This window comes from Myxine glutinosa, chromosome 3 (assembly GCF_964187855.1).
Source record: "Myxine glutinosa chromosome 3, kmMyxGlut1.1, whole genome shotgun sequence".
Classification (NCBI taxonomy): domain Eukaryota; kingdom Metazoa; phylum Chordata; class Myxini; order Myxiniformes; family Myxinidae; genus Myxine; species Myxine glutinosa.
This window is the reverse complement of record NC_136263.1, coordinates 74,398,142-74,665,641: the sequence shown is the minus strand read 5'-3', so window position 1 is coordinate 74,665,641 and position 267,500 is coordinate 74,398,142. Positions and strand designations below refer to the sequence as shown.

Here is a 267,500-nt window from a genome sequence, read left to right as displayed (position 1 = left end):
TCAACTGGACAATGCTGTTGGTCATGGAGTGGTGGCTTTACGAAATTCTGGCATGAAACAGCATGCTATTGCTCAGCAGTATGGCATCACTCAAGGTCAGGTGTCAAAGATCCTGAAACGAAATGCTCAGAGGGGTGTTCCTACTCCAATACCGAGGCCAGGACGTCCACGCAGAACCACAAGGAGAGATGATCGCCAGCTGCACCGGTTAGTCTGCAATGGCCGTACCAAGTCAGCTAATCGGCTTAGGGCTGAGTGGCAGCAACTGACAAATGTGCCTGTATCCAGAAGGCTAGTCAACCAACGACTGGTTCAAGCAGGCTATCATGCCAGGCGTCCCCTGAGAAAGCCACGCCTGACCAGACAACACAGCCAGCGCCGATTGCAGTGGGCCAGTGAGCACCGTCAATGGCAGCCAGGACACTGGAATCACATAACCTTCAGTGACGAGTCTAGATTTCTGGTCGATCGTCAAGATGGCAGCGTCCGAGTGCGCAGACAAGTGCATGAAGCCCACAACGAAGATTGTATAGTGCCAAGAGTCCAAGCTGGAGGTGGTGGGGTGACCGTTTGGGTTGCTTTTCATGCAGGGGGCAAAACTGACCTGGTTGTTCTGAATGGAAACCTGAACCAGTTCAAGTACATGGTCATTCTGGAAGAAACATTGCTTCCATTTGCTCGTGCAGCCTTTCGAGGAAACTTTGTCTTCCAAGATGACAATGCACGGCCTCATCGTGCTCGCATGATCCAACACTTTCTTGCTGACCATGGTGTTGACTGTAGAGCATATGGAATGGCCTGCCATGTCCCCGGATATGAATCCGATAGAGAACTTGTGGGCAGAATTAACGTGTCAAATCGACCACTTGGACCAGCAGCCGACCTCTGTGCGTGAATTGCAGCAGACTATTGTCACTGCATGGCAAGCGATTCCTGTCCAAACCTTGGCAAATCTCGTGAACAGCATGCCTCGACGTGTACGTGCTCTCCTGAATGCTCGTGGGGGTTACACGAAGTACTGAACTGTAATTTTACTGTCCGTAATCCCAGTCATAATTTAGCTTTTGTTTTTGTTGAAATTTTTTTTGGCTAATGTGCAAAATAGAGGTACTTCTGGAAAACGTACAGAAGTTTAACACAGTACTGTCCGTGAATTGAGTTCGATGTCAGTTTCCATCTCTTACAAGGATCAATTTATTTGCTTCGAAATGTCAAATGTGGTTTTTGTTTCTTTTAAAGGTCGCATTAACAAAATCTAGAATAATTTCAACATCTATCTATAATTCCAGTAATCTCTGTGTGTCTCTGTGTGTGTGTGTTTGTCTGTGACCGCTGTTTCTCGACAACCACGGGTCCGATATACTTGAAACTTGCCAGGTATATTGCTGGGGACCCGAGGATGTGCCTTTTCAAGGTTTGAAATTAATCGGACAAGTGGTTCCCAAGGTATGGTCACCGTACTCGCAAGCCGTTCGCTTTGGCTTTGCGAATGGACCAAACCATTTCATGTAAATAGAGGGGGGGGGGGGTTCTACCGTACTCGCAAGCCGTTCGCTTTGGCTTTGCGAATGGACCAAACCATTTCATGTAAATAGAGGGGGGGGTTCTGTGGTCGTTACTGCCACGTGGTTTCAAAGTTTTTTATTGTTGTTGTTGTTTGCACGCATGTTTTTTTGCACCCACGTACGGGCACGCCCTAGTAATTCCAATGAACTTTTGGTTCCAAGTCATCTTGAAAAGTAAGTTCACCCCTACAAAAAAAATATTCCATATTAAATGCCAAGTCTGTGTGTGTATATATATATATATATATATATATACATATATATATATATATATATATATATATATATATATATATATATGTATATATATATATATATATATATATGTATATATATATATATGTATATATATATATAAATCTGTCCAAATATAATTTCAGTTCTCCAGCTTTCAATGAGCGCATGTAATGACGTCATCGCCATGTACATTTCTCTGCCTGTCGGATGGTTCTCTTGAGAGCTTGAAAGGCAGAGCGTACGAACATGGTGGTGACGTCATTAGGTGCGCTCATTGAAAGCTGGGGAACTGAAATTATATTTGGATTGGTTGCTCCCGGCTGCATCCAGGTGATTCCATATGAGTGGATTCCAGAGATAATGTGCCGTGTGGCAGACGATACGTATCGCACCCATTGAGGTACAGCATAGCTGGATGGGATACCTCAATGGCGGTTCACCACTGATGGTATGAAATCGCATAATAACCGATATATATATATATATATATATATATATATATATAAATATATTTATATATCTGGTGGCCCATTTATCACTGACTGTTTAAAAATCTCAACTTTTGTTGTTTCCACACCGAATGAGATACAATTTTACATAAGGTTGATACATGTTTTAATTTTTTTTTTTTTTTTTTTGACATTAGATTCACTAATTTATTCTTTAAAATTTTTCAGAATTAAAATGGAGTGTCCTGTAAATGAGAGCCAAATGTGTAGCGTCGTAAGAGTTCAGCGCAAATTCCGTGGAGAATTCAACAAAACCTGCAAACAACAACGGGCATTTTAAGGCCATTTCCCCTGCAAGAGCGGGGGTTAGCCTTGCACGACATGACATCAATGACAATCTTCTCCATTTGGCCCTATTTTCTGCATCTCTACTTGTTAACCCCCTTGCCCGCATTTCTTCTTCGACCATCTTTAGCCAAGTCTTTCTCGGTCTTCCCCGTCCTCTACTACCTTCTATGTTCATTTCCATCACTCTTCTCAACCAGTCACTTTCATCCTTCCTCAACACATGACCAAACCATCTCAACCTGTTCCTCTTCACAGCATCCATCACAGGCTCTATTCCCATCATCTTTTGCAATTCATCATTTGTCTTCCTCTCTCAACGATACTCCACACATCCACCGAACCATTCACATTTCCCCCCTTTCCAGCCTTCGTTGCTGCTCTATGCTCATTACCCATGTCTCGCTCTCATAAATCATAACACTTCTCACATGCAGAATACACTTTTCCCTTCAGCTTCAACGACACACCCCTCATCGTCAGCACGCCACTCAGTTCCCTCCTGCAAGAAACAGCATTATTAGTTGGCACAGAGTTGATGAAAGTTGGTAGTGTGCAAAAAAAAAAAAAAAAGCACCAGACAAACAGAAGAAAATGTGGCACTTGTTGTGAACCATTTTGATAACCATCTTCACACCTCGACAAGACATGCCTCTGGCAATGAGTCGCACAACAATTCAACGCATTTTGAAAGAATTAAAATGGCACCCCAACAAAGATCGTATTGTCCAGAAACTTTATGAAGAAGACAAAGCCAATCGTATGCAATTTGCTACTGATTAATTTGCGAGAATTGAGGTAAATCCTATGCATTTGGCATTGCTGTTGTGGTCTGAGGTCCATTTTCTCTTGGACGGAGGGTGTTAATAAAGCAGCGAAACTTGGTGGAAGAGTTTGTTCGTTGGCGAGAACAAGCTGATTAGATTTTGGTTTTGGCCTGAATCCAGAGAATCCAGATCCAACACAATCGGTGGGATACAAAATGTAAACTGATCAGCCTGGTGGAGGCATGCACTTGTGCCGTTCTCGTTGGTATACGCCATATTAGACTTGCTATTTGTGTTGGCCTGATTAGTTGATTTGCTATTAATGGCACAATCGGCCAGAGCAGCCAATGATGATACAGCTCTGACACCTCTTGTTTGAGATCTATTATGGTCTATGAACACATATGCTTTAATTCTGAGGCTGCAGAATGCTTTTAAAAGGAAAATATACAGGGTGTCTCAAGTCTGGAACCATAGGGCAAAAGTGATTAATCTTCCCCCCCCCCCCCCCCCCCCCCCGTTTCTTGCAGGTATCCATGTCGCTGAGTAAGGAAGAACGCATCCAGTTAATCCTGCTCGTAGGAAATCGGAGTCATCGAGAGGTCGCTGAGGAATTCAACAGATTGCATCCGGACCGTGCGCCGATTACACACAGCTGTGTCGACAAACTCGCAGCAAAGTTCAGGGAAACGGGATCCATAGAAGATAAACCACGCAGTGGACCTCTGAGGACATCCACCGACGACCACACAGCGACTGCCAGCCTCGCTCATTTCATGAAAAGCCCCAAAAAGGTCTCTTCGGCGGTTGTCTGCTGAGTCAGGAGTGTCGAAAAGCAGTACCCACCGCGCTCTTCAAGCACACAAGTGGCATCCTTACAAACTTCAAATCCTGCAGAAATTAAGCGAAGATGATCCGGACCGGCGGATGGAATTTTGTGAATGGGCTACGGAACAATGTGCTCCGAATTCCGATTTCGTATCCCCCATTCTGTCCCGCCCACATCCATCTGATTTCCCATCCATCATTCATAATTGTGGATGACACATTGAACACATTCTGTGAATACAAGCCGTTTTCATCTTTTCGCCCTGTAGTCCCAGACTTATGGGACATGTGTATATATAAATATATATATTACTGATTTGTACTTTGTTGGGACATTTACCACAGGCTTTTATTTTTATTCCCCCCCCCCCCCCCCCCCCTCTTCCTTAGTGTTTTTTGGAATTTGGGTTGCATTTATTATTGAAAAGCAAATTGGGGGGTGTGGGGGGGGGAGGAATGTTATCAAATCTGTCTGCCTGTTGTATCTTAACCGTTGTGCAGAAATTTCTTAAACTTGGTGGTTATGCTCACCACATGGCAAGAAAGTAAGAGCAGTGTCATTCTAGCTGCCCTTTGGGTTGGGTCAACCCCTTCCCCAGCTTATGTTCTCAGTGGGGACTTCAGGGCGTAGGGGTCAAAATGGAAGTTCTCCCCCCCCCCCCCCCCCACCTCCTTTCTTTCCCCCAACTTTGATATTGGGTCATTCCTGGTGTAACTTTTTTCCGATCCTTCAACTTTTGCTTTGGATGGAAAGTTCCTCTTGCACTGTCTGTGCTCTGCCTCCCTCCCCCCCAAATATTCTGGCAGGACACACAAGGACTGCCAGCAACCCTCTTCTGGTGATAACTACCAAAATCAAAATTGTGGGTGGTTGGGGAGAGGAGGCAAGTTTTTAACCTGCAGTAGTTCAGGTGCCTTCCTGATTGGAGTCTTATTTGGAGATTGGAGTTCAGCCTCGTTTTTTGGGGGGAATTTGCACATTTATTGCCTTCGCGTGTACTTTGTCTGTATGAGGGGGCATGTTGAAATGTAATGCCTTCCATTCTCTTTCTCAAACAGGCAAATGTATTTGAATGAAACCCCAGACACACATTAGTTGTTTCCACCTCTGGGTGCTCGTTTTCGTCGTCCCGACATGTCTCAGTGCGACGTTATTCAACACGACATCGTAACATTGTGGGTGCGGTTAAAGCAGCGTGCAGTGATTGAGTTGGTAACGGCAGAGAACGTGCCTCCTATTGACATTCATCGGCGAATGAAAGTCGTGTACAGGTGTGCTTGTGTTGATGTGAGTAATGTCCATCGATGGGCTTGGCGTACAAAATACAGTGACGCTGGACAAACTGACATGCAAGGCAAACAGCGTTGCGGGAGACCGGTAACAGCAACCGATCTGGCTCATCAACAACGAGCCCATCGGCACATCCATCCGCAGCCCCTCGCTACTCGCCTTGGCATTCCACGTGAGCGAGTGCAGGCCCTTGTGACCGCACTCGGATACAGGAAGTTGTGTGCACGGTGGGTTCCCGTAAAGGTGCCCGATGCAATGAAGGCAAAGCTGGTGGGAATGTGCGCAGAGCTGCTGTTGCGCTACAAACGTGAGGGCGACCGGTTTCTGCTCGGTATTGTGACTGGAGATGCGAGTTGGGCGCACCATCACGATCCTGAGAGAAAAAGATGGGCGATGCCGGATGGCCACAAAGCATCACAAGCAGCAATAAGATTCGAGGGGAAAGTCGTGCTTATGGTTTTTGGGGATGCCAAAGGGATCGTCTATTTAATTTGTGCTGGAAGGTACCACCATTGACGCAGAGTACTACATCGAAACACTAAATAAACTGGAGGCATTGATTCGGAGGGTTCGTCCAAACATGCAGACGGTTCTCCAGCATGACTGCATAATCTGTCGGGGAGCTGGCTCTAACAAAGGAGGCAACAACAATTGTTCACCATCGAAAGGTGCTGCCTTGACATGAGTACGGGAGGGGGTGGGGAGAGGGAGCCGCGGTTTGGGATTGGATAAAATTCCTTGACTTTGGATCACAATTTAAAAAAATAATTAAACTGGTTCACATAGTACGAGCTGACAGCTGTGGCCCATGAGCAGAAGTGGACCAGGCAAAGATCAGATTGAGAAATGTGTGGCAGTACAATTGCTTCAAATTCCATTGAATAGAACAATGTGACCATGTTTGGGGAGCTCTTTATCCTGCAGTGGACTAAATGAGTTGGTCAAGTTATAGATGAAACAGCAACCAGGAGAATACAAAGGAAAATGGAATATTTTGACAAGTACACAAGGGTCATTCCACTTGCAACTTTACCTTTATGGCTTGGTGGTCATGATTAGACGTGGACCGTCTCATTTGTTGATTGTTTATTATCATGTTTCTTACCTTATCAAGAATTGGCATCTTGTTCCATTTGAAGGATGTACAGTCACGTGAAAAAGTAAGTAACACCCCATGTAAAGTTTTAACTTTTTCAACATACAGCTATTTGATCTTCATTTCAACAATATTGATAGATAAAGGTGATATTGTGGTGCTGGGCACACACGTTAAACAAAGGTAGGCCACAACGCTTTAGGTTAAGTTGAGCTCTTTATTCATTGCTGAATCGTCAGCACTGCCGGGCTGCGAGCCCGCGTGTATATCTGGAGGCCACGCCTAACCTGGGGCGTGGCCGACGCCCACTGGTGCGTGGAATTATGTCTGTGCCAGCGAGCCATCGTGTCCGCCACACGCGCCCCCCCAGAATTCCCGCGCACCTGAAGGGTCAGTTTGAGGGGCAACCTGATGACCCGGCTGAAGCACCCTCTGGCGGCGTCTGGGATGCCTCTGGCGGCATCTGGGTTGGGCGGTGCCAGGGGGCGGCCCCGACGCGGGGGCAGAGCCGCTGGCGGGGGGTGGTCCAAGTCGAGGTGGGCCGGCTTGAGGCGGTCCACGGAGACGGGATCAGGAGTACCGCCAATGTCCAGGGTGAAATGCTTCACCCCGGTCTCCAGCACGCGGAAGGGCCCGTCGTACGGGGGCCGCAGCGGTGTGCGTCGTGGCGGATGAACACGTACTCCGCCGTGCGAAGCTCCAGGGCGACGTGCATTGGCGGGCAACCGTTGTGCGCCGTCGGCACCAGGGTGAACCTCCGGGCGGTCTCCTGCTGGGCGGAGCGCTGCTGCGCCGCGGGCCGTGGAGTCAGGGAGGAACTCGCCCGGCACCCGCAGCGGTTATCCGAAGACCAACTCCACCGCGGATGCGCGCATGTCGTCCTTGGGCACCGTCCTGAGGCCCAGCAGGACCCAGGGGAGCCTGTCGACCCAGCCGCCGATGCGGAGGCTGGCCCGGAGCGCGGCCTTCATGGCGCGATGGAAGCGCTCGCACAGGCCGTTGGCCTGGGGGTGGTAGGCCGTGGTGTGGTGCAGCTGGACGCCGAGCCCCCACGCAACCGCCCCCCAGAGCTCCGAGGTGAACTGGGGGCCGCGGTCGGACGAGATGTCCGAGGGGGCGCCGAACCGGGCAACCCAAGTGACGAACGCCTGCGCGACGTCCGCCGCCGTCGTTGCTGCCAAAGGCACGGCCTCCGGCCACCGGGTGGTGCGGTCCACCATGGTGAGGACGTGGGTGAAACCCCGCGAGGGCGGCAGAGGTCCCACCAGTCCACGTGAACGTTGTCGAACCGACGTTCGGGCACAGTAAACGGGGCCTGGGTGTGGCGGTGAACCTTCGCGCGCTGGCACGCGAGGCACGTCCTGGCCCAATCGCGGACGGCCTTCCGGAGCCCATGCCAGACGAACTTGTCGGCGACGAGCTTCTGGGAGGCCTTCGTGCCCGGGTGGGACAGGCCATGGATGGCGTCAAAAACCCACCGCTGCCAGCCAGCGGGCACGATGGGGCGAGGCCGGCCGAGGGAGACGTCGCACAAGAGGGCCGTGCCCGCGCTGTCGAACGGTACCTCGGTGACGCGGAGGCCCGTGACGGCGGTCCGAAAAGCCTGGACAGCGGGGTCGGCGGACTGGTCCGCCGCCATCCGGGCATAGTCGATCCCGAGGTGGACCGGGTGGGCGACGGACCGGGAAAGGCAATCCGCCACTGGGTTGTCCTTCCCCACGACGTGCCGGATGTCTGTCGTGTACTCGGACACGGCCGAGAGGTGACGCTGCTGCCGGGCCGACCACGGCTCGGCGACCTTGGCCATCGCGAAGACCAGGGGCTTGTGGTCGACGAAGGCCACGAACGGGCGGCCCTCGAGCAGATGGCGGAAGTGCCGGACCGCCAGGTGGAGCCCGAGCAGCTCGCGGTCGAAGGTACTGTACCGCCGTTCGTGCGGGCGGAGCTGCCGGCTAAAAAATGCCAGCGGCTGTCAAGCTCCCTTCACCCATTGCTCGTGCACCACGCCCACCGCGTAGTCCGACGCGTCGGTTGTGAGGGCGATCGGTGCATCGGGCGCCGGGTGCGCGAGCATGGTGGCGTTAGCGAAGGCGAGCTTCGCGCCCGCAAACGCCGCGTCCATCGGCTCGGTCCAGGCAACGTCGCCTTTGCCCGGCTTCCCCCGGAGGGCCTCGTGCAGGGGGCGCAGGAGCTGGGCGATGCGGGGCAGGAAACGGTGATAAAAGTTCACCATGCCCAGGAACTCCTGGAGCCCCTTGATCGTGCGGGGGCACGGAAAACCCCTGACCACCTCCACCTTGGCCGGTAAGGGGATGGCCCCGTGCCTGGTGACACGGTGCCCCAAAAAGTAGATTTCGGTGACGCCGAACCGGCAGTTGGCGGGGTTGATGATCAGGCCATGCCGGCCCAGACATTCGAAGAGCGTGCGGAGATGGCGGAGGTGCTCCTCACGGGACGTGCTTGCGACGAGGATGTCGTCCAGGTAGACGTACACGAAGTCCAAGTCGCGCAAAACGCTGTCCATAAGCCGCTGGAACGCCTGTGCCGCATTCTTCAACCCGAAGGGCATCCGCAGAAACTTGAAGAGGCCGAATGGTGTGATGACGGCCGTCTTCGGTATGTCCTCCGGCCTGACAGGGACCTGGTGGTATCCGCGGATGAGGTCCACCTTGGAGAAGAGGGACATTTTCGCCAACCGGGCAAAAAAGTCCTGGATGTGAGGGACCGGGTAGCGGTCGGAGGTGGTCGCATCATTGAGGCGGCGGTAGCCTCCGCACGGCCGCCAGCCGCCGCCGGGCTTGGGCACAATGTGCAGTGGCGATGCCCATGCACTGTTGGAGCGCCGGACGATGCCCAGTCGCTCCAGCGTGGCGAACTCCTGCGCCACGCCAAGCTTCGCCGGGTCGAGGCAGCGCGCCCGGGCGTAGACCGGTGGCCCGACGGTGGGGATGTGATGCTCCACCCCGTGCTTGACGGCCACCGCCGAGAAGGTGGGCCGCGTGAGGGCCGGGAAACGTGAGGAGGCGGGTGAACTCGTCCGCTGCCGGAAGCATGCAGACCAACCTCGCCGGGACCGAACCACTCAGCAAGCCGCTTGGCGAGCCGCCCGGTGAGCCGCCCAGGGAGCTGCTCAACGAACTGCTCAGCAAGCGAGCGAGCTGAAGGTTTCGGCTTGGACAAGGCATCTGTGCCTCACGTCCACCAACAGCCCATGCGCACAGAGGAAGTCCGCTCCGAGTTGGCCCATGGGGACACTAGCGGTAACGAACGACCACTGAAAGCGCTGCCCCCCGAACCGCAGCGAGAGACAACGCTTCCCGAACGTGCGGATGGGCGTGCCGTTGGTGGCAAGCAATGCGGGGCCCCGGCCCTCAGCTTGCTTGTCGGACGCGGAGGCAGGGAGGACGCTCACCTGCGCTCCCGTGTCGCACAGGAAGCGAAGACCCGAGGAGGTGTCTGTTATGAACAGAAGGCTGCCAGTATGGCCGACGCTCATGGCAGGAAGCGAGCGCCGGCCTGGCCGTTTCCCGACCTGCCAAAAGTACAAGGCGGGCGGCAGGACCTGGCCTTGTGGACGAACCTGGTATAGAAGTGGCACCAGGTCTGGCCCGGTGGTGGTTGTCGTGCCGGTTGTGACGACGGTGGTGGGCGTGGCGGCGGCCACGCGCGGATCCGAACAACCTGCGCCGTGGTCGGGAGGATCCGAACGCCATGCCACGTGGCGATCCGAACCACTCACGCCGTGCGCGGCGCCGGGATCCACGACGGCCGTGCTATATGCCGGCCGTGTGTCGTGGGCTGCGAAAAACTTGTCCGCCTCCCTGGCCAGGGCGCGCGGTTCCGTAATGGTCGAACCGGCCAGCGCGAGCTGTACCTGTACAGGTAGCTGGCGGAGGAAGAGAGCACGGAAAAGGAAATCCGCGTGGCCGTCGCCGAGCAGGGACAGCATGTAATCCATGTGGGCGGACGGTCGTGTGTCGCCGAGGACGGGAAGGTCCAAAAGACGGTCAGCGCGGTCGGCCTCTGTGAGGCCAAACGTGTCGAGGAGAAGTCGCTTGAGCGCCGCGTACTTGCTCTCGTCCGGCGGGTGCCGGAGGAAGGACACGACTCGTGCGGCCGTGCTGGATCCAAGGGCAGCGACCACGTAAAAGTACCTCGTGTCGTCCGCCATGATGCCCCGGAGCTGGAATTGGGCCTCGGCCTGTAGAAACCAGGTGTCGGCCTGCGCTTCCCAGAACTCCGGGAGCTTGATCGCAACAGCGTTGACGGCCATGGCGTGTTCGGGGAACAGCAACGGCTGAACCAGTGGGGGTCACCAGTGTGGTGCTGGGCACACGTTAAACAAAGGTAGGCCACAATGCTTTAGGTTAAGTTGAGCTCTTTATTCATTGCTCACTCGTCAGCACTGCCGTGCTCCGGGCTGCGAGCCCGCATGTATATCTGGAGGCCACGCCTCACCTGGGGCGTGGCCGATGCCCACTGGTGCGCGGAATTATGTCACTGCGCCAGCGAGCTATCGTGTCCGCCACAATATAATATAACAAATATCATGAAACATTTACATTTTGTAGTCCATTGTATAATTTAAATAAACATAAATGCAAATTTTGCATGTGGAAAAAGTAAGTACACCCTTGGCTCTAATAGGTGGTATTGCCCCATTTGGCAGAAACAACCTCAAGTAGGCGTTTCTTATAATTCTCTACCAGTCTCCGACATCGACTGGGAGAAATTTTTGCCCATTCCTCCATGCAGAATTCTTTCAGCTGTGCGATGTTTGAGGGGTTTCTTGCATGCATAGCTCTTTTCAAATCCCCCCACAACATCTCGATGGGATTTAGATCTGGGCTTTGACTTGGCCATTCCAGAACTCTCCAATTATTTCTTTTCAGCCATTCCTTGGTGGATTTGATGGTATGTTTAGGGTCATTGTCATGTTGCAAGGTCCACCTTGGGTTGAGCTTCAACTTTTCGACAGATGGCCTCATATTAGCCTCAAGCACCCTCTGGTACAATGCAGAATTCATAGTGGATTCTATGATGGTGAGCTGCCCAGGCCCTGATGCAGCAAAGCTGCCCCAAACCATAATATTTCCACCACCATGCTTTACAGTTGGTATCAGGTTCTTGTGGTCAAATGCTGTCTTTGGTTTTCGCCAAACATGTCTTGTGGGGCTGTGGCCAAATAGCTCTACCTTTGACTCATCTGTCCAGAGAACATTGTTCCAGAAGTGCTGGTCTTTGCCTAGGTGTTCATTGGCAAACTTTAGTCTTGCCCTGATGTTCTTTCTGGACAGCAAAGGTTTCCTCCTGGCACACCTCCCATGTAGATCAAATTTGTGCAGTCTCTTTCTAATGGTAGAATCGGGCACTTTGACATCAACAGTGGCAAGAGCTACCTGTAGGTCCTGTGATGATATTCTGGGGTTCTTAGAGACTTCTTTCAGCATCTTGCGGTCTGCTATCGGGCTGAACTTGCTGGGGCGGCCTGGTCTGAACAAGTTGGCAGTTGTTTGGAATCTTCTCCACATGTAGATGATTTTCCGGACAGTCGAATGATTGATTTCAAATTGTTTGGAGATCTTTTTAAATCCCTTCCCAGACTCATAGGCATCTATAACCTTCTTTCTGAAGGCCTCAGAGAGCTCTTTTGATCTCGGCATGGTGACGCCGCACACTTCAACAACAAAGAGCAAACCAAACCAAATGTCTGAGGTTTAAATAAGGCAGGTTCCTCCAAGATCCTCTCTGACGATGTGCTAATCATTTGCACCTGAGCTGGTGCACCTGATTCTAATTTTAGGTATTTGAAGTAGTGATAAATGTAGGGGTGTACTTACTTTTTCCACATGCGAAATTTGCATTTATGTTTATTTAAATTATACAATGGACTACAAAATGTAAATGTTTCATGATATTTGTTATATTATATCACCTTTATCTATCAATATTGTTGAAATGAAGATCAAATAGCTGTTTGTTGAAATATGTTGAAAAAGTTAAAACTTTACATGGGGTGTACTTACTTTTTCACGTGACTGTAGCTGTTGTACAAAGAAAGCTTCATTGGACATGAGAAAGAAAAACTTTTTTTTTGTCTACTTTGTTGATGTTCGTATTAGAGTTAACATATAGAACGTATAATAAAGGGAGTGGGAGACGAGAGAGGAAGAGAGGGAAGCCCAACAACAGTGGAGAACAGGGAAAGCAGGAGATCTGTGAAAGAGAGAGGTTGGGGCGAGGTACACAAGATGGGCACCCCAGGGGCTTTCAGAAAACGGAATTTGAAGCAGGTGGGTTTACGGGATGTTAAGATCAAGGTGTTAGATGGGGGAAGATATGAGATGGTGGTGAACAGCTGTTTTGAAAACCTGGAGGGAGGATTGGTATTTAAGAGTGTGAGTTTTTCCATGGGTGGGGGAAAAGAGAGGAATGTTACATTAATGGTTATGTCGAAGAAAAATGCACTTGATATTTCCTAACATAATGTCTGCACTTGAACTGTTCAATGATGGATGTCTTTCCTGAGAAAAAAAAACATGTTCGTGATAGACTGCATTTTGGCAGGCCTTCCAATGGATAACATGAGGACAATGTTGCTGTTGAGATTTTGCTTCAAGATTGTTCCATTAAAATTCGAGATTTTCCAACAGAGTCTGGCACACTTAAATGAACAGTGCATCATATTGTCACTTGGGATTTGAGAAAAAAGAAAGGTGCTGGGAAGAAAACAGTCTTGTACATGAAGCTGCTTTTAAAAATCGATTTCGCCCATTCTGCAATGGCTGACAAAATGTTGACTTGTCTGTTTAGGACACCAATTATTGCTTATGATAATGATTTTGTGCATTTGATGTTCAGTACTGTATTTGAATAGAAGGATCTCACTGATACAATTTGCCTTCGTGTTGTCAAACTTTTTCTCATCAAAGTTCCTTGTCCATATCTGGGTTGCCGAACAAGCAGATTGAGAGAACGTAAATATACATCCAACATGATCTTGGAGCTAGGATCGGTGGCGATTGACCCATCTTTTGATTATTGAGATCCTGTGAACATAATCAGGTTTAAATGCCGAGGCTGTTGATTATTGCCAAAATGTTAGACTTGCTTATCATTCTTTTTTTCCTTGTATTTCTTTTCATGTATACAGCAAGAGCCAAGCTGCAACATTTTGTGCTGATTGGATATTGGTGTTCACCTATCATTTTTGGATATAAGGAAAGTAACAATATCGCGAGAAACTTTTTCACATGGCAGAAAAATATACAAATCCGCACGTTGTACAGATAGCGGACAAAAAAATAAAGATGGAAACACCATGGTACGTTGGCCTGACAACATGATCTATGTGTAAAGTATGGGCCAACATGCGTGTGACAGGCACATGGAATATGAAAATCTGTTGCCAATCCTGTCATGTTTGCGCTGTGGCGCGATTCCAGTATTAAGAGCTAGCATGGCCGTTAGGGGAGACCACGGTGACCGAACAGGGTCTAATTGTTTGGGTGCATATGGCAGGCTGCAAAAAATTGCTAACTTGTCACAAGGAACTTTCTCAGGCGATGCCAGCCTGTGTAGGGGAAGGGGGAGGAGGAAAGACGTCATAGAAGGCCAACGGTGGGCTGGAGCGCATACTCGACACGCAAGATGCATGGGTGTTGGTCCGGGCTGCGAGCCGAAATCGGAAATAAATGGTTGTCAAACTGTGCCCCGAGTTCAATTTGGGCCACGAGTATCCTGTATCATCAAAAAGGAACTTCACAGTGGGATACCATAGCTGGGTTGCTAGGCACAAACCCCATGCCAAATAATTAAATATCCTCCAGCGCAGCATTGCCGGGGCGCCTCTGGCGCCTGGCAATACCGCTGTGCAACTCGTAGAGACTGTATTTGGAGGGAGAGGTGCACAATATTTGATTGATTAATTGCATAATTAAAATCAATAAAACATTGTCATAAAATATTTTCTTAATCAATTGGCTCATAGCATAACTAAACCACCAGTGATTCATCCGAAGATGTATCTTTTAGAAATTTAATTAAATAAGTCATTAAAAAAAATTAAATAATCGATTTATTGATGAATCAATAAATCAAACATACCCTTTACAGACAAATCACTTGGTCATTGTGATGTCCAAATATCAGCTTCCTAGCTCAAAAGGTGCCTGAGATATTGGCCAGATGAGAAAGGAAATGTATCAGTACTTAATCGCTAATAATTAAATAAGTAATCAATTAATTGATGAATCAAAAAACAAAAAAAATCCGTTTTTGACAAAGTACTTGCTCACTATTGTGCTGAAATATCAGCTTCCGAGCTCAAAGGATGGCTGAGATATAGCCCGGACAACAAGAAAACAACCAGAGTGAAAACTGAGCACTCCCTTTCAGCGTGCATCATTGCCGAGACCCCTTCGGTGACCGGCAATGACGTTATGCAGCGCCTGGAGATGGCATAGGAAAGGAGCGGTCTACAACAAGAAAAAGAGCAATCGGAGATTGCAAACCCTCGCCAGGATGTATTTTCAGTGGTTTTTAAGGCTTTTGTGTTAAAACAAATATGGCGGCCGAACCATGTGACCGATGATGTCATCATTATTTTTTCTCCACCAATTTATGCCTACATGATGCTCAAGAAATTTCATCTTGATCGGATGAAGTTTTGTACTTGTCTAATTATGACGTCATGATGGAGGCACCTATGACATCATTAACATATATTCCCCATGGAGAGTTCTTCACAATGAGCCATGTCTCAATTTTTTCTACTCAGTGCTATCGGAGATATAGAGGTGCAAAGTTTTTCGATTTTTCCAAGATGGCGGCCGAACCACGTGACCTATGACGTCATAATTCTTTTAAAATTCTACAGGTGTAGTTTCACCTATGGTGCAAACTTCCTGTCAATCAAACCAACGGTTGCAGAGAAAATCATATTTATTCTGTGTGGACAAACAAACAAACGGACTCAAATGCAATACCCTCTCCTCTGGTGAGGGTAGCAAGTACAGATACATTCAAAGTACACCGCCCCCATGCCAAATCATTAAATATCCTCCAGCGCGGCATTGCCAGGGCGCCGGAGGTGCCCGGCGATGCCGCAGTGCAGCTCACAGAGACTGTATTGGGACAGAGAGGTGCACAATAATTGATTGATTAATTGCATAATTAAAATCAATAAAAGACAAGTACACATACATTCAAAGTACACCGCCCCATGCCAAGTAATTAAATATGCTGCAGCGCGGCATTGCCGGGGCGCCTCCGGCGCCCGGCAATACCGCAGTGCAGCTCATTGAGGCTGCATTGGGAGGGAGAGGTGTACACTAATTGATTGATTAATTGTACAATTAAAATCAATAAAAGATTATCACAAAATATTTTCATAATCAATTGGCTAATCGCATAACTAAACCACTGGTGCTTCATCCGAAGATGTATCTTTTAGAAATTTAATTAAATAAGTCATTTATAAAAAAATAAATAATTAATTGATTACTCAATAAATAATTAATCGATTAATCAATAAATAATTAATAGATGAAATGATTAATCAATAAATCAAAAATATCCTTGATAGCCACATCACTTGGTCACTCATGTCCAAATATTAGCTTCCCAGCTCAAAAGGTGCCTGAGATATTGGCCAAATGAGAAAGAAAATAAATAAATGATTAATAATGAAAATAAATAAATAATAATCATAAAAAAATTAAATTATTAATCAATTTGGTCAGAGAACACATAAACTACCACTATTTCATCAGAATCTGTAACTTAAAAAAAAAAAAATTTTTTGTCATTAATCGAATAATTAAATAATTAATCGATTAATTGATTAATTAATAAATCAAAAATATCCTTTGCAGCCAAATCACCTGGTCATTGGCATGTCCAAATATCAGCTTCCTAACTCAAAAGGTGCCTGAGTTAATGGTCAGAAGAGAAAGGAAATTTGATTAATTAAATAAGTACTTAATTAATCGCTAATAATTAAATACCTCCTCAATTTATTGATTAATCAAAAAAAAAAATACCGTTTTTGAAAAAGGACTTGCTCACTACTGTGCCGAAATTTCAGCTTCCTAGCTCAAAGGATGGCTGAGATATCGCCCGGACAACCAAGAAAGAAAGAAAACAAGTACACATACATTCAAAGTACACCGCCCCATGCCAAATAATTAAATATGCTGCAGCGCGGCATTGCCGGGGCGCCTCCGGCGCCCGGCAATACCGCAGTGCAGCTCATTGAGGCTGCATTGGGAGGGAGAGGTGTACACTAATTGATTGATTAATTGTATAATTAAAATCAATAAAAGATTATCACAAAATATTTTCATAATCAATTGGCTAATCGCATAACTAAACCAGTAGTGCTTCATCCGAAGATGTATCTTTTAGAAATTTAATTAAATAAGTCATTTATAAAAAATTAAATAATTAATTGATTACTCAATAAATAATTAATCGATTAATCAATAAATACTTAATAGATGAAATGATTAATCAATAAATCAAAAATATCCTTGATAGCCACATCACTTGGTCACTCATGTCCAAATATTAGCTTCCCAGCTCAAAAGGTGCCTGAGATATTGGCCAAATGAGAAAGAAAATAAATAAATGATTAATAATGAAAATAAATAAATAATAATCATAAAAAAATTAAATTATTAATCAATTTGGTCAGAGAACACATAAACTACCACTATTTCATCAGAATCTGTAACTTAAAAAAAAAAAAATTTTTTGTCATTAATCGAATAATTAAATAATTAATCGATTAATTGATTAATTAATAAATCAAAAATATCCTTTGCAGCCAAATCACCTGGTCATTGGCATGTCCAAATATCAGCTTCCTAACTCAAAAGGTGCCTGAGTTAATAATGGTCAGAAGATAAATGAAATTTAATTAATTAAATAAGTACTTAATTAAACGCTAATAATTAAATAACTCCTCAATTAATTGATTATTCAAAAAACAAAAAATACCGTATTTGACAAAGGACTTGCTCACTACTGTGCCGAAATTTCAGCTTCCTAGCTCAAAGGATGGCTGAGATATCGTCCGGACAACCAAGAAAGAAAACAAACAAACAAGAAAACAAACAAGTACAAATACATTCAAAGTACACCGCCCCATGCCAAATAATTAAATATGCTGCAGCGCGGCATTGCCGGGGCGCCTCTGGCGCCCGGCAATACCGCAGTGCAGCTCATTAAGGCTGCATTGGGAGGGAGGGGTGTACACTAATTGATTGATTAATTGTATAATTAAAATCAATAAAAGATTATCACAAAATATTTTCATAATCAATTGGCTAATCGCATAACTAAACCACTAGTGCTTCATCCGAAGATGTATCTTTTAGAAATTTAATTAAATAAGTCATTTATAAAAAATTAAATAATTAATTGATTACTCAATAAATAATTAATCGATTAATCAATAAATAATTAATAGATGAAATGATTAATCAATAAATCAAAAATATCCTTGATAGCCACATCACTTGGTCACTCATGTCCAAATATTAGCTTCCCAGCTCAAAAGGTGCCTGAGATATTGGCCAAATGAGAAAGAAAATAAATAAATGATTAATAATGAAAATAAATAAATAATAATCATAAAAAAATTAAATTATTAATCAATTTGGTCAGAGAACACATAAACTACCACTATTTCATCAGAATCTGTAACTTTAAAAAAAAAAATTTTTTTGTCATTAATCGAATAATTAAATAATTAATCGATTAATTGATTAATTAATAAATCAAAAATATCCTTTGCAGCCAAATCACCTGGTCATTGGCATGTCCAAATATCAGCTTCCTAACTCAAAAGGTGCCTGAGTTAATAATGGTCAGAAGAGAAATGAAATTTAATTAATTAAATAAGTACTTAATTAAACGCTAATAATTAAATAACTCCTCAATTAATTGATTATTCAAAAAACAAAAAATACCGTATTTGACAAAGGACTTGCTCACTACTGTGCCGAAATTTCAGCTTCCTAGCTCAAAGGATGGCTGAGATATCGTCCGGACAACCAAGAAAACAAACAAACAAGCAAGAAAACAAACAAGAAAACAAACAAGTACAAATACATTCAAAGTACACCGCCCCATGCCAAATAATTGAATATGCTGCAGCGCGGCATTGCCGGGGCGCCTCCGGCGCCCGGCAATACCGCAGTGCAGCTCATTGAGGCTGCATTGGGAGTGAAAGGTGTACACTAATTGATTGATTAATTGTATAATTAAAATCAATAAAAGATTATCACAAAATATTTTCATAATCAATTGGCTAATCGCATAACTAAACCACTAGTGCTTCATCCGAAGATGTATCTTTTAGAAATTTAATTAAATAAGTCATTTATAAAAAATTAAATAATTAATTGATTACTCAATAAATAATTAATCGATTAATCAATAAATACTTAATAGATGAAATGATTAATCAATAAATCAAAAATATCCTTGATAGCCACATCACTTGGTCACTCATGTCCAAATATTAGCTTCCCAGCTCAAAAGGTGCCTGAGATATTGGCCAAATGAGAAAGAAAATAAATAAATGATTAATAATGAAAATAAATAAATAATAATCATAAAAAAATTAAATTATTAATCAATTTGGTCAGAGAACACATAAACTACCACTATTTCATCAGAATCTGTAACTTTAAAAAAAAAAAATTTTTTGTCATTAATCGAATAATTAAATAATTAATCGATTAATTGATTAATTAATAAATCAAAAATATCCTTTGCAGCCAAATCACCTGGTCATTGGCATGTCCAAATATCAGCTTCCTAACTCAAAAGGTGCCTGAGTTAATAATGGTCAGAAGAGAAATGAAATTTAATTAATTAAATAAGTACTTAATTAAACGCTAATAATTAAATAACTCCTCAATTAATTGATTATTCAAAAAACAAAAAACAAGTACAAATACATTCAAAGTACACCGCCCCATGCCAAATAATTAAATATGCTGCAGCGCGGCATTGCCGGGGCGCCTCTGGCGCCCGGCAATACCGCAGTGCAGCTCATTAAGGCTGCATTGGGAGGGAGGGGTGTACACTAATTGATTGATTAATTGTATAATTAAAATCAATAAAAGATTATCACAAAATATTTTCATAATCAATTGGCTAATCGCATAACTAAACCACTAGTGCTTCATCCGAAGATGTATCTTTTAGAAATTTAATTAAATAAGTCATTTATAAAAAATTAAATAATTAATTGATTACTCAATAAATAATTAATCGATTAATCAATAAATAATTAATAGATGAAATGATTAATCAATAAATCAAAAATATCCTTGATAGCCACATCACTTGGTCACTCATGTCCAAATATTAGCTTCCCAGCTCAAAAGGTGCCTGAGATATTGGCCAAATGAGAAAGAAAATAAATAAATGATTAATAATGAAAATAAATAAATAATAATCATAAAAAAATTAAATTATTAATCAATTTGGTCAGAGAACACATAAACTACCACTATTTCATCAGAATCTGTAACTTTAAAAAAAAAATTTTTTTTGTCATTAATCGAATAATTAAATAATTAATCGATTAATTGATTAATTAATAAATCAAAAATATCCTTTGCAGCCAAATCACCTGGTCATTGGCATGTCCAAATATCAGCTTCCTAACTCAAAAGGTGCCTGAGTTAATAATGGTCAGAAGAGAAATGAAATTTAATTAATTAAATAAGTACTTAATTAAACGCTAATAATTAAATAACTCCTCAATTAATTGATTATTCAAAAAACAAAAAATACCGTATTTGACAAAGGACTTGCTCACTACTGTGCCGAAATTTCAGCTTCCTAGCTCAAAGGATGGCTGAGATATCGTCCGGACAACCAAGAAAACAAACAAACAAGCAAGAAAACAAACAAGAAAACAAACAAGAAACCAGAGTGAAAACTGAGTACTCTCTTTCAGCGTGCGTCACTGCCGAGCCCCCTTTGGTGCCCGGCAATGACGATTTGCAATGCCTGGAGATGGCATAGGAAAGGAGCGGTGTACAATACCGTATTTGACAAAGGACTTGCTCACTACTGTGCCGAAATTTAAGCTTCCTAGCTCAAAGGATGGCTGAGATATCGTCCGGACAACCAAGAAAACAAACAAACAAGCAAGAAAACAAACAAGAAAACAAACAAGAAACCAGAGTGAAAACTGAGTACTCTCTTTCAGCGTGCGTCACTGCCGAGCCCCCTTTGGTGCCCGGCAATGACGATTTGCAATGCCTGGAGATGGCATAGGAAAGGAGCGGTGTACAACAAGAAACCAGAGTGAAAACTGAGTACTCTCTTTCAGCGTGCGTCACTGCCGAGCCCCCTTTGGTGCCCGGCAATGACGATTTGCAATGCCTGGAGATGGCATAGGAAAGGAGCGGTGTACAACAAGTACACATACATTCAAAGTACACCGCCCCATGCCAAATAATTAAATATGCTGCAGCGCGGCATTGCCGGGGCGCCTCTGGCGCCCGGCAATACCGCAGTGCAGCTCATTAAGGCTGCATTGGGAGGGAGGGGTGTACACTAATTGATTGATTAATTGTATAATTAAAATCAATAAAAGATTATCACAAAATATTTTCATAATCAATTGGCTAATCGCATAACTAAACCACTAGTGCTTCATCCGAAGATGTATCTTTTAGAAATTTAATTAAATAAGTCATTTATAAAAAATTAAATAATTAATTGATTACTCAATAAATAATTAATCGATTAATCAATAAATAATTAATAGATGAAATGATTAATCAATAAATCAAAAATATCCTTGATAGCCACATCACTTGGTCACTCATGTCCAAATATTAGCTTTCCAGCTCAAAAGGTGCCTGAGATATTGGCCAAATGAGAAAGAAAATAAATAAATGATTAATAATGAAAATAAATAAATAATAATCATAAAAAAATTAAATTATTAATCAATTTGGTCAGAGAACACATAAACTACCACTATTTCATCAGAATCTGTAACTTAAAAAAAAAAATTTTTTTTGTCATTAATCGAATAATTAAATAATTAATCGATTAATTGATTAATTAATAAATCAAAAATATCCTTTGCAGCCAAATCACCTGGTCATTGGCATGTCCAAATATCAGCTTCCTAACTCAAAAGGTGCCTGAGTTAATAATGGTCAGAAGAGAAATGAAATTTAATTAATTAAATAAGTACTTAATTAAACGCTAATAATTAAATAACTCCTCAATTAATTGATTATTCAAAAAACAAAAAATACCGTATTTGACAAAGGACTTGCTCACTACTGTGCCGAAATTTCAGCTTCCTAGCTCAAAGGATGGCTGAGATATCGTCCGGACAACCAAGAAAACAAACAAACAAGAAACCAGAGTGAAAACTGAGTACTCTCTTTCAGCGTGCGTCACTGCCGAGCCCCCTTTGGTGCCCGGCAATGACGATTTGCAATGCCTGGAGATGGCATAGGAAAGGAGCGGTGTACAACAAGAAAGAAAACAAACAAGTACAAATACATTCAAAGTACACCGCCCCATGCCAAATAATTAAATATGCTGCAGCGCGGCATTGCCGGGGCGCCTCTGGCGCCCGGCAATACCGCAGTGCAGCTCATTAAGGCTGCATTGGGAGGGAGGGGTGTACACTAATTGATTGATTAATTGTATAATTAAAATCAATAAAAGATTATCACAAAATATTTTCATAATCAATTGGCTAATCGCATAACTAAACCACTAGTGCTTCATCCGAAGATGTATCTTTTAGAAATTTAATTAAATAAGTCATTTATAAAAAATTAAATAATTAATTGATTACTCAATAAATAATTAATCGATTAATCAATAAATAATTAATAGATGAAATGATTAATCAATAAATCAAAAATATCCTTGATAGCCACATCACTTGGTCACTCATGTCCAAATATTAGCTTCCCAGCTCAAAAGGTGCCTGAGATATTGGCCAAATGAGAAAGAAAATAAATAAATGATTAATAATGAAAATAAATAAATAATAATCATAAAAAAATTAAATTATTAATCAATTTGGTCAGAGAACACATAAACTACCACTATTTCATCAGAATCTGTAACTTTAAAAAAAAAAATTTTTTTGTCATTAATCGAATAATTAAATAATTAATCGATTAATTGATTAATTAATAAATCAAAAATATCCTTTGCAGCCAAATCACCTGGTCATTGGCATGTCCAAATATCAGCTTCCTAACTCAAAAGGTGCCTGAGTTAATAATGGTCAGAAGAGAAATGAAATTTAATTAATTAAATAAGTACTTAATTAAACGCTAATAATTAAATAACTCCTCAATTAATTGATTATTCAAAAAACAAAAAATACCGTATTTGACAAAGGACTTGCTCACTACTGTGCCGAAATTTCAGCTTCCTAGCTCAAAGGATGGCTGAGATATCGTCCGGACAACCAAGAAAACAAACAAACAAGCAAGAAAACAAACAAGTACAAATACATTCAAAGTACACCGCCCCATGCCAAATAATTAAATATGCTGCAGCGCGGCATTGCCGGGGCGCCTCCGGCGCCCGGCAATACCGCAGTGCAGCTCATTGAGGCTGCATTGGGAGGGAGAGGTGTACACGAATTGATTGATTAATTGTATAATTAAAATCAATAAAAGATTATCACAAAATATTTTCATAATCAATTGGCTAATCGCAAAACTAAACCACTAGTGCTTCATCCGAATATGTATCTTTTAGAAATTTTATTAAATAAGTCATTTATAAAAAATTAAATAATTAATTGATTACCCAATAAATAATTAATCGATTAATCAATAAATAATTAATAGATGAAATGATTAATCAATAAATCAAAAATATCCTTGATAGCCACATCACTTGGTCACTCATGTCCAAATATTAGCTTCCCAGCTCAAAAGGTGCCTGAGATATTGGCCAAATGAGAAAGAAAATAAATAAATGATTAATAATGAAAAGAAATAAATAATAATCATAAAAAAATTAAATTATTAATCAATTTGGTCAAAGAACACACAAGTACACATACATTCAAAGTACACCGCCCCATGCCAAATAATTAAATATGCTGCAGCGCGGCATTGCCGGGGCGCCTCCGGCGCCCGGCAATACCGCAGTGCAGCTCATTGAGGCTGCATTGGGAGGGAGAGGTGTACACTAATTGATTGATTAATTGTATAATTAAAATCAATAAAAGATTATCACAAAATATTTTCATAATCAATTGGCTAATCGCATAACTAAACCACTGGTGCTTCATCCGAAGATGTATCTTTTAGAAATTTAATTAAATAAGTCATTTATAAAAAATTCATTGATTACTCAATAAATAATTAATCGATTAATCAATAAATAATTAATAGATGAAATGATTAATCAATAAATCAAAAATATCCTTGATAGCCACATCACTTGGTCACTCATGTCCAAATATTAGCTTCCCAGCTCAAAAGGTGCCTGAGATATTGGCCAAATGAGAAAGAAAATAAATAAATGATTAATAATGAATATAAATAAATAATAATCATAAAAAAATTAAATTATTAATCAATTTGGTCAGAGAACACATAAACTACCACTATTTCATCAGAATCTGTAACTTTAAAAAAAAAAAAAATTTTTGTCATTAATCGAATAATTAAATAATTAATCGATTAATTGATTAATTAATAAATCAAAAATATCCTTTGCAGCCAAATCACCTGGTCATTGGCATGTCCAAATATCAGCTTCCTAACTCAAAAGGTGCCTGAGTTAATAATGGTCAGAAGAGAAATGAAATTTAATTAATTAAATAAGTACTTAATTAAACGCTAATAATTAAATAACTCCTCAATTAATTGATTATTCAAAAAACAAAAAATACCGTATTTGACAAAGGACTTGCTCACTACTGTGCCGAAATTTAAGCTTCCTAGCTCAAAGGATGGCTGAGATATCGTCCGGACAACCAAGAAAACAAACAAACAAGCAAGAAAACAAACAAGAAAACAAACAAGTACAAATACATTCAAAGTACACCGCCCCATGCCAAATAATTGAATATGCTGCAGCGCGGCATTGCCGGGGCGCCTCCGGCGCCCGGCAATACCGCAGTGCAGCTCATTGAGGCTGCATTGGGAGTGAAAGGTGTACACTAATTGATTGATTAATTGTATAATTAAAATCAATAAAAGATTATCACAAAATATTTTCATAATCAATTGGCTAATCGCATAACTAAACCACTAGTGCTTCATCCGAAGATGTATCTTTTAGAAATTTAATTAAATAAGTCATTTATAAAAAATTAAATAATTAATTGATTACTCAATAAATAATTAATCGATTAATCAATAAATACTTAATAGATGAAATGATTAATCAATAAATCAAAAATATCCTTGATAGCCACATCACTTGGTCACTCATGTCCAAATATTAGCTTCCCAGCTCAAAAGGTGCCTGAGATATTGGCCAAATGAGAAAGAAAATAAATAAATGATTAATAATGAAAATAAATAAATAATAATCATAAAAAAATTAAATTATTAATCAATTTGGTCAGAGAACACATAAACTACCACTATTTCATCAGAATCTGTAACTTTAAAAAAAAAAAAATTTTTGTCATTAATCGAATAATTAAATAATTAATCGATTAATTGATTAATTAATAAATCAAAAATATCCTTTGCAGCCAAATCACCTGGTCATTGGCATGTCCAAATATCAGCTTCCTAACTCAAAAGGTGCCTGAGTTAATAATGGTCAGAAGAGAAATGAAATTTAATTAATTAAATAAGTACTTAATTAAACGCTAATAATTAAATAACTCCTCAATTAATTGATTATTCAAAAAACAAAAAATACCGTATTTGACAAAGGACTTGCTCACTACTGTGCCGAAATTTAAGCTTCCTAGCTCAAAGGATGGCTGAGATATCGTCCGGACAACCAAGAAAACAAACAAACAAGCAAGAAAACAAACAAGAAAACAAACAAGAAACCAGAGTGAAAACTGAGTACTCTCTTTCAGCGTGCGTCACTGCCGAGCCCCCTTTGGTGCCCGGCAATGACGATTTGCAATGCCTGGAGATGGCATAGGAAAGGAGCGGTGTACAACAAGAAACCAGAGTGAAAACTGAGTACTCTCTTTCAGCGTGCGTCACTGCCGAGCCCCCTTTGGTGCCCGGCAATGACGATTTGCAATGCCTGGAGATGGCATAGGAAAGGAGCGGTGTACAACAAGAAAACAAGTACAAATACATTCAAAGTACACCGCCCCATGCCAAATAATTAAATATGCTGCAGCGCGGCATTGCCGGGGCGCCTCTGGCGCCCGGCAATACCGCAGTGCAGCTCATTAAGGCTGCATTGGGAGGGAGGGGTGTACACTAATTGATTGATTAATTGTATAATTAAAATCAATAAAAGATTATCACAAAATATTTTCATAATCAATTGGCTAATCGCATAACTAAACCACTAGTGCTTCATCCGAAGATGTATCTTTTAGAAATTTAATTAAATAAGTCATTTATAAAAAATTAAATAATTAATTGATTACTCAATAAATAATTAATCGATTAATCAATAAATAATTAATAGATGAAATGATTAATCAATAAATCAAAAATATCCTTGATAGCCACATCACTTGGTCACTCATGTCCAAATATTAGCTTCCCAGCTCAAAAGGTGCCTGAGATATTGGCCAAATGAGAAAGAAAATAAATAAATGATTAATAATGAAAATAAATAAATAATAATCATAAAAAAATTAAATTATTAATCAATTTGGTCAGAGAACACATAAACTACCACTATTTCATCAGAATCTGTAACTTTAAAAAAAAAAAATTTTTTGTCATTAATCGAATAATTAAATAATTAATCGATTAATTGATTAATTAATAAATCAAAAATATCCTTTGCAGCCAAATCACCTGGTCATTGGCATGTCCAAATATCAGCTTCCTAACTCAAAAGGTGCCTGAGTTAATAATGGTCAGAAGAGAAATGAAATTTAATTAATTAAATAAGTACTTAATTAAACGCTAATAATTAAATAACTCCTCAATTAATTGATTATTCAAAAAACAAAAAATACCGTATTTGACAAAGGACTTGCTCACTACTGTGCCGAAATTTCAGCTTCCTAGCTCAAAGGATGGCTGAGATATCGTCCGGACAACCAAGAAAACAAACAAACAAGCAAGAAAACAAACAAGAAAACAAACAAGAAACCAGAGTGAAAACTGAGTACTCTCTTTCAGCGTGCGTCACTGCCGAGCCCCCTTTGGTGCCCGGCAATGACGATTTGCAATGCCTGGAGATGGCATAGGAAAGGAGCGGTGTACAACAAACAAGAAACCAGAGTGAAAACTGAGTACTCTCTTTCAGCGTGCGTCACTGCCGAGCCCCCTTTGGTGCCCGGCAATGACGATTTGCAATGCCTGGAGATGGCATAGGAAAGGAGCGGTGTACAACAAGAAAGAAAGAAACCAGAGTGAAAACTGAGTACTCTCTTTCAGCGTGCGTCACTGCCGAGCCCCCTTTGGTGCCCGGCAATGACGATTTGCAATGCCTGGAGATGGCATAGGAAAGGAGCGGTGTACAATTATCATAAAATATTTTCTTAATCAATTGGCTAATAGCATAACTAAACCACCAGTGCTTCATCCGAAGATGTATCTTTTAGAAATGTAATTAAATAAGTCATTCATTTAAAAAAAAAAGTTTTATTGATTAATCAATAAATAATTAATTGATTAAATGATTAATCAATAAATCAAAAATATCCTTGATAGCCACATCACTTGGTTACTGTCATGTCCAAATATTAGGTTCTTAGCTCAAAAGGTGCCTGAGATATTGCCCAGATGAGAAAGAAAATAAATAAATGATTAATACTGAAAATAAATAAATAATAATCATTAAAAAAATTAAATAGCTAATCAATTGGGTAGTAGAATACATAAACCACCACCATTTCATCTGAATCTGTAACTTTAAAAAAAATTAAATAAGTCATTCATCAAATAATTAATCCATTAATTAATTAATCAAAAAATCAAAAATACCATTTGCAGCCAAATCACTTTGTCATTGTCATGTCCAAATATCAGCTTCCTAGCTCAAAAGGTGCCTGAGATATTGGCCAGATGAGAAAGAAAATAAATAAATGATTAATAATGAAAATAAATAAATAATAATCATAAATAAATAAAAAATTAATCAATTCGCTAATAGAACACGTAAACCACCATTTCATCAGAATCTGTAACTAAAAATTTTATTTTAATAAGTCGTTCATCAAATGATTAAATAATTAATCGATTAATTAATTAATCAAATAAATCAAAAATACCCTTTACAGCCAAATCACTTGGTCATTGTCGTGTCCACATATCAGCTTCCTAACTCAAAAGGTGTCTGAGATAATGGCCAGAAGAGAGAAAATGTATAAGTACTTAATTAATCGCTAATAATTAAATACTTCATCAATTAATTGATTAATCAAAAAACAAAAAATACCGTTTTTGACAAAGTACTTGCTCACTATTGGGCTGAAATATCAGCTTCCTTGCTCAAAGGATGGCTGAGATATCGCCCGGACAACTAAGAAAACAACCAGAGTGAAAACTGAGTACTCCCTTTCAGCGTGCGTCACTGCCGAGCCCCCTTCGGTGCCCAGCAATGACGATTTGCAATGCCTGGAGATGGCATAGGAAAGGTGCGGTGTACAACAAAACTCTAAAGTGGACAGAAATATCCTATGAGGATTAATAGCTAATGCCAGTGCCACTGTTGCTAGCAAAAAACGATGGAAGCCTCCACACTGCCAATAAATCACGGTTAGCAAAAGTCCTAACCACTGATGTCTCTACCCCGCCAGCTGTGACTTTAAGTGGGACAACCTGCTAAGTCAGTGATGGCTCTGGGAGCGCCAACAGACAAAACAACATTTGGTGAATATGCAGAAACATTTGCCAAAATGGTATAGAACATGTAAGAATCCTATGACAGGATTGATGGAGCATTTGATATAGATATTGGAAAGATTCCATCAAAGCGGACAAGAGTGAAATGCAAACACTGCTTGCAACCTGAGACGTCATGTATGAAGTCACACAGGACTGCAACCAGCAAACTGGTCAAACTTTATGTCACTGGAAGAAAACAGATCTTGCCATGTTTCTGTCTGACACCTTATTGCATTCAGCCCGACAAACAAAATTGTCTGGAGGATTTGCAGAACCTTCAATGGTGAAGACTTTGGACCCAGAGCTTTATGTGACAGCATTTGAAGCGGATCACGAGGAAGCCGATTCCCGCCTTGTGCTTTTCTTCCTTTATACAGTCACGTGAAAAAGTAAGTACACCCCATGTAAAGTTTTGACTTTTTCAACATACAGACTTGGCATTTAATATGGAATATATTTTTTTGTGGAAGTGAACTTACTTTTCAAGATGACTTGGAACCAAAAGTTCATTGGAATTATGTTGAAATTATTCTAGATTTTGTTAATGTGACCTTTAAAAGAAACAAAAACCACATTTGACATTTCGAAGCAAATAAATTGATCCTTGAAAGTGATGGAAACTGATATCGAACTCAATTCACGGACAGTACTGTGTTAAACTTCTGTACGTTTTCCAGAAGTATCTCTTTATTTTGCACATTAGCCCAATTTTTTTTCAACAAAAACAAAAGCTAAATTATGACTGGGATTACGGACAGTAAAATTACAGTGCAGTACTTCGTGTAATCCCCACGAACATTCAGGAGAGCACGTACACGTTGAGGCATGCTGTTCACGAGATTTGCCAAGGTTTGGACAGGAATCGCTTGCCATGCAGTGACAATAGCCTGCTGCAATTCACGCACAGGGGCAGGCTGCTGGTCCAAGTTGTCGATTTGACGCGTTAATTCTGCCCACAAGTTCTCTATCGGATTCATATCCGGGGACATGGCAGGCCACTCCATATGCTCTACACCACGGTCAGCAAGAAAGTGTTGGATCATGCGAGCACGACGAGGCCGTGCATTGTCATCTTGGAAGACAAAGTTTCCTCGAAAGGCTCCACGAACAAATGGAAGAAATGTTTCTTCCAGAATGGCCCTGTGCTTGAACTGGTTCAGGTTTCCATTCAGAACAACCAGGTCAGTTTTGCCCCCTGCATGAAAAGCAGCCCAAACGGTCACCCCACCACCTCCAGCTTGGACTCTTGGCACTATACAATCTTCGTTGTCGGCTTCATGCACTTGTCTGCGCACTTGGACACGGCCATCTTGACGATAGACCAGAAATCAAGCGTCTTTGGGCTTCTTGAAAAGCGCTATATAAAATAAATGTATTATTATTATTATTATAAATCTACACTCGTCACTGCAGATCACGTGATTCCAGTGTCCTGGCTGCCATTGACGGTGCTCTCTGGCCCACTGCAATCGGCGCTAGCGGTGTTGTCTGGTCAGACGTGGCTTTCTCAGGGGACGCCTGGCACAATAGCCTGCTTGAACCAGTCGTTGGTCGCTGTTTGAGCACGCTGTTTCATGCCGGAATTTCATAAAGCCACCACTAAATGACAAACAGCATTTTCGAGTTGACGGACCATCTCCAGGGGAAGCGGCAATAACTTTTGTAGACGTGCAGCAGTTGTTTTCCACTAATACAGAACGCAACAACCCTTATATACCCGATTGTGAAGCCAATCGTCAAATGTACCTGTCCATACATTTTGTCATGCCACCTGTGATATAATCCTGTTATTCACTTCTTGCTGCGACAGACAATCAGTGACATGGTTCTTTTAACAAAGAAATCACCGAAGCGTCAAAGAAACTCACCAGATTGATATACCGAGTTCAGAAATTAAACCAGTCAAGAAAAAAAAAATTCCATATTAAATGCAAGTCTGTATTTCAACACACAGCTATTTGATCTTAATTTCAACAATACTGACAGATAAAGTTGATATAATATAACAAATATCATGAAACATTTACATTTTGTAGTCCATTGTATAATTCAAATAAACAAATGCAAATTTCGCATGTGGAAAAAGTAAGTACACCCTTGGCTCTAATAGGTGGTATTGCCCCCTTTGGCAGAAACAACCTCAAGTAGGCGTTTCTTATAAATCTACCAGTCTCTGACATCGACTGGGAGAAATTTTTGCCCACTCCTCCATGCAGAATTCTTTCAGCTGTGCGATGCTCGAGGAGTTTCTTGCATGCACAGCTCGTTTAAAATCCCCCCACAACATCTCGATGGGATTTAGATCTGGGCTTTGACTTGGCCATTCCAGAACCCTCCATTTCTTTCTTTTCAGCCATTCCTTGGTGGATTTACTGGTATGTTTAGGGTTATTGTCATGTTGCAAGGCCCACCTTCGGTTGAGCTTCAACTCTCCGACAGATGGCCTCACATTATCCTGAAGCACCCTCTGGTACAATGAAGAATTCATAGTGGATTATATGATGGTGAGAAGCCCAGGCCCTGATGCAGCAAAGCTGCCCCAAACCATAATATTTCCACCACCATGCTTTACAGTTGGTATCAGGTTCTTGAGTCAAATGCTGTCTTTGGTTTTTGCCAAACATGTCTTCTGGTACTGTGGCCAAATAGCTCTACCTTTGAGTCATCTGTCCAGAGCACATTGTTCCAGAAGTGCTGGACTTTGCCTAGGTGTTCATTGGCAAACTTTAGTCTTGTCCTGATGTTCTTTCTGGACAGCAAAGGTTTCCTCCTGGCACACCTCCCATGTAGATCAAATTTGTGCAGCCTCTTTCTAATGGTAGACTCGTGCACTTTGACATCGACAGTGACAAGAGCTACTTGTAGGTCGCGTGATGACATTCTGGGGTCCTTGGAGACTTCTTTCAGCATCTTGCGGTCTGCTCTTGGGCTGAACTTGCTGGGGCGGCCTGGCCTGAACAAGTTGGCAGTTGTTTGGAATCTTCTCCTCTTGTAGATGATCTTCCGGACAGTCGAATGATTGATTTCAAATTGTTTGGAGATCTTTTTAAATCCCTTCCCAGACTCGTTGGCATCAATAACCTTCTTTCTGAAGGCCTCAGAGAGCTCTTTTGATCTAGGCATGGTGACGCCGCACACTTCAACAACAAAGGGCAAACCAAACTAAATGTCTGAGGTTTAAATAAGACAGGTTCCTCCAAGATCCTCTCTAACGATGTTCTAATCATTTGCACCTGAGCTGGTGCACCTGATTCTAATTTTAGGTATTTGAAGTGGTGATAAATGTAGGGGTGTACTTACTTTTTCCACATGCGAAATTTGCATTGATGTTTATTTAAATTATACAATGGACTACAAAATGTAAATGTTTCATGATATTTGTTATGTTATATCACCTATATCTATCAATATTGTTGAAATGAAAATCAAATAGCTATATGTTGAAATATGTTGAAAAAGTCAAAACTTTACATGGGGTGTACTTACTTTTTCACATGACTGTAGATCTTGGACAGTCTCGGCAAGGGCAAAAGTGAAATTACCGATGACCTCAAATCATCCAAGGTTTTCATCTGCAAAGTGTATTGAGTACCAGATGTAAACAGTAGTGACAAGACACAAGTTAAGGTATTCTGCATGGGTGGTCTCAGGAAACTCTACGTCCAACAGCTGGTGCAGCATGATTCCATGTGTGCACACTACTAAGCAAGGATCTGCAACCAATATCGCTCTCTCCATCCATGGGCTGGACCCACAAAGATGAGAAGCTGGTGCCATGTTTGCATTCGCTCGTTCCGATTCCTATTGCGTGTTCGGATATTGTGTCGTGTGGGTGCATCAACGACTGCCTCAGTATGCATTGCCAGCTGCAGACGACTGAGATTACCACGTACCGCAGGTTGCAGATGTCATCGCCAAGACAGTGCATGTCAGAACATTTTGAAGGGCTGTGGGACTTCTGGCATAAAACATTGCTTTTATACCTCATGCCTTTTGTGTTGGGGGTGAGGGGAAGGAGGTGTTTCTGGTCATATGGGAGGGGTAAATTACCATATTTGTGGGAATGTATGAGGTTTAATTGAATGCCAATCAGTTAAATGAAATGCTTCCAATTCCCTTTTTTTAAGCCCCTTTAAAAAAAATTGTCCAAGACTATTTAGGGACTGTTACCAAGCCCCTCTGCTACAAGTTAGTTTTACGTTTTTTTTTTTATGCATTCAGACTTTCTATTTTACACTCGCTGTGGTCATGGGCAGGGTGCGTGAATATTGTGATCATCCTGTCTGTGTGTCTGTTTGTCGGCAGAATAACTGGACAACGAGGCGGCTAGAATTGCCAACTTTGGCACAGCTTCGATTGTACTCATCTCCGAAGAGTTAAGTTTGAGGATACAAGGAACAATAAAAAATGCCATTTGTTTCTCGATTACAGTAACTCAATTTCTGGCTATATGACAACTCAACCATTCCATGATATTAATTAATATTTTCAGGATAAAGGGTCTTAACTGCCCCAATTTGTACTGCCTTTTGGTGAACAAAAGACAAACTACCCTTTGCTTCATCATGCCTCGGAAAAAGAGGAAGATGCTGGCGCAGAGACAGGAAGCAGATCGAAGGAGCAAGCAGGACAAAAGATATCAAGAGACTCCAGGTGAGAGGGAGAGGCGACTTGCACAGGTTAGGCAGTCTCTATGTCGAGCAAGAGCCGCAGAGACCAAGGAGCAGAAACAGCTGCGACTATCCCAGGATAGAAAGTCCAAGGTAAAAGCCAGATTAAATAAGACTGATGTGCATCGGCAAAATCGCCTTGCCAAGATCAGAACTGCAGCTTCAATAGCCAGAGCAAATGAGACAGCTGAAACTAGGCAAACTCGCCTTGCCGGGAAGGTAATTGCAAGTTTAAATTCCCGATCTCGAGAGGATCAAGCCCATCGAGCAACACGCTTAAGACAAGACAGGGATAAACATGGACAGCGTAGAAACTCTCAACAGCAGAGAATGATTAATTAATCAGACAGTTCGCTACAAATGTTGAGGTGGCTGTGAAACAAGGACCAGTTTACATCTGTGCATGTTGTCATCGTGCCCTGTATCAACACATCGTTGTGGTATTCAAAGACGAAGCTGATGCTGCTTTGGATCAACACCTAAACCAAAAACCCGTCTGTGAAGATCCCAAACCTTCGCATTCTCTGCTGTGCCAGAAGGTGGCAACTGCGAATAGCAGTGATTCTGCGTTGATCGGGACAACAGCAGTGGCGGTGGAGTCATGTTCCTCATTCGCAACAACGTAGAAGCCACCCTGAAAGTGTACTGTACGAAGAGGCTTGGAATGTCTCTTCCTCATGCATATCCACAAGTAACTGCACTCTTGTGATCTACAGCCCACCAGTCATGTCAATGTAGACTATCTTCAAACCCTGAGCCAAACAGCTTCTGTCAAAATTCAAAACTTTGTTTAGTTTATTTTCCATCTTTTGTTTGTCGTCCCCCTCCCCGGGTTTATTTTGAGCGTTTGCGGTTAAATGCATTTGGGTACTGATGTTTTGATGAGCAATTTATGATGCGAGATGACAGGTTATAAGGGCAATGAATCAACAGAAGCCACAGTTGGATTAACGCAAGGGAATGTGGAAGCAGCAATGCGGGAAGGGGTTCATACTCACCCGCGACTAAGACGGTAGGATTGATGGTAGAAAAGATCACTTGAATGGATCGGGGTCGATACTGGAGGTGGTGAAATGCCTGCCGTTTGTAGCCCTGAATGGAAGGGTGCGATCGAACAGCCTCAAATGTAATTTGACAAACTTGAGAAGAGCATTTGATTATGTGCATTGCTTTGTGGGACCTGGTTGTTTTGTGAAATGCTTTGAATGCACATTGCTTTGTGGATTCAATCATTCTTTGTGGGACCTGGTGTTTCGTTTTTGCAGCCATAACAGGTTTTTCTGCATGCGGCTATGCCTTCGTGTGTACAGTTCTTGTGTCGTGGTACTTTGCATTCTGAAAGATGATGATTTGATTGAACCTTGCAGTACTTCCATTTGTTGCCATTGTCTTTGCGGATTTTGGGATTGGTGTCCTCGGTTTTATTTTTGCATGTTATGCGATCTGCACGGCCCAAGCGATGCTTTTAGATTTGCTTGGTTTGGGTAATTTTGAAATTCTTTTTTTTCATGTCTAAGCTGTGAAGTGTCATGTGTAAATGTTTTTATTGCCTTAATGTATTTCATAGTGAAAGTTTTCAGTGAGAATAAATCCAAATTAAAAACAGACTTGCCGAACAAGCAGATGTTCGATGTTCAAATTTTTGTTTTCTGGGAATCCTTTTTTTCACAACATCCTGAACTATTGGCTCCTTTTGATTGATTTCATTTTCCATGTGTCAAATATAACTTATCGATCACATCTACGATCTTTAAATGAAACCACTCCAACTTTTTTTATTTTATTTTTGTATACAAGATCGAGGCTCGTGAAAGAGCTAACATTAATCACACAAAACGTCAAACCGACACACAAAACACAAAATAAGGGGAGCGGTCGACAAGATTGGGAGAGAGGGGGAAGGACAAAAACACAACATTTGAGAGCAAGGACATCGAGAGAACTGTGGGAGGGAGAGGGCTTGGAGGCAGGTGGGAGAGCTATAAAACATATGGACACTGCAAGGACTTCCAGGAAAGAAGTTGGAATTTCAAAAAAGTGTATCGAGGGTAAAAATTAGTGGGGGTAGAAAAGATCAAGGTTTTGGATGGGGGAAGATAAGAGATGGTGGTGAACAGCTGTTTTAAAGACCTGGAGGGAGGAGTGGGATTGAAGGGAGTGGGGTAGTTTGTTCCAGAGGTGGAAGAAAAGGGGAATGAAAGAGTGAAGGTGAGCAGAGAGTCTTGATTTCGGCAGTTTTACCATAAGAGGGTTGCTGGCAGATCTTATGCGACCTGTAGGAATATTTAGGGGACAGAACACAGAGAGAGCTGGGGGAGCAAGGCCAGAGAGGAGTCGGGAGAAGACGGAAATACCACCAACCTGCCTGCAGTGAGTGGGTGAAAGGCCCTCGGAGTTAGCTTCATCGCGGGAGATTCCAATGATTCTGAAAGCTTTGGATTCAACAGCGTGAAGCTGAGCTTGGTGTGAGGGAGGAGCACCGGCCCAGAGGGGAGAACAGTATTCCATTGACCTGCGGATGAAAGCCTTGTATGTGGTGAGGAGCTCAGGTGTGCCAAGGAAGGACTTCGCACGACGGAGGATGCCCAGTCGGCGACTGGATTTGGAGGCCAGCTTGGAAATGTGGTTTTCTCAAGAAAGATCATGGCAGATAGTGAGACCCAAATGCTTGAGCGACAGAACTTCTTGGAGAGGATTGTTGAGAAAGTGGATGGGAGGGTTGTCCAGTCGGTCCTTTTGGAGAGACCTAGTAAGAGTGTGAGATTTGTCAGGATTGTAAGACATGTTCCACTTGTTTGACCAGTCTGTGATTTTGTCCAGGTCTGCAGAGAGTGAGGAGGCTGCAGACTGCCGATCTGAGGGATGAGGAATGGAGCGGCAGAGAGTGGAGTCATCAGCAAAGAGATAGAGAGGATTTTCCAGAGAGTTGGAGAGATTTTTTTTTTTTTTTTTTTTGTATACTGAATCGAGGCTCGTGAAAGAGCTAACATTTACTTCACAAACAAATCAACCAGACAAACAAAATACCCAAAAAGAGGGAGTGGAAGACAAGATGGGGAGAGAAGGGGAAGCACACAACACAACATCCGAGAGCAGGGAGATGTGTGGAAGGGAGAGGGCCCGGGGGGAGGAGGCATGGGAAAGGGGGGGGGGGGAGGGAGAAGTATAAAACACAAGGACACCAAGGACTTCCTGGACAGAAGTTGGTATTTCAAAAAAGTGGAATTGGGGTGAAATTAGCGGGGATAGAAAAGATCAAGGTTTTGGATGGGGGAAGACAAGAGATGGTGGTGAACAACTGTTTTAAAGACTTGGAGGGTGGAGTGGGATTGAAGAGAGTGAGGGAGTTTGTTCCAGAGGCGGGAGAAAAGAGGCATGAAGGAGTGAAGGTGAGCAGAGAGTCTTGATTTTGGCAGTTTAACCATAAGAGGGTGAAGGTGAAGGTGAAGGTGAAGGTGAAGATCATTGATGAAGACCAGAAATAGCACAGGGCCCAGAACACTACCTTGGGGAACTCCAGCCAGAACAGGAAGGGGAGATGAGAGAAATCCATTCAGGGCCACACGTTGACTATGACCAGAGAGGAAGTCCGCAAGCCATGCGAGGAGATTTCCATGGATGCCATAGGAGGAGAGTTTGGTGAGCAGAGCGGGGTGCCAGACCGTATCGAAGGCACGTGATATGTCAAGGGAGACAGCTGTGATTTCCTGTTTGGCATTGAGGACCTCCATCCATTGTTGAGACAGCAGAAGCAACATGTCCAGAGTAGAATGACCTGGTCTGAATCCAAATTGATGATCGGAGATCAAGCCATTGGAGAAGAGGAAGGATTTGATGTCCGACTGTATATGATATCCGAACTTGATAATGTTTCACTTACCATAAGCTTACCAGGTCAGGTCAGTCTTTTGGGACTGCCACTAGTAACGCAACCCAGTGCTACCACCTTCCTGCGGCATGGTTGGGTTGTCGGCGATTAAACCGACAACCATCACTGGCTTAGCTCGTGGAAAGGGTGACTGTGACACCTTGCCAGGTCTAAAATACACACACACACCTGACAAACGGCAGATGAGCTCCCGAAAGGAACCAACGGCCTTCCAGTGAGGAGATGCTGTCTCCTAAAAAAAAACACCCATCCGGATTGGTCCTGTTCGAGTCATACCAAAGCTTTTTAAAATGATACGTGCTGCTTCCTTGCTTGCCCTTCAGCATTGAAAAGGATAGAGCACGGACCATCCCCACCAGTTGGCATCCATGAGGAAGAGGAAATTCCTCCTGAGGAAATGCCCCGCTGAGTGCAGTGATAAATGCGGCGCCATGAGTGTGACGTAGAAAGTACCCAGAGTATCCTGGGAAGTGAAGCTCAGTGGCTGTGTTCAATGTTTGTCTCGTCAGTATGTTTATGAGGGCGTGGGGATATCTCCATCCTGAATGGATATGAGTTTGGCACCTTTAGACCATGTATGAAATAAATAAATAAGCTGCCTTTGACCAACATCGAAAATACGCAAAGGAGCATATCTCAACTACCAGACCACCTACACACATGATCTTGGTACCTATTTGCTTAGGTTTGAGGGTGCTCCATCCATCGGAAGAGGTACCATGACCTTCAGAGGTCATTTTCAAGGTCAAACTAAAGAACACATTTTTAGATAGTCCATTGTCAATCAATCATACCTGACACCACCATTTTCAATAAATCTTTGCATATTTTTTTAAAACATAAACTACATCACCTAGCTACAAAATAGTGCCATTTTGAAGTTGTTCGGGCCAAGGATGTGGTTAATATGGCCATGAAGGACAAAATCCCACTCCACAGCCAGGGAACAGAAAATGGAATATCTTGGCTTCTTGATGGCATAGAAACGTGATCTTGGGATCCATTCGCATACTTTTGAAGGTGCCGAATCTGATGGAGGAAGGATGTTCATCTTGGTGTCTACACCTATGCTTTTGGAGATCAGGAAATCATCTAACCCATTTTGAAGATTCTCAGATATTTCTCTATTAACATAAATCCAATATGGCCACCACAGATAATTAGGCAAAATGTCAAATCCATCCGATTTAAACCTAATGGATCTTAGGTGGGTGACCGTAGTCTCCAAACCCAAGTTTGGCATCTAAATTGACAAAATGCATTTGTTACCTCCGCCACCAAAGGTGAATGGAGATTATGTTTTCACAAGTCTGTTTGTTTGTCCGTTTGTTTTTGAACAATATATCTCAAAAAGTTGTGGACAAATTCGGACGAAATTTGGCAGAGAGGTAGCGTATGTGACAATGACGAAATGATTAGATTTTGGTGAAGACCTGGATTCGGATCCGGCTACGAGAATTTTTTAAGTAATACTTCACCATTGAGTGATGGGGCCAAAAACGACACATAGCAGGATATCTCAAAAAGTTGTGGACAGATTTGGACGAAACTTGGTGGAGATGTTGGGTGTCTGACAAGAACGAGTCGATTCGATTTTGGTGAAGATCTGAATATGGATTCGGAAATGCGAATTATTTAAGTTTTTAAGTGATACTTCACCATTGGGAGATCGGGCCAAAAACGATACATAGCAGGATATCTCAAAGTTGTGGACGGATTTAGACGAAACTTGGTGGACCTGTTGAGTGTCTGACAAGAACGAGTCGATTCGATTTTGGTGAAGATATGGATTTGGATATGAGAATTGTTTAATTTTTTAAGTGATTCTTCACCATTGGGAGATGGGGCAAAAAACGATACGTAGCAGGATATCTCAAGAAGTTGTGGATGGATTTGGACGAAAGTTGATGGACAGGTTGGGTGTCTGATAAGGAAGAATCGATTCAATTTTGGTAAAGATCCGGATCCAGCTCATATAATTTTAAAAGTGATTCTTCTCCATTGAGTGATATGGCCAACCAGGTGGAGGTATGCTCTCTACTGAGTGCCGTTCTACAGTAGTTGAACACTTTATTGATTTTAGAATTTTTTTATTGTAGAGACAGATAGAAGTATGAACAAGAATGAAAAAATCAAAAACAAGTACAGATACATTCAAAGTACACCGCCCCCATGCCAAATAATTAAATATCCTACAGCGCGGCATTGCCAGGGTGCCCCAGGCGCCCGGCAATACCGCAGTACAGCTCATTGAGGCTGCATTGGGAGGGAGAGGTGTACACTAATTGATTGATTAATTGTATAATTAAAATCAATAAAAGATTGAATGAATGAATGAATGATCGTTTTAAAGGCCATTTTCCCCGCGAGAGCAGGGGTTAGCCTTGCGGGCCCCATGAGCTCATGGTTCCCTGTTTGAGGCAATGTTTTTATGGCCGGATGCCCTTCCTGACACCAACCCTTGGTCGCCTCTTACAATGCGCAGGGATACGGTGTACCTATTCTAAATTGGGGTACAAACCGTGATCATTCATCCCAGCAAGCTGGTACTCAATTTGCCGACCTCGGAAGGATGACAGGCTGAGTCAACCCCCCTGGCGTTAATTCAGCGATCGACCGGGATTCGAACCCAGGATCCTAGGATCCCAAGCCGGCACCCTAACCGCTAAGCCAACACCAGGCTAAAAATCAATAAAATCAAAATAAAATCAATAAAAGATTATCACAAAATATTTTCTTAATCAATTGTCTAATAGCATAACTAAACCACTAGTGCTTCATCCGAAGATGTATCTTTTAGAAATGTAATTAAAGAAGTCATTAATAAAAAATTAAATAATTGATTAATCAATAATTAATCAATTAATCAATAAATAATTAATCAATTAATCAATAAATAATTAAGCGATTAAATGATTAATCAATAAATCAAAAATATCCTTGATAGCCACATCACTTGGTCACTGTCATGTCCAAATATTAGCTTCCCAGCTCAAAAGGTGCCTGAGATATTGGCCAAATGAGAAAGAAAATAATTAAATAATTAATAATGAAAATAAATAAATAATAATCATTAAAAAATTAAATTATTAATCAATTCAATCATAGAACACATAAACCACCACCATTTCATCAGAATCTGTAACTGAAAAAAAATAATTTTTTAGTAATTAATTGAATAATTAAATAATTAATCGATTAATTGATGAATCAATAAATCAAAAATATCCTTGATAGCCACATCACTTGGTCACTAATGTCCAAATATTAGCTTCCGAGCTCAAAAGGTGCCTGAGATATTGGCCAAATGAGAAAGAAAATAAATAAATGATTAATAATGAAAATAAATAAATAATAATCATTAAAAAATTAAATTATTAATCAATTCGGTCATAGAACACATAAACCACCACCATTTCATCAGAATCTGCAACTTAAAAAAAATAAATTAGTCATTAATCGAATAATTAAATAATTAATCGATTAATTGATTAATTGATTAATTAATAAATCAATAATAGCCTTTGCAGCCAAATCACCTGGTCATTGGCATGTCCAAATATCAGCTTCCTTACTCAAAAGGTGCCTGAGTTAATGGTCAGAAGAGAAAGGAAATTTGATTAATTAAATAAGTACTTAATTAATCGCTAATAATTAAATAACTCCTCAATTTATTGATTAATCAAAAAACAAAAAATATGGTTTTTGACAAAGGACTTGCTCACTATTGTGCCGAAATTTCAGCTTCCTAGCTCAAAGGATGGCTGAGATATCGCCTGGACAAACAAACAAGAAAACAAGAAAACAAACAAGAAAACAACCAGAGTGAAAACTGAGTACTCCCTTTCAGCGTGCGTCACTGCCGAGCCCCCTTCGGTGCCCAGCAATGACGTTATGCAGCACCTGGGGATGGCATAGGAAAGGTGCGGTGTACAACATCAGTTCTAGATCATGTGGGAACAGCATCACACGAGATTCCAACACAAATCAGCCACCAAAGTCATCGTCGGACTCGTCAGCTTTCTCTTCAACCCCCCCCACCCCCCAGATGTTTCAGCTTCGGCTTGCTGAGTCGGAGTTTGTCTGATTGAACCTGTTTGTCACATATTGCTGAATACTTTGAGAAAGGCTCTAAGAGGCTTTTGTGACCTCACCATTGGAAACCAGCTCGTATACTAGAGTAAGCAGACTGTTATTGGTTTGTTGTATGAGGTTTTGGTGGGTGAACTGTGACAAATCATCATCCGAACTGCACTGGATCAATTTTGATTCAGCCTTGCGAGCAGCGGCCAACCTGACAACAGCACCATCCTCGGCATCACTGGCCACCAAATGCAACAACTTGCCCACATGCTTACGAAACCCAATCACAGAGGCACAACCATCAATTCGCATCACCGAGAAAACTTATCACGGTATTGAGCATTTTTTTTCCCCAAGATTCTCAGCTCAACCTTTCGAGCCTTCTCATTCCCTCCTTTATTGCCGATCTCAAAGCGAACCTCCTTAAAAGGAGGTTGAGGTGGTCGTTCATTTGTTTCACACTTTATGTAATGCATCCAACTCTCGGGTCCTTCTCTAAACACTCTTCGCTGCATTACGAGGCAATGCTTCTTGAAGTCGAAGTAGTCTCATCGACTCCGACGAACAGGAAGTTCATATTTATTTTCAGACTGAGCACTTTTCCCCTTCATTTTATCTTTGGAAGTGGAATGAACAATAGCACGACTGATGGCAATCAATTGTTCCCTCATCACTGTCTGTTTTGAGTAGCTCCTGGAATTTAGTGGATCGTCTCCTCTCGCCGTACTGCACAATATCAGCTTTTTGATTGCAGTAGCTTTGAACGTCTGCAATTCACCACTTCTCCCACTGCATGGCAGCATCCATGTTTGGTGGTCGCCATTTTCACCAGAAATCAGTCGCCAGAAATATCTAATTTACATAACTATTCAACCCCCTGAGTCAATACTTCATAGAAGTGCCTTTGGCAGTGATTACAGCTTTGAGTCTTCTTGGGTATGTCTGCATCAGCTTTGCACATGTGGATTTGGGGAGTTTCTCCCATTCTTCGTTGCAGATTTGCTCAAGCTCTCAAATAGGATGGGAGCGTCAGGGAACAGAAATCTTCAAGTCTTTCCACAGATAATTATTCATGGGATTCAAGTCTGAGCTTTGGCTGGGCCACTCAAGGACTTTCACTTCCTTGTTCTGAAGCCATTCCAGTGTTTCTTTGCCTGCATGCTTGGGGTCATTGTCCTGTTTGAATGTAAATCTTCGCTGCAGTCAAAGGTCTTTTGCACTCTGAAGCAGGTTCTCCTCGGGGATTTGCTTCGACAGACTTGGCATTTAATATGGAATATTTTTTTTGTAGGGGTGAACTTACTTTTCAAGATGTCTTAGAACCAAAAGTTCATTGGAATTATGTTGAAATTATTCTAGATTATGTTCATGTGACCTTTAAAAGAAACAAAAACTACATTTGACATTTCGAAACAAATAAATTGATCCTTGAAAGTGATGTAAACTGATATCGAACTCAATTCATGGACAGTACTGTGTTAAACTTCTGTACGTTTTCCAGAAGTATCTCTTTATTTTGCACATTAGCCAAAATTTTTTTTAACAAAAACAAAAGTTAAATTACGACTGGGATTACGGACAGTAAAATTACAGTTCAGTACTTCGTGTAACCCCCACGAGCATTCAGGAGAGCACGTACACGTTGAGGCATGCTGTTCACGAGATTTGCCAAGGTTTGGACAGGAATCGCTTGCCATGCAGTGACAATAGCCTGCTGCAATTCACGCACAGAGGTCGGCTGCTGGTCCAAGTGGTCGATTTGACGCGTTAATTCTGCCCACAAGTTCTCTATTGGATTCATATCCGGGGACATGGCAGGCCACTCCATATGCTCCACACCACGGTCAGCAAGAAAGTGTTGGATCACGCGAGCACGATGAGGCCGTGCATTGTCATCTTGGAAGACAAAGTTTCCTCGAAAGGCTGCACGAGCAAATGGAAGCAACGTTTCTTCCAGAATGGCCCTATACTTGAACTGGTTCAGGTTTCCATTCAGAACAACCAGGTCAGTTTTGCTCCCTGCATGAAAAGCAGCCCAAACGGTCACCCCACCACCTCCAGCTTGGACTCTTGGCACAATACAATCTTTGTAGTAGGCTTCATGTACTTGTCTGCGCACTTGGATGTGGCCATCTTGACGATAGACCAGAAATCTAGACTCGTCACTGAAGATCACATGATTCCAGTGTCCTGGCTGCCATTGACGGTGCTCTCTGTTCCACTGCAATCGGCGCTGGCGGTGTTGTCTGGTCAGGCGTGGCTTTCTCAGGGGACGCCTGGCACGATAGCCTGCTTGAGCCAGTCGTTGGTTGACTAGCCTTCTGGATACAGGCACATTTGTCAGTTGCTGCCACTCAGCCCTAAGCCGATTAGCTGACTTGGTACGGCCATTGCGGACTAACCGGTGCAGCTGGCGATCATCCCTCCTTGTGGTTCTGCGGGGACGTCCTGGCCTCGGTATTGGAGTAGGGACACCCCCACTGAGCATTTCGTTTCAGGATCTTTGACACCTGACCTTGAGTGATGCCATACTGCCGAGCAATAGCACGCTGTTTCATGCCGTAATTTCGTAAAGCCACCACTCCATGACAAACAGCATTGTCGAGTTGACGGATCATCTCCAGAGGAAGCGGCAATAACCTTTGGAGACGTGCAGCAGTTGTTTTCCACTAATACAGAACGCAACAACCCTTGTATACCTGACTGTGAAGCCAATCATCAAATGCACCTGTCCGTACATTTTGCAACGCCACCTGTGATATAATCCTGTTGTTGACTTCTTGCTGTGACAGACAATCAGTTACATGGTTCTTTTAACAAAGAAATCACCAAAGTGTAAAAGAACCTCACCAGATTGATATACTGAGTTAAGAAAGTAAACCCAAGTCAAGAAAAAAAAAATATCCCATATTAAATGCCAAGTCTGTATTTGGCTCCATTCATTGGTCCCTCTATCCTTATAACTCTCCCAGTCCCTGTCACTGAAAAGCATCCCCATAGCATGATGCTGCCACCATCATGCTTCATTGCTTCATGGTAGGGATGCTGTTAGATGGGCGATGAGCTGTGCTCAGTTTCTGCCAGATGGAGTGCTTTGCATTCAGGCCATAGAGTTAAATTTTCGTCTCATCAGACGTACATATATACCTACATACTGTATATACATACATACTTGTACAACAGTGTATATTTGCATCGTTGATTAACAAATGCATTTTGGACCGGAATGCAATTTCAAAATTAGCTCGCTGGTTGCACCATTGCTGGGGTGCGGTTTCGCTGCCACTGATCCAGTTTCGTTGGGCATTCGTAGATAGTACCATATTGTCGTTGGCCAGGGGACAAGCGATAACTCCGCGAAAGACATCTTTAAAGTCCCTCCCAGTCCCACCAAGCCAGCTTAGACAGCTCGACCATCCTCTTAAGTCTTAATAAGACTAACTTCGACCACTGTACTCAGATTCTATGATTGGGAAAGTCAAGGCGTTCAAGCAGTCGGGTGGAGATGGGGAGGAAAAGAAGATGAGAGGATTACACCGAACATGCAGAGAGGGCGGGGCGAGGGGGTGAGGGGCGGGGCACAGACAGCGTACAGGAACGCGGAACAAGGCGGTTCCCCTTTTATCCTCCCCTTGTGTCTCCCCGTCACTTAACACCCATCTCGCGCCATAATCTCTCGGGTCCCGATTTACAGTCCGTCAAGGCAGCTCGGACGCAAGAAGCGCTGCTCGGGATTCCAGGCAGCCAAGCCCGTGTGGGGTGGATGCTTCTCGGTCTCTTTGCCCGTACACCTGTCCGCCCCAATGGCTCAGCGGCGGCTCCTCGAGCTCCTCCGGGTTCCAGGAAACAACGTGTGCGCCGACTGTGGCGCGCCAGGTACGGCCAGCCGTACAACCGTACAACCATTATTATTACGATGTAATTATCATTGTGATTGTATCAATAGAATCGTTTTGCAGCATTTAATCCATTTCTCCGATAGACCGGTTTTCCTGATTCACCTTATTTTAAAGAATCAAAGCGGACAGGTTATGTATAGCCCAGCACGTCCACCTAATGCAGGGAGGGTTAGTGTACGGCAAACCCCAGTTACGTCATTTGGCTGGGACACCGGCACACAACGACCTATTCTTTTTGAAACATATACAGTGGGATTTTAAAAGGGCTACCTGGATAGCCGAGAGCGCTATGCATTCACCTCCAGCTAGACTGTCTATCCTGGGCTCGAATCCCGACCCAACTATAAACTGTCATCCCGGTGTTTCACAGGTAGGGTGATTCATCAATGGGTGTGCCATCCCTCGGATGGACGTTCAGCCAGGTGTCCCGTCTGCTGACATTAGTTGGTGGAGGTGAAAAATCCCACGGTGTCCTTGATCGTGAAGAGGATGCGAACTATCGCCGGCACCATGAACAAATTACAAACTAGAACGGCACTCTGTAGAGAGCATACCTCCACCTGTTTGGCCATATCACTCAATGGTGAAGAATCACTCAAAAATTCGACTGGCTCGATACGGATCTTCACCAAAATCTAATCTATTTGTCCTTGCCAGACACCCAACCGGTTCAACAAGTTTCGTCCAAATCCGTCCACAACGTTTTGAGATATCCTGCTATGTATCGTTTTTGGCCCTATCTCCCAATGGTGAAGAAGCACTTTAAAAAATCTTGTAGCCGGGACCGAATCCGGATCTTCACCAAAATCTAATCATTTCGTCCTTATCACATACGCTAGATCTCTGCCAAATTTCGTCCGAATCCGTCCACAACGTTGAGATATTTTGTTCACAAAGGGACAGACAGAGGTGAAAACATAACCTCCATCCACCTTTGGTGGCAGCGGTAATTATTGCGCGAACTACTTGGTTGAGTGTAAGGCCTGGCCAGTCTGTTCGTGGATGACTTGAACCAAAAACTTCCCCAAGAACGTGGGTTAAATAGTTTCGGTTAAATAATTAATATAAAGTGCGATCTTCAACATTCAAACGTAAATATGGGCCTGGTGTCCAACTTCAAGTTTCTATCAAAATATCCAAAAGGGTGTCATGCTGATGTTCAACGTACCCTCCCCTTCCCAACGATGTGCCTTCTCCATGCCCCGAAGTCCTCAAACCTTTTGAAGGGTTCTAAAGGATAATCCGAAATGGGTGATTCTCAACAGTGATTCGAAAGAGTGATTCTCAAGGGTAATTCTAAAGAGTGATTCTAAAGAGTGATTCTAAAGAGTGATTCTAAAGGGTGATTCGAAAGAGTGATTCTAAAGGGTAATTCTAAAGGGTGATTCTAAAGGGTGATTCCAAAGAGTGATTCTAAAGGGTAATTCTAAAGGGTGATTCTAAAGGGTAATTTTAAAGAGTGATTCTAAAGAGTGATTCTAAAGAGTGATTCTAAAGGGTGATTCTAAAGGGTAATTCTAAAGAGTGATTCTAAAGGGTGATTCTAAAGAGTGATTCTAAAGAGTGATTCCAAAGGGTGATTCGAAAGAGTGATTCTAAAGGGTAATTCTAAAGGGTAATTCTAAAGGGTGATTCTAAAGAGTGATTCTAAAGAGTGATTCCAAAGGATAATACGAAAGTGTGATTCTAAAGAGTGATTTTAAAGAGTAATTCTAAAGAGTGATTCTAAAGAGTGATTCTAAAGAGTGATTCTAAAGAGTGATTCTAAAGAGTGATTCTAAAGTGATTCCAAAGAGTGATTCCAAAGAGTGATTCTAAAGAGTGATTCTAAAGAGTGATTCTAAAGAGTGATTCTAAAGAGTGATTCTAAAGAGTGATTCTAAAGGGTAATTCTAAAGGGTGATTCTAAAGGGTAATTCTAAGGGGTAATTCTAAAGAGTGATTCTAAAGTGTGATTCTAAAGGGTAATTCTGAAGGGTGATTCTAAAGGGTAATTCTAAAGAGTGATTCGAAAGAGTGACTCCAAAGTCCAAAGAGTGATTCTAAAGAGTGATTCGAAAGAGTGATTCTAAAGAGTGATTCTAAAGGGTAATTCTAAAGTGTGATTCGAAAGGGTAATTCTAAAGAGTGATTCTAAAGAGTGATTCTAAAGAGTGATTCTAAAGAGTGATTCTAAAGAGTGATTCTAAAGGGTAATACGAAAGGGTAATTCTAAAGGGTGAATCTAAAGAGTAATTCTAAAGAGTAATTCTAAAGAGTAATTCTAAAGAGTGATTCTAAAGGGTGATTCTAAAGAGTGATTCTAAAGTGTGATTCGAAAGGGTAATTCTAACGGGTGATTCCAAAGGGTAATTCTAAAGAGTGATTCTAAAGAGTGATTCTAAAGAGTGATTCCAAAGGGTGATTCTAAAGAGTGATTCGAAAGGGTAATTCGAAAGGGTAATTCTAAAGGGTGAATCTAAAGAGTGATTCTAAAGGGTAATTCGAAAGGGTAATTCTAAAGGGTGAATCTAAAGAGTGATTCTAAAGAGTAATTCTAAAGAGTGATTCTAAAGGGTAATTCTAAAGGGTGAATCTAAAGAGTAATTCTAAAGAGTAATTCTAAAGAGTGATTCTAAAGGGTGATTCTAAAGGGTGAATCTAAAGAGTAATTCTAAAGAGTGATTCTAAAGGGTGATTCTAAAGAGTGATTCTAAAGTGTGATTGTAAAGGGTAATTCTAACGGGTGATTCCAAAGGGTAATTCTAAAGAGTGATTCTAAAGAGTGATTCTAAAGAGTGATTCGAAAGAGTGATTCGAAAGAGCGATTCTAAAGGATAATCCAAAAGTGTGATTCTAAAGAGTGATTCGAAAGAGTGATTCTAAAGGATGATTCTAAAGGATAATCCAAAAGTGTGATTCTAAAGGGTGATTCTAAAGAGTGATTCTAAACGGTGATTCTAAAGGGTAATTCTAAAGAGTGATTCTAAAGAGTGATTCTAAAGAGTGATTCTAAAGGGTAATTCTAAAGGGTAATTCGAAAGAGTGATTCTAAAGAGTGATTCTAAAGAGTGATTCAAAAGGGTGATTCTAAAGGGTAATTCAAAAGAGTGATTCGAAAGAGTGATTCTAAAGGGTGATTCTAAAGAGTGATTCTAAAGGGTGATTCTAAAGAGTGATTCTAAAGAGTGATTCTAAAGGATAATCCGAAAGTGTGATTCTAAAGAGTGATTCTAAAGAGTGATTCTAAAGAGTGATTCTAAAGAGTGATTCTAAAGAGTGATTCCAAAGAGTGATTCTAAAGAGTGATTCTGAAGAGTGATTCCAAAGAGTGATTCTAAAGAGTGATTCTAAAGGGTGATTCTAAAGAGTGATTCTAAAAGGTGATTCTAAAGGGTGATTCTAAAGAGTGATTCTAAAGGGTGATTCTAAAGAGTGATTCTAAAGGATAATTCGAAAGTGTGATTCTAAAGAGTAATTCCAAAGAGTGATTCTAAAGAGTGATTTTAAAGAGTGATTCTAAAGAGTGATTCTAAAGAGTGATTCTAAAGAGTGATTCCAAAGAGTGATTCTAAAGAGTGATTCTAAAGAGTGATTCCAAAGAGTGATTCTAAAGAGTGATTCTAAAGGGTAATTCCAAAGGGTGATTCTAAAGGGTAATTCTAAGGGGTAATTCTAAAGAGTGATTCTAAAGTGTGATTCTAAAGGGTAATTCTGAAGGGTGATTCTAAAGAGTGATTCGAAAGAGTGACTCCAAAGAGTGATTCAAAAGAGTGATTCTAAAGGGTAATTCTGAAGTGTGATTCGAAAGGGTAATTCTAAAGAGTGATTCTAAAGAGTGATTCTAAAGAGTGATTCTAAAGGGTGATTCTGAAGGGTAATTCTAACGGGTGATTCTAAAGAGTAATTCTAAAGAGTGATTCTAAAGGGTGATTCTAAAGAGTGATTCTAAAGTGTGATTCTAAAGGGTAATTCTAACGGGTGATTCCAAAGGGTAATTCTAAAGAGTGATTCTAAAGAGTGATTCTAAAGAGTGATTCCAAAGGGTGATTCTAAAGAGTGATTCTAAAGGGTAATTCGAAAGGGTAATTCTAAAGGGTGAATCTAAAGAGTGATTCTAAAGAGTAATTCTAAAGAGTGATTCTAAAGGGTAATTTTAAGGGTGAATCTAAAGAGTAATTCTAAAGAGTAATTCTAAAGAGTGATTCTAAAGGGTAATTCTAAAGGGTGAATCTAAAGAGTAATTCCAAAGAGTGATTCTAAAGGGTGATTCTAAAGAGTAATTCTAAAGAGTGATTCTAAAGGGTGATTCTAAAGAGTGATTCTAAAGTGTGATATGAAAGGGTAATTCTAACGGGTGATTCCAAAGGGTAATTCTAAAGAGTGATTCTAAAGAGTGATTCTAAAGAGTGATTCCAAAGGGTAATTCTAAAGAGTGATTCGAAAGGGTAATTCGAAAGGGTAATTCTAAAGGGTGAATCTAAAGAGTGATTCTAAAGGGTAATTCGAAAGGGTAATTCTAAAGGGTGAATCTAAAGAGTGATTCTAAAGAGTAATTCTAAAGAGTGATTCTAAAGGGTAATTCTAAAGGGTGAATCTAAAGAGTAATTCTAAAGAGCAATTCTAAAGAGTGATTCTAAAGGGTGATTCTAAAGGGTGAATCTAAAGAGTAATTCTAAAGAGTGATTCTAAAGGGTGATTCTAAAGAGTGATTCTAAAGTGTGATTGTAAAGGGTAATTCTAACGGGTGATTCCAAAGGGTAATTCTAAAGAGTGATTCTAAAGAGTGATTCTAAAGAGTGATTCGAAAGAGTGATTCGAAAGAGCGATTCTAAAGGATAATCCAAAAGTGTGATTCTAAAGAGTGATTCGAAAGAGTGATTCTAAAGGATGATTCTAAAGGATAATCCAAAAGTGTGATTCTAAAGGGTGATTCTAAAGAGTGATTCTAAACGGTGATTCTAAAGGGTAATTCTAAAGAGTGATTCTAAAGAGTGATTCTAAAGAGTGATTCTAAAGGGTAATTCTAAAGGGTAATTCGAAAGAGTGATTCTAAAGAGTGATTCTAAAGAGTGATTCTAAAGAGTGATTCTAAAGGGTGATTCTAAAGGGTAATTCAAAAGAGTGATTCTAAAGAGTGATTCTAAAGGGTGATTCTTAAGAGTGATTCTAAAGGGTGATTCTAAAGAGTGATTCTAAAGAGTGATTCTAAAGGATAATCCGAAAGTGTGATTCTAAAGAGTGATTCTAAAGAGTGATTCTAAAGAGTGATTCTAAAGAGTGATTCTAAAGAGTGATTCCAAAGAGTGATTCGAAAGAGTGATTCTGAAGAGTGATTCCAAAGAGTGATTCTAAAGAGTGATTCTAAAGGGTGATTCTAAAGAGTGATTCTAAAAGGTGATTCTAAAGGGTGATTCTAAAGAGTGATTCTAAAGGGTGATTTTTAAGAGTGATTCTAAAGGATAATTCGAAAGTGTGATTCTAAAGAGTAATTCCAAAGAGTGATTCTAAAGAGTGATTCTAAAGAGTGATTCTAAAGAGTGATTCTAAAGAGTGATTCTAAAGAGTGATTCCAAAGAGGGATTCTAAAGAGTGATTCTAAAGAGTGATTCTAAAGAGTGATTCTAAAGGGTAATTCCAAAGGGTGATTCTAAAGGGTAATTCTAAGGGGTAATTCTAAAGAGTGATTCTAAAGTGTGATTCTAAAAGGTAATTCTGAAGGGTGATTCTAAAGAGTGATTCGAAAGAGTGACTCCAAAGAGTGATTCTAAAGAGTGATTCTAAAGGGTAATTCTGAAGTGTGATTCGAAAGGGTAATTCTAAAGAGTGATTCTAAAGAGTGATTCTAAAGAGTGATTCCAAAGGGTGATTCTAAAGAGTGATTCTAAAGGGTAATTCGAAAGGGTAATTCTAAAGGGTGAATCTAAAGAGTGATTCTAAAGAGTAATTCTAAAGAGTGATTCTAAAGGGTAATTTTAAGGGTGAATCTAAAGAGTAATTCTAAAGAGTAATTCTAAAGAGTGATTCTAAAGGGTAATTCTAAAGGGTGAATCTAAAGAGTAATTCCAAAGAGTGATTCTAAAGGGTGATTCTAAAGAGTGATTCTAAAGTGTGATTCTAAAGGGTAATTCTAAATGGTGATTCCAAAGGGTAATTCTAAAGAGTGATTCTAAAGAGTGATTCGAAAGAGTGATTCGAAAGAGTGATTCGAAAGAGTGATTCGAAAGAGTGATTCTAAAGGATAATCCAAAAGTGTGATTCTAAAGAGTGATTCGAAAGAGTGATTCGAAAGAGTGATTCTAAAGGATAATCCAAAAGTGTGATTCTAAAGGGTGATTCTAAAGAGTGATTCTAAACCGTGATTCTAAAGGGTAATTCTAAAGAGTGATTCTAAAGAGTGATTCTAAAGAGTGATTCTAAAGAGTGATTCTAAAGGGTGATTCTAAAGGGTAATTCGAAAGAGTGATTCTAAAGAGTGATTCTAAAGGGTGATTCTAAAGAGTGATTCTCAAGGGTGATTCTAAAGAGTGATTCTAAAGAGTGATTCTAAAGGATAATCCGAAAGTGTGATTCTAAAGAGTGATTCTAAAGAGTGATTCTAAAGAGTGATTCTAAAGAGTGATTCTAAAGAGTGATTCCAAAGAGTGATTCTAAAGAGTGATTCTGAAGAGTGATTCCAAAGAGTGATTCTAAAGAGTGATTCTAAAGGGTGATTCTAAAGAGTGATTCTAAAGGGTGATTCTAAAGGGTGATTCTAAAGAGTGATTCTAAAGAGTGATTCGAAAGAGTGATTCTAAAGGGTGATTCTAAAGGGTAATTCGAAAGAGTGATTCTAAAGAGTGATTCTAAAGGGTGATTCTAAAGAGTGATTCTCAAGGGTGATTCTAAAGAGTGATTCTAAAGAGTTATTCTAAAGGATAATCCGAAAGTGTGATTCTAAAGAGTGATTCTAAAGAGTGATTCTAAAGAGTGATTCTAAAGAGTGATTCTAAAGAGTGATTCTAAAGAGTGATTCCAAAGAGTGATTCTAAAGAGTGATTCTGAAGAGTGATTCCAAAGAGTGATTCTAAAGAGTGATTCTAAAGGGTGATTCTAAAGGGTGATTCTAAAGAGTGATTCTAAAGGGTGATTCTAAAGAGTGATTCTAAAGGATAATCCGAAAGTGTGATTCTAAAGAGTAATTCTAAAGAGTGATTCTAAAGAGTGATTCTAAAGAGTGATTCTAAAGAGTGATTCCAAAGAGTGATTCTAAAGAGTGATTCTAAAGAGTGATTCCAAAGAGTGATTCTAAAGAGTGATTCTAAAGGGTGATTCTAAAGAGTGATTCTAAAGGGTGATTCTAAAGGGTGATTCTAAAGGGTGATTCTAAAGAGTGATTCTAAAGAGTGATTCTAAAGAGTGATTCTAAAGGGTGATTCGAAAGGGTAATTCGAAAGAGTGATTCTAAAGAGTGATTCTAAAGAGTGATTCTAAAGAGTGATTCTAAAGGGTGATTCTAAAGGGTGATTCTAAAGAGTGATTCTAAAGAGTGATTCTAAAGAGTGATTCTAAAGGGTGATTCGAAAGGGTAATTCGAAAGAGTGATTCTAAAGAGTGATTCTAAAGAGTGATTCAAAAGAGTGATTCTAAAGGGTAATTCTAAAGTGTGATTCGAAAGGGTAATTCTAAAGAGTGATTCTAAAGAGTGATTCTAAAGAGTGATTCTAAAGAGTGATTCTAAAGAGTGATTCTAAAGGGTAATACGAAAGGGTAATTCTAAAGGGTGAATCTAAAGAGTAATTCTAAAGAGTAATTCTAAAGAGTAATTCTAAAGAGTGATTCTAAAGGGTGATTCTAAAGAGTGATTCTAAAGTGTGATTCGAAAGGGTAATTCTAACGGGTGATTCCAAAGGGTAATTCTAAAGAGTGATTCTAAAGAGTGATTCTAAAGAGTGATTCCAAAGGGTGATTCTAAAGAGTGATTCGAAAGGGTAATTCGAAAGGGTAATTCTAAAGGGTGAATCTAAAGAGTGATTCTAAAGGGTAATTCGAAAGGGTAATTCTAAAGGGTGAATCTAAAGAGTGATTCTAAAGAGTAATTCTAAAGAGTGATTCTAAAGGGTAATTCTAAAGGGTGAATCTAAAGAGTAATTCTAAAGAGTAATTCTAAAGAGTGATTCTAAAGGGTGATTCTAAAGGGTGAATCTAAAGAGTAATTCTAAAGAGTGATTCTAAAGGGTGATTCTAAAGAGTGATTCTAAAGTGTGATTGTAAAGGGTAATTCTAACGGGTGATTCCAAAGGGTAATTCTAAAGAGTGATTCTAAAGAGTGATTCTAAAGAGTGATTCGAAAGAGTGATTCGAAAGAGCGATTCTAAAGGATAATCCAAAAGTGTGATTCTAAAGAGTGATTCGAAAGAGTGATTCTAAAGGATGATTCTAAAGGATAATCCAAAAGTGTGATTCTAAAGGGTGATTCTAAAGAGTGATTCTAAACGGTGATTCTAAAGGGTAATTCTAAAGAGTGATTCTAAAGAGTGATTCTAAAGAGTGATTCTAAAGGGTAATTCTAAAGGGTAATTCGAAAGAGTGATTCTAAAGAGTGATTCTAAAGAGTGATTCAAAAGGGTGATTCTAAAGGGTAATTCAAAAGAGTGATTCTAAAGAGTGATTCTAAAGGGTGATTCTAAAGAGTGATTCTAAAGGGTGATTCTAAAGAGTGATTCTAAAGAGTGATTCTAAAGGATAATCCGAAAGTGTGATTCTAAAGAGTGATTCTAAAGAGTGATTCTAAAGAGTGATTCTAAAGAGTGATTCTAAAGAGTGATTCCAAAGAGTGATTCTAAAGAGTGATTCTGAAGAGTGATTCCAAAGAGTGATTCTAAAGAGTGATTCTAAAGGGTGATTCTAAAGAGTGATTCTAAAAGGTGATTCTAAAGGGTGATTCTAAAGAGTGATTCTAAAGGGTGATTCTAAAGAGTGATTCTAAAGGATAATTCGAAAGTGTGATTCTAAAGAGTAATTCCAAAGAGTGATTCTAAAGAGTGATTTTAAAGAGTGATTCTAAAGAGTGATTCTAAAGAGTGATTCTAAAGAGTGATTCCAAAGAGTGATTCTAAAGAGTGATTCTAAAGAGTGATTCCAAAGAGTGATTCTAAAGAGTGATTCTAAAGGGTAATTCCAAAGGGTGATTCTAAAGGGTAATTCTAAGGGGTAATTCTAAAGAGTGATTCTAAAGTGTGATTCTAAAGGGTAATTCTGAAGGGTGATTCTAAAGAGTGATTCGAAAGAGTGACTCCAAAGAGTGATTCAAAAGAGTGATTCTAAAGGGTAATTCTGAAGTGTGATTCGAAAGGGTAATTCTAAAGAGTGATTCTAAAGAGTGATTCTAAAGAGTGATTCTAAAGGGTGATTCTGAAGGGTAATTCTAACGGGTGATTCTAAAGAGTAATTCTAAAGAGTGATTCTAAAGGGTGATTCTAAAGAGTGATTCTAAAGTGTGATTCTAAAGGGTAATTCTAACGGGTGATTCCAAAGGGTAATTCTAAAGAGTGATTCTAAAGAGTGATTCTAAAGAGTGATTCCAAAGGGTGATTCTAAAGAGTGATTCTAAAGGGTAATTCGAAAGGGTAATTCTAAAGGGTGAATCTAAAGAGTGATTCTAAAGAGTAATTCTAAAGAGTGATTCTAAAGGGTAATTTTAAGGGTGAATCTAAAGAGTAATTCTAAAGAGTAATTCTAAAGAGTGATTCTAAAGGGTAATTCTAAAGGGTGAATCTAAAGAGTAATTCCAAAGAGTGATTCTAAAGGGTGATTCTAAAGAGTAATTCTAAAGAGTGATTCTAAAGGGTGATTCTAAAGAGTGATTCTAAAGTGTGATATGAAAGGGTAATTCTAACGGGTGATTCCAAAGGGTAATTCTAAAGAGTGATTCTAAAGAGTGATTCTAAAGAGTGATTCCAAAGGGTAATTCTAAAGAGTGATTCGAAAGGGTAATTCGAAAGGGTAATTCTAAAGGGTGAATCTAAAGAGTGATTCTAAAGGGTAATTCGAAAGGGTAATTCTAAAGGGTGAATCTAAAGAGTGATTCTAAAGAGTAATTCTAAAGAGTGATTCTAAAGGGTAATTCTAAAGGGTGAATCTAAAGAGTAATTCTAAAGAGCAATTCTAAAGAGTGATTCTAAAGGGTGATTCTAAAGGGTGAATCTAAAGAGTAATTCTAAAGAGTGATTCTAAAGGGTGATTCTAAAGAGTGATTCTAAAGTGTGATTGTAAAGGGTAATTCTAACGGGTGATTCCAAAGGGTAATTCTAAAGAGTGATTCTAAAGAGTGATTCTAAAGAGTGATTCGAAAGAGTGATTCGAAAGAGCGATTCTAAAGGATAATCCAAAAGTGTGATTCTAAAGAGTGATTCGAAAGAGTGATTCTAAAGGATGATTCTAAAGGATAATCCAAAAGTGTGATTCTAAAGGGTGATTCTAAAGAGTGATTCTAAACGGTGATTCTAAAGGGTAATTCTAAAGAGTGATTCTAAAGAGTGATTCTAAAGAGTGATTCTAAAGGGTAATTCTAAAGGGTAATTCGAAAGAGTGATTCTAAAGAGTGATTCTAAAGAGTGATTCTAAAGGGTGATTCTAAAGGGTAATTCAAAAGAGTGATTCTAAAGAGTGATTCTAAAGGGTGATTCTAAAGAGTGATTCTAAAGGGTGATTCTAAAGAGTGATTCTAAAGAGAGATTCTAAAGGATAATCCGAAAGTGTGATTCTAAAGAGTGATTCTAAAGAGTGATTCTAAAGAGTGATTCTAAAGAGTGATTCTAAAGAGTGATTCCAAAGAGTGATTCGAAAGAGTGATTCTGAAGAGTGATTCCAAAGAGTGATTCTAAAGAGTGATTCTAAAGGGTGATTCTAAAGAGTGATTCTAAAAGGTGATTCTAAAGGGTGATTCTAAAGAGTGATTCTAAAGGGTGATTTTAAAGAGTGATTCTAAAGGATAATTCGAAAGTGTGATTCTAAAGAGTAATTCCAAAGAGTGATTCTAAAGAGTGATTCTAAAGAGTGATTCTAAAGAGTGATTCTAAAGAGTGATTCTAAAGAGTGATTCCAAAGAGGGATTCTAAAGAGTGATTCTAAAGAGTGATTCTAAAGAGTGATTCTAAAGGGTAATTCTAAAGAGTGATTCTAAAGAGTGATTCTAAAGAGTGATTCCAAAGGGTGATTCTAAAGAGTGATTCTAAAGGGTAATTCGAAAGGGTAATTCTAAAGGGTGAATCTAAAGAGTGATTCTAAAGAGTAATTCTAAAGAGTGATTCTAAAGGGTAATTTTAAGGGTGAATCTAAAGAGTAATTCTAAAGAGTAATTCTAAAGAGTGATTCTAAAGGGTAATTCTAAAGGGTGAATCTAAAGAGTAATTCCAAAGAGTGATTCTAAAGGGTGATTCTAAAGAGTGATTCTAAAGTGTGATTCTAAAGGGTAATTCTAAATGGTGATTCCAAAGGGTAATTCTAAAGAGTGATTCTAAAGAGTGATTCGAAAGAGTGATTCGAAAGAGTGATTCGAAAGAGTGATTCGAAAGAGTGATTCTAAAGGATAATCCAAAAGTGTGATTCTAAAGAGTGATTCGAAAGAGTGATTCGAAAGAGTGATTCTAAAGGATAATCCAAAAGTGTGATTCTAAAGGGTGATTCTAAAGAGTGATTCTAAACCGTGATTCTAAAGGGTAATTCTAAAGAGTGATTCTAAAGAGTGATTCTAAAGAGTGATTCTAAAGAGTGATTCTAAAGGGTGATTCTAAAGGGTAATTCGAAAGAGTGATTCTAAAGAGTGATTCTAAAGGGTGATTCTAAAGAGTGATTCTCAAGGGTGATTCTAAAGAGTGATTCTAAAGAGTGATTCTAAAGGATAATCCGAAAGTGTGATTCTAAAGAGTGATTCTAAAGAGTGATTCTAAAGAGTGATTCTAAAGAGTGATTCTAAAGAGTGATTCCAAAGAGTGATTCTAAAGAGTGATTCTGAAGAGTGATTCCAAAGAGTGATTCTAAAGAGTGATTCTAAAGGGTGATTCTAAAGAGTGATTCTAAAGGGTGATTCTAAAGGGTGATTCTAAAGAGTGATTCTAAAGAGTGATTCGAAAGAGTGATTCTAAAGGGTGATTCTAAAGGGTAATTCGAAAGAGTGATTCTAAAGAGTGATTCTAAAGGGTGATTCTAAAGAGTGATTCTCAAGGGTGATTCTAAAGAGTGATTCTAAAGAGTTATTCTAAAGGATAATCCGAAAGTGTGATTCTAAAGAGTGATTCTAAAGAGTGATTCTAAAGAGTGATTCTAAAGAGTGATTCTAAAGAGTGATTCTAAAGAGTGATTCCAAAGAGTGATTCTAAAGAGTGATTCTGAAGAGTGATTCCAAAGAGTGATTCTAAAGAGTGATTCTAAAGGGTGATTCTAAAGGGTGATTCTAAAGAGTGATTCTAAAGGGTGATTCTAAAGAGTGATTCTAAAGGATAATCCGAAAGTGTGATTCTAAAGAGTAATTCTAAAGAGTGATTCTAAAGAGTGATTCTAAAGAGTGATTCTAAAGAGTGATTCCAAAGAGTGATTCTAAAGAGTGATTCTAAAGAGTGATTCCAAAGAGTGATTCTAAAGAGTGATTCTAAAGGGTGATTCTAAAGAGTGATTCTAAAGGGTGATTCTAAAGGGTGATTCTAAAGGGTGATTCTAAAGAGTGATTCTAAAGAGTGATTCTAAAGAGTGATTCTAAAGGGTGATTCGAAAGGGTAATTCGAAAGAGTGATTCTAAAGAGTGATTCTAAAGAGTGATTCTAAAGAGTGATTCTAAAGGGTGATTCTAAAGGGTGATTCTAAAGAGTGATTCTAAAGAGTGATTCTAAAGAGTGATTCTAAAGGGTGATTCGAAAGGGTAATTCGAAAGAGTGATTCTAAAGAGTGATTCTAAAGAGTGATTCAAAAGAGTGATTCTAAAGGGTAATTCTAAAGTGTGATTCGAAAGGGTAATTCTAAAGAGTGATTCTAAAGAGTGATTCTAAAGAGTGATTCTAAAGAGTGATTCTAAAGAGTGATTCTAAAGGGTAATACGAAAGGGTAATTCTAAAGGGTGAATCTAAAGAGTAATTCTAAAGAGTAATTCTAAAGAGTAATTCTAAAGAGTGATTCTAAAGGGTGATTCTAAAGAGTGATTCTAAAGTGTGATTCGAAAGGGTAATTCTAACGGGTGATTCCAAAGGGTAATTCTAAAGAGTGATTCTAAAGAGTGATTCTAAAGAGTGATTCCAAAGGGTGATTCTAAAGAGTGATTCGAAAGGGTAATTCGAAAGGGTAATTCTAAAGGGTGAATCTAAAGAGTGATTCTAAAGGGTAATTCGAAAGGGTAATTCTAAAGGGTGAATCTAAAGAGTGATTCTAAAGAGTAATTCTAAAGAGTGATTCTAAAGGGTAATTCTAAAGGGTGAATCTAAAGAGTAATTCTAAAGAGTAATTCTAAAGAGTGATTCTAAAGGGTGATTCTAAAGGGTGAATCTAAAGAGTAATTCTAAAGAGTGATTCTAAAGGGTGATTCTAAAGAGTGATTCTAAAGTGTGATTGTAAAGGGTAATTCTAACGGGTGATTCCAAAGGGTAATTCTAAAGAGTGATTCTAAAGAGTGATTCTAAAGAGTGATTCGAAAGAGTGATTCGAAAGAGCGATTCTAAAGGATAATCCAAAAGTGTGATTCTAAAGAGTGATTCGAAAGAGTGATTCTAAAGGATGATTCTAAAGGATAATCCAAAAGTGTGATTCTAAAGGGTGATTCTAAAGAGTGATTCTAAACGGTGATTCTAAAGGGTAATTCTAAAGAGTGATTCTAAAGAGTGATTCTAAAGAGTGATTCTAAAGGGTAATTCTAAAGGGTAATTCGAAAGAGTGATTCTAAAGAGTGATTCTAAAGAGTGATTCAAAAGGGTGATTCTAAAGGGTAATTCAAAAGAGTGATTCTAAAGAGTGATTCTAAAGGGTGATTCTAAAGAGTGATTCTAAAGGGTGATTCTAAAGAGTGATTCTAAAGAGTGATTCTAAAGGATAATCCGAAAGTGTGATTCTAAAGAGTGATTCTAAAGAGTGATTCTAAAGAGTGATTCTAAAGAGTGATTCTAAAGAGTGATTCCAAAGAGTGATTCTAAAGAGTGATTCTGAAGAGTGATTCCAAAGAGTGATTCTAAAGAGTGATTCTAAAGGGTGATTCTAAAGAGTGATTCTAAAAGGTGATTCTAAAGGGTGATTCTAAAGAGTGATTCTAAAGGGTGATTCTAAAGAGTGATTCTAAAGGATAATTCGAAAGTGTGATTCTAAAGAGTAATTCCAAAGAGTGATTCTAAAGAGTGATTTTAAAGAGTGATTCTAAAGAGTGATTCTAAAGAGTGATTCTAAAGAGTGATTCCAAAGAGTGATTCTAAAGAGTGATTCTAAAGAGTGATTCCAAAGAGTGATTCTAAAGAGTGATTCTAAAGGGTAATTCCAAAGGGTGATTCTAAAGGGTAATTCTAAGGGGTAATTCTAAAGAGTGATTCTAAAGTGTGATTCTAAAGGGTAATTCTGAAGGGTGATTCTAAAGAGTGATTCGAAAGAGTGACTCCAAAGAGTGATTCAAAAGAGTGATTCTAAAGGGTAATTCTGAAGTGTGATTCGAAAGGGTAATTCTAAAGAGTGATTCTAAAGAGTGATTCTAAAGAGTGATTCTAAAGGGTGATTCTGAAGGGTAATTCTAACGGGTGATTCTAAAGAGTAATTCTAAAGAGTGATTCTAAAGGGTGATTCTAAAGAGTGATTCTAAAGTGTGATTCTAAAGGGTAATTCTAACGGGTGATTCCAAAGGGTAATTCTAAAGAGTGATTCTAAAGAGTGATTCTAAAGAGTGATTCCAAAGGGTGATTCTAAAGAGTGATTCTAAAGGGTAATTCGAAAGGGTAATTCTAAAGGGTGAATCTAAAGAGTGATTCTAAAGAGTAATTCTAAAGAGTGATTCTAAAGGGTAATTTTAAGGGTGAATCTAAAGAGTAATTCTAAAGAGTAATTCTAAAGAGTGATTCTAAAGGGTAATTCTAAAGGGTGAATCTAAAGAGTAATTCCAAAGAGTGATTCTAAAGGGTGATTCTAAAGAGTAATTCTAAAGAGTGATTCTAAAGGGTGATTCTAAAGAGTGATTCTAAAGTGTGATATGAAAGGGTAATTCTAACGGGTGATTCCAAAGGGTAATTCTAAAGAGTGATTCTAAAGAGTGATTCTAAAGAGTGATTCCAAAGGGTAATTCTAAAGAGTGATTCGAAAGGGTAATTCGAAAGGGTAATTCTAAAGGGTGAATCTAAAGAGTGATTCTAAAGGGTAATTCGAAAGGGTAATTCTAAAGGGTGAATCTAAAGAGTGATTCTAAAGAGTAATTCTAAAGAGTGATTCTAAAGGGTAATTCTAAAGGGTGAATCTAAAGAGTAATTCTAAAGAGCAATTCTAAAGAGTGATTCTAAAGGGTGATTCTAAAGGGTGAATCTAAAGAGTAATTCTAAAGAGTGATTCTAAAGGGTGATTCTAAAGAGTGATTCTAAAGTGTGATTGTAAAGGGTAATTCTAACGGGTGATTCCAAAGGGTAATTCTAAAGAGTGATTCTAAAGAGTGATTCTAAAGAGTGATTCGAAAGAGTGATTCGAAAGAGCGATTCTAAAGGATAATCCAAAAGTGTGATTCTAAAGAGTGATTCGAAAGAGTGATTCTAAAGGATGATTCTAAAGGATAATCCAAAAGTGTGATTCTAAAGGGTGATTCTAAAGAGTGATTCTAAACGGTGATTCTAAAGGGTAATTCTAAAGAGTGATTCTAAAGAGTGATTCTAAAGAGTGATTCTAAAGGGTAATTCTAAAGGGTAATTCGAAAGAGTGATTCTAAAGAGTGATTCTAAAGAGTGATTCTAAAGGGTGATTCTAAAGGGTAATTCAAAAGAGTGATTCTAAAGAGTGATTCTAAAGGGTGATTCTAAAGAGTGATTCTAAAGGGTGATTCTAAAGAGTGATTCTAAAGAGAGATTCTAAAGGATAATCCGAAAGTGTGATTCTAAAGAGTGATTCTAAAGAGTGATTCTAAAGAGTGATTCTAAAGAGTGATTCTAAAGAGTGATTCCAAAGAGTGATTCGAAAGAGTGATTCTGAAGAGTGATTCCAAAGAGTGATTCTAAAGAGTGATTCTAAAGGGTGATTCTAAAGAGTGATTCTAAAAGGTGATTCTAAAGGGTGATTCTAAAGAGTGATTCTAAAGGGTGATTTTAAAGAGTGATTCTAAAGGATAATTCGAAAGTGTGATTCTAAAGAGTAATTCCAAAGAGTGATTCTAAAGAGTGATTCTAAAGAGTGATTCTAAAGAGTGATTCTAAAGAGTGATTCTAAAGAGTGATTCCAAAGAGGGATTCTAAAGAGTGATTCTAAAGAGTGATTCTAAAGAGTGATTCTAAAGGGTAATTCCAAAGGGTGATTCTAAAGGGTAATTCTAAGGGGTAATTCTAAAGAGTGATTCTAAAGTGTGATTCTAAAAGGTAATTCTGAAGGGTGATTCTAAAGAGTGATTCGAAAGAGTGACTCCAAAGAGTGATTCTAAAGAGTGATTCTAAAGGGTAATTCTGAAGTGTGATTCGAAAGGGTAATTCTAAAGAGTGATTCTAAAGAGTGATTCTAAAGAGTGATTCTAAAGGGTGATTCTGAAGGGTAATGCGAAAGGGTCATTCTAAAGGGTGAATCTAAAGAGTAATTCTAAAGAGTGATTCTAAAGGGTGATTCTAAAGAGTGATTCTAAAGTGTGATTCTAAAGGGTAATTCCAACGGGTGATTCCAAAGGGTAATTCTAAAGAGTGATTCTAAAGAGTGATTCTAAAGAGTGATTCCAAAGGGTGATTCTAAAGAGTGATTCTAAAGGGTAATTCGAAAGGGTAATTCTAAAGGGTGAATCTAAAGAGTGATTCTAAAGAGTAATTCTAAAGAGTGATTCTAAAGGGTAATTTTAAGGGTGAATCTAAAGAGTAATTCTAAAGAGTAATTCTAAAGAGTGATTCTAAAGGGTAATTCTAAAGGGTGAATCTAAAGAGTAATTCCAAAGAGTGATTCTAAAGGGTGATTCTAAAGAGTGATTCTAAAGTGTGATTCTAAAGGGTAATTCTAAATGGTGATTCCAAAGGGTAATTCTAAAGAGTGATTCTAAAGAGTGATTCGAAAGAGTGATTCGAAAGAGTGATTCGAAAGAGTGATTCGAAAGAGTGATTCTAAAGGATAATCCAAAAGTGTGATTCTAAAGAGTGATTCGAAAGAGTGATTCGAAAGAGTGATTCTAAAGGATAATCCAAAAGTGTGATTCTAAAGGGTGATTCTAAAGAGTGATTCTAAACCGTGATTCTAAAGGGTAATTCTAAAGAGTGATTCTAAAGAGTGATTCTAAAGAGTGATTCTAAAGAGTGATTCTAAAGGGTGATTCTAAAGGGTAATTCGAAAGAGTGATTCTAAAGAGTGATTCTAAAGGGTGATTCTAAAGAGTGATTCTCAAGGGTGATTCTAAAGAGTGATTCTAAAGAGTGATTCTAAAGGATAATCCGAAAGTGTGATTCTAAAGAGTGATTCTAAAGAGTGATTCTAAAGAGTGATTCTAAAGAGTGATTCTAAAGAGTGATTCTAAAGAGTGATTCCAAAGAGTGATTCTAAAGAGTGATTCTGAAGAGTGATTCCAAAGAGTGATTCTAAAGAGTGATTCTAAAGGGTGATTCTAAAGGGTGATTCTAAAGAGTGATTCTAAAGGGTGATTCTAAAGAGTGATTCTAAAGGATAATCCGAAAGTGTGATTCTAAAGAGTAATTCTAAAGAGTGATTCTAAAGAGTGATTCTAAAGAGTGATTCTAAAGAGTGATTCCAAAGAGTGATTCTAAAGAGTGATTCTAAAGAGTGATTCCAAAGAGTGATTCTAAAGAGTGATTCTAAAGGGTGATTCTAAAGAGTGATTCTAAAGGGTGATTCTAAAGGGTGATTCTAAAGGGTGATTCTAAAGAGTGATTCTAAAGAGTGATTCTAAAGAGTGATTCTAAAGGGTGATTCGAAAGGGTAATTCGAAAGAGTGATTCTAAAGAGTGATTCTAAAGAGTGATTCTAAAGAGTGATTCTAAAGGGTGATTCTAAAGGGTGATTCTAAAGAGTGATTCTAAAGAGTGATTCTAAAGAGTGATTCTAAAGGGTGATTCGAAAGGGTAATTCGAAAGAGTGATTCTAAAGAGTGATTCTAAAGAGTGATTCTAAAGAGTGATTCTAAAGGGTGATTCTAAAGAGTGATTCTAAAGAGTGATTCTAAAGAGTGATTCTAAAGGGTGATTCTAAAGGGTAATTCGAAAGAGTAATTCTAAAGAGTGATTCTAAAGAGTAATTCTAAAGAGTGATTCTAAAGAGTGATTCGAAAGGGTGATTCTAAAGAGTGATTCTAAAGGGTGATTCTAAAGAGTGATTCGAAAGGGTGATTCTAAAGAGTGATTCTAAAGGGTGATTCTAAAGGGTAATTCGAAAGAGTGATTCTAAAGAGTGATTCTAAAGAGTGATTCTAAAGCATGATTCTAAAGGGTAATTCGAAAGTGATTCTAAAGAGTGATTCTAAAGGGTGATTCTAAAGGGTAATTCTAAAGAGTGATTCTAAAGAGTGATTCTAAAGAGTAATTCTAAAGAGTGATTCTAAAGAGTGATTCTAAAGAGTGATTCTCTAGGGTGATTCTAAAGGGTGATTCTAAAGAGTGATTCTAAAGAGTGATTCTAAAGAGTGATTCTAAAGAGTGATTCTAAAGGGTGATTCTAAAGGGTAATTCGAAAGAGTGATTCTAAAGAGTGATTCTAAAGGGTGATTCTAAAGGGTAATTCGAAAGAGTGATTCTAAAGAGTGATTCTAAAGGGTGATTCTAAAGAGTGATTCTAAAGAGTGATTCTAAAGAGTGATTCCAAAGAGTGATTCTAAAGGGTGATTCTAAAGGATAATCTGAAAGTGTGATTCTAAAGTGATTCTAAAGAGTGATTCTAAAGAGTGATTCTAAAGGATAATCTGAAAGTGTGATTCTAAAGTGATTCTAAAGTGTGATTCTAAAGAGTGATTCTAAAGAGTGATTCTAAAGAGTGATTCCAAAGGATAATCCGAAAGTGTGATTCTAAAGAGTGATTTTAAAGAGTAATTCTAAAGAGTGATTCTAAAGAGTGATTCTAAAGAGTAATTCTAAAGAGTGATTCTAAAGAGTGATTCTAAACAGTGATTCTAAAATAATTCCAAAGAGTGATTCCAAAGAGTGATTCTAAAGAGTGATTCTAAAGAGTGATTCTAAAGAGTGATTCTAAAGGGTAATTCGAAAGAGTGATTCTAAAGAGTGATTCTAAAGAGTGATTCTAAAGCATGATTCTAAAGGGTAATTCGAAAGTGATTCTAAAGAGTGATTCTAAAGGGTGATTCTAAAGGGTAATTCTAAAGAGTGATTCTAAAGAGTGATTCTAAAGAGTAATTCTAAAGAGTGATTCTAAAGAGTGATTCTAAAGAGTGATTCTCTAGGGTGATTCTAAAGGGTGATTCTAAAGAGTGATTCTAAAGAGTGATTCTAAAGAGTGATTCTAAAGAGTGATTCTAAAGGGTGATTCTAAAGGGTAATTCGAAAGAGTGATTCTAAAGAGTGATTCTAAAGGGTGATTCTAAAGGGTAATTCGAAAGAGTGATTCTAAAGAGTGATTCTAAAGGGTGATTCTAAAGAGTGATTCTAAAGAGTGATTCTAAAGAGTGATTCCAAAGAGTGATTCTAAAGGGTGATTCTAAAGGATAATCTGAAAGTGTGATTCTAAAGTGATTCTAAAGAGTGATTCTAAAGAGTGATTCTAAAGGATAATCTGAAAGTGTGATTCTAAAGTGATTCTAAAGTGTGATTCTAAAGAGTGATTCTAAAGAGTGATTCTAAAGAGTGATTCCAAAGGATAATCCGAAAGTGTGATTCTAAAGAGTGATTTTAAAGAGTAATTCTAAAGAGTGATTCTAAAGAGTGATTCTAAAGAGTAATTCTAAAGAGTGATTCTAAAGAGTGATTCTAAACAGTGATTCTAAAATAATTCCAAAGAGTGATTCCAAAGAGTGATTCTAAAGAGTGATTCTAAAGAGTGATTCTAAAGAGTGATTTTAAAGGTTAATTCTAAAGGGTGATTCTAAAGGGTAATTCTAAGGGGTAATTCTAAAGAGGGATTCTAAAGGGTAATTCTAACGGGTGATTCCAAAGGGTAATTCTAAAGAGTGATTCTAAAGGATAATCCAAAAGTGTGATTCTAAAGAGTGATTCGAAAGAGTGATTCTAAAGGATGATTCTAAAGGATAATCCAAAAGTGTGATTCTAAAGGGTGATTCTAAAGAGTGATTCTAAACAGTGATTCTAAAGGGTGACTCTAAAGAGTGATTCTAAAGGGTAATTCTAAAGGGTGATTCTAAAGGGTAATTCTAAAGAGTGATTCGAAAGAGTGATTCTAAAGAGTGATTCTAAAGGGTAATTCTAAAGTGTGATTCGAAAGGGTAATTCTAAAGAGTGATTCTAAAGAGTGATTCTAAAGAGTGAGTCTAAAGAGTGATTCTAAAGAGTGATTCTAAAGAGTGATTCTAAAGGGTGATTCTAAAGAGTGATTCTAAAGGGTGATTCTAAAGAGTGATTCTAAAGAGTGATTCTAAAGTGTGATTCGAAAGGGTAATTCTAACGGGTGATTCTAAAGGGTAATTCTAAAGAGTGATTCCAAAGAGTGATTTTAAAGAGTGATTCTAAAGAGTGATTCTAAAGAGTGATTCCAAAGAGTGATTCTAAAATGTGATTCTAAAGAGTGATTCCAAAGGGTAATTCTAAAGAGTGATTCTAAAGTGATTCCAAAGGGTGATTCTAAAGAGTGATTCTAAAGAGTGATTCTAAAGAGTGATGCCAAAGGGTGATTCTAAAGAGTGATTCCAAAGGGTGATTCTAAAGAGTGATTCTAAAGAGTGATTCCAAAGGGTAATTCTAAAGAGTGATTCTAAAGAGTGATTGTAAAGAGTGATTCTAAAGGGTGATTCTAAAGAGTGATTCTAAAGAGTGATTCTAAAGAGTGATTCTAAAGAGTGATTCTCAAGAGTGATTCTAAAGGGTGATTCTAAAGAGTGATTCTAAAGGGTAATTCTAAAGGGTAATTCTAAAGAGTGATTCTAAAGAGTGATTCTAAAGAGTAATTCTGAAGAGTGATTCTAAAGAGTGATTCTAAAGGGTAATTCTAAAGGGTAATTCTGAAGAGTGATTCTAAAGAGTGATTCTAAAGAGTGATTCTAAAGAGTGATTCTAAAGGGTAATTCTAAAGAGTGATTCTAAAGAGTGATTCTAAAGAGTGATTCTAAAGAGTGATTCTAAAGAGTGATTCTAAAGAGTGATTCTAAAGGGTAATTCGAAAGAGTGATTCCAAAGGGTGATTCTAAAGAGTGATTCTGAAGAGTGATTCTAAAGGGTGATTCTAAAGAGTGATTCTAAAGAGTGATTCTAAAGAGTGATTCTAAAGAGTGATTCTAAAGGGTAATTCGAAAGAGTGATTCCAAAGAGTGATTCTAAAGAGTGATTCTAAAGGGTGATTCTAAAGGGTAATTCTAAAGAGTGATTCCAAAGGGTGATTCCAAAGGGTGATTCTAAAGGGTTATTCTAAAGGGTAATTCTAAAGAGTGATTCTAAAGAGTGATTCTAAAGAGTGATTCTAAAGAGTAATTTGAAAGAGTGATTCTAAAGAGTGATTCAAAAGAGTGATTCTAAAGAGTAATTTGAAAGAGTGATTCTAAAGTGTGATTCGAAAGGGTAATTCTAACGGGTGATTCTAAAGGGTAATTCTAAAGAGTGATTCGAAAGGGTAATTCTAAAGAGTGATTCTAAAGAGTGATTCTAAAGAGTGATTCTAAAGAGTGATTCTAAAGAGTGATTCTAAAGAGTGATTCTAAAGGGTGATTCTAAAGAGTGATTCTAAAGGGTGATTCTAAAGTGTGATTCGAAAGGGTAATTCTAACGGGTGATTCTAAAGGGTAATTCTAAAGAGTGATTCCAAAGAGTGATTTTAAAGAGTGATTCTAAAGAGTGATTCTAAAGAGTGATTCTAAAGAGTGATTCCAAAGAGTGATTCTAAAATGTGATTCTAAAGAGTGATTCCAAAGGGTAATTCTAAAGAGTGATTCTAAAGAGTGATTCTAAAGTGATTCCAAAGGGTGATTCTAAAGAGTGATTCTAAAGAGTGATTCTAAAGAGTGATGCCAAAGGGTGATTCTAAAGAGTGATTCCAAAGGGTGATTCTAAAGAGTGATTCTAAAGAGTGATTCCAAAGGGTAATTCTAAAGAGTGATTCTAAAGAGTGATTGTAAAGAGTGATTCTAAAGGGTGATTCTAAAGAGTGATTCTAAAGAGTGATTCTAAAGAGTGATTCTAAAGAGTGATTCTCAAGAGTGATTCTAAAGGGTGATTCTAAAGAGTGATTCTAAAGAGTAATTCTGAAGAGTGATTCTAAAGAGTGATTCTAAAGGGTAATTCTAAAGGGTAATTCTAAAGAGTGATTCTAAAGAGTGATTCTAAAGAGTGATTCTAAAGAGTGATTCTAAAGGGTAATTCTAAAGAGTGATTCTAAAGTGATTCTAAAGAGTGATTCTAAAGAGTGATTCTAAAGAGTGATTTTAAAGAGTGATTCTCAAGGGTAATTCGAAAGAGTGATTCCAAAGGGTGATTCTAAAGAGTGATTCTGAAGAGTGATTCTAAAGGGTGATTCTAAAGAGTGATTCTAAAGAGTGATTCTAAAGAGTGATTCTAAAGAGTGATTCTAAAGGGTAATTCGAAAGAGTGATTCTAAAGAGTGATTCTAAAGAGTGATTCTAAAGGGTGATTCTAAAGGGTAATTCTAAAGAGTGATTCCAAAGGGTGATTCCAAAGGGTGATTCTAAAGGGTTATTCTAAAGGGTAATTCTAAAGAGTGATTCTAAAGAGTGATTCTAAAGAGTGATTCTAAAGGGTGATTCTAAAGGTTAATTCTAAAGAGTGATTCTAAAGAGTGATTCCAAAGGGTAATTCTGAAGAGTGATTCCAAAGAGTGATTCTAAAGAGTGATTCTAAAGGGTGATTCTAAAGGGTAATTCTAAAGAGTGATTCTAAAGAGTGATTCTAAAGAGTGATTCTAAAGAGTGATTCTAAAGAGTGATTCTAAAGGGTAATTCGAAAGAGTGATTCTAAAGAGTGATTCTAAAGAGTGATTCTAAAGGGTAATTCTAAAGAGTGATTCCAAAGAGTGATTCTAAAGGGTGATTCTAAAGAGTAATTCTAAAGAGTGATTCTAAAGGGTAATTCTAAAGAGTGATTCTAAAGAGTGATTCTAAAGAGTGATTCTAAAGGGTAATTCCAAAGAGTGATTCCAAAGAGTGATTCTAAAGAGTGATTCCAAAGAGTGATTCCAAAGGGTAATTCTAAAGAGTGATTCTAAAGAGTGATTCCAAAGGCTAATTCTAAAGAGTGATTCTAAAGAGTGATTCTAAAGAGTGATTCTAAAGAGTGGTTCTAAAGAGTGATTCTAAAGAGTGATTCTAAAGAGTGATTCTAAAGAGTGATTCTAAAGGGTAATTCGAAAGAGTGATTCTAAAGAGTGATTCTAAAGAGTGATTCTAAAGGGTGATTCTAAAGGGTAATTCTAAAGAGTGATTCCAAAGGGTGATTCCAAAGGGTGATTCTAAAGGGTGATTCTAAAGGGTAATTCCAAAGAGTGATTCTAAAGAGTGATTCTAAAGAGTGATTCTAAAGGGTAATTCGAAAGAGTGATTCTAAAGAGTGATTCTAAAGAGTGATTCTAAAGAGTGATTCTAAAGAGTGATTCTAAAGGGTGATTCTAAAGGGTAATTCTAGAGTGATTCTAAAGAGTGATTCCAAAGGGTAATTCTGAAGAGTGATTCTAAAGAGTGATTCTAAAGAGTGATTCTAAAGAGTGATTCTAAAGAGTGATTCTAAAGGGTAATTCGAAAGAGTGATTCTAAAGAGTGATTCTAAAGAGTGATTCCAAAGGGTAATTCTGAAGAGTGATTCCAAAGAGTGATTCTAAAGAGTGATTCTAAAGAGTGATTCTGAAGAGTGATTCTAGAGAGTGATTCTAAAGAGTGATTCTAAAGAGTGATTCTAACGAGTGATTCTAAAGGGTAATTTGAAAGAGTGATTCTCAAGAGTGATTCTAAAGAGTGATTCTAAAGGGTGATTCTAAAGGGTAATTCTAAAGAGTGATTCTAAAGGGTGATTCTAAAGGGTAATTCGAAAGAGTGATTCTAAAGAGTGATTCTAAAGAGTGATTCTAAAGAGTGATTCTAAAGAGTGATTCCAAAGAGTGATTCTAAAGGGTGATTCTAAAGAGTAATTCTAAAGAATGATTCTGAAGAGTGATTCTAAAGAGTAATTCTAAAGAGTGATTCTAAAGAGTGATTCTAAAGAGTGATTCTAAAGGGTAATTCGAAAGAGTGATTCTAAAGAGTGATTCTAAAGAGTGATTCCAAAGGGTAATTCTGAAGAGTGATTCCAAAGAGTGATTCTAAAGAGTGATTCTAAAGAGTGATTCTGAAGAGTGATTCTAGAGAGTGATTCTAAAGAGTGATTCTAAAGAGTGATTCTAACGAGTGATTCTAAAGGGTAATTTGAAAGAGTGATTCTCAAGAGTGATTCTAAAGAGTGATTCTAAAGGGTGATTCTAAAGGGTAATTCTAAAGAGTGATTCTAAAGGGTGATTCTAAAGGGTAATTCGAAAGATTGATTCCAAAGAGTGATTCTAAAGAGTGATTCTAAAGGGTGATTCGAAAGAGTGATTCCAAAGGGTGATTCTGAAGAGTGATTCTAAAGAGTGATTCTAAAGAGTGATTCTAAAGGGTGATTCTAAAGGGTAATTCTAAAGAGTGATTCTAAAGAGTGATTCTAAAGAGTGATTCTAAAGGGTAATTCCAAAGAGTGATTCCAAAGAGTGATTCTAAAGAGTGGTTCCAAAGGGTAATTCTAAAGAGTGATTCCAAAGGGTAATTCTAAAGGGTAATTCCAAAGAGTGATTCTAAAGAGTGATTCTAAAGAGTGATTCTAAAGTGTGATTCTAAAGAGTGATTCCAAACGTAATGCTAAAGAGTGATTCTAAAGAGTGATTTCAAAGAGTAATTCTAAAGAGTGATTCTAAAGAGTGATTCCAAAGGGTAATTCTGAAGAGTGATTCCAAATGTAATTCTAAAGAGTGATTCTAAAGAGTGATTCTAAAGAGTGATTCCAAAGGGTAATTCTAAAGAGTGATTCTAAAGAGTGATTCCAAAGGGTAATTCTGAAGAGTGATTCCAAATGTAATTCTAAAGAGTGATTCTAAAGAGTGATTCTAAAGAGTGATTCCAAAGGGTAATTCTAAAGAGTGATTCTAAAGAGTGATTCCAAAGGGTAATTCTAAAGAGTGATTCTAAAGAGTGATTCTAAAGAGTGATTCTAAAGAGTAATTCGAAAGAGTGATTCTAAAGAGTGATTCGAAAGGGTAATTCTAAAGAGTGATTCCAAAGGGTAATTCTAAAGAGTGATTCTAAAGAGTGATTCTAAAGGGTACATTCTGAAGTGTTAGCCTTGTGGGGGTTAGCCTTGCGGGCCCCATGAGCTCATGGTTCCCTGTTTGAGGCAATGTTTTTATGGCCGGATGCCCCAACTGACGCCAACCCTTGGTCGCCTCTTAAGATGTGCAGGGATACGGTGTACCTATTCTAAGCCAGGGTACACACCGTGATCATTCATCCCAGCAAGCTGGTACTCAATTTGCTGACCTCAGAAGGATGACAGGCTGAGTAGTGAGTCAACCTCCCCAGTCGTTAATTCAGCGATCGATCGGGATTCGAACCAAGGGATCCTCGGATCCCAAGCCAGCACCCTAACCGCTAAGCCAACACCAGGGTGAAGTGTCAAAAGGTATATTCCAGCAGTAATTAAGAGTTCACGGACTGTTTTTGGGTGTTATTTTTATTTGAATAATAATAAGAAGAAGACGTTTTGGTCACAAATACTCACACAAACAAACATAACCATACACTTTTGCTCTATTATAATAATAACTCGTGGGGTCATCCGAGGGAATCCCACGGGCATGGACGTGTTTAACATTTAGACATTTTCATTTCGTTGCTGCGCATTCAGTTTTACAAAATGGTCACCAGCAATTTATCAGATGCACAAATGATGTAATCTACACAATGTATACGCAAAAGAAACGCAAAAGCGCAAACGCAAAACGCAAAAGAAACGCAAAAGAAACTTACCACCTTTGAAACCTTTAAATATCAACAATAACACTGCGTGTAGTAAATGTGTGAACTTATTTGTGGACAATAGTGTCCTCGCTGTCAGACAAAACGGTCACGGATGGTCACTTGAACCTTCAATGGTCACTTCATAGCACAGCTGTTGAACAGCCGTTTTGACTGTCAGTGATTAGCCAAGGGGTACGGGATGATTTTAATGAGCTGCACGTGATGTCTTGATATTGGCTTTAAAAAGGCCAGTGCAAAATGGGCATTTTGACCGAAAAATTTGACCATTTTGACCAACTTCAAAAAGACCGAAAACACAAAAGAAACTTACCACCTTTGAAACCTTTAAATATCAACAATAACACTGCGTATAGTAAATGTGTGAACTTATTTGTGGACAATAGTGTCCTCACTGTCAGACAAAACGGTCACGGATAGTCACTTGAACCTTCAATGGTCACTTCATAGCACAGCTGTTGAACAGCCGTTTTGACTGTCAGTGATTAGCCAAGGGGTACGGGATGATTTTAATGAGCTGCACGTGATGTCTTGATATTGGCTTTAAAAAGGCCAGTGCAAAATGGGCGTCCCGTCGCAACCCGTGCCAGACGAAACGTGCCGACACCAGCCTCTGGGACGCCTTCCGGCCCGGGTGTGAGAGGCCGTGGAGCGAAGCAAAAATGCGCCGCCGCCAGGTGACCGGCACAACGGGGCGAGGTCGGCCTTGGGAGACGGTCCACAAAGCAGGACCGTGTCCGCGAAGGGGATGTCAGCCAAGCGGAGGCCCGTGTCCGCCACCCGGAGCGCCTGCACTGTGCCGTCGGTGGCCTGGTCCATCGCCATCAGGGCGAAATCGACGCCGAGGTGGACGGCGTTGGCGCCGGCTCAAGAAAGGCAGTCGGCCACGGCATTGTCCTTTCCGGCGACGTGCCGGATGTCCGTGGTGTATTCCGACACGGCGGAGAGGTGGCGCTGCTGGCGAGCCGACCACGGCTCCGTGACCTTGGCCATGGCGAAAATCAATGGCTTGTGGTCGACAAAGGCCGTGAACGGGCGGCCCTCCAGGAGGTGGCGAAAAATGGCGGACGGCCAGGTACAGCCCGAGGAGCTCGCGGTCGAAAGTGCTGTACTTCAACTCGTTGGGCAGGAGTTGCCGGCTGAAGAACGCGAGTGGCTGCCAGGCCCCGTTTACCCGTTGCTCATGAACCACGCCCACGGCGTAGTCGGAGGCGTCCGTGGTGAGGGCGATGGAAGCATGGGGTACTGGGTGGGCCAGCAGCGTGGTATTGGCGAGGGCCCGTTTCGCACCGGTGAAAGCAGCGTCCATGTCTGTGGACCAGACGACGTCGTGCTTCGCCGGCTGGCCGCGGAGGGCGGTGTACAAGGGCCGCATGAGTTGCGCAGCTCGGGGCACGAAGCGGTGGTAAACGTTCACCATCCCGAGGAACTCCTGCAGCGCCTTGATGGAGCGGGGGCGCGGGAAAGCAGCGATGGCCTCGACTTTGGCCGGTAGCGGTACGGCGCCGTTCCGGGTGATGTGGTGGCCCAAAAAGTCGATTGTCGCCGCACCAAAGTGACATTTGGCCGGGTTGACGATCAAGCCGTGCTCGCTGAGGTGGCCGAACAGTGTCCGGAGGTGGAGGAGGTGCTGGGCTCTGGACATGCTGGCGACGAGGATGTCGTCCAGGTAGGTAAAGAGGAACGGCAAGTTGCGCAGCACGCCGTCCATCAGGCGCTGGAACGCCTGTGCCGCGTTGTTGAGGCCGGAGGGCATCCGGAGGAATTTGAAGAGGCCGAAAGGTGTAATAACGGCCGTCTTCGGGATGTCGGCCGGGCAGACGGGCACCTGGTGGTACCCCCGAATCAGATTCACTTTTGAAAAAATGGTCCGCCCCGCTAACCGGGTGGAAAAATCCTGGATGTGCGGGACGGGGTACCTGTCGGGGGTAGTGGCGTCGTTGAGGCGGCGGTAGTCGCCGCATGGCCGCCATCCGCCCCCCGGCTTCGGGACGATGTGCAGCGGCGAGGCCCAGGCGCTGTCGGAGCGCCGCACGATGCCGAGGCGCTCCAGCGCGGCGAACTCGGCCTTGGTGACGGCGAGTTTGGCTGGGTCGAGACGGCGAGCTTGGGCATACACTGGCAGGCCCGTAGTGGGAATGTGATGCTCGATGCCGTGACGCACCGCGACGGCCGAAAACGTCGGTCGCGTGAGGGCCGAGAACTCCGCGAGGAGACGCGTGAAGTCGTCTGCCAACGGGAGGACGCAGGAAAGCTTGGTGGTCGCGGAACGGCTCAAGGCGCACGCCAGCGAGCTGAAAGTTTTGGCGTTGACGAGACGCCGACGTTTAACGTCGACCAGCAGCCCATGGGCACAAAGGAAATCGGCCCCGAGCAAAGCCATGGGGACGTCCACCGTCACGAACTCCCAGCGAAAGAGCTGGCTGCCGAAGCGGAGGGCGACGGTGCGTGGGCCGAAGGTGCGGATGGCGGAGCCGTTGGCCGCGATTAATGAGGGGCCGCAAATGGCGGCCCGCCTGTCCTCCGCCGAAGCGGGAATGACGCTCAGCTGAGCGCCGGTGTCGCAGAGAAAACGCCGCCCCGACGCTTGGTCCGCGATGAATAGCAGGTTTCCGGAACGGCCGGCGCTCATGGCTGGTAGTGAGTGCCGGCCCGACCGTTTCCCAACTTGCCGAACGTGCACGGGGGTCGACATGATCGGGCCTGCCGCCCGAACCTGGCGTGGAAATAACACCAGGCTGGGTCTGGCAGGGGCTCCGGTCGACGCGTCGGGACCCGGGTGACGCGGCGTCACCGCTGCCAGTCGCGCCGGCCCGGCGGCCTCCGGGAAGGAAGCTGCGTCGCGGGCATCGGGCGGGTGGGCGGGAAATCGCGCCGTGGGCACCGACTGGGCGGTGGGCGTGCTCCCGGCAGCCACCCCGACGAGCTGGCTCGCCGCTCCGACGAGCTGGCTTGCCGAATCGATCTTGTCGGCCTCCCTGGCGAGGTCGCGGGGTTCGTGATGGTCGTGCTTGCCAGGGCGACCCGGACCTGGGCCGGGAGCTGGCAGAGAAAAAGCTCTTGGAAAAGGAAATCCTAGGGATGCTCGCCGAGCAACGCGAGCATGTAGTCCATACGTTCGGACGGGCGCGTATCGCCGAGCTCAGGAAGGCGTCGTACACATTCAGCCGGGGAGAGGGCGAAAGCGCCCAGAAGAAGTGCCTTGATGGCATCGTACTTGCCGTCAGCGGGCGGGCTCTGGTGGAGGCTCAGGCAGCAGGCGGCAGTCATGGAGCCGAGCGCGGCGACCACGTAATGGTATTTCGTGGTGTCCTCCGTAATACCACGCAGGGCGAACTGGGAGTCCGCCTGAGCGAACCAGACGGCGGCATGTGCTTCCCAGAAAGTGGGCAGTTTGAGCGACACTGCCATGTCCATCGCGTGTCGTAAACTCGGGGTCACCAGTGAAGGAGCAGCGCTCCTGCTTGAGATGGACGAAGTGACAGACAAGACACAAACTCGTCCGAGAAGATGTTTATTGTATAATCATCTCGGTAACTCTGAAAGCCCGTTTATCGGGTTCGCATATAATCCAAACCAAAAAGCATACATCAGAACCAAAGCCCCGCCTCTCAGGCGAGGCACGCTTTGGTGGTCATGTGACCGACAGGTGCAAAGGATTATAATCTCGGCGCCGCGGTTTGGCCGCCGGTTACGTCACCGGCTTGGGCCAGCAGATTCTGTTGCTGGTCTCGAGCTTTGGGGGACCCATGGGTCGCTACAATATCACCTTTATCTATCAATATTGTTGAAATGAAGATCAAATAGCTGTATGTTGAAATATGTTGAAAAAGTCAAAACTTTACATGGGGTGTACTTACTTTTTCACGTGACTGTATATATATATATATATATATATGTATATGTATATATATATATATATATATATATATATATATATATATATATATATATATATATATATATATATATATATATATATATATATATGTATGTATATTGTTGGGGTTTTGAGAACCCTGCACTATGTAAAGTGTTGTAAATATACCCTTTGTAAATAATTCTTTGTGTAAATACCTCCATTCATTGTCAAGGTCAAAGGTTGTCCCCTAGTTAGTCCACATCGCAACACGTTGCGATCCATAGGCCCTCTTCGTAGTTATTTCGTTATTATGTGCTTCAGGTAAGGCTGTGTTTCCAATAGTTTGACTCTACGTTGCATTAATCAAATAAGATAGGCCCCATTCGATCCATTTGCTCTCCCTCTCCAAATTGTGGTACGTCGTTGGCAGCAGCCAAAACTCCATTGCGCACGAGGCCAAGAACAGGAAAAAGGGGGAGGAGCCGCCGGATCACGGGCGTGGCATCAACTCGTCATTGGAGGTGGAGTCAGCCATCGCCAACCAGCACCGCGGTGAGTGACCCGGTAGGCGTGCCCTCGCAGCCCGCGGCTTGATACGGCCACGAGTGATAAAAGTGACTGCGAGGGACTGCTTCCGCAGATGAGTGATCCAGCCGAACCAGAGAAGAGAGAGGGAGACGTGAGGGGGTGCTCGTATTGCGGCAATAGACCGAGACACTCTAGGGCCCTATTGTCGCCAGTTGTTGAGACGCGGAGCTGCTGGCTGCTGTTCGCTTCGAGCCCAGAGCGGAACCTCAACGCTTACCGCTGCCTGGACCCTTCTCTCCCTGGTGCACCGTTACCATCGGCCTGGACCATACGCTCCCTGGCGCATCCCTACCATTGCAATCCCCTTTGTCGTGTAAGTCCGTGGTCTGTCCTTTGTGTTGTCTGGGATTCAATAATTAAGACTGTTTAAGGCTGCCCTGTGTATCTTCTTCTTCTTCACTGTATAAATGCCCTTCTTTCGTTTCCTCTTATAGATAGAAATAAACCTGTGTTCTTTCCTTACTTTGGTTTCTTCTTTCTCCTTCGATCGTTTTCGTCCCTTCCTTCATTTGAGTATCTGTGGCGCGATTTTGGCCGAACCGCTTTTAATCGGGTTTAGTCCATTGCTAACGGCTCGGATTCTGGATTGCTAAACCGCTCGGCAAACTCCATCTTGTCCAGGATTCGAGCAGGGCCATCCACCTGCTTTGTGGAGGGATTGGTGGAGATGTCCGGGAATCCCTTGACCAATCACCTTGGCCAATCCCACCCCACAGAGGAGCGGGATAGTTCCAGGAACGGAGACAGCCAGCTTAACAAGACAAGGGGATTAACCCCCCCCCCCCTTGTTAAGGGGAGTGCTGTACTCCGGTTCCGTAACAATTGGTGTCAGGAGTGGGATCTGGAACCTGGGACTAAATTCGTTTAGACCAAATTTTGGACACCAATTGTGCTATTGGCCGTAACAATTGGTGTCGGGGAGTGGGATTTGACCCGAAGTGCACCTAACGCACTCGAAATTACGAGCGGCCGAAATTGTAGTAACATCAAAATTAAATCGTGCCATGGATAGCCAAGGCGGTCGGATGCCGGTGGGGGTAGAAGAGGAGGAATTAGAGTCAACCCAGGACCCCCGGGAAGAATGGGAGGAAGAGGAGAGTATTGATGAGGGTGCAGCAGTAGGGGTGGCAGGCGAACAAAATGGCGGCGCCTCGCACATGGCCGCGGCAGCCGAGCCCGCCGCGCCAATAGATATGGGCGTCTTAATGGCGCAAATCAAGGCATTCTTCGTGGTGCAAAGTAAAGAAATAGATGAAAAAATGGACAAATCAAGGGCAGAAATGAAAGAAGGGTTAAATAATTTGGAGAACAAAATGGGAGAGCAATTGGAAAATCAAATTGGGAAGTTAGACAGCAAATTGGGGCAGTTAGACAATAAATTTGAGGGGTTAGACAATAAATTTGAGGGGTTAGACAACAAATTTGAGGGGTTAGACAACAGGTTGGAAGGGCTAGAAGGTAAATTGGGGGGCCAATTGGAGGACATGGGTGGCCAAATAGGGGAAATTAAGGATGGGTTAATGGGGTTGGAAAATAGAATGGCTGCCCAGGAGAACCAGATGGAAAGGGTGAAGAATGGGTTAATGGGGTTAGAAAACAATATGGAAGGCAAATTGAGGGAAATAGGGGAGTAATCCGCCCGGGAAATTAAACAGATGGGGAATCAGATAGAGGAGGTAAAAAGCGGGTTGGAAAGTAAATTGGATGCCCAAAGGAATGATTTGGAACAGATGCGGGCGGCATCTACCAAAGAGATGGGAGAGATGGGGGAGGCTATAAGGCGAGGAGTGGGCGAAGAGGTCGCGGGGGTACGCGAGGAGGTAAAGCGGGGTGAGGAGCGCATGGAGAAAGAGGTGAGGAACAGCACGGCTAGGTTACAGGGGGGGGCATAGAAGACCTGACGCGGGGAGTAGAGCAGCTGACAGTGGGACAAAAGGAGTTAGGGGAGCAGTTGGAAAAGAACACGGCGGTAATAGGGGGGTTGAAAGCGATGCAGAAATAAATAAAGAAGGAATTAATAGCGACAAAGAAGGAATGTCAGACGGTACATGAGGGACTGACGAAGAGGTTAGAGGAGGTGGTAGAGGCAATGGAGACAAAAGAACGGGAAGTCAGGACGCACATAGAAACGACCAAGGTGGCCTTAGAGGGAGAAATTGAAGGGGCGCACTGGGAAATAAAGGAGGTGAAACAAAAACTAGAGGAAGTGGAGGAGGGGGTAAGTGAAATTAAGAAGAGACGGAGGGAGACTAAGAAGGAGATAAAGGAGGAGGTGATGGGATTGGTGCAAGGTCTGTGCTCACAGCGTGATGATGTGCTTACTGACCAAATAAAGAGTTTGCAGGTGGCGGAGGAGGAGCGAAGGAGAAGAGGCGCCGAGGTGAGTGGCGATATGCTCGGGAATGTATATGGTATGAGGGGAGATTCTGTGAGCTTGGGTGTTGGTCTAGACCCGGGCGTTCGTGAAAGGCCGCTGGTGAGGTGTGCGACTGGTGCAGAGTGTGTGGAAAGAGGATGTGTGCAAGGATGTCCGGCTATGGGGAGTGCGAGAGGTATTGGTGAGCAAGGGTGTGCGGTGATGATTGGGTGTGCAGAAGAGTGCACACCTGTGGTGAGTGTTACGGAGGACGTAACGGGAGAGGGTGCGCAAGAAGGTTGCGTGAGAAAGGTGTGGAACGGAGGTGTGTGTGAGGAAAAAGTGTGCGCCGAGGAGTGAGTGCGCTGCCAAGAGTGAGAGTGAATGCACGGCAGAGTGTGGTGGTGAGAGTGACACGGAGTGTGAGTTGGTGTTGGCGCGGGTGCGGGCGGGCACATTGAAGTGCGTGATTGGGTGTGCAAAAGAGTGCACACCCATGGTTGTCACAGAGGATGTGACCGAGGAGTGGGCGCGAGGAGGTGTGTTGATGAAGTGTGCGAACGACGAATGTGTGCCAAGGTGTGCGGTGGTCGGGTGTGTAACGAAGTCTGTGAGCGGAATGAGTGTACCTGGGTGGTGTGTGAGAGGAAGTGCAATAACAAACTACGTGGGATGTACGAGCGGCGTTGGAGCGCCGGGCTTGGTGAGGGTGAAAGGGGTCGCGTATGCATGTGAGCATGCGAGTAAGGCATCGACGTTAAACGCAATAGCGGTTAGACCGACGTTTAGCCGACGCGAGCCCTCGGTCCGTGCCGGGCTTCGGGTACTGCGGGAACCAGCGGGTGTCGTAATCATGGCGGTTTCAAAAGAACCGCCGTGCGTGATCTGCGCCGGGCCTTGCCCTGCACGGTCGCGTCCACACTCTGCTAAGCGGCGCGGGCAGCCTGGTGCGAGGGAAGGTAGGAAGGGTCGGGACGGCGCCCCCTTGTGGTTGCGGCGTTCCGGCCGAGCGGGATTGGGCCATCGGGCAGGAGACCGGACGGCTCCGCGCCGAGGTGGACCTTGGAATCTCGGCCCGAGTAAACCTCCTCCCCTGAACCGAGTGCCGGACGGACCCAACCGCAGTAGACGAACCACCCGCATTCATTGCTCGGCTTTGCGAAGCCGCGCTTTGAGAATGGAATGACGCACCGAGGCTCAAGTTTAATGGACATTTGGTAGGGATAGGGAATATGATCGGCAAATTGGATTGGCAAATTTGATGGGTAAATTGATTGGCAGATGTGATTGGCAAAATTGGATGGGCGAATTTGGTTGAGATTTGATGCCTTTGATTGGTGAATTGTATATGGGTAAAGGGATGGTAACTCTGCCATCCCCCTCCCCCTCGCCCCCCCCCCCCCCATCATCCCCGGGCACATGAGCTATAGATTACGGGGTTTGGCAGTGTAAGCTCGCCGAAGGCGGGTTACGATAAATGTATAGGGACCTAGAGATGACAATAGGTAACTGTAGAATTAAGTTGTGACATTGTACAAGTAGTGGGGACATAGAATAGATTAGTGGATGATAAGGATGTGGTATGTGCAATAGTGTAAGGGATGACTGGGGCTGCACTAAGTTAGAAGGGCACCAGGTAGATCAGATGATGCAGTGTGTTTATGATGTGTTTTTTTTTTGAATGAGGCATTGCGTATGGAAGTTCTTGCTGGTGAGCATATTGAAATGAGGAATTGAGAGGCAATGCTCGTGAATGGTGCCGTGTGTGTGAAGGAGGTGATGGAGCAGCGTATGGTGAAAAGTGCGATTGTGAGCTGTATTGAGTGAATGGTCCTGGAGGAAGGAGGGTGCAGGGAGCACCAGGTGTGATTGAACAGGTGTACAAGTGAACAGGTGTGCAAGTGAACAGGTGTATGGAGAATGGTTGAATGAAATAAATGGTCTGGAGTAAATGGTGTATGGAATGGATGGTGTGGAGTGAGTATGGTGGAAAATGTGGAGTGGAGTGGTTGGTGCGAAAGGAGTGGGGGGGGGGGGAAAGGTGCATCCCCTTCACGAATACCCGGGGAGGGTAGCTTAAGAGTAGGTAGAGGGAGTAGGTAAATTGTGGTTGGATATTGGCATCTGTGGTGCGTGTGGTAGAATGGTGTTTAGATGGGTGCATTAGTGAAGTGGAAATGGCTGGGCGTGTGGCCTGTTAGTGTGTACTGTGTATGGTTAAATGGGCACTCCGCCACTGTGAGGATGTCGGCCAGGTGAGGCCGCATGTGGGCTCTGGGAGCCGGTAGAGTTGTGAATGGGGCCCGAGGATCCGGAGGACGGACCCGGGTAGCCCAGTGCCAGAGAGGGCACCGAGTGGGGACAGCACCAGAGGGCCTTCCCCAAGTAGATAGGTTAGGTTAAGGAGCAGGTAAGCTCGGAGGCAACTACAGTGGCGGAGGTGTGCAGGTTAGCGGACCTGCTGGGAGCGCCACACGACCCAGTCCTGAAATTGTGCAAAGGCACAGGCAGTTGAATCGGGGGAGTGAGACCCCAAATTGGTGAGCGCCACAGATGGTCAGTGGGAATTGGTTTTTAGAACCGCATAGAGTAAGATGGCCAATGGTTTTGCAGGGAAAGACCCCGGGTAGTGTAAAATGTGTTAATGTCATCTAGAAAGTAGTTAGGATTAAAAATCCCTTCGCACCATAAGCATCCACTCACCTGAGGTGACATAACTCCACACCATACCATGGTTTTGTTATTTTTTTGTTGCAAATGTTTTGGAATGTGAGACGCATCATGACGTGGGTGTGACATTGTGCTGGTTGTTCCATCTCGTCCTCCTTAAGAGGGATTGATGATGAATTGGGTGATGGCAAATTTGGTTAGAAGTTGGGATTGTGGATGAATTTGGTGTTAGGGGAGATATGGGGAGGACGAGACGTAGTGACGAATTTGTAAATGTGTAAATTTGGTAAATATGGGGTAAGGGGCAAGGGTAAGGTAGGTGACAGGTGGGGTGACGTACGATAGGGACGGGCTTTCTCCACTCGCTCCCCATGCGCACCTCACTCTGCATTGCCTTGTGTTAATGTGTACCCTTGCGCCCTTACCCATCGCTGACTCTGCTTTGTCTTCCTCCCCACCCATGGACCGTGCGTGCTCTCTGGGCACTGAGGGGAAAGTGTGCGGGCGTCGCAGTTGTGTGCCCGCATTCCCGCTGCCTGGACCGATGCACCACTTTATGGACCGCACGACTTGCGGCCTAGCACCACCACATGGACCACACGTTTGTGGCTAAGCACCACACCCATATAGACCCCACGTGTTGGGGCCTGGCCCCTCTGCTGCGACCGGCCATGATGGCCAGGGAAGAGTTGGCCTGCGGACCACGGTGAGGTGGCCCCCTTTTGCCCTACAGGTGGACCACCCATAGTTGGGCCCTGTGGGCCATAAATAAAAATGGACACGTTTTGTGCGTTTTATTATTATTGTCAAATAGGCAGCAAGCCACAAGAGTCAACAGCAAGAAAAAGAACAACATCAGGAACATCGGCCAGCAGAGGGAGCAGCAAGAAGAACCGCGCAACAGTTTGTGTTGTTTTTATTGAAATGTATGACTGTGCACTGGATGGTGCTTTGATGGTGCTTTGGTGCTTTTTGGTGTTTTTGGTGCTTGCATGCTCGGGGATGCATTGCAATATCAATTCTGCATCCCTGGGCATGTGAGGGTGGTGTATCGGTGCAGTGCAGTGCATGCTTTTCCTCCCTCCTGCAGGATTCTTTTTGTTTCCCAAGAAAGCCAGGTCCTGGGCTTGCCATGTAAATACAAATAGTGTCTTGTAAATAATGCTCCCCACCGTAAATGTGTAGTTTGGAAATAATTCCGTAATTCAGTTATCCTGTGGGTGTGAATCTGTTAGGTAGGATGCAACGTAGCAGGGGGACATACTTAATTGTGTTTAAAACTGTCGCACTCAAGGGTGAGGTTAATCGTAGAGGGTAACTACATCTGAGTGTCACATTAAGTTACAAAAATTTCGGCCCGGATGTGCCTGGAGGAATGAGGGTGCTGTGTTGGGGTTTTGAGAATCCTGCACTGTGTAAAGTGTTGTAAATATACCCTTTGTAAATAATTATTTGTGTAAATACCTCCATTCATTGTCAAGGTCAAAGGTCATCCCCTAGTTAGTCCACATCGCAACACGTAGCGAACCATAGGCCCTCTTCATAGTTATTTCGTTATTATGTGTTTTAGGTAAGGCTGTTTTTCCAATAGTTTGACTCTACGTTGCATTAATCAAATAAGATAGGTCCCATTCGATCCATTTGCTCTCCCTCTCCAAATTGTGGTACGTCGTTGGCAGCAGCCAAAATTCCAATGCGCAGGAGGCCAAGAACAGGAAAAAGGGGGAGGAGCCGCCAGATCACGGGCATGGCATCAACTCGTCATCGGAGGTGGAGTCAGCCAGCGCCAACCAGCACCGCGGTGAGCGACCCGGTAGGCGTGCCCTCGCAGCCCGCGGCTTGATACGGCCACGAGTGATAAAAGCGACTGCGAGGGACTGCTTACGCAGATGAGTGATCCAGCCGAACCAGAGAAGAGAGAGGGAGACGTGAGGGGGTGCTCGTATTGCGGCAATAGACCGAGACCCTCTAGGGCCCTATTGTCACCGGTTGTTGAGACGCGGAGCTGCCGGCTGCTGTTCGCTTCGAGCCCGGAGCGTGAACCTCAACGCTTACCGCTGCCTGGACCCTTCTCTCCCTGGCGCACCCTTACCATCGGGCTGGACCATTCGCTCCCTGGCGCATCCCTACCATTGCAATCCCCATTATCGTGTAAGTCCGTGGTCTGTCCGTTGTGTTGTCTGGGATTCAATAATTAAGGCTGCCCTGTGTATCTTCTTCTTCTTCACTGTATAAATGCCCTTCTTTCGTTTCCTCTTATAGATAGAAATAAACCTGTGTTCTTTCCTTACTTTGGTTTCTTCTTTCTCCTTCGATCGTTTTCGTCCCTTCCTTCATTTGCGTCCCTGGTGATCCCTGGTGTCCTGGAGTCCTGGATTTGATCCCTGGTGTTGGGCTAGCGGCTAGGGTGCCGGCTTAGGATACCTAGGATCCTGGGTTCGAATCTCGGTCGATCGCCGAATTAATGCCAGGGGGGTTGACTCAGCCTGTCATCCTTCCGAGGTCGGCTAATTGAGTACCAGTTCACTGGTAATTCCCTGTTTGTCGTTGAAGGCGGCAAAAAGGGTTGGCGTCAGGAAGGGCATCCGGCCGTAAAACATTGCTTCAAAAAGGGGACAAAAAAACAACAACTACCACGGTCCCCGAAAAGGCCAATCCCCGCTTTGCGGGGAAAAATGGCCTCTAAACGGTGGTTTTTCTTCATTTGAGTATCTGTGGCGCGATTTTGGCCGAACCGCTTTTAATCGGGTTTAGTCCATTGCTAACGGCTCGGATTCTGGATTGCTAAACCGCTCGGCAAACTCCATCTTGTCCGGGATTTGAGCGGGGCCATCCACCTGCTTTGTGGAGGGATTGGCGGAGGTGTCCGGGAATCCCTTGACCAATCACCTTGGCCAAGCCCACCCCACAGAGGAGCGGGATAGTTCCAGGAACGGAGACGGCCAGCCTAACAAGACAAGCGGATTAACCCCCCCTTGCTAAGGGGAGTGCCGTACTCCGGTTCCGTAACAATATATTCTACACTGTAACAAGATGACATTGAGTCACAATTTAGGAGATGCAGGCTTCATTGATATGTGGCCAATAATGGCGGCCTCTTCTTCACCCCGATACACATGCCACACCGTCTCATGCTATGTACCAATATATTGCATGGTTCCTGGAAGTATTATGAAGGTGATTTGTGTTCTACGATGTTCAAGCATATAGTTCAACTCTAATAAAGGTTTAAAGAGGTTTAAAGGCGTATGAATAAATTAATTCCGGATTTTATCGCTGTTTTCCCCAGTGTCTATTACACCACCTTAGCTCACATGTTACATTAGTTATTCATGACTGTTTGTGTCCTTTATGATGTCCTTAAAATAGTAAGTCTCCTGTTTGGAATGATTTTCAACTTTGTTTAACTGCCTGGTAGGAAAACAGAGTATAAATATTATCTCGCTCCTCTCTGCGCATGTGCGATGGGGACGAATTCTGAGCCAAGGAACGGTAAAACAACAGACTTGCCTTTCTTTCGACTCTATTCATGTTCTAACAAATCATGTTCATGTGTGATCATGTTCCAACAATTCATGTATGATTCAATTCATGTTCCAACAGCAGACTCTATTCATGTTCCAATTCGTGTTCAAAATATAACATTCAATTTAAATAGGTCATGAACTGATGGTCATGAACTGAAGATCATAAACTGATGGTCATGAACTGATAATCATAAACTGATGATCATGAACTGATGGTCATGAACTGATGATCATAAACTGAAGATCATAAACTGATGATCATAAACTGAAGATCATAAACTGATGATCATAAACTGATAAGACAGACAGACGGATGGATGGACATGAACTAACTGCTTAACCCCGCTTTTCCATTTGTGTGCGCGGGGTAACATTGTTAAATGGAGACACAATCCATATAGTCCCAAGACATTTGAAACACTCTGTATATGTAGATATATACACAGCATGGATCTGGAATAGCATGCATACTTTGAGGTTTTAAATCTGTAACCTATTTAAAACGGGTACAGGCAGGGAGGTATCTCAGTGTAATAAGCTTTTAGTTGTCTAGCCTGTGACTAATTCCTGACCTGACTATAAACCGTTTTCCTGGTGCTTTGCAGACGTGGCATGCAGACGTGCCAATGACTGCTCTGTACTTTTAATGGACATTAAATGGGTGTCTCCATCTTCTAGCATTTGTTTGTGGAGGTTAAAATATTCCAATAAAAACCTGTATCTCCTAAATCACCAAATTATTTCACAAAAGTCAGCCATTGTGTGCCTGCACCTTTGCCAAAAATCAAATTCCTCAACTGACTACAAGTAGGAAGTAATGGGAAGCCACCCAGTGTACTCTAAGCCATGAAATTGCTTTTGCAGCACCAAGGCTCAATCTAGAAACGTGGTGTTTGAAGATGAGGCAACCTAAAGGCAACAATACAGTACAAACAAGAGCAAAGGTCTAACAGCGGCGTAGCCGGGCTTGTAAAATATTATAAACCACAAGCACACATGATTAGCTTTTTTAACCGTCGCTAATGCTGTTTATAACATTAAGCAAAGAAATTTGGAGGAATCCAGACATCCATGAGGTAAGTTTTACTTGCAGAACTGAGCGAAGATCTACTGTAATCTATATACCCCACAAGGGTTGGAGGTGTGCTCAATCTATATACAGCTAGATAGCGCTTGCCAAGCCAGCCGTTCCTTAATGGTTTTGAATGGATTGCTTGCTCGAATGCTTTTACCACTTGGCGATCTCTCCACAAGAAACTTGGTAAATGAACACACACCCAATGTTCTTAAGACCCGATCATAGAGAGACTGTAGTCTATATACCCCAAAGAGGAATGACCCTTCCTGCCGCTCTCGAAGTGAGCGGGTGTTTACGCCGTAATGACATCATATACGTAATGACGTAGCATGACGGATGGACACAAAACTTCCGTTACTTTAAAATATGTAAGATATATATGTTGTGAAAATCAACCAGATCCACAACTTGTCCCATAGGTAGGTTTAATCTCAATTAGATCTTTGACATCATCCTGTAAAATACAATCATGCAATAGATATCAGGATCTTGGTTTCATACAGAGCAGACCGATAATAATAGACAAAGCAAGCGAGTCTAGCATATATGTGCGAGTCTAGCATATACGTACCATTCAAGACTACATGTAAAGTAAATGTCACAGGTGTGGCTCCGCGTCGCGGACGTCCCAGGTTTTATAGACGCCCTTCAGTGGCTGAAGCGAGTAACTCTCCTAGGTTCAACTTTGGTATAATTTCACTACATTCTCCCCGCCGTTAGAACTATACTGCCGCTAGGCAGATCGTAAGCGTGCATCAGCATTAATTGATTAGGGTCCGTCATTCCATGTCAGTCGGTCCACCCGTAGCGGTCGGGGAACTACCCTGCCAGCCCGCGTCCGGAAACTACCGGGTGCGGCGTCCCCAAGCCCGGAGTCCCCGTCGGAGTAGCCGCTGGAGGCAGGTGTCGGAGGGGGAACCTCAGAGCCTTCAGGCAGGGGTGTAGGTGACGAGAGGGGTGACAGCAAAGGTTCTATAGAGGAAGCTTCGGTAGAGTCCATAGACTCGTAGATCGGTTCGTCGATATCCCTATAAGGGTCGATGACCCCACAAGGGGCGAGATGGCGTACGGAGACAGTGGACTCGCGTCCATCTGCCGTCAGCACATGAGCATGCTCGGGATTAGCCTGGAGTACCTGCACCTTATCCACAAATGGGTCGTACTTGCTCGTGCGCACCGCTCGTTTGAGATAAGCCGGCCCCAGCTCAGCGAGCCAGCTGGGTAAAGATCAGATACTACCCGAGCTTCTAGGGTGGTGGAATAGTCGCTCGTGAGGAGTCTGGTTGGTGGCCGTACATAGGAGAGCCCGGATCGAGTTCAGAGCCGCAGGTAGCGACCAAGCCCATTTATCGAGACCCCGGCCGAGGGTCCGGAGGCTTAGAGTGACGGCCCTCCATATAATCCCATTGAAGCGTTCGATCTGCCCATTCGCCTGGGGTCTGTACGGTGTGGTGTAACTCAAAGCAACATTATTTTGGAGCAAATAACCCCTCACCTCCTACGACAGGAACACCGCACCCCGATATGTATGCACGTAGGCCGGATACCCAAACATAGAAAACAAATTCTGCAGGCACCGTATGACTGTGGCAGCCGTCATATCCCCGCACGTATAAGCAAAGGGGAATCGCGAGTACTCATCAACGATAGTGAGCAGCTAACGAGAGTTGCTCGACACCGGCAGCGGTCCTTTGAAATCCATCGCCAATCTCTCCCACGGTCTAGTAGCCCTAACCAGCGACACCATGGGAGGGTTGTAAAAACGCGGTTTGAGTTCCGCACATATAGCGCAGTCACGGCAGAACCGGCGGATGTCCTCAACCGAGTACGGCAGATTACTACTACGCACAAAATGAGCGAAACGCGTCACCCCCGGATGACACATAGTGTCGTGCAGAGTGCGCAGCCCCTCCAAAGTTACGATCCCCGCGCACGTAGCCGGCCTCGATAAGGCGTCGGTGACCAGGTTATCCTTCCCCGGGCGGTATTTGATGGTGTAGCAGAAGTCGGCGAGTTCGATACGCCAGCGAGTGATTTTCTCATTCTTAATACGTTGAGCATGCAAGGTGTCGTACATGAACGCAACGCTTTGTTGGTCCGTGATGATTTGGAAGCATCACCCGAGTAAGTACGGTCGCCACTGCCGAATCGACTCGACGATCGCGTATGCTTCCTTTTCGACAGACGAATGCCTCCGCTCAGCGGAGGTGAGAGTCCGTGAAAAGAAAGCCACCGGGCGCCCGCCTTGGGAGAGAGTCGCCGCTATCGCATGATCCGAGGCATCACTTTCTACGACGAAAGATTCGCTCTCGTCGATTGTCGCCACAGCGGCGCCAGTGATGTCGGCCTTAAGGCCCCCGAAGGCCGCCAAGGCGGCCAGGCTCATGGGGAACGTGTCGCAGGCCACGAGGGGGCGGAGCTTCGTGGAGAAATTTTGCACCCATTTCGAATAGTGGGCGAACAGCCCGAGAGCACGGTTCAGCGAAGCTCGATCGCCGGGCGGGGCCATATCGAGCAAAGGTCGCAGACGCTCCTTATCCGGAGAGACAGAGCCATGGGTCATGGTGTACCCCAGAAGATCTATCGTGCGTTGAGAGTAACGACACTTAGCCTCATTCATGGTTAGGCGATACCTATGCGCGACCTCGAGGAAGCGCCTCAGATTAGCATCGTGATGCTCCTGGTCATACCCACCAACCGTAAGATTGTCCAGATAGACGAAGACATCTGTCAAGTTCTCCTTAGTAACGAGGTCGTCCATAGCCCTCTGAAAACAGGCGACCCCGTTCGTTACCCCAAAAGGTAATCGGGTGAACTGGTATAACCTTTGGCCCGATTCAAAAGCGGTGTAGATACGATCAGCCCTAGAGATGGGGATCTGATGATACGCACTACGCAGATCGAGAGTGCTGTAGACGGAGTACTGGGCCACCAGTCATACTAGCGCGTCCATGCCCGGTAATGGGTAGGCATCCAGCTGTGTAAAGCGATTAACCGTCTGTGAGTAGTCGATTACCATGCGCCGGCGATGGGCCTCACTTCGCACCACTAAGACCTGGGCCCGCCACGGCGACCGGCTAGGTTCGATAACACCGTCCTTTAAGAGTTGGGCCGTTTCTTCCGCAATGAATTGCGCGTCCGCTCATGAGTAGCGCCGTGATTATACTGCTACAGGAGCGCAGTCAGTGGTCAGGTTGGGGAACAGCGAAAGAGGCTCAATTTCCATTTTCGCTAGTGCACACACAGCAAGCGTGTCCGTCCCACCGAATTCAATTTCCAAACGTCCATGTCGCTTAAGGAAATCGTGTCCTAACAGGATGTCGGCACATAAGGCAGGCAAGACCATGAGATGTACATCGGAAAACATGCATCCCTTTATCACAAGTTTTAATCGACATTCCCCCTTCGTGCTGAGCCGAAGTCCCTGGGAGGCCATGAAGATCCGTCGTGTAGTCCCGATGACCGGCCAACCATGTTGACGCACCAGCCGCTAATCGATGAAACTATCCGTAGATCCTGTGTCGATTAGGGCCCGTGCAAAAATACCTTCGACCAAGAGAGGGATAATGGCCTGGTCAAGGCCAGAAGATCCGGCAGGTATTGCGCCGTCCGAGCGAGAAGATCGCGCCTCACGCATGGATCCCACACCGGCTGCAGTTTTCCGGTCGTCGAAGGAGCCTCCGGAGGGCCCCCGTGCCAAACGCATAGTTGGACGTGCCGATCCAAGAGCATGTAATTCGTACGAGCCGCCGTCAGATGGCGCTCGTGTCACGTGCGAAAGATCGCAGTCAACATGTGCTCGATCAAGAGTGTGTAATTCGTACGAGCTGCCGTCAGAGGGCGCTCGTGTCACATGCGAAAGATCGCAGTCAATTGTTCTTTCACTGCCGTCAGATGGCGCATGCGCAGGAGCTTTCAAAGCCGGCACTTTTTGTTTGTTTGAGGAAGGCGTTCGAACGCCAGTCAAGGTCGATCGCTCCGCGGCCGGTCGCGTTCGCGACATTTGTTGTGGCGGCCCGATGTATTTCACCAAGGACATGCGTGCAGCCAGGGGCCCGGGAGGAGGAGGACAGCTCATCAAGGCCGGGTGAGGCGCCCCGCTCCGTGCTCGGTCCGCTGGCTCGGCGATTAGCCCGTTCAAGGTCGCGCGTGCTCGAGTGCCCCACGCGGCCTTCTTGCAGACTTTAGCAAAGTGTCCTTTTGTATAACAGAAATGGCATATGGCTTCCCGAGCCGGACATGCTGACCTGGGATGCTGCCGGTTGCCACAAAGGTAACACGTCGCGTTCCGGTCAGGCCTGGGCTGGGCTGCTGTAGCTGCAGCTAGGCCGGAATCCGAGTCCACCTCGGGAGCGGCCAGGGGCTCGGCCGTAGTCGAGTCCGCACCCGTATCCTCGGCGGTAGCCCTCTCCAGTCACGCGAGTTGAGTAGTCCCCGCAACGATCCGAGAGTGGTCATAAGCGGTGGATTGTTTCCGGGCCTCAGTGTAAACGTTGGCCACCCGTAGAGCCTCCGCGAACGTTAGGTCAGCTGTCTTCAGGAGCCTGAGTCTCAGATCTGTAGAGCTCATTCCGGAGATGAAAGCGTCTCGGACAAGATCGTCCTGGACTTGCTCGTGTGTCCATACCTCTTGAGTACTGTCCGCGAGGAGGTGCCGCAGCTCCTGAGCGAAGCGGTCGATCGACTCGGTTGGCTGTTGACGTTGCGTGGCGAGCAGATGCCGGTTGTACATCACGCGCCGCTTCTTAATGTAGAGTCGCTTTAGCTCTTCCACGGCGGCATCGTACGTCGTACATCGAACGATGCTCCTGTAAACGTTGTGGTCGACTTTGGTCTGTAGCACAGACAGCTTCGTTTCAGCGGTGGGTACAGCATCCTGGGCACCGAACTGGTTCTCCAGCGTTTTGAGCCAGTGAGCGAACACCGAGCCCGACTCCTCAGCTTGTGGGTCAGAGCCGAGTGTCGGTACATTGATCATCTTGTGTCCCGCCATTTCCGTAGATCTTAATTGAGATTAAGTGTTGTGAAAATAAACCAGATCCACAACTTGTCCCATAGGTAGGTTTAATCTCAATTAGATCTTTGACATCATCCTGTAAAATACAATCTTGCAATAGATATCAGGATCTTGGTATCATACTGAGCAGACCGATAATAATAGACAAAGCAAGCGAGTCTAGCATATATGTGCGAGTCTAGCATATACGTACCATTCAAGACTACATGTAAAGTAAATGTCACAGGTGTGGCTCCGCGTCGCGGACGTCCCAGGTTTTATAGACGCCCTTCAGTGGCTGAAGCGAGTAACTCTCCTGGGTTCAACTTTGGTATAATTTCACTACAATATATATTTAACGTTCAGTAACGTTGCAGTCACTACAAAGAGATGAGTGTTATGATTAGATTTACTCCAATAATAACGTTATGTTATTATTACGAAAATTATATTATTTTTAAAAAACCGAGGTGAATTCCTTACTTCCGCTTTTACACCGCTTCAATCCATTAACTTTCCATTCACGACATTGGGATTAAAGTGATATGGTTATATTTACTATAATATTATTATTACTATGAAAACGATACTACTGAAACAATACCACTTTATGAAGAAACCTGGGTTTAATTTTACCGAAGCGAACGGTGAGTCATCAGGCCTAAGGCCTATATGTACCGTATTGTTGGAAGAGATGTACCGCCGATGCTTTCGATATTTGATGATCATTTTAACAATCCGTTTGTTTGTGTTTCACACTGAATGAAAAACGTCAAGGTAGAGCATGGCGATTGTCATATATGACAGATTCGACAATATGTTCGGCATTAACGGCATATAAATCAAAATGGTGGTGCATGGAAAGTCAGCCGCAGCACCGCCGTAATGACATCAGACATAATCACATCACCCTGTCATGTGACCAGATCCTCAGCTCTGATTGGTATACGTTTGAGGGGACAGACATACATACATACATACATACATACAGAGTACAGACGGACAAACACTGTTCTAGACAGCTCTGCCCGATGGGCTACGCCATAAAAATACAAAAGAAAAAATAATATAAAATAGTATCAGCAAGAGTAAAATCATTGACAGCACTTGCGTTACACCATCTTGCCAAACGTCTTGGACTGCGCATGTGTTTGCCCTAAATTTACAGTACTAAAATATTTTCACTTGAGGAAAGTCAATAACCACATGAGGAAGGTTGATATGTAGAGAGTAAACATGGCCAACCAATTTCAGCGAGCTGAAGGAGTACCTTGACGTAAGATGCGCACATCACGTGGAACTGAAAAGTCCTGATGTAAATCCATCACTCATGTAAATCCATCATGTAAATGATACACACAACTATTTTTGATAGATATACATGTACTTTCACGACCGGTCATAAGTTTTAGAACACCTCAATTTATCCAGTTTTTATTGAAATGTACACAGTTTAATGTCCAGTGAATAACCTGAAATGGTACAAAGGTAAGCAGTAAACTGCTCGAGGTTTAAAAAAAAGTTTAGGTTAGCAAAAACGGGAAAATAATGTAAATTGCACAGTTATATTGTAAAAAAGGCCTTCTTCAAGGAACAAGTAATGGGTTAACAACTTAAAGCTGTTCTGCAGCTTTGTTGATGTTGCAAACATGTTGATGCAAAGTTGCAAAGTTGCAAAGTTGATGCAAACAATTCCTATAGGTGTCCCAACCTCTGCTGATTACTTGATTACAAACCCCCTGTCTGTATAAAAGTAGTATTGGAACAGACTGTTATTACACCCTCTGAAGCATTATTTGGACAATATTGCACTACAGGAAGTAGTATATTGGAAACTGGAGGAAACTCTGACAGGAAGAGGTCTGGCAGACCCAAAGCCACAACAGAATCAGACGACAAGTTTCTGAGAGTCAACAGCTTGCGTGATAGGCGGCTCACAGGACAACAGCTTCAAGCACAGCTTAACACTGTTCGAAGTAAGCAAGTCTCAGTTTTAACTGTGAAGAGAAGACTTCGAGCTGCAGGTTTGACAGGTCGAGTGGCAGTCAGAAAGCCATTGCTAAGATGGCAAAATAAGAAAAAGAGGCTTGCCTGGGCCATGAAGCACTGCCAGTGGACAACTGAAGACTGGAAGAAGGTCTTATGGACCGATGAATCAAAATTTGAAATCTTTGGTTCATCACGCAAGGTTTTTGTACGCCATCGAGTAGGCAAAAGGATGGTTCCTCAGTGTGTAACACCAACCGTCAAACATGGAGGAGGAAGCGTGATGGTCTGGGGCTCTTTTGCTGGATCCAGAGTCGGCAACTTGCACAGAGTGGCTGGCACCCTGAACCAAAAGGGCTACCACAGCATTTTGCAGCTCCATGCAATACCCTCTGGTATACGCCTAGTTGGTCAGGAGTTCATCCTACAGCAAGATGCAGAAAATAGGACAAAATGGAGAAGATTGTCATGGGAAACTGCAAGGCTAACCCCCGCTCTTGCAGGGAAAATGGCCTTTAAAATGCCTGTTGTGTTTTGTTGTAGTTTCATCATCTCAAAGCTGTTTCTTTTTTGCGTAGTTTCATCATCTCACAACTGTTTCCAAAAATGTTGACAATGCCATTTTAGCTTTGTCTTTGTCAGTACCAATTCAACCAGCATTTGCCATGACAATAAATAAGGCACAAAGGCAAACACTACAAAGTGTTGGCTTTCACCTAGAAACACCTGTGTTTTCCCATCGACAACTGCACGTCAATTTATTTATTATGTGCAACAGAAATTCGTGGCATCAGTTGCTACGGCTCCACAATATCACACATTTGCCAAAAGGATCGTTCTTGCAGCAGCACTCCTGCAGCACGCCAACAATTACAACATTCTCACATTCAAAGCCGACACGCCCATCAGACATCAACAGTATCATCTTCTGAAGGTCAATAATCCACATCAACATTTATCTCCTCATAAGTGGAATGGTACTGGTAGAGCGTATACCTCCACCATGCTGAACAGTTTACGGTTGGTATCCCACTGACAGGCCGGATCTGCATTAGGACCTGAACCAAAATCGAATCGGCTTGTTCTTATCTCCTAACCAACTCATCTACCAAGTTTTGTTACAATCCATCCACAACTTTTTGAATTATCGTGAAATATGGCTTCTTTTTTTTTTTTTGCCCTGTCTCTTAATGATGAAAAGCCATTTTAAAAATTAAAAAATCTTAGTATTCAGATCGGCAATATTCACTGAAATCAAATCAATTAGTCATTGTCAAACATCCGTTTCCACCAAGTTTCACCCAAATCTCTCTCGACCTTTTTGAGATATTGCATTATATATGTTTTTTTTTGTAGCCCTATTGCTCAATGGTGAAGAATCACATTAAAAACTCTCGTATCTGGACTCGGATACAGATCTTCAGCAAAATCTAATAATCTCATCCTTGTCAAGCACTCAACATCTTCATCAAATTTCGTCCGAATCCATCCACAACTTTTTGAGATATCCTGTTCACAGACAGACAGACAAACAAACAGACAGGGGCTGAAAAAAAACAGACAGGGGGGGAGTAATAAATGTAAACTTGCGCACTTACTACGAGGTGTCAGTAATATGTCAACTTCAGAAATCTTGCGTCTATCAACAAATAATCACATGAACCATTTACTAATTGCTATTTCACGGGTCCCTTTTTTTTTCTTTTTTCTTTTTTGTATACAGAGTCGAGGCTCGTGAAAGAGCTAACATTTATCAAACAAACAAATCAAACAAACAAGTAAACAAAGTATATAAAAGTGGGAGCGGTCGACAAGATGGGGAGAGAAGGGGAGGAAGCACACAAACACAACATTTGAGGGCAGGGACATCGGGAGATGTGTGGGAGGCAGAGGGCCTGGGGGAGAGGCAGGATAGGTATAAAACGCAAGGACACCAAGGACTTCCAGGAAAGAAGACAAAAGTCACCTCAAAAAAGTGGCTTTGGGGTGAAATTATCGGGGGTAGAAAAGATCAAGATTTTGGATTACAAAGCCGTTTTAAAGACCTGGAGGGAGGAGTGGGATTGAAGAGAGTGAGGGAGTTTGTTCCAGAGGTGGGAGAAAAGAGGAATGAAGGAGTGAAGGTGAGCAGAGAGTCTTGATTTTGGCAGTTTAACCATAAGAGGGTTGCAGGCAGATCTTGTGCGACCTGCAGGAATATTTGGGGGACAGAGCCCAGAGAGAGCTGGGGGGGCAAGGCCGGAGAGGAGTCGGTAGAAGATGGAAAGACCACCAACCTGCCTGCGGTGAGTGAGTGAAAGGCCCTCGGTGTTAGCGTCATCGCGGGAGATTCCAATGATTCTGAACACTTTGGTTTCAACAGCGTGAAGACGAGCGAGGTGTGAGGCAGGAGCACCAGCCCAGAGGGGAGAGCAGTATTCCATTGAGCTGCGGATGAAAGCCTTGTATGTGGTGAGGAGCTCAGGTGTGCCAAGGAAGGACTTCGCACGACGGAGGATGCCCAGTCGGCGACTGGCTTTGGAGGCCAGCTTGGAAATGTGGTTTTCCCAGGAAAGATCATGGCAGATAGTGAGACCCAAAAGCTTGAGTGACAGAACTTATTGGAGAGGATTACCTTTACCTACCTTTATCTACCTTTGCGAGTTACTTTCAATATTTTCAATTTTTTTCAATTTCTCAATAATATAATCAAGACAATAGTCATGAAGTATAATAAAGTTTCTGGGCAGCAGGTGCAACGACTGAACTTTCTTTGTCAACTTCCTCATCGTTGTGGTGAATACAATGTGCCACTGAGAAAGTTATTTCAAGTGCAGAAATTAAATCGAAATAACTTTTTTCCACTCAAGGTCATCGTGATATTTTTATCATGAGAAAAATTCCATCTCTGGCAGAGATGCACTATAATGTCTATGTCCCCTTATGTCTAAATCAGTCTTTGCTTCCCACTATACATGGAGTCGAGTTTGTAAGAAAAACAAAACATTTATTGTGTGACTTCCTCATTCCATCGTCAATCAAATGTCACAATTTTTTTCTTTAAAGCGAGAAGGATACATCGGCCTTTTCTCCAGTGTCCAGCTTAGTTCTATCCAGGCTTTTCCTTGTGACCGGTCATGGAATTTGGTTTTCTGTCTGATCCATTGGCTTGTTTTCTTGTCTCTTGTTCATACAATGGAATTCCACCTGACTTTTGTGCTGTAGTTTGTGTTCCAATGACTCCAATGACTTCCCTCCTTCATTCCTCTTTTCTCCCGCCTCTGGAACAAACTCCCTCACTCTCTTCAATCCCGCTCCTCCCTCCAGGTCTTTAAAACAGCTGTTCACCACCATCTCTTATCTTCCCCCATCCAAAACCTTGATCTCTTCTACCCCCGTTAATTCACCCCAGATCCACTTTTTTTTTTTTTTTGGAAATCCCTACTTCTTTCTTTCCTGGAAGTTCTAGCAGTGTCCATGTGTTCGTGTTTTATACCTTTCCCACCCCCCCCCCCCCCCCCGTTTTCCCATGCCTCCTCCACCCAATCCCTCTCCCTCCAACGGATCTTCCATTATCCCTGTTCTCTGCTGTTGTACTTGTGTGCCTCCCTCTCTCTCCCCATCTTGTCTCCCGCTCCCTTTATTGTATGTTTTGTGTGTCCGTTTGTCTTTTTTGTGATTGATGTTCGCTCTTGCACGAGCCTCGATCTTGTATTAAAATAAAAGTTGTAGTGAAATCGTATTCGTACTGAACCCGGGGTGATGCTCGCTGCTCGTTGACACCGCTAGGGGGGGCGTGACTATAAGACCCGCTGCTGCGGACGGTGCTCCGAGACTTCTCCTGTGACACGTTACATCTGGTAGACTCGCTAACGGTACGCCTGCATAGAATATCCAGCTTGCTTGCATTGAATGTTATGAATGGTCCCATGTGATGTCACATCGTATACTTAATGTATTTTCTACTTTACAGGATGATGTTATGATCTAAATGCAATTAAACCAACCCGTTGGACTAAAGTTGTGCGGACCTGATTGGTTTTCCACAACACTTAATTGCATTTAAGATCTACCGACATGGCTGGCAACAAGACGCTGACGGTGTCCGTATTCTGTGCCGACCCGCAAGCCCCGGATGGTGGCTTGCAACTGAAGCACTGGCTCAGAACATTGGAGAATCTTTTTGATGAGCCTGAGACCGCGCCGACAGCTGCCGCGAAGCTAGCAACACTACATTCAAAAATCGACTACCGGGTGTACAACTCTATCGCTCAATGCGCGACGTATGACCTCTCCATCGCGGAGCTCAAATGGCTGTACATAAAGGAAAAAAGCCCGGTGTATGCACGATATTTGCTGCAAACGCGACGTCAGCAACCCAACGAGGCGATGGACCACTACGCCCAGGAGCTCCGGCAGCTCTTGCTGGACAGCGTCAGGGAGCCACGGACTCCCGCGCAGGCTCAGGATGATCGTCTTTTAGATGCCTTCATTGCAGGGGTCTCCTCCCAGGAACTAAGGCTCAAGCTCTTAGAGAAGACCGACCTGACCTTCGCTACGGCACTCGAGCAAGGGACAGTATACACTGAAGCGCGGATGCAATCGAACACCTATGATCGCACGCGCCTCTTGGTGGGCACCACACTACACGCCCGGCCAGAGAGTGCTACCGCCGAGGATGCGGATCCGCTCGCTGAACTCCGGGATGCTCCGGAGGAAGACCCAGCCCTGACGGCTGCCGTTACGACCAGACCCAAGGCCTTACGCGGGGCCGCATGCTTTTTCTGTGGGGGGCCACGCCATGCCCGGGTCGTGTGTCCGGCACGAGACGCTATATGCCATTTGTGCTCGCAAAAGGGACATTACGCGAAAGTGTGCAGGAAAACGGCACGCGGCTCGCGGCTCATTGACTCGCGCGGTCGCGGTCGCGCGGGCGCGGCGACCTTGAATGGGCTCATTGCGGAGCCCGCGAACCGAGCCCGACACCCGGCGCCTTACCCGACTTCGAAGGGGAGGGCCCCTCTCTGCGGGCCCCTGGGCGCTCAGACGTCCTTGGCGGGCATCACCGGACAGCCACCACCGTCTCATCCTCCATCGGGCACGAAGTACGTGTCCTTGACCAAACTCCGGGCCACGCAAGGGGCTTTGAAGCCTCGCCAAGCCCCAGCGGAACGTTCTCCTCGTGTCGTCCACGAGCTAACGGTGGCCCACGCCCCGACAAAGGCGATTTCAAATACTACAGAGGCCTTTTGCTGCCAAAAGTGTCAAAAGGCGATTTCGAATACTACGGAGGCCTTTTTCTGCCAAAAGTGTCAAAAGGCGATTTCAAATACTACGGAGGCCTTTTCCCGTCAGAATTGTCAGATTTTGAATCGCGAAACACCGGAATGCTTGGGAAAGCCCTCTGATGGCGTTAATGGATTCCCAATGGTCAACGCAGACTCCGGCCACGACCGCAAAACTGCTGCTGGCGTAGGATCCACCCGCGAGGCTGGTCCGACCCATTCGAGGGGCTCAGTCCCGCTCCCAGCAGCCTCGTCTGGCCTGGCTCAAGCCCTTATTCCCCTCATGGTCGAAGGCCATTGTGTTCGGGCCTTGGTGGATACAGGGTCTACGGATAGTTTTATCGACCAGCGACTTGTGCTCAGGCATGGATGGCGGATCTGGAGGTCTACGAGACGGATCTTCATGGCTTCCCAGGGGCTTCGACTCAGCACGAAGGGGGAATGCCGATTGAAACTCGTGCTAAAGGGACGGGTTTTCCCTGATGTACACCTTATGGTTTTACCCGCATTATGTGCTGATATTCTGTTAGGACACGATTTTCTTAAGCTGCATGGACGTCTGGTAATGGAGTTTGGTGGGCCTGACACGCTTGTTGTGGGGGCGAACGACGCGCTTGCGGTGTGCGCCCTAGCGCAAATGGACGTCCAGCCGCTTTCGCTGTTCCCCAATCTAACCTCCGACTGCACCCCTGTCGCGGTGAAATCACGGCGCTACTCTCGCGCAGACATGCAATTCATTGCGGACGAAACGGCTCAGCTCTTGAAAGACGGCATCATAGAACCTAGTAGGTCGCCGTGGCGCGCCCAGGTCTTGGTGGTGCGCAGCGAGGCCCATCGCAGACGCATGGTAATCGACTATTCCCAAACGATTAACCGCTTTACACAGCTGGATGCCTACCCCCTTCCGGGGATGGACGCACTAGTGCAACAGGTGTCCCAGTATTCGGTCTATAGCACTCTCGATCTCCGTAGTGCGTACCACCAGATCCCTATCTCTAGGGCGGATCGTATCTATACCGCATTTGAGTCGGGGCAGCGGTTGTACCAATTTACGCGATTGCCTTTTGGGGTAACGAACGGGGTCACTTGTTTCCAGAGGGCCATGGATGACCTCGTTGCGCGGGAGCACTTAACCGATGTTTTCGTCTACCTCGATAATCTTACGGTTTGTGGATATGACCAAGGGCACCATGATGTTAATCTGAAGCGCTTCCTTGAGGTCGCGCAGCGGTATCACTTAACTATGAACGAGGATAAGTGCCAATACTCCCTACGCACGATAGATCTTCTAGGGTACACCATGACCCATGGCTCTGTCGCTCCGGATAAGGAGCGTCTGCGACCTTTGCTCGACATGGCCCCTCCCTGTGATCGGGCGTCCCTGAAGCGTGCCCTTGGGCTGTTCGCCCATTACTCCAAATGGGTGCAAAGTTTCTCCGCGAAACTTCGCCCCCTCGTGGCCTGCGACACCTTCCCCCTGAGTCCGGCCGCATTGGCGGCCTTTTAAGGCCTTAAGGCCGACATCGCCCGAGCCGCTGTGGCGACAATCGACGAGAGCGGCTCGTTCGTCCTTGAAAGTGACGCCTCGGATCAGGCCATCGCGGCGACCCTCTCCCAAGGGGGGCGTCCCGTGGCTTTCTTTTCACGGACTCTTACCACAGCTGAGCGGAGACACTCGTCCGTTGAAAAGGAAGCGTATGCGATCGTCGAGTCTATTCGGCGATGGCGCCCGTACTTACTCGGGCGGAGCTTCCAAATCATCACGGACCAGCAAAGCGTTGCGTTCATGTACGACACCTTACACGCCCAGCGCATTAAGAACGAGAAAATCACTCGCTGGCGTATCGAACTCGCCGACTTCTGTTACACCATCAAATATCGCCCGGGGAAGGATAACCAGGCCGCCGATGCCTTATCACGACCGGCTACATGTGCGGGTATCACCTCTTTGGAGGGCCTACGGGTGCTGCATGCCACTGCGGGCCATCCTGGCGTAACGCGTTTCGCTCATTTTGTGCGGTGTGGGAATCTCCCATACTCGATTGACGATATCCGCCGTATCTGTCGAGACTGCGCTATCTGCGCGGAAATCAAACCGCGTTTCTATAACCCTCCCATGGGGACTCTGGTGAAGGCTACACGCCCGTGGGAACGCTTGGCGATGGATTTCAAGGGCCCATTGCCGGTGTCGAGCGGCTCTCGCTAGCTGCTCACTATCGTTGATGAGTACTCGCGATTCCCCTTTGCTTATACGTGCGCGGACATGACTGCTGCCACGGTGATGCGATGCTTACAGAACTTGTTCTCAATGTTCGGTTACCCGGCCTATGTCCATACCGACCGGGGTGCGGTCTTCTTGTCTCAGGAGGTGCGCGGCTATCTGCTCCAAAATAACATTGCTTCTAGTTACACCACGCCGTACAGACCCCAGGCTAATGGGCAGATCGAACGCTTCAACGGGATTATCTGGAGGGCCGTCATGCTCAACCTCCGGACCCTCGGCCGGGGCCTCGATAAATGGGCTTGGTCGCTACCTGCGGCGTTGAACTCGATCAGGGCTCTCCTGAGTACGGCAACCAACCAAACTCCCCACAAGCGACTTTTCCACCACCCCAGGAGCTCGGGGTGTATACTGTCTTTGCCCAGTTGGCTCGCTGGGCCCGGGCCGGCCTACCTTAAACGGGCGGTTCGCGCGAGCAAGTACGACCCCCTAGTGGACAAAGTGCAGATTCTCCAGGCTAATCCTGAGCATGCTCGTGTGATGACGACTGATGGCCGTGAGACTACTGTCTCTGTCCGTCACCTTGCCCCTTGCGGGGTCGCCGACCTAAGTAGGGAATCGGACGAACCGATCGAACCCATCTATGAGACTATGGCCTCTCCCGACGCTCCCATCGCCGAAAGTCTACCGACCCTCCCCTCGCCGAGACTACCTGGGCCCGACGACTTGGAGTTACCCCCTTCGTCACCCGACCCTGTTGGCGCCTCCGACGCCGGGGACACAGGGATACGTGATGCCGTACCCGGGGAATTTCGGACGCGTGCTGGCAGAGAAATTCGCCGCCCGGCCCGATACGGTTGGGTCGACTGATGTTCCACCCTGTTCGTGCTGACGCTCACTCGCTTCTAGCCGCACTGCCGTATAATTCTGACGGGGGGAGAATGTAGTGAAATCGTATTCGTACTGAACCCGGGGTGATGCTCGCTGCTCGTTGACACCGCTAGGGGGGCGTGACTATAAGACCCGCTGCTGCGGACGGTGCTCCGAGACTTCTCCTGTGACACGTTACATCTGGTAGACTCGCTAACGGTACGCCTGCATAGAATATCCAGCTTGCTTGCATTGAATGTTATGAATGGTCCCATGTGATGTCACATCGTATACTTAATGTATTTTCTACTTTACAGGATGATGTTATGATCTAAATGCAATTAAACCAACCCGTTGGACTAAAGTTGTGCGGACCTGATTGGTTTTCCACAACAAAAGTGTTATGGAAGCAGGTTGTCATTTTGTTCCAAGGCCAGCATGGCCACCGATAAGACGTATAAGTTCAGAGAAAGAATCAGACTAAAAAAGCTCTTTCACCAAGACTCACTTGTAAGCATAATGAGGATACCAAGCCCCATCTAACATAGAGTCCCTGTATAGAGAGAGTTGCGACATGAAGAGTCCGAAAAAAATTGGTCACGTGGTCTGTGGACGCCATGTTGTTTCCTGTCCGATATTCGCGTGTTCTGGCCTTGCATTGAATACATACGAGGAACGCTCTATTTTATTGTCTGGCTTTGTTTGTTGTTTTTAATAATACTTAATAATGTGAGTATTGTCATTCTAATGACGCCAAATACTTAAGATCACACGCTGATAAGACTCTCCTTGTCTGTAATAGAACTCATATGCCATACGGGGACAAAGCCTTTTGCAACTCAGTACCTGCCCTCTGGAACAAACTACCTATAACTATTCGGACCTCACACAACATAAAAACTTTCAAATCAAAACTCAAAACACATTTATTTCCAAAGTAACTTAATTGTATTTTTTGAAAAGTAGCTTTAAGTCGTATTCTTCTAAGATTGTGTAATGTAAGTTGTAGTCTTCAAGATATGTTTTGAAGCGCTTTGTTCATTTCATGCTAAGGCGCTATATCAATACTGTTATTATTGTTATTATTATTATGTACATGTATGTAATTTGGAATAGTTTAGATGTACACCATACAACTAATTGTACATTGCTATGAAAAACGGGTATGTTTTACATGCATACTCTTCCATTGCAAGTCTGCATTGCAATTTCTGGGCCTTTTATATAATTACAATTTAATTGTGCATATGTATTTCTCCCGGTGCGCCGACATGAAAAGTCAAATTACTTTTTAATTTTCATATTTAAAATCAACATTTCTGTCATTTGTCAAGATTGTTTTAAGGCAATCTTGTTACAACAATAGGAATTTATATAGCGTAAATTGCAGGAGCCTCTAAGTGCTTAGAAAAGAGAAGAAAGACGCAAGAGAGCAAGGTAGTCCAGAAAATGCTCGGCACTTCCTGTCCCCTCTTTCCCTTTTATTCCTTTTCCCCCTCTCCTCCCTCTCCTCCCCACATAAAACTACATTTCCGAACAAAGATTATTGCAATAAACAAAATCCGATTCTTATCTTGGACTAAGAGAAAATCATATCAAAAGCGAGGGGCAAGATGCAAATCACAAATTACACAATGTGGGCACTCAAATTTTGTACTAGGTTACGCACAATGTATACACACTAGCGGGCAGTGCACTTGTGCGTGGCGCAAACAATGGAAACAAAATGGCTTCTAATTCCGGGTTGTCGTAACTCTCTCTATACAGGGACTCTAATCTAACATGCCCCCCCCCCCCTCCAGAAATAATGAGAATCCTAATCAATGTCCTAATTTGAAGTCTCATTAATGCATATTTGAACAGGTATCCAGCCTGATATTGTTCTGTTAGTTTCATCAAAATTGGGGCATTACTATGCGACTGAGGCAGGACACCTGTATGTTATGTCAGGAATTTCATATTTAACCTGAGTAACAACACATAATGGCCGACTCTTTTCAAAATCTCCTGTGGGATCCCTATGATCAACAAGTGGTCCATGCTAGCCGAGGGAAAGTTAGCTTAACTCATCTTTGAAGATCGGACGACAAATATATTATACAATACCTGCCTGTGAAGCATGGCCTTGACATTTTTAGTCGGTTTCTATTCTGTGCAGGCTTTGATGGCCATGCAGTGGAAATCAAGATCTTCCATGTAACTAATTGGTCAGTCCTATATTAGGAAACCAATTTAACGTTGAAATACAGCTTTGCTTCCTTCATCTGCAGCACAAGACTGCTGATTTGCATCATTGCAGGTACCGTGGCTGCACCACTGATTCAGTACCCCCTGTAGGTTAGGGCAAGGACTGGCAGGATAGCTTAGAGGTATGCACGCTCACCTATGAGCTGTCTATCCTAGGTGTGCATTTTGACCCAGATATAAACTGCCATCCCCGTGTTTCCGCAGGCAGGGTGATCCATCAATGGGTGTGCCGTCCCTCAGATGGACCTTAAACTTTACGTCCCATCAGCCAGGTGGACGTTAAAGATCCCAGTGTCCTTCACAAACAGTATCAAGGAAGGGTTCTTTTAGTTAGAGTAGTTAATGGTCTCCGAAAAAGTAGTGGCAGCAGAAGGGGTAAATAGGGTTAAATTGGAATTAGATAGGCACCAAAATGCATTGTAGATATAGAGGTTTGGGGATATTGGCAGGACTTGTAGGTAGCTTGTGTATGGATGAGGCATGGATGCTGGGGTTGGTGCAGGTTAGCGCAGGCATGATGGGCCAAATGGCCTCCTCCTGTGCCAAAGTTTTGTATCCTTCTGTGCATCTCACACTAACAGAGTATCTCGCGTAAAAGATTTCTCGATCATTCCTATGTATGACATACTATGGATTCTCGGCCAAATAAAAAATTTTGTTTTTCTGAAAATGTAGACAATAGCACTCTGTGAACACAGGCTGTCTTGGGTTACTCAAAGGTCGGTTGCTGATGCTGTTAAATGTAGCATTGCAATATGCACAAGGAAAGGCTTTGTAAGGAAGGTGGCCAATGCAAAAAAAAAAATTCCTTGCAATTTTACAGTGCTTTGTTTCGAGGCAACATATCTGCTTACAATCAAGATTCCTAAGGTCACTGGAATACCACGGGTAATGTGACTGACAGGGAGAAAATTGTGGTCAAAGTAGACAATGGGTTCATAAAATTTTCTTTTACTTTTCCAAGTAATAGCTGGAGTTTTCAGGGCTTTAAAATTGGATTTCATTAAAAAAAAAATTTGAGGCAACAGTGTTGAGGCTTTTATGCTGACCCGATAGCTTAGATGTATGCAAAAAATTGTGTTTGAGCTGTCTAGCCTGGGTTCGGATTTCGACCCAGCTGCAAACTGTCACCCTGGCGTTTACCGACAGGACAATGCATGAATGCCGTCCATAGGAAGTATGCAGGAAGATGCAGGGCCGGAGCACCAGTTTCCAACACTAATTAATCGTGGGCGTTTAAATAAAGACCGTGAACAAATTCTCAATTCCTGTCTAAATCATCTTCAGTCAAACAGATCGTTGTGAAACATTTGGGCCAAATACTTCCTCCAACCAACCCTACAAGAAGGTGGAAATATTTAGGCATGTTCTATTTTTCATTTTTCCATCTATTTTTCAATCTTACGTCTTTTTCCATCTTCCATCTCAATAATTTTTCCATTTTTCCATCTTACATCTTTTTCCATCTTCCATCTCGATAATCTTTCCATTTTTCCATCTAACATCTTTTTCCATCTTCCATCTTAATAGTTTTTCCCTTTTGACCCCTCAGCCCAAATTGGGCTAAGGCGTATTGTCGGGGCGGGCGTCCGTCAACTTTTGGTTTCCGTCAATTTCAAGAACGGCTTGTCCGATTAAATCCATTTTTGCAGTGTATGTTGGGGTTGAGTAGAGGAAGGTTCATGGGCGTGCTGCGATTTTCAATATGGCCGCCACGGCAGCCATCTTGAAATTGGTTTCCGTCAATTTCAAGCAGAACGGCTTGTCCGATTAAATCCATTTTTGCAGTGTATGTTGGGGTTGAGTAGAGGAAGGTTGCTTTCGAAAATGGGCGTGCTGCGATTTTCAATATGGCCGCCACGGCAGCCATCTTAAAATTGGTTTCCACCATGGATGGGCTGAGGGGTTACACCCGCTTTGCGGTGCTATTTATTCCATCTATTTTTCCATCTTCCACCTCAATAATTTTTCCATTTTTCCATCTTACATCTTTTTCCATCTTCCATCTTTATAGTTTTTCCCTTTTCCATCTATTTGTCGATCTTACACTGGCCCATGCACATGCTCATGCTTGTTGAGCTCACAAACACAAAAAGCCCTGCCATTGTTTGACATTCTCTTCTTCATACATTTCAAATCCTATCCCACATTTAATATTTTTAAAAGTATGTTCAAACATGCTTATTTCAAAAATAAGCAAATGCAACAATAGATGTAGCAAAGAAAGAAAAATATACTTACCTTGGACGTGTTAAAAAAATAATTCAAACCGCCACCAGATCATTCACGAATTTACACCATAAACATGGATACTGTACAAAGCCCACTGTATCTAGTATTCTGATCGGTGAGTTTTTGAAATGTACAGTGGTTTCCAGAAATTATTTGGAAAAGACCGGCATCCCCATTGTGCCATTTGTGGAACAAGTGAGGTACCTGTGCTACGCACGGGTGGGAGGCCAGAAGCAAACAGACAATGCATAAACGGTGAATACTAAAGCATGAAACCAATAAATTCCACATTCCTGTGGCACCTTCAGTCGCACGTCAGACATGGACAGCAAAAGTTCGTGAAGGATTTCCATGAAAAACGTACCCGTTGACAAACAAACGGGTACGTTTGTTCCACACCCAGTCAATGGTGAATCTGCATATGGCGATCCGCGAATTCACGTTTAGAAAGTAGAAACCGTCACAGCATTTCGTCATTCACTTGAACTAGATATCTCTTTTTTCATTCCAAACAGCATAACTCCAATCACAAATGAAATAACATTAATATAAAAAATGAACTTTGAACAACATTTGTGACATAGACAAATATTTAAATCCTGATGTGAAGTTCCATACGGATGGGTGAATACAATTACGAATTCAAAATCGTAATTGTATTCACTCAATTCCAATCATCAATTGATACTTTAACAAAACGATTAACATGATTAACGTTTAACGATTTAACATTACGATTGAATGACGGTTTTATTTGGATATTATCAAACCCGCGCATTGCGTAATCTGTCCACTTCCGCATTTGCGGCAGGTTCATAATTGTCATCAAAATCTAAACAGTATTTGTAGAATTTCAATAAAAGCCACATCACTGTTCATATCGGTAAATATTATTCCATCGTGTTTGGAAAAACTGGAAAATTGGAAAACTTGGAAAACTTGGAAAAACCATATGGCCTATTTTACTCCCAGGGGTCCCAGGAATACCCACCCAAAATATCGTTGCGATCGGTTGAGCCGTTTTTGCGGTACCTTCGAACAGACGGACAGACATTTGGTGAATTATAGTAAGATGAAGATATACCTGTGTTTGATTAATCAACTTCAAACATTTGTACCAAACAATACGCAGCAAAGACAGCATTTCCCAGTGCAGAGCCTCGCCAGTGTAGATAGATTACGGTACATCTGAGAACAAATACCGACTCACTCACTTACTCACAGTAGTTGCAATAATTACCCTGCGCTCGTGAAGCGATAAGCGGGGTTAAGCATTCAGTTGCGTGCCGTGTGCCGTATGTGTCTGCATTTTAAAAATCCATTTTCTCAGCAACCGTTGGTCCAATTGACAAGAAATTTTCCGATAGAAGCGCCTCCGCCTTTATAATTTTTTTATTCATAATTATGAAGTCATAGGTCATGTGGTACGGACGCCATCTTGGAAAAACGTTAATCCTCTATATCTCCCAAACCGCTCAATGGAAAAAAATTGAAGCATGGCTCATTGTCAAGTACTTACCATGGGGAATAAGATATGTTGATGGTGATGTCATCGGTGCCTTAATTATGACGTGATAATTTGACAAGTACAACGCTTCATCTGATCAGTATGAATAAAACAAAAAATCCTCCAAAACTGTTAGCCCGATAGACACGAAATTTTCCGAGTATGTGCGGCGGCTCCTGCAGAATTTTTTAATGGTAATTATAACGTCATAGGTCACGTGGTACAGACGCCATCTTGGAAAAAATAGAAAAAGGTTGCACCTCTATATCTCCAAAACCGCTCCATGGAAAAAATTGAAACATGGCTCATTGTCAATTACTCCCCTTGGGGAATAAGATATGTTAATGATGATGTCATCGGTGCCTTCCTTATGACGTCATGATTCGCCAATTCAACACTTATCCGATCATTGTGAATTTTTTTTTTCTCAGCAACTGTTGGTCTGATGGGCACAAAATTTTCATCATAGGAGCGCCTCCTCCAGTAGAATATTTTAATGATAAACATGACGTCATAGGTCATGTGGTACAGGCGCCATCTTGGAAAAACCGAAAAATGTTGCACCTCTATATCTCTGAAATCTCTGCACAGAAAAAATTGAGACGTGGCTCATTGTAAAGAACTCTCCATGGGGAATAGGTGTTGTTAACGATGACGTCATTGGTGCCATAACTATGACGTCATAATTCGACAGGGACAACGCTTAGTCTGATCAGTTTGAAATGTATTGAGAGTGATCTACGCAACAATGATATTAGAGAATATAAATTTATGATGTCATCGCTCACCTGGTCTGGCAGCCATATTGGATCAAAGAAAAAAAATGTTCAAAAACATAAGAGTTGGCTCGCAACAAGTTGACTGCACAGGGTAAGTATTCTATGAATACCATCTAGTTTATTATTAACTTTACCAGACTCAGCGATGTAATCGGTTGGTTGGCAGTTCAAACTCTGTCATACCAAATGCTTAAACCAAAACATCACTCGGTAGAGAGCAAACCTCTGACAGACTTAACAGTTTACATTTTGTATACCACTGACCGACCAGATCTGCATCCGGACCTGAATCAATTCATCCTTGTGACACTCCCAACCGGTCCACCATGTTTTGTCCTAATCGATCCCTACATTTTTGAAATATTATGCTATATATGTAGTTTTTGTCCCGATCTCTCAACGGTGAAGAAGCAATTACATTTTTCAGTATCCGGATCTGGATACTGATATTTACCAAAATCGAAACACTTCGTCTTTGTCACACACCCAGCCTGTCCACCAGGTTTCATCTGAATCCGTCCATAACTTTTTGAGATATCCTGCTATTTATAGTTTTGGACACTATCTCTCAATGGTGAAGATTCATTTAAGAAATCCTCATATCCGGATCCGGATCTTTATCAAAACCTAATCAATACGTCCTTGTCACACACCCAACCTGACCACCAAATTTCGTCCGAATCTGTCCACAAATTTTTGAGATATTCTGCTCACAGAGAGACAGACAGATAGGAGCGAAAGCATAACCTCAGTCCACCTTCGGTAATGAATGGTATGTGTTGTTTCCTTGCTTGACACGCAGGATTTTAAAGCATAAAAGCACTGACAATCCCCATCGATGGGGAGGAAATGCCCTGCTGAGTGCAGTGAGAAAAGCAACGCCATTGTTGTGACATCCCTGGTACCCACTACACAGAGTATATCCCAGAAAGTGACGGCAGTTCACCCAAATTCAGTGGTTGTGTTTGTCTCGTCTGTATGTCCATGTGTGTGTGAGATGTGTGATTGGCAGCTCCATTTATGAGCCTTAGACCTTGTACAAAATAGATACCCATCACACACAGACAAACCTACTTATTGATGAGCATGTCGATAGGCTAAGTATGGTCCTTGACAACAGCACCCAGATACACGATGGGCACGGTGAAAAGACAGCACAAATTATAAAACACAGGAGTAATCATCTCTAAGTTGGACGGAATAAACATTAAAGTAAAAAAAATCAACTGGTGGTTAAATTAGACATAACAATGCTGTGGTTACATCAGACAACTTTCTAGAACTGTGCCGATAACACGCTGGTTGTGTGCAGTAGTCGAGCCCGTAGGCCTTGCACAATACCTCATCCTACGGTCTGTTTGATGAAACACACTCAGAAACAGCCACGGATAAGCTTTGACATATTCTACAATCAAAGTATAAAGTCAACTTATGCTTAAATTTGACGTAAGAATGTTACGATTACGTTAGACATATTTGTCGAACTTTGGGTTATGGCCACTTGGGGGCGATATATTAAAGTTGGTCTGCACGTGGACTCACTGACTGACACACACACTGATACACAGACCAATTACACGACCTTCTCTGATCCCTTTGGGATGAGAGAGGCACAAAGACACAATAAACAGGTTATTAAAACTATAAAATAATCTGGCCTTTATCCAAATGTAACGTTTTTGGGGGTTTTGTTTTTGTATACAAGATCGAGGCTCGTGTAAGAGCTAACATTAATCGCAAAAAGAAAAACGGACACAAAAAAACATATAATAAAGGGAGTGGGAGACAAGATGGGGAGAGAGAGCGAAGCACACAAGTACAACAGTAGAGAACAGGGACATCGGGAGATCTGTGGGAGGGAGAGGGCTTGGGGGAGGAAGCATGGGAAGGAGGGGGGGGGGGGGTGGGAGAGGTAAAAAAAACAAAAACCAAATGGACACCACTAGAATTTCAAGGAAGAAAGAAGAAGTCAGTATTTCAAAAAAGTGTATCTGGGGTGAATTAGCGGGGGTAGAAAAGATCAAGGTTTTGGATTGGGAAAGATAAGAGATGGTGGTGAACAGCTGTTTTAAAGACCTGGAGGGAGGAGTGGGATTGAAGGGAGTGTGGGAGTTTGTTCCAGAGGCGGGAGAAAAGAGGAATGAAGGAGTGAAGGTGAGCAGAGAGCCTAGATTTTGGCAGTTTAACCATAAGAGGGTTGCAGGTTGATCCTGTGCGACCTGCAGGAATATTTGGGGAACAGAGCCCAGAGAGAGCTGGGGGGGCAAGGCCGGAGAAGAGTCGGTACAGAACAGAAAGACCACCATCCTGCCTTCGGTGAGTAAGTGAAAGGCCCTCGGAGTTAGTTTCATCGAGGGAGATTCCAATGATTCTGAAAGCTTTGGTTTCAACAGCGTGAAGCAGCGTGAAACGTTACTCTACTTTAGTACATAATTATTTTTGAAATCAGCACTTTGTATACAGTGAGCACTTTCAACAACATGTCAAACCATATAAGAAAGACTCGGCTGCTGTCTGTCTAATTTGAACTATTTGTGTTAATGGGCACCCGGAGGCTGATGATGCAAGGGAGCTGTCTTGTTTTATTACGCCGCTTGATTGAAGCGCAAAGTGGGGTTAAGCAATTGCTTCACTCTGTCTGTCTCTGTCTGTTTGTCTGTCAGCAGACATCAAGGAACTACTTAATTTCCATTGAATCTTGTATTTTGAATACTGTGGAACACGAATCGGAACATGAATCGGAACACGAACCTGCAGTTTAGCGGTACTTTGGCGATGCATTTGTCAAATTCTACAGAATGTCGTCCCAAATGTGCATGTGCAGAGAGGGGTAAGAGAATTTTTGTCTGTCTGCCTGTCTGGCAGTCAAAATTTAAAATCATTCCAAAGAGGAAAATTATTGTTTTTATGGACGTCATAAAGAACACAAACAGCAGGCATGAATAATTAATTTAACATGTTCAGATAAAGTGGTGTAAAAGATAGTGTATCAATCAACGGAGGTAAACTTCGTAATATTTCTTTCTACAGCCTTAAAAACCTTTATTTTATTCTTTATTTTACTTTATTTTAATCTCGACCAATCAGGTTTGCCGCTTGCTCTGCCAGCGTTGGGGAATATCGAGATCCAGACAAAATGTTATAGATTAGCTCGGAAATGCAAAGCAAGAGTTTAAGAGACCGTTCCAATATCCTTTTTCTCAAGTCTGCGTGGGGTACGGTGTTCGTTTTCTGAATCCTCTAGTTTGATACGTACACATTTATGTTGATGTTATGATGTTGTGAAACCACGAAGGATCATTTTGCTTCTTGTGGCACTAGCAATAAAAAGCGGTTGAGCGAGAAAAAGGTCAAGCTGTACACACTCAGTGCATTGATCGGCGAGTTGTGCAACCGCATAACTGTGCTGACAGTGACTCTCATCTCTGCCCACACCGTGCTCACGTGAACTGTGTTTCTACACTGACTCACATGTTCAACCACGCCAGCAGTTTTTTTTTGTTTTTTTTTTGTATACAGGATCGAGGCTCGTGAAAGAGCTAAAATAAAAAAATCAAACAGACTCACAAAACATATAATAAGGGTAGCGGTAGACAAGATGGGGAGAGAAGAGGAAGCACAAACACAACATTTGAGAGCAGGGACATCGGGAGATCTGTGAGAGGGAGAGGGCTTGGGGGGAGGAGGCGTGGGAAGGAGGGGGGGGGGAGGGGGTGGCAGAAGTGTAAAACACATGAACACTGCAAGGACTTCCAGGAAAGAAGTTAGTATTTCACAAAAGTGAATCTGGGGTGAAATTAGCAGGGGTAGAAAAGATCAAGGTTTTGGATGGGTGATGATAAGAGATGGTGGTGAACAGCTGTTTTAAAGACATGTTCAACCCAAACATTGTGCCATTGTGCCAAACATGATTGGCACAAACTTCACGGATCACAAAATTAAATTCCGTCTTGTTTCAGCTTTAAATAAAAATAGTTTATTTTAATTTTAAAAAGTCGATAAGGAAAACAGAACCACAGTTTGCTTTCTTTCTTTTTTATTTTCAGCCTTCGGCACAACCGCACCACACTCAGACATGTGAAGATTGCCTGCATTTCATGAAGAAACGATTGCCTATGTATGATGATGCTACCGCTTTATTATATTTGTGGTCATACGTTACATTACCAATGAAAATAATATCCAGATGAGCACACAGTAACATGTGAACCTCAAATCGGTCATAGCGACCTGCTTACCAAGTGACCACAGTCGTTCTGTGCCAGTATATTTATCAGCAAGGTATATAATCTTTGGTTTTTCTTGAACTCGCTTAAAAAAATTACATGAACATTTATGATGGAATGGGTAGGGATCTTCGATGGCAACGGCAAACCATCCTGCATTACAACCAAACAAAACATTACAAAACATTACAAATTACATAACATTACATTACAAACAAAAACATTACAAACACCCTAACCCTAACCCTAATCCTAACCCTAACGCTAATCCTAATCCTAACCCTAACCCTAATCCTAACCCTAATCCTAATCCTAATCCTAACCCAAACCCTAACCCTAACCCTAACCCCAACCCTAATCCTAACCCTAACCCTAACCCTAATCCTAATCCTAACCCTAACCCTAATCCTAACCCTAACAATAATTCTAACCCTAATTACAAACAAACCATCCAGCAAACCTTACAAAGAAACGTATCCGCCAGTACTGGACCTGCTTTCAGGCTGAACACCAGAATATGAATGCCATGAGATGGTAGTGTGCCGCCTGCTTGGAATTCTGAAGGTAAGAGTGCGATTGAACGGCTGGTTCCACAAACAGGAGATAAGAGTGGAGGTCGCTGGGATTTTGGGAGTTGAACCCAAAATGGTTACTGGAAGAATACCTATGTTCTGGTGGAGCTGGGAAGGGTCGGAGGGCTGAGAGAGCTCGACCAGAAGTGAGATGGTAACAAAAGGAGAGGCCACTGCCCAATGTGAGAGGAACAGATCTTGTGCTTCATCCTCATCTCCGGAAATGCCAATCATGTTGAGAGCTTAACATTCCACAGATTATCTGACATAAGATAACATATTGCTTTAACATTAATAGCTTATCTTGCAATGTGTACCATAAATGATGACACTAATCACAAGATAAACGAATCATATTACTATAATTCAAGAAGTGTGTTTGTGTATTTGTTTGACTTGTATGCATTCCTGAACCACCGGAGTGAATGAGTTGAAATCTGGTGGTTGTACTCGGGATGTGCAGGGAAAGGTTTTAGCTGATATAAAATTTTAATTGTCCCTGGGTTTGGGCGCTTCCGCGGGTTTGGGCGCGAATGCCGGACCCAATCAATGCCAATATCGTGTGAGAGAAACAAAGTCCAGACCATAACTAATTTAACGATTTTTTCCAGAGATATCCAATTATTTCGAATCGGCTATGCACGGTAGGCAGAGGATGCAGGTAAGGTGGCTTTTACAGGTGAGGTGGCTTTTTTACTTAAACAAAATACAGGTGAGGCTTTTAGAGGTCAGAGTCACTGAAGGATGGTACAGAGAGGAGTAGAGTAGGCCCGTATAAAGCACAGTGGTCCAGAAAGAAGAGCATACCCGGCAAAGGAGAGCTGCAGTGCCAATGAGCGTACCCAGAAAAAGGGTAAAGTCCAGAATCATGGAGCATTCCTGGAAAAAAGAGACAGAATTCCACTTCTCATGTGCTCACGTGCACCACCCGTCATCCTCTCCTCGTCATCTCCTCTTGTCCCTCTGCCAGCCCCACGTGACGCGACATAGTCACTGAGACAGAGCTTTTCGCCATTGGCCCAATTGCAGGATGGCAGTGGGTCCGACCAATAGCAATGCTGCGTGTTACCGGTGATAGGAGGTCAATGACGAGCCGCATTGCTGCTTCAGCAGGATGATCCTCCTTGGTCCCTACACCAGGCGGTGATATTCATGACCCCAGTGGTGGTGTCACACCGTCAGGGCTTCAAAGGCGCCGGAGCGATACAAGGGAGCAATTGTTTGTGCTGTTTGCTGGTGGACAACTTCCTATAAATGTCCATCTCAGGGGTCCCTCACTTTGCTTCAATTGGCCCTCACCAGTTCAGATAGGAAGATCAGATCACGTGCTATCCTTAACCTAGATACTTCTACCGCTAATGGCAATGCCTTCCAACAACATACAATAACAGGGCAACGTAACCTAAAAATGAAGTCCCCTTGATATAGTGATCTATCCTGCACAGGACATGGAACACGCTAAGACCTTACGTATTAATAACTGGTGGGGTCACCCGTGGGAATCCCATGGGCATGGAGGTGTATCGTTGCGATCGGTGCAGCCGTTTTTGCGGTACCCGGCACAATAACGTTAGGCGGGAGTCCAAACCTGAAAATGCTGGAGACCAAAGCTGAAATTGGAAAAAACAATATGGCCTATTTTACTCCAGGGGGTCCCAGGATTACCCACCCAAAATTTCGTTGCGATCGGTTCAGCTGTTTTTGCGGTACCTGGGAAAGGACGGACACACAGACGGACGGACATTTGGTGAATTATAGTAAGATTACCCTGTACCTCACATATATAACAATATGTATGGCATACTGGCATAGTGTCATTCCCAGTGGGAGAGGGTATTCCAAGACATACTAAAATACACCAATTCTGGGGGAATTCCCCCGTCCATAATTCTGGGGGAATTCACCAAGCTGTTCTTCACCAGTAAAATTAAAGAGCGGACTGTTGTGTATTAAATTGTCAATTTCTCCTCCCAACTCTTCATTGTTTGTCTCCCTGACATCATTCCTCAGACCCAGAATGGGCATCTTGCACACCAGGTGTGTTCACCTGCCTCCAGTGCTCATACGCACACATTTACATCGCAGATATCAGCCGTGTGAAGGAGGTAAAACGTGGGAATTGGAGCGATAATGAGGTGGAGGTGAGTACCAAAAATGGTTAAAAGTGTGGAGTTGGGGCCTAATGGTTGTGCTCTTCTCATGTGTCTTTTTCTGCATCCAAGGATCACAGATTATTTGCATGTAGACTATATAAGGATAGGTTTCTTCTACCCATAGTCAAGTAAGAATACCCACTTAGCAATTACACTTCAATGTCCATCAGGATGGAACAGAGGTAGCACACTTACCTCGTAGCTCACTTACCTTTGACCTCTTCGAGTCCGAGTCCGATTTCCGAACCGACTCTAAACTGTTGGGATTGGTGCTTCACAATCGGTATTGTAACACAAAGTGTGCCGTCCCTTGGATGGACGTTAAGCCGTGTCCCTTCTGCTAACATTAGTTGGTAGTTGTTAAATAATCCACAGTGTCTTTCGCGAAGTGTAGGTGAGTCATCAGCACTACCCTGACCAAATTGCACAAATCCTGCCACCTTCAGTCAAATATCAAGCTGGCTATAGATGTTTCAATAAAGATTCAGGCCAAAAACCTTACCTGGTCGACCCCACAAAAATGTTGGAATAATTCTGTGCCGTTAAAGAAGTCTCAGTGATGCTTCAGTCTTTCTTGATGACAAAATATTTTTATTCTACCATTGTTACTCCATTTTGGTTATTTCTCCTTTCCTCTTTGTTTACCTCCATCCTCCCACCGACTAACTTTTAGTATAATTTGTGAGCCCACTGGTCTTTCTGGTTTAGATTCTCCATGAGCCTGGACTCTTTGATTACAAAGTATTACAAAAAATTACATTTATTACCTCTGCCACCAAAGATGGATGGGGGGTTTTGTTTTCACCCCTGTCTATTTGTTTGTCTGCTTGTGAACAGGATACCTCAAAAAGTTGTCGACAGATTCGGATGGAATTTGGTGGACAGGTTGGGTGTTTGACAAGGACGAATTACTACATTTTGTGAAGATCCGGATCCGGATCCAAATATTAGAATCTTAAAAGTGATTCTTTACCATTGAGAGATAAGGCTAAAACCGATATATATATATATATATATATATATATATATATATATATATATATATATATATATATATATATATATATATATATATGTATACATATATATATATATATATATGTATACATATATATATATATATATATATATATATATATACCTCGTAGCTCACATACAAAGCCCACTTGGAGTTTGCAAAAAAGCACCTAAAGGACTCTCAGACTGTGAGAAACAAGATTCTGTGTGGCTTTCACGTGTCTTTCACTGAGGAGAGGCTTCCGTCTGGCCACTCTGTCATATAGCCCAGATCGGTGGGGTGTTGCAGTGATGGTTGTCCTTCTGGAAGTTTCTCCCATCTCCACACAGGATCTCTGGAGCTCAGCCAGAGTGACCATCGGGTTCTTGGTCACCTCTCTTACCAAGGCCCTTCTTCCCCGATTGCTCAGTTTGGCCGGGCGGCCAGCTCTAGGAAGAGTCCTGGTTGTTCCAAACTTCTTCCATTTAAGAATTATGGAGGCCACTGTGCTCTTGGGAACCTTAAATGTAGCAGAGATTTTTTTGTGGGCTTCCCCAGATCTGTGCCTCGACACAATCCTGTCTCTGAGCTCTGTAGGCAGTTCCTTCGACCTCATATCTTGGTTTTTGCTCTGATATGCATTGTCAGCTGTGAGACCTTGTATAGACAGGTGTGTGCCTTTCCAAATCATGTCCAATCAATTGAATTTACCACAGGTGGACTCCAATCAAGGTGGAGAAACATCTCAAAGATGATCAAGAGAAATGAGAGGCACCTGAGCTGAATTTCAAGTGTCATAGCAAAGGGTCTGAATACTTATGTAAATGTGATATTTCAGTTTTTTCTTTTTAATAAATTTGCAAAACTTTCTAAAATCCTGTTTTCCCTTTGTCATTATGGGGTATTGAGTGTAGATCTTGAGGATTGAGGAAAAAATGAATTTAAACGATTTCAGCATAAGGCTGCAACATAACAAAATATGAAAAAAGTGAAGGGGTCTGAATACTTTCTGAATGCACTGTATATATATATATATATATCACGATATCTCGAAAAGTTATGGACAGATTCGGATGGAACTTGGTGGACAGGTTGGGTTTGTGACAAAAATAAATCAATTAGATTTTGGTGAAGATTTGGATCCGGTTACGAGGATTTTTATTTTATTTTAAGGGATTCTTCACCATTGAAAGTTCGGACCAAAAATGAAATATATTGTGGAGCTGTGCTCCCCCGTCGAACTCCAACAATATGGACGCGACAACGAGCTGAGTTTCACAGAGCTGTTTATTCCGAGCTCGGCACGAATGCACTGAAAAGTGAAAATGGCTACCCCGAGCGGCAATATATATTTCAAATTCAAACAGTAAGCCACGCCTCTCAACGGGGCATGGTATGCAATCCGAGTGACCGCCTGCTGATTACGTCACCGGCCGGTACAAGATAATTGTGTCCGGTAACCGCTACAATATCATGATATTTCAGAGTTATGGACGAGCTATGACAAAACTAGGTGGATGAGTTGGTTAGGTGACAAGAATAAGCCAATTCGATTTTGGTTCAGGTCCGAATCCAGATCTGGCCTATCAGTGGGATAGAAAACATAAACTGTTCAACCTGGCGGAGGTATTCTCTCTACCGAGTGCTGTTCTAGTATTCGACTTGTGTTCTCAAGATTTAATAAAATACGGGCTTTCCACAAAGTCTTGTTTGGTTTGGTTGCAATAAGATATTAAAACCAGAACAAGACTTTGTCGTCACCCTGTATATGTTATCGTGATGCTATATTAATGCCTATCTCAAGTTTCCTAAGAGCATTTGAATCAAACACAAACTCTGAGCGAAGATGAGTGTCGGATTAAGAATCTATGGAATAAACTACAACGTGTGGGCTTTAGATGAGCATAGGACGAAGAATTCGTCACATGTTTATAGAAATAAGCTTGTCTCAGGACTGTTGCCAGCTTGGTCAACTTTGAATCTTCAATATTGCTGCTTTTGGCTGGATTTGAATCGACACCTCTGGCAGTCACTCAAATGTTTTGCCTTCCTCATGGTCTAATGGTTAGAGCATCTTCTCTGGGTCTGGGAGGTCGGTGGTTCAAACCCCGGCCGAGTCATAACAAAGACTCTAAAATGGTACCTGCTGCTTCCTTGCTTGATGCTCAGCATTTAAAAAGATGGAGCACGACAAACAACCTTATATTGATAATAAATGACAGGCTTTAATGGCCTAATGGCCTCCACCTGCATTGAAGTTCCTTGTAAGGGAACTCATGTTATTATTACTAGTGAGATATCCGTGCTACGCACGGGTTGGAGGCCAGAAGCAAACAGGCAATGCAGATACGGCGAATGCTAAAGCATGAAACCAATGAATTCCACATTCCTGCAGCACCTTCAGTCACACATCAGACATGGACAGCAAGTTCGTGAAGGACTTCCATGAAAAACGTACCCGTTCGCAAACAAACGGGTACGTTCACGTATAGAAACATTGATCGTGGGTTCGTGGCGAATCTGCATATGCGATCCACGAAGTTCACGTTTACAAAGTAGAAACCATCACGGCATGTCGTCATTCACTTGAACTCGATATCTCTTTTTTCATTCCAAACAGCATAACTCCAATCACAAATTAATCACAAAATAAACTTTTAACAACATTGTTAACGTTTCCTTCATTGTAAAAACTACCAAGTCAACAGTTTAAAGGATTTTGAGCCGATAGGTGTTACGGCCTCAGCAAGATCGATGGAGACAGCGATCTGTTGGCTTATACACCGCCCAAATAACTATGTGGAATTCTCTCATGTAGAGATTAAACTTTGGCCAAGGTCATTATTTACTTTTAATGATGTTTATATACGAATAAAAAAGAAGATAATTGGTTTTGGGTCGTCCTTTCCGCATATCTCGTGGGATTGTGAGTTGGAGAGACGACCGTGATGGCGGGGAGGGGGTTGGCATTCTTTCAAGCAGGGATTCAACCCATGTCCTTATAAAAGGTCTTTGTCCGAGGTCACCGAGTCCGATCGGTGCAGCCGATCGGTGCAGCCGTGCAGCGATCGGTGCAGCCGTTTGTGCGGAACCCAGGAAAATAATGTTATGCGGGAGTCCAAACCTGAAAATGCTGGAGGGCAAAGCTGAAATTGGAAAAACAATATAGCCTTTTTTACTTCAGGAGATCCCAGGATTACCCACCCAAAATATCGTTGCGATCGGTTCAGCCGTTTTTGCGGTACCTTCGAACGGACGGACAGACAGACGGACGGACATTTGGTGAATTATAGTAAGATTACTAGCAACGGTACCAGCCCTACGGGTGGGGCTTCAATTGGGAGGCCCAAATGAGAAGGCAAAATATCAGAAATTGAAGGCTTTTTTTAATTTTAAACGATTTATGTAAACATCCGTTAAATCATATCACACGCAAATCATCAAAATCTAAACAGTATTTGTGGAATTTCAATAAAAGCCACATCACTGTTTATATCGGTAAATATTATTCCATCGTGTTTGGAAAAACTGGAAAATTGGAAAATTGGAAATTGGGATTTAAAAAATGGAAAAACAATATAGCCTATTTTACTACAGGGGGTCCCAGGATTACCCACCCACCTAAAATTTTGTTGCGATCGGTTCTGCCGTTTTTGCGGTACCCGGGAACAGACGGACAGACATTTGGTGAATTCTAGCAAGATTGTTACCATCACCAAGTTATCATATTTGGAAATTCGGATAAACACTGCATTTTCTTATCTTATGGTACTTTTATTTAATGGGATCTTTCAGGTCCACAACTGAATGCAAGGCTCCCTGTGGACACTGTACCATAACAGCAGTTTTTAATTAAAAGTGACCCCATGGGTAACATTTCCGAATTTCACTTTTAAGGTGCTTTGAGGACATTTGTATATTTATTTAATCTCGTTTTGAGCACAAATAACGGATTAATTATTAAGTCATTTGTTTTATTGGAGTCAGAGGGATCACCATGGGATGAGTGACTGTTATTCTCACATTGTGATTTTGCACCAACAACAAAAACGTTTTAATGATGTTTGTCCTTGTCATATGAATCGAGATATCTGAGACTTTCGCACAGTTAAACATTACGTTGACCTGGCAATGTTTTGGCTCGGCAGGTTATGGAGCGCATGGGAAATAAGGCTGCGAAAGACAAGTACGAAAAGTTTGTTCCTCCCTTCTATTACCGACCAACAATGGATGACTGCACGTAAGGCTAAGGTTTGATTGCATCAGGAATACGAGGATATATCTGACCTTAAAAACCCATGAAAACCAGGAATTGTTGAATATTTCCAAGTACTCTCCCTTCCTTTCCATCTTATTTTCCCTTCAGTGTAATCTCTTCCCCCGCTCTCTTTTTATCAAAGTTTCCAACCTCCCTTCTGCACCCACTAATACAGGGTGATTTCTTTCATTTGAGAACCCTAAATAATTCCCATACAGTGAAACTATATCTGTTAGGAACATAATATTTTGCGTAAATGTAGCCTTGTGGCGGGCACAAGGGGCAATAATTCCGCGCACCAGTGGGTGGCGCGAGCGTCCAGGAGGGGAGCGAAAGCGCATGCCCCGCCTTTCGACCGATCGGCCACGCCCTGGGACTAGGCGTGGCCTCGGGACATATGCGGGCTCTAAGCTCGAGCCCACCCAGTGCTGAAGTGCGAGCTTTGAATAAACACTCTTTGTTGTACTAACGCGTTGTGGCCTACCTCTCTGGCAATCGAGTAGTGTGTGCGCAGCACCACAGCCTAATGTTACAGAAAGACGTAACATGGTCCTGAGAGTTATCAGGTGTCACGTGATACATCACGTTTATCACGTGATGTATCACGTGACCCGGCAGCGACGTTGCGCCATGGCGCTCACCGTGGAAGAACGCGTGCTTCTCATCAAACGTCACATCAATAATAACGCATCCTTTAGGGGAATGTCAAATTGCATGTAAAAGTCGCTTTGTTGGTCGTACAAATCCTACAGAATTCGTGATATGGAAACTGGTGAAGCAGTTCAGAGAAACAGGCTGCGTGGAAGTTAAAAAGTTTTTAGTGCATGGGAATTATTTAGGGTTCTCTAATATTAATAAAAAACGTCACCCTAAATTTAGATGACCACTAACTCCATTATTTAAATAAAAAACAGAATTTACCTGAAATCATCCCTCGGTTCGCCAAGATTTTAATTTTCACCATTTATTATCACCGTCTTTTTGTTGATTTTTTTCATGAACAGACAATAATACTGTTGTGTGAAGTTCTGTGCATGGAAATTGAGAATTCATCTTGAGTTTCTTCATTCATCTTGGAATTGATAATTCAGTACCAATACAAATTGATACCTGTTCTTCTTCTTCTTCCATGCTGCACCAGGCTGTGGGATGGCATCATTTGCTGAGGGTTCAGCTGTGCCGCTGATGCAGTGCCCCCTGTAGGTTAGGGCAGGAATTTGGAATGTGTTTATGGTGCCGGCAATAGCTCACCTACTCTTCCCGAAGGACATCGTTGAATCTTTAACATCCACCGACTAATGCCGGTATAATTAGATACCCAGTTTAGCGTCCATCCGAGAGACGGCACACACATTGATGAATCATCCTGCCTGTGAAACACCAGAATTACAGTTTATAGCCGATTCGAATCGAGGCTAGACGGCTTCGAGGTGTGTATGCATATGGCATACCTCGAGGCCACCCTTCCCTGTGGATACTGATGTTGCAGGAAGCCAACTTACCTTTTTATTTTCCTTTATTTCATCATCTTTTATTTGCCTTGTTTTGCATCCAATATAAATGGCATCCAATAGGTGATATAATCTTCTGCTTTTATCTTGTGCCGACAAAGGGAAACCTCCTTGAGGTTCCTGGCTTGAGCGAGTATTAATGAACTCGAGCCAATGGATCGATTGATCCTGGTATATGGAATGTGGTCAGTTGCCTTTCATGGCAGTTTTTGGAAAAAAAAAAAAAAAAAAGATTTCTCGTTTGTTGTGATAAGCCACCGACATTTGTGTTTGTTCCTACAGTACAAATCTGAATCTATAGTTTCCTATGCATGTTTGAGAGTTGTGTGGCATCACATTTTGCACTCACAAAGCATGTATATATATATCACCGTGGCTGCGTGGAAGGATTTTTCGGTTGCGAGAGGACGGGTTCGGTTGCGAGATTCCGGGTTGCGAGAGTACGCTGGCGTTGCATATTCGCCGCTTCTCCGACTGGATGGATGTACAGGGTCTGCTTCTACTTTTCTGACCTGACATCTCACACCTGTCCTGCCTTTTCACACCCGCACGTGCCGCGTGTTCTCCGGCTGGATAACGGAATCTGCTTTTGATGGTACGGAATACGGAATCGAAAGGCCCGCTCCCGTTGTTTGTGGCCGTGGCCTTGTTTGCCGGTGGCCTTGTGGTCTTGGTGGCCTTGTGGCCTTGTTTGCCGCTGTGGTCTTGATTAGCGGCTGCAGTCGTTTGCCGCTGCGTTTGCCGCTGCGTTTGCCGCTGCGTTTGCCGCTTTGCCTCCTCGACCTTGGCCTCGTACTCGTCCCTTCGCTCCTGCCTGGCATGGCTCTGAAGTACTCCGCCGCAAGGCTTCTTCTGCTCAATACCCGCTCCACCCCATCATGCATCTCTGCCATCAAATCAAATGGACTCCTCCGACGACCCAGGTACATTCACCGTGGCTCCGGTCGCAAGTTTGTTTATTTGCAATCAGGTCACTCCATCCCCGTCCTCTGGTCGGCTCAGCGCACTCTCACTCTTCGTCCCAGCGCACCTGGTCACAGCAACCCACACGATCGCACCTCTTGCCTACGAACCCTGGCTAAATCACCTGAATTCATCCCTGCTGTTCAAAACAACATCAAGCTCACCCTGTTCAACACCCGGTCCCTCAACAATAAATGCCTCATCCTGAACGAATACATCCTGGATAACAAACTGGACTTTCTCTGTCTCACCGAAACCTGGCAACAACCTCTGGACTACTACACACTCAACCTCACCACACCCAATGGATATTCCTACGTCAATAAACCACGCTCGGAGGGCCGAGGTGGTGGAATTGCCGTTATCCACCGTCAAGACATCAAGACCAACCTCATCTCCATCTCATCTGCTCCATCATTTGAACACCTGGCTTTAAAACTCTCTGGTCACACGCAGTCAGTCATGGCTGTCGTCTACCGCCCTCCCAAACCACACCCATCATTCCTGTCTGACTTCTCCTACTTTCTGACCCAGCTATGTTCCCTCTCCCCCTCAATCCTCCTCCTTGGTGATTTCAATATCCACATGGACTCCACTGACTCCACAATAACCACTGACTTCACTGATTTACTCACCTGCTTTAACCTCACTCAACATGTCGACTTTCCTACCCATATCCGTGGTCACATTTTGGACCTTGTCTGCTCCACTGGATTAAATTTGCACCATCTCTATGGCTCCGACCTCACCCTCTCTGACCACTTAGCCATCACTCTGACCATCAACATCCCCGCCCCAACACCAAGGCATTATCGCACAATCAACTTCCGTAAGCTAAACGCTCTTTCACCTACCTCATTCTCATCCACCCTCTCTGAAAAAATGTCCACTTCTCCCTTCATTGACCTCCACACCCCTTCCGACCTCACTGACTACTACAACCACACTCTCTCCTCCTGCCTTGACCAGCTTGCGCCTGTAAAAACCAAAACAGTTTCTTTCACCCATTCTGCTCCCTGGTTTACCCCTGAACTCCACCTGATGAAAACTCGTGCTCGCCAACTTGAAAGACTCCGCAATAAAACGGGTCTCACAGTTCACTCCCAAGCCTACAAGGACCACATACAACACTACAAAGATGCCCTCTCCCGCGCCCGCTCTGCCTACTACTCTCAAATTATCCACTCTGGCTCCGGAAACCCAAAAGCACTCTTCTCGACAATAAACAAACTCCTCCGCCCCCTGAACACCACCACCCAGTCATTCACAGTAGACAACTGCATCTCCTTCCTCTCTTTCTTCCAACGCAAAATTGACAACATCTACAACAGCTTGACCACCGCCGCACCCGCTCCCCCTCCAACCACCTGCCCCCCCTTGTCCTGCCATCCCCTGTCTCGGTTCTCCCCAATCTCTCCTACTGACCTCTCTGAACTCCTCATAGGAATGAAAACTGCCACCTGCACTCTTGACCCCATCCCCTCCAGCTTTGTCAAAGCCTCCCTCCCTGCTCTCTCTCCACTTATCATTGCAACAATAAACTCCTCCTTGTCTACAGGCATCGTCCCACCTTCCCTCAAAATTGCTGCTGTTACCCCCATTCTAAAAAAACCTGGCCTAAACCCTGACACCCTAAACAACTTCAGACCCATCTCCAACCTACCCTTTCTGTCAAAAGTTTTGGAACGCGCTGTAGCCACTCAACTCAAACATCATCTCTCTGCCAATAACTTGTATGAAACATTCCAATCCGGATTCCGCTCCAACCACAGTACTGAAACTGCTCTCCTCAAAATCACCAACGACCTTCTCCTCTCCTCTGACGCTGGCAACCTCAACATTCTCGTCCTCCTCGACCTCAGCGCTGCCTTTGACACCATCGATCACACTATCCTCCTCACCCGACTTGAATCCACCTTTAACGTCACCGGCACTGCCCTCTCTTGGATTAAATCATACCTCTCTGACAGATGCCAGTTCATCTCCATCAATAACTGCAAATCCCCCACTGCTCCCCTCCCCCAAGGTGTCCCCCAAGGTTCAGTTCTTGGCCCCCTCCTCTTCATCCTTTACCTGTCCCCGCTCGGTCACTTAATCCGCCGTCATGGTCTCCAATTCCACTGCTTCGCCGATGACATCCAGCTTTTCATCTCCACCAAGTCCGTCTCCACCGACACCCACTCTATCCTGACAAACTGCATCACTGAAATAAAATCCTGGCTTCAAATCAACTTCCTCAAGCTTAACTGTGATAAATCTGAAATAATCATCATTGGCCCAAAAACGCTCACAAAATCCACCCATAACTTTGCCCTCAACATCGACGGTATCCCAGTATCCACCTCCCCTCACATCCGGAATCTTGGCGTCATCTTTGACCAAACCCTTTCCTTCGACAAATACACTAAACAGATCACAAAGTCAGCCTTCTTTCACCTGAAAAACATTGCCCGTCTCCGCTCATCCCTCTCCTCCACGGCTGCAGAAACCCTCATCCACGCCTTCATCACCTCCCGTCTGGACTACTGCAATAGCCTCCTCTATGGTTCACCCTCAAAAATCACCAATAAACTCCAATACATTCAGAACTCCGCTGCCCGTCTACTCACTCATTCCCGGACCCGTGACCACATCACCCCCGTCCTTTACAAGCTTCACTGGCTCCCCATCCCCCAGAGAATCCAGTACAAAATCCTCCTCTTGACATACAAAGCCCTCCATAACCTGGCCCCATCCTACCTGGCTGACCTCCTCTCCAGACACACTCCCACCCGCAACCTCCGCTCTGCTGGTACCAACCTCCTGACCCCCTCCATCCGGACCAAATTCAGATCCTGGGGGGACAGGGCCTTCTCCATCGCTGCTCCCACCCTCTGGAACTCACTACCTCACACCATCAGAGACTCCTCCTCACTCACCACATTCAAAACATCACTAAAGACCCACCTGTTCAACGCTGCATTCAACATTCAACCCACAGCATTTAACCCCTGACTATCTCTTCTCCTTCTCCCTCCTTTTGCTTTAAATATTTCCCTATTGATTCTTGTCTTGTCTTTTTGATTCTTGTCTTATATATATGCCGTATATCGCTGCTGTTTGTTTTCTTGATTCTTGTCTTTTTGCAATTGTTGTTTTCATGTATTGTTATGCATTATGTTTTCCACTCTGTCAAAGCGCCTTTGGGCTTCTGGAAAAGCGCTATACAAAATAAATGAATTATTATTATTATTATATATATATATATATATATATATTTATTTATTTTTATATATATATATATATATATATATATATAAATATATATATATGTATATGAATGAATGAATGAATGATCGTTTTTAAGGCCATTTTCCCGGCTAGAACGGGGGTTAGCCTTGCGGGCCCTATGACAATCATGGTTCCCTGTTTGAGGCAATGTTTTTATGGCCGGATGCCCTTCCTGACGCCAACCCTTAGTTGTCTCTTACAATGCGCAGGGATAAGGTGTACCTATTCTAGGCCGGGATACACACCGGGATCATTCATCCCAGCAAGCTGATACTCAATTTTGCCGACCTCGGAAGAATGACAGGCTGAGTCAACCCCCCTGGTGTTAATTCAGCAATCGATCGGGATTCAGAACCCAGGATCCGAGGATCCCAAGCCGGCACCCTAACCGCGAAGCCAACACCAGGCATGGTGTATGTATATATATGTATATATATATGTATATATATATATGTATATATATGTATATATATGTATATATAATATATGCATATATATATATGTATATATATGTGTATATATATGTATATATATGTGTATATATATATGTATATATAATATATATGTATATATATATATATATATATGTGGATATATATGTGTATATAATTATATGTGTATATATATATTCAGTCACGTGAAAAAGTAAGTACACCCCATGTAAAGTTTTGACTTTTTCAACATATTTCAACATGCAGCTATTTGATCTTCATTTCAACAATATTGATAGATAAAGGTGCTATAATATAACAAATATCATGAAACATTTACATTTTGTAGTCCATTGTATAGTTTAAATAAACATAAATGCAAATTTCGCATGTGGAAAAAGTAAGTACACCCCTACATTTATCACTACTTCAAATACCTAAAATTAGAATCAGGTGCACCAGCTCAGGTGCAAATGATTAGAACATCGTTAGAGAGGATCTTGGAGGAACCTGTCTTATTTAAACCTCAGACATTTAGTTTGGTTTGCTCTTTGTTGTTGAAGTGTGCGGCCTCACCATGCCGAGATCAAAAGAGCTCTCTGAGGGCTTCAGAAAGAAGATTATAGATGCCTACGAGTCTGGGAAGGGAATTAAAAAGATCTCCAAACAATTTGAAATCAATCATTCGACTGTTTGGAACATCATCTTCAAGTGGAGAAGATTCCAAACAACTGCCAACTTGTTCAGGCCAGGCCGCCCCAGCAAGTTCACCCCGAGAGCAGACCGCAAGATGCTGAAAGAAGTCTCTAAGAACCCCAGAATATCATCACGGGACCTACAGGTAGCTCTTGCCACTGTTGATGTCAAAGTGCCCGAGTCTACCATTAGAAAGAGGCTGCACAAATTTGATCTACATGGGAGGTGTGCCAGGAGGATACCTTTGCTGTCCAGAAAGAACATCAGGGCAAGACTAAAGTTTGCCAATGAACACCTAGGCAAAGTCCAGCACTTCTGGAACAATGTGCTCTGGACAGATGAGTCAAAGGTAGAGCTATTTGGCCACAGTACCAGAAGACATGTTTGGCGAAAACCAAAGACAGCTTTTGACCACAAGAACCTGATACCAACTGTAAAGCATGGTGGGGGAAATATTATGGTTTGGGGCAGCTTTGCTGCATCAGGGCCTGGGCAGCTCACCATCATAGAATCCACAATGAATTCTTCATTGTACCAGAGGGTGCTTGAGGATAATGTGAGGCCATCTGTCGGAAAGTTGAAGCTCAACCGAAGGTGGACCTTGCAACATGACAATGACCCTAAACATACCAGTAAATCCACCAAGGAATGGCTGAAAAGAAAGAAATGGAGGGTTCTGGAATGGCCAAGTCAAAGTCCGGATCTAAATCCCTTCGAGATGTTGTGGGGGGATTTGAAACGAGCTGTGCATGCATGAAACCCCTCAAATATCGCACAGCTGAAAGAATTCTGCATGGAGTGGGCAAAAATTTCTCCCAGTCGATGTCAGAGACTGGTAGACAGTTATAAGAAACGCCTCCTTGAGGTTGTTTCTGCCAAAGGGGGCAATACCACCTATTAGAGCCAAGGGCGTACTTACTTTTTCCACAGAAGGAAATGGCATCTCTGTTAATTTTTTGTTGAATAAGTTATTGCAAAGTCAATTTGTCATTGTTTTTTGTTCCATTATATCACCTTTATCTATAGATTCTGTTGAAATGAAGATCAAATAGCTGTATGTTGAAATATGTTGAAAAAGTCAAAACTTTACATGGGGTGCACTTACATTTTCACGTGACTGTGTATATATATATATATATATATACTAGTGGGGAATGCTTACACATTGTGAAAGCAATAATGAACCACGTTTCATACATCAGCACATAATAAATAGAAGCTTTATGATTATAAGCAAGCATCAACGACCTCCTGATTGAGGTTTTTATTTCACAGTTTACAGTTAGATAAATTCCAATTTTCAAATGCTAGATAACGATTGAGGGTCGCTCACCTCCAGTGAGCACAACAAGGCTGCACTTATTTTCGAATATTTTCATTTACGGACGCTTTCTGACGTTTCTTTGATTTTCCCGGTGTGTCGGATGTCCATCGGCACGTGGTATATCAGCTTTCTATGTCACCCGGAAGGGAATGAACATTAATGCCAGTCAGTCAGTGAGTGGTTAGAATGAGATTTATGTATTAGATTTATATATAGCATTATAGATTAGATATTATATATTTATATATAAATATATATTATGGGCGAATGCTGTCTGTCTGTCTGTCTATCTATCTGTCCCACCCTGAAACACAGAAACGTTCCTTGGAGTGAAAAAACAATTCAGCAAAAATTGCTTCAAATTAATCCAAACCTACAGGTAAATTATAAATTTTTCAATCGGACCAAAAATTGAACATGGGCATTGTATAAGGCAACAGACCACTGTTTAAATCGTTCCAAGATTTTTTTTATTACCTCCGCCACCAAAGGTGGATGGAGGTTATGTTTACACCCCTGTCTGTCTGTCTGTTTGTCTGTGAACAAGATATATCAAAAAGTTGTGGACTGATTCCGACGAAATTTGACAAAGACGTAGCGTATGTGACAAGGACGAAATTATTAGATTTTGGTGAAGATCCGGATTCTGATCCGGCTACTAGAATTTTTAAAGTGATTCTTAACCATTGAGGGATAGGGACAAAAACGACACAGAGCAGGAAATCTCAAAAAGTTGTGGATGGATTCGGACGAATCTGTTCATGAGTATCAACAAATAAGCACCTGCGCATTCGTACCAATTTGAGAGTTAATGAGTATCAATTGATTTGCACTTATGCAAATTTACTAGTGGAGCCTTTACTAGTTGAGCCTTTACGAGTGGAGCCTTTACGAGTGGAGCCTTTACGAGTGGAGCCTTTACTAGTGGAGCCTTTACTAGTGGAGCCTTTACGAGTGGAGCCTTTACGAGTGGAGCCTTTACTAGTGGAGCCTTTACTAGTGGAGCCTTTACGAGTGGAGCCTTTACGAGTGGAGCCTTTACTAGTGGAGCCTTTACTAGTGGAGCCTTTACGATTGGAGCCTTTACTAGTGGAGCCTTTACTAGTGGAGCCTTTACTAGTGGAGCCTTTACGAGTGGAGCCTTTACTAGTGGAGCCTTTACTAGTGGAGCCTTTACGAGTGGAGCCTTTACTAGTGGAGCCTTTACGAGTGGAGCCTTTACGAGTGGAGCCTTTACTAGTGGAGCCTTTACTAGTGGAGCCTTTACGAGTGGAGCCTTTACGAGTGGAGCCTTTACTAGTGGAGCCTTTACTAGTGGAGCCTTTACGAGTGGAGCCTTTACGAGTGGAGCCTTTACGAGTGGAGCCTTTACTAGTGGAGCCTTTACTAGTGGAGCTACAATTTGTTGGCCGTGATTGTAATTTTTAGTGTTGAAAATTTTCATGTTCTTCTTGTCCATCCTTCTCACGTTATTCAAAATGAAAAGCCACAACGTTTGTTAGAGTGTATTTGTGAGGGATGTTGGGTGGTGAGTGCAGAGGTGAGAGGGGCAATGCCTCACTGAAATAGGAAGTACGTATCAATTATGAGTCATGAGAGTCAAAGCGTGAGCAAGGTGATGCTTTGCTGTTCTAAATGAGATTAAATTCCTTTTTTTTGTCCTCCTCATATTGTTGCTGTTTGCAAGGCATTTGTTTGTGGTTCACTGGAATGTGATTTCCTCTTTTGACCGGCACTCCTACACATTTGTCACCTTTAGCCTCATTAATCCAAAGCACTGACCATATTAGTTTTGTTCCAGAGGAAGCTGGAACAGAATGTCCCACTGTAGACTTGTTGCAGCCGTGTCTCATTATTATCCATGACCATACTCGGTTTCCAAAGTATTGGTTCTGCCAAACGGTTTCCCTTGTAGGTATAAGACAAAGCATCGGGGCACACTCTGTATAGATAGGTAACGATTATTTCGCAGGGTACAGTAGTATAGGTTAGAAAAATAATTTGGAATTTGGCCAGGGTACCATCCCTCAATGGCCTACTCTTAGTGAAAGCCACCATGGGTTATTTTGCATCCACTGGCAATTCCTGCAGATATATCTTCTTCTTTTTTCTTTCTTTTTTGTATACTGAATCGAGGCTCGTGAAAGAGCTGACATTTACTTCACAAACAAATCAACCAGACAAACAAAATATATAAAAAGAGGGAGCGGAAGACAAGAGAATGGGAAGCACACAAACACCTGACAGCACACAACATTTAAGAGCAGGGAGATTTGTGGGAGGGAGAGGGCTTGGGGGGAGGAGGCGCGGGAAGGGGTGGGAGAAGTATAAAACACAAGGACACCAAGGACTTCCAGGACAGAAGTTGGTATTTCAAAAAGTGGAATTGGGGTGAAATTATCGGGGATAGAAAAGATCAAGGTTTTGGATGGGGGAAGATAAGAGATGGTGGTGAACAGCTGTTTTAAAGACCTGGAGGGTGGAGTGGGATTGAAGAGAGTGAGGGAGTTTGTTCCAGAGGCGGGAGAAAAGAGGAATGAAGGAGTGAAGGTGAGCAGAGAGTCTTGATTTTGGCAGTTTAACCATAAGAGGGTTGCAGGCAGATCTTGTGCGACCTGTAGGAATATTTGCAAGACAGAGCCCAGAGAGAGCTGGGGGGGCAAGGCCAGAGAGGAGTCGGTAGAAGACGGAAAGACCACCAACCTGCCTGCGGTGAGTGAGTGAGAGGCCCTTGGAGTTAGCTTCATCGCAGGAGATTCCAATGATTCTGAATGCTTTACTTTCAACAGCGTGAAGACGAGCTAGGTGTGAAGCAGGAGCACCAGCCCAGAGGGGAGAGCAGTATTCCATTGAGCTGCAGATGAAAGCCTTGTACGTGGTGAGGAGCTCAGGTGTGCCAAGGAAGGACTTCGCACGACGGAGGATGCCCAGTCGGCGACTGGCTTTGGAGGCCAGATTTGAAATGTGGTTTTCCCAGGAAAGATCATGGCAGATAGTGAGACCCAAAAGCTTGAGTGACAGAACTTCTTGGAGAGGATTATTCAGAAAGTAGATGGGAGGGTTGTCCAGTCGGTCTTTTCGGAGAGACATTGTAAGAGTGTGAGATTTGTCAGGTTTGACAGAGATGTTCCACTTGTTTGCCGAGTCTGTGATTTTGTCCAGGTCTGCAGAGAGTGAGGAGGCTGCAGACTGCCGATCTGAGGGATGAAGAATGGAGCGACAGAGAGTAGAGTCATCAGCAAAGAGATAGAGAGGATTTTCAAGGGAGTCAGAGAGATCATTGATGAAGACCAGAAAAAGCACATGGTCCAGAACACTGCCTTGGGGAACTCCAGCCTGAACAGGAAGAGGAGATGAGAGAAACCCATTCAGGGCCACACGTTGACTACGACTAGAGAGGAAGTCCGCCAGCCATGCGTGGAGATTTCCATGGATACCAACAGAGGAGAGTTTGGTGAGCAGAGCGGGGTGCCAGACCATATCGAAGGCACGTGATATGTCAAGGGAGACAGCTCTAATTTCCTGTTTGGCATTGAGAACCTCCATCCATTGCTGAGAAAGCAGAAGCAGCATGTCCAGAGTAGAGTGACCAGGTCTGAAACCAAACTGATCAGAGATCAAGCCATTTGAGAAGAGGAAAGATTTCATATCTGAAGCAATGATGGATTCCATGACTTTACTGATAATTGAGAGAAGGCTGATTGGTCTGTAGTTGCTAGGATCTGTTTTTGCACCTTTTTTGTGCAAAGCGGTGATGTTGGCAGATTTCCAAGAAGATGGCAGATGACCTTGAGCAAAAGAGAGTGTGAAGAGAACAGAGAGAGGGAGTGAAAGAGCGGAAGAACAAGATTTTAGGACCCGTGGGCTGATGCCATCAGGTCCAGTTGCAGAATCAGAGTCGAGGGTTGACAGAAACTTTTCCACCTTGTCAGGAGGAAAGGACACAGAGTCCAGGAGCAGCTGGGTACAACTGGGTATGGTGGGTACAAAGAGGGATGGGTTTGGGACACAAGATTTAGAGGCAAACACAGAGTTGAGGCATTCAGCTTTTTCACGCGCGGAGTCAGCTGTGTGGCCGTTTGAGGTGAGGGAGGGGATGGAGGGGGAACAAACACCAGAAACATATTTGACCAGATGCCACCAGGATTTGGAAGAGGGGGACAGATAAGAGAGTTCTGTCCTGAGAACGGACAGATATTGTTTCCTGGCTCTCCTGAGGGTGGACACACACTTGTTTCGGGCTTTCTGAAAGGAAATGAGATTTCCTTCCGTTGGATTTGCTTTCCAGGAGACGAAAGCAAGTTGTTTCTGGGCAATAGCCTCACCACAAGATTCCGTGTACCATGGACGGGAGGAAGGGTATGAAAACTGAAGACGAGATGGGATAAATCTGTGCATGAGAGAGAGCAGTTTACTTTGGAAGAATTCCCAGTATGAGTTGATGTCAGAGGCGGTAGAGATGGGAGACCAGTCCAGATGATTGATGGCTGCTTGAAGACCGTGCCAGTTGGCCTGAGTGAAATGCCAGACTCGTCGACGCTGAGGAGGCTCTCTGAGAATGGTCAGAGAGATGTCCACTTTAACAAGCACATGATCAGATGAGCCGATTGGAGCAGAGGAAGAGCAGCAGACATTTACAGGGAAGTTAGTCATAACCAAATCCAGAAGAGAAGATGCTCCGTTGATTGAGATCTGGGTCGGGAAATTGACAGATTGTGTCAGTCCCAGTGAGTCACAGAAGTCCTTTGCTGAAGAGCCATGGCTGGTGAGAGAGGTACCCACACCCAGCCAACTGGCATGGTGACAATTGAAATCACCACATATGAGGAAGAGAGAGTTGGAATGGGTAGATAGAAGTTGGTCCATGTTATCAGACAGCGAGATGTAGATGGAGTCATCACTGTTTGGTGGACGGTACAACACACATATGAACAAAAGGTGGGAGCGAAGGGGAAGCCGTAGCCAAAGGTATTCCTGGGGGTGAGGTGGAGAGAGGGCAGTGCAGGGCGAGTGAGGAAGAGAGTTTTTTATAAAGATAGCAACCCCCCCTCCAGGACGAGGCTCAGGTCTATCATACCGGAGGAGGGAGTAACCTGGGAGAGATACCAAGGAATCAGAGACATCATGAAGGAGGAAAGTTTCTGTTAAGCAGATCACGTCTGGTTTGTCAGAAGCAACCTGTATGGAGAGATCAGTCAAGTTTGAGCGAAGGCCCTGGATGTTTGAGGTCCATACTGTTAAAGAAGAGGAAGGGGGAGCATCGGATACAGAACAAGGGGGGGGGGGAGCGGTAGGGTATGATGTGGAAGAGGAGGAAGAGGTAGGGAGAGCTGTTGAAGGTGTGTCAGAGATTTCAGAACAGCTTGGACAAAGGGAAGAATGGGGCGGACAAAAGGTTTGATGGTGATTGGGTAAGGCGCAGTGAGGTGTTGTTTCAGGAGGGGGAAGAGTGAGGCAGAAGGTTGAGGGAGATAAAGGTGAGAGTTGGAAGGGGGAAGAAGCGGGGAGGACGCTTTGAGGAGGAGGGGTGAGAGGGGAGTCTAGGTGGGGAGGAGGGTCTCAGAGGGGAGGGGTGTGGGGGGAGTTTAGGAGGGAAGGGGCAAGGGGGGAGATCTGAAAGGGATGGGTGATGGGGAAGATTTGGCTCAATATCCCTCGGAAGGATGGTGTACTCGTTGTGGAAACGCATTATTACCCTCGCCTGAGGAGAGGGTATTGCATTTGAGTCCGTTTGTCTGTCCGTTTGTTTGTTACTTGCCGGAATAGATTCCGGCAAGTATGTTGGTTGGTTTGTATGTCTGTCTGTTTGTGCGCAGCACTACGTCTACATCGTTGCACATAGCATGCCATACTTTACACACATATTTGCCTTGCCCTGGAATAGACTGTGCCCAATTTTTAACTCTCTCGGCCCAAGGTCAAGCTCAAGGTCACCCAAAACGTTTGAATTGAACGTCAAATTGAAGCCCCGCCCTTAGGGCGGGTACCCTTGCTAGTAATATATAATGGCGATACAACAATTTTTACCGCTTTGCTTTGAAGAACGGGAATGAAGAGGGAGGAGCGTGTTAATATGTCTGGTTTAAGGCTTTGGGTGGTGAGGGGGCTTGAAGCCAGATTTTAATCTTACAGCCGCCATGTTGGTGCTCGCCGTCACTGCGATGTGAAGCGAAACATGCCTCAGAGCTGTCACATTCACAATCGCTATGTCGTATGTACTCCCGATACGTGTTTCCTTCATTGTAAAAACTACCAAGTCAACAGTTAAAAGGATTTTGAGCCGATAGGTGTTACGGCCTTAGCAAGATCGACGGAGACAGCGATCTGTTAGCTTATACACCGCCCAAATAGCTATGTGGAATTCTCTCATGTAGAGATTAAACTCACGTCGTTTGAACTTTGGCAGAGGTCATTATTTATTTTTAATGATGTTTATATACGAATCAAAAAGAAGATAATTGGTTTTGGGTCGTTCTTTCCGCATATCTCGTGAGATTGTGCATTGGAGAGACGACCGTGATGGTGGGGAGTGGTTGGCAAATCAAAAAAGTACATTCCGGCAAGTCCTCAGTCTTTGATTTGTTTGTTTGTTTGTTTGTCCGCATCGAATAAATATGATTTTCTCTGCAACCGTTTGTCCGATTGACAGGAAATTTTCACCATATGTGCAACTCCACCTGTAGAATTTTTACGATAATTATAACGTCATAGGTCACGTGGTTCGGCCGCCATCTTGGAAAAATCAAAAAGTTTTGCACGTCTATATCTCCGAAAGCGCTGAATAGAAAAAATTGAGACATGGCTCATTGTAAAGAACTCTCCATGGGGAATAAAATATGTTAATGATGATGTCATAGGTGCCTCCATTATGACGTCATAATTCGACAAGTACAAAACTTCATCTGATCAAGATGAAATTTCTTGAGCATAATCTAGGAATAAATTAGTTTAGAAAAAAAATAATGATGATGTCATCCGTCACGTGGTATTAACACAAAAGCCTTAAAACCACTGAAAATACATCCTGGCGAGGGTTTTCAATCTCTGATTGCTCTTTCTTGTTATAAATTGCGTTCTGATGTTAATTCATCTCTTGGAAATGTCTGCTGCTTTGGGTTTCGTTAATTTTTTTCTCTCGTATGCTTTTGTCTCAAAAGTGGCCTGAACCTTTTCCCATCAACAGGTGTTGACTCCACCATCTAGGTCAGGGGTCAGGAACCTTTTTGACTGGGAGAGCCATAAAAGCCAAATATTTCTAAATATATTTCATTGAGAGCCATATAGTATTTTTAACGTATAATAAATTAAATATGTCTTACTTTTAATGCGACTTCTGGTGCTGCATGGTTTTGCTGATGGCCTTGTAGTCTGGTTCATACGTGGTGAGGTTGAGCTTCATGCAGGCGTTGAGGCTTCCATCAGTTAAACGTGAGCGTAGGTTGGTCTTAATGTTCCTCATATGCGAGAATGACTGCTCACATGCATATGTAGAGCCAAACATGGTCAATACGGCAATACTCACACGCTGCATTGTGTGGTATGTCACAGGAAGCTCGTTCCAAGTTTTAAGAATCAGCTGGTCTTCAGGTTGAAGATTTTTCATTTCTGTCCACTTGTGTTCCCTCGCCAGCTCTGCTCGCTGTCGCGCAAGACTTTCCAACTCTCCATTAAGTGACTTGAACTTACTCATCCACATGTCTGATGCCTTCAGGTCAGCAACTTCCAGGTCAAAGTCTCCGATAGAGACCCCGGGGATGCATGTCAGGTCGATTTTGTCCACTGCACACTCATGTGGATGAGTGATGAACTTGAAAAGACCAGTGCGCGCACGAAATTCTCCAAAACGTGCTTTGAATGACTGCAGGAGATTGGACGTAAAGCCAGCTAGCTGCTGGAGATCCAGATGTTGAGTGGAGTCACTTGCTAAGCATGCATCTCTAAATTGTTGCAGTCTTTCAAAGTGCAGAAGACGACCTGTTTCAATGTCCCTGAGAAAGACTTCCAGCTTGCTTTCAAATGCAAACACTGCTTGTTGAAGGGATGAGATTGTATTTCCAATACCTTGCATTTTCACATTGAGCTGGTTCAGATGGCCAGTTATGTCCACGAGATAGTGAAACTGCAGGAGCCAGTCAGTGTTGTCTAGCTCAGGATGCTTGACGCCTTTCATTTCAAGAAAAGTCCGGATTTCACTCAGGCAAGCTGCAAAACGGCTGAGCACCTTCCCCCTTGACAACCAACGCACGTTGCTGTGTAAAAGCAGACCGGGATAATGATTCCCAACTTCTTCTAACAGAGCTTTAAACTGGCGATCATTTAAAGCTCGGGCAACAATAAAGTTGACCACTCGAATGACCAGCGACATCACCTCACCAAGCTCCTGGCCACACGTCTGAGCGCAAAGCGCCTCCTGGTGCAGGATGCAATGAAAACTTAGGATGGCTCTCTTTTCATGTTCACGGAGAAGCGCTACAAATCCTTTGTTCTTCCCCAACATACAGGGTGCACCATCAGTACAGACAGAAATAAGTTTATCCATCGGTAGTTTTTTTTCTTTAGCAAACTCCATGAAAGACGTGAATAAATCCTCTCCTCTTGTTGTCCCTTTCATTGGCAAAACAGCCAAGCTTTCCTCACGCAGTGTGTCACCTGCAGCATACCTGGCAATTATACTGCACTGAGATAGATGGCTAACGTCTGTTGACTCATCTAACGCGAGAGAAAAGTATGTCCCGGCGTTTATGTCCTTAATTTGTGTTTCCTCGACTTGATTTGCCATCATGATGCTACGATCGTGCACAGTTCTTGCTGACAGGGGCATGTCTTTTATTCGTTTGATTATCTTGTCTTTATTTGGGAAGTCATCAAACAGTTCATTGGCCACATCAAGCATGAATGTTTTGGCATACTCGCCATCTGTGAATGGCTTTCCATTCCTTACTATTTCCAAAGCACCCGCAAAGCTAGCGGAATTCCCGTCACCTTGCTTGATCCACACATGTAGTTGCTGCTGACTCGCCTGCACTCTCCGCTGTAGCTCCTCGCATGCCCTTTTCCTGCTGTCCCCCGCTGGATATTTCGATGCAAATGAAGCATGGTGCGTATCGAAGTGCCGCTTTATATTTGACCGTTTCATCGATGCAATTTTATCATTGCATATTAGACATACCGCAGATCCTGCTCTCTCACCAAATGCAAATTCCTCTGTCCACGCAGCCTGGAATGCACGGTAATCATCGTCTTTTTTTCTTTTCGCCATCTTTTCCGTTACAAGGGTTGAAGCGGATAAACTAGTTGGCTATCTGATAAAATTGATTTCTTCACCTTTACAATGACGCGGACATGCTCGCGAGCCATTGGTTCCCGACCCGACCCACTGGTGACCCGTGACCCATGAAATTTATCTTCAAAACTAATTTCTGTTTACTTTAAAATGACACAGTATTATTAAGAAATATCACAAGTATTTTAAAATCAGTTCCAAACTGATTTTTTTTTTTAATTTTTTTTTTTTCAACTCAAAATTGTCTGGGCGCCATATGCCGTCACCGGAAGAGCCATATATGGCTCGCGAGCCATAGGTTTCCGACCGCTGATCTAGGTTATCAACCGTTACCACCAATACAGTGAAAACTGGTTGTCGAGAGGGAGTGTGGTGCATTAAATTTCAAAACATATTGTCGCGTAACCGTGATTAACACCACAGTTACGGATGACCGATTTGCGAGACTTTAACTCCCGAGGCGAACACTCAATGGCGGACTCAAGTTCAACACCAACGCGCGGAATGGCGGGGCGCAGCGAAGGCTCCGCAACCTTATCTATTAAAATCAAACACCCAGGAAAACTGCGTTCAGATATTACGTACAAAAAGTAATATAAGGGTTTATTAGGAAAAGTAAAGCCAGTGAAAAAGCCCGCCGGTAAATCTAATAATTCTAATAAACCTAAATCGGGACGTCCCCACACGACTGACAGCAAACACAAACGAGGGAGATTAATCACGAAAATAACACGTCCCGTCGTTCAAAATATACGCGGAGATCGGGCTTATCTGTCTTTGTCGTCTTGTATTGTTGGTGTCCAGCACCGCTCCTTCCGGCCCGATCGCACACCACGAGGCCCCTCGCTCCAAGCACCACGCGTCCGACGCAGGCCAGCGGCTCCACTTGACCAGGGACAGGAAGGACTCCTTTCAACTCCACTCGACTCGACGACGCGGGAGTGCTGGCAGCCAAGTGCCAACGAACTGCTCAGTGCCAACTGGGTGTGCTCTCGTGTGTCTCCTGCGACTCCCTACAACCCGAACTGCACTCGAACTGCGACTGGAATGGCGTGTCCTCTCCAACTCTCCACCACCGCTCAACTCTCTGGTGCCTGCCTGCGTCTGCCCGAAATGGCGTGTCCTCTCCAACTCGTACTGGCGAACTAACTTCGTGTGACTTGCGACTCAACTCAACTCCTGAAATGGCGTCCGACCGTCGCCTATATTGGTGGCCGATGACGTCACATTGCGCACTCCTCAGCCAATCAAAGCCTCCCGCGACTCCTGACATCTCCCCCGTTACGCGACCCTGCGGTCCTGGCATAACACGTGCCGGCCAGGTTTGTAGGCCTTTGGAGGTGTACACGGTGGCGGCCAATTATGGCGGTGTTTTTGACCTGGTTTCCTGTCAATTTAATACGAAGTCCTTGTCAGGGAAAGGGGATTATTTAATGTTGCGCTAAGGACCTAACTAATGTTTATGTGGTTTGCAGTGCCATAATGGACAAAGGTTTGACTACTAGGTGAGACTCACAGGGGCGTTACCTTTAATCCCTCACTATTTAACACTCGAATCTCCAGGTAGATCCACACTCATACATCTTACCCCGACAACCGCCTGAACATCAATAACTTATTACATGTAGAGTCCCTGTCACGACAGCCGAATACCTACCTATTCAGATCTACCTAGCTCTAGATGTTGCATTACCAAATTCATAACACAGCCCCCCCCCTGGAACCGTAGCTCCTGCAAGGTTCACCGCAGGGCTACCATTCCAGCCTTAACACTTACTGTCACACACTTAATTAACCTATGAAATAAATCAGGAAGGGCTGTGGGAAGTGAGTCGGACTACCTACCTACACTTCCTTAACATGCTGAACCCCTTAACCATCATGCAAGTATGTACATCTTCTTCGTTGTTCCTGTGGAGGGAGGAAACAACAACACACAACACTAACTTAACCACAAAACTTAACCATCTTTCCAAAACTCAAAACTCTAACCTTTGTACATACCCCGGTCTACAGACCGCGTCCCCCGGTGGATGCCACAAGACACAACCTTACCTGCGGGGCCATCCCCAATGCATCCCCCTAAATTTTTCCACGGCCCTGTCCAGATGTTACAGGTGAGTGACACGGCTCGGTGGATTTCGCCCACATTCATGCTACACAGACCCCTTAACCACTCATTCTCATTCCATAGGTCATCAAGGCATTTCAAAAATCAATAAGGTTCTTCTTCAATACACCCCCCTGCAGGACCATGGCATTGATGTCATTCACGTGTGTGTGCATTCCTCAACTAGGCAGCGGGGGGGTACCGCACAAAAAGATGGTGGGGGCGCATCAGGCTGTGGTGCCCGCAGTCCCAAAAACAAGTCAACCGACTTACAAGTTCATTGCCCCCCCCCCTTTACCTCTTGGCCCCATGACAGCCCAACAGCCCCTTTCCGCCGTTACCTCGCCGGTGAGGGTCTCCACACACACCAGGCTCCTTTGCCTCCTGCTTTCGCGCAGCAACACGGGTCACCGGGGGACTTCCTCACCCCGCGGCGCCCAACCAGACCCTCCACCGACGAGCTCCAATTTCCAGTTACCACCGGCTGCCAGGGGTAATTGCCGCAGAGGGGGGCCCGCAGGCATCGCTCCTCAGAGCTTGCTCTGTACCTGCGGACACACACACCTTCCCCACCCACAAGACCCCAAAACACACTTCCTCCCCCGCTGCCATTCAATTCTCCACACAACTCAGCACAATTCAGTACAATTCATAGATGGTGTAAAAGGTGTTACAAGGCTTGCCATGGCCTGCCAATGTGAAATCCCATTCACAGTTCGAATCATTGAATCCTTACACATTTCCATTAGCACATTTCCAAAAAGCACAATTTATCGCCCCTCATTATCTCCAATAATCATCACTCACTCTCCAGGTTCCACTCTCACGACCACATCAAAACACCTAACCACAATACAAAAACATACGCCACCCACAAGACACTGTGGCTCCCATTCCATCCCCTCACCGGCCATGTCATCACTCTCACCCGCCTCCCAACTCCAAATTACATGTCCCCAATTTCCCAAAGCAAATCCTGAAGCCTGGGACAGTACTCCTCAAAACACTCACCTCAAGTGCAGGTAGTTGCAGGTTGGTCAGGTCCAAGAGCGTCATCCACCCTTCACAATCCCAAAATTTCACATTGGGCCTACCAAATACTTCCAAATTTCTCTTTTGTCCCCACTACACTGGCAGGTATGTGGATCCGCATCCAACGGTGATCATCACTACACAACTACCTGTGGCCACGACAGCTCTGCACCTCTACCGTGCAAGGGTCACCGGGACAAGGTGAGCAGTCAAAACGCCAACATGGCCCATGAGTGTCCATAAGGGTGCGACCCACCATCCATCCTTCGGCCCCCCTGCGAGGAACACAGCTGCAGCAGCCCCAGCTGGCCAATGTGGTGAGCACTTGCTGCCACAACACACACTACCGCACACACAACCTCGGCCCTGGGGGGCACGGTCGCAGTGCGTGGCATCCCTACAGCCACGTCCCCTGCACCTCCCCATCATCCCCCAGTCCGACTACAGAACTGCAGCCCCCCAGTGCTCACCCACACTTGACCACACCAAGGTCCAGTCAACAGCCATGCTCCACCAGGAGACCCACCCAGAAGACATGGTCCACACACCTCGGACACGCACAGCACCACGTTGACCCTCAGGCTACACAACTACATCCCCATCATCCCGCGTCCCAAATATCAGCACAGTTGCCCCCGCCACCAGTTGAAAACTGTGTCTTGCTACCCTATTAATTTCATCACAGCCTCCAACACTTTGGTCTACACACCTGGATCAATAATGGCGTCACTGTACAGTGTCCACCATGGCATTTCAAAATCCACCCTTAAATTTGCATCTAACCCACAGATTACCCATGCCAAACATTTGTCACCTTTTACTAACCTCACCAAAGAAGGATGCTTTGCCATACACATGCCAGCCGAGCATGGCCCATATGCTCGGCTCGTTACACATCTCCCGATTCACATCCCCATGGCTCTCTTCCCAACCCGAGAGTCCATAAATCACAACGGAGCATCTGTGGAAGGTCGCTCACACCATCACGTTCCACAGATGCCCCAATGGTTGTCCGGCAGGCTATCTCCATCCCTGTCCATTCGGTTTGACCCGCGTCCATAGACCAACCACCATGCCAGGTCACCACATGCTGGTTGTCCCAGAGTCCCTGGAGGAGAGTGCCAGGCCGCATGCCCGGGTGGTCACCACATCAGTCCCAAGTTGGCCGTCCACAGTGCCACCACCAAAGCGCGACCCACAACACCTCCCCCTAGTGGTCCTCAATATTTGCCATCCCAGGCTTGAGAAACCACCTCGGACCTCCCTGGAGGTCTTAATCCCCACCAGGGTCCGGTGACCCTGCCGGCCCGAGCCACCAGCTCGGACGGCGCCCCGACGGACAAGGGACGCCACACTCCACCAGACCCCCCGTGGGACCCAGCTCGTACCTCGACACCCAAGGCTGGACCCCACGTCCAAATCTCGCCATCACAGCCCCCCAGCTGGCCGGCATACCCAAATTTTGAAAGGGGCAACTTTTGCCCGAGGCCATCACCCATGACCTCTCCATGTCCAAATCCCGCAGCCCGGGGACCAATCCCCACCATGGCTGCTCCAAATCAATTTCCCATTGTAATTTTATTTTACATTTTATTTTACAAATTTTCATTCCCATTGCCAACCCGCAGCTGCAGGGAACAACCTCTACCACCGGTTGTTCTGCCCCTCCCTGCAGTTGATCCAAATTCCCTACAGGGACCAAATCTCCAGAAGCTCTATCTCCCGATCCTCCAAGATCCAAATCCAGCCCGGAGCCAACACACTCCCCCAACTGGTTGTCCAATTTTGGAGCCTCTGTTTCCAAATAGCAGTGTACAGTGAGCGTCCCCTCGGTCATTCCAACCACCTCCTCGGACCAACTCACCTCTTCCCCCAGACTCCTTTGGGCCTGAACAAGCTCTACCTCCATGGGACTGTCACAGGTCTCCAGCCGCTGGATCAACTCATCCTCATCATTAGAAATCATTCCTGGCCCCGCCAGGCTTTGATCAATATCCCCAATAAATACCCGGTCCGGCTCTATCGCATGGACCCCCAAAAACTCTACCCCCTCTTGCTCCGCACCACCGCCCTGGTGCTGCACAATTCCAAATTCATCCCCCGGTTGGGGTGTTGTGACATCCACACGGTCCCGATAAACAACCAGGCCAGAATGTGGGAAACATTCCCCATTACAACTCTCACATTCCAAATTTCCTTCCCCGCTCACCTGTGGACTCTCCACGTTTACCTGCAGGCATTCCCCCTCTACCTGTACACATTCCCCATCCACCTGTGGACCTGCGGTCTCCCCATTTACTTCAATTGCCATTCCCTGTGCAATTCCCAATTTTGCCATTCCCGGCCCCTGAGCCCCGTGCACATCTGCATGGGCCGTACTCTCTCCTGTTCCCAATCTAGCTTCCCCCCGTTCCGATTCAATTTTTGCCACCTTTGGCTTCTCCTGTGCCCCCTCTTCAGATTCAATTTTATCATTTATTCCCCGAATTTCTGTCAGGTTTCGCTCACCCTGTGGTGTCATGTCTCCCATATATTTTCCCAATCGCTCATTCAGTCGTTCATAGTGGGCCTTCATGTCTCCCCGAATTACTGCAAAGATTCGCTCATCCTCGGCCCTCTGAGCATTTATTAAATTTACTATGGTCTGGAGATCTATCGGGGCCGTCCCAGCGGCGGGGAAAGTTCCAACACTATCCTCCATATCCCCCATTTCCGGCTCACTCCCGACGCTGACGGAGGCCTCACTGCGCACCTCCATTTCGTCGACCTCCGACATCCGCCTTTCGGAAGGTTGTTTCCCGCGCGCGTATTTATTTTAATACCAAAAACACAATTTAAATTTGACGAAGACGCGATATCGCGCTCCGTATGCCCAATTGATTATTAAATTTCTCCGCCTCGCCTATACAAATTTTGCGTTCGAACGTCGGGCGCAATGTACGCCCGACCGTGTCGATGTCGCCCCGCGGACAAAAAAATTTGTCCGACCGTGTCGATGTCTCGCCGCGGACAAAAAAATTTGTCCGACGGGTTCAAATCCTACACTCCTGACACCACTTGTCGCGTAACCGTGATTAACACCACAGTTACGGATGACCGATTTGCGAGACTTTAACTCCCGAGGCGAACACTCAATGGCGGACTCAAGTTCAACACCAACGCGCGGAATGGCGGGGCGCAGCGAAGGCTCCGCAACCTTATCTATTAAAATCAAACACCCAGGAAAACTGCGTTCAGATATTACGTACAAAAAGTAATATAAGGGTTTATTAGGAAAAGTAAAGCCAGTGAAAAAGCCCGCCGGTAAATCTAATAATTCTAATAAACCTAAATCGGGACGTCCCCACACGACTGACAGCAAACACAAACGAGGGAGATTAATCACGAAAATAACACGTCCCGTCGTTCAAAATATACGCGGAGATCGGGCTTATCTGTCTTTGTCGTCTTGTATTGTTGGTGTCCAGCACCGCTCCTTCCGGCCCGATCGCACACCACGAGGCCCCTCGCTCCAAGCACCACGCGTCCGACGCAGGCCAGCGGCTCCACTTGACCAGGGACAGGAAGGACTCCTTTCAACTCCACTCGACTCGACGACGCGGGAGTGCTGGCAGCCAAGTGCCAACGAACTGCTCAGTGCCAACTGGGTGTGCTCTCGTGTGTCTCCTGCGACTCCCTACAACCCGAACTGCACTCGAACTGCGACTGGAATGGCGTGTCCTCTCCAACTCTCCACCACCGCTCAACTCTCTGGTGCCTGCCTGCGTCTGCCCGAAATGGCGTGTCCTCTCCAACTCGTACTGGCGAACTAACTTCGTGTGACTTGCGACTCAACTCAACTCCTGAAATGGCGTCCGACCGTCGCCTATATTGGTGGCCGATGACGTCACATTGCGCACTCCTCAGCCAATCAAAGCCTCCCGCGACTCCTGACATCTCCCCCGTTACGCGACCCTGCGGTCCTGGCATAACACGTGCCGGCCAGGTTTGTAGGCCTTTGGAGGTGTACACGGTGGCGGCCAATTATGGCGGTGTTTTTGACCTGGTTTCCTGTCAATTTAATACGAAGTCCTTGTCAGGGAAAGGGGATTATTTAATGTTGCGCTAAGGACCTAACTAATGTTTATGTGGTTTGCAGTGCCATAATGGACAAAGGTTTGACTACTAGGTGAGACTCACAGGGGCGTTACCTTTAATCCCTCACTATTTAACACTCGAATCTCCAGGTAGATCCACACTCATACATCTTACCCCGACAACCGCCTGAACATCAATAACTTATTACATGTAGAGTCCCTGTCACGACAGCCGAATACCTACCTATTCAGATCTACCTAGCTCTAGATGTTGCATTACCAAATTCATAACAATATCATTACTGGGACATCTTGAAGAAAACAAATTCATATTTGTATGAACACATAAAACAATCTCTCCTAATAAAGATAATATTTCCCTTAATTAAGGGCAATATGCACACAAGCGTCTATCCAAAGGTGACATTCGCCGTTTGCTTACTCAGCAATGCGCAAATTCAAATCCACAACATTATACTTTGCCTTCCCATTGGATGCAGATTATAAACAGTTTAACAGACAGTTTTTCAAATTGTAAACATGAAATTTTGTAAAATTTATTCTGCTCTTATTTTTGGGGTGAATAACATTTATCCAGACGTCCAACAGGATGGTGCGGAGATTAGACCACGTACCGTTGAGCTGTTTCTTTGGCGTTGGATTGCTAATCCGACAAACCATCATGTCAGTGCTTCCACAGGCATGGCGTTGTATCGCAAAGTGTGCCGTCCCTCAGACGAACATCAATCTGGGCATACCATCTGCCAACACAAGTTAATTTAAGTTAACGATCTCATGGTGTCTTTATAGTGAAGAATAGGCAAGCTATTTTCCAAATTCCAGCTAAAATCAGCTTCAGTCGGAAGTCAGGCCTGGGTCAGCTGGTTTGTCATGAAAGACTTGGACCAAAAACCTCCCCTGGCCAACCCCACAATAAGTTGGAATTATACATTTCAAGCAAATACATTTCGAGTTAAAGTATACTAAAAAGTTTTGTTGTTGAATTTCCATGCATTGATCATTTTCATTGTCATCTAGTTAAATGCCGACAACCAGGCACATCTTCACAGGAATGGGCAGGTGAATTGCCCGAGTGTGAAATGTAAGTCTAACTTACATATTTCAACAACTTCTACTCTCCATTGTATGCAGAGTACTGAGAGAGCAGTGGATCTATGCAAAGTACCAGCGGCAGGAATTCATGTCTGTTGATAAACAGGAGGCTTATACATCAGGTGAGCTCTCCCCGATGGAGGGTTCCGGCAGGTGTCGGGTTGCAGATTCTTTTGGACGTTTTGGATTTATTTTTATTTTTCTAACAATGTGATTCTCTCCTTTTCCTCAAGACTTGCCTTTATGCTGAGCAGTTACTTTGCTGTAATTGCATTGCCATACTTGGAGATTAAATAAAATATTGCCAATTTCATGAACGGTCTTTGGACCGCAAAGCATACTTTAGATTACTATTATTGGAGAAGCTCGTGTTTTATAGATGAAGAAATGTAAAACACTTAGTTATTTACTTTTTAAAAATTTCATCCTCGCATCGGCATTGTAAAGCAATTGGTTGTCGCTGTTCAGACGCACAGACGGACACACACACACACACACACACACACACATATATACACACACACACACAAACACACACACACACACACACACACACACATATAAACACACACACACACACACCACATGACACACCTGTGTATGTGTTTTCTACAACTGTAAGGATTCCCAATGTTGCTGTGTGGCAGGCTTTCTTGAGGGACTGCTTTGGAAACGTGGCCGTGACAATGGTCAATTTCTGCAGCGCAGGTTCGTGCTGTCTGAGAAGGAAGGCATGTTGAAGTACTTTACCAAGATGGAGGTGAGGAGATGCTGGGTCTTCAGTTGCTCCAGGACGTGTATCTTCTTGTTTTCGTTTTTTTGTTTGTTTGTTGTGTCAAATGTTTTGCCTGAAAGCTCTCTCGCTTTGAAGAAGGGCTCACTATCGAAATGTTGCTCCGCATTCTTTAATTTCTCACATTGGTTAGCATACCTCTCTCGACACCTGTTTGAAAAATAATTGTACTCAATGTAGTTTGCTACCCTACCAACTATTGCACAAGCCAAAACCTTAACGAGCAGCCATTGCTGTAGTTCCTTATCGAATACCTTTGGAAGCTTAGGTATAATCGACTACACTCCCTTCATCGACCAAATCAATAACTCCCTCCCACAATTCAAACAAATTTGCTAAACTGCGTCTTCTTTACTAAACCCACGTTGACTGGCTTTAACGAATTTAAATTTGTCCAAGTTGTTCCTCATCTGATCCGTCGCACTCGCCTCTCTCTGGGCATTCTTTCCTGGGTTTGAATCTTGGCCCAGCTATAAACTGTCACCCAGTTGTTTCACAGACAGGGCAAGGCATCAATGTGTGTGCGGGCCCACGGATGGATGTTAACTGGACGTGTTTAGTTTGCCAGTATTAGTTTGTAGACTTTAAAGATCCTGCTGTGTCCTTTCCGAAAAGGAGGTTCGGTATAACCACAAACCTGGCCAAATTCCAAAAAATCCTGCTCTAACCTACAATGGGGCACTGCATCAACAGCATACCTGCACCCCCAGCAAATGATGCTACCCACAGTCATGGGCTGCATACAAAAGAAAAAGAAAAAGATGTGATCCCTCATCAATGTTTCTAACAACTTCCCCATATTGAACTTCCCCATTACTCAATAAATATAAACCACCTTTAGAGGCCAAAGAGGCCTTTAGAGACTCAATCCCCTCTGAAATAATGTTTTTCCATTCCCTACTCTATAAATCCTCTGGTGTCCGTCAAGCTGTCTCCAATGAGATATTACAGATATTTGCTTACATCCCACTTACAATTACTCTGCTACCTCCTGCATCCCTGTGATGCATATTATCTGCCCCACGAGATTTACCTAATATTGGTTTTTATATCTGTCTCCTGACCACCTTTAACCCCCCCCCCCCCCCTCCCTCCAACCCCTCTCCCAGCTGAGACTCCTCAAACAGCCTTCCTCACCTCCTATATAGATCTTCTCTGCTCTTGCATAAATGATGAAGGAAGATAACGATTTAATATGCTTGCCATCTCACTTTATAATTCACAGCTCAATCTCCCTGTGCTCTTCCTCCCTTAAATGACCTACACCTGTATCAAGCACTCTTTTTCCCTTATTTATTTGTTTTTGAAAGGTTTTGTGATTATTTTTAATATGCCTTGCCATCCCTGCTTCCTCCTCTCCCCAATATTGGGATCATTACTTTGAAAGTAATGATTTACCTTTCATTACCTCTTCTCCAATGGCTTGATCTCTGATCATCAATTTGGTTTCAGACCTGGTCACTCTACTCTGGACATGCTGCTTCTGCTTTCTCAACAATGGATGGAGGTCCTCAACGCCAAACAGGAAATTAGAGCTGTCTCCCTTGACATTTCACGTGCCTTTGATACGGTCTGGCACCCTGCTCTGCTCACCAAACTCTCCTCCTTTGGTATCCATGGAAATCTCCACGCATGGCTGGCGGACTTCCTCTCTGGTCGTAGTCAACGTGTGGCCCTGAATGGGTTTCTCTCATCTCCTCTTCCTGTTCAGGCTGGAGTTCCCCAAGGTAGTGTTCTGGGCCCTGTGCTTTTCCTGGTCTTCATCAATGATCTCTCTGACTCTCTTGAAAATCCTCTCTATCTCTTTGCTGACGACTCTACTCTCTGTCGCTCCATTCCTCATCCTTCAGATCGGCAGACTGCAGCCTCCTCACTCTCAGCAGACCTGGACAAAATCACAGACTGGGCAAACAAATGGAACATGTCTTTCAATCATGATAAATCTCACACTCTTACGATGTCTCTCCGAAAAGACCGACTGGAAAACCCTCCCATCCACTTTCTGAATAATCCTCTCCAAGAAGTTCTGTCACTCAAGCTTTTGGGTCTCACTATTTGCCATGATCTTTCCTGGGAAAACCACATTTCAAATCTGGCCTCCAAAGCCAGTCGCCGACTGGGCATCCTCCGTCGTGTGAAGTCCTTCCTTGACACACCTGAGCTCCTCACCACATACAAGGCTTTCATCCACGGCTCTATGGAATACTGCTCTCCCCTCAGGTCTGGTGCTCCTGCCTCACACCTAGCCCGTCTTCACGCTGTTGAAACCAAAGCATTCAGAATCATTGGAATCTCCCGCGATGAAGCTAACTCCAAGGGCCTTTCACTCACTCACCGCAGGCAGGTTGGTGGTCTTTCCGTCTTCTACCGACTCCTCTCTGGCCTTGCCCCCCCCCCAGCCCTCTCTGGGCTCTGTCCCCCAAATATTCCTACAGGTCGCACAAGATCTGCCTGCAACCCTCTTATGGTTAAACTGCCAAAATCAAGACTTTCTGCTCACCTTCACTCCTTCATTCCTCTTTTCTCCCGCCTCTGGAACAAACTCCCTCACTCTCTTCAATCCCACTCTACCCTCCAGGTCTTTAAAACAGCTGTTCACCACCATCTCTTATCCTCCCCCATCCAAAACCTTGATCTTTTCTACCCCCGCTAATTTCGGTCCCCATGTGTTTTATACCTCTCCCCCCCCCCCCCCTCCCCTTCCCACGCCTCCTGCCCCCAAGCCCTCTCCCTCCCACACTTCTCCCTGCTCTCAAATGTTGTGGTTGTGTGCTTCCCCTTCTCTCCCCATCTTGGCTTCCGCTCCCTCTTTTGTATATTTTGTTTGTCTGGTGGATTTGTTTGTGAAATAAATGTTAGCTCTTTCACGAGCCTCGATTCAGTATACAAAAAAGTGTTGGACCTCTTTTTAAGTCATAATCGCAGGAGGAAGTGGAGGTAAGAGAACATTTAGGGCATGTGACCATAACATTGTGGTGTGCAAGGATTCCGTTTGGAGTTAGAGTGCAGGATAGTAGAATAAGGCTAATATATTTCACAAAGGCAAACTTAGAAGGTGTATGAGGAGATGATTAGGTACCTTAGATTGGGACAAGCTAATAGGAGGGTAATCAGCATTAGGAAATGTAAATCCAGAAACAGAAACAGACTAAAGTGGTTAAGCAGGGAGGTAAGGAGGACTATTGAGGAATAAGTAGAAGGCATTTTTTTACCTCTGCCACATAAGGTGGACAGAGGTTAGGTATTCACCCCTGTTTGTCTGTGTGCTCTTGAGCAGTATATCTCAAATAGTTATGGACGGATTCGAACGAAACTTGGTGAATGAGTTGAGTAGGTGACAAGAACAAGTCGATTTTGGTTTAGGTCTTATCGGTGGGATAAAAAACGTAAACTGTTCAGCCTGACGGAGGTATGCGCTCTTCCGAGTGCCATTCTAGTTAGGTATAAAATAACGAGGCTGATGTCAGACTTGTATCAGTTATCCTTACTATAATTCATGGACTTATGTAAATTAGATATTTCTTCATTTCATTTTCTACAAATTTGTAAGCATTTCTGAAAACATGTTTTCACTTTGTCATTATGGGGTATTCGGTATGGTTGGCTAGCAAACTACATTGAGTACTACAATTATTTTTTCAATAAGTGTTGAGAGGTATGCTAACCAACATGAGAAAATAAGCAAGGTGAACCAATGTTTTGGTAATGAGCCCTTCTTCAAAGCAAGAGTGCTATCAGGCAAATATTTGACACAAAAAAATAAAATAAATATAAACAAGAGTTTATATAAACAAATATAAACAACAAAAAGGGAGTTCTCACATTCTTCCTTGCAGATTTTCTCAAAAGCGCTGTCAAGTTGGATGGAGAGCATCGGTGAACAGCAATCTTCAAGTCTTTCCACAGATTCTAAATAGGATTCAAGTCAGTGCCACTCAAGGACTTTCATGTTCTTGTTCTGAAGCCATTCCAGTGTTGCTTTGGATGTATACTTGGGGTCAATGTCCTGTTGCAACGTAAATCGTCACCGCAGTCTAAGGTCTTTTGCACTCTGAAGCAGGTTCTCCTCAGAGATTTGCCTGTATTTGGCTCCATTCATTGTTCCCTCTATCCTTACAAGTCTCTCAGTCTCCTCCACTGAAAAGCATCCCCATAGCATGATGCTGCTACCACCATGCTTCACAGTAGGGTTAGTATTATATGGGTGATCTGTGCTCGGTTTCCACCGGATGTAGCGCTTTGCATTCCGGCCAAAGACTTCAATTTACATCTCATCAGACCACAGGAATCTTTTAATGCTCTGAGTCTTTCACATGTGTTTTTACAACTCTCGGCATGCTGTCTTGTGCCTTTTTCTCATGAGTGGCTTCCATCTGGCCACTTTCCCATAAAGCCTAGATTTGTGAAGTACTGCAGAGTCTGGTGTCCTTCCGGCAGGTTCTCCCATCTCAGTCGAGGAAATCTGCAGTTCTCTCAGAGTGGTCATTGGGTAATTGGTCACCTCCCTGATCAAGGTCCTTTTTGCCCGGTTGCTCAGTTTGTTCAGACGGGCAGTTTGGTATGAAGAGTCTGGGTAGTTCCATATTCTTTCCATTTCCTAATGATGGAGCTCACTGTGTTCTTGGGAACTCTCAACACTCTATAATTTTTTATACCCTTCCTCAAATCTATGCCTCCTCACAATTCTATCTCAGAGTTCTACAGGCAGTTCCTTGGACTTCATGGTAGAGTTTCTGCCCTGACATGCACTGTCAATTGTGGGACCTTGAAAAGAAAGGTCTGTTTCTTTCTAAATCATGTCCAATCAATTGAATTGGTGGCCACAGGTGGACTATATTCAAGTTGTAGAGACATCTCAAGGATGATCAAAGGAAATTGGATGCACCTGAGCTCAATTTGGAGTGTTTTCAGCTTTTCAATTTTAATTAATTGGTAAAAAAAAATCTTTTTTTATTCCAATTTGAAATTATGGGGTATTATGTGTACATCAGTGACAAAAATCTCAATTTAATCCATTTTTAATTGAGAATGTAACAACAAAATGTGAAAAAGTCAAGGGGTGTGAATTACACTACATATGAAAAAAGTCATATATACACTACTGGTCAAAAGTTTTAAAACAGAACACCTCAATTTTTCCAGTTTTTATTGAAATTTACACAGATTAATGTCCAGTGAACAAGCGTTACGCCTAGGTCCCCCGGCAGTGAAGTGATGTGAGTTGACAAAGTGGAAGACGCAGGAAACATGGAAGAGTCGATAATATTTGCGAGAGGGTTGGAGACACACCCACACACCAGATTAGAAGTTAGTAGTTCGTTCATTTTTCAAGATATTCCACTCACAAGGTTCAGGCATATATGGTGGCGGCCATCATGGATTTTGACGTGGCCACCCAATTTTCAATAACATTCTTCCTTATGCCTAGATACAGTCGCGCACCAGATTAGAAGTGAGTAGTTGGTTTATTTTTCAAGATATTCCGCTCACAAGGTTCAGACATATATGGTGGCGGCCATCTTGGATTTTGACGTGGCGACCCAATTTTCAATAACATTCTTCCTTATGCCTAGATACAGTCGCGCACCAGATTAGAAGTGAGTAGTTGGTTTATTTTTCAAGATATTCCGCTCAAAGGGTCAGACATATATGGCGGTGGCCATCTTGGATTTTGACGTGGCGACCCAATTTTCAATAGCGTTCTTCCTTTTGCCTGGATACACCCACACACCGGAATCTCCCAATTTTATCAGCAAAGTCATGGAATCCATCATTGCTTCGGATATGAAATCTTTCCTCTTCTCCAATGGCTTGATCTCTGATCATCAATTTGGTTTCAGACCAGGTCACTCTACTCTGTACATGCTGCTTCTGCTTTCTCAACAATGGATGGAGGTCCGCAATGCCAAACAGGAAATTAGAGCTGTCTCCCTTGACATATCACGTGCCTTCGATACAGTCTGGCACCCCGCTCTGCTCACCAAACTCTCCTCCTTTGGTATCCGTGGAAATCTCCACGCATGGCTGGCGGACTTCCTCTCTAGTCGTAGTCAACGTGTGGCCCTGAATGGGTTTCTCTCATCTCCTCTTCCTGTTCAGGCTGGAGTTCCCCAAGGCAGTGTTCTGGGCCCTGTGTTTTTTTCTGGTCTTCATCAATGATCTCTCTGACTCTCTGGAAAATCCTCTCTATCTCTTTGCTGATGACTCTACTCTGTCGCTCAATTCCTCATCCCTCAGATCGGCAGTCTGCAGCCTCCTCACTCTCTGCAGACCTGGACAAAATCACAGACTGGGCAAACAAGTGGAACATGCCTTTCAATCCTGACAAATCTCACACTCTTACGATGTCTCTCCGAAAAGACCGACTGGACAACCCTCCCATCCCCTTTCTGAATAATCCTCTCCAAGAAGTTCTGTCACTCAAGCTTTTGGGTCTCACTATCTGCCATGATCTTTCCTGGGAAAACCACATTTCAAATCTGGCCTCCAAAGCCAGTCGCCGACTGGGCATCCTCCGTCATGCGAAGTCCTTCCTTGGCACACCTGAGCTCCTCACCACATACAAGGCTTTCATCCGCAGCTCAATGGAATACTGCCCTCCCCTCTGGGCTGGTGCTCCTGCCTCACACCTACCTCGTCTACACGCTGTTGAAACCAAAGCGTTCAGAATCATTGGAATCTCCCGTGATGAAGCTAACTCCGAGGGCCTTTCACTGACTCACCGCAGGCAGGTTGGTGGTCTTTCCGTCTTCTACCGACTCCTCTCCGGCCTTGCCCCCCCAGCTCTCTCTGGGCTCTATCCCCCAAATATTCCTGCAGGTCGCACAAGATCTGCCTGCAACCCTCTTATGGTTAAACTGCCAAAAATCAAGACTCTCTGCTCACATTCACTCCTTCATTCCTCTTTTCTCCCGCCTCTGGAACAAACTCCCTCACTCTCCTGTTACGGCCTGAAGCACACCAAGCCAAGCCATTAACCACACTGTCTTTATTTATGGATTATCACACGAAAATCTCTTCCTACACATAAAACCAAGAAGGGAGAAAAGAGGGAAAAACCCGAATAGGCCAGTCCAAGAGTAGGCAGGTCCAAGAGTAGGCCGGTCCAAGAGTAGGCCGGTCCAAGAGTAGGCCGGTCCAAGAGTAGGCCGGTCCAAGAGTAGGCCGGTCCAAGAGTAGGCAGGTCCAAGAGGAGGCCGGTCCAAGAGGAGGTAGGTCCAAGAGTAGGCCGGTTCAAGACTAGGCCGGTCCAAGAGTAGGCCGGTCCAAGAGTAGGCCGGTCCAAGAGTAGGCCGGTCCAAGAGTAGGCCCGTCCAAGAGTAGGCCGGTCCAAGAGTAGGCCGGTCCAAGAGTAGGCCGGTCCAAAAGTAGACCGGTCCAAAAGTAGGCCGGTCCAAGAGTAGGCCGGTCCAAGAGTAGGCCGGTCCAAGAGTAGGCCGGTCCAAGAGTAGGCAGGTCCAAGAGTAGGCAGGTCCAAGAGTAGGCCGGTCCAAGAGTAGGCCGGTCCAAGAGTAGGCCGGTCCAAGAGTAGGCCGGTCCAAGAGTAGGCCGGTCCAAGAGTAGGCCGGTCCAAGAGTAGGCCGGTCCAAGAGTAGGCCTGTCCAAGAGTAGGCCTGTCCAAGAGTAGGCCGGTCCAAGAGTAGGCCGGTCCAAGAGTAGGCTGGTCCAAGAGTAGGCAGGCCCAAATGTAGGCCCCACGGCAGGCCCAACAGTAAGCCCCAGGGCAGGCCCCAGTGCAGGCCTAGCACGAGGGGGTAGGAGTAGGCAAGTCCACGAGTAGGCCCCAAGGCAGGCCAAACAGTAGGCCCCAGGGCAGGCCCAACAGTAGGCCCCAAGGCAGGCCCAGCACGAGAGGGTAGGAGTAGGCAAGTCCACGAGTAGGCCCCAAGGCAGGCCCAACAGTAGGCTTCAGGGCAGGCCCAACAGTAGGCCCCAAGGCAGGCCCCAGTGGTAGGCAGCCAGAGTTCGATCAACGTCACCCTTCAGGTGGAGAGATTGCAGCTGGACACTCTACAACCCTCATAAAAGCACTCTGCCATAAGCCCTCCTCCAAAATGTCCACTCTGCCACTACACATGGACCAAACCACTTGGTCTAACTCACAGGGTGGTGTGGGGGAAGGAAGAAGAAAAAGGTCACAAACCGTAACACTCTTCAATCCCACTCCTCCCTCCAGGTCTTTAAAACAGCTGTTCACCACCATCTCTTATCTTCCCCCATCCAAAACCTTGATCTTTTCTACTCCTGCTAATTTCACCCCAAATCCACTTTTTTGAAATACCAACTTCTTTCCTGGAAGTCCTTGTTTTATACTTCTCCCACCCACCCCACCCCCCTTCCCACGCCTCCTCCCCCCAAGCCCTCTCCCTCCCACACATCTCCCGATGTCCCTGCTCTCAAATGTTGTGTTTGTGTGCTTCCCCTTCTCTCCCCATCTTGTCTTCCGCTCCCTCTTTTTATATATTTTGTTTGTCTGTTTGATTTGTTTGTGTGATAAATGTTAGCTCTTTCACAAGCATCGATTCTGTATACAAAAAATAAAAAAATAAAAAAAAAATTAGAAGTAAGTAGTTCATTTATTTTTCAAGATATTCCGCTCACAAGGTTCAACGCACGCACGCACACACGCATGCACGGACGCACACATGGATGGAGGGGAAAACCATAGTCCCCCTTTCGCTCCGCGGTGCGACGGGGACAATAACCTGAAATGGTACAAAGGTAAGCAGTCAACTGGTCGAGGTTTTAAAAAAAGTTTCGGTTAGCAAAAACGGGAAAGTAATGTAAATTGCACAGTTATATTGAAAAAAAGGCCTTCTTCAGGGAACAAGTAATGGGTTAAAAACTTACAGCTGTTCTGCAGCAATGTAAGTAAATTAAGCCTTGAAAGTTGATGCAAACAATTCCTACAAGTGTCCCAACCTCTGCTGATTACTTGATTACAAACCCCCTGTCTGTGTAAAAGCAGTATTGGAGCAGATTGTTATTACATCCTCTGAAGCATTATTTGGACAATATTGCACTGCAGGAAGTAGTATATTGGAAACTGGAGGAAACTCTGATAGGAAGAGGTCTGGCAGACCCAAAGCCACAACAGAATCAGAAGACAAGTTTCTGAGAGTCAACAGCTTGCGTGATAGGTGGCTCACAGGACAACAGCTTCAAGCACAGCTTAACACTGGTCCAAGTAAGCAAGTCTCAGTTTCAACTGTGAAGAGAAGACTTCAAGCTGCAGGTTTGACAAGTCGAGTGGCAGTAAGAAAGCCATTGCTAAGATGGCAAAATAAGAAAAAGAGGCTTGCCTCGGCCATGAAGCACCGCCAGTGGACGACTGAAGACTGGAAGAAGGTCTTATGGACCGATGAATCAAAATTTGAAATCTTTGGTTCATCACGCAGGGTTTTTGTACGCCGTCGAGTTGGCAAAAGGATGGTTCCTCAGTGTGTGACACCAACTGTCAAACATGGAGGAGGAAGCGTGATGGTCTGGGGCTCTTTTGCTGGATCCAGAGTCGGCGACTTGTACAGAGTGACTGGCACCCTGAACCAAAAGGGCTACCACAGCCTTTTGCAGCGCCATGCAATATCCTCTGGTATACGCCGAGTTGGTCAGGGTTTCATCCTACAGCAAGATAATGACCCTAAATACACCTCCAGGCTATGTCAAAACTACCTTCGAGGAAAAGAACAAGACGGTAGGCTTCAAATCATGGAATGGCCAGCCCAGTCTCCAGACTTAAACCCCATCGAGCTGGTTTGGGATGAACTGGACAGAAGGGTGAAAGCAAAGCAACCTACAAGTGCAACACATTTGTGGGAACTTCTGCAACAGTGTTGGGAAGAACTTCCCGAACAATATTTGATTTCCATTGTAGAAAGAATGCCACGAGTGTGTTCGGCGGTTATATCTGCAAAAGGTGGCTACTTTGCTGAGTCAAAATTTTAAATTAAATTTTGTTAAATAACATGATTCTATGATTTTTTAATTTCATCTCCAATTGCTTATTTGTTCTATGCTTAATTTCAGAGTACATTGAGACATTAAACTGCGTAAATTTCAATAAAAACTGGAAAAATTGAGGTGTTCTAAAACTTTTGACTGGTCGTGTATAATTATATATATATATATATATATATATATATATATATATATATATATATATATATATATATATATATATATATATATACACATACATATATATATATATATATATATATATATATATATATATATATATATATACACATACATATATATATATATATATATATATATATATATATATATATATATATATATATATATTCACAGTTAACCTGCACTTTTTTAGTTCACCATGAACATGTGATTCTCGTCTACTTTTTAATCTTTTGCCTCACTCAGACATCACTTCACTCAGACATCAGACATCACTCAAACCATGAACACATCACTTTTGCATTACACTTAACTTATATGTATGAGACACGTATCACAAACTTTATCTCACATCTGTAAATTTATAGCTGATTTGACATGCTTGTTCACCAGAAACATAATTCCACAACCTCTGGTAATGGAAACACTGTTGGATGCTGTCTCAGCATTACTCAGAATGACTTGCGTACCTGTGCCATCAATTCACAAAGAACTTGCCAGAAGTCGGGCAGACAACTCCATCAACTTTCAGCCATCTGTCATTCTTTTGCAATAATTTTAAGCTAATTATAGGTTAACATCAAACCTCCCTCTTGGTTTCGACCCTTGTCGTTGTGTTCCTGGGCACCATGATTAAAAAGTGTCTGGTATATAAGGACTGCTTTTGAAAAAATTTTTGTCGGTGTTTCAGCAAGGACGTGAACCTAAATGTGTCATCAAGATATGTGAAATCAATGCGACATTTCAACCCCATAAGATTGGGAATCAGAATGGGCTACAGATCACCCACCTTCGAGATGGTATCACACGGAACATCTTTGTCTTCCATCAGGAAGGGAAGGTAGGCTTGAGGTAGATGGAGAGCAGAACACGATTTTTTTGGTGACTGTAATGTACAATATGATATTTTTTTGGAATCTGAACTGCTTTGTTACTTTAATATTGTCTGTTGTGTTGATTTAGGTATTATTTTACTATACGCCATATTTCTCGTGTGACTGAATGGTAAAGAGGTGGTAACTAGCTGAACTTACCTTTGAGCTATTCACTCTGGGTTTGATTCCTAACCAGACGATAAACAGCTGGGTTGGTGCTTTACAAGCCGAGCATTGCATCCTAACGCGTGATGGACATTAAGCTAGCTATCCCATCTTCTAGCATTATTTAGTGGTCATTTTAGATCCCATTTAGTGATCATTTATTTATCATTTAGTGATCTTTCGCAATGAGTAGGTGAGTTATCAGCCTGAACAAATTACTACACAAATGAGCTTCAGGTGAACGACAGGTCTGGTCTGCCGGTTCATGGAAGACTTTGGCCAAAACCTTCCCCTAGCCGACCCCACACGAAGGCAGGAATAACGGGGGCCGTTAAAATGAACTAGTAGTCGATTCTATTTTATTGCAATGTACTGGAAACATTTTTATTTTTATATTTCTATTGTAAATTGACAATTGCATTGTATTATGATATTATCAGGACAATTAATTTTTCACATGCAACATCATTCATTCTGAATTTATGGATTTCAAGGAGGTTGTCTGTGCCTGCATCTTGTGATGTTAGGATTGCTGGTTCTCAATCAGGGCGAAACTCCTCTTTTGGGATCAAACTTATTTAGAATCCAGAGGAAATAAAAAATCGCCAGACTCAAAACTTAGCACAGTGTACATGGTCTTCATTTTCAAATAATTTAGTGCGACAACATTACAAATCGTAATCTTCTTCTACTTCATTGTTCACGGTATCAAATACCTGGTTAAAAGTTAATTTGGCAATTTCCTGCACAGTGTGATAGTAAGTTGAAGTTGGGTTCAACTGCAGAACACTGTCAAAATTCGAATTTCTCAGGCAGTAAAAAAAAATTTCCCTTCATACTTCAGGCTAGGTAGTCCAGCCATTCGTCCAGCCATAAAGTAGTCCAGCCATCTGCACTAATTGTGATCTAAGAGAGTTTTATTTCTGGTATGTAGAGAGGTACATAGGATTATTCGTTGTCCTGCTACAGACAGTGTAAAATAAAAGTGAAAAAGCTGGTCTTTATTAAGCTGAAAAAAGACGAATGTTAAAAAATTCCATGGACTGACTGCAAGAACAACAAACAAATTGGTGCGTAAATAAATTTGACCACTGTGTGCATTAGATGCGCTGATGCTAAAACTGAAACTGTCAAACTTTGGGCACATCATGTGCGCAGAAAACGAGTTTGGAGAAATCATCCATGCTTGGTATGCTTGAGGGAATATGAGGAAGAGGCAGACCGTGTATGTATGTGCTAGATGGATGGGGTCAAGCTTCGGGAAACAGTGCAGGATGGGGGATGTTTGGAGAAATCTGATCATGAATGTCAGCAGAAGTCGGACATTACTTAACGGAACTAGATAACTAGAACACAGCTGCCAACGAGAGGATTTAGCGTAGAATGCCTGGACTGATTCTGGGGGGTCTGTATTCTGGGGGTATATACACTACATGACCAAAAGTATGCGGACACCCCTTCTAATTAGTGGATTCGGCTATTTCAGCCACACCCATTGCTGACAGGGACATATAATCAAGCACACAGCCATGCAATCTCCATAGACAAACATTGGCAGTAGAATGTACTGAAGTACCGGTACTGAAGAGCTCAGTGACTTTCAACATGGCACCGTCATAGGATGCCACCTTTCCAGCAAGTCAGTTCATCAAATTTCTGCCCTGCTAGAGCTGCCCTGGTCAACTGTAAGTGCTGTTATTGTGAAGTGGAAACGTCTAGGAGCAACAACAGCTCAGCCACAAAGTGGTAGGCCACACAAGCTCACAGAACGGGACTGCCGAGTGCTGAAGTGCGTAGCGCGTAAAAATCGTCTGTCCTCGGTTGCAACACTCGCTACCGAGTTCCAAACTGCCTCTGGAAGCAACATCAGCACAACAACTGTTCGTCGAGAGCTTCATGAAATGGGCTTCCATGGCCGAGCAGCCACACACAAGCCTAAGATCACCATGCACAATGCCAAGCGTCGGCTGGAGTGGTGTAAAGCTGGCCGCCATTGGACTCTGGAGCAGTGGAAACACGTTATCTGGAGTGATGAATCACGCTTCACCATCTGACAGTCCGACGGACTAATCTGGGTTGGCAGATGCCAGGAGAACGCTACCTGCCCGAATGCATAGTGTCAACTGTAAAGTTTGGTGGAGGAGGAATAATGGTGTGGGGTTGTTGTTGTTCATGGTTTGGGCTGGGCCCCTTAGTTCCAGTGAAGGGAAATCTTAACGCTACAGCATACAATGACATTCTAGATGATTGTGTGCTTACAACTTTGTGGCAACAGTTTGGGGGAAGGCCCTTTCATGTTTCAGCATGACAATGCCCCTGTGCACAAAGTGAGGTCCATACAGAAATGGTTTATCGAGATTGGTGTGGAAGAACTTGACTGGCCTGCACAGAGCCCTGACCTCAACGCCATTGAACACCTTTGGGATGAATTGGAACGCCGACTGCGAGCCAGGCCTAATCGCCCAACATCAGTGCCCGACCTCACTAATGCTCTTGTGGCTGAATGGAAGCAAATTCCTGCAGCAATGTTCCAACATCTAGTGGAAAACCTTCCCAGAAGAGTGGAAGCTGTTATAGCAGCAAGGGGGGAGAGGGGGGGGGGGGGGGACCAACTCCATATTAATGCCCATGATTTTGAAATGAGATGTGTGATGTTCGGGTGTCCATGTACTTTTGGTCATGTAGTGTATATATATATAGTCTTCACAAACTACTCCAAAGAATAAAGCTAAAAATGTAGATAAATTGTGAATAATTTCCATTAACAGAGGGAAGCAGACGATTTTCAGTTGCATACGTATTCAAACCCTTTGGCTAATTAAACCAAAATCACTTCAGGAGTAAATTATTTGTTTGAAAGGTTACAAAACAAGTGTAATAATTTTCACCTGTATGTAATCGGTGGTTGAACTTTGAAATCAATCTCCCCCATTTATCTAGGGTTTTTAAGGTGCAACGCACTTGGTCATCCAACAAAGCAAACATAAAGACCAAGGAGCTTTCCAAATAAGTCAGACATAATGTGGTGGGGAAGTTCAGCAGAGGGTTATAAGAAGATTTCAGTCACTCATTATCCCTTTAAGTACAGTGAAATCCATCATTAAGAAGTAGAAGATGTATCATACCACCGAGAATCTAACCAGATCAGGTCGCCTAGCCAAACTCAGCAGCCGGGAAAGCAGGAAAGGGGTTCAGGATGTCACTGTAAATCCAACAATTATTGAAAGATCTGCAAGACTCTTTGTCTGAGCTGGGGTCAGTGTTTATCAATCAACAACATCCCCTACGCTTCACAAAGCAGGCCTCTATGGAAAGGTGGAAAGAAAGAAGCCATTACTGAAAAAGATGCATCTTAAAGCTTGTCTGGAGTTTGGGAAAAAAGCATCTTGATGATACTGCAGACATGTGCAGAAACGTTTTGTGGTCAGACGAGACAAAAATTGAACTTTTTCGTCTAAATTTAGTGTTACGTCTGGCGCAAGTGTAACACTGCACATCACCAAGTCAACACCATCCCTACTGTCAAGCATTGTGGTGGCAGCATCATATTATGGGGCTGCTTTTCATCAGCAGGGAGGGCAAGCTTGTCAGGATAGAAGGGACAATGGAAGGTGCAAAGTACAGGAGAACTATTGATAAAAAAACCTGCTTGAGTCAGCCATGAATCTGAAACTGGGTAAGAGATTCACATTTCAGCGAGAGAATGATCCGCAGCACAAAGCTAAATCCACACTGGAGTGGCTGAATAAGAGGGGGAAAAAATGTTCTTGAGTAGCCCAGTCAAAGTCCTGACTTGAACCCAATTAAACTTTTATGGTGAAACTTGAAAAATGCAGTCCATTTATGATCCCAATCAAACTTGGCAGCACTAGAGCAATTTTCATATGAAGAAGCGGCAAAGATTTCACCATCTCATTGTGCAAAGCTGGTAGAGACCTACCCAAAAAGACTAAAAGCAGTCATTGCTGCAAAAGGTACTTCCACCATGTACTGATCGAACTGGTTGAATACTTTTGCAACCAGTGAATTTTGATTTGTACATATTTTTTTGCAGGAATTCCTGACATGTGACCTCCTTCAACTATAACGGTTTGATCTCTTCAGCTATGAATAAAAAAGTTAATTTAGAAAAATTGTTTCTACATAATTCGTAATCATACTAAATATGGCATTATTTGTGGGGGTGAATACTTTTACAGGCCACTATAAAGGATATTTTTGCGAATTACAGAAAACTAGCTAAAATATTCAATTTCAATCAAAACACTTCCAGAAGCTGCCTGTCTTAAAAAAAAATTTGGGATATCTTTCCTGAAAGCATCAATGAAAGAAGGTGTAACTGTATAAGAGGTTTATAAACATCCCTTTTTGGGACAAGGTCCCAAATGAAAAAATTCTATGTATTTTAAATGGTTTCTCAAGTTATTTCAATCAGTTACTTTTTTGCCAAAATTACTTGGTCGTGATCACTTTATACATAGCAGATGTACTGTATATCTAAATTTTGTCTTTTTATTTGTGACCTGTATACACCTTATGCTTCTGTAAAGGCTGATACCAGGAAGGGGTTTGTTACTTATGACAGTTCGATAGAGAAGAGCACTTGAAGTTAGTTTTGTAATATGTTTTCATTTCCGAACATACGAGATTTTACCACTCAATACCAACTGGTACCAAATAGATCTGGGTCATATGAGCGTTTCCATCTGAGAATCAGGGTGTGCATCAATTGAAATATCTGTATTAAAAATGTATGGCTTGCTAAGTTAATTGCGAGAACTGATTAAATTGCAAATATAGCCTGAGAAAGGTTTTACAATGGTCTTTTTGAGGCAATTCAGATCCACCAGACTCAAAACTTAGGGTAATGTAAAATGGTCCTTTAGGTGTCTGTGTGTCTCCACCACTTGTTGTCGTTGTCCTCCCCTCTGCTTGTCAACAGGTGATTGTGGATTGGTATAATGCGATACGTGCGGCTCGTTTCCATTACCTCCAGGTGGCATTTCCTGGTGCCCAAGACCAAGACGTAAGTGCAAGATTGTGTGCCTTGGACTGTCGTCAACAGCCTTGGCTCAGTAACTGAATCATTAATGAACTCTCTGTATTAGAAATGTATTTTGGTGTCGAATGAAAACGCTGCATGCACATTTTGAGGAGAGCAAAAACTTTCCGAAAGCTGTTGCTTTAAAAAAAAAAAAAGGAAAACAAATTTTGTTTTCATATGCATTCATATTGTGCGATAATAACCAGGCTGGCAGGATGGCCTCAAGGTAAACACATTCGTCCCTAAGCTGTCCTCAAAAATCCCAACCCAGCTATAATCATCCGATGTTTCGCAAGCAAAGTGATTCATTCATTGTGCGTCCATTGCATTGATGTTAAACGGGCGTCCGGTCTGCCAGCATTAGATGGTGGACGTTAAAGATCCCAAAGTATGCCTAATGCAGCTTTATCGGTTAAGGATGCTGGCTTAAGATCTTAGGGTCTTGAGTTTGAGCCCCTGTTGTGCTATTGAAATAACACCAGGTGGGTTGACTCAGCTTGTCATCCTTCCAAGGTCGGCAAAATGAGTACCAGTTAATAAGCCATTTGAGTATCTTGTGTCAGAGTGGCGACCCGTCCAGGATTGTACTTCTCAGCCAATGAAACTGCTTCAGCAACTCCTATGCGCCCCACGGCGTGGAAGTTATGGTTATTGTAGATCCCAACATGTCTTTCACAAAGAGTAGGTGAGCTACCACTGGCACCCGGGCCAAACTCCAAATTTTTGCCCTGACTTCCTGTGTCGGAGTGGCGACCCTTCCAGAATTGTAACCCTAGACCAGAAACTGCTTCAGTAGCACCGATGCTCTGCCTAAAGTATTGTACGGGGTGACCACAAAAAAACGGTACCGACCTTACCTCTAATGACTTCCTCCATACTCATGATGTCCTCTTACTGTTTGCAGGTGCACAAAGTGGAGTTAGTATGTCATCAGCAGATTTAGTCAAGATACCCCATTTTTTTCAACATGTTGTGGACAACCAAAGATAATCATTTTCAGTCGAAATCTACCTGATAAGAAAATCCTTCCAGATTCAAACTGAGTTCAGGGTTAGGTCCGGACAACATGTACCTAGCAAGGCCACAATCCATAGATGATCTCAAAACAGCAATAACTGACAAAATCCACTCAATCACTGCAACCAAATGTATCAGAGTAACAAACAATTTTGCCCCTCGACGTCGAATCTGAGTGTGTCTGCCATGTTGAGGCCCACATCTAGAGCATGTGCTGTAACTTCAATCAAATCGATGACATTAAAGATATCCTTCTGAAACCTTCCATAGTGACCATGCATCATGTGAAAGCGAATGAAAAATAAGGATTCATTATTATTAAATTGTATGGATGCCGTTTTTTATGGTCACCCTGTACCATTAATTAATTTAATAACCAGACTCGGCAATAAACACTGAACCACACTCGGTGGCGTAATGGTTACTTTGATGTCTGCTCGAAATCTGGAAGGTCAGCGGTTCGATCCCCGGTTGAGTCACACCAAAGATTTCAAAATGGAACGTGTTACTTCCTTGCTTGATGCTCAACATTTAAAATGGATAGGGCATGGACAACCAACCATAGGCTTAAAAAAAAAAACATTCCTGGTGTTGGCATAGCGGTTAGAGTGCCGGCTTGGGATCCTAGGATCCTGGGTTTGAATCCCGGTCGATCGCTGAATTAACGCCAGGGGGTTGACTCAGCTTGTCATCCTTCCGAGGTCGGCAAATTGAACACCAGTTCATTGGTAGTTCCGTGTTTGTCGCAAGAGGCGACTAACAAGGTTGACGGCAGGAAGGGCATCCGGCCGGAAAACATTGCTCCAAAAAAAGGGGGCACGGTGCCCAAAAAAAAAGGCCAACCCCCACTCTGTGGGGAAAAATGGCCTCTAAAGGCAGTTCTTCTTTCTTTTTTGTTGGGCCCAATGGCCTCCTCCTGCATTAAAGTTACTTATAAGGGAACTCGTTAAAAAAAATGACATTGCTGTATTTAGACGATGCCTGGCAGGATGGTGCAGAGATCCTTCAAGGCTTTAGCTATAGGTTTGAGCTATCTAACCTGGCTTTAGATTCTTAGCCTGACTTTAAATTGTCAGATTGGTGTTTCGCAGTTGCCATCCCTCAGATGTTACTATCCCTGGGGGCCCGACCGCTAGCATTAGTTGGTGGCCATTAACGATCCCACGGCAACCTGCAGGCCATATTCCATACATTTCTGCCTTAACCACAGCTACAGGAAGCACTGCATCAGCTGCACAGCCACACTCCTAACCATGATGCAAACCAGCACCCCCATGCGACACATGGATAAATGATCATGCATGTGGTGACTGCCTTGGGCGTAAGGCCCAAATATCAGACACAATTATCTGCCATCAGCACTTGCATGTTGGATTACATACGGAAATGTATCATGTAATGTTAGGTCTCCACTGAAATAAAGCCTTTAGTTTTATTAATTTTAGAGAATCATCCCTTATTTAAGTCCACATACGTATGCCAACAAGTGTCATGAGGAAGAATCAGTTGCAATGGCCACCTTTTCACCCTATAAACTGCGGTGGTCAATGAAAAAGGATGTCGCTTTTATCAGTGTGAACAGGACTTCCCTCAGTTTTTTTTTTAGTTTTTTTTAATAACGTCAATGGAAAAAAAGAAGAAGTTTTATCTCTTCGTAAAGTGCTCTCATTCTCTGGCTTGCACGATCTGCAACTTGGTTGTTTTTTTGGTGTTGTTTCTTTCACAGCTGGTGAAGAAGCTCACAAGAACGTATGCTATAGAAGGCTACATGGAGAAATCAGGCCCTCGGGTAACTTGCCTCAATGTATTTCATCAGTTCAGTAACACTTGTACTATCACAGTCACCCCTTCTACAAAGCAAAATAGGTCATGCAATGCAGATGGCTGTGTTGTTAAGGATGCATAAAATAATAATGATTGTTCTTGTCTTCAAACAAGCAGAGTGTAGTGAAAGTTGTTTTTGTTTGTTTTTTTTCTACTGATTTGAGGTGTCCAGGATTTATTTATTTATTTGTGTACAGTGTCAAGGCTCGTGGAAGAGTGAGATCACTGAACGGATCAGGCCACAACAGAACAAAAGGAACCGTAGAAAGAGCGGGTAAGAGTAATAAACCAACAGGGTTGAAGGACAAAATCGAGAGTCAAACAATGGGTGTGGGGAAAAAGAATGGGTAGGGAGGATGCATAGGGTGGACAAGATGGATATGGAAGGAAACTCTCAGGAAGGAAAAACTGGAAATTTGGAAGGTGGTGGGCTTGAGAGTTCGATAGGGGGGTTAATGGGGATAGAAAAGATCATGGTTTTGAGTTGGATTGTTGATGTTGTTAGATAAGATCATGATTTTGGTTTGAGGGTTGTTGTTGTTGTTTTATAGCCCCGGACATTTATCTCGAAGAAGCTGTAGAACGATCACGTCGCCGTAGATTACGTAGATGTAGAAGCACGGAGACAGCTGAACGATCTCGCAGGAGCAATGCAGAGATTTCCCTCATCCAGGATGGTGTACTCCCGTCTTCACAACGTCAGGGCCATGGAAGAGTGAGAGAGAGTGAGAGAGTGAGAGAGTGAGAGAGTGAGAGTGAGAGAGTGAGAGTGAGAGAGTGAGAGAGTGAGAGAGAGAGAGAGAGAGAGAGAGAGAGAATGAGAATGAGAATGTGTTTCTTTGTCTGTAAGTAGCATATCTCAAAAAGTTATGTGAGGATTCGGACGTACTCCGGGGGTATGTGTGTGACAAGGACAAATTGATTCGATTTTGGTGAAGATTCGAATACGAGATTCTTTTTTCAATTCCTAAGTGATTCTTCACCATTGAGACACACGGCCAAAAACTATAATATAGAACGATATGTCAAAGTTATGAACGGATTCGGCTGAAACTTGGTGAATGAGGTGGTTAGGCGACAAGACCAAAGCGTTCAGGTCCGAATCCAGATCCGGCCTATCAGTGGGATACAAAACGTAAATTGTTCAGCCTGGCAGAGATTATGCTCTCTTCCGAGTGATGTTCTAGTTTGTTTTTGTGTTTACATGGTTTAAAGATCTTTTGTATTTAACTTCTAAGATAATAAAGTACTTCATTTTATTGTTTTCACATGATTGCATGTGCAACATTTAGCATGAAATGTGTCAAAGAAAAATGTGTTTATTTTGACATAATTTATGGTATTTTGACCTGATTGATAATGACGATTTGTTTTTTTCGTGTTAATATCTATTTGATTAATTCCTGGTGTTTGCGATGTCAAAGCAGTGATTTCATTTTTGCCTTGATTCTTCCTCCTGTGTTTCCATGTTCTGCATAGCCCCACGAGAGCTTCAAACGACGTTGGTGCACCTTGGACACTATGGATCGCAGGCTCATGTACTTTAAAGATCCATTGGTAACTCGGTTTGAGGAAACGAGCAATGAGCCTTATGGTGTGATGCCAATCAGCTCTCACCACAGGACTAATTGCCTTATCGTATATTTGCATTATGCGATATAATTCCCGCATCATATTGTTTTTTTTACATGTACTTTTCCGCCTTTTCCCGAAATGCTCAAATCATGTCCTTTACTCCCTCTCGCCCCCACACTTCCCTACCCTCTTTTATTTCCCTATTTATCTTAAAATTCCCAGCCCCCCCCCACCCCCTTCCTTTTGCTATGTGATAAGTAATTGGCCCTTCAGCCGGATTGATGCTTGACATTTTTGTGTGTGAACGGGTTTTTGCAGCACCGCATCCAATTTTTACATTTTTTTTTTTCCCCTTGTATACAAGATCGAGGCTCATGAAAGAGCTAACATTAATCCCCCAAAAAACCAAACGGAAACATAAAGCATACAATAAAGGGAGCGGGAGACAAGATGGGGAGCGAGAGGGAAGCACACAAGTACAACAGTAGAGACCAGTGACATCGGAAGATCTGTGGGTGGGAGAGGGCTTGGGGGGGAGGAGGGATGGGAAGGGGGAGGAGGCATGGGAAGGGGGGGGGGGAATTTCAACTGCTGTTTGTTTCTTGTCATTACCTCCTCCTCTCTTTAACTGTTCTCCACCAGGATGCCTACCCCAAAGGAGAAGTGTTCATTGGAAGCATGGACAGTGGGTATTCCGTGCACACAGAACTTCCGCCTGGCATCCAAAATTCACGTTTGCCGCATGGACTCGCCATATGTACACCAGAACGCAATTTCGTCTTTGCATGCGAGTCACTCTCACAGCTGAAGGAATGGGTGGCCGCTCTCGAAGATGTTATCAAACGGCCCATGTCTCCCCAAGACTATGCAGGTGAATGTGTTTGCTATGTAACTGCATACATTGCGTAACCACGCCCCACCTATCCACAAACAATGCTCTCTTTCAAGTGATGCAGGAATGCAAAAAAAATAGTACACCACATTGGGTACAATGCACTCGAGATTTCATATGAAAAGAAAGGCTCACAGGTCCAAAGTTTGGACCGCAAAGTGACCTTCAACTGGGACTATGCAAAACACATTTACCATGCTGTAATATGCCCAGTGGGGGAGGAAGGGATGGGGTGTGGTGTTGGAAGTGAGAAAACAGACGGAGAGAATACACGGGACAAAGTTCGGGATGATAGGGGAGACGGAGGAGTGAAGGGAGAGCTAAGGGGGGGAGGGAAAGTGTAGATGGTGGGTTGGGTTGAAGCACTTATCTGCAAAAGGGTTGCAGAACCTACAATAATAGTATTTTTGGCCATGGTTAATGGTGAGAAAGTTGCACTGGAGAGCTCCTGGCATTTTTCTTCTGAAGGAACTTCTGTGATAGAAAGATGATTTTTTTTTTTCCTATCGACATCATTTATAAAGTAACTGATCACATCCGATAAATGTATGGCTTGTGAATATAGAAATGTTTTACTTGCTTTTTGAAATTTTGTTATACTTTGAAAATAAACATATTTCTAAAATACCATAATCAAACTTTTCTTTATGGAACAAAAGTGAATACACAAGCCTGTGAGTTATATTCTTTAAGAACTGTACTGTGATGGTGGCGGGGGGTGAGTGAGGTGGGTGGGTGGAGGGGAGGGGAGGTGCTCTTGGCCCCATAATTTTTGACAGGCCTTCCTCCTAGTCATAAATAAAGGCATGGACAGAAGGTTCATATTGTTGTGAGAATCAATCGAGTCCACAACTTTGTCCCATAGGTAGGTTTAATAACAATCAGATCTCTGGCATCATCCTGTAAAATACAATCATGCAATATATATCAGGATCTTGGCATCATATAGGAAGGATCGATAATATTAGTCAATGCAAGCAAGCCTAGAACATGAGTGGGTACATACCATCCGAGTCTACATGTCATAGAATAATGTCGCAGGAGTGGCCCGAGGTCGCGGACGTCGGAGGTCTTATAGACGCCTCTCAGTGGTTTAAGCGAGCATCACACCTGGGTTCAACTTTGATACATTTTCACTACATTCTCCCCGCCGTTAGAACTACACTGCCACTAGGCAGGAATCAAGCGTGCGTCAGCATTAATTGATTAGGGATTGCAATCCATGTCAGTCGGTCCATCCGTAGCGGTCCGGGCGGCGAATTATCCTGCCAGTACGGGTCCGGAAACTACCGGGTACGACATCCCCAAGCCCGGAGTCCCCTGCATCGGAGTAGCCGCTGGAGGCAGGTGTCGGAGGGGGCACCTCAGTGCCTTCAGGCAGGGGTGTATCTGGCGAAGGGAGGGACAGCAGATGCTCCATAGGGGGAGCTTCGGGAGAGTCCATAGACTCGTAAATCGGTTCGTCGATATCCCTATAAGGGTCGATGACCCCACAAGGGGCGAGATGGCGTACGGAGACAGTGGACTCACGTCCATCCGCCGTCATCACACGAGCATGCTCGGGATTAGCCTGGAGTACCTGCACCTTATCCACGAAGGGATCGTATTTGCTCGTGTGAACCGCACGTTTGAGATACGCCGGCCCCAGCTCAGCGAGCCAACTGGGTAAAGATCGGATACTACCCGAGGTTCTAGGGTGGTGGAACAGTCTTTCGTGAGGAGTCTGGTTGGTGACCGTACATAGTAGAGCCCTGATCGAGTTCAGCGCCGCAGGTAGCGACCAAGCCCATTTATCTAGGCCCCGGCCAAGGGTCCTGAGGCTTAGCATGACGGCCCTCCATATGATCCCATTGAAGCGTTCGACCTGCCCATTCGCCTGTGGTCTGTACGGAGTGGTGTAACTCGAAGCGACATTATTTTGGAGCAAGAAGCACCTCACTTCCTGGGACAGAAACACCGCACCCCGATCAGTATGCACGTAGGCCGGATACCCAAACATAGAAAACAAATTCTGCAAGTACTGTATGACTGTGGCAGCCGTCATATCTGTGCACGTGTAAGCGAAAGGGAATCGCGAGTACTCATCAACGATAGTGAGCAGATAACGAGAGTTACTCGACACCGGCAGCGGGCCTTTGAAATCCATCGCCAATCTCTCCCACGGTCTCGTAGCCCTGACCAGCGTCCCCATGGGAGGGTTGTAAAAACGCAGTTTGAGTTCCGCACATACAGCGCAATCGCGGCAGACCCGGTACGGCAATCGAGTACGGCAGATTACCACGACGCACAAAATGAGCGAAACGCGTCACCCCAGGATGACACATAGTGTCGTGCAAAGCGCGCAGACCCTCCAAAGTGATGAGACCCGCACACGTAGCCGGCCTCGATAAAGCGTCGGCGACCAGGTTATCCTTCCCCGGGCGATATTTGATGGTGTAGCAGAAGTCGGCGAGTTCGATACGCCAGCGAGTGATTTTCTCATTCTTAATGCCTTGAAGCATGTAAGGTGTCGTACATAAACGCCACGCTTTGTTGGTCCGTGATGATTTGGAAGCATCGCCCGAGCAAGTACGAACGCCATCGCCGAATCGACGCGACGATCGCATACGCTTCCTTTTCGACAGACGAATGCCTCCGCTCAGCGGAGGTGAGAGTCCGCGAAAATAAAGCCACAGGGCGCCCCCCTTGGGAGAGAGTCGCCGCTATCGCATGATCCGAGGCATCACTTTCTGAGACGAAAGATTTGCTCTCGTCGATCGTTGCCACAGCGGCGCCAGCGATGTCGGACTTAAGGCCCCTAAAGGCAGCCAAGGCGGCTGGGCTCATGGGGAATGCGTCGCAGGCCACAAGGGGGCGGAGTTTCACGGAAAATTTTGCACCCACTTAGAATAATGGGCGAGCAGCCCGAGAGCACGCTTCAGCGAAGCTCGATCGCAGGGCGGGGCCATATCGAGCAAGGGTCGCAGACGCTCCTTATCAGGAGCAACAGAGCCGTGGGTCACGGTGTACCCCAGAAGATCTATCGTGCGCAGGGAGTAACGACACTTAGCCTCGTTCATGGTTAAGCGATACCTCTGCGCGACCTCGAGGAAGCGCTTCAGATTCGCATCATGATGCCCCTGGTCATGCCCGCAAACCGTAAGATTGTCCAGATATACAAAGACATCGGTCAAGTTCTCCTTAGCGATGAGGTCGTCCATAGCCCTCTGAAAACAGGCAACCCCGTTCATCACCCCAAAAGGTAGTCGGGTGAACTGGTATAACCTTTGACCTGATTCAAACGCGGTATAGATACGGTCTGCCTCGGAGATGGGGATCTGATGATACGCACTACGTAGATCGAGAGTGCTATAGACTGAGTACAGGGCCACCTGTCGAACCAGGGCGTCCATTCCCGGAAGGGGGTAGGCGTGTAAATCGATCGCAAGGCGATTTAGCTGTGTAAATCGATTAATCGTCTGCGAATAGTCGATTACCATTCGTTTGCAATGCGCCTCACTTCGCACCACTAAGACCTGTGCCCGCCACGGCGACCGGCTAGGTTCTATGATACCTTCCTTTAAGAGCTGGGCAGTCTCTTCCGCAATGAATTGTGCGTCAGCTCGTGAGTAGCGCCGCGATTTTACCGCTACCGGTGTGCAGTCCGTGGTCATATTGGGGAACAGCGACAGAGGCTCAATTTCCATCCCTGCGAGTGCACAAACAGCCAGGGTATCAGCACCACCAAATTCCATTTCCAAACGTCCGTGTCGCTTAAGAAAGTCATGTCCTAACAAGATGTCAGCACATAAAGCAGGTAAGACTATGAGATGTACATCTAGAAACATTCGTCCCTTTAGCACCAACTTCAATCGACATTCCCCTTTTGTGTTGAGCCTAAGCCCTTGGGAGACCATAAAGATCCGACGGCATGTCCCAAGGATCGGCCATCCGTGTTTTTGCACCAGTCGATGATCGATATAACTATCTGTGGACCCTGTATCAATTAGAACCCGTGCAAAAATTACCTCGATCATAAGTGGGATGATGGCCTGAGCCAGGCCAGGCGGTCCGGCAGAAGCCGAGCCATCAGAGCGAGACGATCGCGCCTCGCGTGTAGATCCAACGCCAGCTGCAGTTCTTCGTTTGTTCGAGCAGCCTCCGGAGGGCGCTCGTGTCATGCGCGTAGTTTGAAAGCCATCTGCAGTCTTCCGTGCCAAAACAGGCGCTTGTAGTTCGTACAAGCAGCCTTCGGATGGCGCTAGAGTAGCGCGGTGAGACCCATAGCCATCATGAGACGTTCGGATACCAGCCAAGGACAGTCGCTCCGCGTTCGGGCATATTTGCGCCATTTGTTTTGGCGGTCCGGTGAATCTCAACAAGGTCGAGCGCGCAGCAAGGGGCCCACGAGGAGGTACGCCGCTCATCAAAGGCGGGTGAGGCGCCCCGCTCTGTGCTCGGCCCTTTGGCCCGGCGATAAGCACATTCATTGTCGCGCGTGTTCGTTTTCCCTGCGCAGCTTTTTTGCAAACTTTTGCAAAATGCCCTTTTGTCGAACACAGATGACATATCGCCTCCCGAGCCGGGCACGCCGACCGGGGATGTTGTCGATTCCCGCAGAAATAGCAGGTAGTGTTTCTTCCGGGCTTTGGACCCGCAGCTGCAGCTGCCACCAAGCCGGAATCAGGGTCCTCCTCGGGAGAAGCCAGGGGTTCCGGCAGGGATGCCGTGTCGGCTTCCGTGTCGTCGGCGGTAGCCCTCTCCGGTCGGGCTTGACAAGAAATCCCCGCAGTGACTCGCGTATGATCGTAAGCGTCAGATTGTTCACGAGCTGTAGTGTAGACGTGAGCCAGCCGTAAAGCTTCCGTGAACGTCAATTCCTCAACTTCAAGAAGCCTCTGTCTCACGGTAGAAGACCCGATCCCTGAGACAAAAGAATCGCGGACAAGGTCGTCCTGTACTTGCTCATGTGTCCGTACCTCCTGGGCACTCTCAGCGAGCAGACGTCGCAGCTCTTGTGTGAAGTGGTCTAGCGACTGTGCGGGCTGTTGAGTCCGCTTTGCGAGCAGATGCCGGGAATAGACCACGCTTCTCTTCTTAATGTAAATCCGTTTTAGCTCCGCCACCACTGCATTGAACGTCATACACTGTTCGATTCCCCTGTAGACGGTGTGGTGTACTTTAGTTTGCAGTACCTGTAATTTCGTTTCCTCAGTGACATCGGCGTCCTGGGCTTTGAACTGATTGTCCAGGGACTTTAGCCAATGCGTCAGCTCCGAGGCCGAATCCGTTGCTTGTGGGTCGGCGGCAAATTGCGGCACCTGGATCATCTTGTGTCCCGCCATGTCCGCCTCTTGTCCTCGAGTGGACGGTGGAACTGATTGTTATTAAGTGTTGTGAGGATCAATCGAGTCCACAACTTTGTCCCATAGGTAGGTTTAATAACAATCAGATCTCTGGCATCATCCTGTAAAATACAATCATGCAATATATATCAGGATCTTGGCATCATATAGGAAGGATCGATAATATTAGTCAATGCAAGCAAGCCTAGAATATGAGTGGGTACATACCATCCGAGTCTACATGTCATAGAATAATGTCGCAGGAGTGGCCCGAGGTCGCGGACGTCCGAGGTCTTATACAGTAGATGCCTCTCAGTGGTTTAATCGAGCATCACACCTGGGTTCAACTTTGATACATTTTCACTACACATATTATGCACAGAAAGGTAGCAAGGCCATTGTGGTAGAGTCTACAAGGTCAGACAGTGGGAAAGTCAGAAAATTATGAGCTGGCAAAGAGAAAAGCAAGTAGATAAGGTTCGCCAACCAACATTTCACCATAAAGTTTCTCAACAAAGTATGACTTTGTATCACTAAGCTCTTCAGTAAGCCTTTTAATCAGTCCAGCCATTGTACTTTTCTTACCAACTCACGGTTCTCATGTATGACAAAGCCCTCCAGGCAGGTTCCAACTCTTCCAACAATTTATATTCTATCTTCCAGAAAGTTTGCCTCTTTTTTTTGATACGTTTTATTTTTCTCTCATTCTCTCCCAACATTGACAACATGGTTATCTCTCTTTTATAACCTGAAGACAGGAGACCAGGTTGCCACATTTGCCACTATTGTGAGGCTTGTTTGTCTAACTAGTACACCCACAGACTCCGGGAGGGGCAGGAAAGGTCATTCCTCCTTGGGGTACATAGATCACAGTCGATCTATGGTCTGATCTCAAGAACATTGGTGGTGTGTTCATTTACCAAGTTTCTTGTGGAGAGATCGCCAAGTGGTTTAAGCATTTGAGCAAGCACTCCATTCAAAACCGTTAAGGAACGGCTGGCTTGGCAAGCGCTAGCTAGCTGCTTGGTAAAGGAGCACAACCGGAGCTTCTCCCTTTCAGTTTCGTATGAAACAGCAGGAGCGAGTTTCAAAAGTTCGCCACGAAAAATGCCACGGTAGCGGCAGAAAGGGCCATGTTATTAACCCAACATTTGTGGGTTATATAGAGTACAGTAGATCTTCACTCAGTTCTGTAAGTAAACCTTATTTCACGGATGTCGGGATTCCTCCAAATTTCTTCATTTAGTGTTATAAAGAGCATTAGCGACTGTTTAAAAAGCTAAGCTTACGTGTTTGTGGTGTATAATAGCCGGCGAAGCCGGTGTTGTCAATGAACGAGTACGTATTATGTTGAAAACCTGATTATGCCTTGGCTCGAGAATCCGAAGCGCAGTGGAGGCAGCCATCTTGCGGAGGCGGAAGTATGCATAACAAATTTAAAACGTTCATTAGGAGTTTCTTTCACCCGTCATCGTTTGATTCACAATCTTATGCACCTCCAATGTATTAATTAAATAATTTAAGACCAACATCGGCCCGCACGGGCCTGGTTATCTTCAACAAAACGCGTCACCAAACACCGGACCCAATGAGAGTCGAGCATTTGCAAAAATATTTCTAAAATGAAATCACTCAATGGAGACCGCCATCGATCGGATGCGGAAGTTTGCATAAAACAATTGCGAAAAAGTTCAATAGGAGTTTGTTTCACCCGTCGTTCTTTGATTCACAATCTAATGAAACCTCTAATTAGTAATTAAAATATGTTAAGACCAACCTCGTTATCTTCAACGAAAATCGTCATCAAACACCAGAACCAATGAGATTCGAGCATTTGAAAAAATATTATTAAGCGTTTCGGAGGGTGAAAACGGCATCAAATATTCTAACATTAACGAAGAATTATTTTTTAGAAATCTCACGGCCGTATGGGATAGTTTTTCACGGCCAGAAATATGGTATAAGCGGTTTACATATTTAGTTTAGAAATACGGATAGTTTTTCACGGCCGGAAATATCCGAAGTTGAGACGGAATTCACCGAATTAATCACTGCAAGCTAACGTCTTCTGGTGGAGGAAGCTGCCGTGCCCGGAGAGTCAGAGAACCAGCCCTGGCGCCTGACAGCGACTGAAGTTAGAAGACGACACACATACGGTACTGTGAAAACGTATGTTAAGCCCAGTTAAAATTTCTTAAAATAGGCCCTAAGCTAGCACATCGTATAGTTACTTCCTTAAGCTTCTTGTGACATTTATTGTATGCACGTATTGCCATTGGGGAGGACTCTCTGCTCTTCTCTTTTACCAAGTCTTACCAGGTACGGTACCTACTACACCTACCTACTATCAACTACCTAACCTACTGATGCCATAGTGATGGGTAAAATAGTGGCAAGAGGCTTTGGCTTCGCCGGCTCATTGTGGCTTTGCAGTCGGTACTAGTATTTTTAATTCCTGTAGAAGCCGTTGCTCCCACAGAAACGCCATTATAACTATAAGCTATTTATACACGCCATCACTGCAGGAAAAACGCCTTGGGGAAGTGGAACATTACTAGTATTAATATTGTTTTGTAATGACATTAACAATATGCGATTATCATTAATTTTGTTATTAAAAGCGTCTTTGGAAAAACGCCACGATAAATCTGAAATACGCCACGATAAAGCTAATTTAACATTTATATACACCTCAACGTGCAACCCCATTGACGGCAATGGCGAGCAAACTCGCTCTGGGAGAGAAAACCCCCTTGGGGAGGGGGGCAAATGAATGCGTACAACCTTCATTGTGTAACCCTTTGTCATCCTGTCAAGTTTGGTTGAGATTGGATGAGTAACGACAGAATGTATTGGCGTCAAAAATTCATCAGACAGACAGACACAAATGGCATATTTTAGTATGATCACTGTGTATGTATGTGCCACTATTGTAAGGCCTGTTTGTCTAATCACTGTGTATGTCTGTGCCACTATTGTAAGGCCTGTTTGTCTAATCACTGTGTATGTATGTGCCACTATTGTAAGGCCTGTTTGTCTAATCACTGTGTATGTATGTGCCACTATTGTAAGGCCTGTTTGTCTAATCACTGTGTATGTATGTGCCACTATTGTAAGGCCTGTTTGTCTAATCACTGTGTATGTCTGTGCCACTATTGTAAGGCCTGTTTGTCTAATCACTGTGTATGTCTGTGCCACTATTGTAAGGCCTGTTTGTCTAATCATTGTGTATGTCTGTGCCACTATTGTAAGGCCTGTTTGTCTAATCACTGTGTATGTATGTGCCACTATTGTAAGGCCTGTTTGTCTAATCACTGTGTATGTCTGTGCCACTATTGTAAGGCCTGTTTGTCTAATCACTGTGTATGTCTGTGCCACTATTGTAAGGCCTGTTTGTCTAATCACTGTGTATGTCTGTGCCACTATTGTAAGGCCTGTTTGTGTAATCACTGTGTATGTATGTGCCACTATTGTAAGGCCTGTTTGTCTAATCACTGTGTATGTATGTGCCACTATTGTAAGGCCTGTTTGTCTAATCACTGTGTATGTATGTGCCACTATTGTAAGGCCTGTTTGTCTAATCACTGTGTATGTCTGTGCCACTATTGTAAGGCCTGTTTGTCTAATCACTGTGTATGTATGTGCCACTATTGTAAGGCCTGTTTGTCTAATCACTGTGTATGTATGTGCCACTATTGTAAGGCCTGTTTGTCTAATCACTGTGTATGTATGTGCCACTATTGTAAGGCCTGTTTGTCTAATCACTGTGTATGTATGTGCCACTATTGTAAGGCCTGTTTGTCTAATCACTGTGTATGTCTGTGCCACTATTGTAAGGCCTGTTTGCCTCATCACCAGTCCATATTCCATTGTTTATTTATCACCTGCTTTATACACTGTACATGGTAACTAGTTTTTACGATAGAGCGTCACCATTGAGAATGTGTGCGCAATACCACAACACAAATGAGAAATCGCCCTCGTGACTTTCAAGTAAACTTTGCAGAATGAAATGTTTATGAAATGATTACCTGCACACACAAAATCAATTTATTGCTGGTGTTTTAGTCCCATTTTGGACCGGTTTATTAATTTTGCTCTCTTACTAACCCCTCCATAATCCGCCTCCGATTTGCACTTTGTATTCTCCTTTGTTATCTTAAGGGTGAACTTTGTTTTCCATTACAAGTATATTTTTAATTCAGATCGACCTTTTCTTTTGAAGATATTTGGTTGGTCTGTTTAGCATTCACATCTGAATCCATGCTTCACGATATTGTAGAAACCAGGTTCAAATCCCACATGTAACATATATGTTCATTATCCGGTCCACGACACAGCGGAAGACAATATTTTGCAATCGTGTGTGTGTATCCAGCCAGGCCTAATCTTTTAACCAAATGAGCTTTTGCCATCAATTTTTCAACAAATCTTTATTATGAGAATATGAAGAAGACTTATTAAGAAATCTTGCAAATTTGTTTTAGCTGTTGTTTTCATCAAGTTTTGCATTTTGAGATACTTTAAGTTTGTAAATTTTGATGTCTTTGCAATTAATGTCAAAGTACACCGATGTCGATGCATGTAATTTATGTACAATCCTCATCCTTCCGAAGTCGGCGAATTGAGTACCAGTTCACTGATAATTCCTTGTGTGTCGCAAGAGGCGACTAACAGGGTTGGCGGCAGGAAGGGCATCCGGCCATAAAACATTGCTTCAAAAAGGGGACCAAGGTGCCCGAAAAAGGGGGAAAAATGGCCTCGAAAGGTGGTTCCTTCCTCACTCACCAGGGGCCTTAGACCAATGTAAAAATAATTTGGTTTAATTATTAAACAAGCAATCCTCAACTCGCAACAAATGTTAAATAACATTTAACTTCTATACACTGGACTTTAACTACAGCCTTTGGGGCCCTCGACTTGGTAATTGTACATGTAACCAGAACCAAGTGACATCATTTTTCTCTTTCCGTCTATATCCAGTCTGTTTTCATTGATGAGGTCCCAAAGTCGACATATTGTGAAATTGAACTTTTTCATATCGATAAATAAATAAGGCAAATTTCCCATTATGATAGCCAAAGGAAACCTACTAATTTGTATATGCTCTTTGCATTTCAGCTGAAGCTCGTTTTGTGCACAAGCGATGAACATAAACACACCTGCTGCCATCTGTAGTATCATTGAAGCCATGCTGGCACAATTATCAGGCTCATCTTTCCGGTGTCGCTGCATCTGCCATCACGTCTGGATGAAGATAACCGCATGGCAATGTAGTACCAGCAAGTTGCAAGCAAGGCTTTGGCTCGGGTTGTGCGCTATGGTGTACTTTTGCTACATTAAGTGAGTTTTCAGTGTGACAGCAGGCCTGCGTAGGTTGGATTTGATGTGAGCACTGACTTGTCTTTTTATTCTGCTTCTCACCAGCTGCCTAATCATTCAACTGCAAAATTCTTTCTGATTTATTAATCTTAAGGGGAGATAAAAAAAAGTTTGATGAGGCACTTGAAAATGTACAACAATAACATTACATACAATTTGCCTGTGCGTCGACATACCTAAAGTGTATTCGTCGTCTTTTTTTCTTTTCTTTTTTTGGAATAATCGGTCATTTCGAAATGTGTTTTGAAGCAATGATTGCATATGCAACATTTAGCACACACACACACACACACGAGGTTTTATGGCAAATACTCATGATTCATTCCAATTAAATATCTTCGTTGGTTATCTTTGATAGTTCTTTGTTCTTCGGGGATGTGTATAATATTGTGGAATTGTGGAAAAAATATTGTGAAAAAGAAAATGTTAGAAGTTGTTTATATTTTTGGTTAGTGGGTAGGTGGGGTTCTCTTATTTGGATCATTGACACTACTCATTCTGGGATCTTTCTTATAATGGATCTTTCTTTTATTAATTATACAAAATTGCAGAATTTTTGATTTCCTTTTATCTCCTCTACTCTTACCCCATTCTCCCTTTCTTCGTTCTCCATCGACAATCTCCAACCGTCCCTTCTATTACACTTTCAATTTTATTTTTTCATATCTCTCCTCCCCTTTCCCCCAAATTCCACAATGCCATGTAAAGTTATAATTATTTGTTGTTTTAATTGTTGGGTTGTTTCACTGTTTACACGTGTATGATGAGCCTTGTGCACAAGAATATTGGTATAAGAGATCGTGAAACTTGACGCCGTTTTCATTTTTAAATCCCGGCCTTCATTTGCTGTTGTTTTTCAGTTATTGTAGTGATATGAGCTACGTACTTTATCAAAGGAATCCTCGAAAAACACTGTCATTTATTCAGCAGGGAATTTCTTTCAAAATTTCTTAAATGCTATTTTCCTACTAATTTCCATTGTACTGATGTATGGTTTTATTTTTCAAATGAAATTGAAGCTTTACAGTTGTAATATCACCAAAAGTATATTTTGTGTATTGTCCAGCAAAGTTGTGATTTCATTTGTTGCTCTCAGCTGATGAGTGATGTGGTGAAGTGGACATTTCTGGAATATAAACATTAAACACCCGTAGAACGGTAGAGATATATAACAAAGAAAGGCTGTCAAGTCGCTAGGCATTTGAGAATGTAATTTTCTATTGATCAGTGTTGTTTTGGTCTGAACAGCACCAGCAGAGTTTGTTTTTCCTTATTTTCATTTTCTTTCTGTGCGGTCTTACATTGCTTAATGCCATTTTCTTTTTAATATTCCTGGAGAACATATCATCGAGGATCTGAAATTCTGATACTCCACGATATGGTCTGATATGAAAATAAAAGTTTGAGCCCCATTATGGTGTTGACTTGGTAAAGGTGACAAAACCTTGAATGACACAGTCAATGGGCTGGCTATGATGAGAAATTATTACGATTGATGTCTCAGCATGACTGATACGAGGCATTACAATATGACAACTGGTCATCCATCATGTGCACAAAGTTAGACATTTTCAGTTGTAAGTCTATACTTCCAACCAGATTTTTGAAGGTAAGCATTACTTTAAAAAATAAGGGAGCCCACATCATTGAGTGAAGAAATCTCCACTTTAGAGATGTGAGGAGAAGACTTGCTGATTCCAAATTATAATCAAGAAGGTTTGAAATGAGATGAAACATTAATTATCATATACCATGTCTCTATACAGAGCTTCGGTGATGCCAAAGCAGTTTATATAGCTAGGGTTACAATCTTGGACGGGTCGCCACTTCACGAGCAGGAAGTCAGGACAGGAGTTTGGCATTTGTTCAGCGTGTCAGTGAAAGCTCGTATACTTTCCGCAAAGGACACTGTGTGGAATCATTAACATCCACCAACTAATGCCCAGTTTAACATCCACTTGAGTGACGGCACACACCCTGCCTGCCTGTGAAACACTGGGTTGAGTTTATTGCTGAGTCAAGATTCAAACCCAAGCTAGACAGCTTAAAGACGAGTGTTGGTACATATCAGAAACAAAATTAACTTATTGGTTAAGGTAGTTCAGGGTTGTATGACAATTTGTAGTCAGAAAGGCCTTTCACATATTGCCTTTTCCTTCGGAGCCATACTAAATATTGATGAGTTATTCTCAGATACCCAAAGTAGTATGGCATTTTTTGTGATGTCAAAAAACCTGCAATGGTATGAACGGATTGTGCAATGATATTTTACGTGAGGTTGTGTTGTCCCACTATTCCAGCTGCTGGTGACTTCACAGCCGTGGTGGCCCCTCTGACACTCTTAGTCAGCAATTAATAGTACATGTCATTTGTAATAAATACAGCCCCTTACCTTGAGTGGCTTTATGCCTTGTTTGGGGCGTTTTCCATAAAAAAATCAAGAAAACTAGCATGGATCAGTTCACTACATACGCCTCACCACATGTCGCTACAGAGGCAGAGGCTTGTTTTAACTGAGGTTAATGACCACGTGAGTTGCTGTGGTGTCATGATTTACACCAATCATAATAATACAAACTTTTTTTTTTCAACAATTTTATTTGTAATATTGATGATATTATTTATTTGTAATCTAAAAATGTCCAAGTGGTTTAAAGCTCTAAATGGTCAAGGTCCAAGCTGGTCTACTGGGTCTAAAGCATCTTACAGGTCTTTGATGTCTTAAGGGTCTACGTGGTCTTTCATGGTTTTCGTGGTCTTTAATTGTCTTCAGGGTTTTTGTGCCCTCTGGGTCTTTGGGGTCTTCTGGGTCCTGTGCGTCTTTGGGGTCTTCTGAGTATTCTGGGTTATCTGAGTCTTTGGGGTATTTTGGGTCCTTGAGGTATTTTGGGTCTTCAGGGTCTGAAAGGATATTTTGGGGTCTGTAAGGATCTTTGGGGTCTTTTGGGTCTTCAGGGCCTTTTGGGTCATCGGGATATTTTGGGTCTTCGGGGTCTATAAGGGTATTTGTGGTCTTAAGAGTCTTGGGGGACTTAAAGGGTCTTCAAAGGTCTAAGGGGTCTCAGCGATCTGAAGGGTCAAAAGGTATGTTCCAACAATACGCAATTAATAGACAGGATGCACGCAACCGACATTCAAACAGTACGTAATTAATAGATATAGTCACACGGCTTCACAATCTCATGGCTTCACGGACTGTTTTTTGGTTTTATATATATTTGAAGAAGAAGAAGACGTTTCGGTCACAAATATACATACATACATAACCATATACGTTTGCTACAATACAGTGAGACAACATTAAATAGTTTAACACAACATTCAATGGGTGCACAGCTCCCCAGTGAATCCTGCTGGATCGACCGTTGTGAAAATACTTAAACCCAATGCGTAAAATAAATGGTGTGATGCACACATGTCAAAATATGTTTTTATGCCTCCGCCGCTGATGGCATTATGTTTTCGGGTTGTCTGCCGTCCTTGATAGGGTTTCGTTACCGCGATAACTTAAGAATGGCTGAGGGGATCTAAGTCAAACTTGGTACAAATACAGTCGTGGCCAAAAATATTGGCACCCTTGCACTTTTTTCAAATAACTCACAATTTTCTCAGAAAAAAGTTGAAATTGACAAAAGTATTTGGTCTCCACAATTCTATATTTCACTGTTAATATGACAACCTTTGTTTTTGATTTAGAACTTAATATATCCTGTTAATTCAGAAAATAAAAACAAATGGCATTGACAAAATTATTGACACCATAGGCTTAATATTTGGTAGCACAGCCCTTGGACAAAATAACTGCAGTCAAGCACTTCCTATAGCCCATGAATGAGCTTCCTACACCTCTCGACTGGCAGTTTGGCCCACTCTTCTTGTGCAAACTGCTCCAGTTCTCCCAGATTTGAAAGGAACCTTCTCCCAACTGCTGTTTCCAGATCTCCACACAAATGTTCAATGGGATTTAGATCTGGACTCATTGCTGGTCACTTCAGAACAGTCCAGCATTTTGTCTTAAACCATTCCTGGGTGCTTTTTGAAGTGTGTTTGGGGTCATTGTCCTGCTGCAAGACACATGACATTCGACAGAGACCCAGCTTTCTGACACTGGGTTGAACATTGTGCTCCAAAATGCCTTGGTAATCTTCTGATTTCATGATGCCATGCACACATTCAAGGTACGTGGTGCCAGAGGCAGCACAGCAACCCCAAAACATCACTGAACCTCTTCCATGTTTGACTCTAAGGAAGGTGTCCCTTTCTTTGGAGGATTCATTTTGTTTTCTGTAAACAGAGATGATGTGCTTTACCAAAAAGCTCTAATTTGGTCTCATCTTTCCACGGGACATTCTCCCAAAAGGATTTTGGCTTGTTCAGGTGTGTTTTGTCAAACTCCAGTCAGGCTTTCTTATGTTTCCTGGGTCTTGTTTACTGTAAACAGAGATGATGTACTTTACCAAAAAGCTCTAATTTGGTCTCATCTTTCCACGGGACATTCTCCCAGAAGGATTTTGGCTTGTTCAGGTGTGTTTTGTCAAACTCCAGTCAGGCTTTCTTATGTTTCCTGGGTCTTGTTTACTGTAAACAGAGATGATGTACTTTACCAAAAAGCTCTAATTTGGTCTCATCTTTCCACGGGACATTCTCCCAGAAGGATTTTGGCTTGTTCAGGTGTGTTTTGTCAAACTCCAGTCGGGCTTTATTATGTCTCTCTCTCAGCAGTGGGGTCCTCCTGAGTCTCCTACCAGAGAACCTCCTTTCATTGAGTTGGAGATGGATGGTGCGAGTTGAAACTGTCTTACCTTGTGTCTGAAGGTCAGCTTGAATCTGTTTGGCAGTTGATCGAGCTGCTTTCTCCACCATTCAAACAATCCTTCACTGCAATCTTCGATCACGTTTTCTCTTGCGGCCACGTCCAGGGAGGGTTGGCTACAGTGCCATGGGCCTTAAACTTCCTGATAACATTGCGTACGGTGGACACAGGAAGATCAAGGTCTCTGGAGATGGACTTGTAGCCTTGGGATTGTCCATGCTTTGGCTACAATCTTGGGTGTGACCTCATCAGACAATTCTCTGGTTTTCTTTCTTTTCTCCATGCTCATTGCGGTACACAGAGTGACACAAAACAGCAGAATGACTTTTAAAAACTGGTTGAATGAGTGATTTTTATATTGCAGGCACCTGCAATTCACCACAGGTGAGATCAATTCCAAAGTAAAGGAGAATCACCTGCTTGAAATCTAATTATTTCTAACAACTTCTAAAAGGCACCAATAATATTGTCCGCGCTATTTTAGGATTTCTGTGTGGAATAAGCTAAGATTTAGTAATTTTTTCAGCTTTTTTTGGTTTTGTTCCACTGCAAACCAAAGAAATACATTTGTGGATACCAGAATATTTTTAAAATCAACAATTTTCTGGAAGAAATGGTGCATTATTTGAAAAAAGTGCAAGGGTGCCAATATTTTTGGCCACGACTGTATGTATAATTATGTCAAGATAAACTGATTAGATTATGGGGTCACGAGGTCAAAGTTCAGAGGTCCTATTAGAAAACAAGTACAAAAAGTTTTAATTAAAACAAAAGCCACGTCGATGTTACACAATGCCTAGATGCAGCTGTGCCTATAACGTCGATGTTATAAGCACAGGACATTCCTATTGATTCGATTACTTGATGTTATTTTTGTGCAAAGTGAAAATATATCTCGGCAATTTCCCGTGTGTGGCGACGAATTTTTAATATATCTCGGCATTTTCCCGTCTGTTATTTCAGGCGGTGTATGACTGACCATGCCGCGATTGAAAAAAATATATATCTCGGCAATTTCCCGTGTGTGGCGACACGTGAACGAAGCGATGCTCCTCTCTCCACATTATTGTGACGACGTATAAATTAAATATTTAATCGTGACGATTGTCATCAAATGGACGAATTTTTAATATATCTCGGCATTTTCCCCGTCTGTTATTTCAGGCGGTGTATGACTGACCATGCCGCGATGTAAAAAAAATATATCTCGGCAATTTCTCGTGTGTAGCGACACGTGAACGAAGCTATGCTCCTCTCTCCACATTATTGTGACGACGTATAAATTAAATATTTCAGCGTGACGATTGTCATCAAATGGACGAATTTTTAATATATCTCGGCATTTTCCCGTCTGTTATTTCGGGCGGTGTATGACTGAACATGCCACGATTTAAACAAAATATATATATATCGGCATTTTCCCGTCTCTTATTTCGAGCGGTGTATGACTGAGCATGCCGCGATTAAAATATATATATATCTCAATGGACTTGAAGTTACAGGCCTTTGAGAATTCATTTCGTTCTATAAAGGGCAACTTTCATCGGATTTTCTTCCCGTTTTTTTTCAACCGAGTCTAAAACTATGTTAGCGACTGTGAAAAATGAAATGATATATCGAATTTGATTTGAAAGAAAACTGTGTGAGAGAGGAAGACACCACGGGCCTACAAAACAGGCCTCAAAGCTATGCGAGTTAATAAAATGGTGGATATTTGTTTATATGAAGCCTCTCCCAAAATGGGTGGAGCTATGGTTCCCAGAATGGGTGGAGCTTTGAGGTTTTGTCTTCTCTGCAAGAACAAGAAGAAGAAGAAGAAGAAGAGGCAGAGGTAACAACAACAGCAGAGGGCACTATGAGCAGCGTCTGCGACACGGCTAAAAAAATTATGTTATTGCACTAACTTGTGAACCAGTGAGGGTATTTTGACCAAACTTGATATTAGTATACATTATGATGCAAAGATGAACTGATTAGATTTCAGCATCAACAGGTGAAAGGTCAGAGGTCATGTCAGGTGAATGGCTGAAGGGATTAAGTCAAACGTGGTACAAATATTTTAAAACAATGGAAATATAAACTGATTAGATTATGGGATCAAGAGGTCTAAGGTCCTGTTCGGTAAAAATTCCGTTACGTGTTAACTTATAAACCAGTGATGGGATTTTGGACAAACTCAGTGTAAGTATATATTATAAGCCTGTGCATATCCGTATATTTTAGTAAACGTGCACACGGTCCTTTCATTGATCGTGTACATATGTAAACATTAAAATATACCAAGTCAATAAGCCTTAACTGGAATGTGTATTTGTCTGCATCCACCATATGTGTGCTATTTTCTAGTCCAAGCACGACAACGTTAGCCCAACTCTAAGTCTCGTCGCTGATTTGGTTGGTGTATAATAGTTTGCAGTTTCGATGGCCATCAATTTCTTTTTTTCCAAAGTTATTTATTTTGCATATAGTTACATACATAATCGGATGAAACATCGTGGGGAGGGGAAGACGATGTCGTTTTCTTCAGGTTTGAGGTGCAATTGCGCTAATATTGTGCTACAAATTTGCTGATATTATGAGTTGGCTCCGATCACAGCCCTCTAGTTTTTAGCTCACCTGGAACCAAGTTCAGGGGAGCTTATGCAATGGGGCGTCGTCCGTCTGTCAGTCAGTCAGTCCGTAAACACTTGCAACTTCTTCTCCGAAACCGCTGATGGGATTGCGACCAAACTTGACACAAATTATATTTGTTATGTTGTGACTAAAGTTTGTTCGCCGTATTAAAAAAAATCGGGCCCTAAGGGGATTTATGGGGTGGGGGTGTAGGAGGATAGAATCACTCCCCAGGATAAAATCACTCTGGAGTGGTTTTATCCGAGGATGAAATCACTCCCCCTAGGATTTTAACACTCCCCCTTGCAGGATCAAATGACTCCCCATGCTTATAACACTCCCCCTATATATTTTGTGATTTAAACAATATTTATTGCATGGTAATGACATACAACCATGACAAAGTTAATGAATATGAACATAAAATGATAAATGAATTGATAAACAGGGCAGAATGATGTCCTTTGTAAACGTCTCTCCGAAAAAATTTAAATACAATGTTTTTCGCATCCCTGTATTAAACTGGGTAAATCAAATAAAGAAAAGTCTAAATTTAACATTCAAATAACTATATACAGACTTGGCATTTAATATGGAATATTTTTTTTCCTTGACTTGGATTTACTTTCTGAACTTAGTATATCAATCTGGTGAGTTTATTTTACGCTTCGGTGATTTCTTTGTTAAAATAACCATGTGACTGATTGTCTGTCGCAGCAAGAAGTCAATAACAGGATTATATCACAGGTGGCATGACAAAATGTACGGACAGGTACATTTGACTATTGGCTTCACATTCGGGTATATAAAGGTTGTTGCGTTCTGTAGTAGTGGAAAACAACTGCTGCACGTCTACAAAAGTTATTGCTGCTTCCTCTGGAGATGGTCCGTCAACTCGACAATGCTGTTTCTCATCGAGTGGTGGCTTTACGAAATTCCGGCATGAAACAGCGTGCTATTGCTCGGCAGTATGGCATCACTCAAGGTCAGGTGTCAAAGATCCTGAAACGAAATGCTCAGAGGGGTGTCCCTACTCCAATACCGAGGCCAGGACGTCCCCACAGAACCACAAGGAGGGATGATCGCCAGCTGCACCGGTTAGTCCGCAATTGCCGTACCAAGTCAGCTAATCGGCTTAGGGCTGAGTGGCAGCAACTGACAAATGTGCCTGTATCCAGAAGGCTAGTCAACCAACGACTGGTTCAAGCAGGCTATCGTGCCAGGCGTCCCCTGAGAAAGCCACGCCTGACAAGACAACACTGTCAGCGCTGATTGCAGTGGGCCAGAGAGCACCGTCAATGGCAGCCAGGACACTGGAATCACGTGATCTTCAGTGACGAGTCTAGCTTTCTGGTCTGTCGTCAAGATGGCTGCGTCCGAGTGCGCAGACAAGTGCATGAAGCCTACAAAGAAGATTGTATAGTGCCAAGAGTCCAATCTGGAGGTGGTGGGGTGACCGTTTGGGCTGCTTTTCATGCAGGGGGAAAAACTGACCTGGTTGTTCTGAATGGAAACCTGAACCAGTTCAAGTACAGGGCCATTCTGGAAGAAACATTGCTTCCATTTGCTCATGCAGCCTTTCGAGGAAACTTTGTCTTCCAAGATGACAATGCACGGCCTCATCGTGCTCGCATGATCCAACACTTTCTTGCTGACCGTGGTGTAGAGCATATGGAGTGGCCTGCCATGTCACCGGATATGAATGCGATAGAGAACTTGTGGGCAGAATTAACGCGTCAAATCGACAACTTGGACCAGCAGCCCACCTCTGTGCGTGAATTGCAGTGGGCTATTGTCACTGCATGGCAAGGGATTCCTGTCCAAACCTTGGCAAATCTCGTGAACATGCCTCAACGTGTACGTGCTCTCCTGAATGCTCGTGGGGGTTACATGAAGTTCTGAACTGTAATTTTACTGTCCGTAATCCCAGTCGTAATTTAACTTTTGTTTTTGTTAAAAACATTTTTGGCTAATGTGCAAAATAAAGAGATACTTCTGGAAAACGTACAGAAGTTTAACACAGTACTGTCCGTGAGTTGAGTTCGATATCAGTTTACATCACTTTCAAGGATCAATTTATTTGCTTTGAAATGTCAAATGTGGTTTTTGTTTCTTTTAAAGGTCGCATTAACGAAATCTAGAATAATTTCAACATAATTCCAACGAACTTTTGGTTCTAAGTGATCTTGAAAAGTAAGTTAATCCCCCCCAAAAAAATATTCCATATTAAATGCCAAGTCTGTATTTTGATATTAGAGCATTCGCAGTAATCATTACGATACATTTACGATGTTTTATACTGAAAGGATATTTTCATTTCAACATATAATATGTCATTTTAAGTTACGTTCTATAACTTTACTGCACTTTTAAGAAATATTAAATACGGGTTTTAAAATGTTATGAAATGTAAATATTCATGCAATACATTTATTTAATAATATGTGTATGAATAAATATTTTTCAACCATGACAACTTACTTAACGTCTAATTTGATTGAAATGTGAATCTACAGGACCGGATAATTGATTAAAATTACATGGAAAATATGTGAAGTTTTCGTTAATTACCTCTGATGATCTGGAACGATATAGTATTCAACAACCGAATATGTAGATGCAAAGATATGTAAATATTACCCACATCACACTGAATACACTCGGAAGAGTGTACAAAGGTTTACATATAGATATGAAATGAAGTACACTGCATGATATTTTTTAAACCATAACAAAGTATAATAACTCTCATGTGAATATAAATGAACAGGAGTATTGATTAAATCTACGGGGAAAACGGGACTCATGTCTTCTTTTGTTGTATTGAAATAATGATGGGCTCAAATATAGTACTTGTATTCAACAATTGAATGTTAAGATCCGACAATATGATGCACATGCTCACACGGTATGCACTAAAATACATAGTAAAAGCTCTGTTGATCATTGCAACGATATCTAACATCCTGTGAGTTATATTTCCAAAGTAACTAAATATATCTTTCCATTCTTTCTGGGGGATTGACTTTATCCTAAAGGGGAGTGCTTTGATCCTGGAGGGAGTGTGTTGATCCTGACAGGGGGAGTGATTCTGTCCAAGGATAATTACACTCTAGAGTGTGCTAGTCCTAGGATTAGTTCACTCTCGAGTGATTTTATCCTAGGACAGAATCACTCTGGAGTGAGATTTTAGGGGAGTGAGAGAATCCTGCTACAGGGATTGTCCCCCAAAATAGGTATTTACTTTCTTCTCAGAAACGACAACACGATTTCAATGGAACTTCACCACAACCTTAATAACCCGTGTTGTACCAACGTTCACGGCATAAAAAAAAAATCGGGCCCGAAGGGGCTTTGTCCCCCCCAGTTTTCTGCAGGGCTCACACGGTCCACCATGAACCCCCTTCTGGTGAAACCTAAATCCATGATAATGTACTCATCTCCACTCATTTGTTCCTCTTTTTCCTCACCTGTTGAACCAACTTCCACATCCTCTTCAATATCATTGTTCCCTCCAAGTCTTCAAGACAGCTGTTCACAATCATCTGAGATCCCCTCCAATGCAAAACCATTATGTTTTCTACCCTCGTTAACCCCTTCCCTACTCACCCAACGGCAATCCCTGCTCTTCCCAATTATCCAGTTCTTCCTCCTTGGAGTCTCCTTCTCCATGCATGAGTGTCTAATTGCGTCCTGTTTTTCTCTGTTACGTGCTGATCCGTTCAGACTGCGAGGTCTCCCACGAGCCTCGACTATGTAGGCCTATGCAATAAATAAATGAAATAAAAAAAATAAAAACGGTTCGCGTCATTCTCACGATTCCAAAATGTCGATAAACGTCTTGATTAATCTATCTATAATTCCAGTAATCTCTGTCTGTACGTTTGTCTGTGACCGCTGTTTCTCGACAACCACGGGTCCGATATACTTTTAACTTGCCAGGTATATTGCTGGGGACCCGAGGATGTGCCTTTTCAAGGTTTCATATTAATCGGACAATTACTTACCGAGCTATGTCCAAAAAACGATTCAACCAATCAGAGAGCAGCGAACGATCGCGTGTGCCGAACGTGGAGGACACACTCTGCCTCGGATGGCACATTTGACAGCGTATTCATTTATTTCACGTTTGCAAACTATGTTGGCGTTAAACTACGTTTTAAAACTAATAAAAACGAATTTGCGATTCATTCGCTTTCCTGCGCGTTTGTGCACGCGATGGCGATTTCTTTACCAAACTCCGGAAGCCGTTCGCTTTGGACCAAACCATTGCATGTAAATAGAGGGGGGGGTTCTGTGGTCGTTGCGAATGGACCAAACCATTCATGTAAATAGAGGGGGGGGATTGTCACTGTACTCGCAAGCCGTTCGCCGTTCGCTTTGGCGTTGCGAATGGACCAAACCATTTCATGTAAATAGAGGGGGGGGATATAATTTTAGATAGATATATAGTCCGGGCATGCCCTAGTAATAACAAATGGCGATAAAAATTCATCGACGTACGTCAGATATTGTACCTGAGAATTTTTATTTTCAAAACGATGGGACATCGGTATGGAGGTAAAAGGTAGTATACTGTATTTGAAATTAATAAACTTTCGATCTATGTTTATTTAGTTTAGTTGATGACGCGGTGTTTGAGAGACGTCGCGTGACGTCACAACTGGCGGGAAGCGAAGAATCTCCTCATCGTGTGAAGGAATCGCTTCACTAGCGACGTTTAGCAGGATTTAGGATTTACTTTCAGTCAGATTTTCTATAAGATACAGAAATCAGAACGATAGTGGATCAACCTCAAGGCGTTGTAAGTATATTATAATCTTTTACACCACATTGATGTGGTTAATAAATCACCACATTGTTGTTTGATACAACTTAATACCACAGTGACGTAGGCCTATAGTACGGTAATTGTATTTCGAACATCGTTATTTTTAATATGCTTGGTTTGTTCTCTCTTTATAGACATTTTTATTGGAGTTAATCGTTTTAAACTGAATATACTATAGCGATGATATTAATATCGATGAGTTCAATATTCGATTATTCCTGACAATGATCGATTCCATTTACCGGTGTGTACGTATTTACATATTTGAATACTATTATAATCGGTTTTAAGTTTGAAAATGCCGTTCTGGAGAGGTTACAGCAGGAGGTGCTGCATCCTGGAGCACGCCATCCTTGGATGGGACGTAAATCAGGCTGGCACACTCCCGTGCTTATTTCCAGTGTGGACGTCTTGCTTGGGGTTGGGTGCAAGTACTGAACACGATCTGCAGTGGATGCGGCTTGTGTTATGGTCACTACGTTTCTTCAACGCTGATGTAGAGTTTGCAGGGAAGCTAGCACACAAATCGCATGTGCGACACTTTAGTAGACGTCAGTGTGCTTTTACCTGAAGGTAATATTAAATGATCTCCAACCCCATTCCTTAGGGGTGTAGGGAAGTGTTTAGGCCCCACAAAAAAATAGGAAAAATAAAAATAAAAACAAGTACAGATACATTCAAAGTACACCACCCCCATGCCAAATAAATAAATTACATCCTCTATCGCAGAACAGAAAAATACCTAACCCACCACCGTTTCATCTGAATCTGTAACTTAAAAAAAAAATTAAGCCATTAATCGAATAATTAAATAATTAATCAATTGGCTAATAGAATACCTAAACCCCCACCGTTTCATTGGGAGGGAGATGTGCACAATAATTGATTGATTAATTGTGAAATTAAAATAAACATAATAATCGTAAAATAATTAATTTCTTAATATACCTAAACCACCAGTGTTTCATCCGAATGTGCAACTTTTGAAAACTAATTAAATAATTAATCAAAAATTAAATAATCAATTCATTAATTGACTAATCAACAAATAATTAATCGATTAATCAATAAATCCAAAATGTCCTTTATAGCCACATCACTTGGTCACTGTCATGTCCAAATATTAGCTTCCTAGCTCAAAAGGTGCCTGAGATATTGCACAGATGAGAAAGAAAATAAATAAATGATTAATAATGAAAATAAATAAATAGTAATCGTAAAATAAATAAATAATTAACCAATTGGCTAATATAATACCTAAACCACCACCGTTTCATCTGAATCTGTATAGTCTAGTAGGAAGACTAGGTCCCTCTGCACCCCCCGGAGATATACTTCTAATCAGTGTTTCTAGATTGGAAAAAATGTGTAGAAAATGACTAGCTATGGCCCCAAGCTGAAAAAATGTCCCACATACCATTTTTATGCAAATTACTGCTGCAAATTTTATGCAAAATTATGCAAATTTTATGCAAATTTTTGATGAGGAGTAGAGTTGAGGGGTCTTTGAGGGCTTCATCGAGGTGCTCTCGGTTGCAAGACTGGGTCATTCTGAGAAGCACAGCAGGGTCAGAGATCATGATGTTCTCCTCCTCAGTGAATCTCTCCATCAACAGCCTCTCCATTGCCTCACACACTGTTTTGAGGCAAAAGAGGGACTTTGCGTAGGCCTTTCCACTGAGAACACCTTTGAGAGATCCACTTGTTACTAGTTGTGCCTCAAAGAGAATCTCTGCATATCCAGAACCACGCATCTTGTGTCCAGTGAGCATCCCGATGTAGTTCATGGATGTGTGGAAGGGTCCAATCGTTACTACATGACTAGCAAATTCATTTGGCCAGCGCCAGATGATGGGAAGGGCTTTCATGCAGACACCCAGATCAAATGTATTCAGGACCCATCTCTGACCCACCTCAGCAGTTGCTGCCTCGGAACGCTTCAGTAGCTCACGAACAACTGCGTTGTCTGTGATCGGTTGGTGGATAGGCGTGCAGTAGTCGACTGTTGATTTGCTGGGTGGGGGAGAACCAGTTGCAGAGGTGAAACCCCCTAGCCCAGGCACAGGCTGCAGGCCATTGCCATGCCATGCAGGCACCAGGCACAGACCGATCACAGACAACGCAGTTGTTCGTGAGCTACTGAAGCGTTCCGAGGCAGCAACTGCTGAGGTGGGTCAGAGATGGGTCCTGAATACATTTGATCTGGGTGTCTGCATGAAAGCCCTTCCCATCATCTGGCGCTGGCCAAATGAATTTGCTAGTCATGTAGTAACGATTGGACCCTTCCACACATCCATGAACTACATCGGGATGCTCACTGGACACAAGATGCGTGGTTCTGGATATGCAGAGATTCTCTTTGAGGCACAACTAGTAACAAGTGGATCTCTCAAAGGTGTTCTCAGTGGAAAGGCCTACGCAAAGTCCCTCTTTTGCCTCAAAACAGTGTGTGAGGCAATGGAGAGGCTGTTGATGGAGAGATTCACTGAGGAGGAGAACATCATGATCTCTGACCCTGCTGTGCTTCTCAGAATGACCCAGTCTTGCAACCGAGAGCACCTCGATGAAGCCCTCAAAGACCCCTCAACTCTACTCCTCATCAAAAATTTGCATAAAATTTGCATAATTTTGCATAAAATTTGCAGCAGTAATTTGCATAAAAATGGTATGTGGGACATTTTTTCAGCTTGGGGCCATAGCTAGTCATTTTCTACACATTTTTTCCAATCTAGAAACACTGATTAGAAGTATATCTCCGGGGGGTGCAGGGGGACCTAGTCTTCCTACTAGACTAGTAACCTTAAAATAATTGTCATTAATCGAATAATTAAATAATTAAAATTTATTAATCGATTAATTGTTTAATCAATAAATCAAAAATAGCCTTTACAGCCAAATCACCTGGTCATTGTCATGTCCAAATATCAGCTTCCTAACTCAAAAGGTGCCTGAGATCATGGCCAGAAGAGAAAGGAAATAAATAAGAATTAATTGATAATATTTAAGTAACTAATGAATTAATTGATTAATCAAAAAAAAAATACTGTTTTCGACAAAGTACTTACTCACCATTGTGCCAAAATTTCAGCTTCCTAGCTAAAATAATGGCCCGGACAAACAAACAAACAAACAAACAAGAAAACAAACAAACAACAGGAGTGAAAACTGAGTACTCCCTTTCAGCGTGCGTCATTGCCGAGCCCCCTTCGCTGCCAGGCAATGACGTCATGCAGCGTCTGGAGATGGCATATGAAAGGAGCGGTGTACTATTACATTTCTTTAAAATACAAACAAAATTAGCACAGCACCGGGCAACGCCAGGTACACTGCTAATCAATAATAAAGGCTTTCAGAGTTTGTTTTAGTTACTTTATCCTTTCTGATATATGGACGTTTGTGTTATTGAAGATTTCATTTACTGTCGAGCTTCTCCTGTCTAACTAAACTAAACAAAGATAATCTTGAATCCTCACATTCCAGTTTCTCCTTGCAGCTTTAAGTCTGATTTGCAACTGTGATTTTGGATTGCAAAAGGAGCAAAGATGTTGGGACAGCAAAAGCAGGAGGAGGATGAAGAGCAACAGTCTGACGAGGTTTGCCAACCAGAAACAAATGACCAAAGTGCAATGTACAACAAGATCGAGTACGGTATTTAACAATGCAGAGCACACGGATATCGATGAAAGTAAAAATAAAATTTCAGCTCAATTGGATGGAAATTGATTTTATGTGATGCGGACCTTTGACCTTTTGACAAAATTATTAATTTGCCTTCTCCATATTATCATAATAAAGCTTTGGTGAAAATTTGATGACAGTATCTCAAATAGTAAAAAAAAAAGTTATGGCGTGGACACGGACACGAACACACACACGATTACAAAACGCAATTATCGAGTAGATTTAAATGCAGACACCCAGATAGACCAATTACAATAGTCTCTCCCATACTCGTCAGGTTCACTATGTCAATAAATTATATTTCGTTCAAAATCATGGTAGATTAGCAAACCTATACATTTTTGGAAAGGTTATAGCATAAGGAAACTAAAAATCAATGTTTACATTTGGAGAGATACCTGTATGGCGGCCATTTTGGATTTTCAAAATGGCCACTGTAAAATACATATTTTGTTCGACTTCTGCCCCTAATTACCCTAAAAACTTTTTAAAATATACTAAACCTATATTTTCAGGGACAAGGAATCCAATGAAAGTATCAAATTAGTGCTATGGGGAATGGTAAGATACGAATCAAAGGTTTTGAATTGCAAAATACTGTCTTTATATTCACGATAAGTTGCATAATCGAATACATGTTATCATTTTGTACAGGCAGTTAATAACATCAAAATGTGTCACAATAATTCATATCACCAAACATACACAGGCAGTCAGCAAAATCATATATACACATGCAGTCAGTATAACTTCACATCGACACAGGCAGTCAATGACAAAATATACACAGGCGGTCAATGGCATCAAACATACACGATTACAGAATATGCCATTTAGAGTTCGTCATCACTGTCCTGTGTGTCGTATCCGACAATATAGTCCGCATCGTTTTCACAGTCCGTTCCACACGAGCAAAGGTCGGTCAAATTGATTGGCAAATCGAATTGGTCGGATGGTCGATCGAATCGAATTCGATGAATCGAATCGATCGAATGGTCCATCGAAGCGATTGGTCGAATGGTCGAATTGGTCGGAATTGGCAAATGTAAACATTGATTTTCAGATTTTCCATGTAATAACGTTTCCAAAAATGTATAGGTTTGCTAATCTACCATGATTTTGAACGAAAAAACATAGTGAACCTGACTATACCTTTGGGAATGGGCTAACACAGCATTTAACAATACAGAAACACGCTGGGTGTTACAGTAGATCTGAGAACAAGTACACACTAAATGACGTCACTGGAGTACATATATTACGTTTGATCAGAGAATGAATACAACAACACACACAACATGCATTTTAAGGCCATTTTCCCTGCAAGAGCGGGGTTTAGCCTTGCGGTCCCCATGACAATCTTCTCCATTTTGCCCTATTTTCTGCATCTCTCCTTGTTAGCCCCCTTGCCCGCATGTCTTCTTCCACCGTCTTTAGCCAAGTCTTTCTCGGTCTTCCCCGTCCTCTACTTCCTTCTGCATTCATTTCCATCACTCTTCTCAACCAGTCACTTTCATCCTTCCTCAACACATGACCAAACCATCTCAACCTGTTCCTCTTCACAGCATCAATCACAGGCTCTATTCCCATCATCTTTCGCAATTCATCATTTGTCTTCCTCTCTCTCAACGATACTCCACACATCCACCTAACCAATCGCATTTCCACCCTTTCCAGCCTTCGTTGCTGCTCTACATTCATGACCCATGTCTCGCTCCCGTAAATCATAACACTTCTCACACATGCAGCATACACCTTTCCCTTCAGCTTCAACGACACTCCCCTCCTCATCAGCACGCCACTCAGTTCCCGAAACTTCTTCCATGCACATCTCACTCGAGCAACCGTTGCCGAATCTGATCCACCTTCTCCATTCAGCATGTCTCCGAGGTAGCAAAATGTTTTCACCACTGCCAGCTTCACGCCGTCTCCAAGATCCAACTCAACATGTGCTCCCTCTGTGCACACCCTTACATTTGAATGTAGCTGCCACACTGGTTAATGACCCTCTCAAACCACTACATTTTTGATGAACCCACTCAGCGCACATTGTACATTGAATGGAGTTCACTCCGACACCCTTCCTGCACACAGCACAGGGCCACTTCGCAGTTCTTTCCACCTCACCACATGCTTTACCACTTGCCATCACCTTCGTCTTTCCTATATTCACCTTCAGACCTTTTGTCTCCATACATTCCTTCCACTTGTTCATCTTCTCCTTCAGTCCATCCATACTTTCCGCAATCAACACCAGATCATCTGCATACAACAACTCCCACGGTAAACCCTCCTTTACGGTCTGAGCCAGCACCTCCATCACAGCTACAAATAGTAGTGGACTTAGTACCGACCCCTGATGCACTCCCACCATCACCTCAAACTCACCACTGTTCCCGTCCTTCGTCCTTACAGCTGTGCGCGCTCTTTTGTACATTGCCATCACTACTCTGATCAACCATTCCTCCACTTCTAACTTCTTCAATGCCCATGTCAATACTTTGCGTGGAACCCTATCGAATGCTTTCTCCAGATCAACAAACCCAAGAAACAACTTCTTCCTCTTCTCCATGTACTTCTCCTGCAACTGCCTCACAATAAAGAGCTGGTCTGTCGTTCCTCTTCCTGGCATAAATCCAAACTGCATTTCGTCGATCTTCACCTTCTTCCTGATCCTCCTCTCCAACACCCTTTCCAATACCTTCATTCCATGCTCCAATAACTTTATCGCTCGGTACGAGCCACACTCCAGAGGGTCACCTTTCCCCTTGTATAGAGGGACGAGGGTACTCAGTTCCCAATCCACTGGAATGCGGCCTTCTTTCACCACCAGATTACAGATCTCTGTCATTCTGTTCACACCCCAACTTCCTGCTGCCTTCAACATATCTCCCACAACTCCCGTCGCCCCTCCCGCTTTTCTACTCTTCATTGCTTTTATCGCTTCCTCAACTTCCTTCTCAGTTATCTTCTCTGCCGGTCCTAAAACTGGGTTACTCTCTATGTTGCCATCCCATTCATTCTCTGTATTCAAGAGCATTTCCATATATCTTTTCCATCTTCCTTTAATTCCATCTGGGTCCACAACGATTTGTCCCACTTCATCCTTCAAGCAACTCACCCCCATCACATCACACCTCTCTTTCGCTGTCTGCTTTGCAATCCTGAATACCACTCTCTGACCCTCTTCCGAATCCAAGCGTTCTCCGAACATTTTCCTACATGTCTCCTGCGCCTTTGCTACCTCTTTCTTTGCAGCCTTCTTACTTTCATGCTCTGCTTTTTCTGTTGCCGTACCCTTCGCCTTCTGCCACTCCTTTAACTTCTTCCTCTTTTCGTCAATCCTCTTTCCAACTTCATCATCCCACCACCATGTTTCCGAGTGCCTCGGTGGTCCTTTTGTCCATCCACATACCTCACCAACGGCTCCCAACAGACTAGCTTTCATTGACATCCAACCACTTTCAAGCTCAACCACATCATCCTCGACCCTACTCAGCCTCTCTTTTAATGCCTCCCTTACTGTCACCTCTTTCAACCTCCACACCTTCCTTCTCGGTTGGTACTTCACCCGCCGAGCTCTCCTTGCACCTTTCACCCTTATGTCGCAGACAACCAAGTGGTGCTGTAAAACAGCCTCCTCCCCCGGGATCACCTTTGTGTCCTTTGATGTCCTTTGTGTCCTTTGATCAGAGAATGAATGATCTCTATTAAAGTAGATCTGCATGCAGGAACAGACAGACCGACATATACCGATTCCAATAACCTCTCCTATCCTTTAGGGAGCAGGTGAGGTTAACCAGTAACTATGCAGGTTGTTGTTTATTATTCTCGCCAGAGGAGGAGGGGGGTATTGCATTTGAGTCCGTTTGTCTGTCTGTCTTTGTTTGCCCGCACAGAATAAATATGATTTTCTCTGCAACGGTTGGTCTGATTGACAGGAAATTTTCACCATTGGTGCACCCCACCTGTATAATTTTTTAAATGATAATTATGACGTCATACTTCACGTGGTACGGGCATCATCTTGGAAAAAAACGAAAAACTTTGCACCTCTACATCTCCGAAAGCACTGAATAGAAAACATTGAGACATGTCTCATTGTCTCAATGTAAAGAACTCACCATGGGGAATAGTGTATGTTAATTAAGACGTCATGGGTTCCTCCATTCTGATGTCATAATTTGACAAGTACAAAACTTCATTTGATCAAGATTAATTTTTTTTTCTCTGCAACTGTTGGTCCGATTGACAGAAAATTTTCACCATAGATCCAACCCCACCTATAGATTTTTTTAAATGATAATTATGACGTCATAGGTCACATGGTATGGGCGCCATCTTTGAAAAACCGAAAAACTGCACCTCTATATCTCCGAAAGCGCTGCATAGAAAAAATTGAGGCATAGCTCATTGTAAAGACCTCTCCATGTGGAATAAAATATGTTAACGATGATGTCAGTGCCTCCATTATGACGTCATAATTCGACAAGTACAAAACTTCATCCAATTAAGGAAATTTCTTGAGCTTCATCTATGGATAAATTGGTGGAGAAAAAAAAAAATGATGATGTCATTGGTCATATGGTTCTGCCGCCATATTTGTTTCAACACAAAAGCCTTAAAAAAACACTAAAAACAGGTCCTGGCAAGGGTCTGCAATCTCTGATTGCTCTTTCTTGTTGTTCACGTTTTCTCTTCAGGACTCCGTCTTCCAAGACGCAGATATGCTGCAGAAGTTTGGAATTGTAAGCAAAGGAATTCAAAACATTTATGTCACTTTTCTAACCATCGACTTATTGTACTTTAATACATCTCAATAATTCAACAACGAATTCCAAATATGTGATATCATAATCCTTGCAATTGTGATTTTATTGTATTCCTCTTTCGCAGAATGTGGCTGACATTAAGAAGCTGAAGTCAGTTGGAATCTGCACAGTCAAAGGCATTCAGATGGCAACAAAAAAGGCTTTGTGCAACATTAAAGGCATCTCTGAAGCAAAAGTAGACAAGATTAAGGAAGCAGTGTCCAAGATAATTGTAAGTGTCTGCAAACCACATCCGTTTATATCCGATTATATTGCAATGATGCAACCTGGTGTAATTCTACATTTCATGCGTAGGCCTCAAGTTATGATGGGATCCTTTGTCTGGCTTATGAAAAGACAAAAATAAATCTCGTGCAAACCGCAATGCTTGCAAAATCCCTAAAATAAATTGTTGACCTATGATGACCTCAAAAATAATTGGTGGTTGAATTCTATGACCTGATATGCAAATAGTCTTCAACTTTTAAGTTAATCGGATGAAAATTCACAATTTTAGAAATTTGGCCAATGTTGACCTTGTGACCAAGGTTGATCTAAAAAAAAATAGTTGGTGGTTGAATTCAGTTAGCTGATATGAAAATCCTATTCAAATTTCAAGTCAATCAGATGAAAATTGAGGATTTTAGAAGTTTGAAAAAAAGTGGTTGACCTTTGGCCTATGTTGACCTTTTGACCTCAAAAATATATAGGATTTTGTTGGACCACAAACTCTGCCATTTGGTTAAGTTTTGTGAAGATAAATTAAAAATTGTGACCTGTAGGCAATTATAAGTGAACGGACAGACAAAAAGTGACCACCATAAACAGGAGATATATGAACGGACGGACAGGCATCACGTTTCGTAACAATATAAAAGATAGATTACTTCCCTTGCAAGAAAGGAACACAAACACATCATTAAGCCTGCACAATGGCTGCCAACCTATGAATATTTTTTTTTACATACAGAGTCAAGCCTCCTGGAAGAGCTAGAATGCTGATCAGATCAGGAAGCAACAAGACAGAAAGAGAAAGAGAGGGATCAACAATGGGGTTGAAGGACAAAATAGAGGGAGACTTGGACAAATAATAGGCCTGGGGAGGACGTATGTGCTAGATAAGATGGATACAGAAGCAAAATTGTAGGAAGGAAAAACTGGAAATGTGGAATGGAAGGGGGGTGGGAGGTTTATGGGGGTAGAAAAGATCATGGTTGATGATCTGAGATGGTGGTGTATAGCTGTCTTGAAGACTTGGTGGGAAGAAAGAGATTGAAGAGCATGTGGAAGTTGGTTCCACAGGCGGGAAAAAAAGAGGAACGAAAGAGTGGATGTGAGCAGTGATTCTGGATTTTGGGAGTTTCACCCGAAGGGGCTTGATGGTGCACTGCATGCTCCCTGCAGAAACCTGGAGGGCACATAGCACAGAAAGAGCAGTGAGTGCAAGACCAGAAAGGTGGCGTTAGAAGACAGAGACCATCGACCTGTGCAATGGAAAAGTGATTGACCCATATACTCAGCTTTATTGCGGGAGATTCCAATCATCTTGAAGGTCTTGGTTTCCACGGCGTCAAGCTCAGCAAGGTGTGAGGCAGGGCCGCGAGTCCAGAGGGGAGAGCAGTACTTCAGCAAGCTGCGGATGAAAGCGTTGGAGGTGGATAGGAACTCAAGTGTGCCAAGAAAGGACTTTGGGCATCCGCAATCATGCAATCAGCGTCTGGCTTTGGAGGCCAACTTTGAAATGTGGTTTGCCCAAGAGAGTCATGGCTGATAGCAAGACCCAGGAGTTTGAGTTACTGAACTCCTTCAAGAGGATTGTTAAGAAAGTAGAGAGGAGGGTTTGGCAGACAGTCCTTCCGAGAGAGAGTGAGAGAGTGAGAGAGAGAGAGAGAGAGAGAGAGAGATTTGTCAGAAATGAAAGACTTTTTCCAAGTGTTTGACCAGCTTGTGATCATGTCAAACTCTGAAGACAGGGAAGAGGCTGCAGCCTACCTGTCTGAGGGATGTCACGGCAGAGGGTGGAATCATCAGCAAATAGATAAAGGGGATTTTCTAAGAGAGTTGGAGAGATCTTTGATGAAGAACATGAATAGGATGGGGCTTAGAACACTGCCTTGGGGCACTCCAGCCTTGACAGGGAGCTTGACAGTTGAATTAATTACTTTGAGAGCCACACGTTGGCTCCGAGATTGGAGGAAGTTAATAACCCAAAAGTGGAGTTGGCCATGGATGCCATGGACAGAGAGTTTGGAGAGCAAGGCAGGATGGCAGACTGTATTGAAAGCTCAATATATGTCCAAAGAACCAGCCCTGATCTCATGTCTGACATTAAGGGCCTCTATCCATGTAGAGTGATCTGGTATGAACCCGAATTGATGATCAGAATTTATGCCGTTGGAGAAAAGGAAGGATTTCATATCAACTGCCATGATGGATTCCATGACCTTGCTGAGCATTGGAAGCAAGCTAATTGGTCTGTATTTAAGGGGGTAAGTTTTTGCACTGTTAGTGGATTTCTGAGCAGATCGAAGATGATCTAGCACAAATGATCGTGTGAAAAGGGCAGAGAGAGGATGTGCAGAGCGGCAGAGCAGGTTTTTAGGGCACGTGAGCTGATGCCGCCTGGTCTAGTATCATGGTCAGAGTCGAGAGTTGAAAGAACCTTCTCTGGTGCAAAAGACACCGAGTCCAGGAGCAGTTGGATACGACGGGGAACGATGAGTATCGAGAGTGAGGGATTGGGGACACAATATTTGGAAGCAAAAACAAAATCGAGGCCTTCGGCCTTTTCACAAGCGGAGTCGGCTGTGGTGCCATTCGAAGAGATGTCAAAGGAGCATACACCAGACACGGACTTAACAAGGCACCACCAGGTTTTAAAGGAGGGAGACAAGTTTAAAAGTTCATTCTTGAGGTTGGACAGATATTGTTTTCTGGTTCTCCTGACAGTGGAAACACACTTGTTGAGTTTTTGGACCTGAGATTGCCTTCGGTCAGATTTGCCTTCCAGGAAGAGAAGACTAGTTTCTTCAGAGCAACTGCCTCACCACAGGATTCAATGTACAGGATTTGCCACTTTTTGTAACCTTTTTTTTTTTGTAATTTATTGTACTTTTAATATTCCAGCACCATGTTTCTTGTTTCCTTTTGAAACCTAACAATTCCACAAATATTGCTGGTTGTCTTCATCAGTGTTTTTCAGATGCTCTTGAAATTTTTCGATTCTTTTCAGATCTTTTAAGTTTCCAAACATTTATATGCAGCTTGAAGTCCTTGCTTTTCTTTTCATTTGTGATATAAAAATCTCCAACTATCAATCGATGCTTCGTCAAGCATTCTTCTCCGACTTTTGTTTTTACATTGCTTGCCTGTCTTTAAAAACTGCTTCACACTAATGGATAATCAATCTGTCTCTTACCCTGGTGTTGGCTTAACGGTTAACGTGGTTGGCTTAAGATCTTAGGATCTCGGGTTTGAGCCCCAAATAACACCAGGTGGGTTGACTCAGCCTGCCATCCTTCTGAGGTCAGCAAAATGAGTACCAGTGTGTGGGAAACAGGTGGCACTGCATCAGATATATATATATATTTTTTGTATACAAGATCGAGGCTCGTGAAAGAGCTAACATTAATCACAAAAAAGTCAAACCGACACATAAAACACAAAATAAGGGGAGCGGTAGGCAAGATGGCGAGAGAGGGGGAAGGACACAAACACAACATTTGAGAGCAGGGACATCGAGAGAACTGTGGGAGGGAGAGGGCTTGGGGGGAAGTGGGAGAGGTATAAAACAATATGGACACTGCAAGGACTTCCAGGACAGAAGTTAGAATTTCAAAAAAGTGTATCTGTGGTGAATTAGCGGGGGTAGAAAAGATCAAGGTTTTGGATGGGGGAAGATAAGAGATGGTGGTGAACAGCTGTTTTAAAAACCTGGAGGGAGGAGTGGGATTGAAGGGAGTGGGGGAGTTTGTTCCAGAGGCGGGAGAAAAGGGGAATGAAAGAGTGAAGGTGAGCAGAGAGCCTAGATTTTGGCAGTTTAACCAGAAGAGGGTTGCAGGCAGATCTTGTGCGACCTGTAGGAATATTTGGGGGACAGAGCACAGAGAGAGCTGGGGGAGCTAGGCAGGAGAAGAGTCTGTAGAAGACGGAAAGACCACCAACCTGCCTGCGGTGAGTGAGTAAAATGCCCTCGGAGATAGCTTCATCGCAGGAGATTCTAATAATTCTGAACGCTTTGGTTTCAACAGCGTGAAGACGAGCTAGGTGTGAGGCAGGAGCACCAGCCCAGAGGGGGGAACAGTATTCCATTGAGCTGCGGATGAAAGCCTTGCATGTGGTGAGGAGATCAGGTGTGCCAAGGAAGGACTTCGCACGACGGAGGATGCCCAGTCGGCGACTGGCTTTGGAGGCCAGCTTGGCAATGTGGTTTTCCCAAGAAAGATCATGGCAGATAGTGAGACCCAAAAGCTTAAGCGACAGAACTTCTTGGAGAGGATTGTTGAGAAAGTAGATGGGAGGGTTGTCCAGTCGGTCTTTTCGGAGAGACATAGTAACAGTGTGAGATCCTTTAAGTGTGAGATCCTGACAAATCCTTTAAGTCAGGATTTAAAGACATGTTCCACTTGTTTGACTAGTCTGTGATTTTGTCCAGGTCTGCAGAGAGTGAGGAGGCTGCAGACTGCCGATCTGAGGGATGAGGAATGGGGCGGCAGAGAGTGGAGTCATCAGCAAAGAGATAGAGAGGATTTTCCAGAGAGTCGGAGAGATCATTGATGAAGACCAGAAATAGCACAGGGCCCAGAACACTGCCTTGGGGAACTCCAGCCTGAACAGGAAGGGGAGATGAGAGAAATCCATTCAGGGCCACACGTTGACTACGACCAGAGAGGAAGTCCGCAAGCCATGCGTGGAGATTTCCATGGATACCATAGGAGGAGAGTTTGGTGAGCAGAGCTGGGTGCCAGACCGTATCGAAGGCACGTGATATGTCGAGGGAGCTCTGATTTCCTGTTTGGCATTGAAAATGCTGAAAATGGCTGATCATGGTATTTATTAATTTTTTTATGTTGAAGGCTCCAGGCATGGACTGTATAGGCCTCATCGAGGCCAGGCCTTAATAATAAACGAATAATGTTCAATAACCAAATGACTTTACCTCTGTCACTTTTTGGATAAATATTTCTGTGAAGAGAACAACCCTTACATAACCACTGCCCTTTTCATCACACCAGAAAATTATATATTTTTCTTCGTTGCAATCAATAAGCCTCATACTTTGTCCTTTCCTCCTCGTTTCTTGAAGACAACTGTAATGCGTAACATTTCCTTTGTCTGGTAAGGTTCCCTCTTTCGCCTCCGATCACCGTGTGTGCGTGTCGATGTCCGTGTGTTGATTCTGGGTGTGTCGAGAGTGCTGATACTGAGGTGTCGAGTACTAACTGCTCTGTTACTAACCCCCGGTCAGTCAGACTGATACTAACCCCCGGTCAGTTGACCAACATAGATGCTAACTGCTCTGACGTGGGCCGAGGCCTCCTCGATGGCACGCAGTGTTGACCCACAAACTGTCTGTGCACTTCACCGCACGACAAGCCACAATCTCAAATGAACTGACAACAAAGAAATACTCTGACGAGCTGAAAGGAAGTTTCATTTATATTTACCCTCGCCTGAGGAGAGGGTATTGCATTTGAGTCCGTTTGTCTGTCTGTTTGTCCGCACAGAATAAATATGATTTTCTCTGCAACAGTTGGTCCGATTGACAGGAATTTTTCACCATATGTGCAACTCCATCTGTAGAATTTTTTTATGATAATCATGACGTCATAGGTCACGTGGTTTGGCTGCCATCTTGTAAAAATCGAAAAACTTTGCACCTCTATATCTCCGAAAGCGCTGAATAGAAAAAATTGAGACATGGCTCATTGTAAAGAACTCTCCATGGGGAATAAAATATGTTAATTATGATGTCATAGGTGCCTCCATTATGACATAAAATTGACAAGTACAAAACTTCATCCGATCAAGATGAAATTTCTTGAGCATCATCAAGGAATAAATTAGTTCAGAAAAAAATAATGACGTCATCGATCACGTGGTTCGGCCGTCATATTTGTTTTAAAACAAAAGCCTTAAAAACCACAGAAAATACATCCTGGCGAGGGTTTGCAATCTCTGATTGCTCTTTCTTGTTTATATTTGATAACACTGTAGTTAACAACGGAAGAGATATGTCTCCTCGGCACGAGCATCAAATTCCATTTTCATTACTTAACCATGTGACTAAACTCGACCAATCAGCAGTGGATTGCAATGGGAACAATTCATTATTATAGACAAGGGTAAGATGGGTCAGTCTATTACAGATAAAACTAAAAAGGCACTTGGTGGAGCACACACCTCCGGCAGGCTGAACAGTTTATGTTTTGTATCCACTGATAGGCCGGATCTGGATCCGGACGTGAACCAAAATCTAATCGGCTTCTTCTTGTCACCCAAATCATCCACCAAGTTTTGTCAAACGTCGTCCACATTTTGAAATTTGCTATATATCATTTTTCGCCCTCTCACTCAATGGTGAAGAATCGCTTAAAATATTCTCTGATCCGGATCCACATTCAAATCTTCACCAAAATTGACTCAATTGATCCTCGTCACACATCCAACCTGTCCACCAAGTTTTGTACGAATCCGCCCACAACTTTGAGATATCCTGTTCACAAACAGGCAGACACACAGACAGGGGGGGGGCTTAAAACATAACCTCCATCCACCTTCGGTGGCAGAGGTAATAAGACAGGTCTCCACACAACAAATATCAACTCATCTTCTATTCAGTACTTGAACGACTTATCTACGACTTCCAGTGATTGTACCAATCCTATCGATAAAAATTGTTCTTTTTCCCCCCAATTTAAACGATTTAACTGGGATTCATGATGAATTTCAGACTGCTCACATTCATGTACTGTGCAATCATTTTTTCCTTGTCTATACAGCTCTTTTTATACAGGTTGTCCACCGTTCTCTTTGTCATAGGCAGGTGGACTTGTCCATGTGGTACTTTGGTTGGGCTGTACCACGCTCATGCTTTAGAACTGCTCTAGTTTGGGGGCTGGGGTTTCTATAACCCGATGCCCTTCCCGACACCAAACAAATTTTTTTTTCAAGAATTGTACTCTTAACCTGTACTGCAAAGCAGCAGGTGAGAGTGTGGTATTGCTTACCTTGCCTTGTGGTATTGTTTTTTTTAAACCTATACCACAAGCCTTCAATGACAGTGCAAAATGCTTTATTGTGGGGTCGTTATGAAAATTAAACCTCTCCCCCTTTTGGACCCCACCCCATCCCCCTCTTGGGCAGACCTCCAGGGTTTTCATGTTATACACCTACTAGCAACGGTACCCGCCCTACAGGCGGGGCTTCAATTGGGAGGCCCAAATGAAAAGGCAAAATATCAGAAATTGAAGGCTTTTTTTATTTTAAACGATTTACGTTTTATTTTAAACGAATTTCAACAAAAGCCACATCACTGTTCATATCGGTAAATATTATGCCATCGTGTTTGGAAAAAATGGAAAATTGGAAAAATTGCAAAAAAATTGGGGAAAAAAATGGAAAAACAATATAGCTTATTTTACTCCAGGGGGTCCGAGGATTACCCACCCAAAATTCCGTTGCGATCGGTTCAGCCGTTTTGCGGTACCTGGGAACGGACAGACGGACGAACATTTGGTGAATTATAGGAAGATGCTTGAATGTTAAACCTCAAATTGAGGGGAAATTTTTTAAAGGTTTCATAAAACAAATCATATGACTTACATCATATCATATATCAATTATAAGCCCATATTAATGGTGGTGTCACTGATTAAATATCATGACCCATTTGATACATCTGAAGTTGTGGTCACAACATTACTTGAATAAAGAGCAAGCTTACTTTACAGGAGCCTGGATTCATCACAGCTCTGGAGTACAGCGAGAGGCGTCGCAACGTCTTCCATGTGTCAACTGGCAGCCTGGAGTTTGAGTATGTCCTTCAAAAATCCTTCGCCTGATTTAAATATCAACATAAAGCAAAAAGCTTTTGCTAAAAGGGGAAAAAACTGTAGCTGGGTCAGAAAGTAGCTGGGTAAAAAGCTCATGGAATAGCTTTCACATGCGTTCCAGGTGGGCTGGGAGGATGGCCTAGAGGTACGCACACTCACCTCTAAGCTGTCTAACCTGGGTTCCAATCATGACCCAGCTATAAACTGTCATTCTGGTGTTTCACAAGCAGCGCGATTCATCAATGTGTGTGCCGTCCCTCGGATGGACATTAAACTGGGCGTCTTGTCTGCCGGTATTGGCGGATGCTAAAGATCCCACGGTGTCCTTCACGAAGAGTAGGCGAGCTATCGCCAGCACCCTCGCCAAATTCCAAATTCCTGCCCTAACCCAGAGGACATTGCTTAAACAGCAGTGCTGTACCCTCAGCCAATGATGCTACCCCGCAGCCTTGTTGTGAAAGAAGAAGAATGCATTCGAAGCAGGACATGAACATGATGATGCATCAATGTACTTTAACATGAATTGCAAAGACTTGGGAGATACTGGACAAACCAATACAGTTTATGGGATTTAAACCTGGAATCCCAGTTTTGTGACGAGTGCTCAGAGAGGAACACCAATGAGGAAAATGAAAATTTTATTGAGATAAAATGTTATTGACCTGAACACTACTAATGTTGTTTTTGAAATATAACAGACTCTCATTAAAGCATACTTGAGACGAATTCCAATATGAATGCAACATTCATAAAATGAATACTGAAAGAAATTTCAAATGGATAATTGGAGATTTTCAAATGTGAGCTGTTTTACACAGCACACTCCACTCGGCCAATGTCCCAGACCGCATTGTGTATCCACTCAATGATCTGAATACATTCCTCCAAGCTCAGAAAATTGCAGCATATCTCACTCTATCATGCAAAGCGTTGTCTTGTTATCCTTCAAACACGTGTTTGTAACACAAAGCAAACGCACCTCAAAAAAGCACCAATGTTACGCCATACTCTGCAAGTACAGTACCACGTTTAGAACCACAAAATTGAACAAGTAGTCTGGTCCAGTGGGGATATACAGTGCCTATAGAAAGTCTACACCTCCTTTCAAAATGTTCACCTTTTGTTGCCTTATACCCTAAAATTAAAATGCATTACATCAGACTTTTCCACCTTTTCTTATATATTGTAACTCACAACTTCCAAGTGAAAATCATAATAAATGAAAAATGATTAGAAACGCAAAAGAAAATTAATTTAAAATGCAAAACTGGATTATCTTGGTTGGATAAGTATCCACCCCCATTATAATAGCAATTGTAAATTATCTGAGGTGCAACCAATGACCTTCACAATCACATACCAAGTTAATTGGCCTCCACCTGTGTTAAATTGTAGCAATTCTAATTATTTCAGAATAAAATCAGCTGATCCTGTAGGTTTCCTCTGCTGGGTTGTGCATTTCACAGCAAAGACTCAACCATGAGCACCAAGGAGCTTTCAAAAGACCTCCCGGATAAAGTTGTGGAAAGGCATGGACCAGGGGATGGGTATAAAATATTTCAAAGGCTTTGAATATCCCTTTGAGAACAGTCAAGACAATCATTAAAAAGTGGAAGGCGTATGGTATCACCAAGACCCTGCCTAGATCAGGCCGTCCCTCCAAATTGGATGACCAAGCAAGGTAGAGACTGATCAGAGAGGCCACCAAGAGGCCATTGGCAACTTTGAAAGAGCTACAGGTCTTTATGGCAAAGACGAGCACTCCATAAGTCTGGCCTGTACAGTAGGGTGGCAAGAAGGAAGCCATCACTTAAAAAATACCTTCATCGAGTCCCATTTGCAAAAAAACACTGAAGATTCTGAAACTATGTGGCAAAAAGTTTTGTGATCTGACGAAACCAAGATGGAACTTTTTGGCCTAAGTGGCACAAACCCAACACAGCACATCACATCACATCACCCAAAGAACACCATCGCTACTGTGAAGCATGGTGGTGGCAGCATCATGTTAAGGGGATGTTTCTCATCAGCAGAGACTGGAGCACTTGTCAGGATAGAAGGGAAAATGGATGGAGCAAAATACAGAAAAATCAGACATGAAAACCTGCTACCCTCTGCCAGAAAGCTAATATTGAGACGGAAGTTCACCTTTCAGCTTGACAACGACCCGGAGCACACAGCCAAAGCTACACTGGAGTGGCTAAGAAACAAAAAGATAAATGTCCTTGATTGGCCCAGTCAGAGCCCCGACCTAAATCGAATTGAAAATCTGTGGCATGACTTGAACATTGCTGTCCATCAACGCTCCCCACGAAACTTGACTGAGCTTGAACAGTTTCGCGCAGAATAATGGGAAAATATTGCCCAATCAAAGTGCGCAAAGTTGGTAGAGACCTATACCAACAGACTCACAGCTGTAATTGCTGTCAAAGGTGCTTCCACCAAGTATTAACTCAGGGGGGTGGACACTCATCCAATCAAGATATTAGTTTTGTATTTTAATTAATTTTCTGAAATTTGTGGAATTTGTTTTTCACTTGGAAGTTGTTGGTTATGATGTGTAAATAAAGGTGGAAAAGTCTGATTTAATGCATTTTAATTCCAGGCGATAAGGCAACAAAAGGTGAAAATTTTGAAAGGGGGTGTGGACTTTCTATAAGCACTATATATGTGCATGTAGCAATTTCCTCCATGAGCCCAAGATAAATGTTTTTTTTTTTAAACACATTTTGTACTTTTTTTTTTTAAGACAAGCTTTTTGTAGAAGACATTCGTTCATCTTAAAGGATCTGCTGTACACCCAAAGGAAACACTGGCTTTAGGTAATATGAATAAAGCAGATACAAGTCATGTTGCCACACCTCATTTTCATGTTACTTAGCCTAAATAACGGGGCACCAATACAATTGATATAATAGAGGGCAATCAATTTCACCATTTCCTGTTAGCCAACAAAAAATAAAATAAAATCACTTTGTACCAAGTACAGTACCTTTTCCTCTAACTATTTTTGTCATTTTGTACAGTAAAATTTAGCATTATTATTGTCTCTATTTTTATTCAATTTTCCTTTCACCACAGCAAACTTCTGGGAGGAGGAATCGAAAGTATGGCAATTACAGAGGCATTTGGAGGTGAGGGATTTTCAAATACAAATATGATAAAATGAATGAAATAAAGTACAGTATAACCTATTTTTTATGCTTACAGAGTTCAGAACTGGAAAAACCCAACTGGCCCATACACTATGCGGTATGTGAAAATGTAGGATGTTTGCATCAAAGCATACTTTTATTTCCGGTGCAAATTGCAATTGACATTTGTCTCTGACAGTCACAGCGCAGCTGCCAGGTTCAGAGAGTTACACAGGAGGCAAGGTCATCCTCATCGACACCGAAAACACTTTGTATCCTTTGTTTAATAGAATGCTAATGTTCTCAAATCAAAGGCTTATATAAGAGATCAAGCTACAAAATATCCTGAGGGCAATGTGACAGCAGTGCATAGTTCAGTGCTGAAAGGTTATTGGACCTAAGTGAGCCAAGTCTGCTACCTGCCATCAGACCGTTGATCACCAAAGCCACCCGTGGCCTTACATGACAACTGGCATTTTAATGAATTTAACTTTTTTATGTTAAACAATTATTTCTTCCTTCTGACCAATCACCGTGTTTTACATTTTGCTATGTTCAATCACAGATTTAACGAGAACACTCGTGTCGTCATGACATCAACCGATATGCCTCCGCCCACATTTTTACATCATTATAATACTTGTACCAGGTTTACATTCAGCTGCTCTCAAGTCATCACATTTTTACCTGACATGACCTCTGACCTTTGACCTCTTCACCCCAAAATCTAATCAGCTAATCTTTATCATCATACATATCTGTACCAAGTTTGAATTGGATCCATTTAGCCATTCTCAAGTTATAAACCTATTACAGTCTTTGACCTTTGACCTATTGACGCCAAAATCGAATCGGTTAATCTTTACATCATTATACATAATTGTACCAAATTTGGTCAGAATCCCATGACTGGTTCACAAGTTATTGCGGCAACAGGATTTGTTTACCCAACATGACCTTTGACCTTGTGACCCCAAAATCTAGTCAGTTCGTCTTTACCTCTGTACGTATCTGCACCAAGTTTGACTAAGATCCCTTCAGCCGTTCTCAAGTTATCGCGGTAACAAAAACCTATCATGGATGGATGGACGGACAGCCGGACGGGCAACCTGAAAACATAATGTCTCTGGCGACTTTGTCGTGCAGGCATAAAAATAAAACGTCACATTAGCTAGACAAACATAGGGGCAATACCCCTGGCGCTCATCTGGTAGAATAAACAGTATATTGCACTGACAAAGTATTTTAAACCAATTGCAATGGTTGCTAGACGACAGGGCAGCATGCAGAATCATGACTTTAAACAAACAAACAAAAAAAATACTTATTTTGGGGGGCAACCCTCCCCCCTCCCCCCTCCAACCCCATATACCTTCTCAGACCCGAATTTTTCTAATGCCTTGAACAAACTTTGGTACATCACGGGTGGTGAAGGTTGTGATGAAGTTTCACCGAAACTGCGTGTGTAGTTTGAGGAAAAACCAAATACCTATTTTGGGGGTGAAACCTGGATCCACTTTGACCCACGGTAGATCCCCAAAGGGGCAGATTTTTTTTTCATGCTGTGAACAAACTTCGGTACATCACGGGTGATGAAGGTTGTGGTCAAGTTTCATCGAAATAGTGTGTGTAGTTTCAGAGGAAAAACCAAACATCTATTTTGGGGGGTCAAACCTGGATCCACTTTGACCCCCGGTAGATCCCCTTAGTGCCCGATATTTTTTTAATGCAGTGAACAAACTTTAGTCACAACACAACAATTATAATTTGTGCCAAATTTGGTCGCAATCCCATCAGCGGTTTCGGAGAAGAAGTTTCAAGTGTTTACTGACGGACGGACGGACGGACTGACAGACAGACAGACAGACGATGCGCAATCGCATAAGCTCTCCTGAACTTCGTTCCAGGTGAGCTAAAAATGAATGATGGAATTTTTTTTTAATGCCTCCACTGGAGGTTGTCTTGTCACCGGAGGCATTATGTTTTCGGGTTGTCTGGTTGTCCATCCATCATAAATTTTCGTTACCACGCTAACTTGAGAACGACTGAAGGGATCTAAGTCAAACTTGGTCCAGGTACAGTGCATTCAGAAAGTATTCAGACCCCTTCACTTTTTTCACATTTTGGTATGTTGCAACCTTATGCTGAAATCGTTTAAATTCATTTTTTCCCTCATCAATCTACACTCAATACCCCATAATGACAAAGAGAAAACAGGATTTTAGAAAGTTTTGCAAATTTATTAAAAATGAAAAACTGAAATATCACATTTACATAAGTATTCATACCCTTTGCTATGAATGAATGAATGAATGATCGTTTTAAGGCCATTTTCCTAGCTCAGGCGCCTCCCATTTCTCTTGATCATCTTTGAGATGTTTCTACAGTCTACACCTTGATTGGAGTCCACCTGTGGTAAATCCAATTGATTGGACATGATTTGGACAAGCACACACCTGTCTACATAAGGTCTCACAGCTGACAATGCATATCAGAGCAAAAACCAAGCCATGAGGTCGAAGGAACTGCCTGCAGAGCTCAGAGACAGGAGTGTCGAGACACAGATATGGGGAAGCCTACAAAAAAATCTCTGCTGCATTGAAGGTTCCCAAAGAGCACGGTGGCCTCCAAAATTCTTAAATGGAAGAAGTTTGGAACAACCAGGACTCTTCCTCGAGCTGGCCGCATGGCCAAACTGAGCAATCGGGGGAGAAGGGCCAAGAGAGAGGTGACCAAGAACCCGATGGTCACTCCGGCTGAGCTCCAGAGATCCTGTGTGGAGATGGGAGAAACTTCCAGATGGACAACCATCACTGCAACACTCCACCGATCTGGGCTTTATGGCAGAGTGGCCAGACGGAAGCCAAACAGTTCAATCTTGGTTTCATCAGACCACAGAATCTTGTTTCTCACAGTCTGAGAGTCCTTTAGGTGATTTTTTGCAAACTCCAAGTGGGCTTTCATGCGTCTTTCACTGAGGAGAGGCTACAAAACAAACTGGTCAGACTGGCAAAGGTATGCGCTCTACCGAGTGCCATTCAATTTTGTTATTATTGTTGTTGTTGCTGCTCCTGAAAAAAATTAAAATGCTCCTGCTGGTCTGGTCGCACAACACTATTAAAGTTATGCTTCCAATGAAAAGTTTTAAAGAGGCTGCTTTTGAAGATGAGAAAATAACTTGGGAAGTTGTATTTTTGAACAGGGTGCTAAAATTAGTTAAGAGTTCAGCAACATGTTATCAAAATACAAACAAATAAATATTAGACATATACAGTCACGTGAAAAAGTAAGTACACCCCATGTAAAGTTTTGACTTTTTCAACATATTTCAACATACAGCAATATGATCTTCATTTCAACAATATTGAAAGATAAAGTTGATATAATATAACAAATATCATGAAACATTTACATTTTGTAGTCCATTGTATAATTTAAATAAACATAAATGCAAATTTCGCATGTGGAAAAAGTAAATACACCCCTACATTTATCACTACTTCAAATACCTAAAATTAGAATCAGGTGCACCAGCTCAGGTGCAAATGATTCGAACATCGTTAGAGAGGATCTTGGAGGAACCTGTCTTATTTAAACCTCAGACATTTAGTTTGGTTCAGTCTTTGTTGTTGAAGTGTGCGGTGTCACCATGCCTAGAGCTCTCTGAGGCCTTCAGAAAGAAGGTTATAGATGCCTACGAGTCTGGGAAGGGATTTAAAAAGATCTCCAAACAATTTGAAATCAATCATTCGACTGTCCGGAAGATCATCTACAAGGTTAGAAGATTTCAAACAACTGCCAACTTGTTCAGGCCAGGCCGCCCCAGCAAATTCAGCCCGAGAGCAGACCGCAAGATGCTGAAAGAAGTCTCTAAGAACCCCAGAATGTCATCACGGGACCTGCAGGTAGCTCTTGCCACTGTTGATGTCAAAGTGCACGAGTCTACCATTAGAAAGAGGCTGCACAAATTTGATCTACATGGGAGGTGTGCCAGGAGGAAACCTTTGCTGTCCAGAAAGAACATCAGGGCAAGACTAAAGTTTGCCAATGAAATGGACTACAAGGCAAAGACCAGCACTTCTGGAACAATGTGCTCTGGACAGATGAGTCAAAGGTCGAGCTAATTGGCCACAGTACCAGAAGACATGTTTGGCGAAAACCAAAGACAGCATTTGACCACAAGAACCTGATACCAACTGTAAAGCATGATGGTGGAAATATTATGGTGTGGGGCAGCTTTGCTGCATCAGGGCCTGGGCAGCTCACCATCATAGAATCCACTATGAATTCTTCATTATAACAGAGGGTGCTTGAGGATAATGTGAGGCCGTCTGTCGGAAAGTTGAAGCTCAACCGAAGGTAGACCTTGCAACATGACAATGACCCTAAACATACCAGTAAATCCACCAAGGAATGGCTGAAAAGAAAGAAATGGAGGGTTCTGGAATGGCCAAGTCAAAACCTGGATCTAAATCCCATCGAGATGTTGTGGGGGGATTTGAAAAGAGCTGTGCATGCAAGAAACCCCTCAAACATCGCACAGCTGAAAGACTTCTGCATGGAGGAGTGGGCAAAAATTTATCCCAGTCGATGTCAGAGACTGGTCGACAGTTATAAGAAACGCCTACTTGAGGTTGTTTCTGCTAAAGGCGGCAATACCACCTATTAGAGCCAAGGGTGTACTTACTTTTTCCACATGCGAAATTTGCATTTATGTTTATTTAAATTACACAATGGACTACAAAATGTAAATGTTTCATGATATTTGTTATATTATATCACCTTCATCTATCAATATTGTTGAAATGCAGATCATATCGCTGTATGTTGAAATATGTTGAAAAAGTCAAAACTTTACATGGGGTGTACTTACTTTTTCACGTGACTGTAAAAGCCAACAAAACTGATCAGTCAAATGTACCATCATCCTTATAGAGCATCAATGCTGTCAAATTAGTTCCTGGACAAGGGTTATCCTGCTAATTTTGCTAGTCCAGTCAGTCAGTGCAGAGATTTACAAAACAATAGCTGGCTTAAGATTAGGGCACGTGAAAGAAGGATCCAACCATCCTTTGTCACCAACAGAAACCCTTTGTTGAATCTTTACTTTTGAGAATTCTCCAGATATAGCATTTTCTGCTTAGAACACTGTTATTAAGTGGTTCCTTACTTGTGTTGCAATGTTTTTCTGCTAATTCACCATTTTTATTCACTGAATATGTAGATTGTTGATGATAATTATTAGTACCTTTTCATTACTGGCAGATGTACACGTTATGTCAGACACTCATTCCGCATTGCACAAACTAAACAAGACCGATAGTCTAACAACGGTGTAGCCAGGCTTGTTTGATACTTTAGTTGAAGAGGATAGTATAACCTCGGTGGGAGATACCAGTTAGCAAACTAGAACGGCACTCAGTAGAGAGCATACCTCCGCCTAGTAGACCATATCACTCAATGGTGAAGCATCACTTTAAAAATTATACTAGCTGGATCTGGGTCCGGATCTTCACCAAAATTGAATCGATTCTTCCGTGTCACACACACAACCTGTCCAACAAGTTTCGTCCAAATCCATCATCTACCAAAGGTGAAGAATCGTTTAGAAAATTCTAGTAGCCGAATCAGAATCCGGATCTTCACCAAAATCTAATTATTTCATCCTTGTCACATACAGTCACGTGAAAAAGTAAGTACACCCCATGTAAAGTTTTGACTTTTTCAACATATTTCAACATACAGCTATGCTTTACAGTTGGTATCAGGTTCTTGTGATAAATGTGGTCTTTGGTTTTTGCCAAACATGTCTTCTGGTACTGTGGCCAAATAGCTCTACTTTTGACTCATCTGTCCAGAGCACATTGTTTCAATAGTGCTGGACTTGGCCTAGTGTTCATTGGCAAACTTTAGTCTCACCCTGATGTTCTTTCTGGACAGCAAAGGTTTCCTCCTGCCACACCTCCCATGAAGATCAAATTTGTGCAGCCTCTTTCTAATGGTGGACTCGTGCACTTTGACATCAACAGTGGCAAGAGCTACCTGTAGGTCCCGTGATGACATTCTGGGGTTCTTAGAGACTTCTTTCAGCATCTTGCGGTCTGCTCTTGGGCTGAACTTGCTGGGGCGGCCTGGCCTGAACAAGTTGGCAGTTGTTTGGAATCTTCTCCACTTGTAGATTATCTTCCGGACAGTCGAATGATTGATTTCAAATTGTTTGGAGATCTTTTTAAATCCCTTCCCAGACTCGTTGGCATCTCTAACCTTCTTTCTGAAGGCCTCAGAGAGCTCTTTTGATCTAGGCATGGTGACGCCACACACTTCAACAACAAAGGGCAAACCAAACTAAATGTCTGAGGTTTAAATAAGACAGGTTCCTCCAAGATCCTCTCTGACGATGTTCTAATCATTTGTACCTGAGCTGGTGCACCTGATTCTAATTTTAGGTCTTTGAAGTAGTGATAAATGTAGGGTGTACTTACTTTTTCCACATGCGAAATTTGCATTTATGTTTATTTAAATTATACAATAGACTACAAAATGTAAATGTTTCATGATATTTGTTATACTAGGGCATGCCCGTACTATATCTATATCTAAAATTATATCCCCCCCCTCTATTTACATGAAATGGTTTGGTCCAAAGCGAACGGCTTGCGAGTGGTGACAATCCCCCCCCCTCTATTTACATGCAATGGTTTGGTCCAAAGCGAACGGCTTCCGGAGTTTGGTAAAGAAATCGCCATCGCGTGCACAAACGCGCAGGAAAGCGAATGAATCGCAAATTCGTTTTTATTAGTTGTAAAACATAGTTTAACGCCAACATAGTTTGCAAACGTGAAATAAATGAATACGCTCTCAAATGTGCCATCCGAGGCAGCGTGTGCCCGCCACGTTCGGCACACGCGATCGTTCGCTGCTCTCTGATTGGTTGAATCGTTTTTTGGACATAGCTCGGTAAGTAATTGTCCGATTAATATGAAACCTTGAAAAGGCACATCCTCGGGTCCCCAGCAATATACCTGGCAAGTTAAAAGTATATCGGACCCGTGGTTGTCGAGAAACAGCGGTCACAGACAAACGTACAGACAGAGATTACTGGAATTATAGATAGATTATATCACCTTTATCTATCAATATTGTTGAAATGAAGATCAAATAGCTGTATGTTGAAAAGTCAAAACTTTACATGGGGTGTACTTACTTTTTCACGTGACTGTACGCTACATCTCTGCCAAATCTTGTCCGAATCTGTCCACAACTTTTTGAGATATCTTGTTCACAAACGGACAGACAGACAAACGGACAGACAGACAGAGACAGAGACAGGGGTGAAAACAACCTCCATCCACCTTTGGTGGCAGAGGTAATGTAAGTATTAATATTTTTTTGATTTCATGCATGGACAGCCGGTTTGTGAATGACTTGGGTAAAAAAAGTGTGAATGGCAAACAATAAGCCAATAAATTCCACATTCCTATGCCACCTTCAGTCGAACGTCAGGCATTGACAGCAGGTTCATGAATGAATTGGACAAAAAACGTACGCAGTCTGAATGTTGCTATATCCAATCAATGGCGAAACTGTAAATGAGGAATCCGCTAGTGTCATGGATGGACATTTCCATGACATTACGTCATTTGACATTTCCCTTACGTCATTTCCTCATCGTGCTTTTAACTCAATATCTCAATTTTCATTCCAAACAGCATCATTCCAATCACAGATGAATACTACAGTATTAATCTATCAAAAATAATGTTAAATCACGATTGTATTGAGATATTATCAAACGAGCAAACTATTATCAATTGTTCACTTCCGGATTCATGAGCAAGGTCCATGTCGATCACATTTCAAAATCATAATTGTATTGAGGAATTTCTGAAACCTCCTACCGATACCTTTCGACACCCACTGGGACCCCAAAACCTCCCACAGAAGGTTATTATATTTCCTTTTAGTAAAATATGCAACTTTAATGGTTACTAAATGCTGTCCCCATCATGTGACCAGATCCTCAGCTCTGATTGGTGAACGTTTGTGGGGACATACGGACAGACAAACACTGTTCTAGACGGCACTGCCCTACGGGCTACACCATAGAAATTAGCATCTCTTTGCAATGTTGACATGTCAGTGTCATACATAAAGAATCATCAAACCACCGTCTCCCATGCCAAAATAAACAGCCGATAAAACCATAGCCATATTGAATATTGTTGGCATTTCATTAAGTACATATGTAATAGATGTTTGCTCTTCCATGAGGCTAACTCCTGAAAAAAATTAAACAAAAGAAGTCATGTTGTTAACCTTAACCTTAAACCCTAATTTGATAAACAGCCGTCCCGATCGATTGCGGGACATTGCCATGCGCTTCAATGTCGATGCAGATGCTGTCTTGGACAATGTCTTGTATGCCAGAGCCTACACGAGTGAGTTTGTAATTTACATGATGATACAGCTTGCAAATACGAATTTATCATGGCTTGACCCTCATTAAATCACATCCGCATTTGTGTAGGTGAGCATCAAATGGAGATATTGGATTGTGCTGCTGCAAAATTCCATGAAGAGGGCGGAGTTTATAGAATTTTGGTAAATGCCCTGAACTGCAATTATGTACAGGCCTCGCCTGTCCTTGCATGGCAACTCACACAGACCATGTACAACACTTCCACCCTTAACACTTTAAAGGCCATATTTCAATATCACAGTCAGTGGTCCAACATCCAGTTGAGAATGGCTTGCAGTACACCAACTGCATTTTTATCTTGAGTTCTAATGTTTGACTTGTAGTACCCTTCAATTTGTGCAGATTATCGACTCCATCATGGCTCTTTTTCGGGTGGACTACAGCGGCCGTGGAGAACTGGCTGAAAGGCAACAGAAACTCGCTCAGATGCTCTCTCGCCTACAAAAAATCTCAGAAGGTGGATAATATATTCATGACAATTGACAATTTTTTTTCCTACACAAGTCAGTCAAACTCAATATCACAAACATAATGGCTGAAGAGCAGTCGGTAAGTGTTTGTTTTTTTTGGATAAATTTAGGCAAACAAGATCTACTGCAACACACCTTATAATAATGCCTCTTCTTTGTCTCCAGAATACAATGTCGCTGTTTTCATCACCAACCAAATGACAGCCGATCCAGGTGCAACCATGTCGTAAGTATATTACATATGTTTATATTATATACATTTGCAACTTAATGGAATCACCTGGTGTTGGCCTAATGGTTAGGGCGGCGGGCTTGGGAGCCTAAGGTCCCGAGTTCGAATCCCGTTGAATTAACACCAGGTGGGGTTGACTCAGCCTGTCATCCTTCCGAAGTCGGCAAAATGAGTACCAGATAACTAGTTATAGAGAGGCATTGCATCAGCGGCAGACGCGCCCACAGAAAAAATGATGCAATCAGCAGCCGGGTGGCTGCATACGAACCACCCACCACTTAATGGCACTTGTTGAATTACCTCATTCATATTTCGCAGATTTCAAGCAGATCCGAAGAAACCGATTGGAGGTCACATCCTTGCTCATGCTTCCACAACACGGATTAGTCTCAGAAAAGGCAGAGCAGAACTTCGCATTGCAAAAATCTTCGACAGGTAAATGCATACACTATTTGGAAGCAAGATAAATAAATACTAATGAGTCAATAACTGATGCAGTTCTGTGTTTCTATACTCCCTCCAGTCCTGACCTTCCAGAGAATGAAACAACATTTGCAATCTCAGGTGGTGGAATAACTGACGCCAAGGAGTGAAGACGAACACGAGTTTGTTTTGCCATTTGAAAGCACAGTCCTTGTGAACACAATGATATTTATTTGGCTTTTGAAAAACAATGTTTACAACCGACAAAATATTTTCCTTCTTTAAATAAACTGAAACATACAAAGCAAGTGCAAGAAAAGCAAGTCAGAAATTTCTTTACAAGATATACAAATTTACACCTTCAAAACAGCTCTGTTGAAAGGCAGAGCTTGTTAAACATCTAGTCTAACTGAGGGTGCTTCCTTATCCCTGCACACATTAAAATGAGGACAAACAACTACATTTCAACCTGCAACTTCTTAAGGTTTGAAAAACGTAAAAGACGATTGTCTAAAGCTGCTCAATTCGAATGCCGTGTGCTCTGAACCTATAAAGACATGTGTAGTCAGGATTCCCCCAATTACTGAGAATTCTCAGCTCAATGATCTGGTATGGAGGAATGTTAATGACCTGAAAAGGGGGCCTGAGAATTAGTCATGGTCAAACATTGCGATTTAAATCAATAAAAAGTGAAACATCTTGAAACAGTGAAAATATCAACACGGTCAAACTTTCAAACTCGATACACACCTGGACAGGAAAAGTTTGCAAAGACTCGCCATCCTCCTGAAAGATGTATTTCCCCAACAGATGGCCTTGTTCATCATTCTCATCCTGTAAACCCTAAAAAAAAAAAAAAAGAGCATCGACTCCAGTATTCGAATAAGGAAGTGGCCTTCACCAAGGAAAGTTGCGTAGTGCAGTGGTTCTCAACAGGGACTCGGCAAAGGTCAGCGATAAATGACCGCAGACCGCCAATTGGGAATCACGTAATTTCATGGTCTTTACTGTCTCTACTTCAGCACGTCATACATCTCCAATAACGTTTTCCAGCAATATATATTTTTTTTTTTTATAATTGCCAAGTTTAGGAAATTGTCTAGTCAAGTACACATGAAGTGCCTGATGGAATGACCTGGAAAAACTCGTCGTTGTATTCATTGCTGGCAAAACCCCCAAAAAATCCTGCCCCTTGCACTGCCACACCATGTGCCGTCATGGCATGTAATAATAGTTCAAACCTTTGGCTTTGTCGGAGGCTCGGAGCGGGTTCTTCACTCGTGTGAAAAAACATACATACATGGAAAATGTAACTTGAACCGCTCACCATACATTCATGAACATACATAGTATAAAGGGGAACTGTTCCTGATTGCTACATAAGTACTACTAATCAATATTCATGAACAATCCATCCTTGTGGTTCAAGAATAAATTCAGATACTATGATTTAATTGCGACAATAGACATGTTTTGTTTTGAAGTAAAGTACAAAAGGATTGTTGATTAAGTAGTGTTACTTTAAGTTGACAAAGCTACAGGTTCCATCTCAATCATGTCAAAATCAACAACAGGGAGAATTGATTTGCAATACATGTCCCCTACCAAGTTTCAGTGCAATATGTTGAAGGGTAAAAGGAAAAAGCGATTAAAAAAATAATAATCAAATAACAGGTTCTGCAAGACATGAGGTAAAATGGCTCCAAAATGAATTTTTTCACTCTTCTAAAGGTAATTATTGTATGTCTGATTTTATTTTACACCGTCCAGTGACATCGGTCGTGATCTTTTTGGATTCGGATTCCACTTTTATTATTATTTTTTTAACATATAGTAATACTTATTAATTTTATTATTAATTTTAACATATAGTAATACATACTAGTACAACATGGAATTGGTTTGATTATTATTAACAGTGCGTTAAGGGGTACGGCTGACACGATGACCACCGAGGTACGCACAATCTCTTCTAAGCTTTCTAACCTGGGTTTGAATCCCGACCCACCTAAAAACTATCATCTCGGTGTTTCACAGACGGTAAATCATCACTGTGTGCCTTCCCTCCGATGGACGTTCAACTGGACGTCCCGTCTTCTGGCATTAGGTGATAGATGTTAAACTGGGTCCAGTCTACCGACATTAGTTGGTGGACGTAAAAAAATCCCCACGGTGTCCTTCACGAAGAGTAGGCGAGCTATCGCCGGCACCGTGACCAAATTACAAATTCTGCCCAACTACTGCTGGGAAAGCAATGGCAAACCAAACCACCCAGTATAACCATTTCAGTCAGGTCAGTCTTTTGGGACTGCCACTGGTAAACATGTAACCCAGTGCTACGTGCCACATGGTCCAACATGGTAAACCAACACTTCTGAATGGCATTGCTAGTGGGGAGGATGACTGACACCCGGCCATGACCAAAAACAACACCTGTGAAAGGGCGGATGAGCTCCTGTAGGGAGCCAACGGCCATTCAGTAAGGAGATTGTGTCTCCTAAAAAACACCCATCTGGTTTGGACCGGTTCAAGTTATACTAAAGACTTAAAATGGTACGTGCTGCTTCTTTGCTTGAAAAGGATAGAGCACGGACAATCGCCATTGGTTGGCATCCATGGAGAGGAGGACATTCTTCTTGAGCAAATGCCCTGCTGAGTACGGTGAGAAAAGAGGCGCCATTGTCATGACGTCGCTGGTACCCAGAGTATCCCAGGAAGTGACGGTAGTGACTGCACTTTCGCAATCTCAGTGACAGTGTTAAGTGTTTGTCTCGTCAGTGTGTCTTTGTGTGTGTGTGTGTGTGTGTGTGTGTGTGTGTGTGTGTGCCGTTGGTTGTTATCTCCATTTACGGGTTTCAGGAGATGAATGGAGACCTCCCTGGACCCAAAGTATCCATCTTCGCTTCGGTATGGGATCCACGATTCATGGACCAAGCTGTTCAAGTGGTGTGTGTGTGTGTGTGTGTGTGTGTGTGTGTGTGTGTGTGTGTGTGTGTGTGTGTGTGTGTGTATATGTCGGTGAATGAAAGAGGGATAGAATTGTGAGGAACAGAAATGAAAAAACCAGATGTGTGTGTGTGTGTGTGTGTGCGTCAACTCTATTATGAGGCTTAGCCCAAGTATAAAAAAAAAAATTGCTCAGAAAGCTGCTTTGGTGACAGATGCCCTGTAACGAATATGGTACATCAGATATCAAATATTAGTGATTGAATAGCCAAAGCAAAAAATGAAAAGGAAATTAAAGCTGTTTAAAAAGGATAGAGCACGGACATGTAGAGAGGAGAAGAGAGTGGGGAAGAAGGAAGTAGGATGTGAGGGGAGAGAGAAAGGAATGGGGGAGGTACAGGGAGTGTGGAGGAGGGAGAGGGGAGTGGGGGAGAGATAGAGGAGTGGGGGAGAGATAGAGGAGTGGGGGAGAGATAGAGGAGTGGGGGAGAGATAGTGGAGAGATAACGTAGTGGGGGAGTGGAGGGAGTAGAATGGGGAGAGAAGGGAGGAACAGAGGAATATGGAGGGAGAGGAGAAGGGGCATACTTTTGCTAGCTTTTTCCATCATTTGGGACTGGTACTCTTCCTAGTATCTTATAAGAGCTGGTGGAAAATATCATGATCAATCAACTCAGTGTGGAATCAAATTAAAGGTCGAGGACCTTATGCAATAGAAAATTGATATAATGGAAAAGTTTTCACAAAAAGCATACAAATATGCATACCACTACTATTACTTATCCTGCCTGCACTGGAGTATGTGTGCAAAAGCTCTGAAGTTTACACTACAAAGTATAAATGGGGAACAACAATCTGATAAAAAGCACTACAAGGCCATTTTGAATAATGTTTCTAGAGCGAGGTAACAGCTTGTTCATCGTTGGAATCATCGCCTTCAACATCTGCTTCAAAAGCGAATTTGTGGATCGTCGTGGCATTGTTCTGGAAATAATTGCAAGTGCATAGATCGGTGCACGGCAAGTCATTAGATCGGCAACAGTGATGTCCTTCACATTGGGTCTTTGCAGACCTACACTGCACGGCCCACACGACATCAGTCGGAGCCTGCTTTTTCAGCATCCAACGAACCCTGATCTGTCTATCTTCTACAATCCAATCACGATCATTTGGATTTGGAGGTTCGATGAACTGATTGAAGGCGTGTTTGAACATAAGTGAGCTTGATAATTGACCCGAAGTATATGCTGGTACAGAGCATCCACCGTATGAGGCAGACTCCACACATCAAAAATGGACGACGAGCAAAATACTCCGTAGAGAGCCTCATTGATCGTATCAACCGGCTGACTGTACAGGCGAGCCACAAACTCCTCGAGCATCAGTAACAGTACGTTAGCGACTGAGAAGGTCGAGCTAAGGTCAATGAACGCCTACATAAATGTTGCACTGCGTTCCATGAGTTGGAATGCTTTCATTTTTTTCCCTTGCGATGGAAACAACTTGTGGAGGCACAACCTGTGAGCGGATGAAGTCCGGGTAAAGCGTTACAAACATGACTACCGAGGACTGCTGACATAGTGTTCAACTCCAATAGTCTAGTCTAGTCTTGGGCTTGATACCTGTTTCAAGAATAGTATCCGCGTCATTGTCTGACATATTGGCCAACTAGTAAAACTATGGAAACGTCAGTGTCAAAACCAGAAATCACAAAAGCCCCAAAATGAGTTGAAGCATCTTTGCAATGAAGGGCTAACGAGTGCTGCTTCCTCGTGATTACTGGATAGAGATGGCATTTATTGTCACTAATACTTCACATCTCCCTTGTGCCATCGATGTTTTTTGAGTCTCTGTTTATGGTCTGCTTGATGACATGCGATAGATAGCCAAGAAGCCATAACACACCTGCCTCTGATCTGTCCAATCCATGACACATGCTTGTCTGTAGTGAAGAGCGAGTTTCACTCAACCTCGTCCTCTCAAGCCAGTACATAGGGGGATGTCGAGCATAATGAGTTCGATCATATGCATGAAACAATGGCATCATGAGCCGGATCCTTGCCAGGTGCCCTTCCCAATCCGAAGTTCTTGTAGCACGTATGAAGTTCAGAAGGAGGCTGACTATTTCCAGGTAACTAGTCCAGAGAGCGAATGCATCATTGGCCTTTCTCTGACGAGCAATTAATTCCTTGTACTCTTTTGTCAACTCATCAACTTCCCAGCTATTCAGAAGATCCCTTAACAGTGCTGAGGGGTACGAATTCAACGAACGGATCAAGAGCTGTTCCATCCAGCCTTTGCTTCCCATCAGGAAGTTGATTAACAAATGCTTCAAGTCATAGACGCTCGAATGCTTCAAACAATTTTATGTACACAGATGGCACGATTGTAATGTTTTCCACTTATGGATCGGATCCTTGAGACACCAATCCAGATTCAACGATTATGTCATGTAATTTGGCATCATCGAACAGCTTCCCAATTATAAACATGAAATTCATGCTGGCATGAAATTCTCCTAGCCAGGGGAACCAGTCGAGTGGATATGTCATCGTCTTTCCATTTTATCTCCTCTGCTTTTCAGTAAATTGCCTGGTCGAATACTACGATCATACTGTCGAGTTTGACCTGGTTGACAATATTAACTCTCCGATTCAGAATCATGTACATGGTGTTGAGCTCTGTCGATGACGCCACATTGCCTGGTTGATATCCAATGGGAGAGGTTGTGATTTGTTTCGTTCCTTGTGACAGCGTGTTGAATCCAGTCCAATTGGGCAAAATCACATCACCGCATACAATGCATCGAGGTCTGCACCATGTTTGATACTATCTTCCATTTCTTCAATATGGGCATGGTTCATACCGATATCTGAAAACTGAGGGCCCTGACGTTCGCCACTCCACGATATTAGGTCAAGATGGAAGATCGTACCGACTCGAGTGACCGCTGCCTTTGTGAGATTGCGGCTCTGTTATCATCATCATCAATTGAGAGTTCAGAATACTGATTGATGTGTAGTACCAGCTGTACTCAAGGTTTCTTCAGAAAAGTCAACACTGTCCCATACTAATATTGTAGGCTTCCTCTCTGAGATCTGAGAAGCCTCTTGAAATGCCATCGGCACCTTGATTCAGCTGTAGCTGTGCAAATGCAGTTTCTAGAGCAATTTCTGTACTGTTGATGCAGTGTCTGAGTTTGCTGATCAGATTCACTATTTTGGAGCTTCCACTCAAATGCTTCACGGTCAGCCCCAACACATGATTTTAGCATAATTATTTCCCTTTGGCCTATAGGTAAAGGTCCCGGTGTGTACCCTGGTTTAGAATAGGTACACCGTATCCCTGCGTGTCGTAAGATGCGACTAAGAGGGTTGGCGTCAGGAATGGCATCCGGCCATAAAAACATTGCCTCAAAAAGAGAACCATGACAATTACAACTACATATGAGCAGGGTACAGCCCGAAGTGGAGATCGGTTTCTGAGGTTTGGGACATGGAATGTAGGGACAATGACAGGGAGATCAGGAGAAGTGGTGGAAGTATTGATCAGAAGAAGAGTGGACATATGTTGTGTGCAAGAGACGAGATGGAAGGGAAGTGGTGTGAGAATGGTGAAGGGTAGGCAGGGACAGAAATACAAGTTTGTGCGGCAAGGGTGCCCGGAGGGTGTGAATGGTGTTGGTGTCCTGCTTTCTGAGGAGTTTGTAGACAGTGTGGTGAGTGTGACTAGAGTGAGTGATAGGTTGATGATGGTGCAAATAATGATTGGAAAACTCTTGGTGAACGTCATCTCGGGATATGCTCCGCAGGTTGGTCGGAGCGATGAAGAGAAGGACAAGTTCTGGTGTGCGATAGAGAAGCTGATGGAAAACGTGAAAGATGAGGAAGTTGTTGTGGTAGGAGGAGACCTGAATTGACATGTGGGAAGGAGTATGGATGGTTTTGAGGGAGTTCATGGGCGTTACGGATATGGTGTGAGAAAAGGAGAAGGTGAAAGGATTTTGGAGTTTGCTGATGGAGCTGATTTGTTGATTTGTAATACTCAGTTCCAGAAAGAGGATAATAAGCTTGTTACATACACGTCGGGTGCATCGACGACAACCGTTGACTACCTGATGGTGCGTAGGCGAGATAGTGGGCACCTCCGGGACACAAAGGTGATCCTGGGGGAGGAGACTGTTTCACAGCACCACTTGGTTGTCTGCGACATAAGGGTGAAAGGTGCGAGGAGAGCTCGGCGGGTGAAGTACCAACCGAGAATGAAGGTGTGGTGTTGAAAGAGGTGACAGTAAGGGAGGCATTAAAAGAGAGGCTGAGTAGGGTAGAGGATGATGTGGTTGAGCTTGAAAGTGGTTGGATGTGAATGAAAGATAGTCTGTTGGGAGCCGTTGGTGAGGTATGTGGATGGACAAAAGGACCACCGAAGCACTCGGAAACATGGTGGTGGGATGAGGAAGTTGGAAAGAGGATTGACGAGAAGAGGAAGAAGTTCAAGGAGTGGCAGAAGGCGAAGGGTATGGGAGCAGAAAAAGCAGAGCATGAAAGTTATAAGGCAGCCAAGAAGGCTGCAAAGAAAGAGGTAGCAAAGGCGCAGGAGGCATGTAGGAAAAAGTTCGGAGAACGCTTGGATTTGGAAGAGGGTCAGAGAGTGGTATTCAGGATTGCAAAGCAGATAGCGAAAGAGAGGTGTGATGTGATGGGGGTGAGTTGCTTGTAGGATGAAGTGGGACAAATCGTTGTGGACCCAGATGGAATTAAAGGAAGATGGAAAAGATATATGGAAATGCTGTTGAATACAGAGAATGAATGGGATGGCAACATTGAGAGTAACCCAGTTTTAGGACCGGCAGAGAAGATAACTGCGAAGGAAGTTGAGGAAGCGATAAAAGCAATGAAGAGTATAAAAGCGGGAGGGCCGACGGGAGTTGTGGCAGATATGTTGAAGGCAGCAGGAAGTGGGGTGTGAAGAGAATGACAGAGATCTGTAATCTGGTGGTGAAAGAAGGCCGCATTCCAGTGGATTGGGAACTGAGTACCCTCGTCCCTCTATACAAGGGGAAAGGTGACCCTCTGGAGTGTGGCTCATACCGAGCGATAAAGTTATTGGAGCATGGAATGAAGGTATTGGAAAGGGTGTTGGAGAGGAGGATAAGGAAGAAGGTGAAGATCGACGAAATGCAGTTTGGATTCATGCCAGGAAGAGGAACGACAGACGCGCTCTTTATTGTGAGGCAGTTGCAGGAGAAGTACATGGAGAAGAGGAAGAAGTTGTTTTTTGGGTTTGTTGATCTGGAGAAAGCATTCGATAGGGTTCCACGCAAAGTATTGACATGGGCATTGAGGAAGTTAGGAGTGGAGGAATGGTTGATCAGAGTAGTGATGGCAATGTACAAAAGAGCGCGCACAGCTGTAAGGACGAAGGACGGGAACAGTGGTGAGTTTGAAGTGAGTGTGGGAGTGCATCAGGGGTCGGTACTAAGTCCACTACTATTTGTAGCTGTGATGGAGGTGCTGGCTCAGAACGTAAAGGAGGGTTTACCGTGGGAGTTGTTGTATGCAGATGATCTGGTGTTGATTGCGGAAAGTATGGATGGACTGAAGGAAAAGATGAACAAGTGGAAGGAATGTATGGAGACAAAAGGTCTGAAAGTGACTATCGGATGATATCGGTGATGGCAAGTGGTAAAGCATGTGGTGAGGTGGAAAGAACTGAGAAGTGGCCATGTGCTGTGTGCAGGAAGGGTGTCGGAGTGAACTCCATTCAATGTACAATGTGCGCTGAGTGGGTTCATCAAAAATGTAGAGGTCTGAGAGGGTCATTAACCAGTGTGGCAGCTACATTCAAATGTAAGGTGTGCACAGAGGGAGCTGCAGATGGAGGAAATGTCGAGTTGGATCTTGGAGACGGCGTGAAGCTGGAAGGTGTGAAAACATTTTGCTACCTCGGAGACATGCTGAATGTCATGCTGAATGGAGAAGGTGGATCAGACTTGGCAACGGTTGCTGGAGTGAGATGTGCATGGAAGAAGTTTCGGGAACTGAGTGGCGTGCTGATGAGGAGGGGAGTGTCCTTGAAGCTGAATGGAAAGGTGTATGCTGCATGTGTGAGAAGTGTTATGATTTATGGGAGCGAGACATAGGTAATGATCGTAGAGCAGCAACGAAGGCTGGAAAGGGTGGAAATGCGAATGGTTCGGTGGATGTGTGGAGTATCGTTGAGAGAGAGGAAGACAAATGATGAATTGCGAAAGATGATGGGAATAGAGCCTGTGATTGATGCTGTGAAGAGGAACAGGTTGAGATGGTTTGGTCATGTGTTGAGGAAGGATGAAAGTGACTGGTTGAGAAGAGTGATGGAAATGAATGTAGAAGGAAGTAGAGGACGGGGAAGACCGAGAAAGACTCGGCTAAAGATGGTGGAAGAAGAAATGCGGGCAAGGGGGTTAACAAGGAGAGATGCAGAAAATAGGGCAAAATGGAGAAGATTGTCATGGGGACTGCAAGGCTAACCCCCGCTCTAGCAGGGAAAATGGCCTTAAAATGCATGTTGTTGTTGTTTTGTTGGCCTGTAGGTAAAGGACATCTTGAATGATTGACACGAGTCTCTGATGAATATTGGGAGTGACCACAACCAATTTGTCAATTCAAGGTTCATCTGATACTCCGGTTATCCAGGTCCGCAAATCAGACTATTCCTAATCAGTACAATGACCACTGTGACCACTGTGACAAAGATTCTGCTTTTCATGATGCAATATAGGCTCAATTTCTGTATGAAACAGAAATGTTTGTTTCATAAACTTAGCTACAAACTAATCCACTCCAGTAAGAATTAACCATGTCCCGTCTCGTCATCTACCTCCATATTTGGTTTCGGCAGTCACAAGATTGTCGCGTATACGTTTCCCAGAGTGAAGGAAAAATGCCCTTTCTTCTGACATTTTGTACAGACCTGTGCGGACCGGTACAGGACCTGTGCGGTTTCAGCAATTCACCACTCCTGCTGGATCACAGACGCTGCATAGGTGGTTAATCTCCACCATCACTGATGGTGGAAGACTCTGGCCTCGACTGACTTTCAGCAGCCTTAGCAACCCTTCCAACTGCACAGGTTGTGTTTGTGTGATTTATGCACATAATATTTCCTGTGACATCCGTATCCATTATCTTGGATGGCTTCCACGGCAGTGTTCGACCAAAAATAATCACCAACTGCTGCACGTCAGTGGGCAACATTTCTACATTTTCTATCCAAATTAATCCATCACAGGATAGATTGGTGAGTTGTCGCCCAACTCTTTTCAGAAAATGGCACCATTTTATCTTCGGTGTTCTAAACATGGATCAACCACTCCATGAAAGCATTTTCTGAGGTTTGTTCTTGAAAAATGATGAAATTCCTGGTTTTGGGTAACGAACGCAAATGGGTGACGTCACTCAATTCTGGCCTTGTGATTGGTCAAGGAAGCGAGTCAAAAGTTCTTCCTGCATGGCTTGAGCCCTCTATTTAGCTAAAATACTCGGACTTTTATCATCACATTTTAGTGTTTTGTGCCACTTTTTGCTTGTGCCAACATTCACCATAAGATTAGTTCACACAAAATTAAAAACACTAGTGAGATACCCGCGCTATGCACGGGTGGGAGGCCGGAAGCAAACAGGCAATGTAGATACGGCGAATGCGAAAGCATGAAACCAATAAATTCCACATTCCTGTAGCACCTTCAGTCGCACGTCAGACATGGACAGCAGATTCGTGAAGGACTTCCATGAAAAACGTACCCGTTCGCAAACAAACGGGTACGTTCACGTATAGAAACATTGATCGTGGGACCATAGCGAATCTGCATTTGGCGATCCGCGAAGTTCACGTTCAGAAAGTAGAAACCTTCACGGCATGTCGTCATTCACTTGAACTCGATATCTCTTTTTTCATTCCAAACAGCATAACTCCAATCACAAATTAATCACAAAATAAACTTTTTACAACATTGTTAACGTTTCCTTCATTGTAAAAACTACCAAGTCAACAGTTTAAAGGATTTTGAGCCGATAGGTGTTACGGCCTCAGCAAGATCGATGGAGACAGCGATCTGTTGGCTTATACACCGCCCAAATAGCTATGTGGAATTCTCTCATGTAGAGATGAAACCCACGTCGTTTGAACTTTGGCCGAGGTCATTATTTACTTTTAATGATGTTTATATATGAATCAAAAAGAAAATAATTGGTTTTGTGTCATCCTTTCCGCATATCTCATGGGATTGTGAGTTGGAGAGATGACCATGATGGCGTGGAGGGGGTTGGCATTCTCTCAAGCAGGGATTCAACCCATACAAGGTCTTTGTCCGAGGTCACAGAGTCCAATCGGTGCAGCCGTGCAGCGCAGCCGTTTGTGCGGCACCCGGGAAAATAACATTATGCGGGAGTCCAAACCTGAAAATGCTGGAGGCCAAAGCTGAAATTGGAATAACAATATAGCCTATTTTACTCTAGGGGGTCCTAGGATTACCCACCCAAAATATTGTTGCGATTGGTTCAGCCGTTTTTGCGGTACCTTCAAATGGACGGACATTTGGTGAATTATAGTAAGATTGTAACCGTAGAGGAAAAATTATGTTTAGTGATCAACTTCTATTCCAAAAACAAAGATTTAACTTCCGCATACACAAAGAAAGCCTGGTTAATTCTGGTTAACAATTACAGCAGAAAAGTCACGTCGCTTTAATGCTTGATAAGTTGTGCCAATTCGGTAAAAGTTCTTAATAGGACTCACAAAAACTGAGAATTCGCGTGGAGCACTGTCAATACGTCCAGCTGGAGAAAGTGCGTGGGGCACATGTTCCATTACAAATTCGGTCAACTCGACAGACGCAGAGAGTCGGATCACAGCGAAACCATGAGTGCCTTTAAAGGCCCAGCAATTTCCCGGGTTCATATCAGGCTGAAAGAAATGACAGAAAACTTTTGTTAGTTACAAAAGCCATCTTACAACTGGTATTCATAAACTACAGCATGATCTTGAGTCCTGTCATATCTTTCAGGTGAGACTGCAGACAGCGTAAAAAAATCAAACAGCGTACAGCGTACAAATCCTACCACAAGACACCTTAAATATTTTTTTCCGACACATTGGATTACAGTGGTGGAACAGGTACCTGTATAATGATGCGTGGAGATTGGGATTGATACATCAACGGAATACCAAAAAAGCTGATAATAGCTGCCTTCGATGTATACGATTCGGAACAGCGCACATTTATTACTGCACCACCTGCACGGAAAGGAAACATTAACCAAAAAAAGATATATATAATTCTAAAAAAAATACTGTTTATATTTCTAGTTCAAGGTAGGATCTGAAGCATGCACTTGTAACCGTACCTGCCGACTCCAATGCAAAGTCAAATTTTCCCGTTTTGTCCTCAGAAAATCGTTTTAAGGAACGATGAACGATGTTTAACACCTCCTGCCAGAACAAGGTAATGCATTGAACATGCTTGCTACAACTTTAACTAGTCACCGAGAAAGATAACCTACGCTAAATTTGAAAGCAAACATTCAAACCAAGATTCTGCAAAGTTTTGGGGAAAACAACAGCAGTCAGTATTCACATGGCAAAGGAAACGAGCTCCTACAAGCAATATCGATACAGAGTGCTCACCAAATAAGAGTGCTAGAAATTTTGCACTCTTAAGAATCAAATAAACAAAGTGGGACTCACAGCTTAATCCACTGACTTGTTATAATTGTGTTCATTATGGGGTGTTGACATTTGACACACAAAGGCAAAACAGTTTTCATTGAAAACCATATTTTCTGACGTTTTAGTATCTAGCCTATGGGATTAGTACTCAAAAACGGTTGTGCAACGAAACTGAAACAAGATGCATCAAGAAAGACCAATCAGAGATTGCAGACCCTCGCCAGGACTTGGTTTTTGTGGAGTTTTTGTGCTGGTGTGTGTGGTTGTGTTGTATTGATGCATTGGAGACGTAGGTTTTACGTTCATACAGCGGACAAACAGACCTTTTCGATTTTATTGTATGAATTCACGTTTCAATTGTATATACTTTTGTATACGTACACATATTCCAATAGTACATACTTTATAGAACTACGCATGTTCTAATAGGCTGTACTTTTACAGAAAAAAATAAAAACATTCCTAAAATCACATCCTTCATAGAAAAAAAACAGGTTCCTAATAACCGATATGGCTCTTTCAAGTGCCAATACCAATATTTATAGAGCAAGGGGGTAGGGGGTGGTGTGCATGTAATTAAACTATTTCATAATTTAAAAAAATGAGATTACACAAAATTGTTAAAGCTGAATTAACAAATTTATTTAACACAATATATTAGTCACTCAAAAACACAGAAAAGTATCGTGCACGTGCAAACAGCAGCATATCTTTCCAATAATCTGCTACTCCTCGTCTTTTTAAATTAGAAAGTGTATAAAACCAAAGCAAAAAATTGGGGAAAAACTTTGGAGAATATTGGAAAATATTTTTTTTTGGCCCATTTGTGTGAATAGCAGAATTTTATGCAGTAGGTATGCAGTCCAACAAAGAGCATCAGCATTCATTCACAAGAGGGAACGATTACAAAAGAGCTACAAGCCAAAACAGAGATCAATAATCTGCCTCCACCCATCAGGGCAAGGCCCTCACTCGCACCTCACACCTTTCCTAAGCCTATGCTATGCCTACACGCTGCACTCTTATCGGCACTACACCACCCATCTCCCCCAGTAACAATACTTTCCTAATAGCATGCCCTTTACAGAAAAAAATCTACATTAAAAAAGCCCGAAAAACCCAGTCTGTGAAGCCGTACGCCCATCCGTCCTTCCGGGAAGCCGTGTGATCACATGTATATTAATTACGTGCTGTTTGAATGCCGGTTGCATCCTGTCTATTAATTATGTACTGTTGGAATATATCTTTCGACCCTTAAGACTGCTGAGATCCCTTAGCCTGAAGACCCTTTAAGTCCCCAAAAAAACCCTTAAAGACTCAAAAGACCCAGAATAACCTAAAGACCTCAAAGACTCAGAGGACCCAAAATACCCTGAAGACCCAAAAGACCATGAACACCCAAAAGACCACAAATACCGAAAAGACCCCGAGGACCCTTAAAGAGCCGAAGACTCAAAATACCCAAAATACCCCAAAGACACAAAAGACCTGGAGGACCCAAAAGACACTTAAATACCACGGAGACCCAAAAGACCAAGAATACCCCAAAGAGCCCTGAAGACCCTTAAATACCCCAAAAACCAATCAGACCCCAAGATGCTGCAGACCCTTAAGACCACTTTTACCTTTAAGATCCTTTCAATACTTTAGACACCTATAGATCCATTCACCCTTACAACCTTTTATACCATTAAACCTTTACACCCCTTAAGTCCCTTTCGATCCCTTACACCCTTCAGACTGATTAAACAGCTTGGACCCTTGACCATTTAGGGCTTCACACCACTTGCACCTTTTGAGATTACAAAAAATTACAAGTAAATACATTGCATTCAGAAAGTATTCAGACCCCTTCACTTTTTTCACATTTTGTTATGTTGCAGCCTCATGCTGAAATCGTTTAAATTCATTTTTTCCCTCATCAATCTACACTCAATACCCCATAATGACAAAGAGAAAACAGGATTTTAGAAAGTTTCGCAAATTTATTAAAAAGAAAAAACCGAAATATCACATTGACATAAGTATTCATACCCTTTGCTATGACACTTGAAATTTAGCTCAGGTGCCTCCCATTTCTCTTGATCATCTTTGAGATGTTTCTACAGTCTACACCTTGATTGGAGTCCACCTATGGTAAATTCAATTGATTGGACATGATTTGGAAAGGCACACACCTGTTTATATAAGGTCTCACAGCTGACAATGCATATCAGAGCAAAACCCAAGCCATGAGATCGAAGGAACTGCCTGCAGAGCTCAGAGACAGGATTGTGTCGAGGCACAGATCTGGGGAAGCCTAAAAAAAATTTTTTTGCTGCATTGAAGGTTCCCAAGAGCACCGTGGCCTCCATAATTCTTAAATGGAAGAAGTTTGGAACAACCAGGACTCTTCCTAGAGCTGGCCGCCCAGCCAAACTTAGCAATCGGGGGAGAAGGGCCTTGGTAAGAGAGGTGACCAAGAACCCGATGGTCACTCTGGCTGAGCTCCAGAGATCCTGTGTGGAGATGGGAGAAACTTCCAGAAGGACAACCATCACTGCAACACTCCACCGATCTGGGCTTTATGGCAGAGTGGCCAGACGGAAGCCAAACAGTTCAATTTTGGTTTCATCAGACCACAGAATCTTGTTTCTCACAGTTTGAGAGTCCTCTAGGTGCTTTTACTCCAAGCGGGCTTTCATGTGTCTTTCACTGAGGAGAGGCTGATCAGTTCCGGCACTGAATAAAGACAGGTGTGTGCCTGTCCAAATCATGTCCAATCAATTGAATTTACCACAGGTGGACTCCAATCAAGGTGCAGACTGAAGAAACATCTCAAAGATGATCAAGAGAAATGGGAGGCACCTGAGCTAAATTTCAAGTGTCATAGCAAAGGGTATGAATACTTATGTCAATGTGATCTTTCAGTTTTTTATTCTTAATAAATTTGCAAAACTTTCTAAAATCCTGTTTTCTCTTTGTCATTATGGGGTATTGAGTGTAGATTGATGAGGGAAAAAATGAATTTAAACGATTTCAGCATAAGGCTGCAACATAACAAAATGTGAAAAAAGTGAAGGGGTCTGAATACTTTCTGAATGCACTTTAATATCACCAATATTACAAATTAAATTGTACAAAAGAAATGTTTGTATTATGATTGGGGTAAATCATGACAACAGAGCAAATCAAATTCAGTCAGGTCATTATCCTCAGTTAAAACAACAAGCCCGTGCCTCTGCGGTGAGAACGTGTGGTGAGAACATGTGGTGAGGCAAGCGCAGCGAGCCGATCCACATAAGTATAAAAATAAAAATAAAAACACGTTGCTAATAGAATGTCCTTTATAGAAAACAAAACATGTTCCGAATAGAATGTCTTTTATATAAACTAGCAAAAGTACCCATTGCTTTGCTGACGGATTTAATCAAAAGACAGACACTGACAATTCCCAACCTCCCATCCTTCCCCCTCCCACCACCCGTTCACCCCAACCCTCCCTCCCATCTCTCCTCACCCCAACCTCCCTCCTCCTCGCGCCCCTCCCTCCAACCTCCCTCCTCTCTCCTCTCTCATCTCTCATCTTCCTCACCCCGGCTGCATGTCCCTTGCTGCTAGAAATGTTTCCCTCGCACGATGTCCCCGGCTCCATCTGGTTATTATTTTTCCCACTTTGACAGGCCCCTCCATTTTGGGCGAGGAGAAGGAAAGGAAGACAAATTTAACCATGAAAAGAGTGCTTTAACCCCTTCCCTCAACCTCTCCCCATCCTCACGTCCCGCTCCCCCCTTTGCCCTCCCCGCCACACCCCTTCGTCATGATGACTCTCCCAGGTAGAAATGTCTCACACGATGACAGACCTCTCTGTTTGGTGGTGGAGGGGAGGTGGGGAGAAGGGAAGGTATCCAAATAGAAGGGAAGGAGGCCAAATTTACACATGCGAAGAGTGCTTTAACCTCAGCGTTGCCCAGGTAAAAAAATTAAATTGCAATACCATCTGCCACCACCACCAGGTGGCGATACACGGTACACATTTACATAGAGAATGTACGCCTCCCCCTTCATTCCCCCCACACCCCCGCACGAGGCCATGGCCAAATAGCCTATGCTATGTCCCATACAAGGATGTATTTGTACTTCGAGTTTGGACTTTGTAACTTAAAAGTGGTACATGGTTGAAAAAAGATAACGTGTAATACTGGCTACCACCAAGTGATGTTTGTGATTGAGGTTAGCACATTATGAGCGGATAGACAAACAAATGCAATACCCTCTTGTGAGTGTGGTAATAAACAGAAAAAATAAAAATCTGACTACAAATTTCCGTATTAGTAAATACACGTAGGAAATGTGCAACATTGTGGAGTACAGTATGTTGTTCTTCAGCATGTTACCTGGCATGGCATGTTACCTTGACTTCTAGATGCCTTTTGACTATTTATTGTCAAAACTGTGATGAAATTATTTGAATACAGTACACTATATTCCCAGGATATACGTTTAAAAAATGTCATTTTCTCTTGACAAATCTACCTGCTTAAATGTTTAAATTGGAGATCTCGCGAGATCTTGGAGACAGTGGCAGGGGTTTTCGACGGTCCACACGGTCTCCACGTTTTTCAAAGTTAAGTCTGTTTACAATTGTATTTTGTCGAAACTGTATTTATCGTTCGGTGTGAACTTATAGTGTCCCCCTTGGAAGTTTCTCGGTGTTTATCTTTCATAAATTAATCGTTTGTTTGCCGCAAGCAAGGCCTTGCAGCCTCGCGAGCAAGGCCTTGCAGCCTCAGGCTTCCCCCGTCGAAGGTTGTTCCTTCCTTCGCTGTTTTGCTAGCTTTTTTCATTTCCCCTTCTCCACCAAGCTTCACCAAACATCTACTATTTGTCTAACGTTGTAACCCCCACACCCCCCACCCCCCCAAAAACAAACAAAAAAACAAACAAAAAAAACTTTTATTTCCCTTTCTCCTCGTGTGCTTTTGCCTCTGCCCACGTGCGCTGTCTCGCCCCGCCCCCATTTTCCCCTTGCCTTCCACCTTTTGCCCTGTTTAAGTGACTCGTGGTCGTCGCTCTAGGCTTCCTCCCCCCATTGGTATTTTTGTGAATACAAGATTGTTCTTCACAGTTCTGTTTAAATATGTTTCAACTATCCCCTTCAGTGTTTTATTCAGTGGTTTATTACAACACGCTGTTTTTCTTCTTATTTAAAAGGTTCCTTTCAATTTCCTCTTCAACTCATTCCATTTCAAAAAAATATTCAATCTCTTATGATTCCAAATCACTCCATGCTCTAAATTCTCATTCATTCCATCCCTCCTCCATCGTTCTTAAATGAATCGCTAACTTGAAAATCACAACAAACCCAATTTGTTATATATGTTCATCTTTCATTAATCATCCACTTTCTAAACTCCCCCCTTGCCCCTCCCCTTCCAATCTCCCCCCCAACCATCCCTCCCAAATTCTCCCTCCTCCCACCTCCTTCTCAAAGCTGCCTCCTCCCCACTTCCTCTCCCTCCTATGTCATACCTCCACCTCCCCCAACCTTCTACTTTCCTCTGCCCCCCCTCAAACAAACTCTCACAGTGCCTCATTCCATCACCATCAAACCTTTCGTCCTCCTCATCCTTCCCTTTCTTGTAACTCTTCTGTAATCTCTGACACACTATCAACTGCTCTTCCTACATCCCCCTCTCACCCTTCATCTGACCCTACCCCTCCCCTCCCCTGTCCTGCACCCGATGCTCCCCCTCTCTCCTCACTAACGGTATGGACCTCAAACATCCGGGGCCTTCGCTCAAACCTGATTGATCTCTCCATTCAGGTTGCTTCTGAAAATCCAGACTTGATCTGCTTAACAGAAACTTTCCTCCTTCAAGATGTCTCCGATTCCTTAATATCTCTTCCTGGTTACTCCCTCCTCCGGTACGATAGACCTGATCCTCGTCCTGGTGGTGGGGTGGCTATCTTTATCAAAAACTCTCTTCCTCACTCTCCCTGCACTGCCCTCTCTCCACCCCACCCACAGGAGTACCTCTGGCTACAGCTTCCTCTCCGCTCCCACCTTTTGTTCATATGTGTTCTGTACCGTCCTCCAAACAGTGATGACTCCATTTACATTTCTCTGTCGGACAACATGGACCAACTTCTATCAACTCATCCAAACTCTCTCTTCCTCATATGTGGCGACTTCAACTGTCATCATGCCAGCTGGCTGGGTGTGGGTTCATCTCTCACCAGCCATGGCACCTCAGCAAAGGACTTCTGTGACTCATTGGGGCTGACACAATCTGTCAATTTCCCGACCCGGAAAATGGAGTATCTTCTCTTCTATACTTGGTTATGACGAACTTCCCTGCAAATGTCTGCTGCTCTTCTTCTGCTCCAATCGGTTCTTCTGATCATGTGCTTGTTAAAGTGGACATCTCACTGGCCATTCTCAGAGAGCCTCCTCAGCGCCGATGAGTCTGGCATTTCACTCAGGCCGACTGGCACGGTCTGCAAGCAGCCATCAATCAACTGGACTGGTCTCCCATCTCTAATGCCTCTGACATAAATTCTTCCTGGGAATTCTTCCAAAGCAAACTGCTCTCTCTCATGCACAGATTTATCCCATCTCGTCTTCAGTTGTCTTACCCTTCCTCCCGTCCATGGTACACTGAATCTTGTGGTGAGGCAGTTGCCCTGAAACAACTTGCCTTTGCGTCTTGGAAGGCAAATCCAACTGAAGGCAATCGCAGTTCCTTCCACCAAGCTCGAAACAAGTGTGTTTCTACCCTCAGGAGTGCCAGGAAGCACTATCTCTCCACACTCAAGATTGAACTCTCAAACCTGTCTCCTTCCTCCAAATCCTGGTGGCGTCTGGTCAAATCCGTTTCTGGTGTTTGTTCCCCCTCCATCCCCTCCCTTACCTCAAATGGCTACACAGTTGACACCGCACGTGACAAAGCCGAATGCCTCAACTCTGTGTTTGCCTCAAAATCTTGTGTCCCAAACCCATCTCTCTCTGTTCCCACCTTTCCCAGTCGAACCCAACTGCTCCTGGACTCTGTGTCCTTCTCTCCTGACAAGGTGGAGAAGTTTTTATCAAACCTCGACTCTGATTCTGCAACTGGACCAGATGGCATCAGCCCTCGGGTCCTAAAATCCTGCTCTGCCGCTCTATCTCACCCTCTCTCTGTTCTTTTCACCCTCTCTTTTGCTCAAGGTCATCTGCCAGCATCTTGGAAATCAGCAAACATTACCGCTTTACACAAAAAGATGCAAAAACAGATCCTTGCAACTACAGACCAATCAGCCTGCTCCCAATTATCAGCAAAGTCATGGATTCCATCATTGCTTCAGATATCAAATCCTTCCTCTTCTCCAATGGCTTGATCTCTGATCATCAATTTGGATTCAGACCAGGTCATTCTACTCTGGACATGTTGCTTCTGCTGTCTCAACAATGGATGGAGGTCCTCAATGACAAACAGGAAATGAGAGCTGTCTCACTTGACATATCACGTGCCTTCGATACGGTCTGGCACCCAGCTCTGCTCACCAATCTCACCGCCTATGGTATTCAGGGAAATCTCCACTCATGGCTTGCGGATTTCCTCTCTGGTCGTAGGCAACGTGTGGCCCTGAATGGATTTCTCTCATCTTCCCTTCCTGTTCTGGCTGGAGTTCCCCAAGGTAGTGTTCTGGGCCCTGTGCTATTTCTGGTCTTCATCAATGACCTCTCCGACTCTCTGGAAAATCCTCTCTATCTCTTTGCTGATGACTCCACTATCTGCCGCTCCATTCCTCATCCCTCAGATCGGCAGTCTGCAGCCTCCTCACTCTCTGCAGACCTGGACAAAATCACAGACTGGTAAAACAAGTGGAACATGTCTTTCAATCCTGACAAATCTCACACACTTACAATGTCTCTCCGAAAGGACCGACTGGACAACCCTCCCATCTACTTTCTCAACAATCCTCTCCAAGAAGTTCTGTCGCTCAAGCTTTTGGGTCTCACTATCTGCCATGATCTTTCTTGGGAAAACCACATTTCCAAGCTGGCCTCCAAAGCCAGTCGCCGACTGGGCATCCTCCGTCGTGCGAAGTCCTTCCTTGGCACACCTGAGCTCCTCACCACATACAAGGCTTTCATCCGCAGCTCAATGGAATACTGTTCCCCCCTCTGGGCTGGTGCTCCTGCCTCACACCTTGCTCGGCTTCACGCTGTTGAGGCCAAAGCTTTCAGAATCATTGGAATCTCCTGCGATGTAGTCAACTCCGAGGGCCTTTCACTCACTCACCGCAGGCAGGTTGGTGGTCTTTCTGTCTTCTACCGACTCCTCTCCGGCCTTGCTCCCCCAGCTCTCTCTGTGCTCTGTCCCCCCAATATTCCTTCAGGTCGCACAAGATCTGCCTGCAACCCTCTTATGGTTAAACTGCCAAAGTCTAGGCTCTCTGCTCACCTTCACTCTTTCATTCCCCTTTTCTCCCGCCTCTGGAACAAACTCCCCCACTCCCTTCCATCCCACTCCTCCCTCCAGGTCTTTAAAACAGCTGTTCACCACCATCTCTTATCTTCCCCCATCGAAAACCTTGATCTTTTCTACCCCCGGTAATTCACCCCAGAGTCCTTGCAGTGTTCATATGTTTTATTCCTCTCCCACCTCCCCCCAAGTCCTCCCGATGTCCCTGCTCTCAAATGTTGTGTTTGTGTCCTTCCCCCTCTCTCCCCATCTTGTCTGCCGCTCCCCTTGTTTTTTGTGTTTTGTATGTCGGTTTGTCTTTTTATGTGATTAATGTTAGCTCTTTCACGAGCCTCGATCTTGTATACAAAAAAAATTAAAAAAAATTAAAAAAAATGGCTTGAACAATGAGGTTATTTGGATAGACTGGGCGCTGAGGTCAATTAGGTAGATTGGTTGCTGAAGAGGTATTTCTTTTACTCCTCATCAGGTATTTCTCTTTCATTTTACTCATTACAACACTTGTAATGATTTGTGTGTTACATTACATTACAATTGATTAGTGTGTTGTTGTTGTATTTTACTCATTACTCCCGCCAGGGAGTAATGCATTCGATCGTGTCCGTCCGTGTGTGTGTGTGCGTGTTTGTGAACAAGATATCTGGAAAAGTTCTGAACGGATTTGGATGAAAGTTGGTGGTATGATTGCCCTTGGGATAAGGAAGAATTGATTAGTTTTTGGTGAAGCTCAGGATATTATTCCGGATCCAGGAACTTTTTTTGTTTTCCTTTAAAAACCATTTTCTCTGCAATAATTGGACCGATTGAGAGCAAATTTTCACCATGGGAGGGACTCGGTCTGTGGAATATTTTAATGGTAATTATGACGTCACAGGTCACGTGGTTCGGCCGCCATATTGTTTTGAGTGAAAAACATTAAAATCCAATTTTCTCCAAAACGCCTGAACAGATCGAGGCCAAACTTTGCAGGCAGAATCGCATACCCACGACGAACAAAAAAGTGAGCGAGCATGACGTCATGCATCACATGGTTTCAGAGTTATGACGTTTTTAAGCACAAACCTTTAAAACCTAGCTCCTCCCTCATTTGTGATCCAATCGAGGAAACTTCACAGATCTGTTCAGCATATCAGTCTACTAAAATGTCCTTTTGGAATTTGCGATAGGTCACGTGGTTTGGCAGACATCGTTAATTAAACGCAAATAATAAAAACATTTATATCCCTTGAACCACTTCATTGATCGACATGAAACTTCATACTGTAGGAGAAGTCATGAAGAGTAACAAGTGTGCAAAATTTGAAGATGATTGGATGTACGGTCTGGAAGCTAGAAGTTGTTATTGCATGAATTAGAAGAGTCTTCGACTGTGGCCGATTAATTTTATTTATCACATGTACAGACTTGCAGGCATCGTTTGACACAATGTCCCGGATTAATTTGAACCTCAATTAAAATTATAATTCCAGATTTGTCAATGGCTGAGGTATATTAACAAACGAATAAAACAGATTTGGCAGAATTCCAACTTTTTAAAAAAAGATCGCATATTCACCCAGGGTTGTGAGGCTGAAGAAGAAGAAACCTCGCATTGGGCTTTTCCCAGACCAAATACATAATTCTGGTTCTGGCTCTACGATTTTCAGGTTTATTACTCCCGCTAGGGAGTAATGCATTCGATCATGTTCGTCCGTGTGTGTGTTCGTATGTTTGTGTGTTTGTGAACAAGATATCTGGAAAAGTTCTGAACGGATTTGGATGAAAGTTGGTGGGATGATTGCCCTTGGGATAGGAAGAATTGATTAGTTTTTGGTGAAGCTCAGGATATTATTCCAGATCCAGGAATTTTGTTTGGGAATTTTTTGGGAAGGATTTTTTCTGTTTTACTGCATTAAAGCTTTTTTCTTATTCTTAAATGATGTTTTTCTCCTCTAATTCCGAGATATATCAAAATAAATTCCCTGACAGTTAGGGCCTACTTTCTTTTTCATTTATTGTTTTGGGGAGAGGGGATGTTAAACAAAATTTTTAAAATGACTGAGCCTTTTTTCAATCTTCCTCTATAGTAAGGGAAACATGAAAATCTGTTAACTAAATTGTTACCAAAAAATTTCTTCACCAATATGTTTGTAAAAGTGTGTAATAACATGTGTTAAAATGTTGAAGGTCAACTCCCGTGGGAAACCCAGAAAAAAAGCTGTTGAATTCGGGTACCGAAAAATTATTTTCGAGAATTTTTTTTTTTTAAATTTTTTTTTTTTTTTTTTTTTTTTTTTTTTTTTTTTTTTTTTTTTTTTTTTTTTTTTTTTTTTTTTTTTTTTTTTTTTTTTTTTTTTTTTTTTTTTTTTTTTTTGTATACAATATCGAGGCTCGTGAAAGAGCGAACATTAATCACACAGAAAGACAAACCGACACATAAAACATATAACATAGGGAGCGGTAGACAAGATGGGGAGAGAGGGGGAAGGACACAAACACAACATTTGAGAGCAGGGACCGAGAGACATGGAGACATCGAGAGATCTGAGAGAGGGCGAGGGCTTTGGGGGGAGGGGGGGGGGGCGTGGGAAGGGGGCAGTGGGAGAGGTATAAAACATATGGACACTGCCAGGACTTCCAGGAAAGAAGTTGGAATTTCAAACAAGGTGGATCTGGGGTGAATTAGCGGGGGTAGAAAAGATCAAGGTTTTGGATGGGGGAAGATAAGAGATGGTGGTGAACAGCTGTTTTAAAGACCTGGAGGGAGGAGTGGGATTGAAGGGAGTGAGGGAGTTTGTTCCAGAGGCGGGAGAAAAGAGGAATGAAAGAGTGAAGGTGAGCGGAGAGCCGAGATTTCGGCAGTTTAACCATCAGAGGGTTGCTGGCAGATCTTGTGCGACCTGTAGGAATATTTGGGGGACAGAGCACAGAGAGAGCTGGGGGTGCAAGGCCGGAGAGGAGTCGGTAGAAGACAGAAAGACCACCTACCTGCCTGCGGTGAGTGAGTGAAAGGCCCTCAGAGATAGCTTCATCGCGGGAGATTCCAATAATTCTGAAAGCTTTGGTTTCAACAGCGTGAAGCCGAGCTAGGTGTGAGGCAGGAGCACCGGCCCATAGGGGAGAACAGTATTCCATTGAGCTGCGGATGAAAGCCTTGTATGTGGTGAGGAGCTCAGGTGTGCCGAGGAAGGACTTCGCACGACGGAGGATGCCCAGTCGGCGACTGGCTTTGGAGGCCAGCTTGGAAATGTGGTTTTCCCAAGAAAGATCATGGCAGATAGTGAGACCCAAAATCTTGAGCGACAGAACTTCTTGGAGAGGATTGTTGAGAAAGTAGATGGGAGGGTTGTCCAGTCGATCTTTTCGGAGAGACATAGTAAGAGTGTGAGATTTGTCAGGATTGAAAGACATGTTCCACTTGTTTGACCAGTCTGTGATTTTGTCCAGGTCTTCAGAGAGTGAGGAGGCAGCAGACTGCCGATCTGAGGGAAGAGGAATGGAGCGGGGCCCTAAAGTAACTGCCCTAAAGTAACTTATGAGGGGTCAAATAAGGGTTTTTCATGATTCTGAGTTGATTGTTAACATTTATATTTCACCACAGACACTCCTTTGTGGAAAAATAATTTCTAAATATATCTCATTTTCTACTTTGCAGGACATGGAGTCTAGCAATATGGATGAAGACGTTACTCCACCTGTGCTCAATTGCTTCATCTGTGCACGCTCGGATACACCAGCTGAAAGGCTCATACAGGCAACTCCAAAGGGATACTCAACTTTATTGAAACAAGCAGAAACTGTCGAAAATGTTACTGTTGTGGAACGTATGAAGGAGGCTCAAAAGGAAGGAAAACTGAGGTACCACCAGAAGTGTAAAAATGATCTGTACAACAACTTTGTTGCAACCACCAAGAAGTCAGCTCAAGCATCAAAGGCAGAGAAAGAGTCATCAAAGTTGAAGAGAAGACGCACTACTTGTGAGTTCAGTTCATCAACTGGCTGCAGTTCTAGAAGATCACAGTCAGTTGACCTCCTGTATAAGGATGTATGCATTCTTTGCAACCAACCAGCCCAGCTCTACAAAAATAATCCAGCACAAGCTAGAAAGAAATACAGAGTGCCAGATAATTTGACTGCAGATACACTGAAGGCAAGCTTGCTGAAGACAGCACGGCGTCGCGGGGATGACTGGGGCACTGAAGTCACTGGACGCCTGGAAGGGATCAACGACTTGGTAGCAGAAGAAACACTACCATTTGCGATGCAAACTTATGTTTGCGAGAGGTGACAGTTTGTCCAAGACTGATGAGGAAGGAAAAAGGAAGAGAGGACAGAGGAGTATTGATGAGGAGCGAGAGGCAGTTTTTATTGAATTCTGCGAATGGTTAGACTCAGAATTAGAGCATGGGGTAATGAACATGGACCAAGTCCATGAAAAGCTGCAGGAGTTTGATCAGTCACCAGAGAAGAGCCTTTCTTATTCAAAGCATTGGCTAAAGATAAAACTTCTAGAGAAATACGAAGACACCTTGTATTTCACAACACAGGAAAGAAGGGCAGATGTACCCTGTCTCAAAGATGGCACCGACAATATTCTGCGAGAGCATCATGCTAATCTTGACCATGGAGATGAGAAGACTCAGATCATAAAGACGGCACTCAAGTTCATATCCAATGATATTGCCTTGATTGATTTAGGTCCAAAGTCATACCCCACCACACACAGTATGACTGACATCGATAGTCAGCTGACACTTGTTCCTGCAAGCCTTCAGATGTTCTTGAGACCGATTGTCAAGACAGACGAAAGAGTTGCCGTTTGGGGGCAGAATTTTATTAAGGCCTGTCGACCTCGGTCTGGAGTATTGTCACACCAAATGGGGCTTGCCATACAACTTGATCATAGATTTGGGTCAAAATGGATGCTCAACAAGTTCCACCGGCTGGGATACACCGAGTCTTACACGGAGACACAAAACTACAAATACTGCTTCCTTAATAGTAGGAGTGGAGATGATGTTCCAGATACTTCTGGCACTCTTGACACCATTGTGGAGGAAACCGATGAACAGATCAATGATGAGGTTGCGGTTGATGCTGCGCTTGAGGATCAATCAGTGATGACAGCCAAAGTGCCAGCCAGTGAAAGTGAATTGTCAAGTAATGATCAGGTGGTCTTTATGGAGGTTGGGGAAACAAACAATGCAGTCACTCAGTTTGTTGGAGACAATATAGATTTAAACATTGTCTCTATTCACGGAAACACTCCCTTTCACTCAATGGGTTGGATCGAAGTCACCTCTCCGGCACCACCTTTGCCAGATCCACAGACAACAGCAGCTTTCCCCCGGGTGAAGTTGAAGGCACTCGACAAAGCTAAGATCCTGAGAGGAACTGAAGTAAAGATTATTCCATTTACGAACAGGAAACAGATAGGAACGAACGCGATCATGTTTCTCCCCCTCGCTGAGCTTTCCTCCTCCCTGGCTCATGATCAGCCACTCCTCACTCCAGGTGACACACTCTGGGCAGCGGCAGGAGTGATCAAACCAGAGACTCTACCTCCAACAGAGGGTGCAGCTGCACAACATTCACTCCGTGCCTACCTGCAGACCCGGGACTGGATCCTTCTACAGAGCATGTCTCTGAACCCCAGTGACTATGGATGGACAATAGGTGTGCATGGGTATGAGCCAGTTCCAACACTGGACCCCACGGCTCCTGAGGAGCTATTGCAGTTCACGAGCTGTAATTGTCATGGAGATTGCAGCAACCGGCGATGCAGCTGCAAGAAGAATGGGGTCACGTGCATCTCGGCCTGTGGAGTCTGTAATGGCATTACATGCAGAAACTGCAGTCATGATGTTGTTGAGTCTGAAGAAGACATAGACAATGACTGTTGAAACTTCTGACATTGTGAATGAGAAATAACTCTTGAGTATTATATATGTATGTGAAATAAAAGCTACTTTGTGTGTAAATGTAAAAGTGAAAATATAAATGTTAACAATCAACTCAGAATCATGAAAAACCCTTATTTGACCCCTCATAAGTTACTTAAGGGCCGATTAAAAAAAATAAAAATTCTCGAAAATAATTTTTCGGTACCCGAATTCAACAGCTTTTTTTCTGGGTTTCCCACGGGAGTTGAACTTCAACATTTTAACACATGTTATTACACACCTTTACAAACATATTGGTGAAGAATTTTTTTGGTAACAATTTAGTTAACAGATTTGTGAAATATCTCATAAAATGCCCTTACTACTAATGCGAAGAACCAAAGACATACATTAAAAATTTGACTACAGCAAATACACTGTATTTGGTTATAATAAGAATATAGACTGACCATTTTACCTAATTTGTGGTAAAACAAACAAAATGAACCAACTTCCTCACTTAAGTACATACCTCTTTTGTTACAGTAGACCAAAAATCATTCTTGGCTCCATCTTTCAAATGGCCAAATAATTTTCTGAGGTTTGCTGAAATTTCATTTTCCAGTTGTTGCATCAACAACGGCAGACTATCCCGTGGCACAAAGTGTTGAAGTAACCACTTGTGAAAAGGAGCCATCTCGGAGCTTATCTCCTTACTGTTTGTAAGCTGTGTCATCATCTCAGCCACAACACCTTTCACCTGCAAAAAGGGAAAATGTTTCAAAACAAATATCACCAAGCAAGAGGTTTACAATACCTTGTACTAGCAACTTAAAATGCAGTGCAAAGACTAGAACGGCACTTACTAGAACACATACCACCATGAGGCTGAACAATTTACGTTTTGTATCCCTCTGATAGGCCAGATCTGGATCACAACCTGAACCAAAATCGAATCACCTTGTTCTAGTCACCTAACCAACTCATCCACCTATATTTGTCACAACCCGTCCACATCTTTTTGAAATATCATTTTTAGCTGCATCTCTCAATAGTGAAGAATCACTTTTAAAAATTAAAAAAATTCTCGCATCTGTATTCAGATAGTCACCAAAATCGAATCGATTCGTCCTTCTCTCACACCCAACCTGTCCACCAGGTTTCGTCCGAATCCGTCCATTAGTTTATGAGATATAGGGCTATAATATCGGTTTCAGCCCTGCCACACAATGGTGAAGAAACACTTAAAAATTCGAGTATCCAGATAACATTTTGAGATATCCTTTTCACAAACGGACAGACAGACAGAGACAGGGGTGAAAATATAACCTCTGCCCACCCTGGCGGAGGTAATAAGAGGACATCTACATATTACATACACAACAGCAAAATTCTCTCTCAATCATTCATGCCATATATACGAGTACGGTACCCCATTCTCTCCTTCACTTTACTCTTATTATTTCAGCCTTTTTTTTCTCCCTCTTCGAATGTCATTCCAATAATTTTCTTCCACATTGTCCCTCCCTCTCTCTTCTCAACAGATTCCCCTCAATCTCCCTTCTTTGATGCGTAATAGGTAAATGTTGCCAAAATTAAGAGTTGCACTGATTGCAAAATGGACTGTATTTATAGAAGCAACACGTAAAAAGGCTATTTTCCACATTTTTTGGTGAATGAAGGCTCATCGAGGAGCATGCAAACAATCCCATCGGAATAAAGCAGTATACTACACCGATTAAAGGTATTTTAAACAGTATCACGGTATTTTTAACTAATTTCAATGGTTGCTAGAAAACAGGGCAGTATGGAGAATGATACTAACGTAATCATGAGACTTTAAACAACAAACAAATACCTATCTTTGGGGCAACCACTACCACCGTACATCCCCTTGAACCCCGATTTTTTAAAAATAGAACCCCGATAAACAAACTTTGAAAGATGACGGGGTGATGAAGGTTGCGGTCAAGTTTCATCGAAATTGTGTGTGTAGTTTCGGAGAAGAAAGCAAATACATATTTCGGGGGTCAAACCTGGATCCATTTTGACCCCCGGTAGACCCCCTTAAACCTTGACGTTTCTAATGTCGTGAACAAACTTGAGTTGCAACATACGAAATATCATTTGGGCCAAGTTTGGCCACAATCCCATCAAGAGATTCGGAGAAGTTGCAAGTGTTTACGGACTGACAGACGGACAACGCACCATTACATAAGAACCCCGGAACTACGTTCCAGGTGAGCGAAAAAATTGTTGCTTTTTACACGCAAAAATCATTTCATTCAAGCGTGGTCTGCTTTTCCATCATACTAAAATACGCAATTTGGTGTCTGCCTGCCTGACCGCAATACATTCGGTCTTCACTTATCCAATCTCAACCAAACTTGACAGGACTATGGGTCACACAATGGAGGTTGTAGCAACTTCATTAGCCCCCCTCCCCAAAGGGGCTTTCTGCCTTGGGGAAAATCCATGTTAAGGTGTATAGACAGCTTATTGTGGCATTTTCCAAGGCCACTTGTAATACCAAGAATAATAACAACATTAATGATAATATATTATATTATTACAAAACAATACCAATAGCCTACTAATAATAATAAAAATAAAATAAAAATCCCCCATCCCCAAGGGATTTTTCCTCCTTGGACAAATGCCATGTTAGAGTGTATAAATAGCTTATCGGGGGGCACCCCAACTGGAATTAAGAAATATTATAAACCACAAACACACGATTACCTTTCTAAATCGTCGCCACTGCTGTTTAACACTAAACTGAAAGGGAGGAAACCTGAGGTTCTTGAGGCATTATATTGTGACCAATTTTGGAGACCCCAAGGAAGCACCTACCAAGACATATAAAGCAACTGTAGTATAGTTATCTCCATAATACATTGCCTAGCTAATTCAAACCCCCCCCCCCCCCCTTCCGTCCCCCCTAGCCCCACCCCCCCCAACTTGGTCAGTAGGGAAGGTGAAAATGCATTGTGTTTGAAGTAGAGTCAAACACCATTGTGATTATTTTCCATCTATCTATCTCTCTTAATCTCTATCCCTCTCTCCTAATCTCTCTCTACATTGCTCACCGCAGACAGGTTGGTGGCCTTTCTGTCTTCTACCGACTCCTATCCGGCCTAGCTCCCCCAGCTCTGTCTGTGCTCTGTCCCCCAAATATTCCTTTAGGACACACAGGATCTGCCAGCAACCCTCTTCTGGTGAAACTGCCAAAATCAAGACTCTCTGCTCACCTTCACTCTTTCATTCCTCTTTTCTCCCGCCTCTGGAACAAACTCCCACACTCTCTTCAATCCTTCTCCTCCCTCCAGGTCTTCAAAACAGCTGTTCACCACCATCTCTTATCTTCCCCCATCCAAAACCTTGATATTTTCTACCCCTGTTAAAACACCCCAAATCCACCTCTTTCAATCTCCGACTTCATTCCTGAAATTCCTAGTAATGTCTATTTGTTTTATACCGTGTACCCCTCCCTCCCTCCCCCCAGCCCTCTCCCTTCCACAGGTCTACCGACGTCCCTGTTCTCTACTGTTGTTGTGGTGCTTGTATGCTTTCCTCTCTCTCCCCCTATTGTCCTCCGCTCCCTTTATTGTATGTTCTATGTGTCTGTGCATGTTTTCGTGTTTAATGTGTTAGCTCTTACACGAGCCTTGACTCTGCATACAAAAAAATTTAAAAATCTCTACAGCACATCCAAACACTTACAACACGTTTTGCACAACTTCACACTACAAACATCAAGTCACTCCACCCATGAAAGACTGAATTCACCAAATGATTGAACAGACACCGACCTAGACAGGGCAAGAAGGGCTGAACTGCAGTGACAAAAAAGGCAACGAGGCAGCGCTTATCAGGACTGAGAAAGCCCAGCTACAACAGCAAGGTCGAGGAATTACTGAAGGGATGTCATGCGACACGTCAAGGCACGATGCCACGTCCCGCCACCAGCCGCACCTCCAATGTCCAATGGCTTCAACCGGGTGATACAGTGGGGTCCAATGGGAAAGTGAGCGGATCAAGTGACCCGTCGCGCCACAAAGTTATCTGTGGTGCCGGCATCAGGATTATCGGCCTGAAACTAGATTAAAGAACTTCCCTCGCGATCCCTACCGGAGGAAAATCCGTAACAATATCACTCATCGCGTGCCCCACAGGCTAACAGACCTGAGCCTAGATCTACTGTAATCTACAAACCCCAGACAGGATAACAACATGACCCTTCCTGCTGCTTCAATGGGGAGCAGGTGTACTTGTGTAATCAAACGTACAAACCTTTAGAGGAAGACTTCCAAGATCCTGTTTAATATTAACCAAGTCATTCCTGGCTTGCATTTGAGCTTCCTGCTCATCTCTGTAGGCACTACAGAAAAAAGGATGATATGATGAGGGATTTTGAATACATACAATTTGAAATATTTTAACTTTTTTATTCAGAAATCACTAGAAATACCTCATTTCCTTCTTCACAATGCACTCCACATCTTTCAAGACTTTCTGAAAACAAGCAAACAAGTTTTTTTCTCCAAAGGTTTCCAACACCAGAAGAACACATCTTATCAAAGACGAAACCCATTAGGTCATTCCAGACAAGTCATGGTTCACTCGATGGATTAAAACGTGATCATTGCACCATGAGGAGAGCGTTTAGTCTGTTACACAACACTGAATGCCTTGTTCGCTGCAAATAGTGCAGACATGAGACAGCCAAGCATCACCTGCTGACTCTCCCAAGCCTCTTGCCGATGCACTTCCTCGTTTGATGTCAATCTCTCTCCCAGCAGTTGCTCCAGCTTATTTTGAAGCTCATGTTTCACCTCTTTTTCCCTGTGCAGTTGTTCAGCTCGATACTGCGTCACGACGTGATGGAGATCCGCTATGCTCTTCTGCAACTTATCCACATTAGATGGATCACTGGGAGAAGCCTAGAAGAAAAAGTATTGGGAGTTTTAGAGTTGTGGTCCTGCAGCCTTTTAACTCTAATTTGGGTCAGAACGCAAGAATAATAAGAATACATGCAAAGATATGCTATGAGGCCAAGCTCTGCCACCATAATAATACATTGAAAATAATCGAATCCTTTCAACATAATGTATGTATGTATGTATATGGGCTGACAGCAAGGCCTAGACCCTAGAGGTGAGCACACTCGCCTCTAAGCTGTCTAGCCTGGGCTCAATCCCCGACCCAGATATAAACCGTAATCCCGGTGTTCCACAGGCAGGGTGATTCATCAATGTGTGTGTGCTGTCCCTTGGATGGATGTTAAACGGGCGTCCCATATGCCAGCATTCGAAAGATGGCACGGTGTCGTTCGCGAAGAGTAGGTGGGCTATCGCCAGCACCCTGAATAAATTCCAAATTCCTGCACTATCTACTGACGGGAAGGCAATGGCAAACTACCCAGGACAACACGTCAAGACTTTGGCAGTAATGACTGTAACAGAGTATGGTACGTCAGAACACACACACGATTAAAATGTTTGGAGGTATCTGCCATAAAGGTTCAAAAGGCCCGAGCTTCTGACACTTTGGCCTTTAGAAATCATCACCAGTAACCTCCAGGTCAAGAGTAGCCCCTTAATCAGGGCAATGGGTTTTGCATCAATGAAGGATAAAGCCTGAAAACGGCTGCAACTTGCGATCCTTTACGGCGAATAACTCCAACCATTTGAAGAAGAACTATTTTGAGCAATAACAAAGCTTGTACGCATTCACGATAAATTATAACTAACAACAACACAAGTGGATTGTTCAGGGATAATTGAAAATAAATCCACACCACAAACTTCACACTTATCGTTCTGTTCACTTCTTGAAAACAAATTCTTACTTTTAAATATTTTCACTCATGACACACTGGCTTCGCGTTTATCAATTCAGGTTGCATATTGCGTTTAAAAATTTTTTACTTCTCTTTTAATCCAAAAGCAAAGTTAAAATTTTTTAACTAACAAAGATGTTAAAGTTTCTTGCTCCACCTATGGCTATGCACTCTCTGCCCAGCCACCCTATTTTTCAAACTTTAAAGTGAAACAAAAGATGAATTTCTAAAATTGAGAATAACTCGTTATCAGATTTGGCAGCAAATCTTTACATTAACAAATACGCACAACATTAAACAGGAAGCACAACTCTGGTGAATTTGCCATCGATTTCTGTGGAGCCAGTCAAGTCATCACGTAGGCAATTGGTCGAAATGGAAATGCAACATCACATCTGCTTTCTGCAGTCAATTGTAAACCCAGAAATACCAAGGATGTTCAGAAAAAGAAAAAAAAAATTGGTCTTTACTACATTATGCAAAAAAAAACAAAGAAGAGGATGACGATTTGTTCCAGAAAGGCGGCGATAACTCACCGAAACTTTGCGAACGACACAATGGGATCTGCACCCCTCCCTCCTCCCGCAGCCATCTCCCTTCCACAGATCTACCGGCGTCCCTGTTCTCTTCTGTTGTGCTTGTGTGCTTCCCTCTCTCTCCCCCTTTTGTCTCTCTCTCCCTACATTGCATGTTTTATGTGTCTGTGCATTCTTTCATGTTCAATGTGTTAACTCTTACACGAGCCTCGATTCTGTATACAAAAAATAAAAAATAATGCTAGTGAATTGAACACCTGACATAACGAGCATGCGAGTGACGGCGCACCTTGTGAGGCAATGATGTGCAATCCTGGAAGCCAGGCCGCGTTATTTATGGACGATAACTGACGGAGCACATTCCCATGCCAGTCTTCCTCAGACACGTTGCATTGGTAATTGGCATTTCATTCTAATTGTGAGATACACCAAATTTTAAATATTTAATATGCTAACCACATTAGGGTACTTAGGAAGGGATACTGTCAACCACGGCAACTCGAGGGCATGATTGGCTTACTCATCTCTCTACCTTCCATTGCCTCCTCTTTTAAAGAAACCCATATAAATACAGAGACAAATGTACTAATAGAAGTAGAGTAGTATAGTTATATATGCATGAGTAGATCTATGTACTCGTACATTCTTTGATGGAACATTGAATTATATGGACAGAATTTACAAACAGTAAAATACACACCGTTGGTGGTGGAACAAATGGGATGGGCTGCACAATGTCATTCGACAGCCAATGAGCATATTCATTGCTGGAAGAGCCAGAATGTGCACATAAATAGACACCTGCACAAATGAAAGACAGTGATAAAACCAGGAAAAAAAAATTGGAGGGCAAACATTCATCAGCAAACATTTTTAAAAAATTATTCATCTTACCTGTGAAGACACCAATGAGGATAACCAATAGGATGATGTATTTTGAACTTCTGCACGGATTCCTACAGAACAAATGAAAGCAAATATCCTCAATGAACATATCAGTATCAAGTCAGGTAATACTTACGCACAGTAAGTGATGAATTAGTAATAAATTGCTTCACAGCAGCATTGCTGACCTGAACAGAACATACATGTTGACGAGGGAGAGCAGCGTGACGAGGCGGTACCATCCCGTTCCCATGAACCAAAACGCCAAGGAAATGCCCTCACCTGTCGGGGGGCCTGTGTTAACAGGATCATTCACAGGTGCGAGACCATTCATGCTCATATGCATCCCCAGAAGGATTAGAAACAACATTGATTAATGTGGGGGGCGGGATAATCAACGTCCATAATACAGACTTGGCATTTAATATGGAATATTTTTTTTGTGGGGGTGAACTTACTTTTCAAGATGTCTTAGAACCAAAAGTTCATTGGAATTATGTTTAAATTATTCTAGATTTTGTTAATGTGACCCTTAAAAGAAACAAAAACCACATTTGACATTTCGAAACAAATAAATGGATCCTTGAAAGTGATGTAAACTGATGTCGAACTCAATTCATGGACAGTACTGTGTTAAACTTCTGTACGTTTTCCAGAAGTATCTCTTTATTTTGCACATTAGCCAAAACATTTTTTAACAAAAACAAAAGTTCAATTACGACTGGGATTACGGACAGTAAAATTACAGTTCAGTACTTCGTGTAACCCCCACGAACATTCAGGAGAGCACGTACACGTTGAGGCATGCTGTTCACGAGATTTGCCAAGGTTTGGACAGGAATTGCTTGCCATGCAGTGTCAATAGCCTGCTGCAATTCACGCACAGAGATCGGCTGCTGGTCCAAGTGGTCGATTTGATGCGTTAATTCTGCCCACAAGTTCTCTATCGGATTCATATCCAGGGACATGGCAGGCCACTCCATATGCTCTACACCACGGTCGGCAAGAAAGTGTTGGATCATGCGAGCACGATGAGGCCGGGCATTGTCATCTTGGAAGACAAAGTTTCCTCGAAAGGCTGCACGAGCAAATGGAAGCAATGTTTCTTCCAGAATGGCCCTGTACTTGAACTGGTTCAGGTTTCCATTCAGAACAACCAGGTCAGTTTTGCCCCCTGCATGAAAAGCAGCCCAAACGGTCACCCCACCACCTCCAGCTTGGACTCTTGGCACTATACAATCTTTGTTGTAGGCTTCATGCACTTGTCTGCGCACTCGGACACGGCCATCTTGACGATAGACCAGAAATCTAGACTCGTCACTGAAGATCACGTGATTCCAGTGTCCTGGCTGCCATTGACGGTGCTCTCTGGCCCACTGCAATCGGCGCTGGCGGTGTTGTCTGGTCAGACATGGCTTTCTCAGGGGACGCCTGGCACGATAGCCTGCTTGAACCAGTCGTTGGTTGACTAGCCTTCTGGATACAGGCACATTTGTCAGTTGCTGCCACTCAGCCCTAAGCTGATTAGCTGACTTGGTACGGCCATTGCTGACTAACCGGTGCAGCTAGCGATCATCCCTCCTTGTGGTTCTGCGGGGACGTCCTGGCCTCGGTATTGGAGTAGGGACACCCCTCTGAGCATTTCGTTTCAGGATCTTTGACACCTGACCTTGAGTGATGCCATACTGCCGAGCAATAGCACGCTGTTTCATGCCGTAATTTCGTAAAGCCACCACTCCATGACAAACAGCATTGTCGAGTTGACGGACCATCTCCAGAGGAAGCGGCAATAACTTTTGGAGACGTGCAGCAGTTGTTTTCCACTAATACAGAACGTAACAACCCTTGTATACCCGACTGTGAAGCCAATCATCAAATGCACCTGTCCGTACATTTTGCCACGCCACCTGTGATATATAGTCAGGTTCACTATGTCAATAAATTATATTTCGTTCAAAATCATGGTAGATTAATTAGCAAACCTATACATTTTTGGAAAGGTTATAGCATAAGGAAACTAAAAATCAATGTTTACATTTGGAGAGATACCTGTATGGCGGCCATTTTGGATTTTCAAAATGGCCACTGTAAAATACATATTTTGTTCTATTTCTGCCTCTAATTACCTTAAAAACTTTTAAAAATATACTAAACCTATATTTTCAGGGACAAGGACAAGGAATTTGAAAGTATCAAATTAGTGCTATGGGGAATGGTAAGACACGAATCAAAGGTTTTGAATTGCAAAATACTGTCTTTATATTCGCGATAAGTTGCATAATCAAATACATGTTATCATTTTGTACAGGCAGTTAATAACATCAAAATGTGTCACAATAATTCATATCACCAAACATACACAGGCAGTCAGCAAAATCATATATACACATGCAGTCAGTATAACTTCACATCTACACAGGCAGTCAATGACAAAATACACACAGGCAGTCAATGGCATCAAACATACACGATTACAGAATATGCCATTTAGAGTTCGTCATCACTGTCCTGTGTGTCGTATCCGACAATATAGTCCACATCGTTTTCACAGTCCGTTCCACACGAGCAAAGATCGGTCAAATTGATTGGCAAATCGAATTGGTCGAATGGTCGATCGAATCGAATTCGATGAATCGAATCGAATCGATCGAATTGGTCGAATGGTCGAATTGGTCGAATGGAATTGGTCGAATTGGTCGAATCGAATTGGTCGGAATTGGCAAATGTAAACATTGATTTTCAGATTTTCCATGTAATAACGTTTCCAAAAATGTATAGGTTTGCTAATCTACCATGACTTTGAACGAAAAAACATAGTGAACCTGACTAATAATCCTGTTGTTGACTTCTTGCTGCGACAGACAATCAGTGACATGGTTCTTTTAACAAATAAATCACCAAAGTGTAAAAGAAACTCACCAGATTGATATACTTTAACTTATAATTGATATACGTTAAGAAAGTAAACCCAAGTAAAGAAAAAATATATATTCCATATTAAATGCCAAGTCTGTATAAAACATCCGTAATTCAAACTCATAGCAATATTTAATTTTATTACATCTGCCATGGAAGGTGGGCGGAGGTTATATTTTCGCCCCTATCTGTCTGTCAGCAGGATATCAAAATGTTATGGACGAATTTGGACAAAATTTGGTGGACAGGATCAGTGTGTGACAAGGACGAATTTATTTGATTTTTGTGAAGATACAGCAGTGAAGCCGCTCCAATATTTGCCTATGCCCTTCCTTCCATCCGCCTGTCCGTCAAAAATGAGGCAAAATAACCTTTCTAATCCATGGTGTTTAATTCTAAAGGGTAATTCTAAAGGGTGATTCTAAAGGGTAATTCTAAAGGGTAATTCTAAAGGGTAATTCTAAAGGGTAATTCTAAAGGGTAATTCTAAAGGGTAATTCTAAAGGGTAATTCTAAAGGGTAATTCTAAAGGGTGATTCTAAAGGGTGATTCTAAAGGGTGATTCTAAAGGGTGATTCTAAAGGGTGATTCTAAAGGGTAATTCTAAAGGGTAATTCTAAAGGGTAATTCTAAAGGGTAATTCTAAAGGGTAATTCTAAAGGGTAATTATAAAGGGTAATTCTAAAGGGTAATTCTAAAGGGTAATTCTAAAGGGTAATTCTAAAGGGTAATTCTAAAGGGTAATTCTAAAGGGTAATTCTAAAGGGTAATTCTAAAGGGTAATTCTAAAGGGTAATTCTAAAGGGTAATTCTAAAGGGTAATTCTAAAGGGGAATTCTAAAGGGGAATTCTAAAGGGGAATTCTAAAGGGGAATTCTAAAGGGGAATTCTAAAGGGGAATTCTAAAGGGGAATTCTAAAGGGGAATTCTAAAGGGGAATTCTAAAGGGTAATTCTAAAGGGTAATTCTAAAGGGTAATTCGAAAGGGTGATTCTAAAGGGTGATTCTAAAGGGTGATTCGAAAGGGTAATTCTAAAGGGTAATTCTAAAGGGTAATTCTAAAGGGTAATTCTAAAGGGTGATTCTAAAGGGTGATTCTAAAGGGTGATTCTAAAGGGTGATTCTAAAGGGCGATTCTAAAGGGCGATTCTAAAGGGCGATTCTAAAGGGCGATTCTAAAGGGCGATTCTAAAGGGCGATTCCAAAGGGTAATTCCAAAGGGTAATTCCAAAGGGTAAAACACATGGACTCTGCTAAAACTTCCAGGAAAGAAAGAAGTCGGTATTTCAGAACAAAAAAGTGGATTTGGGGGGAATTAACGGGGGTAGAAGAGATCAAGGTTTTGGATGGGGGAAGATAAGAGATGGTGGTGAACAGCTGTTTTAAAGACCTGGAGGGAGGAGTGGGATTGAAGAGGGAGTGGGAGTTTGTTCCAGAGGCGGGAGTAAAGAGGAATGAAGGAGTGAAGGTGAAAAGAGAGTCTTGATTTTGGATTAGTTGGGTTAACCCATTAGTTGGGTGGGATTAGTTGGGTTGGGTTTTTGGATTAGTTGTAAACTTGGAAGGTGGAATTAGTTGTAAATTTGGAAGGTGGGGTTATTTGTAAACTTCAAAGGTGGAGTTAGTTTGAAGCTTGGATCATGGGGTTTGTTGGAACATTGCATTTTTTAAAGAAACTAAATATGATATCGAGCTGCCTACAACCCAGAGTAATTGTGTCAAAACCATTTGTAATCAACATATTTATCTGAGAATAATTAATCAGTCTATGGTTTAAGACTTAATCTAAACTTCAACCACACTAATGATTACTATTTGTATGACTGTAGTTTAGGTGAAGCCTCTACAACCAGAGAACAATGAATGTTCCAACTTACCCCACATAATGTTTCAACTAAACCCATGGTCGGGATTAGTTGGAACGCTTGATATACACATGTAACTGGCGAATGTTAGCACTTCTGAATAAGTTATAAGTCTGGCACATATGCATATATATGTAGTGGATTATATTTTGTTTTTCAAAACAAAACCATGTCATGCAATAAAGAGTTTTCATGAAAAATGTTCCAACTAACCCCACCTTCCCCTACATGACGTCATAATCAGCATCACGTCATAATCAGGGTCGGAAGTCATTTTATATTTAATTTATTGTGCCTGACTGCTTTTATGTTTTATCAATGGATCTACTACTACTAGCTCTTCCACGAGCCTCAACTATGCATACAAAAATGTACACAAATAAAAACGAATTTTGAATAAGACGGAATCTGAATAAATTTATATTGAGATACTTAAATGAGTAGTCAAAATGACATGCCCTTTAAACAAGCACATTGTTCCAAATCATTGCCTGCATCTAGGATTTTAAGAATTATGGTTTTATAAATTGTACAGGGTTTGAATTTGAGGGACCACTGGGCAAGTGTGATCGAAGACAGTTCAGAGGTCACTCACCGACAGAATGCAAAATGTTGATGGGAAGACGGCATAACCATCACAGAACGAGCACACGCTCATGGAAACACCTGCGCAATCCCAATGAGTGCCAAAAAAAAACAACCAAGTCTTAAAAGTAATTAATCAAATTTAACATCAAAAATCCAAATTTAAAAAATACATATATAATTTTTTAAAATAATAATTCTCGAAACATACATGTTCAACTTCAGAAGTTCAACTCAACTTCTCCTCATCTTCAGATGTTCAACTCAACTTCAGAAGAGAGGGCATTTAGCATGTACGGGTAATTTTCAATTTATCTTAATTGGTAAATTGAAAAGTTTAACTACCTCACATTTTATATATATATATATATATATATATATATATATATATATATATATACATACATATATATATATATACATATATATATATATATATATATATATTATATATATATATATATATATATATATATATATATATATATATATATATATATATATATATATATATTGTTACGGACGTGGCTAGGATGTTGATTGGCCGAGCGGATGGCCGCCGCGCCCGAACAGGGACTCTGACTAACCCGATTCCTGCAACGTTGGCCAAAATCACACCACAGCTTTTCAATGGGGAAAAGACAACAGCGAAGGATGTGAAGAAGAAGAACACCAAAGCAAAAGGGTGGAAATACGAATATAATATATTACTATTTACACAATCAAAGAAACCAAGGAGGAGGAAAGATAATAAAATAAAATAGAAAGAGGGACGGACCAGAAGGACACAGTGCAAATTCCTAGCTTACCTATAGCAGTCTTAATTAACTCAGGGACAGAACAAACAAAACAAACTCACGTACACAAGAAGGATGGAATCGTTGGAGGGATGAGGAGGTTCAGGTTCGTGCAAACGGCAGGGCTGGAGGTGACAGTTCCGACTCCTCGCACTCTGGTTCACAGAACGGGCGACAGGGAGATCCGAAGACCGCGGCACGTCGATGTTCGCGTGCACGCACTGGTTGTTCTCAGAGTGCTGGTTGGTATCGCGAGCAGGGCGTGCCGATTCTCATTCCCCGCAGGACGTTCGCGCCAAACAGAATGAACAATCCTCCCCACTGGTGTTCCTTGCTCATGCGCCTCCCTTCACAGAACTTCTCAATCTGTGCTCCCTCACTCATCTGCTGCCTCAATCGTTTGCTCGTGCCGCTGTGTGGACGTCGCGTGCTTTTCCAGGACTCGTCTGAGGTGGGGGCGTCTTCTGCGGGTTATATATGCCACGCCCCTGAACCTTCGCGAACCTCCTCGATGTTTCTCTCCACACCCTCTCCAAGTCCAACCCCTTGTTCTTGGTTGGTTGAGTGGGGCTGACTCACTCCTCCCCTCTATGACGAGGTGGGGACACGCCTTTCTTCTCCGACCCGAGCACATGTTCAATGGCGGCAATTGCAGCAAACCGCCCAATTCAGTCGGCAAAGGATGCAAAAAAGGGGAATGCAGTTGGTAATGGAGGCTTTGAGGGGAATTGAAAGGGGATCTATCTTATGTAATTCAGTGCAATGGAGTATTAAAATTAATGGAAGACAAATCCTTAGCCTAATACACATAATAAGGAAATAACTGTCAACAAAGATATATGGTGTCCTTCGTGTATGCTTTATGGAATTAACTACGGGAACGCCCTTTGACCTTTATACAACAACAAATGCAGGAAGGAGGGTGACATTTTACCACAATTCATTACACAACAATAAAAAAAAAAAACATTCTCATATCCACAACAATATATTAGCTTGGCTTGCCTCGCCAGCGCTCGCCTCACCACGCTCGCCTCACCACGCGTCGTTACTGAGGAACGTGCTTATTTTAGCTGAGGATAATGACTGTACCTGAGTTGCTGTGTTGTCATGATTTACACCAATCATAATACAAACAATCATAATGCACAAATGTATTTGTAATATACGTAATATTACATCTTATAAACAATTGAGGTTGAATACCTTAAGTTGAAAAAAAAAAATTTCGGAAATTCTTTCAAAAAAAATAACCTTAGGACATACCGACAGGAGAGATAGGTGCATACCAGATGTTTGGTACAATTTCACAAAAGTTTGAGGGAGTAGTTCAGTGTCAACACAACACAAGACAATACAACACAGACACTGCACAGACATATTGTTGCGGATATGAGGACTGTATTTTTTTGATTGTGTGTATTATTATTATTGCTTGAGTCTGGCCCCTCCTGCCTCCAGTGTTGTGTAAAGGTCAAAGGGCGTTCCGGTAGTTAATTCCATAAAGCATCCATTGAAGGACACTATAAAACCCTTGTTCAGTAGCTTATATCTTTATTATGTGTTTTAGGGTAAGGCCTCGTCTTCCATTAAAATGACACTCCATTGCACCAAGTGAAATAGATTGATTCCCTTCATTCCCATTCCCAAAAACCTCCATTTCCCCTTTCGTCATGGCCAAGCCTCAATTTGCCAATTACATCCCCTCCAAAGCCGCCATTGAACATGTGCTTGGGTCGGGGAAGAAAGGCGTGCCCGCCCGTCATCATCAAGGGCGGAGCCAGAGGGTCGCGCGACCAACCATGGCCGAGGTGAGCACACCGATGGGCGTGTCCTGAAGGCCGGCAGCTTAATCGCCGGAGGCGTTATAAAAGCGCGGGGCGCAAGAGTGATAAGGAGGGAGTCGTCAGAGCAAAGCTGCGTAGAGAGGTCCATGACAAAGAGAGGTCCATGACAAAGAGAGGTCCATGACAAAGAGAGGTCCATGACAAGAGTGGCGGTTGCATCCACAGCAGCTTGAGCCACTGAAACTGCAGCCACAGCAGCGTGGGGCCTGGACGGCAGTTTGGAGCAGGGCCGCGAAGGAACGGCGGCTGCCCAACGCGCCGATCGTGCTGCCGGACCCGTTGGACCTCCCTCTCCCCCCAGCCATCCACCTGCCATTCCTATCATCATTCCCCGTGTAAGTGTGTTCGTAGTCTGTCTTTTGTCTTGTCCCTGGGAATAAGTTAAGCCTGTTAGATAAGCTAGTATTTTCACTGTGTCTCTAAAAGCTTCTGTAAATTATTTTCTTATCTTTCCTTCTCCTTGGTTATTTTGACCCTGTAAATAGTAAATAAATTTAGTAGTATTTTCAACCTTTTTTTCGTCTTCTTATTCCTTTTCTTCACATCCGTCGTCTTTGTCTTTTCCCTCATTGAATAGCTGTGGCGCGATACGGCCAACGTTCAAGTGAATCGGGTGAATCGGGGAAACTGTTAGGTCGCGGGGCCTCCGCTCGGCAAACATAACATCCTTAACCGCGGACCGTAACAATTGGTGTCAGAAGTGTCGGATTCGGACCTGAAGCGCTTAACGCGCTCAAAATTACAAACTACCGAAATTGGTTTTGTTTTTTTAAAAAACCCGAATTTTGAAATCGCGCCATGGCTGGTCAAGGCGACGGGATGTCGGTGGGAGAGATAGACGGGGTAGAATCGACCCAGGACCTCGGGGAAATGTATGTGGATGAAAGAGAGGAGGAGAACATTGGCAATGTGGTTGAGGAGGTATCAGGTGCACAAAATGGCGCTCTCGCGCACGTGGTTACAGCGGCACCAAATTTTGCCGCGCCCGTGACCGTAGCAGCGGGCTTTGATGTGGGGGACTTCATGGTGCAATTCACCGAGATGCTGAGAATAGAGGGGAAGAAATTGAGTAATAAAATTGAAGCAATAACGAACGAATTGGAGGGCCAAATGGGGGCAATAACGAACGGAATGAGGGCCGATAGGGAGGAAAGGGAGCAGAGGGACAGAGACCGCAAGTTGGGCGAAAAGGTCCCAAGGGTGCAGGACGAGGTAACGTGGGTCGAGAAGCGCTGGTTGAGCGAAGTGGAGGAAAGCGCGGGTAAAATGACGGGGGTAGAAATCGCGACACGGGGTTTGGAAAAGCCGGCGACCGATGAGGTAGAGGGAATTTTATTAAAGCCAACGGTCGTCGAGGTGAATAAAGAAAAAGCAGTGCTGGGAATTAAAATTGAAGAGATGACGGAGGTAGCCCGGGAATTGCAGGGAGAAATGGAAAATGTGCAAAGTCCCTGCTCACATCACGATGCTGTACTTAATAACCCAAATGAAGATTTGCAGGTGCGCATGGAGAAGGGAATCCCCCAGGTGAGTCGTGCTGTGTATTGTGCGGGGAGATTTTGTAAGAGGATGTTTGGCGACAAAAGAATTTTCGCGCGCTTGGGATCGAGGAAGCATCCGGGCGTTGGTGAAGGGTCCGGTGTGAGTGGAAATAGCACGCGTGTGAAAAAAAAGTGTACGTGCGAGGGTGAGTGTGACACGGAGAGTAAGGTGGTGGTGGAACGTGTGCGAGGAAGCACACCTGAGTTGGTGGTAGCGCGAGTGTGGGAGAGCCCATCTGAGCACGTTAGTGGGTGGATGCAAGAGTGCACGCCCATGGTGAGTGGTACGGAGTACGTACCGAGGGAGAGTGCGCAAGACGGTGCGCGAGGTGTGTTAAGGGAGTGTGCGAACGGCGAGTGTGCGAACAGCGAGTGTGCACGAGAGGTGTGGTGTGTAACAGGGAGTGCGTTGGTGGAATGTACGGACGGCGTTGACGCACCGAGCTCGGTGAGGGTGAAAGGGGAAGCGTATGCGTGTGAGCATGCAGGTGAAGCATCGACGGTAACCGGGTTAGCGGTTAGAGCGACGGATAGCCGATGCGAGCACTCGGGGCGCGGTGTGCTTTGTTGGATGCGAGGCCCGGCGCGGATCGATGCTGCGTCGCTTCTCTTCGAAGCGTCGTTGCCGATTCGGGCTTGGCCCCGCCCTGCACGGTCGAGTCCGGGCCTTGTCGGGCGAGGCGACCGGTCCGGTTCAAGGGCGAGTGGGAGGAAGCGGAACGGCGCCCCCTGGCGGGGGCGGGGTTCCGATTGGGCGAGCCTCAGTCATCGGGCCCGGGACCGCAAGGTACCGCGCGCGCCGAGATGGTGCGTGGAATCTCGGCCCGACCAAACCACCTCCCTTGAACCGAAAGCCGGACGGATTCAACCTGCAGGCGACCAAACCACCCGAATTCATTAAAGCCGAGTTTAATGATGTCATGACGCACCGAGGCTAGGATATAGCGGACTGTGATGATGATAATAGTGATAGTGGTTTTGATCCGAAATTTAGAAAAGTGAATAGAATTGGCAGTAATTGGAAAATTTTTGATTGGTTGGAATTTGGACGAGCCAAATTGGTAGTGGGAGATGCCCGATGTGGTGGGATGGCAACTCTGTCATCCCTCACAGCGGGGGCAAATGAGCACTAGTTATGGGGTTTATGGCAGTGAAAACTAGCCCGGGAGGGTTTGGATAATGTGTAGGGACCTAGAAGATGACCTTAGGTAACGTTAAGATTAGTTAGTGACAAGGATACCTGTAGTGGGGACGCAGGTAGATTAGTTTGGATGATAATGACGAGGGAGCGCAATAATGTAAGGGGCGACGGGGAAGCGCAAGTTTCAGAGGGGAGTAGTTAGATGAGATGATGCCGTGTGTTTGAGAATTGGAAGTGTATTGTGAAAAGTGTGTAAGGAACAAGTGTGATTGCACAGGTGTACAACTGAACAGGTGGATGGAGCAGTGTATGAGTGAGAGTGATAGTGATAGTGATGAGTGTTGTATTGACCGAATGGTCCAGGAAGGAAGGAGGGTGCAGGTGGCACCAGGTATGATTGCACAGGTGTGCAACAACAGGTATGAAGAACAGGTGTATGGAGAATGGTTGTGTGGAATAAATGGTAGTGTGGAATATCTGGAGTATTGGAATGGATGGTCGTGGAGTGAGTATGGTGGAAACTATGGAGTGGAGTGGATGGTGCGAAGGTGTGAATGGGGGAAGAGTGGACCCCCATCACGAATACCCGGGGCGGGTAGTGTAAGTGTTAGGTAGAGGGTATAGGTAAATTGTGGTTGGATATTGGCATCTGTGGTGCGGGTGAAAGAATGGTATTTGGATGGGTGCATTAGTGTTGTGGAAATGGCTGGTCGTGTAGCCTGTTAGTGTGTGTAGTTGGTTTGGGCATTCCACCACTGTGAGGATGTCGGCCAGGTGAGGCCGCAGGTGGGCTCTGGGAGCCGGTAGTTGTTGTGGATGGGGGCCCGAGGATCTGGAGGATGGACCCGGGTAGCCCAGTGCCAGAGGGCACCGAGGGGTGACAGAGCCAGGAGGGGCCTTCCCCAGTAGATAGGTTAGGGGTGAGGAGCTAGGTAAGCTCGGGTGGCAACTGCAGTGGTGGAGGTGTGCAGGTGGGTAGACCTGCTGGGAGAGCTACACGGCCCAGTCCTGAAATTGTGCAAGGGCACCGGGAGTTGAATCGGGGGAGTGAGACCCCAAATTGAGAAGCACCACAGTTTGGTCAATGGGAATTGGTTTTTAGAACCCATAGTGTAAGATGGCCAATGGATTGGCAGGGAAAGACCCCGGGTAGTGTAAAGTGTGTTAATGTCATTTAGAGGATAGTTCGGATGAAAATCTCCTCGCACCATCTACATCCACTCACCTGAGGTAACGATGGTACTCCACACCATGCCATGGTTGTTTTTAATTATTTTTGATGCAAATGTTTTGGATTGTGAGACACATCATGACGTGGGTGTGACATTGTGCTTGATGTTCCATCTCTTCCTCCTTATGAGGATTGATGATGAATTGGGTGATGGCAAATTTTGGATAGAGGGATTGTGGGAACGAATTTGGTATAGGGGGAAGATGTGACGGTAGCGACGGATTTGTAATGTGTAAATTTTTGTAAATATGGGGTAAGGGCAAGGGTAGTGTAGGTGGGGGGGGTGACGTACGGTGGGGACGAGCTTTCTCACTGTCGCTCTCCGTACGCACTTCGCCTTGCATTGCCTTATTGATGTGTACCCTTGAGACCTTACCCCTCGCTCATCTGTCTTGTCCCCCCTTTTGTCTCCCACATGAGGACCTGAGCGCCACTGGGCGCCGAGGGGAGCGTGCGTGAGTCCACCATTGTGCGCCCGGAACTCCCAGAACCAGCTGTCTGCATCGATGCACCACATTATGGACCACACCACTGTGGCCGAGCACCACTTATGGACCCCATGGGTTGCGGCATGGCCCTCTGCTGGAACCGGCCATGAAGGCCCGAAAATATTGCTGGCGGACCTTGGCCACAGGGCACCGATGCCCCACAGGTGAACCACACTAGTCGGCCCTGTGGGCCATAAATAAAATAAATAAAAATGGACACGTTGGGTGCATTTCATTTTATGCTCAAATAGGCCGCCAGTAAGAAAATGAGAGAAAATGACAACATCTGGAAGAAAGCAAATAGCCAGCAGAGGGAGCTGAAGAGCAAGAGACCACCTGCAGGGTTAGGGGTTGTTGGTTTTATTTTGATGGACAGTGATGACTGTGCACCGATTGGTGCTTGAGGGTGTGTTGGTGCGTTTTGGGTGCTTTCATGGTGCGTCGATGCAGAGAGCAGACTGTCTCCCCCCCAGAAAGAACAATCACAGGTCCTGGGTTGCGTTTTGTAAATAAAATAGCGTCACTGTAAATAATGCTCCCCACCGTCAGTGTGTAGTTTGAAGACCATTCTGCAATTCGGTTAGCTGTGGGCGTGAGTCTGTTAGGCAGGGTGCAATGGAGCAGCGGGACATA

At 43.2% G+C, this 267,500-nt stretch overlaps 4 protein-coding genes and 1 long non-coding RNA gene across 15 annotated transcripts in view; 4 read left to right on the top strand and 1 right to left on the bottom strand.

The window, feature by feature from the left end:
- LOC137423440 (uncharacterized) overlaps nt 1-5,283 on the top strand; it is a 13,896-nt gene extending 8,613 nt beyond the window's left edge. The window contains exon 4 of the mRNA XM_068110618.2: nt 3,894-5,283. Within this exon, the coding sequence (XP_067966719.2) occupies nt 3,894-4,181 (288 nt within the window). The 3' untranslated portion in view covers nt 4,182-5,283. The remainder of the gene's footprint in view (nt 1-3,893) is intronic.
- Nucleotides 5,284-44,825: 39,542 nt separating this feature from the next.
- On the top strand, nt 44,826-180,099 carry LOC137423434 (arf-GAP with dual PH domain-containing protein 1). Its single transcript, XM_068110607.2, has 11 exons — nt 44,826-45,124; nt 114,450-114,580; nt 119,738-119,829; nt 145,696-145,778; nt 146,304-146,416; nt 157,281-157,430; nt 162,572-162,655; nt 165,417-165,479; nt 166,994-167,071; nt 167,732-167,960; nt 178,427-180,099. Exons 1-11 carry the CDS (start codon nt 45,052-45,054, stop codon nt 178,453-178,455), a joined length of 1,125 nt encoding a protein of 374 aa, XP_067966708.1. The 5' UTR covers nt 44,826-45,051; the 3' UTR covers nt 178,456-180,099.
- A 7,187-nt stretch (nt 180,100-187,286) lies between these two features.
- On the top strand, nt 187,287-199,371 carry LOC144891330 (uncharacterized). The gene is made up of 3 exons (XR_013622855.1): nt 187,287-187,970; nt 194,438-194,537; nt 199,329-199,371. It is a non-coding gene; the product is annotated as an uncharacterized LOC144891330 (long non-coding RNA).
- A 135-nt stretch (nt 199,372-199,506) lies between these two features.
- Nucleotides 199,507-220,536, top strand: DMC1 (DNA meiotic recombinase 1; the record flags this gene model as incomplete). Its single annotated transcript, XM_068110600.2, has 11 exons — nt 199,507-199,668; nt 207,389-207,471; nt 210,572-210,624; nt 210,701-210,742; nt 210,824-210,896; nt 218,971-219,062; nt 219,152-219,225; nt 219,446-219,560; nt 219,739-219,799; nt 220,124-220,240; nt 220,329-220,536. Coding segments are annotated over 11 exons (942 nt in total), but the record flags the coding sequence as incomplete, so codon positions are not given.
- The window catches only part of LOC137423431 (SUN domain-containing protein 1), a 90,337-nt gene continuing 43,276 nt past the window's right edge, over nt 220,440-267,500 (bottom strand). For 9 of the 11 annotated variants that reach the window (XM_078774205.1, XM_078774203.1, XM_078774208.1 and 6 more), the window contains 13 exons: nt 259,833-259,903; nt 254,645-254,738; nt 254,466-254,527; nt 254,272-254,372; nt 251,930-252,136; nt 251,665-251,708; nt 251,487-251,574; nt 247,726-247,953; nt 232,561-232,645; nt 232,335-232,450; nt 231,953-232,120; nt 220,979-221,071; nt 220,440-220,858 (listed from right to left, as the gene is read on the bottom strand). In XM_078774205.1, the coding sequence (XP_078630331.1) occupies nt 220,739-220,858; nt 220,979-221,071; nt 231,953-232,120; nt 232,335-232,450; nt 232,561-232,645; nt 247,726-247,953; nt 251,487-251,574; nt 251,665-251,708; nt 251,930-252,136; nt 254,272-254,372; nt 254,466-254,527; nt 254,645-254,709 (1,377 nt within the window). In that variant the 5' untranslated portion in view covers nt 254,710-254,738; nt 259,833-259,903 and the 3' untranslated portion in view covers nt 220,440-220,738. Of the gene's footprint in view, nt 220,859-220,978; nt 221,072-231,952; nt 232,121-232,334; nt 232,451-232,560; nt 232,646-247,725; nt 247,954-251,486; nt 251,575-251,664; nt 251,709-251,929; nt 252,137-254,271; nt 254,373-254,465; nt 254,528-254,644; nt 254,739-259,832; nt 259,904-260,681; nt 261,815-267,500 lie in introns of those variants that run through there. The other 2 variants (XM_078774211.1, XM_078774210.1) reach the window with 2 other exon arrangements.

What these genes read in the sequence shown, in the direction of transcription:
- LOC137423434 (XM_068110607.2), top strand. Translation starts at nt 45,052, where the DNA reads ATGGCTCAGCGGCGGCTCCTCGAGCTCCTCCGGGTTCCAGGAAACAAC. An exon ending in TCTTCCATCAGGAAGGGAAG is followed by an intron (nt 157,431 to 162,571) that starts GTAGGCTTGAGG and finishes GCTTGTCAACAG; the next exon opens with GTGATTGTGGATTGGTATAA. An exon ending in CTGGTGCCCAAGACCAAGAC is followed by an intron (nt 162,656 to 165,416) that starts GTAAGTGCAAGA and finishes TTTCTTTCACAG; the next exon opens with CTGGTGAAGAAGCTCACAAG.